The following is a 288,358-nucleotide window of genomic DNA, read 5'->3' on the forward strand; positions in this document are numbered from 1 at the left end:
GAATGAAACCCGTGAATACGATAGAGCTTGGAAGCCGCGAATTCTCACTCGGTTAAGAGAAGCATGTAGTCAGCCGGGTACCTGCTTCCCTCTCTCCTGCAAGGATTGAGAGCCTTGGCTAGAGAGAAGGAACGGCTTTCCTGCTGGGGTGTCAGCGGCATGCGGTGCCTCCGGACGACGCCTTCCGCAGGGTCTGCGGGAGTGCGCTCTCGCGGTCAAGGAATGGAGGTCGGGACGCCAGAGGCACGTTCTAGGGGCCAGGGGCGAAGGGGCGCGTCCCGGGATTCGGCTCTCAGACGGCTTCCCCCCGTAGAGAGCAGCGTGGACCGGGGCACGGAGGATACGGCAGGGGTCTGCGCGGTGCCGGGGACTCGGAGTCACTGACAGGGAACGGCGGCTCTGTGGGGAACAGCGCCCGAGAACCCGAGACCAGCACAGCGCAGGCGCGGCCATCGCTACCCATCCAACAGCGGGCTCCAGGTACTCCCCCCTGCTCCCCAATCTCATTCTGGACCCTGTCCGATCACCCCATTGGTCCTCCGCCAGATGCCAGGCTTCCACCCTGTCACCGCTCCGCCTCGCCGCCTCCGTCGCCGTCCTGGGAGCGTGGGGGCGGGGCGTGCGCCGATTGGTCGGCAGCACCGCCGCTCCCAGAATGCACTGGATGGCGCGTCATTGAAGAGAGACCATGATGGCGGCGGCACTTGGGCCCTCAGAAGTGATCGCCCAGCTGGAGAACGCGGCTAAAGTTCTGATGGTGAGCGCGCTGCCCCGCCCTAGCCTCCGCGCCCACTAGGCCCCGCCGCGCCCACCGGACCGCTTGGGAGCCCACGAGGGAGGCGGCGGCGCGGCGTAGCACAGGTCTCTCATGCTGCTGTCCTGCTATCGGACCCCGGTCCTGGGGCTGCCTATCCCGGGGATGTGCGGTTGAGGGACAAGGGCTTCGCGGGCCGCGGGGTGCCCCACAATGCGCGCAGCAAGGGTACGGAGCCGGGCGCGGAGCCAGAGGGAGGCAGGGAATCCCTGCCCGGCCCGGCGCTGTTAGCACCCCTGCGCCCTCCTGCCTTGGGCTCCCAAGTGCATCCCCCAGATTGCAGACGCTCGGGGCCACCGCAGCGCCAGCACGTGGAAGGGCGGCAGCGGCAGGGAGGGGACTCCTTGGGACCAAGGTCATTGGGGCCAAACTTTACCCAATACTCCCCGTGGGTCGCGTGTCCGCTTCATTCCGACACTACACGTTCAAGAGTTCGATGAGTAGATTATTCACCCAGAGTTTTGGAAGATTCTTCGCAGGGAGAAGTCAGGATAAGCAATATTCCTTTACTTAGTAAACTGTATTTGCTGGCTCAGTTTTGTTTTTCATTTATTTAAAAATTTTTCTTATTGATTTTAGAGAGTGGGTGAGAGAGATAGAGGGAGTAAGTGAGAGACAGACACAAACATCGATTTGTTGTTCCACTTATGGATTGGTTGATTCTTGTATGTGGCCTTACCGGGATCCAACCCACAACCTTGGTGCATCCCACGCTCTGACTGACTGAGCTACCCGGCCAGGGCTCAGTTTTGATTTTTAAATGATGACTTCCGTGTTTGTAGATTTTTTTTGGTGGGGGGATTTAGAAGCCCTTTTGATTCTTTGACTTGATCCAGCCTTCCTAAGAATTGAATGCAGTCAGGTTTGTTATCCTTTTGGACTTTATTTTATTGATTTTAGAGAGAGAGAAGAGAAACATGATTTGTTGTTCCACCCACTTATACATTCATTGATTGATTCTTGTTTGTGCCCTGACCCCGGATGGAACCTGCAACATTGGCATATCTGGGTATCTGGATGTATCTGGGTATCTGGATGATGCTTTAACCAACTGATGTACCTGGCCAGGGCTGGACTTTTTTTTTCTTTTCCTTTTGGTCCAGTGTTTGGGTTATGTGTTGGAACATCACATTTAAAACCATTTGAACTAATTTTAGCACAGCTTGTAGTTTCATTTACCAAGATTTGTTTTTGCATATAACACTGGATAGGTCATGAAATTGAGAAATTTAATAAAAAAGGATTTACTAGCTTCCTCCTAAGCAAAGTTAAATGAATCATTTTGTCACAAAACTGAGTAGATAATGTTTAAAGATTCTTGCTAGGAGGTCCATAAAAAAACTGCCCAGTCTCCCTCTTAAATACAAGGTTCTTAAGATCCCTGACATGGAGAATTTACTGAAATACTGGTTAGTTTTCTAGGAGCCCCATTTTCATTTGCTCCGGAAGTTGTATGTGACCCCCAAACCACTGCTTGCTTTCATTGATAAGAGAAAATAAGTGTTCTTCATCATTGCCTGAATATTTGGATTTGTGCTTGCCTGTGCTTTCCCTCTTGCCTAGCGAAGCTAGTTCTATCACCTGTGAGGGGTATCTTAGGAGAATAGTCATAAGTGATGTTTATTGATGCATACTACATACCAGATATTGTGCTTGATGTTTTACATACTTAGTACTCCTTGCAATAGCTTTACAAGGTTGAAAGAGTTTTCATGGCCTGGATTACATAATTACTGAGCCACTGAATTAGGTCCACAACTCAGACCTGCCTGGCTCTAAAGCTTGATTTCTTTCTACTCTACCCCACCACCTCATATATATGTCTAATAGAAGCCGTTTACATACTTTAAATCTTTCCAGAGAAGAGTATGGAAAAAAATGCTATTGAAAATAGGAAATTCTGTTTTAGAAATTTCTACTTACTATTCAAAAGTGTGTACTAAAAATGTGTAAGAGTAGCATTTACTGCATTATTTCTCAGTATGATAGCTGTATTTCAATTTATTAATAATAGCTCACATTTATTAAGTGTTTACTATGTGTGAGGCACTATGCCAAGCACTTTGCATGTATTGCCTCAGTAATTTTATGAATTATTTTCATTTTCATTTTATAAACTAAGGCATTCAAACATGTAGATGCTAAGTAATTGACTTAAATTTTCAAGGGAAATGGTAGAGTGGGGACTCCAATTCAGGTCTGTCTGTTACCAGTCTGTGGTTCTAAACTTAGAGGGTAGTGGGACTAGAAAGCAGGAAAATTAATTCATTTGAGGGTAGCTAAGATTGTTAAATCTCCTTCACTTTTTAAGCATTAGAATATTCAAAAAGAGAATGGGTGATTTTTTTGTTTATCCACCACTGGGTCAGGTGGATATCTATCTGAGGAAACCTTGTTTACAGATATTTGTTATATATTTTAGCTCTTAATATATTTTGGGATTCCAAGTAAGTAGTGATGTCTTTCACAGTATTTTTGCTTAATTTTTCTTTTTGTTATATTTCATGAAAATCAGAAGAGTTTTAATGTTTAGAATAATCCCAAGACATCTTTTCATCCAAAGGTCTTAGGGAGTCCATGATGGATATCAGGAGAAAATTATAAGCTAATTTTTGGGTGCAAACATACATTTTTGGTAATAGTTTCTATAGCTTTTTATCAAATTCTCTCAGGAAATAGAGACCTCGAAATATAAGAACCTAGTCTAAGCATTCTCCCTTCCATTCTACAGATGGGGAAACTGAGGTTCAAAGAGGTAGAAGTGACTTGCCGAAGGTAGGTCACCAGAACAAATTAGTGTTAAGACTGATCCAGAACCAGAGCACCAGACTCCCATTTCAGAACCATGTTGCTTCTCAGAGTCCACATTATAATATCATAAATGTTACATTTTATCACTTGATGAGAAATTTCAAAATGTATTTTTGGATTTCGTAGTTGCTTGTGAACATCTAAGTTCATTCCTATTTAGATTATTGGATAAACTGCCAAATAAAGTAGTGTATTAGCCCTTTAGAATATTTATGATATTTATGGATTTTATAGGTCTCAACATGAGTGATTCCCCCCCAAAAAAGTAGTAACAGAATATTTTCTGTAGATGCTTATACATACTACCTAATCTGATTCAAGGCAGTGAGATTACTTGCTAGAAAATAAATTTGAAGGTGAACAAACTAGAACAAGGAAGGACTTTGTAAATTAATAACAGTATGCAAGTGAAATTATCTGTTGTGAAAATTGTGCAAATAGAACATTGTTTAAATCGAGCCTGAACATTTCTTTTCCACAGAGATTTCTGTTGTTGGCTTTTGCTTAAGATACCTAACCTACATTTTTGAGAGAATATTAAATACATAACCAGAGTAAGTAAAGTCCACCACTCTTCTGTGCTAACATTCTCATCAGTGAGAGTATCTCTGATTGTAAGAGTTTAGCAGGCTACATTTATAGACCTGAAAATTTGGTGGTGTAGATACATTTTATGTTAATTTAAAAATTATAACAGTAATACTGGAACATATTATTTTTAAGTATATCAACAAAACACAAATGTACAGAATAAAAAGTGAGCCTCCTCCTCTCCCTTTCTCCACTAGTTTCCCTAAGTAATCCACATGAAGTTTGAATATGCTTCGATATTTTCCTGTGCTTTTACAGTATATATTATGCAGTGTTTTTTTTAAATCCTCACCAGAGGAGGTTTTTTCCATTGTTTTTCAGAGAGAGTGGAAGTGGGGGTGAGGGTAGGGGGTGGAGGTGGGGAGACAGACAGACACATGGATTGGTTGCCTCCTGCATGTGCCCGAGCAGGACCAGGGATCAAGCCTGCTACTGAGGTACGTGCCTTGACTGAAATAGAAGTCGAGACCCTTCAGTCCGATTCTCTAACCACTGAGGCAGGCCGTCTAGGGCTACATTATATAGTGTTTGTTTTTTTTCTTTTTGCATAAATGATATACTATAAATATTATCCTTGATTTAAGAATAAAATATTAGAGCCTGGCCTGTGTGGCTCAGTTGGCCGAGCATCCTCTCATGCACCAAGAGGCCTCCAGTTAGATTTCCCGTTAGGGCACATGCCTGAGCTGCAGGCTTTATCCCCAGTGGCGGGCATGCAGGAGGCAGCTGAGCAATGTTAACCTCTCACATCAGTGTTTCTCTCCCTTCCTCCCTCTCCAAAAAATCAATAAAAACATTAAAAAAAAGAATAAAATCTTAGAGCTACCTTTCTAAAAAGTAAGAAATTCAAGCCCTGCAGAAAGGTGGATAGGGGATAGTAAAAGTTCCCTAAGTTCCTATTCCCTCTCTTCAGAGGTGGCTTCCTCTGGTATCTCTAGTGAAAATCTCTAAGCATATAAGAGCATCTATAAGTCATTTTTTAAAATGTATTTTTTTACATAAATGAGATTGTGTGATTCATATCCTTCTGTACTTTTCTTTGTTCACCTTATTGTGGATGAATTTTGAAGGAAGTTTGTTTTTATTGTCTGTTGGTGAATTGATAGAAAATGTAAGATGTGTTTTGATTTTAGAGACACCATAATGGAAAAGTTTAGTATTTTTTTAGTATTTATATTGCACCTGTTTGAACTACAAATCCAAAGAGTGCTTTACTTATTGTCTTGAATTTCCTTGGTTTTGTTCCCCTGGACTGTTAGGGATTGTCTTTTGATGATATAAGATAGTGTACAGCACATATGTTAGCTGAAACTTTATAGGAAAGTAATTGCATCTTTGTTTTAAAGCCAGAGTGAATTTTAATAGATCTAAATGCAACTTTAATGAAAGTGACTCGTGACTGGCTTTCATAGTTTTTATTGTAATAAAATGAAGTTAATGTTTTGAAAACATCTGAAAAGTTGTGCTGTACAAAAATTTGTATCATATTATTTGATTCTCATATTAATCCTGTGAAGTAAATAGGAGAAGAGATATTCTTAAACATTATAAATTAGAAAATCTGGGATTCAGAGGGGTTAATAATTAGCCTTTGGTTATATAGTAGGCTTGGTCCTGGAATTCAATATCTGGCCACTTGTTCATTCTAGAGCATTTCTTCAGTATATATATGGGAGGCACAATGCTATATTTGCTGAGGAGGCAGGAGAAAGACCTTGTTTTTAATGATGGCATAGTCTAATGGAGAGAAAGGCAAAACTGTTAGCGGTTGTTAGGTAATTTATAATTAGAAGTATATCCAGTGTTCTGTGAGAGTACAGTGGAAAGACATCTATCTCAAAATGAGGTGGGGACCTAGAAATGGCTTCTCGGAACAGGTGATTCTTTAGCTTAGTCATGAAGAGCAAATTGGAGTTTTCTAGTTGGGTATCCCAAGTATCCCAGCTAGAGGGATCTATTTGTATGAAGGTCTGGAAAAACCAAATGCAGTATGTTTGGGGAGTGTTTGAGCATTTACCTAGTAGAATTTCCTGAGTCCCTCTTTGAATAAGGTACAGTGCTTTTATTTTTTTTGTAATCAGTAATGCACATGTAAAATTAAGAGTTTTGATTATAGCATTTACTTTTCTTATTGGAAAGATGCGCTATTATTCAGTAAGCATTTTTTTATTTTTTTTATTTCAACCTTGTCTTTTAGTCTTTGCTGTGGCACTCACTAGATATTAGAAAACTGGCACTAACAATTTTTTTCTCAGACTAGTTAGTGGAAAATTTTTATTTAAAATTCATTTGAAGTTTATGTGTATTTTGCAGTTGTACTTGTCTCGGACTCAGCTAATTGAAACATAGCCAGTGATCCAGAGAAAAAATGTGAGAAGACCTTTGAAGTCATCCATGGATACCTAAAAGCAGTTGATAAAATTTAACAGCATTTTATGATTAAAAATTTAGTAAACTAGGAGTTGATAAAATATATATAATTAAAACAGTTCTTTGAAACCACTAGTAAATGGTATAATATTATTTTATTATTATTATTATTTTTATTGATTTTAGAGAGAGGGAGGGAGAGAAAGATATCAATTTGTTGTTCCACTTGTTTTATGCATTCATTGGTGGTTCCTTGTATGTGCCCTGACCAGAGGGAGATCAAACCCACAACCTTGGTGTATTGGGATGATGGTACCTAGCCTGGGCTAAATGGTGCTATCCTTAAGAGTAAATAGGAAGTCCTACTATAACTATTATTCAGCACCTCTGGAGGGCCTAGCTAATACGGTAAGATATTAAAAAGGAGTAAGTGCAAATATTGGAAAGAAAAGTAAAGAAGGTGATTATTTGCAGGTGATTTTTAGGAAACAAATTTGAAGGAAATTAACTAAAACACTTAGAATCAGTAGCTGTTTGGTAAGGTGGCTGGATATAGGACAAATAAACCAATTGCAGAATTTCCTTTATACCAACAGTGATTAGCTTAAAAATGGAAAAAAGACCTCAACATTAGGAATAAAAAAATTGTAGGGATAAATTATAGGGCACTATTTAATAAACACGCAACACTTTACTTTTTATGTAATCCTCACCCGGGGATATCTTTATTGATTTTTAGGGAGGGATAGAGGGAGAGAGAAATCTTGAACATGCTCTGACCAGGAGTCGAACCTGAAACCTTTTTTTTTTTCCTTCTTGGAGTGTTTATTTTATTTTTTATATATTTATTTTTAAATCCTCACCTGAGGATATTTTTTCCATTGCTTTTCAGAGAGAGTGAAAGGGAGAGAGAGAGAAAATTGATGTGAACAATTGGTTGCCTACCACACACCTCCTTGACTGGGGTAGGGAATTGAGCCTGCAACCAAGGTACGTGCCCTTGGCCGGAATTGAACCCGGACCCTTCAGTCTGTGGGCTGATGCTCTAACCACTGATCCAAACTAGCCAGGGCAAACCTGAAACCTTTTGGGTGGCTCCAACTAGCTGAGCCACCCAGTCAGGGTGAAATACACAATGTTTTTGTGAAGAAAACTGTACGATTTACTTGAAGACTTTAAAAGAAGGTCAGAATTAAATGAGATCTGCATTTTTCAGTCCAAAGAATTAATCTGGTTAAGGTTGCAATTCCTCATTAATTTATAGACTGAATGTAATGTCAATCAAAATTCCTCTTCCCTCTTCACCCTTTTTTGAGGTGGGAGAAAAACTTAACTAATTAATTACAAAATATATCTAGAAGAATAATTATATGAGAATAACAACATTTAAAAAAAAGAATGAAAAGTTTGAGGGATTTGATGTAACAGTTGTTGAAATGTATTTGAAAGCAGCAATAATTGAAACATTGTTGCCCTGTCATGGGAAGGGAATAATAGAAAGCTGGAACAGTGTAGTCTAGAACCAGAACTATGATTAAAATGGTATTTCAGATGTAAAGATGTGGAGAAGCAGAGAATGCTAGTGGAAGTATAAAGAGCTACAAGTTTTTGGTAGGAAGTACCAAAGCCTTAAAAATCTGTTATGCCTTCTGGCCCCATCCATTTCACTTTTAGCCACTTATTCAGCCTCTGGTATATATATGTTGCAATAGCAAATAACTGAAACAGCGTGAATGTCTAGTTGGAAGAAATTGGCTTAATACTGGTATTATACATAATGGAATTTTTGGAACTTTCCAGAAATGTGGATCTAATATGTAGTATTTTTTTTTTTTTTTAAATGGGAAGATCTGAATAGACACGGAAAGATGTTCAAAATAAGTAAGGAAAAATGTGCAGAACAGAACGTATCTTTGTTTTCTAAATAAAAAGAAATCTTTGGCCCTGGCCAGGTGGCTCAGTTGGTTGGAGCGTTATCCCATGCACTGAAAAGGTTGCCAGTTTGATTCTTGGTCAGGGCAAATACCTAGGTTGTGGGTTTGTATGGGAGGCAACCGATGGATGTTTTTCATATAGATGTTTTTCTCTCTCCCTTTCTCTCTCTCCACTCCCCCTCTCTAAAACCAATTAAAAAATATCCTCAGGTGAGAATTTAAAAAAATCTGCATAGATTTATATATGCATAGAAGCAGAATTGGAAGATATATACTAAACTTTTAAGAATAGGTATATAGGGAATGGGATTGGAAGTGGCAAGAGTCCTCAATTTCTAAGTTTAATAGAGATTGAATTTTTAATGATATAAAAAATTGAGTCACAAATAATAAAATTTTGATAAAATTGTTTTAAAAATCTGTGGTGACTTTCTTGAATGTTCTATAATTTTTATCTCAAAGATAACTAGAAGCTGTATTATGGTTGGGGCTGAGTAAAGACTAGATTTGTAGCCTGCCCAGTGTGGCTCAATGGTTGAATGTCAACCTATGAATCAGGAGGTAACAGTTTGATTCCTGGTCAGGGCATATGCCTGGTTTGTGCTTGATTCCCAGTAGGGGGTGTGCAGGAGGCAACCAATCAATGATTCTCTCTCATCATTGATGTTTCTGTTTCTCCCTTTCCCGTTTTCTCTCTGAAATCAATAAAAACATACTAAAAAAAAAAAAAACAACACTAGATTTGTAGCTTTGCGTTTATGTCAGGTTATCCCATTTCTGCAGATTGTTTCATCACTGCTATAAGCATAACCTTGCTAGCAAATAAAGGGAAAAAGGCTTTTGAGATAGAGCTGTTATAGAAACCATAAACTTTATTCTGGAGAAGAGATAAGGATTTACTCTTAGGCCAAGCTCTATTCATTTGTAATTGTGGGAAAAATTAGGCCCACTATAAAGTGGCAAAGAAGGAATATTCTAGAGTAGGGGCTTTCAAAGTTATCATGTGCACAATCAGTCTGGAGTGATTATTACAACTGCAAACTCCTATGTCTTAACTATAAATGTTCTGATTTACTGGGCCATGTCTCATTCTATCTCCTCATCTTAATTGTCTGTCTCAGTGGGCTCTGAACTCAACAGTTAGTTATTGGCTCTCCTGAGTCCAGCTGTAAGGTATTCCTGTCACTGTCTTTGTTTTCTAGCCAGGGTTGGCCACGTAATTTGTGGAGCCCTTGGTTCAAAAAGCAGGAAAAAAGTACCATTATAGGTTTTAAAATATAAAGCTTTTTTCCTTTAAAAATATTTTATTGTAAAACATAATAGGAGTAATAGTGCTGAGTAATAAACTTATAAATTGACAAAAGAATAATATTTGAGTATTATAACTTAATATAATACAAAAAATAACACCTGTGATATCTTGATTGGTCATAAAATATTTTTGGCTTACTTTTCTACAAATGTATTAGGTCATCAAAATTTTACTTTCAGCAAGTTCATTTCCAGTCAGTATAATCAAAAGTGATGTCAGTTGCTCTTTGCAATGCAAGATTGCAAATAATTTTTGATACTTTTTTTTTTTTTAATCCTCATTTAAGGATATTTTTTCCATTGTTTTTCAGAGAGAGTGGAAGGGAGGGATAGAAAGAAAAAAAAAATCAATGTGAGAAAGACCCCTTGATTGGTTGCCTCCCACATGCACCCAGTGGATCGAGCCTGCAACCGAGGTATGTGCCCTTGACTGGAATTGAACCTGAGACCCTTCAGTCTGCAGGCTGACTCTCTAACCACTTCGCCAAACTGGCTAGGGCAATTTTTGATAATTTTTTATTTTGAGTAGGGTTTTTCTGCTGATGCAGCTTTTCCTAGAGCTGTTATATTTTATAGGCTGAGACAACATTGGGATAAATTTTTGATTATTTACAAATATAAATTTTAGTACATTTAGAGCTGATGATTCTTGCAGAACATTTTTTTCTAAAAAGATTTAACTTCACATAAATCAATTTTTTATAATTTTGAATTTAATTTTAGATATAAATGTTTCCTCTGACAATTCTTACTAGTAGTGGTCATACAAGAAACCAAAAGTAGATTAATGATTCGTATATTGTTAGAAATGCCTGTTTACATCCTGCCATTGCATCTTCAGTTATAGGGAAAAAATAAGATTGTTTTCCTCATTAATAAATGGTTTGTTACTGACTGCTCTATATGAGGCTTTGGGTAAGTTTGTAGATTTCCAGCTTCTTAGAATCCTTTTGTCACCACCTTTTCTCTGTATCACCCACAGCAGCTCTGTTGATAGGAATTTCTGTGTTAAAAGTTTATATGTCTACATGGTAGCCAATAGCCATGTGTTGCTGTTGAATACTTGAAATGTGGTGAGTGCAGTGGAGGAGCTAAATTTTAAATTTTACCTAATTTAAATGGCCACACGTGGGGAGTGGCTACCATAGTGGGTAGCACAGGTCTGGAGTATGGTTGTGTGTCTTTTTGCATTCTTCTTCTGTTTTGCAAACTGATCCCAGATTTCACATAATCCTCATAGGTCCCATCATTACTTCTGCTTGTTGTATTTCCACTGTGAAAATGAATACTGATTCTTTCTAATTATTCCTGTTTCTTTTCTTGCTTTAGAATCACTCAAATATAATGCTTTTGATAAAGAGAAAATGGCCATATTCTTTGCTTTGTAATTATAAATAATTCCATTTTTAGATTTATAAATGCCAAATAGAATGATGAAGACAATGAATTTTTCATCATCATCTTCATATATATACCTACCTTTAACATTTGTCCATTTGTGAACTATACCAAGGAATTTTTTTACACAGATATCCTAAGAGAGTACACGATATTGTCACATCCTTTTATTTTTATTACTTTTAAAATTGATTTTAGAGAGAGAGGAAGGGAGTAGGGGAGAGAGAGAGAGAAACATCCATCAGTTGCCTCCCAGACACCTTGACCAGGGATTGAATCTGCAACCTGGGTATGTACCCTGACCAGGAATCGAACCTCTACCCTTTGGTACATGGGACAACGCTCCAACCAACTAAGCCACATCTGCCAGGGCTGTCACATACCCTTTTAGCAAAACAAGTTTGTTCAGGTTCTTGAACATTTGGTAATGAATATTTGGTAGTGAAGTAATTTTTGTGTAGTGACTACTGTTGCTTATTTATTTATTCATTTATTTTTAAAATTGATTAGAGAGAGAGAAACATTGATTTGTCCCATTTTTTTTTTTTTAATCCTCATTCAAGAATATTTCTTTCCCCATTGCTTTTTAGAGAGAATGGAAGGGGAGGGAGGAAGGAAGGTGGAGAGAGCAGGAAAAACATTGACGTGACAGAGACACCAATTGGTTGTCTTCCGCACACTCCCCGACTGGAATGGGGATCAAACCAAAGACCTGTTGGTGGGCAGGCCAAAGTTCTAACCACTGAACCACATCAGCTAGGGCTGTTCCACTTATTTATGCATTCATTGATTGATTCTTTTTTTTTTTTATAGTTATTTTTTTAAATTTTTATTTTTTTTAATTTTATTTTTGTTTAAAATATTACAGATGTCCCTTTTTCTCCCCAGTCATTGATTGATTCTAGTATATGCCCTGACCGGGAATCGAACCCAAAACATTGGTCTGTTAGGATGACACTCTAACCAACTGACCCTACCTGGCCAGGGCCTGGCCTCTCTCTCTCTTTTTCAATAGTTTACCCTTCTTCTGAAGATCCCATCTTTATGTGGAAGGATGTTCTGTTAGAGCTCTACCTTAAGAAGGCCCTGGCTATATCTCTTCTGTACATTGGACAGCTGTCACAATGCAAACTCAAGGTCACTTGGGGTTGATGCATCTTTAGGGTGCATGCATATGTGCTTGCTTTCATCTTTAAGTCCCTGTTTTTGCTTCCTTTTTAGCTTTTGAGGATTCCTTAATTTCTTTTTCTTTTTTTAAAAATATGTCGTTATTGATTTCAGAGAGAGGAAAGGAGAGGGAGAGAGAGAGATAGAAACATCAATGATGAGAGTCATTGATTGGCTGCCTCCTGCATGTCCCCGACCGGGGATCGAGCCCGCAACCCGGGCATGTGCCCTGACTGGGAATAGAACCTGGATCTCCTGGATCCTAGGTTGCTGCTCAACTGCTGAGCCACACCCTGCTGAGCAAAATTTAATTATTTGTTATATAAAATATATTCAGACCTGTACTTTATTAAGTGTGTGGTTATTAGGATGTCCAAAGACAATTAGCTTTAGGAAATATTTTTGTAGAATAACTTGCATATTAACTTGCAAAATTATGCTTGTGTAGTTCTACTTTTCAAGGGTGATGAGAATAAAAAAATGTCTAACTCAGAAATTTTCTGGGTGCCCGGCCGGGCGTGGCTCAGCAGTTGAGCATCGACCTAGGATCTGGAGTCAGGGCACATGCCCGGGTTGTGGGCTTGATCCCCAGTATGGGGCGTGCAGGAGGCAGCCAATCAATGACTCATCATTGATGTTTCTGTCTCTCCCTCTCCCTTCCTCTCTCTGAAATCAATAGAGATGTATTTAAAAAAATTTTTTTCTGGGTGAAGTTGGGGAAGATGGTGGGAATGAAGAATTTGGAAATGGAAGGAGAAACATATTTAGCAGTTAGCTGGTCACAGTATGTTATTAATAAAGCCTTTAAAAAAAGTATTAAAGAATTTGACACATTGTTTTATTGGAAATGTTTGCACTTTTACCTAGAGAGCTATAGAGGGTGCTATATCCTTAAGAAAATCACTGGTTTTAACTAATTATAAGAATTTTTTTAGGCCAGAGCATTGAAGTTTACTTACTTCTCTTGGATATACATCTTTTTTTTTCCTTTCTACTATTTTAACTGAAATTAGAATGACAAATGTTGCATAATTAATATAGTTTATAATGAATATTGATCTATGTACTTGTTTGCAAAATGTTTGTCTTCCAGATTCTTTCAATATAGATGAAATTATGATTTCCCTACTTTTTACTGGTTACAATAACAAAGGTTTATTTTCCTACCATCTGTTCTCTCCCTTTCCTCTCAAATTGAGAATTGTATTTTGATTGGTAGGCTTTACAAGCAGTCTCTTCTCCTCTTCAGATGGGTCAGAGATAACCAAATCGTATAATGGGACTGTATGCTTAGGTAGAGCATTATACCCTTAGGCAGCTTAGGCAGCTCAGAGGGTATTATCTTGAGAAGAAAGATTGTTAGAACAAAATAAAATTTAAAAACCTGGGCAAACTTCATAAGTTGTTTTGTTTAGAAGCTGATTAATTTATTATTCAGATAGGAGTTTCATAAATTCCAGACTTTACTATTCCCTGATTTTTCTGAGTTAAAAAATTTGTGTTTTTATTGTTTTTGCTAAACAATACTAAAAAAAATTTATTTTGCCGGCAGGGCTTGAATTATTAATTTTGATCCATTTATTTAATAAGAAGGGGAAAGAGCTCATGGCCCTCCCAAAATAGTAGTTAACCCCCATCCCACCCTCAGAGTTCTAGTCAGTGACATGAGCATCATTCACATTTCACTCAGTGCCCAGTATTCAGATGGTGGCATACTCTGCCCCATCGAACCACCCTGAAGGCACAGGGCAACTGTTGCCAGTTTTAGCTCTCAGCATAACCGGTTATTCAAACCAGGTAAGTTGGTGGGCTAAAGTCCAGTCATAAGCTTATAAAATTTAAGGGGGGTGGGGAAGGCCGTAAGACGGGGAGGTAGGTCACTCATGCTTTTCGGCTAGTGACTCTGGATACAGACTTCAAGAGAGGTCGGGATAGGTGGACTGTAGATTTCTGATGAAAGAATCATCCCTCGAGGAAGAGCTGAGATGTGTCATACAGAATAGTTCTTCCTGCAGAGGGCATGAAGGGCAGTTGATCCTCCCTTCTAGGAGACAGGAGGTTCTAATACCATGAAGGTAAGACAGAAGGCTGATGGAGAATCCTGAGGTTTCAGCCAAATGTGAGACTGGTACACATATAAAGGCTGAAAAGCCATGAGAAACCCTCAAAGCCAATTCCCACCTGCATACACTGGCTCTGCAAAGTGCTGCTGGAAATTCTTGCTGTGAACTAGTAAAAAGAGACCTCCAAGAAGCAGAAAATATTTAGAGAATATTCCAAGATGGCATTTTTCATATATATGTATATTTAAAATTAAGAATAATAAGACTGCCCAGCCGGGCCTGGCTCAGCAGTTGAGCGTTGACCTAGGATCCAGGCGATCGGGGTTCGATTCCCGGTCAGGGCACATGCCCGGGTTGCGGGCTCGATCAATGACTCATCATTGATGTTTCTATCTGTCTCTCTCCCCCTCCTTCCCTCTCTCTGAAATCAATAAAGACATTTAAAAAAAAAAAAAAGAATAATAAGACTGATTCAAGCCATTCCCTGTGCGAAAAAAGAATAAAAGAATTTAAAGTGAGACCTCTGCTATTCTAGTTTCAACTTAGGTGTCACAGTCAGCTTGTTACTTTCATTTGGGAAGAGAAGATGTAAAAGTTTCTTTCATTCAGAAGGGAAGTATGCTACTTACAAAAACAGAAAGGCAGGGACAGACTAGGAAAGGAAAGTAACTTAGGATTCAGTCTCACTAGTGCTGAAGAATTTCAAAATTATTTGAATTTGGTCAAGTTAGATGGGGTGGTATATTTTGGAATAAAAGTCAGTAAAATGGCTGTGTTTAAAAGGATACAAAAAACATGTTAGATAAGTATCTATCTAAAATGTAGGCAGCTTTAAAGGATTCTGGCCCAAACCTTGCTGGAAATGTCTTCCTTTTCCTGAGACAATATTTTAAATATTTATTATGAAGTTTTATATTACTAGTTCCAAAAAAAAAGTAAGAATATGTGTTCCTATTGCCCCCCCGGCTCTCCAAAGTGAAAATATTTTTTCATTATGAGTAAAAGGATTGCTGTGGTTCAAGCTTTCTTACTGAACACATGTGCTCTGTTTGTTTGTTTCTCTTAACTGTCAAGGCACCGCCTTCCATGGTCAACAATGAACAACGCCAGCATGCAGAGCACATATTCTTATCATTTAGGAAATCGAAGTCACCATTTGCAGTTTGCAAGCATATTTTGGGTAAGTATTTACTTTAAAAATATTTTTGCATAATCACTTCTAGTTTTTCTATCTTGAATGTTACATATTTTAAATTCTTTTTAAAATAAGCAGGTTTGTACAGTTATAATTTTTCATTAATAATCATTCTCTGAAGTGATTTTAAAGATATCCCATATAGCCAGACAGAAAGTGTTTTTTAACTTTAGATTTCCCACCTCAATAATTTTATTATTGGCCATAACATGAAGGCTGTTAAGAGTGGAAAAAAAAAAATCTTAATATATTTTTCAGTTGTTTTCAAGTATGATCTCATTTATTATAGGAAATGTACCATATCTTATCCTAGTGTTTTAAAATTCAGATTGTTTTGGGAGCTTTCTACAATTTCTTTCTTTTGTCTTTTTTCTTCATAGCTTTTTATTTTTTAATAGTTTGTACTCAGCTTGCTTAGTGAATATCAGTCAGTTCTGTATAGGATATATCACTGTATATCCTAAAATGAAGCATTGATTTTTTTACACTTGTAAAAAAAATTGTATGAGTCCTTATATCTGACATATGTACAGAAATGATCTGTTTCCAAAGATGGTATTTTCATATCTTCTGCCTCTCAGATATTTTATAACCTTTTTATTATTGGCTCTTTTTTTAAAATTGGAGCCATTTTTTGCCATCCATATTTAAGGCTGAAATGCTGAGTTATCCATGACTACAAAATTGGTTAGTGGAGGATTAGAAACTAAAATATCTGACCTTTTGTTCTTGTGCTTTGACTTATCTGTTAACCACCAGTTTGAAATCCCCTGCAATGAAAGTTATAATGTTAAAAATACATATACGGGCTTATGAATTAGAGTTGTTTGATTAGTTGGGTTGGAAAAGCTGCAGGGACTGTTGAGGTCCCAGCCTCAGAGGTGCCTATTGCGTGTATTCATCACCTTGAGGGGTCACTTACCCTCTCTGGGCCTGTTCTCACCTGTGAAATGGGAACAGTGATGTCATGTTCCTTCATGGATTTAGCTATCTTAAGTTGGGAGGTGCAAATGTAGTAACAATGTAGAAAAGCACTTTGTAAATAGTCAGGTAAATGACATGACCCCATTAAAAATATAATAAGCTTAATAAAGGCTATTTTTTGTTTGTAAGGAGCTAGCAGTGGTGGTGAAGGTGGCTCTCTCCCACCTAGGAGTTAGATCTCGCTGTTAGAGGAGCAGCTTTAATAACCACCTTTTAAATTCCAAATGAGGAAGTTTTGAATTTTTTTTGAGTGGTGAATTTGTTTCTGGCACTAAGATAATTTATTTTATGCCTATGGAAAATACTTAACTCAGCATTAAATTAAAAGAAGCAAACTAAGCATCAGCCTTCAGAATTTAACAGACTTTCTTCATCCTTAATGCCTGGAAATTGCTCAGCATTAATGGAATTAGGAAACCATTTTGTTAAACCAGCACCTAAAATAATCTGAGAATGGTTTTCATGGCATGTGCCGTTAACTACATTAACTAGAGTTCCATCAATGTTTCATCTGACTTTCTGTTGTAATTCATTATCATTCTGTACTAGTTGGGAAGTAGTTGATCTAAGTTATAAGTATTTTATTAGAGTGTATTTGTTTATACCACTCTTTCCTTTTTTGAGTATGTGTATTTATGAAGTATTGTTGCTTTGTTATGATTTGAGCTTGTTTTGGAAAACTTGTTTTTCTGATAAAAATTTCTAAAGAAGAGTATTGCCGATTCCAGTCATGCTTCTGAAATCAGTGTGGGTTTTGAGACATGAACTATTTAAAAGCCTGAGTGCATGTATTACAGTCATTAATGTACTGCCAAGCCCTGTGTTACATTAATGTTACATCTAAACTTCACAGAGTATCTTTTAACTCCGTCCTCGGTTGCCACCAGCACAGAAAGGTTAATTCCTCTAAGAAGACTTCTCATGCAAGTGGCAGTCAATCACCATTCAGAATTTTCACATTCTTGTCTAGGGATTATATTTCATTTTTGTAGAATGTTGGGGTAATATATTCTAATAAAGGGGAGACTTTCGCCTTGATGCTTCCCCTTTCTGGCCTCTTAAAATTCTTCCTTTCCCCTTCCCAAATTTCATCATGTTTCTCGTTTTTTTCTCATTTCCTTGTCTTATCTTTTTGTTTTCATTCAAGTTGTAATTTTTTTGCTCTTTTCCGTATGTGCTCACACGTGTGTGCATGTGCATGTTGCATGGCTGTGCATTTTGTCAGAAGAGCACTTCAAACTGTTTCACCTCAGAAGGCATAGGAATTTTCTAGGTTTGTAGGGTCAAATGTTCCTTGACAAAACCTGAGTTCTCTTCTTGTTAAAGAACTGTTACACTCCCAGACAGTGAAGGACTGGTTTAGCACTCCTGGAGCTTTGTGACATTCTTTTGTCCTTCTCTCAGGGAGAAGTGGAATTCTTTTATGTGTTGTCTCAGAAGTAGCCAAAATAAAACAAAATGGTGTGCACGTGTGTGTTATTAAGCAGCCTTTGGGGTGCGTATGTCACCTATGCGTTAAGGCCAGAGAGGTGATTGTCGTCACTGACATCTGGGCTTGACTACTAGGGTTTTCTTTTTTTTAAAAAATACTTTCTGATCAGAACGTAGTGTATACATTTCCTCTCTAACATTTACTTCATTTTAACTTTTGTCTTTATTGCTCTGTCTAGTTTCAGATGGCTGACAAGATACAAATGAATTTTAGTTATGTAATTATTATTAAAGTTACGAAGTAGGAAATGAAGGTGTCCTGCTAAAGTGGCCTAAAATAATTAGTCATCTAGACTGTGTCCTAGTTAGTGGAAAGCCATTCTAATTAGAAATTCTAGATGTGAAGATGTGGCCATTTCCAGCATCTCTCCAACAGAGAGAAGAATAAGCCTCATATACTGTGGGTCCTGCTGGCAAGTTGCCAGACCTCCTGCAAGTAGCTTTTGAACTTTATGTTGGGGGTAAGTGTAGTGTATGAAGGCTGAACAGTTTTCATGAGAAAGTGTAATTTGCTAGGTTAGGAAAATTTCTTCTTTAAAGTTTGGCTTTCTTTTTTCCAGATTCCTCTTTTCTTAGAGAGCTTCTTATGGGGTAGTAATATAGAGATCTTCATTTAATACCAAGCAGAGGAAAAGAGTTACCTTGAGCCTTACCTGGGAAGCTCAGTTGGCTAGAGCATCATCTGGTTATGGCAGGGTTTTGGGTTCAATCCCTGAACAGGGCACCATATAGGAATCAACTAATGAATGCAACAGATTGGATGGGTTTCTCTCTCTCTCTCTCTCTCTCTCTCTCTCCCCCCCCCTCTCCCCCCCCACCCTCCCTCTCTCTCCCTCTCTCCCTTCTCTCTTTCTCTTCCTCCTCCTTTCCCTCTCTCCCTCTCCCCCTTCCTCTCTCTAAAAATCAATTAAAAAAACAAAAGAGTTACCTTGAAAACTTTGAAAGTCATTCACCTTTTGTAATTGTGCTCCCAGCACAAATAGTTAGGAGTAAGCATGTTCCATTGCTCTTGAAGACCAGAAGGTCCTTGTTTCGTCTTACCTTTCTTGGCACGTGCAGTTAGGGGTGGATCAGTATTGTTCAAGGACCGCACCAGCTTTGTGATCTTGGATTTCCGATTTCTTTCTTTATCACTTGGTGCTTCCGTTCCTTTAACTGTAAAATGCAGGAATTGAACTAGGTGATCTTTGGAGGTCTATTTCTAAAATTCTGTGAGTCCCTACAATTTTGCTTTCTTGTTAAAATCCATGGTTAAGGATTTTAGGTTTCTTGTTCTTAAAATTTTTACTGTTTGTAATGGAGTATGAAGATAGGCAGAAACCATCATTTTGTTTCAAAAAGAGATTTATAAAAAGAGATTATTTGAGTTACTTTTATATAGCAGTACTGTATTTCTCCTTAAGTGACCTAAATAGATATAGCTGATTTCTGTTTAAAATTCTCTTTTAACAGAATGCTTATTTTTCTCCTGGAACTTTAAATGCATCTTTTCGTTATAGGTTTACATTTTTGGAAACTATTGCTTTATTTATTGGTTCTATTTTAAGTTTTCTAAATTTTTGTGAGTTGTGATGATCATCTCAATTAGAATTCATATAAAGATAGCATGGAATAATAAAATGTTAAAAAAGAAGGTGCAAATTGGCTTCACTTATTAGTTTTGGTATTTTCAAAATTCCTAGGTAGTAGTGTAATGTAATAGGCATTTATGTAGGGTATACTGTTCTCTCACATTTTTATGGCTAATTGTGTCAGGATCACTTATAAGATTTTTAAATGACCAGAACTTGAATAGGAGAGAAAATGGTGTGCCGGACTGTATCTTCATGCTCTTCTGATAATTTCTTGAAGGTGCTATTCTTTGCCTAGAGTGAATTTCACGAGGCTTTCAGATACCCATGTCCAGTGATCTTGGCAAATAACCTGTAGTCTAATCATAGATTTCTCATGGATTTTACACGATGGTTATTTTTTGGAGCGTCAGAAAATTTCCACTTTTTCTTGACTTATTTTGACTGTTTCTCCCTTTTGATAATGCTGTTTGGAAACTGACTGGAGTTGTATTGGTGAATAAAAGAAAAATAGAAAATTAATATAAAATATTTTTAAGTATGTTAATTTTCTATTTTTCCCCCCCTCAGAATTCAGTTTTTAGTTTAGAAACTATCACTTGCTAGTTAAGGCTGGATCTTTCTAAGTGTAGCTTTGGGATTTTACTCAGTTTGATCAGTATTGCAATCAGAAAATTCACAAGAACTTCTCACCTTGTGTAAATTGTTAATTTTTTTATTTTATTTTACTTTTTTTAACATTTTGAAAAAAATAACATCGATTGTATTTATTTCTGAACTTGCTATTGGAGATGGGTCATCCTGCTGAAAGCTTAATTACTTAACATTGGAATATTTTAACAGCGTGGCTCATCACAAATAGTAATGTTCAAAGACTAGTTTATTAAGGTATTTTGCAGATACCAAGTTCTGTTTTGCACAGGGTGAGAATCTCTTAGGAAGTTTTCTGACTGCTTTATATTTTTATTTTATTTTTTTTAAAGCTGTGTTATTTTTTAGTTCTTCATGCTTTGGAAGTAACAGTTGAAGAGAGGTGAGGAAAGTTTGTGAAAATTGTGATCGGGGATTAGCTGCCACCTGCCAGAGGTGTCTTCTGAGAGGAACTAACCTCTTTGTGGTGCTAGAGCAAGGTCACTGGATAAAAAAAAAGAACAGGTAACCATCTTATTCCTTGTCTGAAAAGTTCAATTAATAAATGCAACGTGTTCAAGGGAAGATGAGCTGCTGTTTACAGAAAGTATCTAATTCTCTCCTCAGAAACAAGCAAGGTGGACTATGTCCTCTTTCAAGCTGCCACGGCCATCATGGAGGCAGTGGTCCGGGAGTGGATTCTCTTGGAAAAAGGCAGCATCGAGTCACTGCGAACATTCCTTTTAACCTACGTCTTACAGAGGCCCAAGTAAGTACACAGAAGAGGTTCTGCTGAAACACTTGTGCTAAGCTTATCCTTTTGGAGCTTTTCCCTTTGTTTTTCTTTATTTTTTAATCATAGACGCTGTGGGTAAGTTCTGTGTGGGGCTCATATTTTAAAAACTCATACACATGCTTGGCCAGTGTGGCTTAGTGGTTGAGCATCGACCTCTGATCCAGGAGATCCAGGTTCGATTCCCGGTCAGGGCACATGCCCAGGTTGTAGGCTCAATCCTCAGCAGGGGGCATGCAGGAGGCAGCCGCTCAATGACTCTCTCATTGATGTTTCTCTCTCCCCCTCTCCCTTCCTCTCTCTGAAATTAATAAAATATATTAAAAACAGAAAACGAAAACAAAAAACTCATACACATGATTGTAGCATGTTTTTCTAATTAGTGAAATAATGATTTTTTTAAATTGAATTCATTGGGGTAACATTGGTTAATAAAATTGTATAGGTTTCATGTGTACAATTCTCTAATACATCATCTGTACATTGTATTGTGTGTTCACCACCCAAGGAAATAATGATTTTTATATGACCTTATAATACTAGGTGTTATTTCTTTGAAAAGATTGTACCGGATGTTAGGTTTTTTGTTGTTTAGTTCTGAAGATTTTGGTTGTAAATAAAAGTTAATTTTGGACTCAGTTGAAAAGCCTTTGTACTTGTTCTTCTTTTGGTGCTTGGTAAGCATTATAAAACAGGTGAGTATCCCAAGACAGATGAGGGAGAAATCAAGTACATTGACAAACTAAACATTACCTATATGTGTATATAGAAATGTATGTTATACGAAAAGGTTTTAGAAGAAAAAAGCACCAAATTCTTTAACAGCTCCTTTGGAGAGGGGCTCTCATTTGAGGAATGGGGTAAAGATGAATTTTGTTTCATGTTATACACATTGTAGTGTTTAAACATTTTACAAGATAGTGTACATTTATTACTTTATGATTTTTTTTTTTTAAATAAGAGGAAAATTATCAGCCATACAACTTTTTTGGGGAAGATTCATTTATTACCTTTTTTTTTTTTAAGTTCCCTAAATGCCAAGTCTTCTTCTAGGAAGCCTTGGGTGCACTTCTTTTAGGAAGTCTTAGGAAGTCTCTGTGTTTTGGTGGTTGGATACTTTTTGCATACATGTTGTTCATTTCCAGGTTCAATGAAGAAAATGTTATGTAATTAGAAATGCTGGTAATGAGGAATGTCGATTAATGGTGATAAACATGCATAAAGCTTTAAAAATAATTTAGAGCATACTGTTACACCTTCCTTTCTACTGATTGTTCACTGGCAGTCTTCGAGTTTGTAATATTGATTCATAATTATTGGCATGACTTTAGCACTCAGTTTAGTGCTGACTGCTTTACATGCATGACAGAAAAAAGCTAAGGTTGCCTAGCCTGTTAGTATTGCAGGTTTAATAAATAATGTGTTCTATAGATGAGTGGATATACATGTATGTGTAAGGTAGGGAGAATGGCTTATTTTTTCTGGTTTTAACAGGAAGAAAAAAATTGCTCCAGTTTCTAACCTTTCTTTTTTTTCCTTCCATGCTGGTTTTCTTTCTTTATTTAAATTTTATTTGTTGTTTGATGAGGGCACTTGGGTGTGATACTAACTTGCCCTGGAGCTGCTCATTTATCACAGCTCACTCCCCTTCCTCCTGAACTTGGGAACTACTGAGTTCTAGAAAGCTTAGTAGACTTAAAGGTGTGGCAAATTTTGATTGTGGGTATATGTGTGATTCCTTGTATTATCCAAAATAACCTCACCCTTACGTCATTTTGATTAGTTCAGGAATATTTTAAAATTGTTTATAAAGTAATAGTACAGTGAACATGCACATGCCCTTTCCCTAGCAGGGTCTCAAATAACGTTTTGTCATATTGGATCTCCCTTGTGTGTGTATATACTGTGTGTATACATGTATATGCATCTTCTCCTGATCCATCTGGAAGGATGCTGCAGAAATCGTGATGCTTCATCCTTAAACACTTCAGCATGACTTCTAAGGGCATCGTCTTCATACTCTATTATCTAATGTAATTCTGATTTCATATTTGGATATTCCCAATTGTCTGAATAACGTTATTGATGTCCTTTTCCTCCTTTGTAGTTTATTTTTTCGATCCAGGATTTAACCACAGGTTTAGTTGTCCTGTCCTTGTAGTCTCTTTGTTCTAGAATAATCTTCCTTTTTTGTCTTTCATGAAAAACTTTTTATCTAGTTGGATGCCCTACAGCAGGGGTGGGGAACCTTTTTTCTGCCAACGGCCATTTGGAGATTTATAACATCATTCATAGGCATACAAAATTATCAACTTAAAAATTAGCTATGAAAAAAGTTCCTAGATTTATTGAATTTCGAGTCCTGCAAGTCCTGCCTGTGGTTGCCTTGGCAGGGTGAGACCAAATAATTTATTGGTCCAGCCCGCGGGCCAGGTATTACCTACTCCTGCCCTACAGGGTAGATTAGAGTCAGTTACAACTTTCAGTGTACTGCGTAGGTCAAACACTGCAGGTTATGTAGGAGAGAATACTGCCATTTCATGCACAGAATTTTTTTTTGGTTTTCTTTTTCCTCCTAATTAAAGCGAAATTTGCATAGAGTGAAATGCAGGGTACACTTTTATTTTTTAATACATCTTTATTAATTTCAGAGAGAGTAAAGGAGAAGGGGAGAGAGAGAGAGATAGAAACATCAGTGATGAGAGAGTCATTGATTGGCTGCCCCCTGCACGCCCCCCACTGGGGATGGAGCCTGTATCCAGATATGTGCCCTTACCCGGAATCAAACTGGATCTCCTGGATCATAGGTTGATGCTCAATCACTGAGCCATTCCAGCCGGGCATAGGTACACTTTTATAAAGAGGCAGTAGATCATGGTGGTTGAGAAAAGGACTCCCACTCCTGCCCCTTCTAAATCTGTGACCTTGGGCAAATTATTTCACCTCTTTGTGCGTTAATTTTCTGATTATTAACTAGAGTGAATAATAATATTGTACTCAAAAGATAGTGATGAGGATTAAATGTAATAAGTTTTGTGAAGTTAGTTTATATAAAAGTCTTGCATATCATAAGCACCCAGTGTTAGCTATTATTATTTATTTTCCTAGTAATTTATAATTATTTTCAATAGAGATATTTAAAACTACCTTTATGTACATTCTTAGTAATAGTATTCAGTTTTATGTGCGTTTTCTAGTAGTCAGTGAGTACTAATATTTGAAACTATTATGTCCCCCCAAAAGTGTAAAAATTCCCTTTGGTCAACTCATATTCTTTTTTTTTCTTTTCATATATATTGATTCCAGAGAGAAGAAAGGTGAGGGGGAGAGAGAGAAACATCAATGATGAGAGAGTCATTGATCGGCTGCCTCCTGCACGCCCCCGACTGGGGATTGAGCCGGCAACCCGGGCATGTGCCCTGACCGGGAACCGAACCCTGATTGCCTGGATCCTAGGTTGATGCTCAACCGCTGAGCCACGCCCAGCCGGGCTCAACTCATATTCTTGATCATAATAGAATCTCTCTATTTGCTTAAGGAATGCTTTCAAGTGTTTGTTTTGAAGAAACAGTTTTCACTTTAGTCTATACACAGGGACATGTGTTCATTCACATAAATTTCTAACATGCCTATTATTGGCAGGCATTATACTTTACTATGAGACTACAGTAGCAGCAGTCCTAGCATGGAGGCCAATCTGAGAGATGAAGTTAAACCCATGGTAACAGATGCTTCGTGTTATAACAGAGGTACAGAAGAACCCTCTTTAGTGATGACCAGCCAGGTATAGGGGCGCTGTTCAGGGATGCTGTCTGGACAAAGCAATTTAGAGGCCTGGAAGTGCGTGAGCCTTGTGCCAGGAACTGAAGGAAGTTCAGTACACCTGCAGTTCTGAGTGTGCGTAGAAGGGGTGACATCAGAGGGGGGAGCCAGCACCCAGCCATAAAGAGCCTTAGGAGTGAGTGACCATATAATTTTTGTCCAAATGTGGACACTTTTCAGAGTAAAAGAAAGCACTATTAATAATTATGTTGAACATCAAGTAAATTGGGAGTGTCCCAGGAAAGTTGGGCTGTGTCCCACTGCTTATAAGCCATGTTAAGGAATTTGGGATTTTTTTGCAAGAGCATGAATGGACCAAGAGGGTATTATGCTGAGTGAAATAAGTCAGACAGAGGAAGACAAATACCATATGATTTTGCTCATATGTGGAATCTAAAGAGCAAAACAATTGAACAAACTCATAGATACAGAGAACAGACTGATGGTTACCAGATGGGAAAGGGGTTGGGGGGCTGGTGAAAAAGGAGAAGGAATTAAGAAGTACAAATTGGCAGTTAGAAGATAGTCACAGGGGCCCTTGCTGGGTAGCTCAGTTGGTTAGAGTGTCATTCCAAGTTGGCAGGTTCGATTCCTAGTCAGGGTAACCAATGAATGCATAAATAAGTGGAACAACAAAGTGACACTTCTCTCTCCCCCCCTCCCCCCCTTCCCTCTCTTCCCCCTTCTTTCTCTCAAGAAAAATCAATTAAAAAAATGGTTACAGGGGTATAAAGTACAGCATAGGGAATATAATTAATAATATTGTAATAACTATGCATGGTGCCAGGTGGGTACCTAAATTTTCTCAGGGATTATTTTGTAAGTTATATAATTGTCTAACCACTATGCTGTACACATGAAACTAATATAAAATAATACTATAAGTCAACTGTAATGGAAAAATTGGGGTGTTATTTCAAGGGCACATGGTGGTTGTATCCTTGTGCATTCTAAAGGCTGCATTGCAAAGTTCAAGGTTTTGTTTTCTGAGGTTTACCTTTAAGAAACAGTTGTGAAAAGGCAGTTAAATCTCTATGCTCTTGTCTAATGGGCTTTTTACATTGCCCCCACTTGGGAGCAGTGCTTCTGCCACCACACTAAGGAAGATATCTTAGAGATGAGATTTTAAAAAAAGATTTTTTAGACTTTGCATGTTTCCATACATTGTCTTGGATAGTTAGCATGTTGCCTTTCTACATTAAAGGGGATGGATATAAGATTATACAAGTGGTTGGAGATGGATATTAGGTCAGAATTTCTCTCTTAGTTGGTGGAATCTTAATCTGGCTCTTAGTGAGCTGATTTACATGTATCGAACACTGACTGAAGTAGCTAATGCTTACATAGTGCTTAGTGTGCACTGGGCACAGTTTTGAGAACATTTAATTCTTGTAACAACTCTGCTGTTGTCCCCATTCCACAGATGAGAAAACTGTGAGTGAGTGTTAACTATCTTACCTTGGGTTACATAACCAATGGATAATAGAGTGTGGATTTGCACCCAGGTCTTCTGACTTTGGAGCCTGTGCATAACCAGTAGGCTACACTCCATTCAGACATAAGCAGGTTATTAGGAATTCAGGCATAATGAGAAATTTGGGAGTGTTATTATATTAGAATTATGTAAAAGTTTTCACTTTGATCTTTATGTTTTACAGCCTCCAAAAGTATGTTCGGGAACAGATTCTCTTAGCAGTAGCAGTAATTGTAAAAAGAGGCTCACTAGATAAGTCAATTGACTGCAAGAGCATTTTTCATGAAGTCAGCCAGTTGATCAGTAGTGGCAATCCCACTGTGGTAAGTGTGCTAACTATTCACATTTGTAAACATTTAATATTTGTATTTTGTATTATACAGACACCATTACAGCAATAGTAATGGGTATCTACATGAAAGAAAAAGCAGCTTTTGTTCCTGTTTTTTCTAGTTTTTTCATATGTATATGTACTGTAGATATAGTGTAGTTCGCTTTTTCATTTGATCCAATGTTTCCATGTTGTTGTAGATTTCATAAGCATCATTTTAATGATGTAAAATATTATAAGCTAATATACCACACTATGCTTCACCATTTTCTTTCTATTGAACATTTCCTTCCTATTTAATAAACACCTTTGACAGCTACTATTGATAGTAGAAATGTTTGCATAAAATATGAAATGATATCTGACATAACACTTATTAAACGTTGCTATACCAATATATATACTATGTATAGCAGACTGTGACTACCAGGTGTCACTGTCAACTGAACAAATTTGAGAACCATTGTTCTTGATTGAATTACTCTGGAGAGCCTGATTAGCTTGTTCCCCTTTCAGTCTTGTGTCTCCCTTTTGGGAACTCTTTGTGCCTGCAGAATGCCTGTTTGGTTGTAGTCACTCTGTCATGGGCAGGAGGGCTTGGGGTTGGTATTAGTGATCAGCTATGATTCTTGGTTAGAATAATTGACCTTTATCAGTCACATGGCATTTAACTCATGTAAAATTGGGATTGGTACTACCTGGCTGTTCTGATTCTCAGGTATTAAATCTTTAAATGTTTTGGGTAATTTTTTCACTTTACCAATTTTTTAAATCATTTAAAAGATACAGTACCTATGTGAGGCTGTATACCTTACAATTCTTTATGAATATTTTTTATTTTCAGTGGTCTCTCAGTGAGTGTGATTTTAATCATTTTATTGATGGTTTGCGTTTAGGAGGTCAAGGTACATTTTAGGGGGCCTGCACACTGTCCCTTCCTTTTCACAGTGTCTTGGATCTCTTCTCTCCCCACCTCTTACCGTGCACAGATGTGCTCTCACCTCTGCTCCAGCCATCTTCCCACCACTCTGGCTGGGACTCCAGAATGACCTGCCAGGGCCTTGACTGAAGGAATACGTAAGCAAGTTGTCAGGACTTTGAAACTTCCTATATAACCCTGAAATTTTTTTGTTTTACCTTTGGAAGTCATCAGTGGGCATGTGTCTGTTCTTTTTTTTTCTTATCAGTTTTTTTGAGGAATAATTTATATGCATTACTGCATCCATTTAAAGTGTACACGTGGATGAGTTGTGCAGTTGTACCAGTGAACTACCATCAGAGTCATGATATAGAGTATTCCTATTTAAATTTGACTTTTGATTGTGTGGATATTGTTTTCTATGCCATGCTTGTGGCAGATTCTTTAAGAGTAGATGTGCATGTTCTATACCTGTTATCTCTAATATGTGGCCACAATACCAGCAAGGTGGTGGCTTTTAATCATTTGAAATGTGGCTGGTGTGACTGAGGAACTGAATTTTAAATTTTATTTAATTTTGGTTAATTTATATTCAAATAGCCACATGTAGCTAGTGACAACCATATTAGACAGTGTAGTTCTAGAGATGTTGATAATTAGAGGTCTAATTTTATGTTCTTTTCACTTAATCTTAGTGTTGTAAAGTTTATTTGTTTATATAAAACTAGCAACTTCAGCCCACCCATGAACCAGGAGGTGAGGTTCAATTCCTGGTCAGGGCACATGCCCGGGTTGTGGGCTCTATCCCCAGTAGATGAGAGAGCCCATCAATGACTCTCTCATCATTGTGTTTCTCTCCCTCTCTCCCCCTCTCCCTTCCTCTCTCTGAAATCAATAAAAAACATTTAAAAACAAACAACTAGCAACTTCAAAATGTTTATGTTTGAATTACTACATTTTCTGAGGCATTTGGCTTGTTTGTTTGTTTTTAATCCTCAGCCGAGGATGTTTTTTTCATTGCTTTTCAGAGAGTGGAAGGGAGAGAGAGAAACATCGATGTGAGAGATATACATCGATTGGTTGCCTCCTGCACTTGCCCTAGCCAGGCCAAGGATGGAGCCTGTAACCCAGGTATGTGCCTTAGCGGAATCGAACCCGGGACCCTTCAGTCCTTGGGCCGTTGCTCTAACCACTGAGCCACACCAGCTAGGGCTGGCTTGTTTTATGTAGTGAGAAGTTCTCCTGAAAATAGTCCCCAGGTAAGGTTCCTTTAAAAATATTTGAGGTAAAAATAACTGGGGAGCTACTTTTTACCTATATTAATCATTACTCTCAAAATCTCTCTCTTGGTGTACATGGTATCCATTTCTGATGAAGAGTTTTGCTTTTGATGTGCTGATGCTTCAGGGTTGCCTTAGTTGTATAGCGGTACTCTTGTTATTTGCATGAATTTTTGTTAACGATGGCCATGTGTGCCATCCAGTGGTGGCTGTTATGATGGGCAAGGGAAGAACAAGTGGTAGAGACAACTAACCAGAGCTTGTGGGGAAGGTTTGGCACTGAGGCTGCTACTTAGAGGTGTTATCCTAGTCCACTGCTCCGAGTCTGGTTAATCTTTTTGTGTTAGATTCTACTAAGGGCATGTTGTATTACGTGACATTCACAGTGAAGGAGTCCAGCTTGTTAAAACTGACCAGGAATGGAACCAGTAACTTTGGCATCCATGTCATAAGACTAATGCCTTCTCCCTGGTTAGTAGAATTTCTGTGCTCTGTCCTTACCCTCCACAAATAGCTTCTTGGCACCTGGATGCTGAAGGTAAAGGCTCAGGAGTCCCTTGCCTCTCTCAGGAATGAGCACAGACACGGGAGTTGACTTCCCCACTTCCTTTTCCCTGGGCAGTTTGACCCACTCCAAAAAGTCATCTCAACACAACCTGGCAATTGGACTTTTTTGAGCCCCTGAAATAATTGATGTTCCGAGAGTGATTGGAACAGATGTCACTATTAGAGAAGATTTTGCTCTATACACAGTGCATACCCTTAAGAATAGTGGGTAAATTTAATATCCTTATGAAATATTCCAAAACAGAAAGATTTTTTTTCAAGTTTAATTTCTACTAACAGAGTTTACAGACTTTTTATAGCTGTAGGACATCAGTAGTGGGAGGTATAATGTAATTTCAAGATTGCCGGATGAATTTATTATGGTGACTACACTGAAAACATTAAACTTCAAAAGTACTGCATTTATGTGGCAAGTTTAGTGCTCACTGTGGCCATCCCTGTTGTCCTTGCCTGGTAGTTCGCAAAAAATGAGGTTACAGACCATTAAAATGTTTTAATGTACGTTCCTCTCTCTTTCTCTTCCTCAGACTGTTGAGAAGTTTTGGGAGCGGTACAAGAATTTACTTAAGGTTTTCTTAGTCTCAGAGACATGAACAGCAGTGGGAGAGAGGTTTAAGACTTTATAAGAAAGGAGAATGATGTATGTATAGCGGTATTCTTGTTATTTGCATGAATTTTTGTTAGTGATGGCCATGTGTGCCATCCAGTGGTGGCTGTTATGGGCAAGGGAAGAACAAGGGGTAGAGACAAGTAATCAGAGCTGTGGGGAAGGTTTGTGTTGGCTAGAAACTTCCTTTATAAAGGTGATTTTAAGAGATATTTGGAAAAAGATAATTGATGGATTTCTGTGAATGAAAGAGGTTGACCTCATGCATTGAGTGAAACTGTAGTCTGGCTTTCACTCTTCCCTTTCCAAGAGTATATTTTTTGGTGGTCCATCCCCTTGTACTAGTCTAACTTACATGTTTAAATAAGTTTGGGGGCAGTATAGCATGATTCACTGATTTTTGTTGTGGATTAACACTTAGGGGCTGCCCAGCAGAGGAGAGAGCACTCAGTGAGTTTAGTAAACATTCAGCAAGTGTTGATGTCCCCATTGGTCTTACCCCTTTATTTATATAATCTTAGGACCTGAGTGCTACTAAATTATCTCTTTTTCTATCAAATAATATTTTAAGTGTTGAAAGTCAGAAGGAAGTATTTATGCTATTATCCATGAGTGAAAACTAATTGTGTAGTTAAAAAAATAGAAAACCAACTTATTAGCTCTACTTTTAATGCTTTAAGAAATATTTTATTTGTCTTGATTCTCTACAGATAATTTTATGGAAGAATATCTAATTCATAAAATATTTCCTAAGGAGATTATATTTTTTAGACACAATACATTTTTTCATGTATCGTATGTATTCTTAGAGCGATTATGCTTGTATAGTTATTAAATAATAGATTATTTCATGCCCATCTTTGTGGACGGGCTGTTTTCCCTCTACGGCTGTAAAGGTTGCTGAGATTGCTTCATCGCAGTTTGCAAGGGCCAGGTCTGTTGTGTACTAGGTTGAGAGGGATAGATACTTCCTAAGGAAAGTAGCTAAGTTTTTTATTTGAAATTAATGTTTAAGCAAATTTTAATCTATTTCATGTTTGTTTTATTTCCTTTGAAAGTAGGTATATATTAAATCTCTTAAAGCTGTTTAATTTAGCATTTAAGTCTCTTTTCTTTTTGCCATGTGAGAGAGAAGTGAGTGAGAAACTCACTTGTCCACAGCAGCACTGCCCTGAATGTGACACTAGCTTAATCTCTCTTATTACAAGTCTCGTTTGCTTAGAGAAGCAGCTGGAAGTCTGTATGTATGGCAACCTTTCATAAAGTTTATTCTTGGTAATAAAGCTCCTGGGGTAAGAGCCAGGCTATTATAAGAGACAGTCCTCCCTCTGAACAAGAGTATTGTATTTTGTCAGCTGGAGTTAGTGTTTGAGTATCTTGTGCTTGTTATAGTAAGCTGGTGAGTAAGGCAAGCTATCTCTTAGGATATTTTTTCACCATCATGAAATTAATGGCGTTTACTTGAAATGAGAATGCTGCTGTAAGACTTTATTGTGAAGACAACAGTTACTTAGTTGTTAGTGAATTAACTTGTGGACTTTCAGTACTTCAATGAAAGAGAACAGATTAGATGATTTCATAACCTTGAAACCTCATTGAGTTTCTTCTGCTTGTTCTACATATTGAAATTTTCTTTTTAAATTTATCAACAGCTCAAAATATAGGGAGTACATCATGTATTCATTTTTCACTTTCCCTTTGTATTAATATAGTGTTAAGGTGTAGAGATAAAGTTGATTCATTAATCCAGGTAACTGAGCTTATGCTCTGTTACTTTAGTGATGCTCTCGTTTGGCTTTCCCTTTTTTAATTGATAACCTGCCTTTTGATTTTAGTTTGGTGGAATGTAGATAATCAAGAAGTAGGACCAGAAAAGCCAAAATAGGTGATTATTTTGTATGATGATGATAAAAATCCTGTTGCTTCTTCGCCTTATGGTAACCTGCTCCATTTACTTGGTCCTTTTCCCTGCATGATTTAATTTAAACCTTAGGACAATCACATGAATAAGGCAGGGCAGAGGGTGGTGACCCTTTTTGTAGATGAGAAAAGTGAGGCCAGGACAGAAATGAATTGCCCTCAGGTGCCTGAAGTAGTAAATCATGGACTTGTAACCCAGATTTCCTGACTTCTTTGTTTAAACAGTGGATTTCTTGTACTGGACTCCAGAAAGAGCCCTGCGTGTTGTTATTTCGAATTTATTTTGGATATAGTTTTAATAAATTGTATTATTTGGTTTCTAACTTGTTGGAAATGAGAATTATCAATTTAGGATGGCTTGTTAGTGCTAGTCACGTTGCCAACAGCATGTGTGACACCAGACAAGGATGACTAAAAAAAATGGGAGTAACGTAAATCAAAGAGCCCGGACTCTGGTGCCACTTGGTCATGGCATGCAAGGCTATGCATTTTAGTAGATTCCAGGTGTTTAGTATTACAACATCAAATATTAAGTGCCTTAGAAATAAGTCTTTTGAAAATATTTACATATAGTAAGTTCCATTAAAAATGTTTGCTACATTTGGAAAATGAACAGATACTGACTTAATTCTTTTTTATTTTGGATAAATGAAGCCTTGCAATGTTTAACCTCTTATAAGTCTCAGACTTGTACTAATAGTATTTATTCATCTAATAAATACTAGTTTAATCCCTGTAAACTTTAGTAGACAAACTCAGTCTCCTGTTTATCAGTCAACTTTGATCAGATTTCACTGAAATTCACCACTCTAAATTATTTAGAACAGCTTTTGTTTTTGATCCTCTTGAGTATCAGTCACTGTCTCCAGTACAGAAATAATATCTAGCCCTGACTGTGACAAGGGGTAAAGAGGCAATACTTGAAGGTACAATAAAACCTTGATATAATGGACTAATTCAGGCGAGGGGTTGTCCATTAAAGCTGAAAGCCTGTTATATAATAAAGTAGGGTTTCCGAATGTGTATGCTAAATAATTGACAAATTAGTTAACCTGTCTTTACTTATATAGACAATGTTTGTGTATTTAAAATTAAGTATGTATTGCCCTTGGCCAATGGGCTCAGTGGTTAGAACGTCGACCTGCGCACCAAAGAGTCGTGGGTTCAATTCCCAGTCAAGGGCACATACTTGGATTGCAAATTTGATCCCCAGCCCTGGTTAGGGCATGTGTGGGAGGCAACCAATCGATAGGTGTTTTTTGCTCTCTTTTTCTCTCTCTTTCCCCCCCTGCTCTCTCTAAAAAAAAAAAAAAGGGGAAAAATATCCTCAGGTGAGGATTAACAAAAAAAATTAAGTATGAAAAGTTTAATTTTTCTGTATTACTGCAATTTTAAATTTATACTGAATTGGTCTATTAAATGCATGCAATCACCAGTCACCGCCAGTAAACAAACCCACACCGCTAGAGCATGGTTTAGTGCATGTTGGAACATGAGCCAGCATGCATTAAAACTGCTGCAGAAAGTCATGCCACAGGACAACAAGAACCAGTTACCAAGCATGATGTGGTCTGATCATGCACTAATCATTTGCTGAAAATTGTTTACTCTTAGATTTAAATATGTTGACTATAGTTGTAGATATGTAATATTTATGTCAGCGAAATTACTAGATGTTTTTTCCATCATATGGCCTATTTGCTACAATTTGTTAAAAATAACAATGAATTAATAACAAAAAAAAATAACCTGTTATTTAATTATAAGCAAATCTTGGTTGAAAGCATTTAAAAATTAACAGGGTGTTAATTTTCACATATGACATATGGATTGGAATTTTTGTCCATTAAATTGAGGTCCTCAAAATCAAGGGCTTGTGGTGCTAATCAGTGGGGGGTTCAGAGGTAATGCAGTTGGGCTACCCGTTAGGGTCTAAGTCTGAAGCTAGTACAGGGGAACCTTCTTCTACAGGCTAAGAATAACAAATACTTGTGACCTCTCATAGGTGCATTGGATTCCTTCCCCTTTCCTCTCTCTGTCTCTTTTCTCTCAGGATTACACTTTGAGCTTGCTTCCCAGCTATTGTCATTATAATGCATCTATCCTGAGAGTAACTTTATTCTAAGGAGATTTAATTTAATTGATAATAAAATACTGAAATGAGTGAACACTCTGGGAAATGAGTCTTAGATACCTTGCGATGTGTTTAATTCCTCTTTCAGTAGGGAGAAATACTCTATTGATATGTGCGGAAGTGCTTTTCTCTTAATGTACAAGCAATACTTATTCATTATTCTCCAGGAGTTTCCATACTTTTGGCACCTTTGAGCATTAGCAGTATAGTAGAATTAATGTTTATGATACTGTTCTCAAGTCTTTACGGGGCTTCCAAATTAAGGAGCAATTAAACTGTTTGGTTTCTTTTTTTTTCTTTAATCCTCACCTGAGGATATTTTTTCCATTGCTTTTCAGAGAGAGTGGAAGGGGGAGGAAGAGAGAGAGAGGAACATTGATGTGGGAGAGACACATCTACTGGTTGCCTCCCACATGTGCTCTGACCAGGGCCGGGGATTGAGCCTGCAACCGAGGTATGTGCCCTTGACTGAAATCAAACCCAGGACCCTTCAGTCCTCGGGCCGACACTCTAACCACTGAGCCAAACCAGCATGGTCCTGTTTGGTATCTTTTAATGATGAAAATATCTTACTTAATTCTTTGAAAGCTAGTAATTTTACTTACATTAAAACCAGAATATTTGATTTTTGGTAATAACTTTTAGCCATGTTGCATAATTTATTCTCATGTATTTCTTAAGTCTTTGAGTGGTAAATTTGAAAAGAACACAGTTGTTTTTAAAAATTTGTGTTTTTATTTCATAAATATGGAGAGGAAAAGGGAAAATACAAACAGAACATCTGGGTTGATGGTAATGGTGTGTATATAATGATACCTATGCATTAACACATTGGGAAGCTGTGGACAAATGTTGACAGTAGTGGCCCTGGATGTTAGGATTGTGGGAAATTTTATTCCCTTTTGTGCTTTTCTGTACTTTACAGTTTTTGTTTTTATTTTTTCCCCCTCACCTGAGGATATTTTTTTACATTGCATTTTTAGAGAGTGGAAGGGGGAGGGAGGGAGAGAGAGAAACATTGATGTGAGAGAGACACATTGATTGATTGATTGCCTCCGACCGCGCCCTGACTCTGGGGATCAAACCTGCAACCAAGGTATGTGCCCTTAGCGCAAATTGAACCCGGGACCCTTTAGTCCATGGGCTGACACTTTTAACCACTGAGCCACACTGGTTAGGGCTCTATTCCAGTTTCTTAAAGAAGATGATATATTATTTTTTTAGGAAGAAAAGTTATTTAAACACAAAATGTTCAGAGAGCTAATTCTGTAATAAGAATGTGTTTTGTTTTAATTATGGATTAATAATGTGCTTTCTTTTATGGGTGAATTAGTATTTCCTTAGTGTGAAAGGTTACTGTTTTGGAGGAATGTCTTGATTGCTACATCTCAGAAGCAATCTCTTCCCACTGAGGGTTCCCTTGTGTGACTGATAAAGTTTGTAGTTAAAGGAGACACTTAGTTTGAAAAGTTTTGACTTTTTCTGAGCCATCAAAACCTCAGAAAGGTTCTCACTGCCTCTTTCCTTCTCTCATTTTTTTGGGTTTTGACCAAAAACACATGCATGTAATCTTAGGAAATGTTTATTTCATGCCAAAGTAGTGAAGCTTTGTTGTAACTACACATTTCAGTCATTAGAGTTGTGTTATTAAAATCTAAATATGGTCAGAGTTAAAAAAACATGCTGTTTTGTGGTGAATATAATTTGGTACTCAAAAGTAATTTGTGGCAAGTTGTAAATTGCTTGTGCAAAAATAATATAGATAATTTATTTGTAAGAAGTTTGTGTTTAATGAGCACTGCTGGGTTCATAATGTTCTATTCAATGCAATATTATATAGAAAGGACAGGAGGAAAGCTAAGGCTAAAAGACATAAAAATATGGATATTAAAAATTATTTTCAGAACCATAGGATTTTGTAATACATTGTGTTAGATCCTTATGAGTTTACTTTTCCCTTTGCATTTCATTAGTTTGAACTTAATACCTATTCTCCCCACCAAAGCCTAGCTGTATTTAAAAACTAGGTTCATTGTTGATCTCAACATTATTTAAATGTATCTGTGAAATTTTGATTGCTGGCACGTTAATCATTAATATACCATTTTAAAAGAAACTCATTTTTAGCTCCAATTTTGTTAACTGAAAAAAATGAAGGGATTGTACTTGATGAGTTTTTAAGATCCCTTTAAACTGGAAAATGAAATGACTGTGCAATGAACTGTTTTCTCTGTAAGAGGCTCCTTAGTGCCTGGTTTCTTAAACCGTATGCCTGGGGCCAGGCAAAGACAGTTAACCTCTCTTGCCGATTTGGGGAGGAAGGGACATTTTTATATTTAAACAAATGTATATTTTGAGGTAAAATTACAAAGTGTGTGTGTGTTTAAGTGGTTTCAGAGTACTTCATCCTTTTTGAAAGCAGTTTGGTCTATCCCCCAGGTTCTGTGGAAATTTGCATGTGTTCTCTGTGGTTAGGGCTTCCTGGTGTGGAAAAGTGTGAGAAACTGCTGTAATGTATGAGCTAGTATGCCATCTATAAATATCAATTATACATCATGCTTATTTTAGTTGAGATTAAGAGGCAAATAGGAATTTAATTCTTTTTACATTTTTTAGAGGAAAATTTTAGACATGCAAAAATAGACAAAATAGTATATTGGTCATCCATGGAACCATTATTCAGCTTCAACAAATACCAACTCATGGCTATCTTGGGGAATTTAATTTTATGTGTATTTGCTAAGATTTGCCAAGATAAGCATCTGTAAGGTCAAGGTACCCACATCAGAAGCATTTCTGAACAAAGATGTGGCAGTTGGTGGGTGGGATGACTATTCAGCTGTTGTGTTAGCATGCATAAATAGTATCATCTTGACTTTAATCTTTGGTTGTTCAGAGGAAGTGAACATATTTTTGTTTAACCCCTGGAAATGTGCCAAAATAATTTGTATCCTCTCCATCCATGGCACCTTGACTCTAATCTGTGAATAAAAATGGTGAATTGATATTAGAAGCCTGTTGGATAAGAGCCATCAAGAAGGAAAATCTTCATTTTCAATTTTAAAAACTTTTGAATACTACCTGGTTAATACTTGGGAGACTATGCACTTTCCCTTTTTCATTTGTTTGGAAATACACTTTATAGTCATTTGAGCATATACAGACCTGGACCCAATATCAGTTGACCTTCATTTCTTATGTCTCTCCGAATTTCACTTTCAAATGTAAGATGGGGTATGGATTGTTGTGTGAATTAAATGAGATAATACATTCAACACTGTTTATCTTAAAATACCACTTGCACTCCGTGATCTACTTAGGAGTATGTCCTGAGTTCAAGTCTTGGATGGATTTGGGTAACTGGAGTTGAGGAAGGACTACTAACAATTACTAGGCCACTCCGGAAGGAGAGCCAATCATTATTTTGTCCTATCTGATTTTCTGTTTGGTAGGTATAAAATCTAAAGATATAATGGAAGACCTAAGATAGAGAGAAAATGTTTTATTATGTTTGAACAAATGTGGTATTGAAACAAAATATTAGAAAAATAATGCCTCTCAATTATTTCTTATCCAATAATTATAGCAAACTCTGGCCTGTTCTATTCTGACTGCACTATTGAGTGAATTCTCAAGTTCAAGTAAAACTAGCAATATTGGACTGAGTATGGAATTTCATGGTAACTGCAAAAGAGTGTTTCAGGTATTGCCATTTTTGTTCTTATGTTTTAATGATCAGATTATTCACTTTTTATGCAATCTGTTCCCAATGCAGTGCGGACATTTATTTTATCTGGTTGAATGACAGCCTGAAGGTTTGTCCTGTGATTTCCTAGAATATCATAAAGTGATAGGTTTGGCTAATATAGTTGACAATTTTATTTTTTAAATATATCTTTATTGATTTCAGAGAGAGGAAAGGAGAGGGATAGAAAGATAGAAACATCAATGATGAGAGAGTCATTGATCGGCTGCCTCCTGCACACCCCCGACTGGGGATTGAGCCCGCAACCCGGGCATGTGATTTGACTGGGAATCGAACCCCGATTGCCTAGATCCTAGGTCAACGCTCAACCGCTGAGCCATACCCGGCCTGGCTGTAGTTGACAATTTAAGATCACTTGTTTAATTCTAGTCTTTAAACAAACCAAATACTACTCTAAAGATTCTTAGTTTATTTTGTTCTTTTTGTATTTAGATATCAGTGCTTCAATTGGTGAACTCTCCTGGCCTTAAAAATAGGCCTGGCAGAATGCCCACGAGGGCTGTGTATTTAAAATGTTATTGCAGATGGTGTGGGCTCTTTGTCTTGTGTGTATTGTTTGGCTCTGAAGTAAAGTTATGTGAAGACACTGGCTTAAATCCAAGGGCCCTGCAGCAGAGCAACTGACCCCTCCAGCTCTGTTTAGTTGTCAGACTCACCTCTCCACAAAGTAGCATTTTTGTCACAGTAAATGTGTTCAAATTGGTGTCACTTGAAAGCTCACTGTGGTGAAAATATGAGCAGGCCTGAAAATGGAAAATGTTCCTAAAGAAATAGTGTTTTCCATTGGAAATGTTAAGGTTTTTGTTTGTTTTCTTTTATGGTTCTGAAGGGGAATGCATTTTGAATAAGCTTTTGACAGAAAAATACTTGTGACTTAATTACTGCAGGAAGAAGACCTCCGTCAGATATTCGTGTTAACCGTGGAAGTTCTGCAGGAGTTCAGCAGGCGGGAAAACCTCAGTGCTCAGATGTCCTCAGTGTTTCAGCGCTACCTCTCACTCGCCAATCAGGTCTTGAGCTGGAACTTTCTTCCTCCAAATTATATCCTTTAACAACTGAATAGGTGACAATTATGGTTGAAAGTACCTTGTCTCTGTAGTTTGTAAAACTTGTTGAAAGAAGATAAATGTTTTTTAGAAGTGGAATTTAATTTCTTTTATTTTATAATACACAGTGCAATGGACTGCTTAGAGAATTTAAAATTACATTTGCAACTTTATAGAAGATTGATTAAATGGAAAACTTTACTGGATGTTGGGACTCTTGCTCCCTAAAGGAAGGGCAGTAAGTCTTAGGCAGGAAAAGGAGAAAGATGGGAAGTGCATTTCTATCAAGCATCTGAATTGTTTTCTCCTTGTAAAATGTAATGACTTGGATTTTTTTATTGTCTTTCCTTAAGGCTAATTTGGCGTTCTGTAACTTGATTTTTTTTTTTAAAATCCTCACCAGAGGGTATGTTTAGAGACAGGAAGGGGATAGACACAGAGAAAGAGAGAGAGAGAGAGAGAGAGAGAGAAACAAGAAACAAACATCGATCAGTTGCCTTCCATATGCACCCTGACTGGAGATTGAACCTAAGCTTAGTATGTGCCCTGACCTGGAATTGAACCAGCCAGCTTTCAGTGTATGGGAGGATGCTTCAACCGACTGAGCCACCTGGCCAGGGCTCTAACTTGATTTTTTGGTGGTGATACTGTTCAAGGGTAAATAATAAGGTAGTTATGTTTATTGTTTGAACATCTTTTTCAAGAGAATAATATGAAAATTTTATTTCTAGCAAATTATTTATTAGTAATACAGAAGCAATTGAAATGGGTTAGATTATAGCTATAAATATCTGCCTTTTTTTTTTTTTTTTTAAAGTCCTCACCTGAGGGTATTTTTTCCGCTTTTCAAGGAGAGTGGAAGGGAAGGAAGGACGGAGGGAGAGAGAGAGACAGAGATAGAGAGAGAAACATTGATTGGCTGCCTTCCATAGGTGCCCCAACCCGGACCTGGGCCTGGGATAGAGCCTGCAACCGAGGTATGTGCCCTTGGCTGGAATTGAACACGGGACCCTTCAGTCCACGGACTGATGCTCTAACCACTGAGCAAAACCAGCTACGGCTAAATATCTGCTTTTTAAATCAGTTACTGAAGTGGGGAAGTTTGTATTTTGGAGAGCAGCTCCTTAGTTTAAAGTTTACAATTTGCTCTTCTGGAACATTTGCTGCCCATTGATAGATTGAATGCCATGCTGCACAGTGTCTTCCATTTGTGTCACATTGAATCAGACATATCTAAGATCAGTCTCAGCTGAACTAAGTTAAATCTCAACTTAACCTCTCTGAGACTCAGTTTTTCCAAATGTAAAATGAGGATATGGATTAAGTGGATTAAATTAAACAATACATTTAAAACACTATGGAGTAAGCCAGTATTTGTTGAGCTCCTAATAGTCTCCTTGAATAAAGTTCACCAGCTAGCTACCTATAAATGCTCTTCTTTCTTGATCTGACATACATCCTGTGGTACAGGAAATTACAGTAAGTTTAATCTGTTCTAGATGTCTTTAATCAATCCTCCCCCAAACAGTTATGGTGAGCTGCTGCTCTGTGGGCAGTTTACAGGAGGTTTATAACTTCCTTCTTTTATTCCTAATCTCTAATCATCTTTCTCCTAGCAATCAATATTATATCTTTATTATTTATTTATTTTTTGAGCCCGGCCTGCGTGGCTCAGAGGCTGAGCATTGACCCATGAACATGGATATCATGGTTCGATTCTCATTCAGGGTGCATGCCCTGGTTGCAGGCTCCATCCCCAATAGGGAGCATGCAGGAGGCAACCGATCTTTGTCATTGATGTTTCTCTCTCTCTCTCTCTCTCTCTCTTCTTTCCTCTCTCTGAAATCAATAAGAAAACATAAAAAAAAATGTTGAAAAAGTTTGAGGCAGATTTACAAAGTAACAGACTATATGGAGCTATCAAAACATTAATTACATATGTAGGGAAAATCAACAAAAGTCACACTGCATATATTGTAGTCAAATTTAAAGTCTGTTTTAAGGGAAATTGTAGTTGGCTGAAGTGTGACTATTTTGTAAATGGAAACAGTGCTCTGGGTTTGAAAACAGTTTGACTAAAGAGATAAGGTATTTTTATAAAGTATTTAGATAAAGCTTTGGAAAACCTGCCCTCTAAAAATGATAAGCAGGGTAACAATGTTGCTAAAGGAAGTGACTCCTTGTTTGAAGAGAAGTAGCTGTACATCTTGACTTGAAATATTCTTCTTCTTTGCTTACGGTGAGTTCTTATGTGACTGTGTTATTGTATAGCAGCCATTTGCTGGGTTGCTGAACCACAGCTGAGTAGAGTTCTTCCTAAGTGGGTTAATTAGCTTTAAGTGTAGGAGAAGGAATGTGGCAGTGGAATTAAACTAAGTTACATTTTCAGGGCAAATTAAGAAAATTAGTTTCAAAAATCCCAATTCTGACATAATTTCTAATTTTAGCAATTATTCGGAGATCTGTTCAGTCAGTGGGAGGGAGAATGGAATAATTATTTAGCTTTGTACCTTGAAGAGGGTCTAATGATCAAATTTAACTTAGTTAATATATACAGGGTGAGGCAAAGGTAGGTTTACTGTTGTGAGTACACAAAACAGTTTATTTTTGTATTATTATTTATTAATTTATTGTATTATTTTCCATATGAACCACTGTAAACCCACTTGCCCCACTCTGTATTAAGTTGATGGCCTTTTAAAAAAAAAGGTTTGTCTTTTAAGATAGATGAATAGCAAGTAGACCTTGTAAATAATGTTGTGTATTTTGTATCAAATATATTTGATCATTTAGAAACGATATGTTAAATGAGGCTGTGTTAAATGACCAGTATCAATCCTTATTTATAATTTTTTGTAATTTGCTTTTTTTTGGTATCTTTTTTATTTTGATGTAATTTTAAACATACAGAAATACTTCAAGAGTAGTTCAAAGAATTGCCATATATGTATGCCCCTTACCAAGATTCACCAATATTAACATTTTGTATCATTTATTTTTCTTTGCCCGACACACACACACATTTGTATATGTTTATGTGTATATTTAAACTCATTCTTTTTCCCTGAACCATTTGAGAGCAATTGGAGATATTATGCCCATTTACCTCTGAATACTTCCCTGTAGGTTTATATGTGATCAAGAATTTTGAAATCTGTGGTTCTTATACAGTGTCTTACAAAATTTTATAGTGGTTTTCAGAATCAAGAAATTAAATATCAATACAATATTATTATTGGAGCTACAGTCCATATTCAAGTTTTGTCAGTTGTCTCAGTAATACCCTTTATAGCTAGTTTTAGTACATTGTATTTAGTTAAATAATTTTTTTTTTTAATCATCGCCCAAGGGTATTTTTTTCATTGCTTTTTATGGAGTGGAAGGGAGAGAGAGGGAGGGGGGCGGATACAGATACACACATTGATTGGTTGCCTCCAGCACGTGCCCTGACTGGGCCCGGGGATCCAACCTGCAACTGAGGTTTATGTGCCCTTGGCTAGAATCGAACGTGGGACCCACCAGTCCATGGGTGGATTACGGACGCTCTAACCACTGAGCGAATGGGCCAGGGCTGTCCTAAGTCATCTTTGATCTGTAACAGTTCCTCAGCTTTTGTTTGTCTCTCATGAATTTGACATATTTGAAGAATATAAGTCAATTCCTTTTAAAATGTCCCTCAATCGAGGTTTGTTTGATGTTTCTTTGTGATTAGATTCAGGTTGCTCACTTTTTGTAGGACTATACCACAGTTATGACATTGTGTCATCTTCAGTACTTTATGTCAAGAGGCACATGGTGTCAGCTTGTTCCATTGGGGGAGTGTTCATGTTGATCACTTGGTTAAGGAGGTGTCTGCCAAGTTTTTTCTCCCCCAAACCCATGGCAACTACTGGTCTTTATACTGTTTCCATAGTTTTGTCTTTTCCTAAATGTTATATAGTTGGAATTAGACAGTATGTAGTCTTTCATATTGGCTTTTTTTCACTTAGTAATATGCATTTAAAGTTTCTCCATGTTTCTTCAGGGCTTGATAACTCATTTCTTTTTATCACTGAATAATATTCCATTTTCTGTATGACAGTTTACTTTATCCATTCACCTATGGAAGGACATCTTGATTGCTTCCAAGTTTTGGCAATTATGGAAAACCATCCATGTGTAGGTTTTTGTGTGAACATAAATTTTCCACTCCTTTGGGTCAATAAATACCAAGGAGCACAGGTGGTGGTAAGAGTATTCTTAGTTTTATAGGAAACTGCCAAATTTTTTCAAAGTTGCTGCATCACTTTGGGATTCCACCAGCAGTGGATGAGAGTTCCTGTTGCTCTACATCCTCACCAGCACTTGGTGGTGTCAGTTTTCTGGATTTTGGGCTGTTCTAATAGGTGTGTAGTAGGTTCTATCCCTCTAATAGGTTTCTTTTTTAAATTTGCATTTTCCTGTTGACATATGGTGAGCATCTTTTCAAGTGCTTATTTGTATCTGTGTATCTTTTTTGTATCTTCTTTGGTGAGGTGTCTGTTAAAGTCTTTGGCCCACTTTTTAATCAGGCTGTTTGTTTTCTTATTGTTTAATTTTAAGAGTTCTTTATATATTTTGGATAAGTCTTTTATCAGAATATTTTCTGCAAACATTTTCTCCCAGTATGTAGCATATCATCTCATTCTCCTCACATTGTCTTTCACAGAGCAAAAGTTTTTAATTTTAACCAAGTGCAGCTTATCAGTTCTTTCTTTCGTGGATCATGCCTTTTGTATTTTGTTTAAAAGTCATTGCCAAAACCTAGGTCACCTAGTTTTTCTCTTATCTTATAGGAATATAAGTTTTGCGTTTTACATTTATCCCTATGATTCATTTTGAGTTCATATTTGTGAAGGGTGTAATGTCTGTGTCTAGATACTCTTTTTTTTTTTTTTACATGTGGATGTCCAGTTGTTCTAGCACCATTTGTTGAAAAGACTCATTTTGCCCTGACTAATGTGGTTCAGTGGTTAGAGCGTTGGCCCATGCACCAAAGGGTGGCAGGTTTGATTGCTGATCAAGGGCACAGGTACCTAGGTTGCAGGTTTGAGCCCCAGCCCCAGTTGGGGCACGTGTGGGAGGCAACCAATTGTTGTTTCTCTCTTCCCCCCTCTCCCATCCCCTCCTCTACCACCTCCCCCCCCCCCCCGGGTCAAAAAATCAATGGAAAAAATGTCCTCGGGTGAGGATTAACAACAAAAAAAAGACTATCATTTCTACATTGTATTACCTTTGCTCTTTGGTGAAAGATCTCCTTTGACTGCATTTATGTGGGTCTATTTCTGGTCTCTCTATTCTGTTTCACTGAATCTATTTGTCTATTCTTTTGCCAACAATATACTGTCTTGATTACTATAGCTTTAAAGTAAGTTGGATTGTATCAGTTCTTTGACTTTGTCCTTGTCCTTAAGGTCACAAAGATTTAATCCTGTATTTTCTTCTAAGAGTTTGATAGTTTTAGTGCTTACATTAGTTTTGTCATCCATTTTAAGTATTTTTGTGTATGGTATAAAGTAAGGATCCAACTTGTGTAAAATCATCTGACTATAAATGCAACAGTACATTTCTGGCTTCTGAAACCTGTTCTGTTGCTCTGAATTTATGCCAGTGCCACACTGTTTTGATTACTGTAGCTTTTTAATAAGTTATGAAATCAGGAAGCATGAGTCCTCCAGCTTCGTTCTTTAAGATTATTTTGTCTTTGCATTTTTTGCATTTCCATATGAAATTGAGGATCAGCTTATCTATTTCTGCAAAAAAGGCAGTTGGTATTGTGCACAGGGATTGTGTTGAGGCATAGATCAGTTTGGAAATGTTGCCATGTTGACAGTGTTAATTTTTCCAATCTGTGAGCATAGGGTCTTTACATTTATTCAGATCTTTCTGCTTTATAGTTTTTAGAATATAAGTTTTAGACTTCTTTTGTTGAATTTATTCCTGAGTATTTTATCCTTTTTAATTCAATTGTAAATAGAGTTAATTTTTGTTACTTTCATATTATTCATTGCCAAATGTACAGGAATAAAATTTTTTTTTAAATTAAAAAAAAAAAATCTTTATTGTTGAAAGTATTGCAGATGTCCCTCTTTTCTCCCCCATTGATCTCCACCCCACACTCCCCCCTCCCCCCACCGGGCATTCACCACATTATTGTCTGTGTCCATGACTTATGCATATGTGCATATATATTCTTTGATTAATCTCTCCCTACCAACTCCCCCGCTGCTGCCTTCCCTCTGAGCTTCATCAGTGTGTTGCATTCTTCTATGTCTCTGGATCTATTTTGTTCATCAGTTTATTTTGTTCATTAGATTACACATATAAGTGAGAGCATGTAAAACTGAATAAGGAAGAATCAGAAAGCCTGAATAGGCCAACAACTGATGAAATTGAAGCAGTAATAAAAAAAACTCCCAGAAAACAAAAACCCTGGCCTGGATGGCTTCACAGCGGAGCTTCACCAAGTATTCTACTTCTTACTACAGCAGTCCCTTTAACATTTCTTGCAATGCCGATTTGGTGGTGATAAACTCCTTTAGCCTTTTTTTTTTGTCTGGGAAGCTCTTTATCTCACCATCTATTTTAAATGATAGCCTTGCTGGATAGAGTAGTTTTGGTTTCAAATCCTTGCTTTTCATTACCTTGAATACTTCATGCCATTCCCTACTGGCCTGTAGATTTTCTGGTGAGAAATCATCTGACAGCCTTATGGGAGGTCCTTTGTAGGTAAGGAATTGCTTTTCTCTTTCTGCCTTTAGGATTCTCTTTGTCTTGAATTTTTGGCATTTTAATTATGATGTGTCTAGGGGTGGACCTCTTTGGGTTCTTCTTGCTTGGGACTCTCTGTGCCTCTTGAACTTGTGTGACTTTTTCCTTCACCAGATTAGGGATGTTTTCTGCCATTATTTCTTCAAACAGGTTCTCTAACCCTTGCTTACTTTCAACCTCCTCTGGCACTCCTATGATGTGAATATTGTTATGTTTCAGCTTCCTTAGACTATCCTCCTGTTTTTTAATTGTTTTTTCTTTTTGGATCTCTGATTAAGTGATTTTTTTCTATCCTGTCTTCTAATTCACTGATCTGATCCTCAGCATCCTCTAATCTGCTGTTTATGCCTTCCAATGTATTCTTTATTTCTACTATGTCATTCTTAATTTCCTTCATAGTTTCCATATCTTTTCTCATGCTGTTGAGCATCCTTACAATCATTATTCTGAACTCTGTATCTGATAGATTGCTTATCTCCATTTATCTCTTCTGGAGAATTCTCTTGTTCTTTAATTTGAGGCATGTGTTTTTGTCTTCCCATTTTGGCTTCCTGTTTGGGTTTGTTTGCATGTATTAGGTTGATCTACTAGGATTCCCAGTGTTTTTGGAGGGTCTCTGGTGTAGGCCAGTGTCAGGCACTGCTTGTTACTGGCCGTGGGTACCCTTTTTAGAGCCATCAGCGATCCATAGCTTTGGCTTCCTTGCTGGGGTTCGGTGCATTTGGAAAGGACCAAGATGTGCACCAAGGTCTGCTTTTCCAAGTCCCTGGTCTAGAAGCAAATCAGGCAAAGACTCGAAACACCCAGAGATCTGCCTCTGCCTACAGGCTGATTGTTATTCTCAGTCTCTTAATGACCCTCAGGCTATGTAGACCACAGCAAGGGTAAACTCCACAGGGCAGGGCTAGAGGTTTTTCCAACAGGGTGGGGCAGTCACTTCCCCCTTAGGCAAAAGCTGCTTGGATAGTAAACATCTGCCTAAGAAAGATGTCCTCTGCAGTATGGGGAAATGACTCAGCACAGGAATCCAGTTGGCCGCCCTCCAAGCTCTATCCCCAGAGCCAGCACCTCTGGATTTTCCTCACACATCTTAGTCCACTCTGCCCTCCCTCTACCAGAGCCAAGGTGAGTGGCTGCACACAAAACTTTGTGTGTTGGCCCTATGAGAGGGTGCCTGCATTTCCAGCCATCTCTCCCTGGCAGACAGAAACCCCACTGCTTTTCACAGCCAGTTGTTATGTGGGCACCTTTGTCAGTCCTGGTGCTATTGGCTGGGGAGCTTAGCTTGGGGTTTAGATCCCAGAGTTCTCAGTGGGAATCCCCCACAGCTGAGATATCCCTCTGGGCCTTCAGCTGCTTGCTGTGGGTGCCTGGCCAGCCCTTTCGTGCCTCCACACTTCCTAGCGCCTATGCAGTTTCCACTTCACGTCCTTGGTTATAAGGGTGCTCTCTGGCTAGTCTTCAGTTGAATGTTCAGAATGGTTTTTCTATATTTTAGTTGTAATTCCAGTTTGGTCCTGGGAGAGTGTCAATGTAGCTTCCATTTAATCCTCTGCCGTCTTGGAATCCCCAGGAGTAAAATTTTTTTAATGTTGATCTTGTACTATTTACCCTTGCTGAACTTACCAGCTCAAATACAATTTTTAGTGGATTTAAAAAATTTTCTATATACATGATACCATCTACAAGCTCTTTTAAAATATATATATATATAAACATATATAATTTTTTTTTAAATTCTCACCTGGGGATATTTTTTCCAGTGTTTTTTAGAGAGTGGAAGGGGGAGAGAGAGAGATCCAGAAACATGGATGTGAGAGAGACATCGATTGCTTGCCTCCTGCATGTGCCCCAAGCGGGGCCAACGATTGAGCCTGCAACGGAGGTATGTACACCTGACCAGAATCAACCCCGAGACCCTTGTCTGGGGGCTGACACTCCAACCACTGAGCCAGGCTGGCCAGGGCTGCAAACTCTTTTTTAAAAGGATTATTATATGTAGCTTTTATATGTGTAGAAGGTGATTTATGGAAGTATCCTCCCCTTTAGTTCTGGGTGTGGTACAAAGTCTGTACCTCCTGAGATTTGGTGGATATTAAAACCTCCCTGGCCCAGTGATCTGTTTCCTCAGCCGTTGTGCCCTTTCTCACTCTCTCACATGAGACTGACATTAAATCTACCTGCTTTTTATTCTGTTTTAGGTCACTGCTTTTCAAAGAAAGTGTCCTTGTCCTATGACCGACCCTCTGTTGTCCATCATCCCCATTGAAAAATGGACTTTGAGAGCCTGGGTCGTCTGATTTCTGCCACCCTCTCAAAGCTCTCTTCCATGTTCCCCTAGTTAGAATGGCACTTGCAGGCCCTGTTTCCTTCTGCTCTGGTGCCTTCTCACATGGAGTGCCTCTGCCCGGGTACCTTGTACCCTTCTTTTCCTAGTCACCTCCTTATTGATCCTCAGTTATGTACCCTAGACCAGGTCAGGTTTCTTGTACTGTGGCTTCGCATATGCATGTTACATATGTTCTACTTCCACTTGGCTCACTTCTCATGTGTAAATTTTCGTTTGTTAGCTGACTGAGTAATATCTGTTGACTCACTGATTTTTGGGAGCTCACGAATGCACAGGTCATGCTTTGTTCACTGTATTGTTAGCACCTTCATAGTGTCTAGCACATAGTAATAGATGCTTAACAATGTTATTTTATTATTGAGGTGAGAGTGTTTCAGAAGTATTATCTCAGTTCTTGGATATCTGTTTATGCTACTAATATTGTTTAACTAGTGGTTCACCTGGTGTCCATAAATGCTTAAGGGTTTTGGCAATGCTAATCATAAATGACAATATCGTTTTGTAATAAGAATGTTTGGCAGGTATGTTTGGTATGTTGGCTTCAGTGATACTTCTATTTTTAGTTGGGTTACACTGCCTTTTATTGGTATTCTATTTTTGTGGATCTGATTTGGTTTTGGAAAAAAAATTTTTTTAACTTGATCTCTTGGGGAAAGCTAACTGGGTCATAAAATAGTAGTGAGATATAGACGTCTTCACCTAAACTAGGATTTCCAGTAAAGTCATCATTACTATTTGGAGGTAAGGCTTGGGAAAACATCTTGGTGAGGTCAGTTCTCCTTTATTTCCAAGGACTTCCTATTACTTGCGCTAAGTGCGTCTTTAAGACTGGCTCATGGCATTTGTATTATGCCAGAAGAGAAGTAGCAGTTTTTGTTGTTAAGAAGAAATATTGTGCTTTCCTTGCTTTTAAAACTTTGTTTTTACTAATGAGGTAGCATAAAAAGAACATGGGAGGATGGAAAAATTATTTATTACTTTGCTAAAATGTCCATTGTTTCCACAGTCCTGTTTTGTGATATACTTACTGTAAGAATAGGCAATGGGAAGTTTTAGATTCTCCATATTTGCCTGAGGATAGTTTGTAGATATTAGATATTATGTGACTCATTTAATTGTCTTTTTACTGTCAGTCACCAGCACAAATGATACCCTTACTGAAGGTGTTAACAAGTGAACAAGAACCCATTGCATATGTTGGAACACATGTATTTACAAAGATGGCTTCCCCCCTCATGCTAAGAGGCATATACTTGTGATAATACAGTTCATTGTCTGAGACAGAAGACTTACGTTATTTGTCCAGTGACAGTCAGTAGCAGTGTGCGATTAAGCTCTCTGTCCTTCTGGCTCTCAGCCTGGTTGTGCTTGGCTCTGGTCATGCAGCTATAGAGCATTTTATGTGCCTTTGACTTCTCAGAAGATGATGAACTTTCCTAAACAGACAATTTTAGAGCTAGATAGGATCATCATGGTTTGGGATTTGGTACAATGACAGAAAAACCATTGCATTATAACTCCCGATTCTTGAGTTTGGTGGAAACATGGGAAGGTAAAGTAAGATTAGATGTCTTTGACAAATTTTATTTATTTATTTATTTAATCCTCACCTGAGGATATTTTTTCCATTGCTTTTCAGAGAGAGTCGGCGGGGAGGGGAGGAACATCAGTCGATGTGAGAGAGACACATCGACTGATCTTCTCCTTGCTCGCCCTCTGACTGGGGCTGGGGATTGAGCCTGCAACCGAGGTATGTGCCCTTGGCCGGAACAGGACCCTTCAGTCTGAGGGCTGACACTCTAATCACTGAGCAAAACTGGCTAGGGCTGTTGGTGACAAATTTTTAAAAAGATTTAGGATTATTAAAAGACTGAAAGTAGCTATGTATGGCTGTCTTACTGGTTGAATTTTATTTTATTTGGTTACAAATGAATTATTCTGATACAATATATAAATTATCTGAGTTCATTGTTCACTTTAGAAAAATGTGTAAAGCCATAGCCCAGGAAAATTCTTGATTTAAAAATCTAATTTAAATTTGGTAAATGATAGCTGTTTAACTAGTATCAATCTCTTGTGACACCTATGTGTCCTAAAACCTGACAAGCTTATAATACGTATGATAAAAGATTAATTACTAAATAATCACTTGTTAGACTTCTCTTTTACTGGTTACATACTTGGATTAAAAAAAAGATAAAGCCGTATAACGTCCAGATATTATGACACGTCAAATTAGTACTATGAACTAAAACTTTTGAAAGCTTTGAAAAGGAAACTATTATTTTATTTAAAACTTATTTTTAGAAGAAATATGCTTTATTCAAACTTTAAATCATTTAAAAAAATATTTTCTTAAGAATAGAAGTCCTGTCCTAGCTTTTGGCTTTTGGCTCAGAGGAGGCTTAGGTGCAACTTTCTTTGGTTATTCCAAATCTGGGTTCATCTGACACCAGCTGCCTCCACCATGCTGCCAAAGTTCGACCACAACAAGATTGGTTGTATACCTGAGGTGCACCTCTGGGGAAGTGGGTGCCACATCTGCCCTTGCCCCCAAGATTGGCCCCCTGGGTCTATCTCCAAAAAAGGTTGGTGATGAAATCTCAAAAGCAACCAGTAATTGGAAGGTCTGGGAATTACAGTGAAACTGACCATTCAGAACAGATAGGCCCAGATTGAGGTAGTACTACTGCCTCTGCCCTGATCATCAAAGCCCTCAAAGAACCACAAAGAGACAGAAAGAAGCGAAACAGTGAAAATACCACTTTTGATGAGATTGTCAGCATTGCCTGACCAATGCATCACTTATCTTTAGCTAGACAACTCTCTGCAGCCATTAAAAAGGTCCTGGGACTGCCCAGTGTGTGGGCTGCAGTGTTGACGTCCGCCACCCTCATGACATCATAGATGACATCAATAGTGGTGTAGTGGAGTGCCCAGCTAGTTCAGAATTACAAAGGAAAATGTTTCAATTAAAGATCATTTCCCAACTACAGAAAAAGAATAGAAGTGCTAGATTTCTGAATTTTAGTGGTAGTCTCTTTGTTTTATTTTAATAATATTCTACATTAAGAGTCATCTTGTGGCCTGGCTGGCATGTTCAGTGGTTGAGCATCAACCTAGGATCCAGGAGATCGCGGTTCGATTCCCAGTCAGGACACCTGCCCTGGTTGCGGGGTCCATCTCCAGTCGGGGGTGTGTAGGAGGCAGCCAGTCAGTGACTCTCTCTCATCCTTGATGTTTCTCTCTCTCCCTCTCCCTCTCCCTCCCTCTCTCTCTCCCTCCCTCCCTCCCTCCCTCCCTCCCTCCCTCCCTCCCTCCCCCCCTCCCCCCCTCCCCCCCTCCCTTTCTCTCTCTAAAATCACTAAAGACATATTTAGGAAAAAAAAAAAAAGAATTACCTGGGGGAGGAGTGGTATTTTGGGGTCTTCACACATTATTAAAATAGTCAATTAATTGGTAATACCACATTAAAATTTGAATTATCCTAATTCTTTACATTATTTTGAAAGTATTTGAGTATTCTCACATTGTAATATACTTCTAACTAGTTTTTAAAATTGAAAAGTAACACCTGAACATTCATAGTGATCTTTCAGGTAACACAAAAGAGTCCTCTTAGTCTCCTGTTCAGAGGCAACAATTTCAAGTTCTCCCGCACAATCTGCTAACTAAAAAATACATTTCTTGTTGGAATAGTGTTTTAAAATTTTTGTTTCCTTCATTATAATAATGTTTCTTTTTGTTGTTTTTATGTTTAAGTTTTTATTTAAATGCTTTGGGTGATAATTACATGTTTTTTAGTAGAGAGATATTATTTGTAATTAAGTTATATTGGGTGTATCTTATACAAACTAGAATATGTGTGTTTTCATTATAAGAATGTGGTATTGTTAGTGGTAGGAATGGGTGGTGGTTCTTCAAAGAAGTCATGCTGACTCTGTGAGTGAGGTGCCTTACAAATAAGCTTTTTTGATGGAAGGCAGACTTTGTGTCAGAGAAATCTCTTCCAGGTTCTGAACTGGAAAACAAAACTACATGTAGAAAAACCTAGTATTCAATCAGGGTGTTACATTGTGAATGAAGGTCGTATTGTTAACAGCCTTAGGTTTCTAGTGAGAACATGAGATCATTTTAGAAACTATTAGCACACTGAAAACAGACAGTATTCGTGGGCTGATTATTTTTTTTTTAATTCAGACTGGCTTTATTGAGTTCCAACAGTTCCTTTCTTTCAGTGTTGGACTCCCCCTGCACCTCCACAAGGGGGCAGGTAAGGAACTGAGATGGCCCTGGTTTGGGTCTTACTTTTATTCATCTATTGAGTGGAGTGATTTTTCAAAATCCAGCAAGTAGACTCTCTTCTGAAACAACTAGCAGTGCTCCCCTACTCTTTAGGCACAAAATAACATTAGAGATTTTAAAAGGTGGTTAAGCAGTAATCTTTAAAAAATGCTTTCCAAATATTGTCACAGCTTTTAATGTTCTCTGTTAATGATTTGGGCTTTAATGAAATTACAGCATTTGAACTTATATCTAAGTTTTGCAAGCTGTAGTTTTGGATAACTGTTTTTGCAGTTTCTTATGCAGTGATGAGAATGTAGCCTGGTAGATATATTTCAGCTGGGCATTTGATGAACTGTGGGATAGGCAGAGTTATTGTCTTTAGGCCCCAAAGCCTTCCTAGTTCTGAAAGACCTCATTTACCATGTCAGTGTCATTGAGTGAGTTATGTTCATAAACTTTTGTAAATATATTATGGTGACTTATGTATGGCAAAGACAGTATTCTTTTAGAAGTATGTTTGATGTGGAGCACCTGAACACCATACAAACTGATTTTTTAGTCTGTGAGATTTTTATTATTATTATTTTTTATTTTTAAAATATATCTTTATTGATTTCAGAGAGGGAGAGGGAGAGAGAGAGATAGAAACATCAATGATGAGAGAGTCACTGATCGAGCCCGCAACCCAGGCATGTGCCCTGACCGGGAATCGAACCCCGATCGCCTGGATCCTAGGCCGATGCTCAACCGCTGAGCCACGCCCGGCCGGGCAAGTCTGTGGGATTTTTAAATGAGCATTGATTTTTAAATATGTTTTATGTGAACCAATTATTTCTTTGTGTGTAATTGGTATTTGATTACTCTGATGTGGGAGTTTTTCTTCTTCAATGTGATGTATGTTTGTTCTTGGGGGGAAAATATATATATATATATACACACACACATATATATATATATAAAAATATAACTCGTTAATCCTTACCTGAGGATATTTTTTCTTTTTTTCTTTTTGTTTTTAGAGAGTGGGAGAGAGAGGATGAGACACAGAGAAACATTGATGTGAGAGAGACACATTGATTGGTTGCCTCCTGCATGTGCCCAGACCGGGGCTGGGGATCGAGTCTGCAACCAAGGTACATGCCCTGACTGGAATCGAACCCATGACCTTTCAGTCTGCAGGCTGATGCTCTAACCAAGGAGCAAACCAGCTAGGGCTGTTCTGGAATATATTTCTTTTGGGGAAATGCTATTTTCCCAAGTAGACTCTGTGAGACTCACATTTTGTATATTGATTTCTCCTTTTTTGTATATATTTTGGCATCTGTTTTGCATGAGTGTTCATCCTCCTGTCGCCACCATTAAGATCTCTGGTCATCAAAATTTCTGTATTCCTGCAGCATGCTATATCATTACAATGACACTGTTATTGTACATTCCTATAGCATTCTTTTTTTCAGCACTTAATGCCTTTTATTCCTAAGCTTCATGCATGAATTATGTAGCATATGTGAAGAGGCTTAAACTGTTTCCATTACATTCTTTCTGGATGGCTCTTGTTATATTTAGGGTATATTTATACTTTGGACAAAGTAAGAATGTTATTGTTGTTGACCTTGACACCAGATAACTGGGCAGACATTATATAGCCATGTTTGAATCCTCACAAAATGTGCTGTTAAAGCCAACGGAGTCCTGGCGGGAGACCCTTCTGGACAGCAGAGTCATGGAGCTTTTCTTTACAGTAAGTTGTATCTTTCCTCTCTGGTAGCAAAGGTCATGGAAAGGGCCACTAAAGGAGTATATGCTTCTGTAGTTTTCTTAGGTAAAAATGCACAGATCGCTTTTGTCCTCTAAAGCCTTCTCTTCTAATCAATGTATCTGCTCAAACAGAAATTACATAGAAATGTTCCTGCTAATTTATAAAAGTCTGGAATTATGAAGGGCTTCATATCCTAGAGCTGAAGTTCTCAAACTTTTTGGTCTAGGACTGCTTTACACTCCTAAAAATTATTGAGGATACCAAAGAGCTTTTGTTTATCTGGGTTGTAACAATATTTGCCATATTAAAAATTCAAACTGAGAACTTTAAAAAATAATGTATTAATTCATTTTAAAATAGTAATACCAAACCATGACATAATAATAGCATTTTAATGAACAAAGAGCTCTATTTTTGTGAACAAAAAAAAAGTTTAGCGAGAAGAGTAGCATTATACAGTTTTTGCAAATCTCTCTAATGTTAGGTTTAATACAGGACAGCTGATCTCATGTCTGCTTCTGTGTTCAGTTGGTTGCAGTATTACACACTACGTATAGCCTTCGGGAAGCTCCACTGTATACATGTGTGATAATAAGGATGGAAAAGACAATGATTGTCTTAGTATTATTGTAGGAAAACAGTTTTGTCCTTAGAGACAACCTGGCAGGGTCTTAGGAACCCCTAGGGATCCCTCGACCACATTTTGAGAACTGCTCTTCTAGAATAGTGTACTTTTTATGTATGAATTATCGGTCATGGGTGAAGTTAGGGTTATTGCATAGAATTTTTTTTTTTTTTAAATAGTGCTATTTCTTATTTGCTAAATATAAAGAAGTAAGCGGTATGTTCCATGTTTGCCCACAGCCTCAATATAATAGTCAGAAGCTGTGGGGAAGTGTGTGTGTGTGTGTGTGTGTGTGTGTGTGTGTGTGTGTGTGTTTTGGAGGCTGAGTGCTGTTGGAGTATGAACGTACAAGTTAGATCTAATGTCTGGCAGGGCAAAGGCCTAAATAAAGAGCAGTTAAAAAGAAAAAAAAAAGACTATTTTGCTTAACTCCAAGCATTAATAATAATTTCTTACCTTTTCATGTTTTAAAAATAATTATTTACTAGTGTTACAACTGTGTTGCCATTTTTTATTGAACCATTTAAAATATTGTATATATTTAAGAATCTCTAGAATGAGGTTACTCATCCATGTTATACATTAAGGTGTTTTCTGTGGAAAGTTTCAGGCTAAACATTAGCTTTATTTTTTTTCTTTAAATCAGAAATAATGACTAAAAATACTGTCAGTATCAAAGAGATCATTGTAACTGAATTGAAAAATTCTGTTGCTTGCCTCGTTTGGCAGAAATTGTTTTAATATGGATCCAAGTTCAGATCTTTGTGTTGCTCATTCAGCTAAAAGTAGACCCCACTCCAGCAGTTTGTGAAAAGGTGGAAAACTTGCTGGCAGTCCTGGAAATGGCGACTCCAAATCTGAACAGCTGTCTCCACAAACCAGACAGCTGCTCCTGTCAGCTGTGAAAGACCACATGCAAATAACTTTCGAATTTGAAAGTTAACCCTTTTTCACTTTGTTATTTCTATAGCTTTGTGTTTGTGGCCTCTTATTTTCATCTGAGCAGTTTATAAACAATTTAAATTTTATCTGTTAGAAAAATGACAATCACTAAATCTTAAAATTTTATTCAGTTTTTGTTAAATTTATTTTCAATCATAGGATTCGTTACCTAATTGAAAGCAGTTTTCCATGAGATATCACTATTTCTGTATTGAGTAGCTAAACATAAATATACTATTGCATGGAATCAAGCTTGCAGTATGTTGATTACCTGAATTTAGGAATATTGCCCACCTGAAGTTTATAGACTTCTCAGTTTTTCTCTCTTCCATCAAATGTTGGAAAAATCTCCTACCTTTTTGTAAGATTCTTTTTATCTATTTTAGGGTCTCTTCTTTCTCTGCCTTTGAATAAATAGTAGTGTTCCCATGTCAGTTCTCAACTTTACTGACTGCATACAGTTTCCTTGGGCTGCCCCTTCCCCATGTAGGATCTTAGGCACCGCTTCTACTCTGATGACTCCTAGGTCTATATTCAGCACAGGCTGCTCCAGAGTCCAGGGCCTATAATCCCAGTGCTTACTGGAGGCTTGGATTTGGAAGGCCCACAGACATCTCAGGGTCAGCATGTTCCATGGAAATCGTCACCTCACTCACTGGCGCTCTCTGTTCCTTGTCTTCACCCTTATCCTGCCTTACCGTTCACCTCTCTGGGTGTTCTGCTAGACTTGGCTTTTCCTTATCCCTCTGCTTCTTCCCTATTTGGATGATGAATTCAGTTTTAAATGTGTAGAATATAGTTCAGATATGGTAGAGTGCCTTTGTAATGCTGACGTTGGAAGAAGGGCATGAACCTACTATATTGCGTAACAATCATTGGTTTATCTTGGGCTTTATGTGGCTCATGGTTTTTTGTGGTTTTTAAAATTTTTTTATTTATTGATTTTTAGAGAGAAAGGGAGAGAGAGAAACATCAATTTGTTGTTCCACTTATTTGTGCATTCACTGGTTGTTTCTTGTATGTGCTCTGACTGGGGATTGAACCTGCAACCTTGGTGTATTAGGACAATACTCTAACCATGGAGCTACCTGACCAGGGCCTGTGGATCATGTTTTAGAGAACAGTACAGATAAGCTCTGAGGACAGTTTCTTATTTTTATTTTATTATATAGTCAATATTCTTCCATTAAAGGTATTCTTTCTTTTGTTATCACAAGACCAGGAACAAGCAACCATTTGGCTCTCTGGGCAGAGGAGAAACCCACTGTTGTCCCAGATTGCATTGTACCCATTGGTAATGCATCCACGGATATCATGTTTAATGTTGGTTAGATACAAGGGCATGATGACTGAAATTTAGTTATAGTTTTCAGACAAGGAACTTCCAAGTGAGTTATGTTCAAAACTTTATTAGACGATGCAGACATAGGAATTTTAAGTTGTACTTTAAATTTATTATATAAAACTTAAAATATAGAATATACTTTGAAAAACATTTTTGTTGTTCTAGACCAGGGGTTGGCAAACTTTTTCTGTAAAGCCCCCTTGTGAATATTAGACCGTGCAGGTCATGTGTTCTCTGAGGCAGCTATTCAGCTCTGCCATTGTAATTGCAGTATAGAAGCAGCCCTAGACAGTACCTAAACAAATAAGCATGGCAGTGTTCCAGTAAAACTTTTATGAACTTATGTAAAAATGTAGATTTTGTATACTTTTTACATCTCTTGAAATATTCTTTGATCCTGCCCGCGCCATACAAAAATGTAAAAACCACAGCCATACAAAATGAGTGGAGGCCAGATTAGGCTTGTGGGCCATGGTTTGCCAATGCTGTTCTAGACCAGAGAGGGTAACATATTTTAAACGTCAGTAGATCAGTTAACTTTGTGACTTTTAGTATTTTAAGTTTCTTAGAACCTTAAGAAGTTCAGGGATTAAAACTTAATAGAATCAGTGGTGAATGAGGATTTTTTTAGTATCTGTTCATTGTGTCCCAGCACTGTACCAGCAAATACTTAAGAGAAATGTTCTGACTTCAAGTAATTATTATGATTTGCAGAGTCAAAGTTAACATAACCTGAAACAAATAGAGAATAAATGTTTAAAATTATGTTACATTCAGAAAGCAGAGAGAGTTGTGTAGGAAAAGGACTGAAGAAGTCAAATGCTTGTGGAAAGTAGAAAATGGTCACAATTTCTTTATTGTTTTCCTTGGCTATTTTAATTAGAAGTGAACTCACAGAAATGAAGCATCTTTAAAATCTGAGAATATTAGTAACACTGTAAAGTTAGGGAGCAATATTTTGGAAGCACTTCCTTCATCCGGAATACTGTACACCTGGTGTTTCACATCGGTATTGCATCATTGAAATAAAATCTAGATGAAGTTTAAAGTGGCTTTAAATACAATTTTTGTTTTAAAATATTTTGGCATTTATTAATGATGTAGGATAAAGTGAGATTGAAACAAATTTTAGGCAACCTCAAGAGTTATTGAGAGTGCTTTATGTCAGCTGAATGAACGAATGTCTAGGAATTGAGCAGTATATTGGTTTTCTCCATGTGCAACTGTTTACTTTCACTAAAGCAGCATCTGTATACTCCTGATTGAACTTGTCTGCTAACTTTAGCAAGGAGCTGTAGCGAGGCATAGCTAGCATAATACAGATGACTGTCGTTGTTGCTGTTTTTAGAAGAAGCACTATGTCTGACTGGCTGGCATCTGTTTCTCTCTTTGTCATAACATGCTGGAGATAGTTCAATGTTCAAAATGTAGGTAGCCTGCAGTTAAAATTAATTGATATGTTTAAAATCATGGTCTATAATGCAAAGTGGACTGAGGGACATTCTCAAATTTAGCTTAATTCAGGAATTAATTTTCTAGAAATTACCAGCTTCTGTGAAGTTTTCTCTTACCTCATTCGGCATGATAGACACGTGACCCTTACAAAAGAAGAATTTATTTTTATGGATTAGTAATTCTTTCTAACAGGTACATCGAAAAATCAGAGAAGATTCGGATATGGCACAAGATTCTCTGCAGTGCCTGGCCCAGTTAGCTTCTTTACATGGACCTGTCTTCCCCGATGAAGGAGCACAGGTTGACTACCTAGCACACTTCATTGAGGGTTTACTGAGTACTATCAATGGGTAGGTATACTTGCCCTTTGTCACTGAAAAAGGAACCTTTAGGTTTTTCTTTATGTTTAACAGTGGTGGAAAAAAGGAGCTAGTGATTTTTCCCCACTTTGTATATTTTGAGTTATATGGGTAATTTGAAATTAATACAGAGACATGCCTTTAAAAATGAATGAATAGGTGATAATTTTTTGCATGTTTGGAAATGAGGTACTGTAACTTGTTTTCCACCACCAGTAACTCTTGTTACCTGGTTTGTAGAATTGAAATAGAAGATTCTGAAGCTGTGGGGATCTCCAGCATTATCAGCAACCTGATAACTGTGTTCCCTAGAAACGTCTTAACTGCCATTCCAAGTGAACTTTTCTCGTCCTTTGTGAACTGTCTCACACACCTCACTTGTTCTTTTGGGCGTAGTGCTGCACTGGAAGAAGTGGTAAGTGACCATTCTGAAATAAATAGTTTTTGTCGTTCACAAGGAAATTTTCTGGGCTTTTGAGACATTTCTCATGACAAGTAATAATTTTAAGTGAGTGCTAGCTGTTGTTAAAATTGCATTTTTGTTTAATATGTGCAAATTACTTGGCAATCTGTATTTGGAAACATGACTTTTAAAAATTTGTGGATTAAAATCTCTTTAGTAGGTTAAATGTATTGATCTTAAGATTTTAACTTTGTGGTAATTTAGTACCTGAATGTAGGAAATGGAGTGAAACGTTTATATTAAGAATTGCTGTTGAAAGCCCATTTTAACAATAAAAACTTTTAAGTTTAAATGGTGCTGCTAATTTTGTGGTATAGTTGCGATTATGTATAACTTTATATATTTACTGAGAATTTTAAAGATTTGGACTTATGGGACTTATATAAGTACTATTTGGTTCAAATAATTATAACCATGCTTATTTTAATTAGACTGTGCTCTTTAATTTTTTTGCTACAGTTTAATAGTATATCTTGATAACATTTAATTTATATTAAAATGAAGACCAGTAACAGTACTGAAGGTGTTTTTGGTAAAAGTTTTCAAATGTATATTTTTCAAATTTTATATTTAATTTTGAAAACAAGTACTAAAACTCCTTGACAACACAACTGCATTTGTAACAGCTACTGTGAATAACCACATTAATCATAGGAAATCATTGCTTTTCCCCCCTACAAAGTAGTTATTAAATTATAGAACTAATTGTTCTCTTTATGAAGCAAAATGCGGATCCTTTTCAAAGATTGTAAGGGTTAAAAGAGTACAGATATCTGTTAGAACTTCATGCTAAACCTTAACCGAGTTCTTTTGGGAGCCTTGCAGTGTGTTTTTTTTATCCCTTAGAAGTTCAGAGGATAAAGAACTCAGGAGTGGTTGTGTTTACGTGGTTGGGCATCAGTTTCATGAGGAAAGGAACCAGGTCGTGCAGATATTTGTATGTTGGGAAAAATGTAGGTAGTGGAGAAATTAAAGCTTTAAAGGTATCATATGTGAGATTTGAATTTCTCAGGGGGGAAAATGAGGTCCTAAGTATGGAAATACAGGGAAATTTTAAGTATTTAAGTTTTATTCAGACCCCTTTCAGATTATCACAGATTCTGAGTTAGTCAGGTTTCATTTAACACTGTTTCATTGTACTTTGTTCCCTTCTTTGTGTGTTTTCTAAACCAGATGGATTAAATAGCCTGTCCACCTCATATTTAGAAACAAAGCTACCTTTTGGTTTCTGTTTGTGGGTTAAGGATGTTCCTAAACATTTTATAGAAAAATTGCTGGAAGATACAGAATATCCTTGGCTTGCAGAGTTTAAGTTTAGAGTTTATTTATTTTGACCAGGAGGCAGACAACTTGGCAACAGTTTTTCTCTCACAGAAATACTAGAATACAGAAACTCTAGACACACTTTCTGAGAAGTGTGCTTGTTTCACAAGAAGTTGTGCTCTAGTTATAATGTTCCTGATAAATTTCATTGAAGAAAAGTGTTACTTCTTTTCATTAATCAGTTTCTTTTAACTGATCTTTTTATGACATTTAAAAATGTTTTAAACAATAATTTGTTACCTGTTGAAAAAGATGGAGGGAAGAAATTTGTGTAAAGCTTGCCTGACTCATACTAGCTGACTTGGCAAGGTTGGTGAAGTCAGGCTGGGCCAAGGAGCACCCCCACATGGTGAACTACCATAAGACTGAAGTGTCATGGGTGTCATCTCATCCTCCCATTGTTTGCATTGTCTCCTGTCTGCTGGTCCAGGGCCTGGGTAGGTGCAGCTGACACTAAAGTACTTGAACCAGAGTAGAGCTTCTGAGACAAAGGCCACGTACGTCATGTTATTTCCCTGAGTACCCCGTAATTGTGGAACCAGCACGTAATACAGAGTTGAGCCAAGGTGGAAAATGTTTAAAGGAATGATCTTTTAAGTTAAAATAGAAAAATTGAGAGATATTTAAAAAAAAACTGCTTTGGGAGTCAGCGTGCAACAGAAAGATCATGAACTTTGGAGGGAGACAGTACATCGTGAGCCAAGTAATAAACCCTGGGCAGATTGCTTACCCTTTGTGAGCGTGTTTTCTTGTCGGTATAGTTAGAATGATAACTTCTGATGTTTTAAGTATATGAAGGTGCCTATACGTGTACACAATAAAATGTGGATTAATAATGATAAATTTGAGCGCCTGTATTATCTGTATTGTCTTACCAAGTAAGACTAACTTGTAAGCCAATAATATTAATATTATTTTTTTTATAATTTTAATTTTGTGAAATGTTTTATTTTTATTTTTTTAAATATCAGAGTTTCTTTTCCTGGAAAATATTCAGTATATACACTTGTTTTATTTTGATATTTTTTCAGAACTACATTTATTTAGTAACACACATAGATTGTATCCCCGTTTAGAAATTTAGATGTCTGATCTTGATTATGTTGCTGTAGCAAGGGAAAAAAAGGAGTGTCTTAATGGGAAGAAAAATTCTTTTATTAAAATAGACAAAATTGGTTTGTTGTTTTTAATTGATCTTAGAGGAAGGGAGGGAAGGAAAGGAGGGGGAGAGAGAAACATTGATATGAGGGAGAAACATCAGTGTGAGAGGGAAACATTGATCAGATGCCTCTGCATGTGCCCCAACAGGAATCAAACATGCAACCTCTTGGTGTACAGGATGATGCTCCAACCAATGGAGCCACACCTGCCAGTGAGGGAAGAAAAATTCCTGATGCTTGTTGTGTTCATGAAGCACATCCTTCCTCGGTAGCTTTAGCCTGTATGTAAAGAGATTATTTGTGACAAACCCTCACCTTGCAGTGACCCGAAACTCTGCTCAAAAAAGCAATTCTAGCCTTCAGCCACATTGTCCTTGGCTGTTAAAATTTCTTGCTATTATTTGCGGCTTCCTGAAGCCAAGGAATTTTTTTCTTCCCCCCCAGAAATCAATTATTGTCTGTTGCCAGACTGAAGAGGTGAGAATGTTTGTGGGGATGAAACTATTGACTTAAAAATTAAAATCCTAACAAAACAATTGTTCATATTATTATATAAACTATTTTATTAAGTGTTTATTCTACAACACATGCATTTGAATTTAGTAAAAGTTGAAGTGAATATGACTCAAATTCAGTACTATGGTTTCTTGATTTCTTTTGTCAGTAGATAATTTTAAGTTCAGCCTTCAGTAGTTTCATCAGACAGAAGCCACAGTAACATGTTGAGTTAATTGAACAAGCAGCTGTCTTGCTGCTTAAACACTGAAGTATATGTGTAGGTGTGTGGAGTGGGTACGTAAGGGAGGTGGTAGTAGATAAACCTTATAAAGAAAGAACTTTACATTTAATTTTAGTGCATTTGTAGCTCATTCTCAAGACCAGCAGGACAAGGTAGTAAAGAAAAAGGTACTTGATGAAGTTGTTTGAAGTTTATTGTAGAGAGTAATGCCTAGTAGGTGAGTGGGTGCATTTCAACTTCAGCCTTCTTAATTCAGTACTGGTTTCTCAAGCTCCATGGACAGTTACTTTGTGGAGAGAAGATGTGGTCAAAAGGAGTACATTGAGGCCAAATTACAAACTGAGAAGTGGGAAGCAAAACTGGGTGATATTTCAGTGATAAGAGGGAAAGCAGTAGCTAACTTTTTGGAATGGTGATGTCAACACAGAGAACCTTAGCTCATTAGAGGATGGGACTGTTTGAGAAGCCACACTGCATGCCCACCTAGCAGTTCTGATGATACTGTGGAGAGCAAGACACAGTCTTGCCCATTATAGGCATTTATTTCCTCTGCTTTAAAGATCAAAGAATTAGGTGAGATGCTGGGGTATTTTTTTAAACCTTGCACATTTAAAGTGGACTTCTTTTTAATACAAACAATAACTTTAGCTCTACTAGGATATTTGGAAGAAAATTTATTACATCTTAAATACAGATTCTCATTAAAAGAGGGCTTTAAAAGTAATTTCAGTGTTTTAATTCTGATTGGTTTACAATTTTACTAGTGCTGACTTGTCATCTCTGATTTTTTTCAATCTGCTGTACCTAGCACTGAACCAGTATTTAAGTTTTACAGACTTCTGGCACATGACATAGAGTGTAGTAGATTTAGAATTAAGCCAATTTACTGTCATTGTAAATTTATTGTTCCATATGGTATCCTTTGTATTGTCTGTAATAGTAGCACTAGAAACGTAACCAAATCTAATGGGCTAGGTGTTCAAAAGAAATGCTGCAGTGAGGTAGAGAAAGGGGATTGCCCTTCTACTCAGGTAAGCCAGGGGAGTTCCTGAGATGTTACTCTGGGAATGTTGCTGATTAATTCACTTCCGACAATATGTACTGAATACCTACCAGGTGCCAGGCATGGTGCTAAATTCATATGTTTTCTTTAGCACTAAGAATTTGGAAATTTGTTGTGCATTTCCAAAAGGAAGAAAGTGTGTTAGTCTAGGAATGTAACATTTAAAAACACTTTTGTCACCCTAGCCCGTTTTGCTCAGTGGTTAGAGCATCAGCCCTCCGACTGAAGGGTCCTGGGTTCGATTCCAGCAACAGTGTACCTTGGTTGTGGGCTCATCCCTGGTCCCAGTTGGGGCAAGGCAGTCACTCGATGTGTCTCTCTCACATTGATGTTCCTTTCTTTCTTTTTCCCTTCCACTCTCTCTCAAAAGCAATGGAAAAAATATCCTCAGGTTGAGGATTATAAAAAACAAACAAAAAATCCCCTCTTTTGTTGATCACAACTCGAATTCATGGTGTTTTTGTAGGGTAGATTATTTTTAAGTGATCTATCTATAGGACTCATCAAACAGCTGCACTGTTTGTCCACTAAATCAATTTCTCATAGGGGATTTCAGAAGCCAGGAATACTGTCAGTTGCACAGGTACTCCAAAGTTAAATAAAATCATGAGAGAATGAATTTTATTTTGTATTTGACATTCAAAGTCTTTTAAATTCTTACTTTTTTAAAATGGAGAGTTTATGAAGTTTTATTTGTGCCGTTACTGTTATATTTCTCCAAATTGCCATATTTGCCTTAAATGATACTACTACCCTAGGGAAAGAATCTCAGTATTTACACAGATGAATAACAGCATGCACCAGTACTGCTCTTCTGGTCTCCATTTCTGCATTGTCCTGTCTTGTGAATGTTTTGCTCTGTGCTGTACATATGTTATTTAACCTGTAATTGGGTTTTGGGGGTTGTGTCAATGCCTGTAAATGCTCAGCTGGCTGTGAAATGTTTCATTTATATAAAGGAAAAACTTTATATGTATATTAAAGTTGTAAGAATAATAAAATGAACAACTGTGTACTGACCATCCAGATTAAGAAATAGTATATTGATAGAACCTTTTCTTCCCTTACGTGTACCTGGAGTTTTTAACCCCCTCTGTTACTGCAAGCATGTGTTTTGTTGGGTAAGTTATTTCTGCCAATTTTTTTCAGCGTATTTTCAAATGAATGCTGTGAGCAAACTTTCTGCCAGTGTTCTTGGCACTTTTTTCCATTCTCTGTGAGCTCTGTTATGAAATTTGTTTTCATTCCCAAATCCTTGTGAAGAGCAGTATGGCAGCAGCAGCCTCCAGCTGGAAATTGGAACACTAAGTCAGAGGTCATGGAACTTTTTAAAGTTGGTTATGACTTAGAATAAACTTTTACATGTGAGAATTAATCGCCCATTCCCATCTTACTGCTTTTTTATGTCTATGACTCAATGCATTTGAAAACTAACTCATGTAATTTATGTTTACATATGAAGACACTACTAATGATCAAAGACAGAGTTTTACAATTTCATGGAAGAGATTGAAAGTTGTCATATTGGTTATTTGCTATTTGTAGAGAAAAATCTACTGTGGAATGGCTTATACCAAAAACCTGATAGTAACTAGTACTGTAGTGGTTAGGAGTAGTTTTGGAGTTTACAGCATAACAATTGGATTTAGACCTACTCTACATGAGATTTGTCTTCTATACAAGACTCACCTTGTACATTTCTGCAGTATCTGATACTAGGTATTTACACACACGCTATATTTTTTTAGAGCAGTTTTGGATTCACAGCAAAACTGAGTGAAAACAGAGTTTCCTTATATCCCTTCCAACACACACAGCCTTTGCAGTATCAACATCCCTTACCAGATGCTACATTTATTACAGTTGATAAGTCAGCATTGACACGTCTATATCACCCAAATTCCACAGTTCACACTAGGGCTCACTCTTGGTGTTGCACATTCTTTGGGTTTGGACAAATGTATAATGTCTTGTATCCACTATTATAGTATCACACAGAGGAATTTCACTGCCCTAAAAATCCCTTGTGCCCTGCCTGTCCATACCCCTACTCTACCCTATGGCAACCACAGATACTTTTATTGTCTCCATATTTTTGCCTTTTCCAGAATGTTTAGTTGGAATCAAACAGTAATGCTAGATTTAATTTCTGAAATTTAATTTAAAGTAAAAAATTTGGGCAGTTTACATACTGAAAGTTTTATTTTCAAAGCTTTGTTTGGCAGTATCTTCATAAATACAGTTAATGACTTTTTAGATATTCACACCAGACAAAGGCAGACTTTTTTTTTTTTTTTACAGCTGAAGAGCTGTAGATTCACTCCTATACACTTCCAAGTTAATTATGGGCACTGAAATGTAAGTGTTGATATCGTATTTTGATCACCTTCCCCACCCTTCATTCCCAAATGGAGTAAAGTGGGGTCAAGTAGTCTCATAAGCTCTAAGCCCCTTTCCAAAGCCTTTCTGGCAGCAGGCCTGCCAATACTTGGGCTGTGAGCACATAGTGTCTAGCTGGGACTCCTCCGTCATTGCTGTGCACGTGCTCTGGCTTGGATGGTGGGTGTTAGCCAGGGTGGCCATGGAGCAGGGCCAAGGTTTTATGAAAAAGCACACGGTTAGGTTTCAGTTCTCCATGATTAGACTGAAAGCTCTAGTTGCCAATTGTCATTAACCACATTTCTCACACTTTGCTTGATGAGTTACTTGTATTGGTGTTCAAAAGGAGCCAGAAGTCTCTTTAGCAGTTTTCAGTTCTTATTTTAAATCACCATCCAATGAATGGGGGCTCTTACAATCTCCTGTGATCTTCTGTTTTCTCTCATACTGGGGCTTTATAGGAGGGACTGTTTCTTTGTCAATAAAAAGGCTTTTACATTTTAGATGTACTTTTCTATATAAATAAGTAAACTACAATAGCATGCATGGTATATGTACTAAAGAACAATGAAGGTAGTTCTTGGAAAATGCCCAGCTTCTTCCTTGGAGGTCAGAGGATGCTACTCCCTAAGTTCCTCTTAAGATGTGTTACCAGTCTGTTTATTTTGGCAAGAGAAACTGTTAAGACTTAACAAATGATATCTGCAAAGCACATGCTTTGTGAAGTATATAAACAGGCCGCAGATGTTTCTGTGGGAAGAAACGATCTTATTCATCTTCATATTCCACATACTTAGCTCTTAGCATTCAATAACTGTTTGTTCAGGAATAAATCCACCTCCTTCTCCTGCTGCTAATAACAAATTGAGCATTGTGCTGGCCTTTTTAGCACTGTGTTTGATCATTATATACTTCTTTAGTTCTCAAAAACACCAAGGTTGATTTTATTATATATCATATTTGATACAGACAAAAAATAAAACATATAGGTTCTGAAACATAATAAAATGACCATGAATGAACCCACAACCCAATGCAAGAATGTTACCAGTACTACGGTTGATGGTACTAGTAAGCCTCTCCCATTGATAGTACAGGTTCCATATACTGTTACCAAGTTTCTCTAATATTGCCATGTCTTCACCACCACAGTTCTTGCCAAACTTGCAAGTACTGTATAAAACATGGTCTTAATTTGTTTTCCCAAGTCCTAATGACATTGAGCATCTTTTCATATTGTAAATGTGTAATTCCCTTGGTCTGGATTAGTTCATTGCCCCTTTCCTATCAGGTTGTCCTTTCTTAGTGATGTGTAGAAATTCTCTATATATCCTGTTGCAGCTCTGCTCTCCCATATTTATGCTATTTTTTTCTTTAATTTGGAATTACTTTAGATTTACAGAAAAGTTGCCAAGATAGTACAGTTTCCATATATCTTCGATCAAGTTTCCTTAATATTACCATATTATGTAACTGTGGTACGTGTCAAACCTAACAAGTTAACAACATTACATTTTTATTAACTACATGCTTTATTTGGACTTCACCAAATTCCCACCAGTGTCCTTTGTCTGTTCCAGTCCCAGATACCATATTGCATTTACTCTTTATGATATCTTGTGATGAACAAGCGTTCTGCATATTAGTTGAACTCACTGTCATTTCTTTCATGATTTGCATTATTAGCTCCTTGTTTCAAAGACCTACCCTTCCTGCGTTTTCTTCCAAATACTTTTAAAAGTTTCATACCCTGGCTGGGTAGTTCAGTTGGTTAGTGTTGTCCCAATACACCAAGGTTGCGGGTTTGATCTCTGGTTAGGGCACATAGAAGAAGCAACCAATTGATGCATAAATAAGTGGAAAAACAAATCGATGTCTCCCTCTCTATAAAATCAATAAATAAAAAATTTTTTTAAAACAGTTTGCCTTGCCCGGCTGGGTGTGGCTCAGCAATTCAGCATCAACCTATGATCCAGGAGATCGCGGTTTGATTCCCGGTCAGGGCACATGCCCGGGTTGTGGGCTGATCCCCAGTGGGGGGCGTGTGCAAGGCAGCAGATCAATGGCGACTCTCTCATCGTTGACTTTTCTCTCTCTCTCTGTCTCTCTGTCTCTGTCTCTCCCTCTCTCTCTCTCTCTCTCCCCCTCCCTCCCTCCCTCTCCCTCTCCCTTCCTCTCTATGAAATCATTAAAAATATATTTAAAAAACACCAAAAAAACCCCAAACAAAAAACAGTTTGCCTTTCATGATTTTACCACCTTAGAATTTAATTTTGAATATGGTATCAAGCTTTAATTGTATTTTTTTCCATATGGCTAACAGATATTTTTCAGCAACATTCATTCATTTATATTTGTAATTTCTGCCCCCCTGTTTTATTGAGAAATAATTGACATACATTATTGTTTAAGTTTAAGGTGTACAAAATAATGGTTTGACTTACATATTTTGTAAATGATAACCACAGTAGGTTTGACTAACATCTATCATCTCATTTAGATACAATGAAAAGAAAAGAAAAAAAATGTCCTTGTGGTGTGAGAATTCTTAGTACCTACTCTCTTAACAGCTTTCATATCACACAACACTGTTAGCTACAGTCATCAAGTTGTACATCACATCCCTAGTACTTATTAATATTATAACTGCAAGTTTGGACCTTTGGACCCCCTTCCTTCAATCCCCCAGCTCTGGTAATTACAAATCCACAAGTCTGATCTCTGAGTCTGGTGTTGGTTTTCCCCTACAAGTAAGTGAGACTATATGATATTTGTCTTTATCTGACTTATTTTATTTAGCATGTGCCTTCAAGGCCCATCCATGATATCAAAATGGCATGATGTCCTCGGTTTTTATGGCTGAGTAATATTCCATTGTGTGTATACATGTGTATGTGTGTACAACAATTTCTTTATTCATTAATCCATTGATGGACACTGAGGTTGCTTCCATATCTGGGCCATTGTAAATTGCTGTGAACACGGAGGTACAGGTATCTCTTTGAGATAACGTTTTTGTTTCCTTTGGATATATTTCCAGAAGTGGAACTGCAGAATTGAATGTTAGTTTTGTTTTTAATTTTTTGAGGAATCTCCATACTGGTTTCCATAGTGATCAATTTACATTCCCACCAATTGTGCACAGGGTTCCTTTTCTTTCTATATCCCCACCAACACTTGTCATCTTTTGTATTTTTGATGATAGCCATTCCAGCAGGTGTGAGGGGATAGCTCATTGTAGTTTTGATTTTTATTTCCCTGGTGATTGGTGTTGGTGAACCCCTTTTCATGTACCTGTTGGCCACTTAATGTCTTCTTGGGAAAAATGTTATTCAAATATCCATTTTTAATTGATTTTTTTTTCTCCTCTATTTAGTTTTATGAGTTCTTATGGTTTGCAAATATTTTTTCTCAATCAGTAGGTTGTCTTTTCACTTTGTTGGGTGTTTTGCTGCCAGCAACATGTGTTGAATAGCCCTTCATTTCTCAATGACTTGCTGGACTAGTGCTGTCATATGTCTCGTTTTCACATATAAATGTTTTTTTTTGATTGGTCAGTTTGTCTTTCTGCACCTATATTTTGCTTTGTTCTGAAGAAATGTCTGGGTATGGTAGGACAGGTGTCGTTCTTTCCCCCTCTTTGCGCCCCTCCCCCCCAGTTCTTCAGAAGGGTCTTGGGTGTATTTGCTTTTTATTCTTTCATGTAAATCTTCTGTTTGGCAAGTTGGATTGTGGTTGGGATTATAGGGAACCTTAGTGAAGAATGGACATCACTACTAGATCAGCTCTATTCATGAATGTGGTATTATTCTATACTAATTTAGGTCTAATTTATTGTCTCTCAATAAAGGAACAACTTTTTTCTTTAGTACCTTATAATTTTGTTGCTGTTGTAAGTAGTATCTTTTTTAAACCTGACCTTTCAGACTGTTGCTGGCATTGAGCAATGCATGCAGTGGATGTTTCTATATTGGTCTGATATATACTAACTTAAAAATTCGTACTGATTCTAATAATTTGTCTTTAGAGTCATTTTAGTTTTCTATGGACAATTATATCATCTGTGAATAATGACAGTTTTGCTTCTTTACAGTCTTCACAATTTGTATTTCTTTTTCCTTGTACAATATTGAATACAAGTGGTAACTGAAGACATCTTTTCTGGCTTATCATTAGGAATAGCACTTATTACAGGTTTTTCTAATGTTAAAATTACCCTTGCATTTCTGAATTAAACCCAACTTGATGACCATGTATCATGGCCCTTTATAAACTGCTAATGTGTTTGGTATCAGTTACACCAGCCTCACAGATCACTCTCCAACTTGTCCTATTTTTCTATTCTCTAAAAGTCAGTTTGTATAAGATTGGTTGCTTTTTGTGTTTTTGGGTTTTTTTCTAGTTCAGCAGCTCTCGCCTATAAATTGACTAAGCCTGGTATTTTGCGGGGGGTGGGGGGTAGAGACATAAACTAAAAATTATGGGAGTATTCAGGTTTTCTCCAAAGACCAAGTCACACTTTTTTTAGGAATGTGTCTGTTGCAGGTTAAGTTTTTACTTTTACTTTTACTTTTTTCTTCACATTTATAATTAGAATTTTATTACTCAGGTCATTTCAGAATGCAGTTTTAATGTTGTGAAAATGTATGTTCATTGGTAAAAGTAATTTAAACAGTGCATAAAGTTAAAATTCTCCCCAAATCCCATCACTTACCACTTTCTTGTTATCTCTTTAATCATACATAGAACTATATAATACCCTTCCGCCCGATTATGGACATTTAATGCTTATTCATTGTATTTTAAATTTTTTTTGAAAAAGCAAAAAATTAGAAATAAACCAAGTCATTTGTAGTTTTTCCTTTTGAAACTTGTTATTTTAATGTTTTGATGTATTTTTTCCAGATTTTAAGGCATACTAATTAGACTTAAATAAAAAAATAATTACTTTTATTTATATTATTATGAACATTTTCTTATTTTATCAATTGGTGTTAGGAACCATGGTATTTAATGTAAAAAATTAAGGGAATGTTTCAGTAAATTTATTTGCACTGTTTTACGTAATGCTGCAGCAGTCTTATAAATTACCAGGTGACTCCTGTTAGTAGACATTCTTAAGTCAGTTTCATTTTCAGTTAACCCTTCAACTGGTGGCTTGTTTCACTTAAGGCCACTCTTGACAGCTTCTGTTCAAGAAGCAGGCAGGCTTTAGAAGAGTGGGTATGTCATAGAGAGATAGACAAAAGGTAATGAGCATAGCAGTTGAAAATTTAGGGATTATTTTATTTTTTTCATCACCCTCTGTTTCATACAAGATTTCTGTTGACTTAGTAAAAGAACATTTAAAATGAAATAATTGCTTAAAACTTGCGAAAGACAATCAGAATTAAATAAGAGTAGAAAGTTAAGACTGGAGAAAAAGAGCAATCTTGATATATAAGCTATAAGCTTATTTATATGTAATAAATTTGACTTTTTAGATTTGAAGTGGGATGGGAGATACACTTCCTTAAGAGGATCTGGTGCCAAAAGAGGAAGCTCACCTCATCTCAGGAATTTTTTCTAATTTTAGTAAAAATAAAAATTGAAGGAAAAAAAAAATCTCTTGCATAGCTTCAAGTAGGAGACAGTAAATTGAATCCTCAATCCCATGACCACAGGTGATGCTTAAACAGATTTTTTACATTCTTTAACTCTCAGTGTATTACCAGGGGCTTGTTTTTACTTTCTTTTTTGAACAGTTCTAACTATTTTAAACATTGATTTTTTTTTCTTTTTTTTTTTTTTCATGACTGTTCGTTCTAGGAGCCCTTAGGACAAAAAGAGCATTTACTATTTTTCAGTTGCCTTATGGATATGTCAGACTGTTCCCTAAGTCTAAAATACATTATGGGTCTTAGTGATATTATTTCTCCTGTATCTTGAAACATTTTGCTGTTTTATGACCTCAGGAAGTATTTCACCATTACTCATCAGTTCCCAGCTATAATTTAAAAAAAGTCTAAAATAATAAGATAGTGGAGGAATGATGGAATCACCTGTGAGGATGAGTTCATAGTGAACTCAGTTACTACAAGTGAAATACACAGCTGCTATTTATTTTTCAACTTTGAATTGAATTTTCCAAAGTATGGCTTGATCTTTCAAGAAGCTATAAAGGAAGTCTGAAGATACTCTTTTAAGTCTTTTATTTTTTTTAAGTTTCACTGGGTACTGTGTGGAATTCAGAGTTTTTCATTTTCTGCTCATAATAATAGTAGAAGAAAATTGCTAGAATAAGGCATTTCACAGTGGGAAAACAAATCAGAAGATGAATGTAAAGAGACAGCAGCATTCCAGGCTCTTTAATGATGGTAAAGGTGAAGTTGATAGTATAAGTGAAATTTGAGACTGAGTTGTAGCAGACTGTATCCTAAATTATCACCAAGAATTCATGAGCAAACAATATATTTCCAAAGCCAAAAAGAAAATATAGCACCTTCATTGCACAGGGGAAACTTCATCCAGTATTTTGTGACAAGAGTTTGGACTGTCACATTTTGTTAAAGGATGTTGACAGTGTTTATTGTTATTGATATTTATGCAACAAAATTTACTTATTACAGCACATTGATTGGATTAACACTAAAAGCAGTATGTACGGAGGTGGTTGGAAGGGAAAAAATGATGTAGAAATGAAAAAATGGGTTGAATTGATCCTTTTCATTGGTATTTTTAAATCTTAATGAATATGTTTTTGCATCTATGGAATCAAGAACTTGACTGAAGAAAATTTCAAGCTATTGAAGTCTTCAAAAGGGTTATGCATTTTGATGATACATGAGCAAAAAGAACCAGCTTAATAGTCAGAACCTCTAAGAGACAAGTACAGTTGATCCTCATATTTTGCAGATTGCATATTTGCCCCCTTGCTAAAATCTATTTGTAAGTCCAAAATCAGAACTGGTGGCACTTTCACTATCATTCACAGGCAGGTGCATACAAAGGGTGATGAATAATAGGAATTGCTTGGCTCACTTGTTCCCAGCTGAAGTCGAATGAGGCAGCTTCATTTTCAGTGCCCTGCCTTCCTGTTTCAGCCCTCATACTGCAAACAAGTGTCCTTTTCATGGTCTCCAGTGATAACATTTTTGTATTTTTGTGTGAAATGGGGTACTTCAAATTTCTGTCACAAGATATTGGAGTTCTTTCTGTTCAGTGACTGACAGGGTGATTTCATTTTTTTTTTTTTTAATTCCTCTTCCAAGGATATTTTTTCCATTGCTTTTCAGAGAGAGTGGAAGTGGGGGAGAGAGAGATACATTGATTGGTTGCCCTCCCTCCCTCACCTGCCCTAACTGGGACTCAGGCATCAAGCCTGCAGCCGAGGTACATGCCCTTGGCTGGAATCGAACCCAGGACCCTTCGACTGATGCTCTAACCACTGAGCAAACGGGCTGGGGCGGTGATTTCACTTTTTAAAATGCCCCTCCATGTTGTGCTGAATGCTAATGTTCCAGAGAGCAAGGAGGCTGTGATGTGGAGCAAATGTGGGTGTTAGACAAGCCTCATTCAGGCATGAGTTACAGCACTGTTGGCTGTGAGTTCATTGTTTATGAATCAATAATGCATATTAAATGAGGTGTCTATAAACAAACACACTTCAAACAAGGTGATATGTTGATCTGTTTACCTGGTGAAAAATAGAAGGAACTTAACCCTGCATTCACTAATTCGGAGTCTGCAGCAACTTTATAGAAATATACATACCACAAATAACAAGAAACTACTATGTACAAGATGAATATGTTCCAGTGACATTAAAAGAATGTTGTCCATTTTCATTATGCAGCAGGTTCTTGAATAACATTTCATTCCAATCAGCCTGTGGTAAAATCAGTTTTGTTGTTCGTGGTTTCACTTAAAGTTGCAGAACCTACTATTGACATTGAGGATTTAAACTGTCTGTACTTTCAAGGTCAAGAAAATATGGAATAAAAATAGGGTTTGTTATGTTTAAATTCGTATTAAAATTATCTAATGAAGTTCATTTAACTTTCCTTTCATTCTTATGTAAATTTTCACAAAATGACTTAAAACCGTTAACAACTTTTGTAAGGCTTATTTCACCCAGAAAAAAACTGTTTTACTTTGTAGGCTGTGGGTTAATAAAAGCTGAAGGCACAAGGAAACGATTCACTGGCAGCAGTTTACCTGACGCTTAGATGCCATGAGTTGGTGGTAGTATTCTGGTGGTCCAGCTGAATCTGGAATACTTCCTAATACAGATTTTCCAGTACTTTTCTTTTTTGAGTTATTTACAAACTGATGAAAGTACTCTCTGATGAAGGTTCCAGAGTTGTATATTTGTAGGTGAGGCCAGTCTATTTGCTGTAGGAACCAGAAAAGCAAGTTACAGGTTAGATCTATAGACCTTTAGTATTCCTAAGTTCACTACCTATTAACAGAATGTCAGAAATGGTGGGTTGTGCCAAAACCTTTTTAAGAGTGAATATATACATAGTTCAAAGACTGCTTCTTTATTTGTAACTATTTATGAGAGATGCTGTTGTTAAAAACCAACCCTGAAATCTATGTTTGTCTCTGGTGGTCTTTAGTGTATTTTCTGTTTGTTTCTCACTCTTCCCTGTTGGACTAAGCTCAAAAGCATGAATGGTACATTATTTATGAATTCTATGCTAAGTATAGTGCTTGATACTAAGTATTCTGGGATTCACTGAATGGTGATCTAGTGAATTTTTGATGAAGAAATTGATACACAGATTAAATTATATGTCCAGATTACTAATTAAGTAGGAAGGCCTCAGCATCTTCTTCAGACTCCTCTGTAGGCCCTATTCTTGCTTTTTTTTAAAAATTATAAAATGTTAAGGAAAGTCTGTGAAGTTCTCCCCACATTCTTAAATATGCTGGTTAGGCTAGTCATCGTTCTCCATTTTTAAGAAATCATTTAAAAGTTTGTAGTAAGTACACATTTGGTCTTTTCAATCTAACAGGTATCTTCTTGGCTACAGAAAAGTATTAATATAGTTTTCATTTTAAAAATACATGAATTAGCTAGTCTTATTAAGAAATAAACATTAATTCCTGTTTGTCTAAGAATTATTTAGATTAAGTTAGAAAGATTTTAGAAAGTTTAATAGAAAGCCTGCACATTTTTACTGCAATGTTTGAATTGATTAGTTAATTTTAGAATGAACTCAGCTAGATTATTGAATAATAGTTAGGAACCTTTATTAAAGGAAAAACTTATAAAGCTATATGTATAGCTATGTGACTTGTTATAATAATGCCCACCTTATTTCTTTGACCATTGTTTTGTGAAATTTTTCTCTTAGCTTGATAAAGATGACATGGTTTACATGGAAGCATATGACAAGTTGCTGGAGTCCTGGCTGACTTTGGTCCAAGATGACAAACATTTCCATAAAGGCTTTTTTACCCAGCATGCAGTTCAAGTCTTCAATTCCTATATTCAGTGCCACCTGGCTGCTCCAGATGGCACAAGGAATTTGGTAAGTTTTAAGCCAGATTGTGAATAAAAAATCTGATTCAGTGTAGGCTCTGTTTTGTCTGTTTTTATCCTCTTGTACATTGTGTAATGCTAGAAATTTGGGCTGACCTTCTTAGAAGATTTGCTGAGAGCATTAGATAGAGAGCAAAAGTGGCCCCTTGTCTGAATGCACCATGTTTTGTGGTATGTGGCTAGTAGTTAACCTCCCTTTTCTTCAATTTTCAGTTACCCACCTGTGGCTTTCTATTTGTCAAGTGGAATTAATGACTTCTTGTTTCCAAGGATCATGGATCTTAAAGATGTCAGATCTTTGTAGTGACAGAAGTTAAATTCTGTGGTGTGGGAGGTGGGTTGTGAGTGGGCATTTAACTGTGTTTACATATGTGTGCTATGGGTTTATATCCTCTGCTTCTTTCTCCTGTATTTTCCGCTTTCCTCCCTTTGGGTGACTGTAGGGCTGTCAGCACTGTTAGAAAGGGGTTCCTAGACAGCTGCACTGAAGGCTGGCTCTGTCTATCTCCCCTTCTCATGTGAAGTGCAGAAGCTATTTCACAGTGCAACAGGATTACGTGGCTTATGGGACGAAGGTGTGCAGCTCATTACTCATTATTTCTCTCATTGATAACAGACTGCCAATGGTGTGGCCTCTCGTGAGGAAGAGGAAATAAGTGAGCTTCAAGAGGATGACCGAGACCAGTTTTCAGATCAACTAGCCAGTGTAGGAATGCTAGGAAGAGTTGCTGCAGAGCACTGTATACCTCTTCTGACAAGGTACACACAGTCCAGAGAACCCATGGAGCAAATACTCTGTACTCACACTTTCCTGGAGAGCACTTTTTACACCCCTACCCCATATGTACCCAGTACACTGGAGCAAATGGACAGAAACACACTCATGGTTGCATTCCTTGGCTTTTGTACACTGGAGCCAGGCACTATAGCATAGATGGCAGAGAGATTATGGAAACATGGTATGAGACATGATTTGACCAGTATCAATAAAAACTTGGAATAACCAATTTTCATATACCTGTTGTAAACCTTGATTATTTGTAAATCAATGTTTTAATTCTGTCATAAATGATAAATCACAGTTCCTATAGTGCTGTGAGAACAGTTGTGTACACAGATAAATACTTCCATATATATGTTTTTGTGCTGATGTCTTAATTTATGTTGTCTAACACATGGAAATTATGTTATTCTAGGCCTTTGCTTATTGGACTTTATGAAACTATTGTGTTTTCTTTTTTTAGTTTATTAGAAGAAAGAGTAACCAGGCTCCACAGTCAGTTGCAGCGACATCAGCAGCAGTTACTTGCTTCACCTGGTTCAAGCGCCATTGACAACAAAATGCTTGATGAGCTATATGAAGATATTCACTGGCTTATTTTAGTTACAGGTTGGTTGGTTGTTTCTTTTTAAAATGTAATTGTCAGCTGAGCAGTTTAGGCCTTAAAAAGAAGCTTCATGTATTAAAAATGATATTCCATACATAGTATTGGATGAAATTTGATGGCAGCTGCTATATTACAGCTATAGATGCATTTAAAAAAAATACTGGCTAACATGTATTCATTGCCTGTTGCATACCAAATGTTTTATGTGGAGCTTATTGTAGCCCACTGAATTGGTGCTATTATTAGGTATTATTATTATTGTCATTATTATTATCCCATTCTTATAAATGAAGAATCTGAGACTTAGAGAGTTATAAGGAACTAGCCCATGGTTACACTGCTATTAATTTTTGGAGCCAGAATGCAAATCTAGGCAGTCTGACTTTTTAGAGTCTTCTTCTGTAACCATATTGTCAAGTATTTCTGTATTTTAAATAGTCAGGAAAAAAAAAATCTTTATTTTTTAAAAGGCATCCCTAAATATTGACTTTCGATATAGATAATAGTAGCATTCCTATTAACTTTACAGAATATATTATTGAAAACTACTAAAAGGTAGTAGATTAAAAAGCCTACATGTCAATATGAATGATTAAATTGTTGAATAAAACATTAGTCCTTTGTTTTTTCCTGTTTTTGAGAGATTATTGAGAAATAGAAAGTTTCTTCTCACCAAATTTGAAATAACATTAAATTTATAATTTACATTTACACCAATTTATATGCTGTATATAAATCAAATAAAGCAAAACATTTATAGTGCAATTTGATAAATGTAGATTTGTTAAGTGTTCATTTTTAATTTTTTTTAAACTGAAGGCTACCTCTTAGCTGATGATACTCAGGGAGAGACTCCGCTAATACCTCCAGAAATAATGGAATATTCCATTAAGCATTCATCTGAAGTTGACATTAATACAACACTTCAAATTTTGGGATCTCCAGGAGAAAAGGCTTCTTCCATCCCAGGGTACAACAGAACAGATTCTGTGATTAGGTAATATAAACTCTAGCTGTGCTCTTGTAATTTATACTGTTTTATTAAGTTCTGAGTTGATGGGTAGATGACTTGAGGGATAGGTACGTTATAAATCTGATACATGAAAGAAGATAAAATTTTGAGAAGCCTTGAAATGCACAAGGACGGCAAGTACTCAGTATATTTAAGCATTGCCACTCTGGTCAGAGATTGACAGCCATACCCAGTAATGACAAGCATACAGTTATTCTAAATACAGGGAGACTGGGGGGACATTTGCTTTAATGCACTGTGATCATACCTGTCAGAAAGCAGTACTGATGACAGGTACAGGCACCCTAAATCAAAGAAACAGAATATGAGATTCTTATATACCAGATGAACATTAACAAGTACTTATTGTTCATAAAGCTAAAACTACATTTTAATGTCTTTCTTAAGGAAAATGGATTCTTATCTTATAAAATAGAAATATTTATCCTGAATGTGTGAAACTTGAAAGCCCTGTCAGTGAAGGTACAAGACTATGTGCCACAAATGAAAGAATTCATTTTGATCTTCCTAATAGTAATGGCAACTTTTTCATTACTTCTTAATGGTGACATTAAGGAGGGATAGACCTGAACTAAATGTTCTCCTAAAATGGAATTTGAAAACAGTATTTTGAATTTCAATATATTGAAATTTAGGTTGCAGACAGAGATGTCAGTAATGAAATAATATTGGTTTTTGTCAGTTGCAAAATCAGTAACTCAAACAGGGTGCTATCCCCCTTATTCTCTTTATCTTAATGCCAGAATACATGGATATCACTTAAGCCTATGCAGTAGAAAATAAGATTTTTAAAAAATTGAACTCGTAAGCTAATATCAAGGAGATGTTTGGGAATTTATTCCTTTATTGTTGCATTCTCTTGTTTGAAATAAAGTGTCAATGCTCTATTGGAAAAGTTTTGTCTCTTCCTTTTAGGATGACTACAGGCCTAAGATTAAGTATGTAGAAATCATTGCTTTTGCTTTGGTTTGATTCATGGTGAATGGTATTTCAAAGGCAGTTCATTTCAGGGTGCTGTCACGTGATATTCTTTGTCATATTTCTTGTCTGGGCAGTACCGTCAGGAATGTTTTCCTTGTATTTTCAGTGCTTTTTCAATTTTTGCCAGTCTCAGGCATCACTGTGGGAGCAAAACATCTGAGAGCACAGACTATGGAGGGATGAGGGGAGAGTTAGAACAACCACCAAAAAAAAATCATCACTTTTTTTTTTAGTCCAAAGAATTAAGGTGAAATTGAATGGTATGTAGGAAAAATATCCCTTATTTGTTTGAAAAACTAATTTATATTTCTTGAAATTATTACTTGACAGATAGTTATTGAGTATCTCTGATATTAGGCCCTGTTCTAGGCATTTGGGATACATTAGTGAGCAAAACAGACAAATTGCTCCCCTTCTGAAGCTCCCTATAGAGGAAAGACAATAAATCAGTTAATGATGTCTTATGTTTGGAGATCATAAGTGCTGTGGTAAGAAGCTGAACAGGGTTGGGGATCAGAGTTGCAGACTCAGGGACTGCTTGTAACTTGAAATAGTGTAGTCAGTGTTGGCTTCCTTTAAAAGGTGTTTGGTGAGCCAATGCTTGAGGTTGGTGAGGGGCTGGGGAAGCCGAGGAAGAGCATTGCAACAGTGAACAGTGGATGCCAAGGCCCCACCACAGGTGGGCATCCAGGAGCCGTAGGAACTGCTACTATGGGTGGAGCAGAGTGTGGAAGAATTGTGTAGTTAGAAGGGAAGGAAAATGGGATCAGTGAAATCTTTGGGCCTTTGTAGTTTCCGCTCTGAATGGGGTGGGTGCTCTTGCATGGTTTTGAGCAGAAGAGGTGACCGTGCTGCATTAAGTGTAAATTACCAAGGGCAGAGGTAGGAGCAGGGAGACCAGTAAAGAGGCTAGTGCTGTCATCCAGAGAAAGATGCTTGTCCAGACCAGAATGATAGTAGAAAGCTCTTTGACTCACTGTGCTGACTTTTGGTTTATGAAATGAAAAGGTAATCCAAGATTTCCCATAATACCAAGACTGAATGCTGTCTGAAATGTAAAATATGTTCAGATAGCATGGTGAAGAAACTGAAGACCAGGGTATCAATCTTGCAATGGCAACAACTAAAACAATGTTGTGACGTTGTAATCAGTTGTTTCAAGTTCTCTACATGTCAAGGTCTGAGAATGCAGTAGTGATGTAGGAGGACCAAGGAGGGACTCCTCAGAAGAGGTGGCATTTAAATGGACACTTGGCGGATGAATGGGAGTTTGTAGCATACAGAGGAAGGAGAAGAGTATTCCAGGCACTGATAGCAGCCTAGCAAAGTGGCCATGTGAGAGGAGGCTCATGTACACACATGAGGGGAGAGGTGTTTGTTGGAGGTTAAGAGGTAGGGTGGGCTGTGGAGTGGGCTAATGAAGTTGGATTAAAAGTGTTGAAAAGAGTTTGAAACAGGGAAGTCAGCTAATCAAATTGTTTTATTAGAAGATTACAGTGTGGAAGCTGGATGCAAAGGATGGTTGGTAAGTTAGGAAGCATTTCCGTTGGAGTGAAAAGATTGAAAGGGCAGATGGGTGATAGGCGTTTCTGGGGCAGCTCTTTGGGACTTTGGGGTTGATCGAGGGTGGTGAAGAGAGAGGCAGGAATGAGGACAGGCTCCCAGGAGCCCCGGGTTCATCTGCTGGTGGTACTCCTATTGACCTTGCTCCCATTTTTCAAAACAAGGGCAAAACTCTTCCTCGTTCCAAGTCTTACTGTGGTGGGTTGGCAGGTGTGTAGAAACCTGCGGAGTTCCAGATAGTGTGGTATTGGAATTGAGTGACTGAATAATGGAAAACTAGTAATTTTACAAGTCAGGAGGTTTTTAGTCCTTTGCCTTAAATAACACTGAAGAATGATCTAATAAAGCTGTCAGTTATCATATTATTAAAAATAGTTTTTGTTGGTAGGGCTCTGTGATTTTTGGCATATAACTTGTAAGAAGTTCAAATAATTGAGGGCTCTGCTATTTTTAAAATGCCTTCAGTTTACTCACATGAATATGTTTTCTCAGTTTTTTAATCTGTTAAAATGAAAAACATTTCAACTTTTTCTCATTCTAGCAATAAGTACATTTTTTCACACATAAGCTAATTTGGAGAATAAAACCCTGCCATATCAGTCTCATTCAGAGATACATAAAATTTCATATTTATGTTTAATAATTTAAATGTGTGTTTATATTTTGTGCAATTATGTATTAGTAAATATTGTAATAACTCAATACAGAAGACATTTTAAAAGTCTTACCATCATTGGAAATTTTATAAAATTATGTTTTAGTAGCTAGACATATTTGTTTCAGAGAAGCGTACCGTGTGATCAATAAAATGAGTATAAATTTATTATATTAGGATAATAGTCTGTGGGGCAATGAAATCAAAATAAAAATTTAAGGAGAAAAACAAACAATGTAAAGTTTCCAACTGTTAAAAACTGTTTTTTTCAAATGGATTGTGAGTATCCAACAGTATAGTAATTAAATTCCAGTGCATAAAAGTTTGAGCACTGGTGGTAAAGGGAGTATAGATAGTGAAAAAGAAGAATTTCGGGCACAGAACCTTAGAAACCACCTGTTTAAAGAAGGAGGTCAGAGGAGAGGAGGATGTCATAACCTGGGGAAGAGTAAGAAACAGATTAGGGGAAATATGGAAAACACGGTACAAAGGAAGACATTTCAAAAGGGCGAAGTGCTCAGCAGCATCTGGTATTTCTGGGACACCCAGCTGGATAAAGAACTGAAATGTCTATAAGATTTCATCACAAGGGGACAGTTCAGTCATCTTGAGAGCAGTAGGGACAGTAGAAGCCAGACTTCATGTAATTAAAACCTCTTTCTTGGCACTGATATTCACAAAATGGTGTGATAATGGGTTCTTCCAGTCAAATCCTTGCTTTGCCTTTTAGCTAAAGGCAAGTTAAATATATATCACTTGTGGTTATGTGCTCCCCTAATCCCATGTCACGCTGAGTTGTTAACACACAGCCATGTGACTTACGTAGTGTAGAAAAGGACATTGCATAGACCATGTAGGTTATTTTTCTTGTAGGATTTTTATTTTATAATACCATTAAGAACCAAGTTTATTAGGAAATGAATAGGACTATCAGATTTTTTTTTATCCTCACCCAAGGATATGTTTATTAATTTTTTTTTTTTTAGAGTGAGAGGAAGGTGGGGGAGAGAGAGAAACATCGATTGGTTCCTTCCTGTAAGCACCCCAACTGGGGATCAAACCCGCAACCTAGGTATGTGCTTTGACCGGGAATCGAACCCACAGCCTCTTTGGTGTACAGGACGACGCTCCAACCAACTGAACCATCCAACTGGGGCAGGACTGTGAGATTTAGAGATAGGACTCAATATTCAAAACATTCTGAATAGGTCTGTTACCAAATCCTGCACCATAAAATGACCAGTATATTATAAAAACAAATAGTGCTAATCATGGCAGTGTTATGTAGTTATGGTGTAGGTGAAGAATTTAGCATTTACTCCTAACTTTTATTTTTTTTAAATATGTTTTTATTGATCTTAGGAAGGGGGGTGAGAAACACTGATCGATTGCTTCCTGATCAGGGATAGAACCCCAAACCTGGGCATGTGCCTTGATAGGGAATCAAACTGGCGACCTTTCGGTGCATGGGACAATGCTCAAACAACTGAGTCACACTGGCCAGGGCAACTCTAAACTTTAAAATTTTTGTATTTCTCTATTTTGAGTCTGAAAAATCTATTTAGACAGTAATGCAGGTACAACTTCAACAGATGGATGTCTCTGACCAGGACTCCTATCCCTTTCTTTGTCTTGTTTGCTGCTTCCTGAAAGGTCAGCAACAATGTGGGGCATTTGTCTGCAGCCTTATTAATGAAAATGTCATGTACAGCCTGGCCTAAATCCAGAGAGTTTGGAAACAAAAAGGGACTTTTATGAAGAAAATAACTAATAAATAGATCGAAGAATAAATGACTTCTTTTTGTACCCATAGGCTGTTATCTGCCGTTCTCAGAGTTTCGGAAGTTGAATCTCGAGCAATAAGAGCAGATCTCACTCATCTGCTAAGCCCTCAAATGGGCAAAGACATTGTTTGGTTTCTAAAACGCTGGGCAAAGACTTATCTTCTGGTGGATGAGAAGCTATATGATCAGGTCAGAATGTAAAACTGTTTAACTTCATTTGGATTTATGATTTTGGCAGTTGTAGAAGTGAGAACATTTTCTTGGAGATTTTTCTCATCAGAATGTGACTAAGAACTGAACATTTTCCACATTGAAGAGCACTGTATTAATGGCATGCTATTTTAATAACTTTTCTTAGGGCACATTCATTTGATTCAGGGTATTTTAACCAATATTAAGTTATAGATTACTGTTTGAGAATGTATTATGTTCTTTGTATTTGATGTGAACTAAGCAATGCTTCAGATTTAGATGTTAACTTCAGTTTCATTTTTCTATGGACTTTTTTTTAAGCTGGTCTTTCTTTCTGGCCTAAAAAATTGGTTTTCTCTTTAAGATAAGTCTGCCATTCAGTACAGCATTTGGAGCAGATACTGAGGGTTCTCAGTGGATTATTGGCTACCTCTTACAGAAAGTCATCAGCAACCTCTCAGTGTGGAGTAGTGAGCAGGACCTTGCAAGTGACACTGTGCAGCTCCTTGTCACGTTAGTGGAAAGAAGAGAAAGGTAAGTTGATTGTAAGAGCCAGGCTGTGTGTAATTAGCTTGCTTTTTAGTGTAGACTTTGCAAGTGACCAACATTTACGTGGTCCTAAGGTCTAGGTAAACCCTGCATTTCTGGAGCAGTATGTTTTAAAAAGCAACGTCATATTATTATTACAAGTGCAAATAGGGCTTTCCTGTGTTACAAGTGAGGGTTGCGTTGACTGTTTAAGGATTTGGCATTGAAGTATCTTAATTTAGTAATTTATTTATAAATTAAAGTTTTAAAGAACTTTAATATAAAACAGTCTCACTTGACTTTTCAGATATCCTGTTAGTATTATCCCATTTTAAAGATGAGGAAAACTGATAATTTAATAATTAATTTAATTTAATTTTGTAAAGTAAAATTTTTAGTGCTTTCTACAACAAATTTGGGAAATGTTTTTATTTTTCTTACTGCATAGGAATACGATTATTATAATTACTATTGTCATTGGCTACTATTGATTGGTTTCTTATAATATACTAGGTACTGTTCCAAGCATTTCATATGAAGTATCTCATTTAATCACATCAGTCTCAGCCATGAGCTTTAGGGTTGTTATTACTGTTGTTATCCCTGTTTTACAGATCAGGAAACTGATACATAAGAGAGATTAAATACATTTTACATTGTCAGATTACCAATGGGAATTGAATGCAAGCTCGTGGGACTCCAAAGTCTGTGCCCAGTTTACTGTACTTTAAAATTAATTAAATCCAGCCACCTTCCATTTTGTTTACTTAGTATACATATGATGTAAGTGGTATATCTTTCTTTTGTTGTTTCTGCCCATAGGGCAAACCTAGTAATCCAGTGTGAAAACTGGTGGAATTTAGCTAAACAGTTTGCAAACCGAAGCCCCCCTCTGAATTTTCTGTCCAGTCCGGTGCAGAGGACCCTGATGAAGGCTCTTGTCCTGGGAGGTTTTGCACAGATGGACACAGAAACCAAACAACAGTATTGGACCGAGGTAACAGTTCCCCTGATTCTGATTCCACCCTCTGGTAGAACTTTGTTGGTTTATCTGTGTGTTGCCATAAAATAGTCCACAGAGACATAAACATTGGTCATCACTTTTCTGATAATTTTCCTTCCTAATGTATCATGTGTTCTACAGTTTAGGTATATTTTCCCCCCCAACTCAAATGAGAATCTGAACTGGTATATTCTTTATTAAGAATCAATGAGCTCTAGCCAGTTTGGTTTAGTGGTTAGAGTATCAGCCCACAGACTGAAGGGTCTCCAGTTCGATTCTGGTCAAGGGCATGTACCTCTGTTGCAGGCTCAATCCCTGGCCCTGGTCAGGGCGTGTGCGGGAGGCAACCAATCCATGTGTCTCTCACTTCGATGTTTCCCTCTCTCTCTCTCTGAAAAGCAAGGGGGAAAAATATCCTTGGGTGAGGTTTTAAAAAAAAGAGTCAGTGAAATGTTCTTTTGTCTTGAACAAGGAGATATGTATGAACCACTGTATTAGTTTGCTAAGGCTGCTATAACAGAATACCACAAACTTAGTGGCTTTAACAACAGAAATTTATTGTCTCACACTTCTGGAGACTGGAAGTCTAAGATCAGTTGTGGAAGGGTTGATTCTGTCTGAGGCTTCGAGGGAGAATCTGGTACAGGCCTCTCTTGACTTCTGGGGCTTTACTGCCAATCTTTGGTGTTCCTTGGCTTCTGGACACACCACTCCCACCTCTGTCTTCACCTTCACGTGATAGTCTCCATGTTCACATGCCTGTGTCCAAATTTCCCCTTTTTATAAGGACACCAGTCATATTGGATTAGGGGATCTACTCTAATGACTTGATCTTAATTTAATTATATCTGAAAACAACCCTATTTCCACATAAAGCTATGCTCTGAGTTCCTGGGGGTTTGGATTTCAGCATACCAATTTTGCAGGGACATAATTCAACCCATAACAACCACCATGAATATTGCCTCATATAATGAGCTTTAAATTGGGAACCAAGACTTAACAATGGTATGTAGGTTGCCAGCCTATAGTCCATGTGACTAGAAGGAGCAGACATTAGGCAGTTGTGACTTCAGAACCAGAAGAAAAACCAGGTTGACTATGTATTATAGTTGAAATAATTATGTTATTATATGTACAGCTTTAAATAGAATTAAGATATTATCTTCATGAATATGCCTGTTGACTCTTATACTCAGCGTAAGACTGAATATCCAAAGTTATGTTCTATGCTAAGAGGAGTTGGAAAGGAAAAAAACAGGCAAGAGCTTGTGTTAGACTTGACTCTGTAGAACAGAGATTGGCAAACTGTAGCCCACAGACCAAATGTAGCCTGCTGTGTGTTCTTATAAAGTTTTATTGAAACACAGTCACTCTCAGTTGTTTGCATGTTGTCTATGGCTGTGTCTGAGTGACAGCACAGTCATAACTGAGTAGTTGGGCCAGAGGTGGCGTATCCTGCCAAGTCTAAAATATTTACCCTCTCGCCGTTTATACAGGTTGATGTGTAAGTGGGTTTTCAGTTGTTCATATGGAAAATAATACAGTAAATAATAAAAAATACAAGAATAAGCTCTGTTTTGTATACTCACAATTGTAAACCTACTTTTGCCCACCCCTGTAGAAAACAGTCCCTACTATGGAGGCTTAATGTTTTATTGGAAAGGGATGAGGATAGTGGCCAGACTCTGGATAGCATTGAAGTTGTGTTCTGTGATTTGTGGGATTTCCTTTTTTCTTTTCTCTCTCTCTCTCTCTTTCTCTTTCTCTTTCTTGAAGCTAAATTACTTATGGAAATGAGATGATAGCATGCACTTGTTTTTCCATAAATTACAATTTTTGTTTTATTGAGATGTAACTGACATACATACTATATAAGTTTAAGGTGTACAGCATAATGATTTGACTTACATATAATGTGAAATAATTATTGCAGTAAGTTTAGTTATATCATCTGTCATCTCCTATAGATAAATAAAAAGAAAAAGCAAAAAAGAAAAATTTTCCTTGTGATAACTCCTAGGATTTACTCTCCTAACAGCTTTCTCATCAGTCATACAGTGTTAGCCATAGTTGTCATGTTGTATATCACATTCCTAGTGCTTATTTATCTTAAAACTGGGAGATTGTACCTTCTGACTACCTTTGGTGGGGGCTTTTTTGTTTTTTCAGAAAAATAGATTCCACATGTAAAGGAAATCATACAGTATTTGTCTTTCTCTGTCTGACTTATTTCCCATAGTATAACGCCCTCAATGTCCATTCATGTTTTCTCAATAGAGGATATTTTTGTGTGTGTGTTTGTGGATTTTTTTTTATGGCTGAATAGTATTCCATCATATATTTACACCACAACTTTTTTTATCCATCATCCATTGATGGACATTTAAACTTAGGCTGTTTCCATGTCTTGGCTATTGTATATAATGCTGCTGTGGACATATAGGTGCAGATATCTTTTCAAATTAGTGTTTTCATTTCCTCTGACTATATACCCAGAAGTGGAATTGCTGTGTCATATTGTAGTTCTATTTTTAATTTTTTGAGACGCCTCCATATTATTTTTCATAGTGGCTGCACCAGTTTACAATCCTACCAACACTGCATGAGCTTTCCCTTTTCTCCACATCCTCACCAGCATTTATCTCTTGTCTTTTTTATAACAGCCATTCTAACAGGTATGAGGTAATGTCTGCCTCATGCAGGAGTTTTGATGACCCTCAAAATGGGGGACATAATGTGTGGTTCAGATATTCTTTGTTTTTTGTACTTTTTCTACCTCCAACAATTAAAAATGTTTTGGAAAGTGACTGTCCTAGTTGAGGAAATGAAGTTGAAGAAATAAATAAGGTATGTGAATTAGCCTTTTAGAAAATCCATGCTTTGTTTTTATAGGTTCTTCAGCCACTGCAGCAGCGATTCTTAAGGGTGATAAATCAGGAAAACTTTCAGCAGATGTGCCAGCAGGAGGAGGTCAAGCAGGAAATAACTGCCACGCTCGAGGCCCTGTGTGGCATTGCTGAGGCTACCCAGATTGACAATGTCGCGATCCTTTTTAATTTCTTAATGGACTTCCTTACCAATTGCATTGGATTGATGGAAGTTTACAAAAATACACCAGAGACTGTCAATCTCATAATAGAAGTTTTTGTTGAAGTTGCACATAAACAGATATGCTATCTTGGAGAGGTGAGCGCTTTCTAATTTTATCCCTTCAGGATTAAAACTCTTAAAGCTATAACAAAATAATAAATACTTTCCTTCTAATTTAATTAATATTATCTGAAATGTTTTTATGCCTCCAAAAGGTTTTTCAATAAGACTTTTCAAAAGAATATAGAATTCAGAGGAAGGCGTGTTGAATGAATACAAATTCTTGCCAAAAAACATGTTAACAGTCAGTAATTTCTTTGGGCTAATATGTTATTAAATCAAACTCATTCAAATGAAGAATATGATAAAACAAATGGATCATGGTAGAGAACTTTAACCAATTTCTCTGTGGTAGAACACTTAAGGCCTCAAAAAAATTTTTTTTAAAAAATATATCTTTATCGATTTCATAGAGAGGAAAAGAGAGGGATAGAGAGATACAAACATCAATGATGAGAGAGTCATGGATCGGCTGCCTCCTGCACGTCCCTGACTGGGGATTGAGCCCGCAACCTGGGCATATTCCCTGACCGGGAATCGAACCCTGATCGCCTGGATCCTGGGTTGACGCTCAACTGCTGAGCCACTCCCGGCCGGGCAGGCCTCAGATTTTTAATGGCAGTTTGTACCTTTTTTTTGCAAATCAGATGAGTGTTTAGACACACTAAATTCTTTTATATTCAACAAGCAAAGATGTACTTTTTGTCCTATTAAATTATTTAGAAAGCTCTTTAAAATATATGTTTGTACTTATTAGCAGATTAGCTTAAATCTTGTCCAAATCATTTAATATGGGCTCCTGATTTGTAATTTTTAAAATTAGATCAAAGGAACCCACTTGAAAGTGAGGTTGCATTTTAAATATTAAAAATGTATTCACAGGTAAGTTATTGAGAGGACATGACAGTGCCATTCTCATGTTTAAGGCCACTGTTTGATACTCTGTTTTTGCAAGTTATACAACTTGAAATCTTAAAATCAAGGAAGCTGAATAGCAGCAGTAAAGTAGTTCTGTTGCCAAAATCTTACCTTTCTAGTCAAAGGAATAAAAAAATTGGATGCCAGATTTTATTGCTGGAAAATTGCTAATATTTTAAACATGGTTAATGAGTGTGCACTTTTTTCATCTTTGTTAATTTTTTAAAATATGTTTTTATTGATTTCAGAGAGAGAAAGGGAGAGGGAGAGAGAAATAGAAACATCAATGATGAGAGGCATTGATCGGCTGCTTCCTGCATGCCCCCTACTGGGGATTGAGCCGGCAACCTGGGCACTTGACTAAGAATCGAACTGTGACCTCCTGGTTCATGGGTTGATACTCAACCACTGAGCCATGCCAGCCGAAGTTTTTTGTTAATATTTTAATGTAGTTTTAAACAAGTATTTAAGATCTATTGGGATTTAGAGTAAATTTATTAGATTATATTTTTTAATTTATTTAATATTTATATTTGTTTTGTTAGCATAATTTCTGCATGCCTTTTTACAGTCCAAAGCAATGAACTTATATGAAGCCTGCCTCACTTTGCTGCAAGTATATTCTAAGAATAATTTGGGGCGGCAGAGAGTGGATGTCACAGCCGAGGAGGAACAATACCAGGACCTACTTCTTATTATGGAACTGCTTACCAACCTTCTGTCAAAAGAGTTCATAGATTTCAGTGATACAGGTAGGGTGTAAACTTTGTTGTTGTTGTTTTTGTTAAAGCAAAGGGTATTTTGTTAAGTGAAATCTGATGAGGAAGTTCAGTTTACAAAATAGATGAAAGTGTCATCTCTGTGATCACTGTAAAGTGAGGGTGGGATCCCTGGCCCTTCCTGCTTGGCTTTCCTCTTATAAGAAGAATAGTAAGATTTTCCATCTGTTAGGTTCTTACTAAATGCCAGGTGCTATTCCTATCACAATGGCATGAAGTATGTACCACTGTTAAACTCATTTTATATATGAGAAACAAGCACAAGAGGTTATATGTCACTTGCCCACAGATGTGGATCAACTACTAAGTTGCAGGACTAGATTCACATCCCTGCACCAGATTTCATTTACACTTTACTGACTGGTCCCTCCTTAGTGTCCTTAGTTGGCTGCCCCAGGAAAGCTTCCAGAGTGAGGCATGGGAATCCTTGTTGGGTGGGAAATGCTGAACTCTGGAGCTCAGAGCCCACCCTTGGGAGATTAACCTAGTGGCTTAAAGACAGCAGGACTCTGGGGAAGTCAGTCAGCCTTCCAGTGTCTTTCCTAACTTTTCAATGGGTGTGCTGAGAAATGCCCTTTAGAGTGTTCGTGGATGAGCTCAGAAGTCTCTGGTGCTGAGCTCAGTGCCTGGTAGCTAGGAGTTATTACAGGTGAGAACTTCGTCAGTAATTGAAAACTTACGTATTTGTAGAGTGTTCTCTCACCTCCCTCCTACCCCACAGCCTACCTTGCCTTAACACAAAAGAGATCTTGCTTTCTAAGAGAAAAACAAATCTGATCTAGCATCTCCTTTCATGTTAGGCAGATATTTGTTGTTGTGGACACTTGTTTTATATAAGATTCTCTTCTTGAGCTGGGTGCTATCACTTTCCACTTTCCTCATTATGCCCCATACTTGAGCTTGTTCTTTCTCTGTTTCCTTATTCACTGGACAACAGTTCTTTTCAGTGTCTGCACTATCCCAGGCACTGTCCGCTCCACAGTCTAGAAGGCTGATTCCTTTGCAGTTTAACTGGGCCCTCAGGTTTTCAAGGCCCTGTCCCACACCCCCTCAGTGCTTCCTTCCTATAAGGGCACAACTGCCACTCTGTCAGGCCTGTCTCTCACACAAGTGTTGTACCCATTTTTCTGATTCCTTCAGATCAGTCCTTAATTCAGGAGTTTCAACCTTTTCTAGGTCATGCACCTTTAAATCCTGAAGTAGCTATAGAGCCTTTTCCTTGAAAAGTGAGTGTTATAATAACCCACAGTTTCACACACTGTATCAGTTGATTTGTGGGCTCTTGGAAACTCTTCGGTAGACTTTCTAGGGTGTAAACACCAGGTCAGTACTCTGTACCCTGAGTAATCTGACTCAGAAATCAGAGCTGATATTGAAAGGGAGGGAGAACACTTAAGCATTTGGAGGGTAAAGCCCCTGCAGTCTCACAGATTTATGGTACAAGTTGCATTTCGTCCTGCTGTTCTACAACAAATGGGAGAGCAAACACTACGGTAAACAGGAGAGGGGAGATTTTCAAAATAAAAGAGCAAAAAGATTCAAATTATAATTAAACACTAAAGAAAGAAATTGAGGTTAAAATGCTCAGGATTGAAAGTACAAAGTAAGGAGGGAAAGAATAAAATAAGGGTAGATAGGGTTGAAGTTTAGATGAAAGAAAAATGAAGACAGTTAAAATAGAAAAATGATAAAGAAACAGCATTAACTGGTTAAATAGATGATAAAAAGGAAGATAATATTTTTAACTCATTTAAAAAATAAAGATAGTAGGTGAGATAAAATAAAATGTTTTAAATATTATGAAATGAAATTAACATGCTAGGTGGGCTGTTAAAGGCGTAACTGGCAGTGTACCTCTGTGCTCCATTCTTGTATCCTTAGCAGAGCTCATGGCTGGAGAGCTGCATCCACTAAGCCCCAGGCCACAGCCTACACATGGAGAGCCCATCTTGTTAGGGACGCCTGCTGGCAGTGCCAGGATAGCCTCACACCTCAGACAGGTGCCGGCTTCCTGTTGGTGGACTCCAGGTTTGCATGCCTTGCTTTGGAAGATGGGATTCTTCCAACTAGAACTGAGACCCCTGTGGAGGAGTTCAGAATTAGGCTGAAAGGTGGTTTTAAAGTAGAATTGCATTTTTATTTTACCCCATTTTATCTTTTTTCCCCTTGTTCTAAAGTAATATGCTCTTAATAGAAAAAATTGGAAGTACAGAGATAGAAAAATCACCCATACTTTGACATAATTCAGAGTCAACTATAAATTGCATCTTGGTAATTTCCCTTTTGGTTCTTTTGTACAGTTTTCTTTGCAATTATACTCTAAATATAATTTTATATTCTGCCTCTTTTATTAATGTATTCTTGGCCTTTTCTTCATCATTAAAATTTTTCATGACTTTTTGATGGCTGAATGGTTTTCCATATTTTGGAATTTAACCAATTTCATTAATATTGGACATCTGCAATGTTTATGATTTTGCTGTTATAAATAGAGATGCAGTAATCACTTCTGTGGACAAATCTCTGTCTGAATTTCTGATTATATCTTTAGTATATACAGTGCTCAAAAGGTTTTACTATATAACTTTATGGTAACTATTACACTATATCCTGACCAGCATGTAAATATTATTTAAAAGTCATCTTCAATTTAATTAAAAGTAGTAACTTTTAAAAATTTGCATTGCTTGATTAGAATGAACTGTTTTTCATTGGGTTGATGGTTTTGTTAGACATTTGTTATGGACTTTGCTCGCTTATCTATTTAGGTCTTAGGATTCCTATTAATTTATAGGTACTCTTTATGGATTAAGGATAATAACCCTTCATCATGGTAGCTTTTTTTAAAAAAGTGACTTTCTTTTTTATGTAACATTTTAATTTCTACATTTCCCCCCGTTCCTTTTCAGCTAGAAAAATTCCACACACCTAAGAGATAAAATAGATATTACCATGGAAATTATTTAATTCCTACTGTGACCAGCGTATCAGTGGAGTAGATTTACTTTTTAACAACATTGATTAAGCATTAGTTTTCTCTTATTATTGAAGAATAATATGTGATGTAAACACAGAATACCATTTGTATAGAGTACTCTGAGACCCTAAAAAGAAATACAGAAGGGTGATCCAGCCAAGCTTACCAGGTGTACTATTACCCAGTCAGATTTATTGTGGCTTAGGGTTTGAATCTGTTTTTACTTTCTCGAGGGTACACTGTATCCAGCTTTGCAGATTTGTTGATGTTATGGCTGTAAGACTGTGTGGTTTCTGTTTATAGATGAAGTGTTTAGGGGACATGACCCAGGGCAAGCAGCAAGCAGGTCTGTGTCGGCCGCGGATGTGGTTTTATATGGAGTCAACCTAATTCTGCCCTTGATGTCACAAGATCTTTTGAAGGTAATTGAAGGAAATGAATGTGAACATTAAAATGTGTATGCTTGAAGTTTCAAGATATTTTAGACAAGAATATGCCTCTGATTTAACTAAGGGATGTGAATACCTATTTGTCTGCTAAGTACACGTGAAAATCAAATGTTTGAGTTCCTGTTAGTTATTCACACTCATGTCTACAGCTCAGAACACAGGCCCTCACTCCTGCCTCAGAGTTCTGCATTCGAGATAGGTTACTGACAGAAAAAGTGGGTCTTTTAGAAACTGCATTCTAATGTTAGCAGTTTTCATCCCCTCATTTGTCATTAAGCAACTAAAGTTAAGTTAGATTTTCCAGTGTACACATTCCTCTGGTACTTGTTGAACATTATTCTCAGGTTGAGGGGTTGAAGAGCAGAAGGAATTTACAAGTTACTCCATGTAGAAATAGGATGGTAAGAAACCAAGACTCATACAGTTTTAAATTTTGTACCTTCTGACTATGTTGTGCCTTGGTTTCACCACTGAGCTCTTTTCATGAGTTGTCATAGGATTCTGAGGCTGAGGACAAGGACATGGATGGAGAGGAGGAGGGAGGCGTGTTCCCCTGTGCACACGTGCACAGACAGTGGGAGGGGGAGGAAGAGTGTGAGTATCAGAGTAAGAAGGCCATAGATTGCCAGCCCAGCCCTTCTCTCATAACCGATGTCTGTTGGAAAGGGTTGCAATGACCGTGAGTGAGGTGTTTGTGCACGAGTGGTAAGTTGGGGAAGTTTAGTCAACTCTATGTGGTGATTGCTTTTGGGGTTATTTATTTTTTTATAAAACAGAACATTAAACATTCAGATGTGTATTCTCTTAAGTGAGGTTAAACTATTAATTACTCTACCAGGGCTGTCCTAGCAGGCAATGAATTTTGGTAGTGTGAAGGGCTATTCTACATATAATCTTAACCATTGGTATTACCTTCTTGTGTTTTTCCAACATACTTAAATGCAAATAAACACATTCGTATAAGGGTTTTATTTACAGGTCATTTAGTTATTTGAGATTTGGCTATTTTGTTTACTTTTTAAGGTAAATACTATCTGGAATTGGCTGTAGCTTTTATTAATTATTCAGAAAATAATTGTTTCTATTATGTATTGCCATCATATCAGTTACTAAAATATTCCCTTTATTGTAACTTATTTTTACATTTAATTAAGTCTGTGTTTTCTGTATCTTATATTTGTTTCGAAAAAATCATTAGGCCCTGTCCTGGTAGCTCAGTTGGTTAGAATATCGTCCTGATACTCCAAGGTTGCGGGTTTAATCTGGGCACATACAAGAATCAGCCAATGAATGCATAAATAAGTGGAACAACAAATCGATGTTTCTCTCTCCCCGACTCCACCCTCTCCCCCCTTCTTTTCTTGTTCTAAAATTTAAAAAAAATCATTATACTTAGAAAGTTGCCTGTTATTATGTTACTTTTTTGTATTAATGAAAATAAAGATAACATTAAGCATCTAAATATTTAATTTTTCTTTTTCAGTTTCCAACCCTTTGTAATCAGTACTACAAATTAATCACATTTATCTGTGAGATTTTTCCTGAAAAAATACCACAGCTTCCTGAAGACCTTTTTAAAAGTTTGATGTGCTCTCTAGAACTGGGAATGACTTCATATCCTTTAAATAAGCATCATTATCACTTGTCACATGGAGAAAAGATCTTACCTGAAGAAAAGTTTTTAAAATTTGTATTTTTCTTTTTTCTTTTGTATTTCAGTTTTATTTCTTAAAAAAGCCACCATCTCTGTAACTGCCTTAATTCTGTGTTTGTTTTGGTGGTGGTGGTGTTAGTTTGTCTCATTTTTTTTCTCATTTCACAGATCCCAGAGGCATTTTGGTCCCTGGTCCTCAAATCACTTTTTTATTAAGTGCCCAAATTTGTAATGTCACATACTGTTGCTGAGTGTCTGATCTGATAATAACAGGGCTTTTATCAGTGTGTGCCTCACAGTCAGAAACATGCTGGAAGTCTCTAGTCCCAGACCCCAAACACCAAACACTTGTGGATCATCTCTCAAAACCTTGGGAGTCTTTTCTCACTTAGCTCAGTAAAGACACGTTGCACAGGATATACTTGCTTACCTGCATTCATTTCTAGAAATACAATCCATGTGATAATAGCTGTAATTTTTTGTCTTTAATACCTCAAGTGTGTCCACTTGAATTTGCTCTTTGACCTTCATGATCAGAATGAGCTCGGAGGTGTGCCAGCTGTGCCTGGAGGCCCTGACACCACTGGCTGAGCAGTGCGCAAAAACTCAGGAGACAGACTCACCACTGTTTCTAGCAACACGGCACTTTCTGAAGGTAAGGTGCGTGGGTGACAGCTTTGAGGTCACCTGCTTTGATAAGTACCCTCAGTGCATGTAAATCTTTCAAATCAAGAAGTGCTTACTTTCTTTAGTAGTCACTTTCTGTTCACTGTGTTTTCTAGAGATCCATTTTCTGTACATGTAACTCTCCACTTCTATTTTGTGTTCTTGAAAATTGATGTAAATATAACAGGTAATTGGATAATTTAATTATACCACAGGAAGTAGTCACATCTATATCTTATCCTTGGATTTTTAAAAAACCATTTTTTAAAATTTTCAGATATATTTAATGACTAAGAACACATATCACTCTCTCTCTCTCGGAGTAGGGAGGGGCTGGAGGACACTGTGATTTTTGTGTGTGTGTCTTATTTAGCAGTTTTCTTGTGCACTTTCAGCTGGTTTTTGATATGCTGGTTCTGCAGAAGCACAACACGGAGATGACGACAGCAGCCGGTGAGGCGTTCTACACATTGGTGTGCCTGCACCAGGTATGGGCTGTGGCTCCTTAGGGCACTGGTCCTCTTAGAAGGGGATGGTTCAGACCCACGATGGGTGTTAACCCTCCAGATCTTAGGGAGTCTCTGACTCAGGGCTGCAGTTTTGTTGCAGTGAGGTCCTGCTTCTTCACCTCCTCATTAGCTCTGACTTTTTTTGTTTATTGGACAAGCTGTTTGTCAGTTAATAAGCATTTATTTTCCCTTCTGCACTGTTATGAACCATCCTTTGCCTTAAAGCTTATCCTTAAACAACTGCTAGAAACCTGGAATCAGATGTGAGAGGATAAAGGAGGTATACTTCTGTCCTTGAGGAGCTCAGTTTTGTAAGGAAAACAGGATGAGATGGCACCCAGAAGAGGCTGCCTTCAGAGAGCATGGGAAACAACAGTGTTTATTCCTTACTACAAGATGGAAACAATGCCCTTCCCTCCCCTTCTCCCTCTCCCTCTCCCTCTCCCTCTCCCTCTCCCTCTCCCTCTCCCTCTCCCTCTCCCTCCCCCTCCCCCCCCCCCCACCTTTCTTCTTTGAGTCCTTAAAGACTGAAGCACTCACTGATGTGGGGCTAATGTACCAGAAGAAAAGTTGTGCTGGCTCACCTGTGTCCCTTCCTTATTGTAAGTGCCCAACAAGTATATGAAAAGAATTAGCCCCCTGCCTCCCCTGCTCCCCGCAGCATGACCAAGTGATTGGCTAGAGAAACTAAGATTTTTTTTTTTAAAAGTGTAGAGGCCGCCCTGGCCAGTGTGGCTTAGTTGGTGGAACATTGTCCCATGCACTGAAAGGTTGCTGGTTCAATTCCTGGTCAGGATGCACATGCCTGGTTGTGGACTCGATCCCTGGTAGGGGGCATGCAGGAGGCAGCCGATGGATGTTTCACTTTCACATTGATGTTTCTCTCTCCCTCTCCCTTCCTCTCTCTCTAAAAGCAATAAAAAAATATTTTTTTAAAAAGTGTAGAGGCCGTAACATTTGCTGTGACTGGCACTCAAGGTTTCATTCATTTTCTTTTTTAGAAAGATAGGATTTCAAGGTGGTCATCATACTACTTGAAGAACTCCTTCAGGCAGCTTCTGTACTGTTTGTGCCCCAAGGTGCAGGTACTTGGGAGTTCACTTCCTAAGATGGTGCCCATTGCAGTCAGGGGCCTTCCTCTATCATTTGACTTCCTGTTCTTACTAGGAAGATAGGCTTCTTTTCCCTACATATGTAAGCCATTACATTCTGGTTGCCTTTGTAAAAACATATTCATACATTGTAGAGCAGAGAGCAGGAGCTTGGGATTGGTGAGTCTGATGTCCTTGTGGTCTGGCTCAAAGGCACCGTCATTTCACATTAGCAAGGGTGTGGTTTGAGTTTATTCTTGTTCCCCTGTGAACAGGCCTGCCCCTTGGAGGGGGCAGTGAAGGCAGCCACTCTGTTTCCATGGCTGGGTAGGGTAGGGTGCTGTGCCCTATTCCTTTCCAAATATAACTAACATCCAGTTTTACCATTTTGGTCCATCATGATATCCCAAGAAGCTAAGAAAAATAGTGGCAAACCAGTTTTTTTCCAAGAGAGCTTATCACACTGGCCTGGCGGCTCACTTGGTTGGAACGTCATCCCATACACCAAAAAGGTTGTGGGTTTGATTCCTGGTCAGGGCACATACCCAGGTTGCGGCTCTGATCTCTGGTTGGTGTGCATACAAGAGGCAACTGATCAATGTTTCTCTCTCAGATTGATGTTTTTCTCCCTCTTCCTCCCTCTCTCTAGAAACATATCCTCGGGTGAGGATTAAAAAAGAGAGAGCGAGCCCTGGCTGGTTTGGCTCAGTGGTTAGGGCATTGGCCTGCAAACTGAAGGGTCCTGGGTTTGATTCCTGCCAAGGGCATGTATATTGGTTGCAGGCTTGATCCCTGGCCCCCATCCGGTCTTGTGCAGGAGGCAACCAGTGGATGTGTCTCTCTCACATCAATGTTTCTCTCTCTCTCTCTTCCTCCCTCCCTCCCTTCCACTCCCTGAAAAGCAGTGGAAAAAATATCCTCGGGTGAGGATTAAAGAGAGAGAGAGAGCGCGTATCTTGGAAAGCTGTCCTGGTTTCATTTCCTTTAATGTCGCACCCACTCCTCTGTATAAGGCTCTATTATGGAGGACACTAAAAATATAAAAGCTATACACACACATAATATACCTGTAATTCTTAACCTCTTCCTGCCCTTTCTCCCAGAGCCGTTGATCACAGTGCTGATTTGAGCTGCATGTGCACATTCAAATGTTCTACTTCCACTTTGAGAAAGGACTGAAATACCCTCTTCCTAATCTGCCACCTCTCACCTTCATTTGTGTGACCTGCTTTCCACAGAACTGTGTGGACATGGTGTCTGTAGAAACCTCTGGGAAAACGTTCAAAGGTTGCAGACTTAGGTTATGTATAAAATGCAAAACAAACATGAGTAACGTGCTTTGAAAACACAGAAGAGGCAACACAACAAAAATAGGTAACTGCATGGCTTTTGGAGTCAAAAAGCCTGGATTCTTTTTCACAGGCCATATGATCTTGGATGTGTTAGGTAATCTCACTGTAAGAACTTCCACCTATAAAACAAGAATATAAACAGTACTTGTCTCATAGGGTTGTTATAACAGGTGAATGGGGAAGATTGGGATGGAACCTAGAATGTGTGCTAATTGTGAAGAGCTGGCAGACCCTGCCTCTTAGAATCCCACTGCTCGGTAACGGATGTGACCTGCTTGTGTGGTGCTTGAGGAAGATGTGTTTTTACATTCACTTTATCTCTTCAATAGGCCGAGTACTCTGAATTGGTTGAAACATTACTGTCAAGTCAACAAGATCCAGTTATTTACCAGAGATTAGCAGATGCCTTCAACAAGCTCACTGCAAGTAGCACCCCACCTACGCTGGATCGGAAGCAGAAGATGGCTTTTCTAAAGAGTTTGGAAGAATTTATGGCAAATGTCGGTGGTCTCCTTTGTGTAAAATAAAGAACAAAACTCTATGCTTAATTTAGATCCTTTCTGCAAAGTGCACTGAATTGCTATAAGTTGACTTGAGTCTTGTCCTGTGCTTGAGTTCCTTGGCCATTGGGGTTTTGGAGTCCTTGGCAATTTGACATGTAGCGGATGTGGTGAGACAGGAGAGCTCAGCCTCAAATCAGCATCTGCTGTTGGTGTTATCGCAGTTGGTCATAAGTGTTCTGTAGGTCTCGAAAGGTGATTTAACATCTTCAAAATGAAATTCTATATATGTGCAAACAGATAAGGGCACCATGAAATCATGTTCAGTGCCTTTTCCCTCGTTGTCAGACGTTAGGTGGCTAGCCAAAGTTTAGAATTTTTTTTATAAAATATTAGGTGGATATGTTCGGTGATGTTTCTCAAACATTGTCCATTGACCACCTGCAACCTGAGGAACCAGACCCTACTGGAGGCTTTCAGAGTCAGAATTCTGTTTGTGGGCTCTGGGATTTTTCATTTTAATAAACTTCTCCCCTCTGCCACCCCAAAAGTTTTGAATCAGTGCAAGAGATACTGAAAACTCAAGAGGTTTTGTTCTGTGGCGCTTTTCCTCCCTGTGATTCAGTTTGAGTTTGGCAGGAGGAGGGAAGGTACTGTGGTGCTTGCTGGCCTTGTAACATCGGCTGGTGTGACAGGTTTTGTGGAGTACCGGCCTCTAGTCAAACTCTGATGCTTGAACTTGAGGAGGAAAGTATGTATATTTTTGTTCCATTAAAAAAAAAAAAAACACTTTAGGAACTGTAGCCATTTCATTGCCTTAATTTTAAGAAGAAAGGACAAAACTCCCCCAATAGATTTGTTTTAATAAGAAATGCTGTTTTGATGCTTCAGAGTTGGTTAGGATGTTAGCTGCTCTGAACCTGGCACCCTTTTGGTGGTGTATTCATGTGGGTTTGTGAGTGAAATGAAGGCTCATCCATATGTAGTCTAACTCTTTGAGTATGTTTCTATCCAGCTTTGTAGCCATGGATATGGTACTCTACTCTGAGAATGGGAGTGACTGATTCCTACAGACTTTAGACATTGGGGCATTAGGGGCAGTAATGCTAGAGTGGGTATTTCCTCATTTCACAGGAGTCACATAAATTTGATAAATTTTGTACTGCTGCCATACTCCCCTTAAATTATGGAACTGAAAGCTAATTTATAAACTGCAGGCATATGAAACTGCCCACTGCCATGTCAAAGTCATAGGGCACAGCGACACTGCTTCAAAGGGTGGGCTTCCTGCTATGCTCTTGACACCTCTGTGCTAAACTGTTCCTGGAATGTGGTATTACTGTCTGGATTGCGTCCTTCATGATGATGCTTTGTGAAACTGTGTAACTGTTATTAACAGTTACAGTTAACCAAAACAGGAGCATCTAAGTTATATCCAGCTTGGTATGCTAACTTAGACACACGCTGATGAAGAGCCTGGAGCCAGAGCTTTGAGGACCATTTCTATTAGTTGTCATCTAGTAACAGTGGAGGGGAAGCAAAAGCATCTTAAAATGGTTAGGAAAAAACTAATGTCACTCTTCATGATATACACATACTGTGTTTTAAAAAATACTTTGAACCATGGGTTCATTTTTAGATTTCTTCTTTATTTCCCCTTAACAAACATGAAGTCATGTGTACCAGTACCCTCTGTTTTGCCTTGTTCTTGGTGTGTGGTCTCCCAGCTCCGCATACCTGCTCAGTGATTGTAAGCCATGCCTATCTGTGTGTGATGAGTGTAACCCCTTTGCCAAAGAGACTGAGACAGGCAACTGACTGGATAGGTCCACTGGCCATGACAAAACTGTAATCAAGTTTTTAAAAATAAAGATGAGTAGGAAAAGGATGCCTTGGGAAATAAAAAGGCATCTGTATTTAATAACTTATCTAGATGGAAATGTATGTTTTAAATTATCCCAGATGCTGTCAATAATATTGCAGTATTATTAGACAACTTTTAATGAAAACAATATGTACTTCAGATTGGACCAAATAAGCCTTAAGGTATCACCAGAATGTGATTAGTGGTAAACAGGAAAAAAGAGCCAATACCATTTTTCAGGTAATGAGGAGGCCACGTAACTGCAACAGCTAGACTCTTTTCAGGTGTTTGTGTATGTGTTTTCCTAATTGGTATTTGTTTAGTTTGAGTTATTTTACTTTATTTTTAGTGTTGACACTATTACAGATGTCCCCATTCCCCCTCCCCACTATTGCCCACCTCCATCCAGCCCCCGTGCCTCCTTTCCTCTGGCCATCACCACACTGTTGTCTGTGTCTATGGGTTATGCATATATGTTCTTTGGCTAACTCCTTCACCTTCTTTTAACCAGTCTCCCTCTCCCCGCTCCTCTCTGACAGCTGTCTCTTCCATGTATCTATGCCTCTGGTTCTATTTTGTTTGTCAGTTTATTTTTGTTCATTAGATTCTACATATAAGTGAGATCATATGGTATTTGTCTTTCTATGACTGGCTTATTTCACTTAGCATGATAATCTCCAGGTCCATCCACACTGTTGCAAAAGGTGATATTTTCTTTCCTAAAAACTTTTTTATGGTCATGTAGTATTCCATTGTATAAATGTACCACAGCTTTTTTTCAGGTGTTTATATATATGTTTTCCTGACTGGTATTTGTTTAGTTTGAGTCTTCCTTTTGTTTTATTTTGTCCAGTTTTGTCTTTAGCTACTTGTATTGGCTTTTCATTTGGGGGGGTGTGTGTTTTAATGTTCTTTTCCCAGTGGGGGTCAAGAACACTAACTTAACTTTAGTAAATTGATTTTTACTATTAAAACTGTTGTCCAAAGAGTTTTAAAAACAAGAACATTATCTGTGCCCCTTCTCCTCCCTTTTATACATGTTAAGGGGACACTGTGGAGTATTTGATTTTTCTTAGAATTTTGTGTTCTATGAAATTTCTATTCATATATAGTAACCTTTAACCTCTAGTTTTCAGTTCATTCTTTATTTGGTTTTATTTTCCTGGGCCCATTTGTTCCCCAAGGCACAATCTCTACAGACTTTGTTACTTTCACAATTGGTATTCGTGTAACAGCACCTGTCACTATACTCTTGTAGCTCTGTTACAAGTATTGTGTGTTTTTTTATGGTCCCTCTAGATGGGTGGCTATCTGGGCAGCTAAACTACTTGACAGTACTTCCCAGTGTCCTCTTCACAGTTATTTGGGTCTTTGTTTTTTGCTGTGTCTTAATTTATTAGAAGACAATGGCATGTTAACATCACTGCATTGAGTTTTCATCTGGTATAAAGTGTGACATTTTATGTAAAGAAAATTGCAATCTTTTTCAAACTAATTTTAAGAACAGTCTTATTTCATTGTAAGCCATGTATTTAATTATATTACATTATTCTGTTCAAATGAGATGGTTACTATTTTTCACAATTTTCATTTCAAAACCCAGCATCTCTATAATACCCTCCCCCAGTAACACTCTCCTTACTATTTGTTGTTGTTGTTGTTGTTGTTAATCCTCAGCTGAGGATATTTTTTCCATGGCTTTTTTAAGAGAAAGTGGAAGGGAGGGGGAGGGGAAGAGAGAGAGAAACATCAATGTGAGACACATTGATTGGTTGCCTCCCACACATACCCTGACCAGGGCAGGGGATTGAGACTGAGGCATGTTCTCTTGACTGGAAATCGAACCCGAGACCCTTCAGTCATTGGGCTGACGCTCTAACCACTGAGCAACACCAGACAGGGCTCTCCTTTTTTTTTTTTAATGTTTTTTTTCTTACTGATTTTAGAGAGAGGAAAGGAGAGGGAGAGAGAGATAGAAACATCAATGATAAGAGAGAATCGTCAATTGACATCCCTGACCAGGAATCGAACTGTGACCTCCAGGTTCATGGGTTGAGGCTCAACCACTGAGTTATGACAGCCAGGCTCCTTACTGTCTTTGACTGAACTTCCTCTTTTACAAAAAAGGTCCAGTCTATATTTGTAATTTTACCATATTTCCCATTTCTGTTAATACTTGTATGAACCCCTCAAGTATTGAAGGGAAATAGCTGTTGCTTTCAAGTCTGAGATTCCTAGTAGACCATGTTGATTAAACCCTTAAAATACTATTTTGTCTATTACAATTTTACTTGTTCCTGTTTGCCACCTCTGTCTTTTTGGTGGTTGTCATTAGACCTTACTAAGTTAGCTGTCTTTGATGGATAATTGTCGTTATTGGTTCCTGAATAAAATATTAAGTGTTAAGGCAGCAGGAACCTCAATACTTCTTAGGGCTTTGTTGTTTTTTTAAACTAGAGAATAAGGAATTGGTTTGGATATGAGTTTTTAACATAACTTCCTATAAATTCTTCTACAAAACAGGTGGATTTGAAGATATAATAATGTTTTAAATGATTTTAAAATATAAGTGGATATATCCTCTGACTTGGTATATAACTATGTTCTGAAAACACTGATTTTCTGAAATTAAAAAAAAGTCCAAATTAGATACATTGCTGAGCTCAAATTGATATGATGTGCCATGGTTCAAGTTGAACTTTAAACATTTTAATTTACATGTAAGATATGAAGTATGTCTGAGTGATTATAATGGGGACCCAGGGCATATTTAGCCAAAGAATATATTTGGTTCAGGTAAAGACACAAGCTTAATAATGGGTATCCGTTCTACTCTAGAAGACTGGTGGAGTGATCTGGTTCTGACCTGTAGCTCCCTAAGTCTGTGAACACTGAGCTACTCTAAGACGGTAGTGGTGAAGGGAGGAGTGGCTTGCACATGGGCATCCTGAGGGTCACATGCACATGTCTTTGTCCTCCTCACCCCCTGGGGTTTGCTCCTCACCTGTTCCCAAGCCTTCTTAGCAATGGAGAAGTTTTCTTTTCAGTCTATACTCTTAGGCCTCAGCTATTAGGAGCTGCAGGTATGTACTAACAGCTATCTTTCTTAGCCTGAAATTAAATACTGCACCTGTACTATGTCCTAACAGGAATCTGACCTCAAGTGTGTTCTGAGCCTAGGCTTCCTGGTGTGGTGTAATCTACCACAATATTATGACAGATTGCAAATATTGGTGTTGATTCGGCTCTCTGAACAAAGAATCTCCATGCAGTGAGTTTGTGGTTTATGTCACAAAATGTTAGCATTGCTACCATTCAGCACGTGTAAAATTTTTTAAATTTATAAATATTAAAATTTTAAACTTAAAAGACTTTTCAGTTTTTTCGAGAGACCCAGGGACAAGTATACTGTTTAAATATTTACCTCTATTAACATTACTAATGAAGGTATAAAGTTGCATTTAATTTTTCAAAAGATGCTACAATACGATTTTAGGAAATAAATCAAGGCTATGTATTGAGCCAGTTAAAAGCTGAATATCAAATTGATAAAATTTTATTTGTATTTTTAAATCCATAAATGGGAGTTAATATGTGTCTTTTAACTAAATATTTTTATTACATTTTTGTTTTGACTGTGTGTGATTTGTTCATGGGTATTTAGACTATTTTATGAAACATTGAAATGGTGCTAGGCATAGGATGATTGACACTGGGGACATACAGTCATAATTTAAAATAAAAAAGATGATATATCTGTATAAAGATTTGCTTTACCTTCTGTGAGAATACCCAACCCTAATAGAATATTCAGGATTCAGAAAGAAAAAGTTTTGTTTCTGTTCTGTAATATTCAGGGTTTATTTATAATTTATTTATTTAAATTCTCATGGGAGGATCTTTCTTCCATTGCTTTTTGGAGAGAGCAGAAGGGAGGGATGAAGGGGGAAGGAGAGAGAGAGGGAAAGAAACATCGATGTGAGAGAGAGACATCGATTGGTTGCCTCCCCCACGCACCCTGACTGGGGTCAGGGATTGAACCTGCAACTGAGGTACATGCCCTTGAATGGGAATCTAACTGTAACCCTTTGGTGCTCAGGCTGATGCTCTAACTATTGAGCAACACTGGCCAGGGCTCAATGTATTTATTTTTATCTCATCTCAGTCTTAGGTACAATTTCAGAGTTATTAATTAAATAATTGGATTTGGGTCGTATTTGTAGTAAGTAGTTTTAGTGGTTTGGGTCCTTTTTTTGGCGTTTCAGGGAAGGTGGAAAAGTAACATTCTGCTGTATCAGACAGACTTTCACTCTTTACCTAATCTTAAATCTTAAACATAGGCAGTGAAAAGTTAATTTTTTTTAAGAAAGAAAATGCGTTTTGAAAGTATATTTATTTTAAACTTGATTTTACTTTGAATATTCATTGATTTATAACGGTATTTCTTAGGTTACATTGAGATTTGATCCTACTCCAAGAGTGGATATAGAAAATTTAGGTTTAAGAGGACTAAGCAGAAGCATATTGAGTTTTCCTTTTCCCCCTTTAATTATTAAGGGCAGGACCTGGGACACAGACTAATAGTCATCTGTTATTTGAGAGAGCCAGAGGTGATTTTAAAGGCCCCAAATATAAAAATCTGGTATTGTTTTTTAAAAGACATCTTTAAAATATCATGTTCTCTAAAAATACAGTTGGTTTATATCAACTGGTTTACAAATGATGCCTTGGAATGTTGATAAGATTATGAATCATTTTCTTTGTTTTATAAACATGGGATCCCAGATTGGGTCAGTGTGCATTCTTTGTAATCTCAAATAGCAGTTTAGTTTTACTTTCTTTTAAAACTAAGTGGAAGCAAAGGACATACTTGAAATTTATGAGAAAATCTTTTGTTGGGGCATTCCATACAGTACTAATGACAGCATACTGTTTAAATTCTAGCACATTACTCAGTAAGGTTCTTTCTTGTGTGAAGTTAAGGGCTTTACTACACTGCTCTAGAAGAGCTCAATCAGATTTCCTCAGCTTATTTAATAGTCTCTTAAAGCATCAATGGGACTAGAATACCGGAGCACCCTTTGCAACATGCTTACGTTAATTTTAGTAATTTGGTAATAAAGCACTTGAAGAATTGAAGAAAAACACCTGAATCTGTTCTTGTAATGATAGAGAATTAGTACTTATTTTTTAAAAAGGAAAATTGAGTCTAGGGTCATCTTTATCTTAAGAGATCTTAACAGATCTTAACAGAGTAATCTCCATTTCTTTTATGCACCATTTCTGAAGAGTAGCAAGGTGAACAAAAATCATTTCTGAATACACAAAGGAATAATTCCTGAATTAGATTCGAAAGCATCTTTTCAAGTCCAGTTCAACCTAACAAGTGATTTTCCCTTCAATGAGAATCAAATTGCCTTTGATATCTTAAATTTTTTATGATTTGCAAAAACCATTAAATTACAAACCAGGAAAATTTTTTTTATCCTCACCAGAGGATATTTTTTCCATTGCTTTTTCAGAGAGGGTGGGGGGAGAAATATCGACACCGATTGGTTGCCTCCTGCATGCACCTCAATCATGCAAGCCTGCAACCCAGGTACATGCCCTTGACTGGAGTGGAACCAGAGACCCTTCATTCCACAGGCCAGTGCTTTAACCACTGAGCTAAGCTGGCAGAGCTCACCAGGAAAATTTTAATCTTCATGTATTACTGTGAGCAGGCTGTCTGAGCAGTAAGCACTGTTGGTGGAGGTATAACAACTTCTTGACTTCCTGGTCACTTTAATGATAAAAAAATAACATTACACGAAGGTAATTATCACATCTCACATACTATGAAAGCAATTAAAACTTCTAAAGTTTAAAAAGATCCGTTTCAAACTAAAAAGAATTTGCTTTAACTTGGCTTTTAAGTTACAGGCCAGGGCAGTCTCCAATGTATGGAATGCTACACCTTTGTAAAAAATATACTGCCATAAAGTTGGTTCTGTTTCTTGGTTCATGTTACTGATTTTTAGTTTCTTCTATATATTTTCTTTCCTGTTCCTTTGCCAAGTTACACCTGTTTTTGAAATACTTAGTTTAATAGACTTCTCATCAGTTCAAAGACATCAAAGTAAGAAGTAAAGCATGGGTTGCTACAGACCAGGAAACAGTATTTATAATAGAAATTATGGTACTTCCCAAGTTGCAAACCTGTTTTATGTACTATTATTTGGCAGCTAAGTCATTTATTTATATCCTCAATTTATGCCAGGAAGGATTTAAGGCGATTCTGCAGAATATATAAAACATCCTGATAAAGTTGGTAAAGGAAAGGAAGGTAGACACACAATACAGGTTGAATGCCTTCTGGAATGGAAAATAAGTGCATCAGTATGATTTAGTAACTACCCGGGTTAACAAGTGCCTGTTATGTGCCAGGTACTTTGCTAGAGGTTTTAATATATACTGAAGGAATGCCCTCAACAGACGGTTCTAGGAGGTTCACGGCAAGTCTCCCACGTTTGGAATCATTTCCATAGGGCAATATTGCTGCCTGATGATTAGATTATTTGCCAAATCAATAGCTGGCCTTATTTCAGCGTGAACACAGCTTCTACCTTGTCTGCTCACTGACCAGATGTCGCCTTCGCTGTCACCTCCAGTGAAAAAATGCTCATGGCTGGACCTAGTAACCACGTTGAGTTCGGGAAGGAAATCTGATTATGGCGGAGAGGCTAAGAAATTTTTCGAATCCTATCAACATTATAAGGACTCTTGTCTTGATTTCTCATTATAAGACTGAGTATATAGACCAACGAAGCCCTGATAGATGTTTTTGAAATATACACCTAACCAAGAGCAAATAGGTTTCTTGCATTTCGCTCGAAAAACCTAAACGTTTTAATTGAATTCCTACGATTGTTGAAGGGAACAGCGCACCTCCAAAGTCAGCGCCTGCGCATCGCTAGCGCGGGAACTAAAACGCGCGGGTTGAGCGGGTGTGCGCACGCGCGAGCGCCGCTTGGCTGGCCCCGCCCACTCCCCCTCACCAGCTCCAGGCGCCTGCGCACGCGTGGTGGTAAGTGGACGCGAGTGGCCGTGGGGTTGGCTGTGCTCCCACTTTCCAGGTTCCGTTGGGGAAGAGGAGCAGTGCGTGGATGGCGCCCTGCGGAAGTCTGTGCGGTCTAGAGCAATGTGGAGGTGGTGGCGTCCGGTGCTGGGTCGAGGATTAGAGGGTCAAGGGAGGGGCCTGGACGCTTGGGGATGTCGCGCAGCGATGACGTGAGACCAGGCGGTTGCTTGTGGTTACGCAGGTGCAGAGGACAGAACTGGACTTTATGATCCTGTCTCACTGGACACAACTTGTTTCTAACTTCTTAGTTTAAAACAGCGTGAGTAGAGCTTTAGGAGGCGGGGTAAATCCCTGTAGGAAAGGAGGGGAAGGAAGTGAGGGACTGCGGGCGCTTCCCACGGGGATTCGAAGGGGGTCCTCTCTGTAGGTGACTGGGAATCTGGGAAGAACCCCAGTTAATGCTCTTTCCTTTGCACCCACCGCCTCCCCAGAATCACTTGCAGAGAAGGTGGTAGGAGCCTGTACGATTTTTTGTTGTTAATTCTCACGGAAGGATATTTTTTTCCATTGATTTTTAGAGAGAGTGGAAAGGGGAGAGACAAGGCGGAGAGAGAAAAAAACATCGATGTGAGAGAACCTGCACACGCCCGAGGTATATGCCCTTGATGGAACCTGCGACCCTTCAGTCTGCGGGCCCATGCTTTAACCATTGAGCCACACCGGCCAGGGCGGGAGCCTGTAGGATTTTATGCAGTGGAGGACTGAGGGATGGCTTTAAGCGAAGTTGATATATGGAAATTGAAGAATTTTGCGCATTATTTTGTAGACTACATTAGTTATGTTGAGTCAGATGCTGTGTAAAGAAATAGAAAGGGACTGTACCGGCCATTAGGAGCCTGCTCACCCCTGACCAGGCTGCACATGACTGCCCCTTTACTATGCTGTTCTTCGGCATCTTCATGCTATTCCTTCTGCAGTACTCTCCCTCAAGGCCAAGGTAAACCACCTGTGGCCTCACTTTCATCCTCCACCCACACATGCACTTGACTCTGATCCATGGCACTAAATGCAGCTCCTCTAATAGCAGGTTCATCACATCATCACAGTAGAGCAGTTTCTCAACCCCCTAGCACTGTTGACATTTTGGGTCATATAGTTCTTTCTTGTGGAGGGTATTCCTATAAATTATATGGAGTTGACCAGCTTCCCACTAGATGCCAGCTTCCCTCCCTAGATAAGACAACCAAAAATACCTCTAGACTTTGCCAAATGTTCCCCTGCGGGGGAAATCTTACCTGGTTCTTCAATGAGTGCCACATAAGGCTCGCTGTCAGTTTAATATAATACAGCACTTGTCAACTCTTTTGGACTTGAAAATCTCTTTCACAGCAATTTCACAGACCCACTTAGAAAATTTTACATAATGCTAAAGATATGATAAAGTAGTCACAAGTAAAAAAATTAGCATGTTAAAACTAAATTTAATTTTTAGTGATGTGTAGTATGTCAGCATTTCAATGTTTTCCACTTAACAGTTATGCACTCTTGAACTCACTTCAGTGATGTAGGAAACAGTCAGCGATTGCTAATATTGCAGCCCCTACTTTCCAGATGTTCTTCCATTTATCTTATCATTGTCCAGCATATATTTCTGTTGTTTATGGTCTCACTGTCTCACTAGAAAGTGAAATCCAAGAGGACAGGGACTTTGATTCCCATCACTAAGAGAATGCTTAGTACAAAGTAGTGCCTCAGTGAACAGTTATTAAAAGAATGGATTTGGTCAACTTTAAAGTAAACTTTTAAAAAAATCCTAAGGATATGTTTTTCACTGATTCTAGAGAAAGAGGAAGAGGGGGAGAGAGAGAGAGAAGCAATGATGTGAGAGAGAACCATTGATCTGTTGTCCCCTTCCTCGTACCGCTGCCAGGGACCCAGCCTGTAACATGGGCATGTGCCCTCACCAGGAATCAAACCAGCAACCTTTTGGTATATGGGATGACTCTCAACCAACTGAACCACACCAACCAGGGATTAATTTAATTCTTTTTACAACCATGAAAGATAGTTTCCTTAAACTGCTCTTTGACAGTTTTCTTAAAGTCAACTGGTTTCTTTTTTTTGTTTATATGTTTTATTTCTAAATGACTTGCTGACAGGTTTCAAGCTGCAATTTGAAAGCCCTTCTCAAGAGATGCACCTATGGAAAGTGCTTCTCAGTATTAATAAAATAAATATTCAGATATTCCTGTCTACATCAAGGATATACATATATGTGTGTGTCTATAGGAATGTTATATGGACACACACACACACTTTGTTCTTCAGCTCTTCTAGGCAGGGCCATGCTGCTTTAATCAGGAATAGCTTGTACATTTCAACTCTGCCAGGAGACATTGGATTTTAATAGTTGCCCAATTATTTTCCCAAATGAAAGGAACTTTCAATTCTGAAATATCAAACCAAAATGAAACCTTCTAGTAGTTTGCAGTCAGTTTGCAGTTCAGCATGCATACACCATAACCTGGAATTTACATTTGGAAATTTTCTGGCCTAATAGCTCCTAGTATGCTTTCCTAAAAATTTTTTCTTTTTTCTCTGTAGACTAAAATGACTCATTCAGTCCTTCAGTACTCTGGAGAAGCATCAAACTGTTTGGAAGCTGTTTCAGGCACTTTTTACTCACAGAATCAAATCCACAGGTCTATCCTGATTTGTAATAAACATTTAAGAAATTATTACGTGTATTCTTCTCCAAACCCATCCCTCATTCCCAGAAGGAACCACTGTCTTTAACCTTGAATTTTTTATTCACTTGCTTTTACCCGTGTGGTTCTGAACTTCATGTAAGTGGAATATATGTGTTCTGTAACTTTGTAATTTACCCATTCTTGAGATTCATGACAATACACTAGTTTGTCAGTAATTAATACATACCAGGATTTGTTTTTGTTTGTAGGATTTTAGGTGGAAAGTCTGGCTTTTTTTTTATTTTGAAAAGGAGAAAGCATCAAGAAGCATTTCTCATTTTAAATGGCTATTCTGCACCTTTTGGATACTCCTAGGCCTGGAGAATTTCTCCTGTTAGAGTCTTTTTTTTCCAGTTGCCTTTGGTGTCTTGGGCCTAAGGCTAAGACTGGATCAGATACACCCACATAGATCTTGGAGTAGGAAGGGAGCAGCATGACAAAGCTCTTGAATAATTTTTGCTGACTCAACACATCATCACTTGTTGTAAAATTTAGACACAGTGTTTTTTAATTTATTTTTAATCCTCACTGAAGGATATTTTTTTCCATTGCTTTTCAGAGAGAGTGGATGGGGGAAAGAGAGATAGAGATATAGAAACATCGATGTGAGAGAGACACATTGATTGGTTTCCTCTTGCTCATGTGCCAACCAGGGCCAGGGATTGAGCCTGTATCAGAGGTAGGTGCCTTTGGCTGGAATTGAACCTGGGACCCTTCAGTCTACAGGCTGACACTCTAACCACTGAGCCAAACTGACTAGGTCTAGACACAGTGTTTTTTTAAAAAATAGGGTGCTGTTTTTGTGCTCAGAATAACTTGATTTGTAAATGTGTTTGGTTCCTGTGTAATAAGGAATTTGACCCAAATAGAGGTTTGACTTTTGACAGGTAAACACTTTCCCCTGTGATAGGAATTTCTGTTATTCATGGAGGGCCCTCAGGCTGTATCACCTAACCTGGGGACAGGAGCTGGGGACTAACTTCAACCAGTTGGGCAGTAATTCAGTCATTTGTGGTAATGCCATGAAGCCTCAATACAAACTGGTCACTGATACACGGATGCTGGGAAGATAGTTCCTCCTGAGGGCAATGGAAGCTTCCTGAGGGACATTTGGGACTCTGTGCATCTCTTTCTTGACGCTCTAATTTGTACCCTTTCTTTGTGATAACTGAGTATACTTGTCCTTAGTGAGTTCTGTGACGCTTTCTAGCAAATTACTGAACACCAAGGGTGGTTTGGGGAGCCCCTCAACTTGCAGTTGTTGTCAGGAGTCTTGGGCAGACAGGGATGTCTTCACAGCTATGCCTAAATTTTGCAGCTTGGCTAACTTTGGGTGGTATCCCAGGAAGTAATTGTGCCTGGCCATCATCAGTTCCTACAAAAACACCATTCTTTTCTCCCTCCTCTGTTTTACTTTTCTTTTCTTTCTCCTAGTCATCCCTTTTATTTTCCATATCTCCTTCTATGCTCCTCCACTAAAAAAACCCCAAAATCAGTCCTTTACTTACCCTGTCAACACCCAGGAGCCTTAGATCATCTGAACAGTGATTTTCAAGTATAAAAAGATCTCTGGTACATAGAATTGACTGAAATGTCTGCACATGGCCATTGGGGTATCAGAAGAAAGCAAAATGTCTTTAAATACTTAATGGTAAAATTTTCATTCAGCAAGGAATCATAAAAATCTGAAAATCTCATTTGTAAAAACTGTCTTTAAAAGAAAACTGCATTTGTTAAATTTGTAGTTCAGTGGGCAACCTCTGTAGATGTTTGATCTCATTTAAATATGTTTTACTTTTTTAAAAAACTCACTTTCAGTTTGGATGTTTGCTGTGAGATAAATATTATAAAATTGTTACTTGATGGGAAGAAGCACTTTTTTAAATTTATCTGCAGGTTGTAGACAATTTGTGAGATGGGTGACTTGGAAGATGACGATGTCCCCCAGCTTTCTTCCCACGCCTTAACAGCTCTCCAGGAATTTTATGCTGAGAAGAATCAACACACCGACCCAGGTGGGGATGACAAATACAGTGTTGGGAGAATAGAAGAGAACTGGGTGAGTAAATGCATTCCATATCAGAAAATATTGGTGTAGAACCTGTTCTGGACCTAGTCCATTGTTTGTCTATATGTGTTTGTCTACACACCACTGGCAACATCCCTGCCTTTCAGGGGAGAAATGTGCCTATTGCATTGCAGAGGAATCCACTTTTTCCATTAAAATAAAACTTAAGTTATAAATGTGAGTAGATAATTAAGGATCAGTAGAAATTTAAAAGGAAATAATCAGTGTGAACAGAAGGAGCAAGATGAAAAACAACCAACTTGCCCCTGAGGGAAAAACAAGTAATTCAGGAAACATTCCTCAGGTAAAAACAGAAGGCCACAAAAAAGGGGTAGGGGACTGGGCATCTCTGATGTCCTTCAACATGTTCTTCAGTCCTCTGTATTTGTAATCCTAATAGTTGATAGTTGAACCTAGAGGCTTAATCAGATTCGGGTTTAATGTTTTTGGCAGGACTAATACACAGATGGGGATGTGTTCTTCCATCAGGAGACACATTGACTGTTTGTCTCCTGTGATAAAAGCAGCCAGTGGTACCCAGTGCATCAATTCCAAAATTAAGTAGGGCCTTCTATTAAATTATTTGTTGGTTTTCTTTTTAAATTTTATTTTTCAATTACAGTTTACATTCAGTGTGTTAGTTTCAGATACAGAATGGTGGTTAGACAATCATATAGTTTACATAGTGCTCCCTCTAATATTTCAAGTATCCACCTGGCACTGTGCCTAGATATTAGAGTATTACTGGCTATGTTCCTTATACAGTAATCTACATCCCCATTAGTATTTTGTGACTAATTTGTATTTCTTTTTTAAAAAATTTATCTTTATTGTTAAAAGTATTACAGATGTCCCATTTTTTTCCCCATTGCTCCTCTCCACTCTGCGTCTGCCTCCTCTGCGCCACCCCCGGGCTTTCTCCAAGCTATTGTCTGTGTTATGCATATATGCATATAAATTATTTTATTAATCTCACCCACTCCCCTACCCCTGCCTTCCCTCTGAGATTGTTCAGTCTGTTCTACTTCTCTGGATCTATTTTGTTCCTCAGTTTATTTTGTTCATTAGAGTCCACATATTAGTGAGATCATGTGATCCTCCATGTGTTTGAATGTTTTTGAGTGTTTTTACTGCAGTTGATTTCTAATTTCATGCCATTGTGATTCAAGAAGATGCTTGATACGATTTCAATCTTTTTGAACTTGTAGAGAGTTGTTTTGTGTCCTAACATGTGGTCTGTCTTTGAGAATGACCCATGTACACCTGAGAAGAATGTATGTTCTGCAACTTTGGGGTGAAATGTTCTGTGAATGTCAATTAAATCCATCTGATTTAGTGATTTTTTTTGCATTTTAATTCTTTACACCTATGTTTCTCTCTCTCTCTATTCCCTCTTATTACAGCAGTCCCTTTAACATTTCCTGCAATGCTGGCTTGGTGGTGATAAACTCTTTTAGCCTTTTCTTGTCTGGGAAGCTCTTTATTTCTCCATCTATTTTGAATGATTGCCTTGCTGAATAGAGTATTCTTGGTTTCAGACCCTTGTTTTGCATTACCTTGAATACTTCATGACATTCCCTTCTGGCCTGTAGAGTTTCTGATGAGAAGCCAGCTGACAGCCCTATGGGAGCTCCTTTGTGGGTAACAGATTACTTTTCTTTTGCTGCCTTTAAGATTCTCTCTTTGTCTTGTATTTTTGGCATTTTAATTATGATGTGTCTGGGTATGGGCCTCTTTCGGTTCTTCTTGCTTGGGACTCTGTGCCTCCTGAATATGTGCGAATTTTTCCTTCATCAGGTTAAGGATGTTTCATGTTATTACTTCTTCAAACAGGTTCTCTATCCATCACTCACTTTCTTCTCCTTCTGGCATTCCTATGTTGTGAATATTGTTATGTTTCATGTCCCACAGCTCCCTTAAACTGTCCTCCTGTTTTTTGTTTTTTCATTTTGGATCTCTGAATGAGTGATTTTTTTCTACCCTGTCTTCTAATTTGCTGATCCAGTCCTCACCTTCCCTTAATTGCTGTTTATTCCTTTCAATGTGTTTTTTATTTCTACTATGTCCTTAATTTCCTTCATAGTTTCCATTTCTTTTCTCATGCTGTTGTGCGTCCTTACAGTCATTATTCTGAACTCTCTAAGTGATAGATTGCTTATTTCCATTTCATTTATCTCTTCTTCTGAAGAATTCTTTTGTTCTTTCATTTGGGGCTTGTTTTTTTCATCTCCCCACTTTGGCTGCCCATTTGGATTTGTTTTTATGTTTTAGGTAGATCTGCTAGGACTGCCAGTTTTTTGGATGGTCTCTAGTGCAGGCTAGTGACAGGCACTGTTTGTGACGGGCCTTGAGTACCCTGTTTGAAGTTTTCTGCACTCCACAGTTTGTAGTTCTCTCTGTTTGGGCTGGGTGCATTTGTAAAGGACAAAGGTGCACACCAAGGCCTGCTTTTCCAAACCCTGGGTCCAGAAGCAAATCAGGCAAAGTCTCAAAGCACCCAGCAGTTGATTGTTATCCGTCTCTTAATGAGCCTCAGGCTGTAGAAACTCCATAGAGTGGGGCCAGAGGTTTTCCAACAGGTGGGGCAATTGCTTCCCCCCCCCCCCAGGCAAAAGCTGCTTGGACAGTAAATCTCTGCCTGAGAAAGATGTCCTCTGTGGTATGGGGGAATTACTCAGCACAGGAGTCAGATAGCTGCCCTCTGATCTCTATCCTCCGAGCCACCACCCTTGGATTCTTCTCACACAGTTCTAGTCCACTCTGCCCTCCCTCTGCCAGAGCCCAAGGTAAGTGGCTGCACACAAAACTTTGTGCATTGACCTTTTAAGAGTGTATCTGCATTTCCATCCATCTCTCTCTGACAGACAGAAACTCTGCTGCTTTTCACAGTCAGATGTTATGTGGGCACCTTTCTCAGTTCTGATGCTCTGGGTTGGGAAGCCCGTCTTGGGGTTTAGGACCCATAGTTCTCTGTGGGAATCCCACACAGCTGAGATATCCCTCTGGACCTTTAGCTACTGCCTGTGGAGGCCCATCCAGCCCTCTCATGCCTCTGTACTTTCTACCAATTTCTGTGTGGTCTCCACTAGGTCCTTGGTTATGAGGGTGCTCTCCAGCTAGTCTTCAGTTGACTATTCAGGATGGTTTTTCTGTATTTTAGTTTTCAATCCAGTTCGGTCCTGGAAGAGTGTCAGTGTAGCTTCTACTCAATCTGCCACCATCATGGAATCTCCCCTCCATGTGCACTTTAAAAGTGCTTTGGGGTGAAATGCTCTGAACTTATCAATTAAATTTATCTATTCTAGTGTGTTTTTAATGCAGCTGTTTCCTTATTGATTTTCTGTCTGGAAGATCTATCCCTTGATGTCAGTGGGTGTTAAAGTCCCCAACTATGACTATATTACTCTTGATCTCTCTCTTTATGTCTGCCAATATTTGCTTTATGAATTTTGGTGCTTCTTCATTGGGTACATTTGTTTCTTCTTATATCCTTTGTTTTAAAGTCTATTTTGTCTTATGTAAGTATTGCTACCCTAGCTTTTTGTTTCTATTTGCATGAAATATTTTTTGTTTGTTTGTTTTAAATATATTTTTATTGATTTCACAGAGAGGAAGGGAGAGGGAGAGAGATAGAAATATCAGTGATGAGAGAGAATCATTGATTGGCTGCCTCTTGCACACCCCCTACTGAGTATTGAGCTTGCAACCCAGGCATGTGCCCTGACTGGGAATTGAACCGTGACCTCCAATTTCATGGGTTGACACTCAACCACTGAGCTACACTGTCTGGGCTTGTGAAATATTTTTTTCATCCCTTTAATTTTAGTTTTTGTGTGTCTTTTGATCTAAAATGGATCTCCAGCCCTTGCTGGTTTGTCTCAGGGGTTAGAATGTTGGCCTGCCGACTGAAGGGTCCTAGGTTCGATTCCAGCCAAGGGCACTTACCTCAGCTGCAGGCTCAATCCCTGGCCCCAGCTGGGGGGTGTGTGGGAGGCAACCAGTTGATGTATCTTTCTCACATAGATGTTTCTCTCTCTCTCTTCCACTCTCTGAAAAGCAATGGAAAAAATATCCTTGGGTGAGGATTGAAAAATAACTAAACTAAACAACTAAACTAAACTAAACTAAACTAAAAAACTAAACTAAACTAAACCAAACCACTAAACCACTAAACACTACACTAAACACTAAACTAAACTAAACACTAAACTCTACTAAACTAAACTCTCTAAACTAAACTCTCTAAACTAAAACTAAACTAAAAATTAAACTGTAAATTAAAGTAAGGTAAAGTAAAATAAATAAAATAATAAAGTAAAATAAATAGAGTAAAATAAGATATGAAATAAAATAAGAAAATAAAGTGGCTCTCCATAGATAACACATATATGGGTCTTATTTTCTTATCCAGTCAGCTACCCTGTGTATTTGGATAGGAGCATTTAAACCATTTACATTTAAAGTGATTATTTTTAGGGACATACTTATTGCCATTTTTATTATACATATTTATGTTCCTCCTTTTTTTTTTTCTTTCTTTGTCTTAAAGAAGTCACTTTAACATTTCTTGTAATACTGGCTTGGTGTTAATGAACTTTCACTTTTCTTGTCTGTAATGCTTTTTATTTTCTTTCAATTTTATTATTTAAAAATATCTTTATTTTTTTTGTTGTTGATCGTCACCCAAGAATATTTTTTCCATTTATTTTTTAGAGAGAGTAGAAGGAAGGGAAGGATGGGGGGAGAGAAAGAGAAATATCTATATGAGAGAGACACATTGATTGGTTGCCTCCTGCATGAACTCCAACAGGGCAGGAGATTGAACCCATAACCCAGGTATGTGCCCTTGACAGGAATTGAACGCACAACCCTTTGATTCTCAGGCTGATGTGCTAACCACTGAGCCACACCAGCCAGGGCTAGTTTCCTTCAATTTTTTTTTAAAAAATATATCTTTATTGATTTCAGAGAGAGGAAAGGAGAGGGAGAGAGAGAGATAGAAACATCAATGATGAGAGGGTCATTGATCGGCTGCTTCTTGCACACCCCCTGCTGGGGATTGAGCCCGCAACCCGGGCATGTGCCCTGATCGGGAATTGAACTGCGATCTCCTGGATCCTAGGTCGATGCTCAACCACTGTGCCATGCCCAGCTGGGCTCCTTCAGTTTTAAATGATAGCCTTCATGAGTAGAGTAGGCTTGGTTGTAGGTAGGTTCTTGCTTTTTATCACTTCGTATATTTCTTTTCTTTAAAAAAAAAGATTCTCTGTATTGATTTCAGCGAGAGGAAGGGAGAGGGAGACAGAGAGACAGAAACATCAATGATGAGAGAGTTGGCATTGATCGGCTGCCTCCTGCAGGCCCCTGACCAGGGATCAAGCCTGCAACCCAGGCGAGTGCCCTGACTGGGAATTGAACTTCGATCTCCTGGATCCTGGGTCTATGCTCAACTGCTGAGCCAGGCCTGGCCGGACCACTTTGTATATTTCTTGCCAGCAAAGTTTCTGATGAGAAATCAGCTGACAGTTTTATGGGGGCTCCCTTGTAAGTAACTAACTGCTTATCTTTTATTGCTTTTAAGATTCCGTTTTTGTATTTAACTTTTGGGATTTTAATTATGGTATGTCTTTATATGGGTTTATCTTGTTTAGTACTCTGTGCTTCCTAGATTTGTGTGTTGTTTTCCTTCACCAGGTTAGGCAAGTTTTCAGTCATTATTTCTTCAAATAGGTTTTCAGTCCATTGTTCTCTCTCTTCTCCTTCTGGTACCCCTATGACAGGTATGTTGTTATACTTGATGTTGTCCCAGAATTCCATTATACAATCCTCATTTTTAAAAAATTGTTTTTGTTTTTGTTGCTTTGATTGGGTGTTTTCTGCTACCTTCTTTTCCAGATTGTAGATTCGATCACTGCTTCATCCAACCTACTGTTTATTCCTTCTAGTGTAGTCTTCATTTTAGTTATTGTAGTCTTCATTTCTGATTGGTTCTTTTTTATGGTTTTTCTTTCCCTCTTCATGCTTACTATCTTTTTGTTGAATTTCTCACTGAGTACATCCATTCTTCCCCTACATTTCTTGAGCATCCTTATAACCATTGCTTTGAACTGGATGTCTTGTAGATTGCTTGCCTCTATTGTTCTTTTTCTGGAGATTTCTCCTGTTCTTTCATTTGGGGCATATTTCTTTCTCTCCCCATTTTAGCTGCCTCTCTGTATTTTTTTTCCTGTGTATTAGGTAGATCTGCTATATTTGCCAGTCTTGGTAGTGTGGCCTTATGTAGTACGTATCCTGTTGGGCACAGTGGTGAAGTCTCCCTGATCACCTGAGCTGGGTGCTCCACAAGTGTCCCTTGCCCGGGTTATATGAGCCCTCCTTTTATAGTTGTCTTGATTGCTTGTTGCCCATCCGTGGGTGGGGTTCACCCTCAACCTGGCTGACTGTGAGGATTGACCCCAACCACAATGTATGAGCTGCTGGGCAGGGGGCTGACCCCATGAAACAGAATTTGGCCCTGTAGGGTCTGGTGCTTGTCGACATCTTCCTTTGGGTGTGCCTTTTGTGAAGCTAAATGAGTAGTGCTCTTCTGTGATCTGAAGCCAGTTCCCAGTTGTGTTTGTTCTGGGGCCTCTTGGGAGAGACTCTGGTCCAGGTCAATGTCAGATGCTGCCTGTGGCCTGAGCTGCCTGTTAGGAGTTACAAAGCAATCCATAGTTGGTGACTGCCTCTGGCTGGGACTGAGTATGTGTGGTAGGGGCCAGCCCTTTTCGTGTCTCTGCCCTTCTTACCAGTCTTTATGTGGCTGTTTTATAAATCCATGGTTATAAGACTTATCGTCAGCTAGTCTTCAGTTTGTTATTCAGGTTGATTGTTCTATAATTTTCTAAAAATTTTTAAAAATTAGTCTTTATTGATTTCAGAGAGAGTAAGGGGGGGAAGAGAGAGAGAGATAGAAACATCAATGATGAGAGAGTTAGTGATTGGCTGCCTCCTGCACGCCCCCTACTGGGGATCGAGCCTGCAACCCAGGCATGTGCCCTGACCAGGAATTGAACCGCTATCTCCTGGATCATAGTTTGATACTCAACCGCTGAGCCACGCCAGCCGGGCAATTGTTCTATAATTTAATTTTACTTCCAGTGTGGTCCTAGAAGGACTTGAGTGTAACTTCCATCTACTCCTGCCATTTTGGATCCCGGGCCTTCTATTAATTTAAAATAACTTTCCAAAAATTGGTTTTAAAATGAAAAGAAAAATTTTAAATATATGCACATGTTTAATTTAAAGGAACCAAATTTATGCTAATTCTAAAATGATTTGAACTCATCCCTCTGTTACAGCAATTGAGCCAGTTTTGGTACAATCAGGAAACTGCGTTGAGGCTTGCTAAGGAAGCAATTGCAGTTGCCGGGGAAGGTGGAAGGTGAGATTCAAATTCTGTTTCACTTTTGTTTTAATCTAAATTAATATTTTATTTTTATTTTTTAAAATTTTATTTATTTTATTTTTGTTTAAAATATTACAGATGTCCCTTTTTCTCCCCAGTGACCCATTCCACCCCGACCCATCCCCCTCCCCAGTCCCTCTCCCCACCTTTGCCCCTGTCCTTGGGTTTTGCATATATGCATATAAATTCTTTGGTTAATCTCTCCTCCTCTACCTCCCCCCATCCCTCTGACATTCGTTAGTCTGATCTATGCTTCCATGTCATTGCATCTATTCTGTTCATCAGTTTATTAAGTTCTTTTAATCTAAATTAATATTTTAAATGTCCTTTCTTGATGAGAGATGGTTTGTAAGAAGTCTGAAACAATCTGCAGAATTTGTAGTTCATGGTTTGTAGAATATGAGGAATAAGAACTGCTGCATTAACAAGTTCAGAGACACCCAGAAATGTATTCATTGTAGAATGTCTTATCTCTGTCCTTTATTTTAACATTTGCTAACCTGCTCCTTTTATATCCCTACAGTTTGTTCTAAGAGAAAAATATATCTTAATACTTGACTTTCTGAAGTTTTAAGAATGTAGGTTTTCTTTTTTTTAATCTTGGTTTTTATTTTCCTCAAAACGTTATATGCAGAGCCCTGTCTGGGTGGCTCAGTTGGTTATAGCATTGTCCCATACACCTAAAGGTTGTGGGTTCAATTCCTGGTCAGGGCACATACCTAGGTTGCAGGTTTGCTCCCCAATCGATATTTCTCTGTCACATCGATGTTTCTCTCTCTCTTGCTCTCTCTCTGCTTCTCTCTCAAAATCAATAAACACATCCTTGGGTGAAGATTTTAAAAAAACCACAAAACTTTACATGCATGTAATTTAATGGTCTTAAAGGCTTGTTTAAAAAAATACCCATTTCTAATTTTCCGTCCTTGCCCACTCCTCCCCTTTTCAGCTCCCTTTTATTTACAACTATATTTCTAAATGACATGTTTATGTTGGTTGTTCTGGATTTGTTACCTTTGACATTGTTTCTTGATCTCTCACCACAGAGAATGAGGCTTTAGCTCTTTCAGACTTTACCAGTTCCACAGACATGTATGCTATCTGTCCATGCTCCCAATAGAGTTATTCCCTGATTTGGGCTAGAACAGGGTGTATATTGTTTCGAAAACATAATGTTCCTTATAGCTAAGCCTTTTACTTTTTCCTTACTGTAAAACTTTTCACTTTCCCTGAAGAAAATTAATTTCCTATTTTTTATGTGTTTCTATATTCATATCACTTAACCCTCAAATTCTCCCCTGGTATATATAGCTTCTGTCTATAAATGCAAAAATATTTCAACTCCATGAAAAAAATTACTTCAGAACTTTACCACCCATTCCAAGCTGGACCGGTTGATTTCTAGCTTTGCTACAGCTCTTTATCTTGGTGTCTTCCATCACCATCATGCTGAGGGTCCTTTTTTCTCTTTTTTTCTGAATTCCCAGTTTCCTGTATCCCAGTTCTCAGTTTGTAGCCTTAATCTGCATTGGGTCCATCCTTCAGTAGTTTCTACAGAAAAGATATGTGGGAGGGAAATTTTAAAAACCTTTCATGTCTGAAAATACCTTTATTCCACCCTTACTCTCAATTGTAATAGTTTTACTGGGTATGTAATTCGAGTTTTGAGGACATTGCTTCCTGGCCTCCAAGTATCCATAGGTACTGTTGAGAAATTCCACGCTGTTCTGAGTTCTTGCAGGAAGCCTGTTTTTTCCTTACTCAGTGCAAACTTGGGATTTTCTCTTAATCCCCAGTATTTGATGTGTCCTGGCGTAGAGCATTCTCCTTTTGTGCTGGGTGGGGAGCCCTTTCAATCTCATTTCTTCCAGGTTGGGGAAACTGTCTTAAATTATTTCTTTGATTTCCTCCCCACTGTTTTTTCTGTTCCTCTTTCTGGAACTCTTGTTATTTGAATATTAAACCTGATCTACTTTTCTTTTTTCCATCTATTGTCTTTTTTCCTTACTTTTGGGGAAAATTCCTCAACTTTATTTTCTAAACTTTCTGATGAGTTTACCATTTCTACTATCATATATACATAATCATCTACAGCTCTCTTTTGGGGTCTTTGAATATTTACTTAAAAAATTTTATTGATTGATTTTTAGAAAGAGAGAGGAAGGAGGAAAGAGGAAAACATCAATTTGTTGTTCTATTTACTTATGCGTTCATTGATTGTTCTGAACATTTCTTTATTACTGTATCTTGTTCATCCTTCTGAGGATATTAATTACAGGATTTTTAAAAAATGTTTTCTTCTCCCCACAGTCTCTTTATTCCAACATGATCTCTAATATTAAATATTTTCCTTGAATGTCTGTTGACCTTCACTGACCACTCACATTTGCTCTGAAAGCTGTGACACATGGCAGAGCTTATCTACTTGGTCTCTGCAGTTGGATGACCTGGGTGAGCTATTTCCTATTCCTTCAGTGTCACTTTGTCTGGGTCTTTCCTCTGGGGCTGGTCAGAGCTCTAGGAAGAGTCTTCTAATTCATCCCTGGAAGTTATGTGTGTCGTGACATCATCTGGGGGGGGGCACATTACTTAGAGGGCTGGAGGTCCCAGCATCCAATGAGTTTAACTTAATCCTTGTTATTACCACGTGGTACCACATTACTAGCTGTGCTGGCACCCCCTTTTTGTCCTCCAATCCAGAGACCATCCCTCCAGTTTTATGCCTGTTGTGGAGGGATGGACACCTGGGGGCCTGGGAGAGGGAGGAGAGCCTGGGAGTGACTGTCTTCTTAAATGGACCTTCAGCTGCTTCTTAAGTTACCTGGTCTGCAGCTTCCTGAGCCATGGGCTGCAGTGATGGAGACAGGGTTGCTCCCCAGCTTTCCTGGCTGCCAGTTCAGGATTTGGTGTCTTGGGTCTGCCAAGTCAGATATCACTCTCCACTGTTTTCCAGCTTTCTAAGTGTGTTTCTTTTGTCTCTTCTCATATTCTCTTTCTCTTGGCTTCAACAAGAGAACAGAATTTTACTTGTGTTTTATTGAGTGGTCTTCATGAGGGTACAAATCTACACGAATGTGTCTCATCTGCCATCTTTAACTGAAAGCCCCAAGTTTCCCTTTTTTCTGTTCTTTCTATTTTTAAATTATATGTAGTTATTTATTAGGGTTTTCCTAATGACAGTGTTTTTACATATATTTTATTTTTTCCATTAATATGAGGGCTTTGGATGCAACTTTTAATTTTTTCTGACAGGCATCTTCAGTATTTTCAGAAGCTGTGTCATAATCATAAAGATGAGTAAAAGTAGGAGCATCTATTGAGTACTTGCTGTTGCCTGCCCTGTCCTCTGTGTCAGCACTTTACGAAGGTCATGTTGTTTAGTTCTCACACCTCTGTGAGGTAGTTACCATTACATTCTCCATTCTAAAGACAGAAGCTGAGGCTCAAGAGATTCAGTTACTTGCAGGAGGTAGCTCAGGGGTGAGTTGCCCTCGGACCCCCACCACTCCATGACAAACCCCACTGTACCCCCAGGTTCACCACACTCTGCTCCCTCCTTCTTGCATCTCAGACACTTTTCTGCTGCCTGTGTACATCCTTCAGAATGTAGCATGTACTTCAGAACTTTAGAGAAGTTCTGCTGGCAACAAGCTCAGATTTAGTTGGTCTAAAAATACCTTTATTTCACCCTCTTTCTTGGGCGATAGTTCATTGTACATCTGATTGCTGCTTGTTATCCCAGCACAGTGAAGATGTCCTGGCTCCACACCCTCACTCTCCCGCCTTTTCCCCAAACTCTGGCAGCAGTCTGGGCTGGGGCTCTTGCCCCTGTTACTCAGACTGGGACATGCACATTTTCTATAGAAGCATTCGTGACATCACCAGGCTGTTGCACACTTCAAGTGTATTTGGGCCAAGCAGCCTGTGTGTGAGGAATGAATCTCACAGGTTTAAAGCTGAGCTTAATTTTTAATTTTTAAAAGAAGTACTGTTTTGAATGATAATATATACATGATAAATATCTAAAAGTTATAAGGGGCATTGAGAAAAAAAATCAATCTCTTTCCTCATTATCTCCAGGCCCCTAGTTCTCCTCCCGTGAGGCAGCCATGGTCTCTGGCTCTTGTGCCTCTGAGCATATATTCTCACACTCACCAAAACGTCTTTTTGCCCCTTATGTTCCTAGAGTGTCTTGGCGTGTGATGGCCACATAGTATTCCATTGTAACAGATGGACAACAATCAACTCAATAGTTCAATATTTGTTACTTCTAGCTTTTTTAGCAGTTGGTTTTAAAAGTTAACTAGGCTGGGCCAAAGCAGCCCAAGATGGCCAGCTTTGACGATTGGGTGTCAGATGAGGAGAAGGTACACATAGCTGCTAAATTCATCACTTATGTACCCCCCGGGGAATGTACTGAAGTATCCAACCATGTTCAGCTACTGCTTACTAATGACAGTCTCATCAGGGAAGGGGTAGCACATGCATTTGCCCAGTATAACATGGATCAGTTCGCACCTGTGAAGATAGAAGGATGTGAAGATCAGGGCTTAATTACAGAACATGGTGACCTGGGTAATAGCAGATTTTTAGATCTAAGAAACAAAATTTCCTTTAAGTTTGATGACTTACGGAAAGAAGTAAGTGAACCCCAGCCAAAGAAAGCAGATGGAGGCCTGAAGTCTTGGAGAGACTCTTATGACAGCACTTTAAGGGCCTATGTTAAAGATCATTATTCCAATGGCTTCTGTACTATTTATGCTAAAACTATAGATGTGCAGCAGACCATTATTGTGTGTGTTGAAAGCTACCAGTTTCAGCCTAAAAACTTCCGGAATGTTTGTTGGAGATCAGAATGGAGGTTCACCATCACACCACCTACAGTCCAGGTGGTTGTAGTACTTAAGATTCAGGTACACTATTATGAAGATGGCAATGTTCAATTGGTTAGTCATAAAGATGTACAGGATTCAGTAACTGTTTCAAACTGCCAATGAGTTTATGAAAATCATAGAACATGCAGAAAATGAATATCAGGCAGCAGTTAGTGAAAACTATCAAACAATGTCAGACACCACATTCAAGGCCTTGCACTGGCAGCTTCCAGTTACCCACACCAAAATTGACTGGAACAAGATACTCAGCTACAAGATTGGCAAAGAAATGCAGAATGCTTAAAGGCTAAATGTAGAATTCTTCAGTACGTGGAAAGAAAGGTTTCAATGTATGGTCATATAAGTGATTTATAACCAAGAGTGATATTTAGCTAGGGCTTTCAGAGTTAACAGGTTTTCTAGCCTCATGGAATATTGTTGAACCTATAGCATTGTCTTGATACTTTTGTGTTCTCTGCCTTATAATTTTCTGTTTTCACTATATCTACTTGTAAATCTTTTTTTAAATTTTTAATTCTGCCACATTGAATAATGGAGAAAGATCTTTCCTGGAGTCATTTTACTGTTTAGAAAATTTCCCTAGCCAGGAAGCCCTGTTACTGATATAGACAGGTAATATGTTCAGTGCTTTTCTACCCCTGTCCTTCGGATCACACCTCATACTTCCATGGTGTATACTGATCACCAACAGCTAAAGAGGCTGTGCCACCAACTGTAGCCGAATGGAATACACCTTCATCCTCCTCCCTGCGACTGCTTTGATCATCATTTATAGCACTGGATAGCTGTAGTTTTCAAAAGTTTGGATTGCGGCTTTTCAGGTCCTTTTGTTGTGCCAAAGAAGTTTTCTGGAAATTCCATTATAGCCTTTTTCTCTGGGGAAGCTGTTTTTAAATCCAAAGACTTGAACCACATTCCCTGCACATGAACGTGTTTGCTTTTCCCCCTTCCCTATTGTCTCCTTCCCATCTAGTACCATTATAGTTGTAGACGCCTGCATTTTTAGCAGAGTTTTACCATTATTTTTTTAATATTTAAGAACTGCTGACATACGAGGGATGTAGTAGAGTATCAGACTTGAAAAATGCAGATGAAGAAATAATAAGTATCTGTGCTTTAAAACACGTGGCAGGATTGTACTATAAGCAAATGAATCAAACAACTCTGTAAATCACAAAACCTGAAAATGAACCAAAGTGAAAAGGATAACTTCCAGGCAGTATCTTTCTATTGTAACCTGTTATTTAAGGGAATACTAGTGATTTGTTCTAATAGGGTGTAAAACTTGTTCCATATTACTTTTCTTCAGTCCTGTCTGCCAAGAACTTAAATGTAACTGTGATTTAGCAACCCTTCCCAGGTATATTGGCAGGTATATGTGCGATGGCAGAATACACTGGTGACATAGATACGATATGACAACTGAAGTGTGGATTCATTTACATTGTTTACACTTCCATGACCACGCCTTAATGGAAGGTCAGTTTTTAAAAAACCAAGTAGTGTCTTCCTACCTACTGCATATACATGTCAAAAAAGAAGGGTGTTTGTGCTTCAGCTTTGTTTTTGCTCAGTAATCCAGTTAAGCAAGAGTTTGTTTCCCAATGACCTGTTGAGCTGTGTAAGCATTTTTGTTTATTTCAAATAAAATATATTTGTATTAAAAGTTAACTGTTGTGCCCTGGCCAGTGTTGCTCCATGGTTAGAGCATCAGCCCATGCACAGAAGAGTTGAGGGTTCAATTCCTGGTCAAGGGCACATACCTGAGTAGCAGGTTCAGTCCCTGGTTGGGGTGAGGCAACCAATCGATGGGTCTCTCTCACATTGATGTCTTTCTCTCTTTGTCTTTCTCTCCCCCTCCCTCCCTTCTACTCTCTCTAAAAATCAGTGTAAAAGTGTCCTTGGGTGAGGATTAACAAACAAACAAACAAGAGTTAACTATTGGAACATTACCTACCCATTCATAAATTGTAGGCTGTTGGTAATAATTTCCTTATACAAAAAAGCAGCAGAAATTCAAAGTAGCTTTTCTGCACTGAGACCTAATTTTAATCTATTATTTCGGAAAACTGGAGTTACTGAAGCAGTTATTTGGAGTTTTTCTTTCAAGATTATGAATATTACAAAGTAACTCCGAAATATTTAGTTTGAGACTAAAAGTATTTGACATAAATGTTAAGGAAACATGAAAATAATAGTCAAATTTAGACTTTGGGCTACCTAACTTGGCCCTTATATGTTCCTAATGTCTTACATTTTGTACTATAAAAAGCACATTTATCCCTTTTATACTTAAAAATATGAGTTTCAAATTTTTAAATGCCAGTTTCCTTAAAAGTGTGGCAGTTAGTTTTCTCTCATACTTTACTGCTGTCATGTTAGCTGCACTGTTATTTCCTTTAGGAATATCTGAGCACAGGACCTCTGGTTTTTAGTGCAGTTGTTGTCTAACGGTAGAAGCTGTCTACCAGAGCTCTTCATGCACATACTCACTTTATTTTCCAGGATAGCCTGTGTGAGCACCCCCAGTGTTTACCAGAAACTCAGAGAGCTGCACAGAGAAGACGTGGCTGTATACATCTTTGAGTACGACAGAAGATTTGCCATTTATGGAGAGGAGTTTATCTTCTATGATTACAATAATCCACTGAACTTCCCTGTAAACATTGTCCCTCATAGTTTTGACATTGTCATAGCAGATCCCCCCTATCTTTCTGAGGAATGTCTCAGGAAAACCTCAGAAACCATCAAGTACCTGACTCAAGACAAGATTCTGCTGTGCACAGGTAGGTGCCAGGCTGCCATCTCACAAAGGTTGATAAAGGGGGATATTCAAGCCTCAGGTGTCAAGAGTTGAAAGAGATCTTAAAACTCAGATCCTGAATCCACCACTTATTGTGTGACCTTAAACATGTTATGCAAGCTCTCTATGTCCCTATTTCCTCATCTGTAAAAATGGGGCTGGTAACGCCGCAGGGTTGTGAGGACCGAGTGCCTGACACATCAGGTGGGTCACACATGGGGAGCATACTCGTCATTGTTGTCATCAGTCGTTGACGCGGCCTCTGCACTTGATGTCGAATCTGTGGAGTTAACGTGGGTTGCCTGAGGTTACAAGCTAGGCATTAGATCAGGTTTGTTATAGCAGAACAGTGTTCTTTCTGGTGAGATTGAGATACACTGTTTTCTTAAGGTGGATGTGCTGAAATTTCACCCAGAACTAAAATGATAACTACCTCTCTGGGCAGCCTGGTGTCCAGGCCCTGAGGTGTGGTCCCCTGCTCCTATACCTAGCCTGTGGCCAGGCTTCTGCCCAAAGCACTCTGAGCTGAGCGGTGGAGCTGTTCTCGTTGTTGAGTTATATACTTAGTCAAGAACATGACTCTTGTTCACACAAATAGTATTTACTTCTAAATTCATAGCTGTGACTAGTCCTTTGTGTCAGCTTACAGGTGCCTGACCTCATGGAGCGTACATTTAGTTTTAGGGGATAGGTTAAAAAGGATAACAACAGACATAAGAAAGGAATTCCTAATTTTGTTAAGTATATGAAAGATCAGAGAAAGACGGGCTGGCATAGAGTCAGGGTGCTGTACTTCAGATCCGAGTGTTCTCTGGGGCTGAGCAGCATTGCAGAAGTGGCCTCAAAGGGAGTCAGATGAGAGGGTCCCATACAGGTGCCAGTCAGAGTTGCCATTTTCTTTTAAAGTGTCCAGTCCTAAAGGAACAGGATCCCTAAAGAAGTTTGCTTTAACTTTATACCAAAAGGGACTTATGGAGGTGAGTGGACGTAGCTCTGGACAAGGTTGGGTGGTAGCACAGGAGAGCAGAGAGGGGAGTAAAGATACACTTGGAGATGAAGCTGAAAGAATGTGCTATGTTCTGCATGTGGGAAATGAGAAGAAGGTAGAATCAGGATGAGTCCTCAGTTCCTGTCTGTGCAGCACTTGCTGCTATGGGCATCAAGGGACAGGTCCTTGACGGCATCTGGGGTGATGTCCACAGTGGTGGGCAATGCAGGACAGGCAGTGGGGTGAGGACAGAGTCATCCAAAGGTTGGTGTGAATATATTCCTATGAGTTTGCAAGATTGGATATTACTGAAAAGAGCTTTTTGTTGTTGTTTTGTTTTATGACTTTATTGATTTCAGAGAGAGAGGTGGAGAGAGAGAGAAACCAGTGACAAAAGAGTCATTGATCAGCAGCCTCCTGCATGCCCCCTACTGGGGATCAAGCCTGAAACTCAGGCATGTGCCCTGACCAGGAATTGAACCATGATCTTCTGGACCATAGGGTGATGTTCAACCACTGAGCCATGCTGGCTGGGCTGAAAAGGGGGTTCTTGATCAAAACGGAAACACCTGATTTTTTTCTTTTTTTTTAAGGCATTATAATATTTATTATTTTTTTAATCCTCCTCCAAGGATATGTTTTTATTGATTTTAGGGAGAGAGAAAAGGCCTGGGGAGAGAGAAAGAAACGGTTGTACCCTGTATGGTCCTGGCTGGTGATCGAACCTGCAACCTAGGTATGTGTCTTGACTGGGAATCAAACCCGCAACCTTTTGGTGTACGGGATGATGCTCCAACTAACTGAGCTACCCGGCCAGGGCAACACCAGTTTTTAATTATTTTTGCTTTCTTTACGTTAGTGGGATATAATCTTTTTTTTTTTTTTTTAATATATCTTTATTGATTTCAGAGAGAGGAAAGGAGAGGGAGAGAGAGATAGAAACATCAATGATGAGAGAGTCATTGATCAGCTGCCTCCTGCACGCCCCCGACTGGGGATCGAGCCTGCAACCCGGGCATGTGTCCTGACGGAGAATCGATCCCCGATTGCCTGGATCCTAGGACGACACTCAGCCGCTGAGCCACACCTAGCCCGGCTATTTCTAAAGCTTGCAGGGTCTTAGCTTTGCAGAGACAGGAAAACTATTTATTAAATAAGAAAAGGAAGAAAGTAATTTTTTCAAAAATGTTGGAGAATGTAAAAAAGAACTTGAAGAACTGACCTCCATCCTCATTTGCTGAGTGGTATTGTCACGTTGCACCAGGGCCCAGGGTACACGGTTGTATTTGTCCTCAGGTTCATCTGGTCTGTTCTCTTCAGGCGCCGTCATGGAGGAAGAGGCAGCAAAACTTCTTGAAGTGAAGATGTGCAAGTTTATTCCAAAGCACACCCGGACCTTGGCGAATGAGTTTCGCTGTTACGTGAATTATGACTCTGGGCTAAACTATGATGTGTAAATGCAGACAGTGTATAAAGCAGGAAAGGACCCTGTGTGACATTTGCCTCTTTATTTTCTTAGTAGGTTGTAAATCTGTGCCCTTCTCCCCTCTCCCACACTGGGCTCTCCCTGACCTGATTCCCCAAATGAGGACATAGCTCCTTACTGGACCTTGAGATTCTTTCCAACTTGAATCTGTGGAATTGTAGTTGGAAGAAATCTTTCAATCCATCTAACCTACTCTCCTCACTTAACATAGGTAAAAACAGAAGTGCAAACAGCTTAGTGTCTTGGTCAGTACCCAAATTGGACAGAACGTTAGCCTCTGCCTTGGACCCTACATCCCCCTAAAATGGGCTCATTCTGACACTGCCTGTGGACTGCTGATTCTTCCCGCAGCTCTCCGGGAGGGTTGTAGGACTTGTGAGGAGCCCCTCCTCTACCCAAGCCCCTTAAGCAGACACAACTTGTCTCAGGAACCAGTGTCCTAGGGCCTCCTGGATGTTTTCTTCTCTCCTAATTCTTGGAGAAAGCATCCTACCTAGGGCCACAGCAAACTCTCCAAGCTGCTTGAGAAAATGAGTGCTGTCTATAAACCAAACACTGAAGCAAACAGGACATGAAGGAAGTGCCAGTTTCTATTATTCAAAAAATATTTCCCCTACGTCCACAGCATAGAAACTCCTCAGCAATGCAAAGGAACTGATTGTGGATCCCTGCAACTTGGATGGTTTCAAGGGTGAAGAAGCCAGTCCCAAAGGTCACACATTGCATTTCCATTTATGTAAGAATGTTGTGCAGTGGAGAACAGGTCAGTGGTTGGCAGAGGCTGGGGTGGGGGTGGCGTCTTTGTGGTGCTAGGACTGTTCTGAATCTTGATTGTGCAGTGGTGACACAAGTCTACACACGTGACAGCATTACACAGAGCTAAACACACATACAAATGCACGTGTGCACAACTGGTAAACTGAGTGGGGTCTTGGGCGGTGCCTATGTCCACTCCTGGTTGTGACATTGTAATTACTTAAGATGTCATGATTGGGGGAGACTGGGTGAAGGACACACAAGACCACTCTAGTATTTTTGCAATTTTCTGTAAATCTACATTTCAAAGTAAAAACTTTAAAAATAACTTTTCTCTGGGAAAGGATTTGTATACTTCCCCATCTTATTTGACTTGCTTTGGCTAACAACACATGAAGGAAGTAACATGTGCCACTTCTAGTTAGAACCTCATTTTCCCTCTGACACTATGACCAGCAGTATTCTAGACAAGCTGCTTGGGCTGTCTAGGCCCCCAAGTGGACCGCAGCTGCAGCTGGCCTGCACTGGACATCAGGGGGAGTGAGAAGTAAACCTCTGAGGTTGAAAATCAGAGACTAGGATTGCTTTTACTGTAGCAAAACGGTTTGTCTTGGAGAGCCGCATGGTAGCTGGTGCTCCGCGAATGCTGGGCTGCTCGTGCTTGTTTCTCAGAACTCAGTTGTCACACTTTCAGGTAATTTGAAATTTACTTAAAAGATCACTCTGTATTTTTGAGACATTTATATTTTTATCAGTGTATCAGCACCTGAGATGTTAAGTATTCAGTAAATTTTTTTAAATGTTTTTTATTGATTTGAAAGGGAGAGGGGGAGAGAGATTGAAACATCAGTGACGAGAGAAAATCATTGATTAGCCACCTCCTGCACACCCTTACTGGGGATTGAGCCAGCAACCCAGGCATGTATCCGGACCAGGAATCACACCTCCTAGTTTATGGGTCGGTGCTCAACCACTGAGCCACACCCCCTGAGCTAAATGTTTGTCCTTTTAAAAAATAATCCTTACCATATTATTTCCTTAAGAAGCACTTTGCTAAAAATTACCTAAGGAGGTAAAACATATTATACCAAGTCATGCATAGAAATGTAAAGAACAATTTAGGAATTGTGGGCAGGTAGCAGCCTAAAAATAAAAGAATTTTAGTTGGTCTGTAAATCTAGCATTTAAGATGAAAGAAACCTTATTTCTCCAAAGGGGTAGAGGAGGGAATGGGCAAAGCTTAACTCATATAAAAATGTATTTTGTCTAATGTGTTTGGCTACCTGCTGTGTGCAGGCAGACACTGTGCCAGGTGCGTCACAATGGTGTTCAACCCTCATGATACCTGTGATGTGGATGGCACCACCTCATTTTATAGGTGCGCAAACTAGCTCCTATTCATGGGCAGCACATGAGGTGAGCAGAGGCCTGAGATGCCCGGGGCACTGACAGCCAATGCAGTTTCCACTTTCAGCTGAGTGTGGAGTTGGTGTGGTTCACAGTTGGTTCCAGGAGCTCAGCACCTTGAACAGGGCAAGTGCTCAATAAATGGTTAAGTGGATGAATGTGCCATTCAGAGAAAAAGCACAAAGAAAGGTTGCCTTTATAGATCTTAGAATGGAAAGCCAGTTTCTTCCACTGGGAATGTGCTACCTTTTAACAAACTAAAACAATAATACAATGAATAAAATAGTGACATTTCCACCAGAAAGAAAGTTTGTTCTTATCTACTCTAGTTTACACTATTTATATCTGAGGAATGGCTAGAAGATGATGCACAACAGTGGTGATGACTGAAACTACCCAAATCACTGGTTTGAAAGACAATTTCCTTTTTAATTATGGATTTTTAAAAAAATTTACTGATGGATTTTTAGAGAGAAAGGATGGGGAGAGAAACATTGATTTATTGTTCCACTTATTTATGCATTCATTGGTGGTGTCTTGTATGTGCCTTGACTGGGGATCAAACCCACAACCTTGGCGTATTAGGACAACACTCTAACTGAGGTACCCCATGGCAATGGATTTTTGTTTTTCTGAACTGGCAACAAAAAGTTGCTCTGAACTTTCTGTTTCTGGACAACACACTCGAATACCACTACTGGGGCTACTTTAAAAAAAAAAAAATCCCAAACTATCCACAGCTACTTGGAAAATACAGATTCTGTTCAGCAGTTTGTTTTCATGCACAACTCTGTCAACAGTAAAGTTGAAAGTCCTCTCAGTGATCCTTGCGTCCAGATCAAACGAAGGCTGATGGTGACTCAGGCAGCCAAAGCTGTTTATTTCTATGGCAGCTGAAGCTTGGGAGTGAATCACATGAAGGGCACTTCTTGGTTTGGCTGGGGTGGCACAGAAGAGCAGAGAGATTGACTTTACATGGCTACTTGATCGAAGACCAAATCATTTCTTAAACTTCCACCATAAAGTTAAGATAAAGTCTAAAACTCAATTGAGCCCATGAGAGAGAAATACACATAAGCAATATACTTTCACCAACAACCATTTTAATGACTTAAAAAGAACTCACTTTTATGAATCGTTGTGTTCAGGGACAGACTTCCAGCCTAAAGAAAGGATTCAGTTCACATTGCAACATGTAGAAAAAGAGGCTTGATACTGCTTCCTGGAAATGGGAAGTTAGCTCACTTTCCCCTCATGTGGCTAGTTCCGGAAGCCCTTAAAACAGCCTAGAGTTAGGTTCTTTTTGAGAGTTGGCAAAGATGCCACATTTCACCTGCTGCTGTTATCTCACCACCTCTTACCCACAAATTGGCCCCACTGACTTTGAAAAGTGAAAAAAAAAAATTTTTAATTCAGTATACCTGCAGCCATCCATATACTAGTAAACCTAAGTTTAGGATTTCTGGGATGGCTCTGGGGTTACCTGAGCCTACTACACTTCCCTTTTATCTCTGTAGCAGCCCCTGGGGACTGTCACCAGATGGTGGGCATGTCAGGTTCAACCCTGTCCCCATTGCTGGCACAACCAGATTGACAGGGTTGAACCTGGCTTTAGAGACTCAGGCCACAGTGCCTGCTTAAAAGAGTTTATCTGAGGATTCCAACTCTGCTAAAATCTAGCAGAGGAAGTGAAAATAAGATTTATAAAGTGTATATATGCAAGTAAAAATTTAATTGTTCAAAATCGTTAATATAAAAATAGTTCCTGCCCCTATTGAAAACAATTAGGTATATATTCTTATAAAAAGATGTTTTAAAAAGCGTCTACCACCCACCTACGTGCAGAGGCTAAGGGGCTTTGATGACTTGTCCTGTTCCAGCGGCTGGTCTCTCTACACTAGGGCCGACTGTACACTGACTTACGCCTAGAAGCCGGGGCCACCGGAGAGGTTCCCCTGTGGGTGGCCCCGTGGGCAAGACCTGCTGAGTCACTGTCCTGCTCCGGGACGTAGAGGCCTGCGCAGCTCCCTGTCCCGCTCCTGGTGGGCCGGGTCACGGTTCCGCTCTTTTCCATCGCGGTCTGCTCCGGGGGCAGCTGGTGTGTCGTGGTCCAGCGCAGGGACACAGGTACAGCCCACAGGCACTGCCACGTACTCCTCAGCGTAGACCGAGCGGCCCCCGGCGCATCCAGGGGTGCGGCGCAGCACTACCGTGGGCAGCAACACGGGCGCACTGCGAAGGCTCAGGTCCTCCTCCCCGCGCGGCCCGGTCAGGCAGCCGCGGCACAGGCAGTAAGCCTCCGGCAGGAGCCGAGGGTAGCGAGTGGGGTCGTAGGACAGCCTGTGGGGAGAGGCGGGATCACTGCAAGCTTGGCCAGTGAGGGAGGGGGCAGCGCGTGAGGGGTCAGTGTACACCGCGGCAGAGTCCCCTGGCTCGGAGGGTTCGGGCGATGCGCGACGGGTCTGTGCAAGCTCCGGTGGTGCGTGCCCGAGAGTGTGCGGGAATCAGTGAGCTCAGGTACTGCGCGTGGGGTCAGAGGGCCCAACGGGCGTCAGTGCAGCCTCAGGTGGAGGGGGCACCATCTGTAGAGTGGGTGGCCTAAGGTGTGCTAGGAAGTGTTGAGGTTATTGCTTACATGGAGCAAGAAGGTTGACCGGACACTTTACCCCAGGTAGCGTCTATGCGAGACCCGGATCTACAGATGGCAAAGACAGAGTTTACAGCTGGCCGCAGGCCATTCCCTAAAACGCTTTCAGACTCTGCACTAGTGCCCCTAGAAAATAACACCTCTATACTGTGTACATGCACCGACAGGTGACCACATAGCTACTGGAGTGTAATCAGACATCCTCCCTGTGCCAGGATCCCAACTCCAGCTGTGATGGGCCACCCGGGAGCAGAACCGCCTTTGCTCCAGCCCACCAGGCTCTGCAGTCTCAGAAAACGGCCACACTGCCAGGGCCCAGGACAGGCAACTCTGCATGGGGCTAGCTGGCCTGGGCGTCAGACCATGCAGACACCGATCACCTGGCCGCTGAAACAGCCGTGAGCAAAGGCAGCTTTGAGACGCTTGTCCAGAAGGCCACAAGGTGAGCCCTGTGTCCATCTGTCAGGGTCCATGTGCCCTCCTCTGTGAAGGAGCTGAAGTCACACCAGGGTACAGCAGACCTGGTCAGTCTGGGACATTCGAAAAGTGCATGGAGGTTTCAATTTTCATCCTTACCAGGCCTCCCTACTTTCAGGTCAGATGCCAAGAACCAAGTGTCAAACACCTACAAACAGCCTACTGCCACACTGTGAAGGGTCTGGCGCTTGCTGGGCCCTATGGCTCCCTGGGGGGAACAAGAGAAACTCCAGGCCCCTCTCTACCTTCTACCACTCCCTCCCCAAAGCAAGGAAGTCATTCATGGGGAACTAGGACTCCTCCCTAATGTCCCTTTTCAGAGGGTAGGATTGTCCCCATTTCTCACAGGATCGCCATGACTCCAAATTCTCATTTCCATTAACCTGCCCATTTAAAACTTGTATAATCATCTCATGAATGTTCTTCTTTCTTCTGGAGCTGAGTGCTAGGGACCCTAAAATCTCAGAATCACATATTTGATTTCTCCAACCTCTCAAGCAACACACACACATTTGCAGACCTGCCTGGTGCCAGTCCAGGAAGGCCCCCAAAGTGCTGCCCAATGGGAGCCTGGAAAAAATGATAGGTGCGTAAAGGTTTCTGAACCCTAGAACTTGAGGTATGTATGGTTTCTCCTCCATTCCTTTTATTGAGCGCTCCTGGCAGCAGTGAGGCTGCAGCACAGCAGGTGCCCCAAGAAGCGCCTGGCCAAGGCTACCCTGACCCCTGTGGCTTGCATAAGTCATAGGTCCTTCAAGTGACTGGCTCTGTGGACTAGTCTTCACTGCTGATTAAAATGCATCAACCAGGTTGAGAGGTTTCCAGTTAAGAAGTATGTTGGGACTGTCTAGTAAAAGTGGGCAAGGGGGACAGAAGTAGCAGGGAATGGGAGAGGTGGAGCACGTGAGGGACAGCTGAAGCTCTTACGGAATGAGTGAAGTGGATGCTGCTGCTGGGCAAGTGATGGGGTCAGGGAGGGAGTGACAGGATTCAAGGATGTTCTTTGTGGGGGAGACCATGCCATTGAGGCAAGTGTTAACTCTGAGTGGCCTGAAGAGGGTGGATGGCCCTGGACGGGTAAGGAGGGTATGTGAGTCCTTCTGCTTGGGCCGAACATCTTCAGACACTGATGGCCAGGATGGCTAGGCAGAGAAGAGTCTAGAAATGGTATCTTCATGCAAAGACAAATTTACTCAATGCCAACTATGTGCCATTTACACAGTGGAAAGAGCTAAGATAGTTTTGCCTTAAGGGAGGCACTGTGTGGGCATCCACGTCCCAGAGGTGGGTAATACCTGGTTCATGCAGGAGGAGAAGACTTGAGGGAGGGCAGGTGCTGGCAGGATGCCCTGAAGAGGATGGGTGACAGTTCAACTGGAGGACCACACCCGACCTGGCCACTAGAGCATTCTAAAGCCTCTAAAGCCAAGAGGCCACATTTTCTGTTTGCGTCATCAGGGATTCCAAAGCTCCCATTCAGGGTGACCAGAAGGATGAGGGTAACAATGGGGGAGCAAAGAGGCCTCAGGCACAGGCAACCCTGCTGGTGGTGTACACACAGGTATGGTCCCCTAACTTCCTCACTACGGGGAGTGAACGCTAATAAATCTGTTATGTGCAAACAAGAGGGTGCAGTGGGGGCTGCCTGCAAAATGCAAGTGTCTCTGCCACCAAGACCCTTACATTTACAGAGTCCCCTCCTTCACATTCCAACATGCACTCAAATGGTTGAAATTAGACTTTAAGCTTCTCATCACTGCTGTTCCATCCAGGCTTTTGTAGCACAGTGAACTCTATCCTTTTGAGGACTGAAAAAGCTGTCCACTCCTACCTTTCCCACCTTCCCACCTCCTCTGCAATGCCTCATTCCTACCCAACTGGGGTTCTGAGGCACAGGCTCCCTCAGGCCCCCTCTTGTTGGCGGTTCACATCAAGTCCTCTGCTTTGCCTTCAGAGGCCTGCACATGGTCCTTCCTGGTACCTTCCCCACACCTCTTCACCGTCTTCCCTTCCGTTCAGCCTACCTCAGTCACCCCACAGCGGGATGTGCGCTGCATGGGCTGCAGCTAAGCTCTGCTCAGGGTGCCCCTTCCCCAAACCAGTATCAACTCAGTGAAGACCCACAATATTTAAGGTCCAATTCAAGTCAATATTGAATTTAATCTGCTTTTTCCCCATGTTCTCAAAAACACTTTGGGCCTCAGACAGAGAGATGGTGAGCTGATGATGGTATTTCGTCCTTCATACCTGGAGGTTAATATAAGACCCTAACTAAACATTCGAAGGGAATTCCTAAAATCTTCAATCACTTTCAACATTTATTCCACAAACATCCATGTTGCCAATGACATTTTGGGCAGTGTGGTGTCTACGAAACATATCCACTACCCAGGGACTCATCTGAGGGATAAATGCACAAAGGAACACTTAGACAGTTGACCCTGCGTGGCAGCCAGGGGAGGCTTCCTGGCAAATGTGGCTCCTGGGTACATCTGTCCAGAGGAAGAAAGGAAAAAGGGCAGGTAGGGTAGAGGCCAAAGCTGAGAGTCAAGGGCCCACATCAGAGTTAGGGCTGCAGCACATAAAGAAGACAAGATGGGGCTGGGGTGACTGTGGAGGCTGGACCAGCAAGGGTCTTGTTCATAGCAAAAAACTTGGATTTAACCCTGAAGGTGATGGGCAGAGTGTTAGAGAGTGAAGTGACCTGATCAGACAGAATGTTAGTGGATCCTTATGATGACGGGATGGAAGATGATCTGGAGCCAAGAGAGGTGTTGGTAGAAGGTAAAGATTTTCAAATTATTAGCATATAGAGGGTGGTTCAATGAAATTGTTGAGGGAAGTGTGTGGAGACATACCAAGTAAAAGGTGGGAAAAACAACTTTTTAAGGGAGAAGTCTAAGTGTAGAGACTGACAAAGGGAGCAGTGGCCTCCCTGGAGCCAAGAAGAGAAGAGGCTAGTCCAAAACCCAACTGGAATCTGATTTAGCCAATTTACTGTTAACATAGGTATGGAGAACACATTCAAAAGTACTATGAGGACAGGACCAACAACATACAGAATGTAGGAAACTCAGCAGGCATTTCATTCCAAAAGGAACAAAAGAGGGAGGGGGACCTGCATATTAAAGAGTGTTGGGAAACCATCAACAAAATGAAAAGGCAGCCTATTGAATGGGAGACATATTTATAAATTATACATCTGATAAGTGACTGATATCCAAAATTTATAAAGAACTTACACAACTCAATAGCCCAAAACCAAAACAATGCAATTTAAAAAATGGGCAGAGGAACTAAATAGATATTTTTCCAAAGAGAACACACAGATGGTCAACAGATACATGCGATGTTCAACGTCACTAATTATCAGAGAAAAGCAAATCAAAGCCACAGAGATATCACCTCACATCTGTCAGAATGGCTGTAATAAAAAAGTCAATAAACAACAGGTGTTGGTGAGGATGTGGAGAAAAGGGAACCCTTGTGCACTGTTGGTGGAATTGTAAAATGGTGCAGCCGCAATGGAAAACAGTATGGAGTTTCCTAAAAAAATTTTAAATGGAACTACCAGATGACCCAGCAACCCTACTTCTGGGTATATATCCAAAGGAATCAAAAACACTAATTTGAAGGATATGTGCACCCCTACGTTGATTGCAACATTATTTACAATAGCCAACATATGGATGCAACCCAAGTGCCCATCAATAGATGAATGGATTAAGAAGATGTGATACATGTATGCAATGGAATATTACTCGGTCATAAAAAAAAGAAAGAAATCTTGCCATTTGCAACAACATGGGTGTACTTAGAGGTTATTATGCTAAGTGAAATAAACTAGTCGAGGAAAGATAAATATTATATGATCTCACTTATATGTGGAATCTAAAAAGAAAAAAAACCTGAGCTCAGAGATACAGAGGACAGATTAGTGGTTGCCAGAGGGAGGGGTTTGGGGGTGGCTGAAATGAGAAGGGGGTCAAAAGGTACAAACTTCCAATTATAAAATAAATAAGTCCTGGGATGTAATGTACCACATGGTGACTAAAGTTAACAATATTGTATTGTATATTTGAAAGTTGCTAAGAGTAAATCTCCCAAGAAAAAAATTTTGTAACTATGTGAGGTGATGGATGTTAACTAGACTTACTGTGATGACCATTTCTCAATATATACATATATCAAGTCATTATATTATTCACCTGAAACTAATATAATGTTGTATATCAACTATATTTCAATAAAAAAGAAAAAAGAGAGCCTTGAGCAGTGACAACTACCAGGACACCACTGGCCTGGTTACACCTGCTGTGCAGTTATGAATTGAGACCCCTTTATGCCCAAGTGTCTCTGGATGAGAAAGTATATGGTCACTTAAAAACCGTATCAAACCCAAACTGAGGGACACCCCACAAAATAACTGACCAGTACTCTTCAAAGTGTCACAGTCATGGATGATAAAGAACTGAGGAACTGTCACAGACTGAAGGCAGCTGAAGAGTTCTGAGCACCAGAAGCAACATGTGAGCCTAGGCTAGAGCTGGAGCTAGAGCAGAAAAGGGGCCTTACTGGGACACTCTGAAGAAGGGCCACAGAGTAGGTTACAGCCCTGTGCCAGGGTCCATTTCCTGATCTTGAAAATGTTGCTTAGTTATGATGCCGACCTGTGGGCAATCTGGTTAAGTGGTACGGGAAATTTCTTGTACTAAATTCACTTTTTTTTCATTAGTTTGAAATTATTTCAAAATGACTTAAATAATAAAGCAGAAAAAATAGAAGAAAAACATTTCATTATGAGACACTCAAGGGACTCTGAACCTATTTAAAGATATTAAGAAGTGTTAACTTTCAGGTGTGATAATAGTATTGTGTGGTTTTGTTTAACAAAGAGTACATCTTTTAGAAATACATACCAAATACATGAACGTGTGTACAGATACATACACACAGTGCTAGATGCTAGTTACAAAGTGCCCCCTGAATTTGTCACAAAGTGGGCAGTAGTGGACATTAACTCAGCAGACTTGTCAGGCTCCTGAAGTGGGCACTGGAAGAAGGTGTGGCTTCTTCACGAATGCACAGCCAATGGTCAGGACAAACCAGTGCCAAGTGCACCATAGACTGCTGTGAACACAGGTGGGATGGCCCAAGGCTTTGCCCAAGGAGGTCTGAGGGGAGGCTGGAGGCCAAGGAGGGCTGACCTTGGTAAAGAAGGGGTGAGGGAAGGCTCAGCCAAGGAGCCAGGAAAGCAGAGGACCATGGCGGGGAGGGGGAAACTGCCAGTGGTCACTGTAGCTGTAGTGACGTTTGCCTGTGTGCGTACGTGGTTGGGTGGCAATTTGATGAGAACTGTGAGAGTGGACAGGGTATTGAGGACCTGGATTTTACCTTGCACATATGGGAGGCCACAGAAAGGTTGTAAGCAGTAGAGACATGATCATTCTGATGGTATAGACTCCATTACAGGACAAAATGAGAAGGGGGGTAGGAAGGTCAGGTATGGCTTCTTCAGACTCAGTTTCCTTGTCTGAAATACAGGTTTGACCTCAGGCAGCAAAGACGACCCAACCTGAACAAGTAGGATCACCCTGTGTACCACATGCGCAGGCACCAATCCACGTCACCTGTTACTTTTATCAGTAGAACCACAGTGTCTTGGATGCTGCCACGGTCAGAAGGCTCATATGACTAAAAATATACACCTCAACTCCATCAGTCGGTAGCCAGGGAGTGAAATTTCCACCATCACAGTAACATATCTGGGCTAAGACACTGTGACAGAAAGACACCGCCTGCACCTCTGTCGGAATGGGGGACATAACAAAAAGGCGTAAGATTCGATGGTTTTCCAATTGTGGTTTTATGACCAAGAGGTTCTCTTAGAACAGAAGTGTGCCCCCCAGGGCGGGGATATGATGCATACATCACACTTGAAACCCTGTGGCTGTGGGTACCAATGCCACTGGAGACCCCAGAAAACAGACAGACACATTCTATAGGGGTGGCGAAGAGAACAGGAAAGGTCTAGAAGCCTCAGGACAGCCAGGGGACGGACATGGCACTAAAGCCCATCACCCCAACCTCTGGCCTTGAGATTCTGGGAAAACTGTCAGCTAAAGTGCTCTGTGTATAAAGAAAGCTGCCATGAAAATGAAACATGAAGACACTCCAACAGGGACCCTGTTTCTGACCAAACATGGCCATGGGACAGAGGAGACACCTGCGTGACTATCGCCTCCTTATGAGCAATAATTCTTTTGTCTTCACATTTTCTGAGTGCTGCTCCACAGAAGCTTGGCATAGACACACACTTGAAACACATTAAGTTTTCCCCTCTGACAGGATCCAGAAGTGTCCCTGGGGCTACAGGTGGCACTTGGATGGAGGGACATCTGGCATGCTTTATTCAAGAACAAAGGACTGCCCTTCTGGCATGAGTGGAGGTGATCAAAACTGAGCTGGAGGAGGAATGTGAGTGACAGCAGAAACAGAAAAAGAACACTGCCCTCAGGGACCCTGAACTTGGTAGGAAACAATTCGGAATGGTTCAGGGAGCACTGCCATTCGGAAGTAATAGGGCACCCAGCAGACCCAGTGGCAGCTGCTGTGTGCCCCAGCTGAGGCCCAATATCAAGAGCTAGGGATTTACTACCACAGATTCACAGACCTGGCTCAACCTCCCGTTTCCCCAAACATAACATTATTTTAATTTCCAAGCAGCAAAGACTAAGTCTGGTGGTTGTTTACCGCGATCCAAGACCCAAACCCAGGAACAAAGGGTCTGGGAAATGCCTTCTCCAGCTCAGACTGGAAACCCACAAGTACTGAACCGGGTAAGTGGAAACAAAACCGCCTCGGTAGTCGTGGTTCTTAAGTGAGTTCAACCCAACAGACTGTCGTAAAAGGGCAGATGGAGTCAAAAAGAGTCCAGATCCTTTAATTTTGGTAAATTTAGTTACTGACCAATGGCACTGGGCAAATCACTGCCCCTGCTGGTTCTCTGCAAAGTGAAGGGGATGACTGATGACCAGGCTACTCCCCCAGCTTCCTGAGGGCAGGACTGATGGTTTGACTTTTTAATTAATGTCTTCTGCTTAGAAAAGACACCTGCAATCCACTAAGCCTCCAAGATACTGGAAAATCCCCAGATTAATCTAGAAAGTCAGTGCAACTCTAACCCAAGTCCTAGTAGATGTCTCTTAGAACCTGGAAAAGCTGATCCTAAACTTTGTATAGAGAGAAAAAGGCAAGAAGCTTCCAGACCATCGTGAAGAAGGGTAGAGGGTCTCACTTACCAGATACCAAGACATCATAAAATTACATCTGGACCCCTGGAAGGCAAAGGGAGAAGCAACCTCCCTTCCAACAGCTAAGATTCCTCTGAAAAATGCCTGTCTTTGCCTGGGGTGTGGGCAATGAAAAATCCCAGACAAGAATTCCAAAACGTGGTTTTCAGACGCCCTGCATCAGAGCCATGTGCAGCTCAGTGACAAACTCACATTCTCACATTCACTGCCCCCCCGGCTCAGGAGCCCCCATTCAAAGGAGTTGCCCAAACAGCTGTCTGCTCACGAACTGGGGACCACCGACAGTCACACAGTCAGCAATGAAACTGGGCAGTTTCTACACAAGGCACCTAACCCCGTACATACCAACTCAGCTCATAGTAAACAGTGGGGTAACTGCATTTTCCCAAATATGCCTGAATTGCACGATCCTACCAACCCCAGACCCCATATGCTGAGGAGTCACTGCCAACCCAACAAGCACTTGGCATTTTAGAGGAGATGGCGTGGAGGTCTCAGTTGTCCTTCACTGAGGAACACAAGTGGGCTTTTAAACTAGTGGTCTATCCCCAACCCCAGAGATTCAAAGTCATGCTCTGGGTGGGCCTGGGTGTTGGCATTGTTTAAAGCCCCCAGAGATCATTCCAGCACACAGCCCGGTAGGTTGTTTGATCCCCAGGTTTGAGAGAGAATCACTGGGGCAGGGGTTTGTGTTAACCCTCCAGTCCCCCTTTTCCCCTTGGAAGTGGCCCTGCAGCCGGGGCGTCGAGAGGCTTGCTGGCCAGGGAGTAACTGGGGACATGAAAACCAGAACACTTCTCCTGTGCCGGGCAGTGGTGCCCAGCATGCTGGCAACTCCCCCCTCTCCACACACTGAGCCCAAGTCACAGATCTCAGCACATGCTGCCAGGAGCTCTGGAAAATGCTCTCATAGCCCCACAAGAAAACATCAGTTGTGCATTTCTCATGAAAAAGGACATGGAAAAAAAATCTGCCCCAAGAGCGGGGAGCCTAGCCAGGCACAGACGCCTGCAGCCAGGTCGCAGCAGGCTCCACCTGGCCCTCTTCGAGCCAAGGACAGTTAGGTGTCAGTTCTACCCCTGGGTGGGGACTGAGGTAGACTCTGCTGTGATCCTGAGCTTGGCATCAAGGTCAGCCCTGAAGATGAGCCAAGAGGCAAGTCCTTCTGCTGAGTGGCTCTGGCCTGTCAGCAGGGGAAAGGGCCCAGCTTGCCTGCCCTCCCCCTGTACTGGGAGGAAACTGAGGTACCAACAGGGGAGGGGCATGTCCAGAGTCTTCCATCAATCATACTGCCCTGAGCAATCTCTCTGCAATTAGCCAGATGCCTGGCCAGTGTTAAAACCAAAAGTAGGAAACCTGTAGATACCATGTAAAATCTGCCCACCTGGGAGGTCAGGGACCAGGGGAGACATAGACTATGGCTTGTAAAAGCATTTGGAAGGTAACTCAGAAAAATGCTTTACAGAAGGGAGGAGAGAAGAGCAATGAGAACAGAGCCAGAATTTCTCCTGGGGTTGTGTTCCTTTGTCATGGCAGATGCCACCCATTCATGAAGCTGGGACAGTCTCTTCAAATGAAGAGCAACTCAGGCCCACACCCTGTCTGGGGAGCTTTGATGTGTCCGTCCCTGGGGCAAAGAGAAGAGCCAGTTGTGTCACACTTGGTTATCAGGAAGAGTTCATATCACACACAAGTCTAGACTCTTCAGTAAGTTCCAGAAGAGCTTTGGGGAGATGGCTTTGTCTTTGTCCTTGTTAAGGTAGTGAGCTACGTACTCCTTGCCCTCCTCCAAGTCTTCGTGTGTCATTTCTGGGAGAAAGACATCACAGGGGTGCGTCTACCTGGTGCTGGCCCCTGTAGGTTACAGCCTTGTGGGTGCAGCCACCCTCCTGGGTTCTTAGAAACCTTTGTTCTTAGGGCTTGGAGACAAATGGGAAAGTGTACACAGGGGAGGGTGCATTTGGAAGAGAGGTAAATGGGAATATTAAAAAAGACCATCACCCAGTCGGGTGTGGCTCAGTGGTTGAGCATCGACCTAGGATCTAGATCTGGGTTTGATTCCCGGTCAGGGCACATGCCTGTGTTGTGGACTGCAGCTGATCAATGACTCTCTCATCATTGATGTTTCTATCTCTCTCCCTCTCCTTTCCTCTGAAATCAATAAAGATATATTTAAAAAAAAAAAAAAAAGACCATCACCATAGTGGTCACAACTTTTTCTAACATTGTACTCCCAACTTCTCCAACTTTCTCTAATTAATATTATAGTCCTTTTCCAACTTAAAAACGGTAAGATGAAGAAAGGCGTCAGGGTCTGTATTCTGGGCACTCAGCTCCCCTCAGTCACTATTAGATGGGTAGGTGTAACTGTCCCACATGGTAAACTGAAATAGTGATGCATCCAGGGATACCAGATGTTTGAGTTAGAGGAGGGTGACGCAAAAATATCCTTTTATTTCAACCTGTCCTGATGAAAACCTTTCTCAGGTGCAGCATTGCTAACTATCTCATGATGGACTTAGCAGACCGTGAAGGTCATCCCAGTGAGTGGGCATCGCTGACCTGGCCAAGGTGGGGACCTCGCCCAACCCATATGAGCTCCCCAAAGTCACCTGGGCCCGAAGTTCTGGGAACAGAGGAGAGTGGTGGCAAGTTGGATTCTCCAAGGGGTGGCATCAACTTTACTGATGTTTACTAATGGTCCACCCAGCACCTGGGCTGTCCTAACTGCCCTTGGGTGGCCCCTGCCAAAACACCCCTTGCCTCTGCACACTCCCTGGAGGCCTGTTGCCTCTATTTTTAAATCACTCGACTTTGTTCCTATCCTCCCTCCTGGTCCTGTTTCTTTCCTTTTATTCCTTTGCTATTATTGCTCTCTATGGAGTGTTTACTGCAAAATAAATTTGGGTGTAGTCTCTTACATTCCCTGCAGGAAAAGGGTTATGTAGGAAAGTAACAAAGCCTGAGAATAAATGGTTGTGCACTATCCATCTCCTAGAGTAAAGCTATCTTTAGACTACTACCCAGAATTGAAAAAATATAAACAATGAAAACTATTTAGAGTACTGGGAGGTGTTTATCTTTGGGGTTTCAACATAAATGAGTGATGTGTACCTTTAAACCTTCATAAACCTCACTGTTCTTACAATATATTTATGACTGTCACTTTGGCTTTAAAAAAACTTATTGAGCAACCATATTGATTCTATTTTTGTTTTTAGAGCTCAAGAGAAACAAACATGATACCACAAAGTAAATGAGAAAATATATTTATATTCTAGAGGTTGAATGTAGATTTTCTAGTAACAGTGGTTCAGCAGCATGGCCTATTCTCTGATAGAATCACTGAGTCCATTTACTATCTGTCCCTGGCCCAATTCCTTATGCTCTCCAAGCTAAGTTCCTCATCCATGGTCAGCCCAGCTTTGGGATCCCAAGGGGCTCTGAGAAATCTATCGAGTTGCCTGCAGAACCTGTGCTGTCAGCCCTACATCCCCTAAGAGCAAATGTGCCCGTCACTCCTGTGCTCTCGGGAAATCAAGGGCTGTTGTTCATTTCTTTAGTATCTGCTCTGTCCTCATGGCTGCTGAACTTCCCTTTCTAGTTTCAATTTTAAAATTAAGATGTTTTAAAATAAGGAATGCACGCATGAGGCAGGAAATGCAGATGATACAAGAGTTAAAGTCTCATATCCTGTAAGTCTCCTTCCCACCCGTCCCCTCTTGAGAGGCACTGTGATAACCAGGTTCCAAAGATGCCCCAAAGTGTGTGTGCGCGTACGGTTTAAAATAGCACTTAACATATGTCTATGTTATGTAACTGCTTCTCTCTTAACTGTCACCGGCAGAGGGCTGCCCACACCGTGCGCCTTGCTTGCCTCCCTTATGCTGATGATGGACTTCTCCACTGAGGCACTTTTAGACCTGCCCCCGTCCTCTCTAGAGCTGCTTTTAGAGCACTTACCAAACTAGTTGCCTATTGGTGGATATTTAGATGGCTCTAATCACTTGCTATTACCACAGGGAACACCATTTGTAACATGGACAAGTGCAGAATTCCAAGTGGAACTGCTGGGTTGAAGAGCGTGTGATTTTAAAATTTTGTAGTTAATACCCAACTGCCCTCCATAAACTTTGCATCAGTGAACACCCCTCTACTGTACAAGAATGCCTTTTCCTACAGCCTTGCCAACAGATCCTGATGGGTGCCAAACAACAAAAAAAGGGTTCTCGGCGCAGTTTAAATATGCATTTCACTCATTGTGCCTGAAGTCCAGCATTTCTTCATGTTTCCAGTGCCTCAGTCATTTGCCATCCTTCCTGGGGACTGTCCACAGCCCTGCTCATTGTTTCACGAGGTCTTCCTCTCACGAGCTCTTTAGGGAAGGAACCCTTTGTGACAGGGGTTACAAGTATTTCTCCGTTAGCCCTTGTATTTTTCTGTTTTAAAAAAATTTGCCAAGAATAAATGACGCATAATTATGTAACTGAATTGATAAATCTTGTCTTTTATGACTTTGGGTTTACAAAGCAGGCCTTCTCTCCTTCAAGATTATAAATATAACTGAATGTGTTTTTATCTGCTTTTGTGGTTTTATTTGTTACATTAGAATTTATTTTCATATAGGACTGAGATCCAATTGTACTTTTTTCCAGAGGGCTACTCAGCTGTCCCAACATCACTTATTGAACCATCTCTCCCATAAAGATACGGCAAGTCACCTTATATTCCAAATTTCTATTTTAAAGCCTGTCTTATCAACCTAGAGTGGTCCTTTCTGTACCTTTCAGAATTTCTGACTTGGAGTCCATTTCCCCACCCATCTTTATTAAGCACGCTGTCTTTTGCCTTAAATACTCTTTAGAATCCAAGCTTCAGGCCATACAGGGAGCACACTCTCCCAATGAAACTGGCCCACAGTAACATCACTTAGGAGCCAATCCTGTCCTCCCACACCCCTCCTGGAGGAAGTGGGAAGAAATGATCAGAGGGCTGGGTCCTTTAGCATCCAGCAATCAGCAGTCCTGGCCACGAAGGTCCCTAAAAAACTTCAGAGTGCAAGCCCTCAGGCTTCCATTTGCTCACTGGAAAGGGGAGGGGGGTAATTTCATCAGTGTTGCTAAATAATATGAAAAAACAACACTGATGATGCTGTTGGCCACCAGACACAGCTCCTGGCAAAGGCTCCCAGGGTAGTCAGGGTAGCCCAGACCAGAATCTCTCAACACTGTGTACTGTTCCTATCCGTAACCTCCCTTAGTAGTCCCCTGCTCCTAGAGGCTCTGGGATGAGTCCTGGGGAGGCACAAGTGTCAGTTCCCAGGGAACGCAGCAAGGGTAGCTCAGCTTAACTCACTGTGCAAAATTCTAGGGCTGACAAGTCCCGATTTGCACTCCAGCCCTGATCTCTGAGACCACACCTTCTGCCCACTGGTCATTAAACCTGTGCACCTCCCAGGCATGTGAGAATGGGTCCAGTACTAAATTTCCTTCCAAAAACCCTGCTGCTCATTCTGTTTCCCCATTTTGTTTAAATACCATCAAGTACCCAAGCCAGAAACATATGTCAGTTATAACTGTGTTTTTATGTTTCTGTGGTTTTATTTTTCACATTAGAATTTATTTTCATGTATGGCTGAGATCCAATTGTACTGGGAGACATGCCCAACAAGAGGTTTTGACAAACCACTGCTACTGCTGTGTGTTACTCTTCCCCCTGTTGGCCCTCAGGCCCTCAGCCTACTTTGGGAGGCACCTGTGGGCCTAGAGAGGTCAGCATTGGTTAAAGAAAAATGCAAAGGGAACAGCTTCTGGCCTGAGAAGCCAAGCTACTGCTCAGAGAGATTTTTCCAAGCGTTTTTAAGGCTATTTAGTGACACCACGAGAGCTATGATGTCACCAGGCATAGGTTAGTGGCATCATTGCTCCATTATAATGTATGGAACCATCGTCCTATATGTATATATACACGTTCCCACCCAGACATCACGTGGCGCCTAGCTGTACAGGGCAGATTTCCTTCAAGGGAGGTAATAGGCCTTTGTGGGACTGAATTGGTCCCAACCCAGTCGCACCACCTGTCCGGGGCCACCTACCCATTTCGCTTTCCCCTCTGTATGTGCCCCATCCCCCCTGCCTGTCCCCATACCCCACCCCCCCATCTCCCCCGTCCACCCCACCCCACCCCACCCCACCCCACCCCACCCGCCCGACCTCCCACCCCAGCTGCCCTCCCCCCACCCCCCGCCCGTGCCTGTCCTCCCTGCCCGACTCCCAGATCTCTCCAGTCCTCGCCCCCACCCCGCCGCCCCCTCAGCCCCCCAGCTCACCTGTAGGCCCAGGGCGACACGCTGCGCAGCGGGGTGGGCGGCCGGAAGCGGCGGTCGGGCCGGCCCCCCGGGCAGCTGGCGTTGCGCGCCTGCTCGCGCGGGCCCGGCTGCAGCGTGTGCTGGAAGGCGCCGAGCACGCCGGCCGCCAGCCGCCCGTACAGCTGCTCCAGGAGCTCCTCGGGCCGGTCCGCGCAGCCCCGCGCCGGCCGCCGGCTGCTCCTCGGGGCACCCGCCCGGCCCGGCGGCAGCGTCAGCGCCAGCAGCACGCCGGCCGCCAGCGTCCAGACCTGCGGGACAGGCCGCTCAGCCGCGTCCGCGCCAGAGGATGGGCGCCGAGCACACCGGCCCCCGCGCGCCCCGCGTCCCCGCCCCGCGCCCCGCGCGCCCCGCTTCGCCCCCGCCCCCGCCCCGAGCGCCCCGCGCCGGACCCGGAGCCCGACCCGGAGCCCGCAGCTGGGGCACGTGCGGCGTGCGCGTGTGCGTGTGCCGGCCAGGCTGCTGTGCCGCGGGCTGCGAGTGCCTGTGAGCCGGCCGTCCCCGCGCCATCACCACCTCTCTCCCGCCGCCCGCCCTCGCGCGCGGCCCGTATCCCGGCGGCGCCTCCTCGGTGTCCGGCGCGCGGGGTCCCAGGGACGAACCGGGCACGAGAAGCCAGCGGCTGGTAGCGCGTACTCACCAGTGACCCCATGTCCCCGGAGACGCCGTCGGGACCGTCACGCCGAGCCGGGGGCCGCAAGCCACGGGACTGGGCCGGGGCTCGAGGAGGGGCCGTGGCCGGAGATGGCGCCGCCCCCGCCGCCGTGGAGAGTGTGCCGGCTCAGAGGGGCCACGTTTGCCAAGTCAGGGGGACCGAGCGGGCTCGGGGCGGAAAGAGGTCTCTAGTGAGCAAAGCTCCCCAAGAACGCCCCAGGCTACCTGGGAAAAGCGAACTCAGCAGCCTGGAAGGATTCTCTTCTGCAGGACGACTTCCTTCTCTTAGACTCCACCGTTCAAAGAAATACATTACAGATTTTTCAATTTCTTTAATAGGGCGAGAGGAGGCAGTTTCTCCTTTCCCCTAAACACAGAAAATGATCCTTCCGTGTCTCTGTCAACTCTGAAATCAAAGTACTAAAATCTTCCCTCAACTTGTATTTTTACGGCTGTACGTGAGCATCACTTGGTTTTTCCCCGGGTTGGGGATTCCTGCTTCATGATAACTAAATTGTAAATGCAAACAGTCATGTCAAACAAACCTGATATCCTGTGAATAAATTAAAGGAAATATACTTAAATTGTATGTGTTATATTTACAAGGAAACTTACTCATTTGTTCATTCCACAAATTAATGCTTCATGCTTTTTGGGTGGCAGGCTCATGAATATGGTCATTTTACAGCAGTGATACTTTGAAAATAAGGACAAAAGATACCCACTAAACTGTCCTTGAACGTGTAGAAAATACTTAAGTCATGGCTCCCTGAATGTTTTGCAGCTTTGGTGTTTGACTACCTTGTAGACCATTGGTTAAACTACATTTCAGTTATGCTGTGTAGAAAAGCAACATTTTTATATGACTTGAATAGTCTATAACTGAACAGTTTAAGGATTATGTTATTAACTGCTAAAAATCCCACTGAAATATCCAATTTAAGTGATTTACAGCTCTGGATGGGTAAACATTTCTTTTGAGGTTATAAAACACCTTTTTCTGATGAGTAAAATGTTAATGTTCTTTATTTCCTTTCTGGTGAAATGGAAATAGATACCAATACTCAAATGTTGCTATATGTATATATTTAATGTATTTTAATATATTTTAAAATATTTTATATGTTACATATAATATATTTTATATATATATATTTTGTATATATATAAAATGTAGGAGTCCTTTAGGAGAGACAATATATAACAAGTTTCACGGAATACTCAGTATGTCTCAAGACATACTTTAATATGTGAGGCAATACAGTGCCAGACTATTCTGTATATTATTCAACAGAATGCCTGCCACTGTCTGTTAACGTGGCAATGTCTCTGTTCTTTTATTACCTTGGAAGTGGAAAGGAAAATACTTTCTAACAGTTTTCATTTTGAAAAGATCACAAACTACTGAAAATGCTCACCAATTTGAAAGAATATACGGTTCATCTTTGTGAGTCTAAACAGTTGAGAAAATGTCTTACAAACAGGTGCAAAGTGTTTTAGTTGTCCAGTTTGTGGTCAGTTCTCAATCTGAGCATATTTATGAACATGTGAAATCAGCTTGTTAATAATTAAATCCAAATTTGAGACATACAGCAAGAAAAAGGCAACAAAATACTCAAAACCAAGCTTGTCACATTCACTTAGAAACAGATTCTCACCGTGTTCTCTACTGAAGATGTCACCATCCTTGCAGTCACGTAAACTTAATTTGTCATCTTCAGTTCCTCCCTCTCACCCTCTGGTTACTTAGCCACCCAAGTACCAGGCACAGCTGGAACTGAGCTGTTGGAAAAATCTTTTAGGCCCATAATCCCAAAAGGCAATGGTTGGCTACCTTCATACTTAACTTCTTGGGTTACTGATGTACACATCTACCCAAACTTCTCCATCCTTTAAAAGACTGTCAGGTTTTCCCACCATAGTTCTCGTTATTGCTGTCATCTTGGTGAGCACCTGGACCTACCACTACTTCTGTTCTGCCTTCCTGACACCTGTAACACCCACACAGATGATTCATTCAGGCCCTGCCCTCTACGTGACCATGGCCAGACAGCTGAGCTCCAGTTATCTTCTCTCCCTTCACATCTCAACTATCAAGTCATATGGTCAGACGCCAGACACTGTCATCCCAATGATGGGACCACATCCAAATATTCTATTTCAAATATCCTGTTTCCTGACACAAGCCCTTTCTATCTATAGCCACTCTACCACCATCACTCCCTATCACATCACTGTTTTATTTTCTTAACTGCACTTAACCATATCTAAAGCCCTTTTAAAAATATACTCATTGTCTTCTGACCAGAATTAATGCTCTTTGAGGATGGGGTCTTGTTCAGTCTAGTCACTATTGTCTCCCCAGAGTCTTGCACATACTAGATACTAGTGCATTTGTTGACTGCCTCCCCCGTTGGATCATAATTGATCTTGGTTTTCTGTCTCCTGCACCTAGTAGTAGAGTGCACGCTGTAGTAGTGATGTTAGATAAGGTGAAGGAGTCCGTCCTCTCCAGTGAGTTCATGATGAGCCCCTTCTTCTGACAGCTCATCATTGTGATTCCTCTACACAGTGTCAATCAGCCAGACACCCTGATAAGAAGAAATTCAGGCAGTCCGGCCTCTGCCCCACCCCTAGGTAACAAACTGGAAATGTGTTCCTAGAGCTGTCACTGCTCAGTGTTATGGGTACCCGCCACTGGGCTGAAGGCACAAAGAAACTACAGGAAAGAGCAATGGGGTCATGGTTTGACATTTTCTCTTACTATATTTTGTACTGCCTCCAATACAGATTTTTATTTTCTTTTTAATTTTTATTGTTGAGATTATTACAGCTGTCCCTCATCCCCCCTGCTGCCCGCCTCCACCCAGCCCCAGCCCGCCTCTCCCTCTGGCCCTCATCACACTGTTGTCTGTGTCCATGGGCTGTGCACATTCCTTGGCTAATCTCTTCACCTTCTTTCCTTCAGTCTGCCCCACCCACCTCCTCTCTGAGATCTGTGGCCTGTACCATGTATCCATATCTCTGGTTCTATTTTGTTCATCAGTTTGTTTTGTTCGTTAGATTCCACATATAAGTGAGATCATACAATACAGTATTTGTCTTTCTCTGACTGGCTTTTTTCTCTGAACACATTAATCTCCAGGTCCATCCATGCTGTCACAAAAGGTAAGAATTCCTTTCTTTTTATAACTGTGTAGTATTCCATTGTGTAAATGTATCACAGTTATTTTTTTTAATCCTCACCAGAGGATTTTTTTCCATTGCTTTTCAGAGAGTGGAAGAGGGAGAGAGAGAAACATCGATGTGAGAGAGACACATCAATTGGTTGCCTTCCTCACACACCCTGACTGGGCCCTACAACTGAGGTATGTGCCCTTGGCTGGAATCAAATCAGCGACCCTTCAGTCCAATGCTCTAACCACTGAACCAAATGGCTAGGGCTCACAGTTTTTAAATCTACTCAGTTTTTGGGCACTTGGGCTGTTTCCAGATCTTGTCTATTATAAATAACACTGCTATGAACATAGGGGAGCATATATTCTTTCTTAATAGTGTTTCAGGATTCTTAGGATATATTCCCATAAGTAGCACCTCTGGGCCAAAAGGCACTTCAATTTTAATTTCTTAAGGAACCCCCATACTTTTTTCCACAGTGGCTGCACCAGTCTGCATTCCCACCAACAGTGCACTAGGGTTCCCTTTAGTCCACATGCTTGCCAAGCACTTGTTGTTTGTTGACTTATTGACAGTAGCCATTCTGGCAGGTGTGAGGTGATATCTCATTGTGGTTTTAATTTGCATCTCTCTGATGATTAGTGATGTTGAGCATTTTTTCATATGCCTACTGGCCATTTGCATGTCCTCTTTGGAGAAGTGTTTTTTCAGGTCCTTTGCCCAATTTTTAATTGGATTGTGTTGAGTTGTATAAGTTCTTTATATATTTTGGAAATTAACCCCTTATCAAATGTATCAATGGCAAATATGTTCTTCCAAACAGTGGGTTCCCTTCTCATTTTGTAGATGGTTTCTTTTGCTGTGAAGAAGCTTTTTAGTTTGATGTAGTCTCATTTGTTTATTTTTTCCTTTGTTTCCCTTTCCCTAGGAGATAAATCTGCAAAAATATTGCTACAATAGATGTCTGAGATTTTACTGCCTATGTCTTCTTCTAGGATATCTATGGTTTCATGACTTACATTTAAGACTTTTATCCATTTTGAGCTTATTCTTGTGTATCCTGTAAGTTGGTGGTCTAGTTTCTTTCTTTTTTTTCTTTTTTTTTTTTTGCATGGATCTGTCCAATTTTCCCAACAGCATTTATTGAAGAGACTATCTTTACTTCATTGTATGCTCTTGCCTCCTTTGTCAAATATTGACTTTAATGGCTTGGGTCGATTTCTGGGTTCTTTGTTCTGTTCCACTAATCTATATGCCTGTTCTTGTGCCAGTACCAGGCTGTTTTGATTACAGTGGCTTTGTAGTATAGTTTGATATCCAGTATTCTGATCCTTCCAACTTTGTCCTTTTTTTCTCAAGATTGCCATGGCTATTTGGGGTCTTTGTTGGTTTCATATAAATTTTCGGAATATATTTTCTCGATCTGTGAAATATGCCATTGGTATTTTAATAGGAATTGCATTGAATTCATAGATTGTTTTAGGCGGTATGTACATTTTGATGATGATATAATTCTCGCAATCCATGAACACAGTATATGCATCCACTTATTTGTATCTTCCTCAATTTCTTCAATGTCCTGTAGTTTTCTGAGTACAGGTCTTTTACTTCATTGGTTAAATTTATTCCTAGGTACCTTATTTTTTTTGTTGTAATAGTAAATGGGATTGTTTTCTTAGTTTCTCTTTCTGATAGTTCATTATTGGTATATAAAAATGCAACCAATTTCTGGATATTGATTTTGTGTCTTGCTACTTTGCTGAATTCATTTATTAGAGCTAGTAGATTTTTGGTGGAATCTTTAGGGTTTTCTATGTACAATATTATGTCATCTGTGAATAATGACAGTTTTACTTCCTCCTTTCCAATGTATTTTTTCTTCTTGTCTAATGGCTGTGGCTAGGACTTTCGGTACTATGTTGAATATGAGTGATGAAAGTGTACATATCTGTCATGTTCCTCATTTTAAGGGAAATGCTTTTTAGTTTTTGTCCTCTGACTATGATATTGGCTGTAGGTTTTTCATATATGTTGAAGTGTGATCCCTCTATTCCCACTTTGCTGAGAGTTTTTATCATAAATGGGTGTTTGATTTTGTCAAATGCTTTTTCTACACATATTGATATGATCATATGATTTCTATATTTTGTTTATGTGATGTATCATATTTATTGACCTACAAATATTGTACCAACCTTGCATCCACAAAATAAACCCCACTTGGTCATGGTATATGATCTTTTTAATGTTTCACTAAATCCGATTTGCTAATATTTTATTGAGGATCTTAGCATCTATATTCATCAGGGACATTGGCCTATAATTTTCTTTCTTTGTACTATCTTTCTCTGGATTTGGAATTAGGATAATGCTGGCCTTGTGAAAAGAGCTTGGATGTCTTCCCTCCTCTTGAATTTTTTGGAATAGTTTGAGGAGGATTAGTGTTAGTTCTTTGAATGTTTGGTAAAATTTGCCTGTGAAGCCATTTGCTCCAGGACTTTTGTTTGTTGGGAGTTTTTTTTTATTGCTGCTTTGATTTCATTAGTTGTTATCTGTCTATTCAGGTTTTCTGACTCTTGCTGATTCAGTTTAGGAACATTGTATGTTTCTAGGAATTTGTCCCCTGTGCCCGGGTTGGCCAGTTTGTTGGCATTTAGTTGTTCTAATATTTTTTTACAATTCTTGTATTTCTTGTAATTCAGTTGTTACTTCTCCTCTTGATTTCTAATTTTATCTGTTTGGGTCCTCTCTGTTTCTTGATGAGTCTGATTAAAGGTTTATCAATCTTGTTTATCTTTTCAAAGAACCAGCTCTTGGTTTCATTGATCTTTTGTATTTTTTTTTTTTAATTTTTAGTTTCTATGTTATTTATTACTGCTCTGATTTTTATTATTTTCTTCCTCCTACTTACTCTGGGCTTTTCCTGTTGTTGTTTTTCTAGTTCTTTTAGGAGTAGGGTTAGATTGTTTACTTGAGATTTTTCTTGCTTCTTGGGGTAGGCCTATAATGCTATGAAATTCCCTCTCAGTACTGCTTTTGCTGTGTCTCATAGATTTTGGGTTGTTGTGTGTGAGACTGTTCCATGAGCACTTGAGGAGAATGTATATTCTTTAGCTTTGGGATGAAATGTTCTTTAAATATAAATTAAAGCCATCTGATCTAGTGTTTCATTTAAAGTCACTGTTTCCTTGTTGATTTTTTGTCTGGAAGATTTATCCATTGATGATAGTGGAGTGTTAAAGTCCCCTTCTATGACTGTATTGCTGTCAATATCTCTCTTAAAGTCTACCAAGAGTTTTATATATATATATAAACTATATTAGGTGCATGTCTTTACAAAGATTATATCCTCTTGTTGTATTGATCCCGTTAGTATTATGTACTGACCTTCTTTGTCTCGTTATAGCCCTTGTTTTGAAGTCTATTTTTGTCAGATATAAGTATTGCTCCCCAAGCTTTTTTTCGTTTCCATTTGCGTGGAATATTTTTTCCATCACTTCACTTTCAGCCTCTGTGAATCTCTTGTTCTGAGGTGAGTCTCTTGTAGACAGCATATATATGGGTCATATTTTCTTATTCATTCAGCTACCCTATGTTTTCTTAATTGGAGCATTTAATCCATTTACACTTAAGGTTAGTATTGATAGGTACTTATTGTCATTTTTTTCTTTATGCCTATGTTCCTCTCTCTGTATTTCTTCTTCTTTTTCATAAACCAATCCCTTTAGCATTTCTTGCAATGCTGGCTTGGTGGTAATGAACTCCTTTAGTCTTCTTTTGTCTGGGAAATTTTTTAAAAAATTTATCTTTATTGTTGAAAGTATTACAGATGTCCTGTTTTCCTCACAATTGACCCCTTCCACTTAGCTCCCACCCTCTCCCCAGGCTTTCACCCCATTATTGTCTGTGTCCATAGGTTATGCATATATGCATATAACTTCTTTGGTTAATCTCTTTCTGCCCCCATCCCCTTCCTTCTTCCCTCTGAAATACAGTAGTCTGTTGCATGCTTCAGTGTCTCTGGGTCTATTTTGTTTGTTAGTTTCTTTTGTTCATTAGCTTCTTCTTAAAGATGACCCTTCAACATTTCATGTAGCACTGGTTTGGTGGTCATGAACTCCTTTAGCTTTTTCTTATCTGTGAAGCTCTTTATCTGACCATCAGTTCTAAACGATAGCTTTGCTGGGTAGAGTAATCTTGGTTGTAGTTCCATGTTTTTCATCACTTTGAATATTTCTTGCCACTCCCTTCTGGCTTGCAAAGTTTCTGTTGAGAAATCAGCTGAAAGTCGTATGGGTGCTCCCTTGTAGGTAACTGCTTTTCTCTTGCTGCTTTTAAGATTCTCTTTGTCTTTAACCTTTGGCATTTTAATTATGATGTGCATTGCTGTGGGCCTCTTTGGGTTCCTCTTGTTTGGGACTCTCTGTGCTTCCTGGATTTGTAAGTCTATTTCTTTCCCCAGGTTGGGGAAGTTTTCTGTAATTATTTTTTCAAATAGGTTTTCAATTTCTTGCTCTCTTTCTTCTTCTTCTGGCATCCCCATAAAGCGAATGTTGGGCCACTTGAAGTTGTCCCAGAGACTCCTTACACTATCTTCATATTTTTGGATTCTTTTTTCTTTTTGGTGTTCTGATTGGGTGTTTTTTGCTTCCTCATATTCCAAATTGCTGATTTGATTCTCGGCATGCTCTACTCTTCTGTTGATTTCCTGTAAATTATTCTTAATTTCAGTTAATGTATCCTTCATTTCTGACTGGTCTTTTTTATGTTGTTGATATTCTCACTAATTTCCTTGAAATTCTCATTAATTTCCTTGAAATTCACATTTAGTTTCTTGAAATTCTCATTAAGTTCCTCAAGCAACCTTATAATCATTGTTTTGAACTCTATATCTAGTAGTTTGCTTGCTTCCATTTCATTTAGTTCTTTTTCTGGAGATTTCTTCTGTTCTCCTTTTCAATATGTTTCTTTGTGTCCGCATTTTGGCTGCTCCCCTGTGTTTGTTTCTGTGTATTAGGTAGAGCTGCTATGTCTCCTGGAATTGGTAGAGTGACCTTGTGTAGTCAGTGTCCTGTAGGGCCCAGTGGCTCAGCCTCCTCAGTCACCTGAGCTGGGCCTTCTAGGTGCTCCCCTGTGTGGGCTTTGTGCACTGTCCTGTTGTAGTTCAGCCTTGGTTGCTGTTGGTGTCACTGAGAGGAATTGATTCTCAGGCCAATTTGCAGTGAGGACCAGCTGTAACTCCAGCTGAAGAGCTCCTGTGCAAGAGTCACCCCTATGGAGCAGGGTTTGCTTCAGTGGGGCTTTGGTGCTCACTGAGTCCACCCCTTGAGTGTATCACTCGTGGATGTGGTAGGGTTGTAATCTGGTGTGGTCTGAAGCTGACCACTGGGTGCACTGTCTTTGGGACCTCCCTGGAGGTGCAAATTCAGCTACTGTCTGTACCCTGCTTGGGGCTTCACAGCACGAGCTACAGAGTGATCTGCAGATGGTTGCTTCTTCCGTTGGGCTTGGAAGTACCCAGTAGAGGCCAAGCTATGAACTTTGGCAAGCTGCTGCTAGTGCCAGGCCTGGGGTCACTTATTGAGACGTGTGGGGCATGCTGATGCCAGCTGTGCTTATTTGAGAGATTTTAGGAAAATCTGAACCCTGAGCCAGCATAGGCCATTCATGTAGAAAAGCCAATGCAAACAGCCTGGATGGGGCTGCAAATTGGGTGGGGCGGGGACTCAAGTAATCACCAGGGTGGGTGAACAGTGTGGGCCAGGTTATGGATACTTAGATATGGCACCTGACAGTTAGCTCTGTGTTGGACGAGGCCTCAGCAGAGTAACAATGACCTCTGCCAGCACTTTTGTCTGGGAGAAAACTGACCCCCAGTTCTTGCCCTATGCCAGACAATTCAGTTCCTCCCATATGCCTCTGGATCTTTTCAAGCTGCTGCCCCAGCACTGGAGCTCAGAGCTCAGAGGGAGTAAGTCCAAGTAAGTCCATGTCCTGGCCCTTTAAAAGGAATGCCTGGGTCTCCGGCTGCCTCCTTGTCACTCAGCCACAATCCCTGCTGCTTTTCATGGCCCGAAGTTACAGGGACTTCTCTTCCCAGCACTGGAATGCTGAGCTGATGGTTCTGGGTGCTGGGGTCCCTTCCTCTTCCCCGGGGGGTCTCCACGGCCAAGATATTTCTTCTAATTTTAAACTGCCACATGTGGGTGTCAGACCAGCCGTTCATGCCTTCACCCCTCCTACCAGTCTTAATGTGGTTACTTATTTAATTCTCTAGTTATAGTGCTTCCATTCAGCAAGATTTCAGGCTGTTCTGAATGATGGTTGTTCTGTATTTTAGTTGTAATTTTGATGTGGTTGTGGGAGGAGGTGGGTACTGTATTTACCTATGCCTCCATCTTGGTTCCTCCTCCTGGGAAATTCTTTGTCTTCCATTTTAAATAATAGGCTTGCTGGATAGAGCTGTCTTGGTTGCAGGTTCTTGCTTTTCATTACTTTGAATACTTCATTGCAATCCCTTCTGACCTATAGTGTTTCTGTTGGGAAATTAGAACCTTATGGGAACTCCCTTGTAGGTAACTTATTATCTCTCTAATGCTGCCTTTAAGATTCTCTTTTTGTCTTAACATTTGCCATTTTAATTATGGTGTGTCTTGGTGTGGGCCTCTTTGGGTTCCTCTTGATTGGGACTCTGTGTGCTTCCTGAACTTGTGTGAGTTTTTCCTTCACCAGGTTAGGGAAGTTTTCTCTCGTTATTTCTTTAACCAGGTTCTGTATCCCTTCCTCACTTTCTTCTCCTTCTGTAACCCCTATGATACGTATGTTGTTATATTATGTTGTCCCAAAGTTCCCTTAAACTAATATCATTCTTTTTAATTCTTTATGGTGCTCTGATTGTTTTTTTCTACCTTGTTTTCCAAATCACTGATTTGATCCTCTGCTTCATCCAGCCAATTGTTTATTTCTTCCAGTGTATTCTTTATTTTACAAATGGCATTCTTCATTTCTGACTATTTTTCATGGTTTCTATGTCCTTTTTCATGCTGTTGAGCATCCTGATAACCATTACTTTGAGCTCTGTTTCTGATAAATTGCTCGCCTCCATCTCATTTAGCTCTTTTCCTGGAGATTATTCCTATTCTTTCATTTGGGGCCTGTTTCTTTGTCTCCCTATTTTGGCTGTCTCTTTGTGTTTGTTTCTATATAATAGATATAATTGCTATAATTCCCAGTCTTAGTGGGGTGGCCTTCTGTAGTAGGTGTTCTGGGGGACCCAGCATTGCAGTCTCCATCTCCTGAACTGGGTGCTCTAGGAATGTCTCTTGTGTGGGTTATTTGGGCCCTCATATTGTAACTGGGTCTTGATTACTGTTGGGAAATTTGTGGGTGGGATCAAACCTCAGGCTGGCTGACTGTGAGGCTCAACCCTGATCATGGCATGCAAGAGGCTATGTAGGTGTCTTATTGGGCTCAGTGACATAATCTTCCAGATCACCTGAGCTCCATGCTCCAGGAATGTTTCTTGTGGATTATATGCACCCCGTCTTATAGTTGCATCTTGATGAATGCTATTGGCTCTTTCATGGGTGCTGTTAACCTTTCAGGTTGAGTGATTATAGGGATAAACCTCTTTCACCTTGTATGAGATGCTATGCAGGGGTTGTTTCCCAAGGTGGGGTTGTTCTCAGCAGTATCTGGTGCCTACCAGAATCTTCCTTTAGGTGTATCACTTGTGTGGCTGGTTGGTGGTTGGATCAAGCTCTGGTTTGGTCTGAAGCCCACCACTGGTTGTATTGGTTCTGATCCACCTTTGTGTAGTTCAGGTGCAGGAGTGTATTCAGTTTTGGGCTACCTGTCTAGAGCTACCACAATGTTCATTGTGTGTCTGCATCTACCTGACTTGGGTGTGCATGGGAGTGGCCAATCTGTGTAGATGGGTCAGCTTCCTGGAGCTCTGAGCTGGGGTCAGATCAACAAAATTCCAAGGCTCCCTGAGGTAGGCCTTCACCTGTCAGTTACTCAGTGCCCCCCCCCCCCCAAGTTGCCTGGAATTCCTCCAGAGTCTTATGAAGAAAGGTTGTAGAATGGGCCCAAACTGGTCATGCCCCACTGGCCCTTCCACAGGGCTCAAGCTCAGTAGTGACCAGGTCGAGCAGACAGGGCTAGTGGGTCCCCTCGTTTGAGGCAGCATGGTCTGGCACTCGATGGGGAGAATGTGGCTCCTATTCCAGAGACATACTATCAGTATCTGCCAGAGTTTCCAACTCTAGCTCCCCCAGGAGGAGTGCACCACAGGTTCAGTTGCATGTAGCCAGCTGTCCTCACTGCAGGAGCAAGCTCACCAAGACAGAATGGGGTCACTGGGACTTGGGCAAACAGATCAAGAAAGATTTCTGCTTGGGGTGCCTGGGCTATGGGAGTGGGGTGAGCTGCACTCCTCCTTTTATGTTATATCCACACCTATTCAAGCCCTTATCTGGAGCCTCTGATGTAGATGCACTCTGAGTGGAGCCTCCTTCCTGCATCAAAACTGAGCCCAGCGGGATAGGGCCAGCTGGGCTTTTGAAAACAGATCAAGCCAGTCTTCTGTTGGTGGTGGCACTGGCCTGTGTGAGGAGAGAAAACTGCACACCTCCTCCCCGTAGCTCTGTAGGCACACCTTCAGAGACTCCAGTGACATACCTGCATTCCAAAGCTCTGAACTGTGATCCTTGCTCCCTCACACTTGCAGGACTTAGAGGAACAGATCAAGGCAGCCCTCCACATGGCGCTGGCCTTGACCCTTGGGAGGGGAAAGAGCTGCTTGCCTTCCCATAGCTTGACAGTGCACTGCCAGAGATCCTGTTGGGAGGCTCCGAGCAGGTCACCTCAAGTGTCCCAGTTCTGAGTTGCACTCCCTTTCCCCTGTGAAGCTGCACTCAGCAGGATGGTGCCAGCAGGCTTTGAAGGAACAGATCAAGGCAGCCCTCCAGTGGGCGTAGCCTGGTCCTTGGGGGGGAAGCCATCTGCTCTCCTCCCCCTAGCTCCTCTGTGCACTTCCAGAGACCCTGATGGGACTCTCTGAGGGGGCATTGCACCAAATGTTCCAGTTCTGAGTTGCATTCCCTTTTCCCCCTGCCCCCCCCACCCCCCGCCCGCAGAACTGAGCTTAGGATGGGGGGAGAAGGATTTGGTAAAGTAAATCAAGGTAGCCCTCTGTTGGGAGTGGCACAGATCTGCAGGAGGGAAGCAAGTGGAAGACTCACCCTAGCTCTGTAGCTGCCTGGTGCCAGAGACCCTGACAAGGGAGACTTCCATTGCGGGAGGGGCCTGCCTAACCTGTGGGATAGGGGAAAGATTGGCCCTTGTTCCAAAGCCACTCAGTTCAATGACCATCTGAGAGTCTTTCTGTAGTTTCATTCCTTTATGCCAGACTCGAGCTTGGTAGGGTGATATCACCAGTATTTGGAGGATGGGGTTAGTGCACTTTCCCCCGCTGGTGGTGTAAGAAAGGATTGCCGGACCCTGAGATAGGATGGTATGGGATGTTGACTCAGGACCAGGAACTCAGTAGCCAACCCTCCAGATATCTCTCCAGAGACATCCCCCCAAGATCTTCTCTTTATGACTCCCGTATACCCTGAATCTCCTTCCTTCTATCAGAGCCCCAGGTAAGTGCCCAAGGGTGAACTCCTGTGTGATGGCCCTTTAGGAGAGCAAAGGGAATCTAGCAGACTCCTTCTTCTTTTCAGCAAAGTCCCTGCTTACTTATTATTTTATAAAAATATGTTTTTATTGATTTCAGAGAGAGGAAGGGAGAGGGAGAAAGAGAGAAACATCAATGATGAGAGAGGGTCATTGACTGGCTGCCTCCTGCACGCTCCCCGCTGGGGATCAAGCCCACAACCTGGGCATGTGCCCTGACTGGGAATCAAACCACAATCTCCTGGATCATAGGTCGATGCTCAACTGCTGAGCCACACTGCTTGGGCCTCCCTGCTTATTTTTGTTGCCAGATGCTATGCAGGCTCTTCTTCCAGGCCCTTGTGCTCTGGTTTGGGAGTCCCGGCATGAGGTTGAGACCCCACTCTCCTCAGGGGGGACTTTTGCAGCCATGATATCCCTCTGGCTTCTCAGCTGCTACACCTGGGTGCAGGGACCATCCCTCTTTGTGTCTCTGCCCTTTTCTGTGTAGCTTCTTCTAGCAATCCTTGGATATAATACTCGTGTTCAGGTGTTCTCCAGTTGTTAATTCAGGTTGATTGCTTTGTATTTTAGCTGTAAATCCATTTTGGCACATGGAGGAGGAGTGTGCAGTTTCCACCTCCTCTGCAGCCATCCTAGATTTCCCATATTGTTTGAATAGTATTATAACCTCCCTCAGGCAAACTTCCAGAGTTGTAGTTTCTAAACTCGAAGTAATTTAGCTTGAATAAAGATTCAGCAAGGATATGTCCTAGCACAGTATTTTTTAAGCTCCAACCCATGAAATCAATGTAGTTTTGTTTATAATACTTCAAAAATGAAATTACAGAAAATAGCATGCACTGCAGTAGAAAAGGTAATTTTTGTGAATACACACATACACGTGTGTGTGATAATTGATTGTGCAACAAAATTCATTTCTTACTGGGGGTTAATGTTTTCAAAAGGGTAAGGAAGTCATAGGCCTAAAGGATTAGTTTCATGTTTTTATTCAATTAAAAACAAAACAAGACTTAAACCTATACTCATAGAACAGAATACACTTATTAAAAACTTTGGAAGTGTACATAATTAGAATTTGTATATTTAACCCAAGGTTTAACATGGGTATTATCATGCAAGGCAATTTCTTTCCTTTAATAAATAACATATAAGGTACATATTATTCTGGAAGCAAATCATCTCCTAACTCTTCATCAGCAAAATCATCCTCCTCAAGTCTTTTCTTGGCTGCAGTCTTTGGTCTTTCCACTTGAGGGCCAAGTGGATCCACATATGAGGCATCTAGGTTCAAAACAGATTGTTACATTAGAGTGATATAAAAAACAAAACAAACATGAACAGAAATGCTCTTCCATGTCATTTAAATTTTGTCTTTGTGTACGAAATTCTTAACACCCAATTATACATTTTTGCCATCTCACCAGTCTTCAGACCCATTTTGCCTGTAGGGCTGGGTGGGGATCATGGACACTTGCCTATTTCTTTGTGACTGCTACTTTCATAAGGCTCGTGTGTCCCGGGTAAAGCTCTGAGTTTGGCACTTAGCTGTTCACCTTTACTACTGGCACTACAGTTCTGGCCACTATCTGAAAACAAAAAAATAAAAATGCATTTGTTTAACATGTTAAGAAAACATAACACTACATCATGAAGCTAAAGCATACTTATTCGCCAAGAAACAGGCAGGTTGTTTCATTTGGAAGCCAATTTCCGAGAGATGTAAATTTTTTTTGAAAATCCTTTTAGTTTTAGTTCTCAAGTCCTTCTCTCCTGTTTTGGTCTGGTCTAAACTGACAATGATAGGTCATTTAGTAAGATCAAGATCATAGTCAATACTGAGGGGTGTAATTCTTGTTATCTTATATTTAAAAGAAATCTCTTGTTGGGAATCTATAATATAGAGAAAACATCACTTAAGAGTAGTCTGTATGTATTCTTTCAAATGTGTGCTTAGTTATAGGTTTCAGTTTTGCCAATTCACTTGTGAGAAGTTAAAGACCACTTTGTGGAGTTATAATATAGCAAAGAATAAAGAGGAACTGGAGAAAGAACAAATAGAAAGTGATGAGATCAATATGAGCTGTGTCATCAACCTCATATCAAGGCAGCTGAGGGACCAAAAACCACATCAAATAAAATAATAAACAGAAGAGGCTGTGCAAACGCAAACCAGGTATGAGATAACATAGACATATAATCCACTTTCTTCAAACATTTGAAGAATGTTTATATAGAAGAATATTAGATTTGCCCTGCACAGTACAATAGATTTTGGCTCAGTATAAGGCAACACTTGAAAAGGATGACAGTGTCCGAATATGGAATGGCTGCCATGGGAAATAATGCAATTCACATCACTGAAGATTTTCAGATAGGGTTGTACACTCACATTAGTAAGAAATATTAATAGTACTTTTGAACCCTACATCTCTTCTACTAAAAAAATATATATATTTTAAAAGAACCACTCCTCCACTCCCACAGTTTTTCTTTCTTTCCCTTGAAATTCCCACAATATTGTTTTTTTCTGTTATGAAAGCTTCACTTTCAATGAGACTAGTCCACAGATATGCTCTGATCGTTTCTCATTGTACTTTATATTTTAGCTTATTGACAATGTCAATGAATATAAATCAAATCAAGATGGTCTTTAAAATCCCCACATTTTAAGGTTGATCAACTGAACCAAAATTATAAGTTCTCTCTGGGTTCTTATAAAAAACTTGCCATTTATCTGTATTGTTGATATTATAGAAAATAAAATGCCTTAGCTTAATGCATTGAATGTGTCCACATATTTTGTTTTATTTTGTTCTTCTCTAATTTTTTTGGTACCATTAGGTCAATTTTTTTCCATCTATAGGTGCAAATGCGTGTCTTTCAAAGTGGCTGAGTGAGCTCAGGTCAAGAAAGTTTGAAAATTATTGCTCTAGGCAATACTTCTTTTTCTTCACTTTTCACACAGATATAAGCTATCTACATGAATATAACAAGACCCCAACATCTCTCTCAGGCATCCAAAGCCTTTCTGAAATCCTAATGTACAATTCCAAGCCTGAAGGACTCGGTCCCACGGAAAGAACAAACTTTTAAAACTGAAAACTGACCTCCTCAGAAAACTTAAATTGTCCAATTGAAAAGCCATGAATATAATTTTTAAATATTTTCTATTATAAAGACCAATAAGGGTATATTGTAAATATCCTCATTTCATAATTTTCAATAAACTTTCATGCAATAACATTGCCATACATGGGCAGGTAAAAATGCAGCAATAAGCATTTGTAAGCCGGGGTGGGTTTTATGCCCAAATAATAAAACAAGTTATTATAATCTTTTCCCTATAGAAACAAACAACAATTACTATTTCCTAGAGGGAAGTTAAATAACAAATAGGTTCAGAAAACAGAATCAGGAAACAATTTATCTGAATTATCCATCAATTAACAAACTTCCAAATTATACTTTTTTATAAAAGAAAAAAAATCTTAAAATCATAGAATTTAGAGTAACAATACCAGTAAAAAAGAATATCCCTATAAAATGTATAATGTATACAAAGAGATAATTCCCAAAGTAAACATCACAAATGGACAATAAATACATAAAAATGGTTAAACTTACTTAACCTTAGAAACATAATAAGTTAAAAAAAAAGCAAGCCAGGACACTATATATTGAATACCTTTTAAGAAAGCTTAAACACAAGCAAAATTAAATACATTGTTTGCATACATGATAAAATTAAATATGAAAAGGCAAGAAACTGAAAAATGTAAACCTGTATATATATAAACTATAAAACTCATAGTTGTTATGTGTGAGAGAGGCAGAAGACAGAATGGAAAAACACATAGGTAGGCAAAACAGCAATGTTCTGGTTCTAATGATTTATGATGGCTTCATTAATTTTAATTTTATTAATATGCTTTGTAACAATGCTATACAGATTCTTTTGTAGATATCAAACATTACATAATTTAAAATAGTTCTAAATGTAGGATTCAACATCACCTATTAAAGTGGCCCAGATTTTAAAAATATCAGAATAGCAAGTGAAATGAACAAATTTTCTGAGATTAATTTGATAGTATCACAAGACTTAAAATTTTCCGGTCAGCAAGATAACGAAACATGAAGCCCCAGACCTTGTTCCCTTACAAAAACACTGACTTAACACCAACATATGGTCCAAAAAGCCTTCATGAGAACTCCAGAAACCAGTTAGGAAGCTCAAAGGCATGAACAACTTTATTGACACAGGTAAGAAAAGCCATTTTATTTCAACTGTGTCAGCCCCTACTCACAAGTTAACATAGCTCGCATTTGGGAGGAAAAGCCCAACTTGCAGGTTCTCCCTTGGGAGGAAAGACAAGAGTAGAATGTACACCCAACATTTGGGTTTTTCATGGAACTGCCTGAGAGACTTGTTTCTGTCTCGCCTGACTTGGAGTGCTCATGAGGAACCAGTATATTCTGGATGCCCGAGAGCTGCTAAGAACACAAGAAAGCTCAGTGGCTTGTTGAAGCTTCAGAGGACCTCCCTCTCTATAGACAAAAGCTGGCAGCTTGTTGTGATCAGCAGAATGTGTCCAGCTCATGGCTTCTTCCTAAGCAGGGAAAGATTGGAATGAAATATACATCCAAAATGCCAGCTTTTTGGAGGGCTGTCCGATGGTCTGGTTTCTGTCTCACCTGACTTAGAGCACTAAAGAGGAATTGGCATATTTTAGATACTTGAGGGTTGCAGAGAACAAATGAAGAGGTTGTTGCAGTGCCAGAGATCCTCCACTATGCCAGAGAGAAGAAGTACCCCATAAAAATTTTGAGAAATTCCCATAATCTCCAGCAGGGCTGATGAGTGAAGGTCTTGCCCTGTACAAAGCCAGTACAAAAAGACTGGAAGTGGCTGTTTTTTCAAATGAAGAAAACACAACGAAAAGTAACAAGACACACAAAGAAACAGGATAACATGGTCCAAAGTAACAAAATAAATCTCTGGAAGCTGACCCTAAAGAAATGGAGATCTATGAACTACCTGACAAATAAGTCAAAATAATTGTCTTAAATAAGCTAAATGTGCTACAAAAGAACACAGACAGTAAATGAAATGAGAAAAATGAAGCATGAACAAAATGAGACTATCAACAAAAAGATAGAGGCTGTTAAAAAAGAACCAAATAGATTGGCAGGTGTGGCTCAGTGGTTGAGCATCGACCTATGATCTAGGATATCACAGTTCGATTCTGGGTGAGGGCACATGCCCAGAATGTGGGCTCAATCCCCAGTGGGGCACGTGCAGGAGGCAGTCAATCAATGACTCTCATCATTGATGTTTCTCTCTCTCTCTCTCTCCCCCTCTTCCTTCTCTCTCTGAAATCAATGACGACATATTAAAAAAAGAAAAAGAACCAAATAGACATTCTGGAGCTGAGGATTACAATAATACAGTAACTGAGTTAAAAAAAATTCACTACAAGGGTTAAAAAACAGACATAATCAAACAACAAAAAATCTGTGGCCTGGTCAGAGCAGCTCGTTTGAGTGTCATCCTGTGCACTGAAGGTTGCCAGTTTGATCCCTGGTCAGGGCACATACCTGGATTGCAGGTTCAACCCCTAGTTGGGGCATGTGCAGAGGAGAGCCAATCAATGTTTCTCTCTCTCATTTTCTTTCTCTAAGCATGGCCTCAGGTGAGAACAACAACAAAAAATCTCTGAACTCAAAGATAGGTCATTTGAAATTATAGTCAGAAGAACCAAAAAGAAGAAGAAGAAAAATGAAGAAAGCCTAAGAGACTTATGGGACACTGTAAGTAGATAAATATATGTACTATGGGAGCCCCAGAAGAAGAGAGAGAATGAGACAGAGATTATCTGAAGAAATGATTAATGAAAACTTCTCAAATGTGAGGAAGGAAATGGATATCCAAGTTCAAGAAGCTCAAAGGACTCCAACTAGGATGGATCCAAAAAGGCCCACAATGAGACACATTATAACCAAGGGCCCACAATGAGACACATTATAACCAAGAGAGAATCTTAAAACCAGCAAGAAAAAAGTGACTCATCATGTACAAGGTAACTAGAATGATTATCAGCAGATTTCTCAGGAGAAACATTACAGGCCAGAAGGGAGTGAGATGATATATTCAAAGTTCTGAAAGAAAAATCTTCCAACCAAGAATACTATATCTGGCAAAACTGGCTTTCAAAAGTAAAGAAGACCTTCCTGGATAAGCAAAAGCTGAGGGGATTTATTGCCTGTTTTGAAAGAACTGCTACAGGGAGTCCTTCAAGTTGAAACAAAAGGATGCTAAACAACAAAAATGCAGATGAAAATATAAAGCTTCCTGGTAAAGGTAAATAGATAGACAAACAGAATCCTGCAATACTATCATGGTGGTGTATAAATAAATCACTTTTAATTTAGGTATAGAATATAAACAATAAAAACATAAAATCAGTATAACTATAAAACTATGTTAATACAAAATATAAAAAGACATAATTTGCAACATCGGTAACAAAGTGAAGGGAGGAAGATATAAAAAGAAAGAATTTCTGTATTCGATTGAAGTTGTTAGTTTAAAACAGACTGTTATAATTATAGGATGTTTTATGTAATTACCATGGTAACCACAAAAAAATACCCATAGAAAATGCTCAAAAGAAAATGAAAAAGGAATCAAAGCATGTCACTACAAAAAATAAAAATAAAAAATCAACAAAACAAAGGAGGACAGCAAGAGAGAAAAAAACAAAATAACTACAAGATATACAGAAAGATTAATAAAATGACAATAGTAAATACTTCCTTGGCTGTAATTATTTTAAATGTAAATGGACTAAACTCCTCAACCAAAAGACATAGAATGGCTGAACAGTTAAAAAAAAAATCCAACTATATGTTTTCTATAAGAGACTCACTTGAGATATAATGACATACATAGGCTGAAAATGAAAGGACAGCTAAAGATAATCCATGTAAATGGTAACCCAAAGAGCAGGAGTAGCCATACTTATTTTCAGACAAAATAGACTTTAAGTAAAAACTGTCACAAGGAGTCCGGGTAAGGCACAGCTCAGCCATTAATCATCGACCTAGGATCCAGGAAATCAAGGTTCGATTCCTGGTCAGGGCACATGCCCAGGTTGCAGACTCAATCCCCAGTCGGGGGCATGCAGGAGGCAGCCGATCGATGATGGCTCTCTCATCATTGATGTTTCTATTTCTCTCTTTCTTTCTCCCTTCCTCTCTCTGAAATCAATAAGGATATATTTAAAAATTAAAAAAAAAAAAACTGTCACAAGGACATTATAGAAGGATCAAAGGGCCAATTCACCAGGAAGATATAACAATTATAAATATAGACACACCTTTACAGCACAGAAACCCAAATGTATGAAGCAAACGTTGACAGAATTGGAGGGAGAAAAAGCAACACAACAGTAGTAGAAGATTTCAATATCCCACTTTCAATAATAAATAGATCAACCAGTCAGAAGATCAACAGGAAATTGAGGACTTGAACATTACAGAACTAGTAGACTTAAGAGATATATACAGAACACTTCATCCAATAACAGTAGACATATATGTTCTCAAGAGCACACAGAATGTTCTCCAGGATACAATGCATGTTAGCCATAAAACAAGTTTTAATAAATTTAAGAAAAAACCATACTAAGTATCTTTTCTAATCACAATGAAATGAAACTAGAAATTAACAGTAAAAGAATTGGAAAATTCACAAATATGTGGAAATTAAACACACTCTTAAACAACCAATGGGTCAAACAAGAAATCACAAGGGAAATTAGAAAATATCTAGGTATAAATGAAAATAAAACCACAAAATACCAAAACGTATGAGATGTGGCAAAATCAGTGCTATGGGGGAAATGCAACAGCTGTAAATGCATACTATAAAAAGAAAAAGATCTCAAATCAACAGCCTAACTAAATACCTCAAGCAATTAAAAAAAGAACAAAGTTAGCAGAAGGAAGGAAATAATAAATATTAGAGTAGAAATAAACACAACATAGAACAGAATAGAAAAAATAAAACTAAGACTTAGGTTTTTGAAAAGATCAACAAAATTGACAAACCCTTAGGTCTAAACTGAGAAAAAGAGAAGACTCAAATGACAAAAAATGAGCCCTGGCCAGGTGGCACAATTTATTGGATCATTGTCCTGTAGACCAAAAGGTTGTGGGTTTGATTCCTCCTCACAGCACATACCTAGGTTGTGGGTTTGATACCAGCACATTGATGTCTCTTTCTCTCTTTCTCCCCCCATTTCCTCTCTCTCTAAAAAAATAAATAAAAATCCAATAAACATATCCTCAGCTGAGGATTAAAAAAAAAAGAAAAAGAGAAAGAAATGAAAAGGGACATTACAACTGATGACACAGAAATAAAAAGGAGCACAATTTTATGTGAAAAGTTGGAAAACATAGAAGAAACGGATAAATTTCTAGAAACAAATTTCTGAATCATGAAGAAATACTGAACAGACTGATAACTAGTAAGGAGGTTAAATCAGTAATCAAATATCTCCCAATAAAGAAAAGCTCTGGACCAGATGGTTTTTCTGGAGAATTCTACCAAATATTTAAAGAAGAAATAACATCAATCCTTCTCAAACTCTTCCAAAAAAATTGAAGAGGAGGGAACACTTCCAAACTCATTCTAGGAGGCCAGCATTACACTGACACCAAAATCTGACAAAAATAACACAAGAAAACTACAGAACAATATCCCTGATGAACACTGATCATCAAAAACCCTCAACAAAATGCTAGCAAACTGAATTCAACAACACATTAAAAGGATTATACATTTTGGCCAAGTGGGATTTATTCCTGGAATGCAGGAATAAATACAAAAGTCAATCAGTATAATACACCACATTAACAGAATGAAGAACAAAACCCACATGATCATCTCTTTAATGCAGAAAAGGCAATTGACAAAATTTGACATTCTTTCAAGGTAAAACATTAAACAAACTAGGAGTAGAAGGAAATGACTTCAACATAATAAAAGGCATATGTGAAAAACCCACAGTGAACATAACACTAAATGGTGAAAAACTGAAAGCTTTTCTTCTATGATCAGGAACAAGGCAACAATATCCACGCTCACCACTTTCATTCAACAGTAGTACCTCAGTTTTCAAACGCAATCCGTTCCGGAAGACCGTCTGAGTTCTGAAATGTTTGAAAACCGAGGGATCAACAGCTGACAGCTAGGCCTCAGGATTTTGCACTCAGCAGAAGCTGTGTGGCATGTTCGACTTCTGAGGCGTGTTTGAAAACCAAAGAATTTACTTTGGGGTTTACGGCGTTTGTAAACCAAAATGTTTGTCAACAGAGACGTTTAAAAACCAAGGTACCACTGTACTAAAAGTTCTAGCCAGAGCAGTTAGCAAGTAAAAAAAAGGCATTCAAACAGGAAGGGAGAAAGTTAAATTACATCTGTTCATAAATGACATGATCTTATTATACATAGAAAACCCTGAAGACTCTGCCAAAAAACTATTTGAATAAACAAATCCAGGAAAGTTGTAGGATCAAAAATCAACACAAAAGTCAATTGCATTTCTATACATTAACAATGAACAATCTAAAAATGAAATTAAGAAAACAATTCCATTTACAAAAAGCATCAAAAAGAATAAAACACATAGGAGTAAATGTATGTAACAAAGAAAGTGAAAGATTTGTACACTGAAAATTACAAAACACTGCCGAAAGAAGTTAAGGAAGACACAAATTATAGAAATATATTCTATGTTCATGGTTTGGAAGACTTAATACTCTTAAAATGTACATACTGCCCAAAGAAATGTCCAGATTTGATGCAATCCCTATAAAAATCCCAGTGACTTTTTTTTTTGCAGAAATTAAACATTCTAAAATTTTTATAGAATTTCAAATGACCCCAAATAGCCTACACAATGCTGAAAAAGAACAACAAAGTTGAACGCCTTACACTTACAGATTTAAAGACATATTGCAAAGCTACAGTAGTCAAAACAGTATGGGACAGAATAGAGAGCCCAGAAATAAACTCTGATGTATGGTCAACTAATCTTCAAAAACAGTATTAAGCCCAGCTGGGCGTTGCTCAGCAGTTGAGCATTGACCTAGGATCCAGGCGATCGGGGTTCGATTCCCGGTCAGGGCACATGCCTGGGTTGCGGGCTGGATCCCCAGTCAGGGGCATGCAGGAGGCAGCCGATCAATGACTCTCATCATTGATGTTTCTATCTCTCTCTCTCCCTTTCCTTTCCTCTCTCTGAAATCAATAAAGATATATTTAAAAAAACAAAACAAAACACAACAAAAAAACAGTATTAAGACAACACAATGGGGGAAGGATAGTCTCTTCAGCAAACACTGTTGGAAAAACTGGATATCTACATGCAAACTACTTTAAACCATGTACAAAAATTAACTCAAAATGGGTTAAAGGTCAAAATGTAAGACCTGCAACTATATAACTCTTAGAAGAAAACAGAGGAAAAGCTAGACACCAAAAGCACACGCAACAAAACAAACAGCAGACAAATAAAACCACATCAAACTTTAAAAATTTCTGTTCAGCAAAAGAAAAATTCAACAAGAGTGAAAAGACATCCTAAAGAATAGGAGAAAATATCTGTAAATCATATAACTGATAAGAGGTTAATATCCAGACTATATAAATTCCACAACTCAAGAACAAAAACAATGTAATTTTAAAATGGGCAAAGGATTTAAATAGACATTTAACCAAATAAGATATTCAAATGGCCAGCAAGGATATGAAAAGATACTCAACATTGCTAATCATCAGGGAAATGAAAATCAAAATCACAACACCTCACACTCGTTAGATAGCCAGTATCAAATAATAGAAAATTAGTGTTGGCAAGGATGTGGAGAAATTGAAACCCTCGTGCACCACTGGTGGGAATGTAAATGTTGCAGTGCTATGGAAAACAGTATGAAGGTTCCTCAAAATATTAAAAATAGAACCATCATATTATCCAGTATCCCACTTCTGGGTATATATTCAAAAGAACTGAAAACAGGATCTCAAAGAGATATTTGCACACCCATGTTTATAGCAACATTATTCACAACAGCCAAAAGGTGAAAACAACCTCAGTGTCCATCAACAGATTAATGGATTAAGAAAATGTGGTACAGACATACAATGTGATATTGTTAACCCTTCAAAAGGAAGGAAATCCTGATACATGCTACACTATGGATGAGCCTTGAGGACACTATGCTAAGTGAAATAAGCCACTCACAAAGACAAATACTGCATGATTCTACTTAGATGAGTTATCTAAAGTTGTCAAACTTATAAACTAAGAGTAGAGTAGTGGTTGCCAGCGGTGGGGAGATGGGAGGGAGAAAAGGGCAGTCATTGTTCACTGGGTTTAGAGTTTCAGTTTTGCAAGATGGAAAAGTTATAGAGACCTGCAGCACAGCAATATACATTTAGCTAATGCTGCATGCTTCAAAATGATTAAGATGTAAAATTTTTCATTTTTGACTACAATTTTCAAAAATTCTTAAAATTCTGCACACCTTTATACTCAGTAATTCTACTCCCTAAAATTTTTTACTAAGAAAATCATGACAATATTTGATGACAGGAAAGTAGACATGATATAATGCTGAATGAAAAAGCAAGGTATTACATTTTACAGCACTATGACCTCTATTTTTAAAATACATTCATTTTTGGGAATAATGTTTTTTTAAATAAGTTTTTATTGATTTCAGAGAAAGGAAGGGAGGGAGAGAAAGAATAGAAACATCAATGATGAGAGTCACTGATCAGCTGCCTCCTGCACGCCTCCTACTGGGGATAAAGCCCAAACCCCAGGCATGTGCCCTGACTGGGAACCAAGGGGTGACCTCTACACTCAACCACTGAGTCACATCAGCTGGGCTGGGTATAATGTTTTTTTGTTTTTTTGTTTTTTTAAATATATCTTTATTGATTTCAGAGAGAGGAAGGGAGAAGGAGAGAGAGAGATAGAAACCTCAATGATGAGACAGTCATTGATCAGCTGCAGCCCGCAACCCGGGCATGTGCCCTGACCGGGAATTGAACCCCAGTCTCCTGGATCCTAGGTCAATGCTGAACCGCTGAGCCACGCCCGGCCGGGCTGAGTATAATGTTTTGAGTAACTAGTTTATTTATTTTTATCTGGAAGTCTACATTTTCTAAGATAGGCGGTATTCATTTTTTTTGTAGTATTTTAGGAAATTTTATTACCTTTATGAAGTTAAAATACTTCACTGGAGACAGCAATGTGATGATTTAATTCCATTATTTCTGGTTTCCATTTTCGACTTTGAGAAGTCAGCAAGATTTTCAATTTTTGTATATGGTAATTTGACTGCAACATATGCAATTCTTTTTATTTATCCCACTTTAAAAATTTTTTTGTTAACCCTTACCTGAGGGTATTTTTTTCCATTTTCAGAGGGAGTGGAAGAGAGGGAGGGAGGGAGGGAGAGAGAGGTAGAGAGACAGAGAAACATTGATGTGAGACAGACATATCGATTGGTTGCCTCTGGCACACACCCCAACTGGGGCCAGGAATCAAACCTGAAATCCAGGCATGTGCCCTTGACTGGGAATTGAACCTGCAACCCTCTGGTGTACAGGCCAACACTCTAACCACTGAGCAGCACCAGCCAGGGATATCCCACTTTTGATTTAGCTTTGTAAATCTGAGGATCTCACTAATCCTTGAAAATTCTCAGCCATTCATTCTTTATTTCCATTCCCTCATTCTGTCTTTCAATATGTATATTCTTCCCCTACATCCTTCATGTTTCTTAATCCCTCCTATTTCCCATCACTTAGACTCTGTCCTGCATTCTGGGTAATTTCTTCAGCTCTACCTCCCAGGTTATGAATTCTCTCTTCATTTGATCTAATCTGCTCTTCAGGTGTCAAGAAACTTTTCCTGTAAATGACCATATAGCTTCTGACTACAAATGATTTAGTATGGCTATGCTCCAGTAACTTTATTGACAAAAGCAGGTGGTAGATCAAACCAGATTTGGTCTGCACACTGTAGTTTTCTGGCCCCTGCTTTAAACCATCTATTGCGTTCTGATTTCAATTATATTTTTCAGTTTTGGAAGTTCAATTTGGTTTTTCCAAGTCTGCCTAGTAATTTTTATATTATTTTATTCTGTTGTCATACTTAAAATACATAAGTATTCCCCACTGTCTGAACGCAATTGCTGAGTTTGTATAGTGAGAATTTGGAAAGCGCGGCATTCTGTGTTACCTGATTCCTAAATTTTAGGTAGCAAGTGTTAGAGTTTAGATAACAGAGGATATCTACAACCCCACCTCAAAAAAAGTACCTGAATCTATTCAGTTCTAGAATTCAGATAACAAGAGATATGACTTACTTTTAAAATATATTCTTTATCTGATAATTATATATAGTCCTTGAAGACAAGATTCTATAGTTTCTGTTGCTCACTCATAGAGGCTTATTTCCTCATGGTTCTTGCTCTTTTGAACTTTATCTGAAGGAATTATTTGAGGCTTAAAGTATATTCCTCCAGGGAGGATTAAGTTTATTTCTTCTAGGTCCCTGGGAGCACCACCACCAACTCAATTCCACTCTATACCAAATTTTCAGTTCTGATTCTTCAGGCCACACAGGTTAATAATGTATTGTACCTCCAAAACCATGAAGACTTATGGTTAGGAATTGCAAGGGAGCTTTTTTTGTTTATCATGTTCCAATAGAGTCAATTCACCCTTTGTGGGGTGAATTCTTTTCTATTTGACCCACTGAGGGTATTGTTGATTAGGGGTCCTGGCTTAATGAAAGCGATTCTTTGATCTGACCTCTAATCTTCTGGGGCCCCAGTTTTATCTCTTGTTCCCCATGAGTGCCTATAAACCCAGGCTCTAGGCCACCTGGATTTTGCTAGTACCAACACCAGCTTCTGTGCTTAACTTACATCTTTGCATTTAAATTTTCTACTCATTTTTGGTCTCCAAATAATTTCCTTCTTTCTTGCCAATTCAGCCATAAATTTAAAAAGTACTTTTCATTTTCTTATTTCTTTTTCCTTCCTTTTTTAAAAAAACCCTGATTTTAGAGAAAGGAACGGAGAGAAACATTGATATGTTGTTCCACTTATTTATGCATTCATTGGTTGATTCTTATGTGCCCTGACCAGGGATCGAACCTGCAACCTTGGGGTATCTGGACGACACTCTAACCAACTAAGCTACCCAGCCAGGACTAGAATGTTACAGTTTTTATTACTGTAATTAATTAATCAATCTTTATTGTTGGAAGTATTACAGGTATCCCATTCTCCCCCCTTGGCCCCCTCCACCTCACTCTCAGCCCCTTCCCAGGCCTTCACCCCCTTATTGTCTGTGTCCATGGGTTATGCATATAACTTCTTTGGTTAATCTCTTCCTGCCCCCCCACCCCCTTCCTTCTTCCCTCTGAGATACAATAGTCTGTTGCATGCTTCAGTGTCTCTGGGTCTACTTTGTTTGTCAGTTTCTTTTGTTCATTAGCTTCTTCTTAAAGAAGACCCTTCAACATTTCATGTAGTGCTGGTCTGGTGGTGGTGAACTCCTTTAGCTTTTTCTTATCTGTGAAGCTCTTTATCTGTCTGACCTTCAATTCTAAATGATAGCTTTGGTGGGTAATCTTGGTTGTAGTTCTTGCTTTTCATCATTTTGAATATTTCTTGCCACTCCCTTCTGGCCTGCAAAGCTTCTGCTGAGAAATCAGCTGACAGTCGTATGGGTGCTCCCTTGTAGATAATTAACTGCTTTTCTCTTGCTGCTTTTAAGATGTTCTCTTTGTCTTTAACCTTTGGCATTTTAATAATGTGTTTTGCTGTGGGCCTTTTTGAATTCCTCTTGTTTGGGACTCTCTGCGCTTCCTGGGCTTGTAAGTCTATTTCTTTCACTAGGTAGGGGATGTTTTCTATCGTCATTTTTTCAAATAGGTTTTCAATTTCTTGCTCTCTCTCTTCTCCTTCTGGTAACCCCATAATGTGAGTGTTGGGCCATTTGAAGTTGTCCTAGAGACTTCATATTTTTGGATTCTTTTTTCTTTTTGGTGTTCTGATTGGGTGTTTTTTGCTTACTCATATTCCAAATTGCTGATTTGATTCTCGGCATCCTCTACTCTTCTGTTGATTCTCTGTAAATTAGTCTTACTTTCAGTTAGTGTAGCCTTCATTTCTTCTTTTTTTTTTAAAAATAAATTTTTATTGATTTCAGAGAGGGGAAGGGAGAGGGAGAGAAAGAGAAACATCAATGATGAGAGAGTTGTCATTGATCAGCTGCCTCCTGCATGCCCCACACTGGGGATTGAGCTCACAACTCAGGATGTGCCCTGACCAGGAATTGAACCATGATCTCCTTGATCCTAGGTCAATGCCATGCCCGGCTGGGCTAGCCTTTATTTCTGACTGGTTCTTTATTATGTTATTGATGATCTCACTAGTTTCCTTAACAGTTTTACTAAGAAACTTGAACATCCTTATAAGCATTGTTTTGAACTCTATATCTAGTAGCTTGCTTGGCTCTGTTTCACTTAGTTCTTTTTCTTGAGATTTTTTTCTGTTCTTTCACTTGTGACATGTTTCTCCACCTCCACATTTTGGCTGCTTCCTGTTGTTTGTTTCTATGTATTAGGTAGAACTGCTATGTCTCATGGAGTTGGTAGAGTGGCCTTGGGTAGTGGGTGTCCTGTAGGGCACAGTGGCTCAGCCTCCCCAGTCACCTGAGCTGGGCCTTCTAGGTGCTCCTCTATGTGTGCTGTGTGCACTGTCCTGTTGTAGTTGAGCCTTGGTTTCTGTTGGCATCACTGGGAGGAATTGATCCCCAGGCTGACTGGCAGTGAGGACAGCTGCAGCTATAGTCAAAGAGCTGCTGTGCTGGAGACACCCCTATGGAGCAGGATTTACTTCAGTGGAGCTTTGGTGTTCACCAAGTCCACTCCTTGCATGTGTCACTTGTGGATGTAGTAGGGTTGTAATCCATCATTGTCGAAGCTCACCACCAGGTGCACTGTCTCTGGGGCCTCCTGGGAGGTGCAAAGTCAGCCTCTGCCTGTGCCTTGCCCATGGCCACCCAGCATGAGTTACACAGCAAACAGTACACGGCTGCTACTTGTGCTGGGCTTGGAGGTGCCCAGGAGAGGCCAAGCTATGAACCAATGCAGACTTCTGGTAGTGCCAGGCATGGGGTCACTTACTGAGAGGTATGGGGCACACTGAGACCAGCTCCTGCTTGTTTGAGAGATTTTAGGTAAGTCCTGAGCATGAAGCTAGAGAGGCCACTTGCATAGAAAAGCCACTGGAAATGGCTTGGATGAGCTTGTAAGTAGGAAGGGGAGGGGTCTTCAGGAATCACCAGGGCAGGGTGAAAGGTGTGAGTCAGGCTGATGAATACTTAGAGAAGTTGCCTGCCTGTGGGCTCTGTGAGATGGGAGGGCTCATCAAAGGAGCAATGGCCTCTGCCAGTTCTGTCTGGGAGAAAGCTGCCCCTCCAGCTCTCACCCTGATTCCAGGCAAGTTAGTTCCTCCCTGAATGTCCCAGGTTCCTTTCAAGCTGTTGCCCAGCGCTAGAGCTCAGAGGGAGTGTTGTCTGAGTAAGTCCACGGGTTGGCCCTTTAAGAGGAGCTGCTTGGGGCTCCGGCAGCCTCCACATTACTCAGCCACAATCCCTCTTGGTTTTTACAGCCTGAAGTTGTGGAGACTTCTCTTCCTGGCACTAGAACCCTGGGCTGGGGGGCCTGATGTGGGACTGGGACCCCTCACTCTTCCAGGAAACCACCGCCGAGATATCCCTCCCAGTTTTAAACCATGGCACGGGGTGTGGGACTGTGGCCACGCCTCTGCCCTGCATCTCTGCCCCTCCTACCAGTCTCGATGCTTCTTCAGTTCGATGCCTGAAGGACTTCTGTTCAGCTAGATTTTAGGAGGTTCTGCGTGATGGTTGTTCTGTATTTTAGTTATAATTTTGATGTGGTTGTAGGAGGCAGAGGGCACTGCGGTTACCTACACCACCATCTTGTTGTCTCGAATGTTACAGTTTTAAAATATGAGTTCTTTTTTGGTGAGAATGTGAGTTTCATAACATAGACTCTATTCATGGACAAATTAAGTTAAGAGGCTGACTACAAAAACTCCTCCCATATGTTCTCTTCAAATAAAAATGAAGTCAGTTTCCAAGGGAAGACAGTCTTTACTTATTTAGAAAGAATGTGGTTAGGAGCATGAATATTATTTACAATTGTAGATAAACTGAAAGCAGAATAGAATAACTAAAGAGAAGATAGAAAGCAATATACTTAATTTTTGTTAATTATTTAAACAATTAGATTATGGCAATGATTTTATGATTTATTTATTTATTTACTTTTTAAAATATATCTTTATTGATTTCAGAGAGAGGAAAGGAGAGGGAGAGAGAGAGATAGAAACATCAATGATGAGAGAGTCATTGATCAAGCCCGCAACCTGGGCATGTGCTCTGACCGAGAAGCAAACCCTGATCGCCTGGATCCTAGGTCGACGCTCAACCACTGAGCCACACCCGGCTGGGCTGATTTTATGATTTAAATTGAATGATTTTACCAAATTGAACACATAATACATTTATACTAGTAATGAAAATAAGAAAAATACATAGATTTTTATCTTTACTACCATCAATGATATTTTAAAATTCTGATGACTACTAATTGTGCTTCATGGCAGAGGCAAAGGAGACATGGCCACCACCATCAGGTCCACTAACTGTGGGTAACTTTTACCTGAAACATTTGCTATAAATAATTTCCATGATGCCATGCCTCTAACACACTTTTAAAATCCAGTAAAATATCTGACTTTCCTGCTGGTTTCTTATTTTATTGACTTCAGTATGCTTTTAAGTGAACAATAATTTGTTTACAGAAAAGTGAGAAAGAAACCACATTGTAAAATTACTATTATTCATTGCTCTCTGGTTGCAAATATGATTGTTTCTTGAGAGTTGTGAGTTGTATCAACTCTGGCTTTGGGGCTTACAGGGCAACATAACCCCTCATAGCTCAGGCCGGGAAGCAGGATGTGGGATCCCAGCACTGGGAAGGAGAAAGGGGCCTGTTGTTACTGCCACAGTGAGGCAACTGTTCAGAACACAATTAAACCCAGGATTATTTCCCATTGAGCATTTAGTTTATTCTCAGCATTTTATGCCATAAATAATGTGATAAGTGTGTGTGTGTGTGTGTGTGTGTATAGTAATTCTCTGTCTGAGTCTATGGTGTGGACCTTTTAAAGGTCTTGAAGAGTATTACCAAACACACCGTGCAGGGTCCTACTTTCAGCTTCCACCAGAAGCACTTAGCTTGTAAAGAAGGCTGTGCCCGCTGGATCCTGGAGAACTGTCCTTGCTAATCATACAGGTTAACTGCATTTCTTTAATAACTGGTGAGGTTGCATACTTACCACCATTTACAAGAGAACAGTTTAACCTCTCCACCACCTTCCTGCATCTTACACTTGCGTCTCCTTAAAATCACGGAAATCTGACTTTTGCCTCCAGCAGTGTACTGAGACCGCTGTCTTTAGGGTTTTCAACACTGTTGAAAATTGAATGGCCCTTTTTTTCTTCAAGCTCAATTAATCAATACATATCGATAATTCTTCAACTCCCTCACCATTTCCCTTAGTTAGGAAGACTATCAACTATCCCATTACTTTCTTATTTTTTGAAACTGCTATCCAAATGAAACCTAAAAACTCTTCTCATTCCTCGGAGTGCTACAAACATAGTGTCCTTATTCCTTGAAATCTCTTCTGAAGTGATTCTCTTTTGGTGAACTATAAACTCTGATTTCATTCTCCATTAGACATTAAAAATTTTTTTGGCCTCTCTCTCCCTCTCTCATCCCTGGGATGATATTCAATTTAGCACCAACTAAAATACAGTCACTAAGGAAACTACTCTCACTCCATAAGTATGAGGGAATTTTTGTTTATTGTTAGAAACACTAATGAACTTCAGACAGCATATTTGAGACCTTTCACATGAATCTACTGTCCAACTTACTTTGTAGTCTGACTTGCAAGTGACCTACCCTTTGTCATGAGGAAACTGCTCTTCCTTTGCTCCGTCCCTTTTGAGAGTTAAGGGGCCACAATCCGAAGCTCCCTCCCAGCCCCCAGCAGCATGGCCTGTCAGTACAGATGATACAACTGGCACATAACTGCACAGGACCCATGGCTAGGACCCAGCTGTACTCTGAGAATGTCAGCTCATTCTTACGTTGTTCCAGCTGAGGCTCAGTTTAACTGCACCACTCACTCCTTCCTTTTGTTCACTTAATTGTATATTACCCATCAAAACTGAAGTAGGCTCTGACAGCCAGTGTAATAGGCAACACTCAGGGGCAGAGGGAGCCTGTGAAGGGATCAGTGAGGATGGAAGCAAAGTAGACTATTATTTATTTATTTATTTATTTATTTATTTATTTATTTATTTATTTTCTGTTTTTACTATAATTCACATCCTACATGCTTAACTCAGTACTTGGCATATAAAAAGGATATGGGAAAAGAGCTGGAAGGGAATTGGTATTTCCTGAGTACCTGTGGTAAGGAACTCCACAAAAGTTTATTTGTTGATAGAAAGACTGAAAGGGACAGAGGGAAGTAACTGTATGTATAAAATATGTATACATGTGTATATACTTGTAGATATATGTAATATACTTTAGAGATTTTATCACATTTAAATATGTATAGTACACATATCTGTAAAATTTTTAGACTGGATTTTCTGTGCTTTTTGTAAATTGCCTCTGATGGAAATTCCAAAAGAGGTGTTTGACGAATGTTTTGATTAACTATAGCATTACTGGAATAAATGTTCTACTTTCCAGATTGGCAACTTCAAAAACCAACACTCATTTGTAGATATAATTCTAGCATTTTTGTTAAAAGCCTTCTTTTATAAACGGTAAGGCAGTGATCCATGTGCTGACATTTACCTTCATGAATAAATACACGTGAGCCTGCGGTGTCAGGAAAAAAATCGAGAACAACAAACTCAAGGTCGTACATCACTATATCCAGAGGTGGACACTAGAATTTGCGTACTGCCCATGGTCTCCGTTGTCAAAGGAATCACCCTTGCTAGTGCTTCCTGTGTATAAACTCAGCTCCTCCTCTCAACAACCCTACCAGGTAGATCCTGTGACTGATGAGGAAACTGTGACAAAAGATTAAGTAATTGTCCAAGATCACATAAGATGCAGTAACCTGGAAAAGTGAGTCCACGGATCCTGAATGAATACCAGGACTGAGGAACTAATTCAAACGACCCCAAACTAAGGGCCATAAGCTAAGGGCGAGAGGGAGGGAGCATCTTCTGCTGATACAAAGTCTCATCACTCCATTATTCTGTGTGTGACATATTTGGAGGTGGCTGAGCTGTAAACAGCTGAGATCATTTTAAGAGGAAAAGTTCAACGATAGTCTCATTGTAGAGCTGTACCCTTAGATTAGACAGCTGTAACTGATGCTTTGGTCAAAAGGAAGTCCCTGAACTGCCACCTGGGCATGACCAAGAATATTCATGGAGAGCTGGGCATAGAGTAGGGATCAGCTAAGTAAAGTCTGTGGGCCAAACCTGGCCCATCCCTGTTTTTGTTTGTCTAGTGAGTTAACAATGTTTTATAGACTTTTTTAATGGTTGGGGAAAAGCTAAAGAAGAATATTTTGTGACACATGACATTCAAATTTCAGTGTCTGAATATGAAGTTTGAGACCTATCCATGCCCATCCACTTACATGTTGTCCATGCTGCCTCTCATCACAGTGGCACGAGAGGACGCGGCCCTCGAACCTAAACTACCTACTATCTGGGCCTCTATGGGAAAAGTGTGCTGGCGCTTGGCTTAGAGAACCATTGTGCCAGAAGACAGGTAACACGATCAGACCAGCAGGGTCTGTGACACTGAATATGCTACCATGATACTGCTAACTATCCTCTAATAGTTACTACTAAAGAAGTTCCACTGTGGTGTTGAGCCTCAAAGTGTGCCAGGTACGGTGCAGCCCTCTGTGGGTTGTGGGGTTGTGCATGTAATGCTTATACTATTTCGGCTGTGACAGAGCCAGGACAAGAGGCCAAGGCTGGGACTATACACTGCCATACACTGCAGTTTTAAATGTGGTGGCCTTTTTATTGACATTCTGTCACATTTAATCCTGTATTATCTCACTGGAGATACAGCAGTGGTTCTCAAAGTGTGGTCCCAAGACCAGCAGCATCAGCTGGGACCTTGTCAGAAATGCAGATTTCTGGCCCATCAGAAGCTGACTGACTCAGAAGCACTAGAGCTGGGTAGTCAGCTCTCAGGTTATTCTGACTAACATCTGAGAACCACTGTAGATGGAGGGAGCTGAGGTTTACTGAGCAAATTAATAACAGCAAAAATCAAGCTGCCAGGAGACCAGTCTGATCCATAAAAAAGAACAATTTCCAAGGACCCTCAAGCATTTCAGAAATAGCTATTTTATATAAACGATTAATGATGATCCACGGTCCTTTGTCCTAGGCAATTTTCTAAAAACCAAGTTGTAGGAAGTGCATTTAAATTTTTATACTTATGACTGGCCTTATTTGGATTCACATAAAAATCATCCCTTTCTCCTAACTGCACTGTGCATCTAATCCAGGTCGAAGGGCCAAATATTTCCATGTTAAGCTGTAAATGTGCATGTCTAGGTTTTACAGGTTAGAGGTGGGAGATGGGTGAGATTAGGGTTCCCTTTACATAGAGCAGGGGTGGGGAAACTTTTTTCTGCCAAGGGCCATTTGGATATTTAAACATCATTCACGGGCTGTACAAAATTATCAACTTAAAAATTAGCTCTGAAAAAAGCTCTTAGATTTATTGAATTTTGAGTCCTGCCTGCAGTTCTCTTGGCAGGGCCAGACTAAATGATTTCTTGGTGCTGGTAATTCCTAAATAGCAAATGGTAAGTGACAGCCATGCAGAGTGACTGCTGCTGGTGTGTGTGTGTGTATAGGGGGGTAGATGGCTACTGAGGATGGGGGTGTGTCCAGTGTGCTACGGGGTGCTGGAGGGGCACAAGGAAAAAGAGAGGGGGCAGTGAGAGAAGGGTCCACAGCATGATTTACTCAGACTTCAAAGCCAGGGACAGTCTTGCCCTGGGCCTGTACTGAGAACTGGAGAAAGGAGGCAGAAAACATGATTCCTGTCATCAAAAGAGGCACTCCAACTTGGGCTTCAGGATGAAGGGAAGAAATAAGAAACAAAAAAGCAAATGGTAGAGAAAGCGGGCAAGTCTCCTGGGAAGGAACTGTTTAGTGCCTTCAACTTGTGCCAAGAGAACTGGGAACATGAAACCCAGCTGGTAAAAATGCCTCCATACCACAGTTTCTACTCCAAACTGCCCTTGTGTGAGAATAAAGCTTATTTGTGTACGAGAGCCGACTATCTGCTAGACTGAAGTGAGGGAAGTTCATTAAGCAGGAACAAGAACAAGCAGCAGTGAGGAGGCCGGGACCAGGGGTGACTTTCTAACAGAAGCCTCTCTCTGCACGCAAGTGTCAGATCAGGAAGCTCACCTTTCCTATGTGTCAGTCTTTGCTTCACCGACCTGACCTGACTGCGGAGGAGGTCTGGGCCTGTTTGGTTCTGAGGCACAGCATGATTCCAGAAGTATTAGGGAAAGGTCACCTAGGGAGGCTAGGCAGCTCTTCGTTTCTGAGGACCTGGTACCTTGTTGGCCCCTGAGGTGCACCTTGGCCTTTCTGATGTTTCTGAGAGGGGGACACTGGAGTTGGCCTAGGGATACTTTCTTGGAGCTCTGGTTAAGCCCCAACCTACTCTATAGTTCTGGGCCTGCCATGGCATCCTGTTAGGAGGTCCTGATGATTCTGAAGCAGATTTTCAAAGTGAAGACATCAGGGTAAGTCAGGCTCAGGTTAGGGATTAACACTGGAGACATTTCATGAGTTACCAGGGAAGGCTGAGAACTTCCCATAAAGTTGCTGCTGCTGTTTTGGGAGGGACTGGTTGGTAACTCTAAACTCAAGATTTTTAGAGACAAGTAGGATACTTAGAGGGTGGTGAATCTGTTCTCAGAATCTGAGTAAATAATTAATACTTTCCCCAGGGGTTACTCAAAACAATTATCCCCTAACGGGACACTCAATGTCAAGAGCTTGTATCATGACAGCCTGCTTCCTAAGAGCAAGGGTGAACCAGCAGCAGCAAGTGAGTCTGGCGGCCTTCTAGAGGTTCTTTAGTGGAATGAAGCACAATTCCTGGTCTGCTGACTTCTCGGCCGTTCAGAACATTTTTGTTAATTCAGGTCCATGATCCCTCCTCTACAATTCCAAATAAAGAGGTCTGAAAGCCATGTGTTCAGGTGGCAGTATGTAAACCTCTGGGGCATAAACCCTAACTTGCCTTGAAGTGATTTTTAGCCATTATTTATCCTCAATGTAAATATTCACGTTTCACTGAATTAATACTTTATTTGACGATGAGGTGCTCCCATGGGAATTACATGCTACATAGCTAATGCACCACATTACTTTTCTAAACTCCAAAAAATGCTGAATTTCACAGCACACTTGGCCCCAGAGGCTTGAAGAGGGGCTGTGGGCCTGGACTGCTGTCTCTGGCTTACCACAACTGCAGGCGCCCGTTTCTCAGACCCAGGACGCAGCTAAATCTAATCCCCGACAGTCAAACAGGAGTAGGGGTTGGGTAGGGGCAAAACTGAGGTATATCTGAGGGCTGGGAGGACAGTATGGCGACCAGTGCCCATTGTGACCAGGAGTCTGACGAGACAGGAGATGGCTGCTCCCTGAGGTGGCAGCCCGCCCTTGGCACTCTTGGGATGCAGGCTCTGGGCAACAGCTCCTGTGACTTGAGGGCTAACCAGTCAGGACTGTGAGGTCCAGTGGGAAGAGCTGGACTGATCCTTGGAGAGGCAGGCTGCCTTGCTAGAACTAGAGGCACTGATGATTAACTGCCCTACATACTTGGCGCAGCAGAGCTCTGACTTCTAGAAAGAGTCTTTGTCCCTGGTGCAGTCTCTAGCCCTGAACCTTAGAAAACACACCTGCCTGTCTTTGTTGTGGCAGCACCTTCAGCACTAGAACCCTTATGCTCTCTCCTTGCGTGTCTCTCCTTGTGTGAATTTTCTTGAGTACAGGGGTCACCATCTTATTCATCCCTGTGTCCCTGGCACTGCGCACAGTGTTGGGCACCGAGGATGCATCTATTAAATGTTTGTGGAATGAAAAACCTGCCTAAGGGTCACATCTTGCCTTGTCCTGACTCCTAGATCACAGACAGATATGCAGCCGGGCAGCTGCACAGACTGAGTCACATATGCACGACCCTGCTAAGTAGGGGTGTGAGAGAATGGAGCTGTGTTTATTGGTCTCATTTAGCATTTATTTTTCTAATAGTTTATTTAAAACCAGCAAATTTCTACTAAGTTTAACTTCCCCTGAAGTAGAGAGAGAAGGTAGATTTTGTTGATGGGAAAAAGGGAAGGAAGACTTGCCAAACAAACTTCTTATTAAGTAATGATGTCACGAGCTGTTACAGAATGAAGGCATTTGGAGATGCAAAAAACTTCAGAAATCACCTAAATCCTACAGCATTTATGTGGTTGCTTCAGAGACACATGGTTGTCATGATTAAGACTGGAACAAGAACCATGTTCTCGAGTTCCCAGACTGGCACTGTTTCTACAACTGAAGGTGAGACTGAAGACCTGGGACTGTCCACATTCTATATGACCATCTTACTTCTCTAAAATGTAAATTTTAAATATTACAGAGTAAAACCTCATTAGGGTGGACATCTATGATAATATAGCCAACCTGAACTTGTTTCTTATGCTATTAGCAGAAACAGGTATGGTTAAGAACTAAAATTGCTCCCTGGCTGGGTAGCTCAGTTGGTTAGAGCATCGTGCCGATATGCGAAGATTGAGGGTTCAATCCCTGGTCAGGGCACATAAAAGAATCAACCAATGAATGCATAAATAAGTGGAACAACAAATCAATGTCTCTCCCTTTCTCTCTCTCTCAAATCAATAAAAAAAATAAAAAAAGAACAAAAATCACCAACATTTACACTCAGTTTACATATCAGACTGACTGCCTACAAAATTAATTAGGTTTTACTGTGTATACAATACACACACACAGATAAAGAACATTTCTGGATTAAAATGTTTCCAGAAGTCCATGTACTAATCCACAACTTCAAGATGACAGAAAATACTTACCACTGCCAGCACTACCCTCTCTCTTGATGCGGGAACTTCCAGGGCCATCTCTGCCAGACTTTATGCGCTAGAACAAAAGAACAAGAACAAGAACAAGAACAAGAACAAGAACAAGAACAAGAACAAGAACAAGAACAAGAACAAGAACAAGATGAGTTTAAAAGAATAACTCATTTCTTTGAAGTTGAATATAACTAAAAGTTGATTTTTAAATTAATGTTACTATGTAATTCTGAAGACTTACTGTTCCTACTTTCCTGAAAGCTGGGGTCAAATTGATTGTTACCTTAGTTGGTTCTATGGAAATAAAGACTATGTTGTTTTGTAAGTCTGGGGTTCAAAGCCTGCCCTCCAACACTCAAATGGCACTTACACTTCTAACTGCAGTGTAACCTCTGCTTATACAAACATCCTAAAGCCCGAATATTCTCTTGGTGTGGAAGTTCAGGTTTAAACACAATCATCTGGAGGGGTGGGAGAAGGGAAGATAATCTATTAAAAGGCTATTTCCTGCATTGGTCCTACTCTACAATGGTTGGACCTAAACTATTACAGGGAAAAAAGGCAACTTGGCTTTTGAAATTCAACTTCTACAATAAAAGCACTATTAAAATCTCACTACCCTAGCCGGTTTGGCTCAGTGGTTAGAGTGCCAGCTGGAGGACTGAAGGGTCCCAGGTTTGATTCCAGCAAGGGCACGTACCTCGGTTGCAGGCTCAATCCTAGGTCCTGGTTGGGGCGAGTGTGGGAGGCAACCAATTGATGTGTCTTTCTCACACTGATGTTTCTCCCCCCCCCCACTCTCTGAAAAGCAATGGAAAAAATATCCTCATGTGAGGATTAAAAAAAACCAAAAAAACCCTCACAAATGCCTTATCTGTTTAATAGTCTACTTTCTTAGACACAGATTCACCCTTAAAGAGAAATACCTCCAAGCCGTGACCTTCTTAGTTTTCCTTTTATATTTTATTGTTTTGTGTTTTGCTTAAGTGTTAGAATTTTTATATCACAAGCTGCTTCAAGTCTCCCTTTGACTGGTATGAGGCAGGGCCTGATGGCAGGTAAAAGAGGAAACACTGGAATAATAATTGATAAAATGATTCTCATCACAGCAAAACTAAAATGTGAGGGAAGCAGCCATAAAATGGAACACAAAGCAGAAAGTGACAGAGGGGAAAAAAATGACAGACGTCTGTTTATTGACATGGAACTCTGTCCACATTATTTTGGGGGGACAGTGTGGGGGCTATAAGCCAGGATTTTTGTAAAAATCCCATTTTTGTAAAAAAAAGTACCATTTAAAAATATATATGTATTACTATGTTTGTATATATTTGTAAAATGCCCAGGAAGATACATACTAAAATGCTGATAGTGATCTTAAAGTGCTAGGATGGGTGATTTTCACTTCTTTCTTTGTACATTTTAATTTGAATTAAAATGTTACTTATAAAAGTAATCTATCTAGCCCGGCCAGGTGTGGCTCAGTGGTTGAGTGTTGACCTAGGATCCAGGCGATCGGGGTTCGATTCCCGGTCAGGGGACATGCCCGGGTTGCGGGCTGCAGCCGATCAATGACTCTCTCATCATTGATGTTTCTATCTCTCTCCCTCCCTCTCCTTTCCTCTCTCTGAAATCAATAAAGATATATTAAAAAAAAAAAAAGTAATCTATCTAACTTTAAAAGAACATTTTTTTAATAATATAAAAAAAGATGGCATTCCTATTCTGAAACATATATGCCATTCCAATTTTGAAAAAAAAAAAAAGGTAGGTGCAAGAGGAGCAAAATAGATACAAATAAAACAATGGGACAAATTAAATAAACAGGCATTGAGAGTGAGAAACATTTTTTCCTTTTATACCTACTGTTCGATATGAGCATATGACTATATATGTCCTCTACTACTACTCTGGAATTGGAATAAAATCAGAGCCTTAAATGTTCTACTCAGAGTGGAGGCCAATAACCTGCCACCCCACAAACTGTCACCTACCCTTGAAGTGAGCACAGAACTCGAGGGTGAGGGTTGACAAGCTTGCATATTGATTTCACATTTCTGACATCCAAGTGCGTGATCATTTTGCTAGTGATGTCAATGACAGATTGGGACAAAAAATTAACTGCACCACAGACCTTTGAGAAGCGGTGATCTGGAATACTCTCCCAATTTTACAGCTAATGAGAATGAGGTCCAGAAGAACAAATGTCCCTTCTGAGTCACAGAGCTGGCCAATGGTCAAGCCAGGAAATAAGTCCAGGGTCCTGTCCACCACATATGCTTTTGTTCAATAAGACTTAGATTTTTGTCCAATAAACAAATAGCAGTTAGTTGTTTCCTAGTTAAGGATTCTTAAGAAGACCGGCTCTGATTTCAAATTCAAGAGAAAACTCCAAAAAATGCATGGACATGGCTGTAACTTCCTGCACTCTTCTTCCTAGAGATTCCGTACCTGCTCTAAACACTAGCTCCTCCAGGAATGATGTGAGTCCTCCTCTGAAGCTGAACCCCTCCATCTCTCTTCCCACAGCTCTTGTTTCCCTCACATGCCACATGACCCTGGCTAGAGGAACTGGTGTTCATCTTGTACTCCCATGTTACGAGCACCTTCAGTATGGGGCCAGCTCTTACACAGCACTGTGTCTTCCACAGAGCACAGCACATTGTGATAAATGTTTCCTGAAAGGAGGAATGGGGACTAACAGAAGTAGGACAGGAAGACACTGGCATCAATGGCCTCTAACAAAGGCAGTGATTGGGAAGCTGCACCTAGAAAATGTAACCAATGCTCAAATCACCATGAATTTGATATCAATGATACATATTTTCTTCCACATTTTTGTTAGACTTTGTAAATGCCATAATGCATAAAATGTGCAAGACATCCTTGTAGCTTTTATTACATACATAAACTTTTTTAAATTTTGTATTTCTTCTGTAAGTCAATTTGAAAGCCATGCCTTTATGAGATCTTATTGCTGAATCTCTTTTCTTTTAGGAAATATAACCAAAAGGGTTTCTGCTCAAATAGATGGTATACTTATTTTCATTGTTTTTTGATAATAACTGAAATTTGATGATAAATACCAACTACATTTTATATTATTTTTGAACATCACATGATATTTTGTCAATTTGGACAAAATAAAGCATTTCTTGAATTGTTTGCTGATTTCTTTGGGGAGACAATAGCAAATATTTTTTCTAGAGATCACCATACCTGAGTTTCTCTATTTGAAAATTTTGAAATTTCAGAAATTTGATTTTAAAAATGGAATGAATTACTAATATACTTCTATTTTTGGACTAGCAATTAAAACTTCCTGTATTTTATAAATTATTTATCTATTTTCTTTTGCCTCCTAATAATTTCCTTTTGTTTTCTAATCCTCTTTGTAATTTTAGCTGACATTTTTCTCTTCTTTTTCATATTTAAAATACTGTCTTCACTTCCTGTTCTTCTCACTCTGCTCTTTCCCTAGCAAAGAGTCAAGTCTGACAGAAACATGAACATCTCTTAAAATACAGCACTGCTCTGGGGTCTGGGGTCCAGGGTCCAGACTGGGCAGAGTGACTCTTGCCTGGCCCACTGGCCTGTGCCTGGAATTGCTTCCTGCTGTCACTAATGAATACATATGGGTGGAGTTTCTTCTTACTCAGAATGTGATCCTTCGAGCACAAAGGGGAGAACGGTCTTCTTTTCTGTAATAGTTCCAGGAAGACGATGAGTTTCTCTGATAATTATTCTATATAAACAACCTTCTGGCTTTAACATCTTAAAAATGGCATTAGCGGCTAAGGGAGATATATTATCTTGACCCACATAAACCTGAATTGATTTATCTTTCTTTCTGAGGTCTACACAAATCCTTTTCCATTTAAAAATAATTTTTAAAATTCCATGGCCTGATTTATTTTATGTCTACTCTCCCCCCCCCCCCACCTTTAAATCCGATTCCATCCCCTGAGCTGGTATTTGATCTTTTGCAAGGTGGCCCTTTGGGACCATAAACTGTACACTAGTGCTTCTCAGACTTTAGTTAATATAAAAATTACCTGGAGAACTGTTTTAAAAAGCACATACACAGGATCCATATTCAGAGACTGTAATTCTGGGGTAGGGTTTGGGCAGGTCGGGGCTGGGGCGCAAAAGTTTGCAATTCTAACAAATGCCCTGATTATTCTGAAGCTCTACTGGTCCACAGACCATACTTTACTAGTACTGTTCTGAGACCCTAACTCCTAATTATATTATGGTGAGTTGATGGCAAGGTACATTTGATCTAATTCATGGTACAAGTTAGCAACTTTGCTGGATGCAGAATAAGTAAGGACTGTATACAACTAAAAATGATGACTTGTATCACTCTCTCTCTCTGATCTTCCTAAGGTGGCAGGCACAGTGTTAGGAGCCAGGATCTGAATCCCAGGTCTGCCCCCAATAGCTGGTGACCTGCAGAAAGTTACTTAGCCCTATATAACTCAGCTTTCTCACCTGTAAAAAGTAGTAATAATCATACCACATCCAACATCATAGGATTATTGGGATGATCACATTAGTTGATGCATGTAAATTGCTTAGAACAATGCCTGCGCTTCACCATGAAATCAATAAATATCAGCTGTCATCATTAATGTCTAGTTAAGCAGATGCAGTAAAGTGGAATGAAAGGAAAACCTGTCACCAAAAGATTGCTGACATCATGCAGGAAGTTATCAGGCTCTACACTTCTGTTTCTTCCTGCTGTCAAACTGCTGCAATTATCAGCCTTCCAGAGGAGAGACAGGGACAGAGACTGGGCGTCAATTCTATGTTCTTTAAGCAGTTCCAGATGATTAGCTACACTGTCCCTGGTTTCCATTACATGGCTATTTCACTAACGGCTCAAGTCAGCAACATGGAAGAGATCTCCTATAAATGATCACAGAGGCCAATACAGCTTCGGCAAGAAGCACCTCAAAATCAGACATAGGAAGTTACTAACTATAAAAAAGACATGTGACTGTCTAACATTGTGGAAATGTTAAAAGAAATCAAGATATATCTGTACAGCAGGGTATTAGGCTGGCATAACAATGATTTTATGAAGAAATTCTAATTACATAGGAAAGATGTTAAGGATTGATTCTAAACAAGAAACAGAGAAAAAGTAACAAGAAGTTTTAAGTTCAAACTTAGAAAAGGAGCTTATTTATTATATCTTGTTTCATGACTAATAGTATTTTTTGTGCTCCACAAGCCAGAAAAGAGTGCCCTGCCCTCTGCACTTACAACCTAGAAAAGACAAACAGGCTTGCAACAATTAACTGAGAAGCTGGCTCTCAGATATATGAGAATTCTTTCTCTTTAAGCTTCTTCTTCCTCTTCCTAGGACCTTTCTTTTCAACTTTTCCTCTTTGCTTTGTGTTTATAAGCAAAACATAAAAAAAGAAAACATCAAGAAAACGTTTCTTTGACGTAAGATTTAATGAGGAGTACTGAAGAATGACAGAGAAATTGATTTCAAGGAAATTGGAGAGACAGTGTTTTGTGGGTGAGGACAGAGCTTTAATCCTAAAGATGAAGAAATAACTAGGTGGGAAGGGAAGACATTAAGGAGAAGCGATAATAAAAGAAGACATCTCAATGATACTTGGTTTTATACAGATTACAAGGAGAATAGTGATAAAATATTACCAAAAGAGGTTTCGCTCAAGCACAGGGAGACATTAATAATTTGGTAAGGTAAACAAATGATCTAAAGGCATCAATTGTAACTCATATGGTAACAAGTTTACCAAAGTATTCTTAATTAGGGAATTATTTTTAATGAGTATAACATAAGGATTAGAGGTCAGGTTTGTGAGAGAAATAGGCAAAAGTTGACAATAGTCAATGAATAAATAAATATTTTGATGGAAGAACCAAGTTGGCTGAGTAGTAATTAGAAAGGAAAAGCAGTTTCAATGACATTCATATATTTATAATAAACTCAGTCCATATGAATATTAGTCCACAGTAGTCATATGAAAAACAAAAGTTTAACATCATAGAGCAAGAAAGCAAGAAAGGAAAGAGGAAAAGGGGAGAGGAAAAGTCAATAGGGGAGAGGAAGCAAAAGTAAAGGTAACCAAAAGAGAGAGGATGGTATAATTGCTCAACTAAGACACAACTCAGTAAATGAAAAAATTAAGTGGTAAACTATAAGAAATGGGAAAGTTAATCTGAATCTCTATCTATAGAGGGTGAATATATCTTCTATGAAAGGCAGATACTTGAAAAATCATGTTAAACTTTTAAATATTCTCGGCTCAAACTTCGGAGAAATTATTCTTTTAAAGAAGTAAAGATAAGTACATTGGTATTCCACATGCTGCATGGAACATAGAAATATATTTAAAATGCTTCCATGTATGTTAATGTTATTCTCAAAGCCATCTCTACTATAGAGGGAAAAGTACTATGCTGTACACAAATAACTGCCTCTTAGTTTCCATGGGCCACAGGACTCTTAAATTAAAATTGAGAGTATAAACTAACTTATTATCTAAAAATTAAGTATGTAAAATGACTAAATAAATTACTTCATATTGTGTGAAATTACAATTATTTGTCTATTAGTATGATCCACTAAAGACCGTGAGTCTATTGTACTTCTTCCTATTGGAAATTTACTTTTGACAGAACTTTATCCTAAAAGTACGATTTTAGTTATTGTGTTTCCTTTATGCCAGAGCAAAACAATTTCAACTTCATTTTACTGACAGAAGCCCCAACATCACTCAGTTGAGCTATAGAAGGCTGACATTTTGAAAATTAACAGACAGTAGTTTTCGGCCCATATGAGATACCTGTTCTTTTATCTCTTTCATTTTTTCCAACCTCTTGAGTTTTGTTGCATATTCTTGAACTTCTTTTAATCCAATATCTGTGCAGAGACGAACCAAGAAACGCAGACCTAAATTGTAAAAAGTACATTTAGAAAAGTATTTGTGCACTGTGTTGAAAGTACAACAAATCATTAACCAGTCTTTTGGGGCACAGTTAGGAATGATGCTCACAGTATTTGTTTCTCTCTTGAAAAATGTGTTAAAAAATTACAAAACTGAAATCTATATAATTTTCTTACACAATGATAGCCCAATAAGTTTAATACATTTTTTAAAAAAGTACCTCTACTCGTATTCTCTTGACCTGGGAAGATGGACTTCCCTGAAAGGAGTTTAAGTAAATGATCTACTCATGACCGTTAATGTTTTGCAAAGTAGCAACGCTAAAGTAATTTAAAATGTCACATATTAGCATATAAATTGTTTACATATACATTAGTAAATCATAATAAGGTAATTTTTATTTTCTACAAATAATACACAACTATTACTCTTATCTACCCATCCTTAGAAAGAATGACTCAGGAATACTGAATGTAAAATAAAAATTGTTTTTGGTAGATATCCTCTGAAATTTAGTATGTCATTTGTAACTTCATAGGGCAAGTCAATTTTTGATAAATGAAGAATATATTTTAAGACTAAATTATCTTGTTGGGTTCACTGGAAAACTCTGCTCAAAACAAGACATTCCATGGGTGCAAATGTTTCCCTAAGACTACAGTTAAGGTAGACTATTGACATTTGTTTTGAAATTATCCAGGCAAAAGTTATCTTAGACATTCCCTGTGGCACAGGTAAACATTCATTTAATATTTAGAATGAATCTTAAACTCTCCATAAAGAAAGAAATTTGGTGGTGTTTGGAGATAGTTTCTTTAACTGGTCAAGTGCCAGGTGCTCTGGTTACTGCAGTGGTTCTGGACAGACAGCATTCCCAGCCCCAGGGGACACCTGGCAATGTCTGGGGACATTTCTGTTTTTCATAACAATGGTGTGGGGGTGGGGGCGAGTGCTACTGTCATCCAGTGGGCAGAGGCCAGGAGTGCTAAAATACTCTATAATCCATGGGACCCAGAATGGTCCAGTCCCAACATCAGTGCTGCTGAGACTTTTGCCCAGGTGACTTTTGGGTTGCATAGTTTCCACACAAAAAATCATTGCTCTCATTTAATCTCTAAAGCACCAGTTTCCTAAAGTGACTGAGATTAAGAATCAAATAAAAAGCTTTAAATAAATAAAAAAAATTAAATATCTGGGTCCACTGTGAATCTAAATGAGAATTTGTATAGATAGGGCAACAAATCTATAGTTTTTGAGTGTGACAGGGAATCCCCAGCAAGTAGGCTGTTTCCTGACTGGCTTCTGGAGACCACTGCAGCAGGTTAAAGAACTTGCTCTAAATAGCACTAGAAACTCCTTGCTCCTAAGCTACCAGCAACACTATAGCTGAGCCATCTGCTGCTGAGCTTTTATAAAAGCCAAAGTGAGGAATATGTTAATTAAGGAAGAGGCAGTACCTGTAATCCTAGGCTAGAGCTGGGCCACTGGGAAACGTGGCTCAGAAAAGATTGTTTGTACTGAATTGCAATGTGCTGTTTTGTGTTCATTATCACTGTAGGACAAAATTAAAAATAGTCTTTCCAAGTATGTTATTTTATCTGCTGTATGGGTATTTTACAGCAAAGAGCTGCTGTATCTCTCAATGAACTTATCTACTCTATCGTTCAGTGTCTCAACATGACTGCATTAGAAGTTGAAAAAATGTTACATCTTCCCAAGGAATTGCTTTTTCTTTGTCCTTAACATTTGCTATTTTAATTATGATGTGTCTTGGAGTGGGTCTCATTGGGTTCCTGTTTGAAACCCTCTGTGCTTCCTGAACTTGTGTGGCTTTCTCCCTCACCAGCATAGGGAAGTTTTCTATCATTATTTCCTCCACCAAATTCTCTATCCCTTGCTCACTTTCCTCCCTCTCTGGCACTGCAATGATGCAAATGTTGTTTCACTTCATGTTGTCCCCAAATTCCCTTAAACTGTCCTCATGCTTTTTAAGTGTTTTTTCTTTTTCCTGCTCTCATTGTTTTTTTCTACCTTATCTTCTAAATCATTTATTCTATCCTCTACTTCACTGAGCCTGCTTTTAATTCCTTCCAGCCTATTCTTGATATTAGATATAGTATTCTTCATTTCAGCTTGGTTCTTATTTATCATATCTAGCTCTTTTTTCATGCTTTCACTAAGTTCCTTGACCTCCCCATTAAGTGTCTTGTGGTTCTCATTAATTTCCTTGAGCATCTTTATAACTACTACTCTGAACTCTATTTCTGATAATTTGCTTGCCTCCATCTCATCAAGGTCTCTTTCTGGTGATTTTTCCTTATCTTTAGTTTGGGGCTTCTTTGTCTCCCCACTTTAGTGACTCTTTGTGTTTGTATCTGTATATTAGATATATTTGCTGTCTCCCAGTCTTGTGGGGTGGGATTTTGTAGTGTATGTCCAGTGAGACCCAGAGGTGTGTTTTCTGTATACTTCTGAGTTCTTTGCTCTAGGTGTGTCCCTTTAGTGGGTGTCATTTTTGTGGGTTCTGTGGGCTCTCCTGTTGTGATTGGGTCTAGATTGTTGTTCACCCATTCTTTGGAGGACTCTCCTCTCAGGTTGGCTAACTGTGAGGTTCAGCACCAACCACATCATGTGAGCTGTTGTACGGGTGCTGGCAAGCCAAAACAAAACACAACCAAACAGCCAGGAAACAAGCATTATCTTACAAAATATGCTGACAATCACAATGAAAACCACCCAAGAGAAAGTAGAACTGGAAGCACGAAGCAAGAACACAAATGTTAAAGCAAAAAAAAAAAAACAAACCACAAAAAAGGGAGAGAGAAAAGGATACTATTGCTAATAGTAAAAAAATATAAAAATATATATACATAATAAAATAAAGTAAAAAGTAAAAAATAGAAAAGCTACGGGGAGATAAAAGGGGCAGGGAAACAATTCTGAAAGGAAAGAAGGGTGAGCAAAAAAGGGTAGAGTGTAGGAATAGGAAAATGATTGAAAAATAAAAAATTAAAATAAAGAGACAAACAGAAACAAACAAACAAAAAGACAGGAAGACAAAGAATAAAAGGGGAGAAAAAGAAAAGAAAAAAAAAAAAGAAGAAAGTTATGCCAATGGAACAAGAAGAGAGAGAGATAAAGCAAGGGCAGGGAAGGAGCCCAATAAGAGATATGGGGGAAACAATAGAGGAAAGCAATAAACTTATTGATTATAATGATAATATCCCAGCAATAAAGCAGAGAATATCAAGAAAATCTTGATAATAGAACAAAAAACAAAACAAAGGAAAAAAACAAAACAAGCAAAACAAGACAAAACAAATTTTCAAAAAATTAATTTAAACATTAAAAACAAAAAATTAAAAACAATTAAAAATTTTTTTTAAAGTTTTTTCCTTTTTTTTTCTAAAAAAAAAGTCAATCATGTGAGATTCCTCTGGGCAGCTTATGTTTTTTGAAGCTCACTGTTTTGTATGCTGATTTTGGGTCTCCTGGCAGGTACTTGTGTGTCAGCCACTGTCAGGAGCTGTTTGGCTTTGGTGTCCTTAGGTAGTTGGCTGGTCTAAGGCTCTCTGTGGACCACCTCCACCTACCTGTCAGCTATTTTGCCTTCCCCTTGTGGTTGCCTGGTCTTACTCCAGAGTCTTTTGAAGAGTCTTTAGGGTGCGGGCTGGCTACTGTAGATCGGGATATCACTCCCCTTACTTAGTGGTTTTGCAGTCAGGCGTTCACTATGGGGAAGTTAGCCTCTGCTTCAAAGCCAGCTCCTTAGTCTCTACCCTATCGTCCAATTCTAGTTCTCCGTACAATGACCTGCTGCAGGTTCAGGTGGCATTCAGTCTGTTGCCTTTTCTGTATGGGCAGTTTCAGCAGCCTGGGCTCAGTGGGTTTGATTAAAAAAGACTCTGGTGAGCACTTTGCCTGCCCAGTCCCCAGGAGGGGTTTTAAGGTTTTCCTCCAGTTCCCAAACAATAGTCCCTGAGAGTCTTATTCTTGTATTGCCATTCTGTGAGCTGTTTTCCCTTCCCCCTCAGGACTGTGCCTTGTGGGGGATATCTGGGGCTTCAGTGAACTGAACCAACCCCTTTCCTACTGGGGATGGTGCTCTTAGCCTGCTCCGCCCCTCCTTTCCCACTTCTGGTTGGCAGATCTCACAGGGCTCTCAGTTCAAACTCTCCACAATGCAGACACAAATCCCAGCTTTTGCTGGTCTATCTCCCCAATGCAAGCCAGGAAGGTGGACGCCTGTTCAGCAATCAAAAACTCAAAAACGCATAAAGCAACAAACAGGCTGAGAACCCTCCCTGCAAGGTCCTGGGGCTCTGACGCCTGGGAACCAAGCAGGAGGGGGCACAAAGTCAGCCCCACACAGGTCCCCTGCACAGCTGATCTCAGTGAAGCTGACGCAGCTCCTTGTGCGCTATCCCGGCTCCCCTCAGAGCAAGTCAAAATCTCTGATTCACCCCACTGGCAGCTCTGGCAACTGGAGTCTCGATCCACCCCACTGGCAGCCAGAGACCCAATCCTCCCCACCGGCAGCTTCAGTGGCTGGAGTTCCAATCGGCCCTGTTAGTGGCTCTGATCCCCCTCTGGCAGCGGGAAGGCTCTCTTCCCCTTCCCCATGCCACACAGTTCAAACGATTTCTGGGGTTCTACACAGTGCCTTACAGGAAAGCAGTGTCCCTGTAGGTGGCTGGGGACTGCAGCCCTCTGGCTCCTTTCTATTCAGAAGCCACACACTGCCAGACAGCCTTTCCTGCGGGCAGCACCCCAGGTGAAAGTCCCCTGCCCCAGCTGCCGCCATTAGGCGCATTGTTTCACTGGGAAGGTGCAGTCCCTTCTTTGCAGGCACACTGTTACCCCGGTTCCCTCTGCCTGCGGTGCACGGCTCTCCTTCCCTTCTCCTCTGCTCTGGCTTTGAGGAGCCAGTCCAGCCTCTAACCCTCGGGCCTCGCAGGCTAGCACTGGCTTCAGGGGGTCTCCCCCTTTCTATGCCCCCCTCTTTTACCAGACTCTATGGTGTTTCTTAGTGCTCCTTACTTGAAATATGTCCACTCAGGTATATTTCTCTTGTTTTTCCAAGCTGGTTATGCAGTATTTTAGCTGTAAATCCAGTCCATGGCTGGAAGCAAGGGCGCTCTGCTTCTTGTCAGAGTGCCACCATCTTCCTTCCTGGCTCTCATTTATTCATTCTATAGTCATTTAATGTTAATTGAACGCCAGTAGGTGCCATCTGGAAATCTTGCCTCTATTTGCTACCAGGAGGAGTATGTCAGAAATTGCCTTTTATTTCCTTATAAACAATAAAGATTATAGAATAGATTGTCTTTTATCTCTTTCCCTTAGCGGTACATCTATTCAGGGCTCAATATAGAGTTTAGTGGGGATACACAGCATATGATTATGGTTATTTTGTGTTTTTCTTGATCCTGATTTGTTATTGCTGTAATACTTCCCATTGCTATTTTAAGTTACATCAAATCCACTGTACAAAAGATGGGGAATATAGATTTGTTTACTTTGGAGAGAGTTCAATAGTAAATGTAAATCCATCAACAATTAAATTCTAAAAAAATGTGTATTTGTATAGTCATATTCTCTAATCCTGTAAACGTGGATCAAAACACATGTACCACAATTATAGGTTGGTATCTATGTATGTAACTATTGTACCAAATGTAAAACAGGGCATAAAATGTGAGAACCTATACTTTCAAAGTTACAAAATATAATCTCACTTACATTCAACATTTTCTGGAAATTTTCTGTGAATATCTTTATAAGTATCTAATGCTTTTTGGTAGTTACCTACAAATAAAAAAAGAGAAAGAAGCACACTAGCAGATTATATAAATTAATAGGATTCAGCAAAACATTAATTTTAATCTAATATACTGGTACCACTTAATTGGTTTAGCAGGAAGACTTTCTTTCATGTTTGCCTCAAGCATGTGTAACAGTTCTTAACATAACTAATGGAAGAAAATGCATAGAAAAAAATAAATTTGAAAAGGGTTAGAGGAGAAGAAAATTATGGTTAAAACTTAGTTCTACTTCTTAAAATAAATGTTAGTGGTACAAATTAAGATCCGTTCAGTTTCCTAAAAATTAAAGATTATTTCAAGTGAATTGAAAATTTAAAAGAATTTATGTGATAGACTAATAATTTTGTCATTCACTTAGTTGGAAAAGATGAAACATAATTTTTTTTGTAATTATCACTGAAACATTTAAATGTTTATAGGAAACATTTTGTTTTATAATAAAATAATTGAACTTCATGCAGCAGCAAAGAATAGAAAAAATGAATTTTGGGTCAAAGGTCTTGGTGAAACCTCAGTGAATGAGCTAAGAACCTCTGGGCGACAGGGCTCAAGAGGGATGTCTGCGCTAACGTCAAAGAGTTGCTGTGAGAATTAAATTAAAGAGAGGAAGCATCTAACTCACAGCAGTTTCTCAGTAAATGTTAGTTTCTCTTCCAACCCACCGATCCATAACTCAAGAAGGTTTATGTCTTTAAATTATTCAGAATACCCCATATACGTACACTCTACATATGACTGATATGGAAATAAACAGAGGCAATCAGAACTCAGATGAGATAAAGTGTATACAGTGCAGTTATGTTGTATGTTATTTGACAGGAGACACAGTCATATTAATGATCAACCCTCACAATGACTTGAAGACAACCCAGAGCAGATATTTTGATGCCACTCTGAAGGAGCTCAGATAGGGTCTGTCAAGAAAGAAGCTACAGAACTGGGCAAGAGCACCCTGTTAACACTTTGACAAAACAAATGCTTCCCTGAGATTGAGGAGTTTCTTTTCCTGGGTCATTTGTATGCTTTACAAGAGGGATCATACATTTGTTAATGTTTGTCTCCTGCTCAATCTCTGAATTTTAACATCATTCACTTCAGTTCAAAACTATTAACATCGCTACCCTTCAGGACAGGGGTCAACAGCACAGGACCTAATAAAGCAGTTATTGAAAACACAAGTAATATCTCGTATAAAAATATAGCCCCAGTGTTCTATACCCGGGACTTCCTCAGGCTTGGAGATAGAGATAGTCTCATTAATGTGGCCACACACATAGGACATTAAGAATTATGTGACAGCCCGGCTGGGCTTGGCTCAGCGGTTGAGCGTCGACCTAGGATCCAGGCGATCAGGGTTCGATGCCCCGTCAGGGCACATGCCCAGTTGCGGGCTCGATCAATGACTCTCATCATTGATGTTTCTGTCTCTCTCCCTCCCACTCCTTTCCTCTCTCTGTAATCAATAAAGATATATTAAAAAAAAAAAAAAAAAAGAATTATGTGACAGAAAATGAAATATAAATTGATGTGTATGTACAGAATGCCTGTTTTTCTGTGGCTAACTGGTAAAAATGATTACATATTAACTTTGAGAGATAAATCTGTTTCTAACAGTGGGGTTGGGACACATAACTAAGACCTACTTTAAAAAATTTTTAATTTTTAATTTATCTTTATTGTTGAATGTATTACAGGTGTCCCATTTCCCCCCACAATTGACCCCTTCCACTTCGCTCCCACCCCCTCCCCAGGCCTTCACCTCATTATTGACTGTGTCCATGGGTTATGCATATATGCATATAACTTCTTTGGTTAATCTCTTCCACTCTCCACCCCCCTTATCTCTTTCCTCTGAAACATGATTGTCTGTTGCATGTGTCAATGTCTCTGGATCTATTTAGTTCATCAGATTCTTTTGTTCATTAGCTTCTTAAAGAAGACCCTTCAACATTTCATGTAGTGCTGGTCTGTCTGGTGGTGATGAACTCCTTTAGCTTTTTCTTATCTGTGAAGCTCTTTATCTGATCTTCAGTTCTAAATGATAGCTTTGCAGGGCAGAGCAATCTTGGTTATAGTTCCATGTTTTTCATCACTTTGAATATTTCTTGCCACTCCTTCTGGCCTGTAAAGTTTCTGTTGAGAAATCAGCTGACAATTGTATGGGTGCTCCCTTGTATGTAATTAACTGCTTTTCTCTGGCTGCTTTTAAGATTCTCTTTGTCTTTAACCTTTGGCATTTTAATTATGATGTCTTGGTGTGGCCCTCTTTGTGTTCCTCTAGTTTGGGGCTCTCTGTGCTTCCTGGGCTTGTAAGTCGATTTCTTTCACCAGGTAGGGCAAGTTTTCTGTAATTATTTTTTCAAATAGGTTTTTAATTTCTTGCTCTCTTTCTTCTCCTTCTGGCACCCCAATAATACAAATGCTGGGCCGCTTGAAGTTGTCCCAGAGGCTCCTTATACTATCTCCATATTTCTGGATTCTTTTTTCTGCTTTTCTGGTTGAGTGTTTTTTGTTTCCTCATGTTCCAAATTGCTGATTTGATTCTCAGCATCCTCTACTCTACTGTTGATGCTCTGTAAATTATTCTTCATTTCAGTTCATGTGGCCTTCATTTCAAATTGGTACTTTATTATGTCATCGATTTTCTCAGTTGTTTTCATAATACTCTTACTAATATGCTTGAGCATCCTTATAAACAAAATTCTGAACTCTGTATCTGTTAGCTTGCTTGGATCTATTTCATTTAGTTCCTCTTCTAGAGATTTCTTCTGTTCTTTCCTTTGTGACATGTTTCTTTGCCTCCACATTTTGGCTGCTTCCAGCTGTTTGTTTCTATGTATTAGGTATGACTCTGGAATTTGTAGAGTGGCTTTGTGTAGTAGGTGTCCTGTAAGGTCCAGTGGCTCAGCCTCCCCAGTCTCCTGAGCTGGGCCTTCTAGGTACTCCCCTGTGTGGGCTGTGTGCACTGTCCTGTTGCAGTTGAGCCTTGGTTGCTGTTGGCGTCACTGGGAGGAATTGACCCCCAGGCCAATCGGCTGTGAGGACGAGCTGCAACTACAGCCAAAGAGCTTTTGTGCTGGAGACACCCCTATGGAGCAGGATTTACTTCAGTGGAGCTTTGGTGTTCACCAAGTGCATCCCTTGAGTGTGTCACCTGTGGATGTGGTAGGGTTGTAATCCAACATGGTCGAGTCTGACTACAAGGTGCACTGTCTCTGGGGCCTCCTGGGAGGTGCAAAGTCAGCCTCTGCCTGTGCCTTGCCCAGGGCCACCCAGCATGAGCTACATAGCAAACCACAGTTGGCTGCCACTTGTGCTGGGCTTGGCATTGTCCAGGAGAGACCTAGCTGTGAGCCAATGCAGGCTGCCACTAGTGCCAGGCCTGGGACCACTTATCAAGCCATATAGGGCACACGACTGCTTGTTTGAGAGATTTTAGGAAAGTCTTAAGCATAAACTCGAGACACCACTTCCACAGAAAAGCTACTGGAAATGCCTTGGATGAGCTTGCAGGTAGGGAGAGGCGGGGCCTCTGGGAATCACCAGGGTGGGGCCAAAGGTGTGAGTCAGGTGCTGGAGATTCAAATATGGTGCCTGCCTGCTGGTTCTGTGCAGGGAGGGCTTGCCAAAGAGGCAATGGCCTCTGTGAGCTCTTCTGCCTGGGAGATAACTGCCCCTCCAGCTCTCGCCCGAATTCTGGCAGGTTAGTTCCTCCCCAAGTGTCTCAGGTTCCTTTCAAGCTGCTGCTGGGCACTGGAGCTCAGAGTGAGTGTGTCTGGGTGAGTCCATGCACGGGCCCTCTAATAGGAGCTGCCTTGGACTCCCGCTCCCTCCATGACCCTCAGCAACAGTCCCCACTGGTTTTCACAGCCCGAAGTTGTGGGACTTCTATTCCCTGCCCTGGAGCCCTGGACTGGGGGGCCTGATGTGGGGCTGAAACTCCTCACTCCTCCGGGAAACCTCCACTGCCGAGATACCCCTCCCGGGCTTAAACCGCAGCACCGGGCGTGGGCCTGCGGCCGCATCTCCATGATCCAGTCCCAATCCACCCCCGAGCCACCCGAGTCTCTGCCCCTCCTACCCGTCTCGATGCCTCTTCAGTTCCCTGGTTGCAGGGCTTCTGTTCAGCCAGATTTCAGGAGGTTCTGAGTGATGGTGTGTCTGTATTTTAGCTGTAATTTTGCTGTGGTTGTGGGAGGCGGTGGGTATAGCTGTTACCTACGCCGCCATCTTGTTTCCTCCTTCAAGACCTACTTTTAAAGTGTAACTTTTTTCTGTCTGTAGTAATTATTATGTTTTTCATATAATGCTTCAAATATGTGTAGTTATGAAAAGTTAATGCTTTAATAAACAAAAATGCAATTGGAACACATTTTATGCATAATTACCTATAAGACAGAAACAGCAAAATATATGAAAAATCAATAAAAATAAAAGCATTTACCACTTCTTCTAAAACAACTAGCTACCATCAGCTGCCATTTCACCTGTGTGGGCCTATAAGAGAAATAAATGATATGAAATTAGAGAGGAAACAAAAATAATCTGAGATGGTCAAACAGATTTATAAAGCCACAGATCTGTACTATCTTTCAATTATTTTTTGACTTTTGATTAGATCTTTATTATTGAAAATAGCATATACTATATACAACTTCATTATTGCCTGTCATATTTATATTAGTAAATTTAAATTTAAGAGGCCTTCAATCTAGTTTATGCCTTTACTTAGAAATTTTTATGAGAACCATTAACTTGTTTGGTTGAAGACCACTGCATTCTACTTTAAACATTATTATTACTTTTGCCATAATCTTATACTTACGCTTGGAAATTTAATACCTACAAGGCAATTTTTGACTTTGTATTTGAACAATTAGGTTTCAACTAAAGAGAGAATAAAAAAGAATTCTATTCATCCCCTCCCCCTTTCCCTTAAAAAATGATTTTCTAAAATAAATAACCAGCCCTGGCCAGTTTGGTTCAGTGGTTAGAGCAACTGAAGGGTCCCAGGTTCAGTTCTGGCCAAGGGCACGTACTTCATTTGCAGGCTCAATTCCTGGTCCCTGGTCGGGGCGCATGTGGAAGGCAACCAATTGATGTGTTTCTCTCATGTCAATGTTTCTCTTTCTCTCTCCTTTCCACTCTCTCTGAAAAGCAATAGAAAAAATATCCTCAGGTGAGGATTTTAAAAAAACAAAAACAAACCATATTATTTTCCTCCTTAAAACCCATCACTTCTTCTTCAACTGCATGATAATCCAAGATCCCACTCCCATTTACCCACTTTTTGTAGTTTTCTGCCTTTCCATGTGTCTTTCACCATGCTATGCTACCACAAATTCAGACAGGAATACAGAGTATGTGCATGCTACATGTCTACACTCTGGGTCTCAGCACAGGACAGCCACTCCACATTGAGGCTTCTGCTGACCTCGTAACACTTTGCCATTCAGGCTGGGTGAGACTGTTCCATGGACTTGCTCAACACTACAGTTTCTTTCATACTGCACTTACTATACTGCAGTGTTACTTAGGTTTCTGAACCTTATTAATCCATAAACTTCTGAGGGCAGTATAGCCTTTGTATATGAAGGACCAGACATGACCACCCAGTGACACATACTGGGTGTCACTATTCACTTAAGTTCTCCTCCTTTGCATATTCTATTATACATTTTGACTGCTGCCTTCAAGGTCAGGACTGTGAATTTTAATTTGGTAATGTATTAATTCCATGACATGTAAGTTATCCATGTTTCCTCATCTATAAAATGGAGATAGTAATAGTACCTATTAAAAGGGTTGTTGTAAGAATTAAGTAACACAAGGTATGTAAACCATAAACATTACTTATTATTATAACCACTTTTTTTTTCTTAAAGAAAATCTTATTTTGTGAATGCTACCTATTGGGAAATTCACACAATAGCAGCTAGACCAGTTGTTAAGTAGTGTGTGTGCATGTGGGTGCACCCTTATGGGGAAAATGGATCAATCTTTCCAACCACTAACGTAGCATGATGAGAGGAAGAATATAGCTCAGTAACTTCAGGGTAAGAAAGTGCTAGATGACACTCTGGATTATTAATTCTAGTTGCTCATAACTACAGGTGATCTGTTAATTCCATTAGCACAGATGATTGGGCACTGAGGTCATCTGTGTGACCATCAATAGATTTTATGCTTTAAGCTGCCATAAAGGTACCTGTCTCATAAAGGTAACAAAGGAGTAACTTAGGACATGAGATAAATGTATTTTATTCATCTCCACCATTAACCTGCACGTTCCTGCTATTACTTTTGTAACTGAGGAAGCCAGGTGCTTATTAATCTAGGACAGGCATGCTCTGCAGTAAAAGAGGCTAACTGTTTTCGCTTGTCTCTTTTATTTGTTTTACATTAGAACCTAGTTTAGGAATAACAAACTAAGTTCATTTCTTGAATGAATGCCTACTTTTCTCCTCCGTCCTTATAGTAAAGAAAAATTTACAGAGAGCATAGGTAAGACATATTAAATAATGCACCAAAAAATTCCAGCAAATTGGTTATAAATTGCCTAGCACAGTATAATAAATACAGAGGAGTGCTAAAGGCTTTAAGTATTTTAAATCTGCAATGACTTGACTTTAAGTTAGAAAATGATGGAATTTTAGAAACAGAATTGGCCTCAGGTAGCATTTCATTCTATCCATTCATATTAAAGAAACAAACAGATCAGGCAAGGGTAAGAGCTATGTCTAAGGCCACTGCCCCAAAAGTATGTACCAGTATAAAAATCCCATATTAACCCCTAGTTTCACACTTACACAAAGCAATGAGATGCAGTTTGAAAACTACCACCAGAAAGAATTATCTCTGTGTTTGGAATAAATAAGTAACACGTAAGAGTCACAACTTTGTGTTAAGATGGAAGAGTAAAGATCTTTTATGTAGCAATGTCTCTCCTGGAACTAACCCCGAAAAACAAGAAGGAGAAGGGAAGACTCAAGCTCCATCTCAGAAGAAATTCAAATGGTATAAAGACACAAACAAATGATGGGTGATGGATGAAGGAGATGGAGACTGCCTTCAACAGGGAGGAGAAAGCTAAAACTCGAGGGTGTGCAAAGGGCATATAAAGAGAAGCAGGAAATGTTCTCCGAAAATCTCCAGAAATGCTGAACTGGAATCAGCAGAACTGAAAAGGGAGGACAAGGTGTGGAACTGCAACAGGAAGACAGATGAACACTGTGACTGGGAAGCAGCTGGCCCCCACGCTCTAGGAGTTCATCAGGGGGGCTGTGGCCAGGGCCCAGGTTGGTCTGAGGTGAGAAATGAAAATGGGAGGATATAGTGAGAAGTCCTCTTGGGAGCAGTGAGGCTCAGTCCTGGCCTCTTTCAGCTACCAAGATGACATCAGCAAGGCTGACACTTTTCCTTGAACACACCAAATGGCCCCAGAGAAAAGACCCTAGAGTTTTAAGATGACATTTCAGTGACAAAGCCATATGATTAACATGTTCTATTCTAGTGCAGTGTTTGTTGGCATTTAGGGTGACACTCACTGTTCATTATGCAAACCCTCTACACATTACTGAGTGTTAACCATCCTGGGCAGCTGCCCACCTCATAGCCAGTGTGTGTCCCCATCACCATGACCATAAAATGCTCCCCACCCCCACATTTCCAAATGGAACCATTGGGGTGGGGCAGTATTGCCTTTCTGGCTTGAATTGTCTTTTATTATTTTTAAACCTTTTATTCTGAAGTACAATACACGAAAAACTATACAAAACATACCTGTATAGCGCCGTAAATTGTCACAAAGTGAACATGCATGTAAATGCTCTGCCTTTCAAGAAACAGGACACAGAAAGAGAAGATGGTGGCACTCTGACAAGAAGCAGAGCGCCCTTGCTTCCAGCCATGGACTGGATTTACAGCTAAAATACTGCATAACCAGCTTGGAAAAACAAGAGAAATATACCTGAGTGGACATATTTCAAGTAAGGAGCACTAAGAAACACCATAGAGTCTGGTAAAAGAGGGGGGCATAGAAAGGGGGAGACCCCCTGAAGCCAGTGCTAGCCTGCGAGGCCCGAGGGTTAGAGGCTGGACTGGCTCCTCAAAGCCAGAGCAGAGGAGAAGGGAAGGAGAGCCGTGCACCGCAGGCAGAGGGAACCGGGGTAACAGTGTGCCTGCAAAGAAGGGACTGCACCTTCCCAGTGAAACAATGCGCCTAATGGCGGCAGCTGGGGCAGGGGACTTTCACCTGGGGTGCTGCCCGCAGGAAAGGCTGTCTGGCAGTGTGTGGCTTCTGAATAGAAAGGAGCCAGAGGGCTGCAGTCCCCAGCCACCTACAGGGACACTGCTTTCCTGTAAGGCACTGTGTAGAACCCCAGAAATCGTTTGAACTGTGTGGCATGGGGAAGGGGAAGAGAGCCTTCCCGCTGCCAGAGGGGGATCAGAGCCACTAACAGGGCCGATTGGAACTCCAGCCACTGAAGCTGCCGGTGGGGAGGATTGGGTCTCTGGCTGCCAGTGGGGTGGATCGAGACTCCAGTTGCCAGAGCTGCCAGTGGGGTGAATCAGAGATTTTGACTTGCTCTGAGGGGAGCCGGGATAGCGCACAAGGAGCTGCGTCAGCTTCACTGAGATCAGCTGTGCAGGGGACCTGTGTGGGGCTGACTTTGTGCCCCCTCCTGCTTGGTTCCCAGGCGTCAGAGCCCCAGGACCTTGCAGGGAGGGTTCTCAGCCTGTTTGTTGCTTTATGCGTTTTTGAGTTTTTGATTGCTGAACAGGCGTCCACCTTCCTGGCTTGCATTGGGGAGATAGACCAGCAAAAGCTGGGATTTGTGTCTGCATTGTGGAGAGTTTGAACTGAGAGCCCTGTGAGATCTGCCAACCAGAAGTGGGAAAGGAGGGGCGGAGCAGGCTAAGAGCACCATCCCCAGTAGGAAAGGGGTTGGTTCAGTTCACTGAAGCCCCAGATATCCCCCACAAGGCACAGTCCTGAGGGGGAAGGGAAAACAGCTCACAGAATGGCAATACAAGAATAAGACTCTCAGGGACTATTGTTTGGGAACTGGAGGAAAACCTTAAAACCCCTCCTGGGGACTGGGCAGGCAAAGTGCTCACCAGAGTCTTTTTTAATCAAACCCACTGAGCCCAGGCTGCTGAAACTGCCCATACAGAAAAGGCAACAGACTGAATGCCACCTGAACCTGCAGCAGGTCATTGTACGGAGAACTAGAATTGGACGATAGGGTAGAGACTAAGGAGCTGGCTTTGAAGCAGAGGCTAACTTCCCCATAGTGAACGCCTGACTGCAAAACCACTAAGTAAGGGGAGTGATATCCCGATCTACAGTAGCCAGCCCGCACCCTAAAGACTCTTCAAAAGACTCTGGAGTAAGACCAGGCAACCACAAGGGGAAGGCAAAATAGCTGACAGGTAGGTGGAGGTGGTCCACAGAGAGCCTTAGACCAGCCAACTACCTAAGGACACCAAAGCCAAACAGCTCCTGACAGTGGCTGACACACAAGTACCTGCCAGGAGACCCAAAATCAGCATACAAAACAGTGAGCTTCAAAAAACATAAGCTGCCTAGAGGACTCTCACATGATTGACTTTTTTTTTAAGAAAAAAAAAAGGAAAAAACTTTTAAAAAACATTTTCAATTGTTTTTAATTTTTTTCTTTTTAATGTTTAATTTTTTAAAAATTTGTTTTGTCTTGCTTTGCTTGTTTTGTTTTTTTTTTTCCTTTGTTTTTTTGTTCTATTATCAAGATTTTCTTGATATTCTCTGCTTTATTGCTGGGATATTATCATTATAACCAATAAGTTTATTGCTTTCCTCTATTGTTTCCCCCATATCTCTTATTGGGCTCCTTCCCTGCCCTTGCTTTATCTCTCTCTCTTCTTGTTCCATTGGCATAACTTTCTTCTTTTTTTTTTTTCTTTTCTTTTCCTCCTCTTTTATTCTTTGTCTTCCTGTCTTTTCGTTTGTTTCTGTTTGTCTATTTTTATTTTTTTTTTTTCAACTATTTTCCTATTTCTATGCTCTACCCTTAATTTTTTGCTCATCCTTCTTTCAGAATCTTTTCTCTGCCCCTTTTATCTCCCAGTAGCTTCTCTACCTTTTACTTTTTGTTTTATTTTATTTCATTATTATTATTTTTAATTTTTCTTTACTATTAAGAATATTATCCTTTTCTCTACTTTTTTTTTGTTTGATTTTCCCTTTGGTTTTGTTTTGTTTTCTGCTTTAGCATTTGTGTCCTGGCTTCACTCTCCCAATTCTACTTTCTCTTGTGATGTTTTCATTGTGATTGTCAGGATATTTTTTAAGATCATGCTTGTTTCCTGGGAGTTTGGTTGTGTTTTGTTTTGCCCTATTAGCATCTGTAAAAAAAAAATCACATGACATGGTTGGGGCTGAGCCACAAAGTTAGCCATTCTGAGAGGAGAGTCCTCCAAAGAACAGCTCAACAATAATCTAGACCCAATCACAACAGGAGAGCCCAAAGAACCCACAAAAAGGACACCCACTAAAGGGACACACCTAGAGCAAAGAGCTCAGAAGTATACAGAAAACACACCTCTGGGTCTCACTGGATATACACTATAAAGTCCCACTCCACAAGACTGGGAGACAGCAAATATATCTAATATACAGATACAAACACAAAGAGTCACTAAAATGGGGAGACAAAGAAACAAGCCCCAAACTAAAGAAAAGGAAAAATCACCAGAAAGAGACCTTGATGAGATGGAGGTAAGCAGAAATAGAGTTCAGCGTAGTGGTTATAAAGATGCTTAAGGAAATTAATGAGAACGACAAGACACTAAATGGGAAAGTCAAGGAACTTAGTGAAAACATGCAAAAAGAGCTAGATATCATAAATAAGAACCAGGGAGAAATGAAGTATATTATATCTAATATCAAGAATAGGCTGGAAAGAATTAAAAGCAGGCTCAATGAAGCAGAGAACAGAATAAATGACTTAGAAGGTAGAAAAAACCACTCAATGAAAGCAGCAAAAAGAGAAAACCCTTAAAAAGTCTGAGGACAGTCTAAGGGAGCTTTGGGACAACATGAAGTAAAAAAATATTTGCGTCATAGGGATACCAGAGGAGGAGGAAAGTGAGCAAGGGATAGAGAACTTGGAGGAGGAAATAATGACAGAAAACTTCCCTGTGCTAGTGAGGGAAAAAGCCACACAAGTTCAGGAAGCACAGAGGGTTCCAAACAAGAGGGACTCTAGGAGACCCACTCCAAGACACATCATAATTAAAATGGCAAATGTTAAGGAAAAAGAGAGAATATTAAAGGCTGCAAGATAGAGAAGCAGTGAGCTACAAGGGGTCCCCCATAAGGCTGACAGCAGATTTCTCAACAGAAACACTTCAGGCCATAAGGCAGTGGCATGAAGTCTCAAAGTAATGAAAAGCAGGAATCTGCAACCAAGACTGCTTTATCCAGCAAGGCTATCATTTAAAATTGAAGGTGAAATAAAGAGCTTCCCAGACAAAAGAAGTCTAAAGGAGTTCAGTACCACAAAACCAGCATTGCGAGAAATGCTAAAAGGACTGGTCTAAGAACAAGAATGAATATTGAGAGAAAGGTACATTGGCATGAAGGGGGAAAATGACATTAAAGTAGGTGAATGGATACAAAAACAGGGCCCATATGTATGATCTCTACAAGAGACCCACCTAAGAGCAAAATATTTACACAAGTGTAAAGTGAAGGGATGGGAAAAAATATTCCATGCAAATGGAAACGAAAAAAAAGCTGGATTAGCAATACTTATTTCTGACAAAATAAACTTCAAAATAAAGACCATAACAAGAGAGAAAGAAGGTCACTACATAATACTAAAGGGATCAATCCAACAGGAAGAAATAAGCCTTATAAATACATATGCACCCAATAATATAGGAACATTTAAATATATAAAAAATTTCTTGGTGGACTTTAAGGGGGAGATCGACCGAACATAATCATAGGGGAGACTAACATCCCACTGTCATCATTGGACAGATCATCAAGACGAAAAATCAACTGGAAAACAGAGACCTAAAGTGACACATTAGATCTAATGGATTTAAATGACATTTATAGAACATTTCATCCCAAAGCAGTAGAATATACATTCTTCTCAAGTGCACATGGAACATTCTCAAAAACAGACCACATGTTAGGGCACCATGCAAGTCTCTACAAATTCAAGAAGATGAAATCATATCAAGCATCTTCTCGGATGACAATGGCATGAAACTAAAAATCAACCACTATAAAAAAACTCAAAAATATTCATATACATGGAGGACAAATAGCATGTTATTAAACAATGAGATCAAGGAAGAAATCAAACACTTTCTGGAAAAAAATGAAAATGAACAGACAACCCAAAATCTATGGTACACAGAGAAAGCAGTCCTGAAAGGAAAGTTTACAGCATTACAGGCATACCTCAAGAAACAAGAAAAAGCTCTACTAAACCATCTAACCCAATAACTAAAAAATTAGAGAGAGAACAGCAAGAAAAGCCACGAGGAAGTAGAAGGAAGGAAATAATAAAGATCAGAGCAGAAATTAATGACACTGAGACTAAAAAAATAATTTAAAAAGTGAATGAAACCACTGATTTTGGGTTGTCTGTTCATTTTCATTTTTTCCCAAGAGCTAGTTCTTTGAAAAGATAAACAAGATTGATGAACCTTTAACCAGACTCACCAAGAAACAAAGAGAGGACTGAAATAAATAAAAACAGAAATGAAAGAGGCGATATAACAACTGACTCAGTAGAAATACAAGGGATTGTAAGAAAATAATATGAGCAACTACATGCCAACAAAATAGATAACCTGGGTGAAATGGACAAATTCCTAAAAAATACAATATTCCAAAGATGAATCAGGAAAAATTAGAAAACTTGAATAGGCCGGTAACAACTAATGAAATTGAAGCAGTAATAAAAAAACTCCCAGCACACAAAAGTCCTGGTCCAGACGGCTTCACAGGGGAGTTTTACCAAACATTCAAAGAAGAACTAACACCTATCCTCCTCAAACTATTCCAAAGAATTCAAGAGGAAGGAACACTTCTAAGCTCTTTTTATGACACCAGCATGAACCTAATTCCAAAATCAGATAAAGACACTACAAAGAAAGAGAATTACAGGTCAGTATCCCTGATGAACACAGATGCTAAAATCCTCAACAAAATACTAGCAAATCAGATCCAGCAATATATTAAAAAGATCAGACATCATGACCGAATGGGATTTATTCCAGGGATGCAAGGCTGGTACAACATCCGCAAATCAATAAATGTAATACATCACATAAACAAAATTAAGGACAAAAATCACACGATCATATTAATAGATGCAGAAAAATCATTCAACAAAATCCAACACCCATTTTTGATAAAAACTCTCAGCAAAGTGGGAATAGAGGGATCATACCTCAACATGATAAAGGCCATATATGACACACCTACAGCTAAGATCATACTCAATGAGCAAAAACTAAAACCATTTCCCCTAAAAACAGGAACAAGACAGGGATGTCCACTTTCACCACTCTTATTCAACATAATACTGGATTATCCTATCCACAACAATCAGGCAAAAAGAAAACGTAAAAGGTATTCAAAGTGGAAAGGAGGAAGTAAAACTGTATTTATTTGCAGATGACAATGATATTGTACATAGAAAACCCTAAAGACTCTACCAAAGTACTACTAGCTTTGATAAACGAGTTTGGCAATGTAGCTGGATACAAAATTAACATCCGAAAATCGTTGGCATTTTTATACACCAACAATGAACTCTCAGGAAGAAAAACTAAAAAAGCACCGTCATGTATTTCCTAACTTTCTCACCAAAGCAAATAGAAACCAGCACCCCTCCATAAAGTGGAAATTCAGATGTATGGCACAGAAAATAAGTGCTCAGAAAGAGGAGAGGGTAACCAATGTATTATGGAATGTCTCTGTCACTTAGACAGAAGGAGGCAAATTCAGGTGCAAATTTATAGGGAAACGTTAGGGGAGTTCCTGGAAAAGGCTTCTATTTTCAGGTAAACTGAAATGCAAAATAGAAAAATTGAGGTGATCTGTTAGGGAAATAAAAAGGGGAGTAATGAGAAACACATCAGACTGATGAGGAGTGTTCACATAACACAAATATGTGTGGCCTTAGTTCATCTATGTACAATAGACCTTTCCAGGCTGTGAACAACAGTGGAAAGGTTGGATCAACCCATGAAATTTTGGGGGACAAGTGGGGCAGCAAAGTAGCCAATGAATGTTGACAAGAAAGAGCAGAGATGTGATGATGCAGCCTAGAAGGGATGGCCTCAGAGCTAAAGCCAGTAGAGCCTGGAAGAGGAAGGAGGGTCAAGAGACTGGAGTTCTTGGTCTTTACCCAAGAGAGACACACTGGAGAGTAGGGGTGGGAAAGAGGTGAGGTTATGTTTAGACAGCTGGATGTTAAAATGGAAGATTGTATTGGTAAAAATATGCTGGGTGATAATCAGGTAAGATATAGATGGCTAATCTTTTAAATATATCTTTATTGATTTCAGAGAGAGGAAAGGAGAGGGAGAGAGAGAGAGAAACATCAATGATGAGAGAGTCACTGATCGAGCCCGCGACCCGGGCATGTGCCCTGACCGGGAATCGAACCTTGATCGCCTAGATCCTAGGTCGACGCTCAACCGTTGAGCCATGCCCGGCTGGGCAGATGGCTAATCTTAAGAGAAGATAAAGATCAATGAAGTTGGGGAGGTGGACACTTGTGAGGCTAGAATACTGATGGGCTAGAAAGAAAGAGCATGTACTAGACTAGGTCAACATGTGACATTCACAGAAGGAGTCAGTTGGGAACAATGGTAGATGGAGCCTCAAAGGAGGAAGGGTCTTACCTGAGCTAACAGTTTAGGGTTAGAATTAGGATTAAGTGTAATAAAAAGGTTACAGTGTATTACCTCTGCAGCCATATCTAGAACATATAAACTAAAAGCTATTCCCCTATGCCTGTTAGTTTTATAATTCTCAAAATGTTTATGTGAAGCAGATGTCACAAAAATTAATTACCTAATACAAATTCCACACAGAAACCACTCAAATGATTAAGGTTTCCTTTATCATTCAAATGACTCAGTCATATTTAATGTTAAAATTAAATTTGGCCAAATACAAAGCAGAATATTATATATTTCAATTATTTTTAAAACATACATGTACAAAACATTAATATGAAATTAAAGACATCTTTAAAAGTTTAATTTTTAATATACAATGTATATCAATTATAAATTGAAACTTATTTCAGAAATGAAACTTTGTCCTAGGATTGAGATAGTCATTTTCTTTTTGGAAGTAAGAGAAAAAAAATTTTTTTTTTTTTAAATTTTATTTTTCAATTACAGTTTACATTCAATATTATTTTGTATTAGTTTCAGGTATACAGCATAGTAATTAGACAATCATATACTTTACAAAGTGCTGCCCCTGATGTTTTTAGTGCCCATCTGGCACCATACATAGTTATCACAGTTACTGACCATATTCCCTATGCTGTGCTTTACATCCCCGTATTTTGAGATTGTCATTTTTATGATTGATAAAGAAATAATACTTATTTGCTGAGATATGAATAAGAAAAATACATAAAGTACCTTAAAGCAGGTATTTTAAAAAACTTTTGCATAAAAAGGAAATATATTGATCACAATAAAGACCAAGTAAAATGGAACATAATACAAGAAAATGGAAATAATGAATGTTTATTCATACTTGTTCATGAACTTAATGTGTCTCTCGGATTCTAATTCTATAAATAAAATAAAATCCCACCAGAAGACTTTAATTAAACATAAAATTACAATGGCTACTTACTGTATAAGAGCAGCTCTTTCAAAGTATTGAATGGCTTTTTCACAAAACTGGGTGTCAATATAATAGGCCCCAAGCCACTCAATGACTTCAATGTTAGAAGGGAAATACCTGTATGACTAGAGAAAATACAGAACATGACAATACAACTTCAGTGGCAATGCTTAATTTACTTCTGGAACATTTTACCCATTGAGTGGATTAATTTATCCAGTGTGAAATTTCTCAATAAAGAAGTATGAACTGTCTGTCATATGTACTTTAAAAGATTTTGAAACTATACAAGATTTAGAAAACAAGACTTGACACATTTTTGACTATCTATAAATATTTTTTTGATGTACTGATACATAATTCAAGTCAAATTAAATACATAATAGAATAAAAAATGAAAGTCATGCTTCAAGAGAAAAATTAGTCTGTATTTCTTATTTAATTTTTTATTAAAATCAATCAAAAACTAACTTTATATTCCACAAATGCTTTCATTTTAAATCATTATTCATTTATAAACTAATAAGCATTTCTACAGTGTGGTGATGGCCACAGTGGGGGCGGGCAGGGGCTGGTAGGAGGTGGGTAAAGGGGCAGAAATTAGGGGACATCTGTAATAGTGTCAATAATAAAAAAAATTGTAAGTTAAAAGGTACACTCCGTTTTTAAAAACAATTTGTAAACACTAAAAAGTAGAAAGAAAGTATGATTATCTGCCTACCTCATAGTAGTATTGAAATGCTTGGGACTTCTCTCCTTCGCTATCATATAATTCTCCAAGTTTAGACAGAGCTCTAGAATCAGTTGGAACAACACTGATCAGCTGCATTAACCATTCAATAGCTTGATTGGGATCTTCCATTAATTCATATCTTGGACAATTTCAGTTAAGGATAATAGTTTTTCTGAATTCATTGATCAATAAGCAAACCAAAAGATAACATTACAATAAAAATATTCCTTAGCCTATAGTGATGTGCTACTTAATACTATTTACTTTGGATTTCCTTAGGGATGAAAATGAAAAATTGAGCAGCACTGTGACTCTTGTTCCATATGTACACTTGGATTTTCCTTTGCCTCATTACCATCCACTAAGATCAACTCCCAAAGCATTGTCCAAAGTCTGTCCTTAATAAAATGCCTAATGATGTATTCAATCATCCTACCTCTTGTAACACACTCAACATATTGAGGGCATAGTTTCATTTATTTTCCTGTTTCACTAATTAGATTATAAGCCAAAAATAGGGAGTTTTTTGTAGCCTTTGTGCCTAGTGAGTCTTCTGCATACACTCAGCCTGTTCACACCTATTCCAATCCAAACTTTTTTTGAAAAATAAGAGTCGCCTGTTTTTAATGATGAAAAATGTGATACCATAAAAAAACATAAAAATAAGAAAATATGTTGAAACAGTCTTAAACATATCAATGACTTGACTGCGTGCAAACTGATCATGAACTGGGCACTATCAGATCATGATACTGGCAATTTCAGAGAAATTAAATGGGTAAAACAAAAAGGCTAAAAGGAATAACTATGAAGTCATTTGTTCTATAACTAAATTTTTTTAATAAAACAGCTTTTTTATCTACTGTACCAAAAGTATACCAGATAGTACTTAAAATTACTAATGGTACCCTGGCCAGTGTGGTTAAGTGTTTAGAGTGTCGCCCCATGAACCAAAGGGGCGCGGGTTTGCTTCCTAGTCAAGGGCATGTACCTCGGTTGCCAGCTTTCACCCCGCTCCCTATTGGGGTGCATGTGGGAGGTAATCAGTCGAGTAAATTACTTCATTGGTTAAGCTTACTCCATAATTGCTACTCAATCACCAATTTAATGAATTAATAATGACTTTAAATTCTTCACATAAGATACACATTGGCTATCTGGTACAAAACTTGGGCACTGTTTCTCAAGATTGCATGAAGCTTCAGGAAACAATCCAAAGCCTCGTCAAGCCGGTTTAGCTTCTTATAGGTAAGGCCTTAAAAAAAAGGAAAGAAAAAAAGAAAAAGTATAAGGAATTTCTGCAAAGTAACAGAATGAACATTTAAATACATGTAAATATTCATCCAGAAGAGAAAATAAAAATGAACAGATTTTCTTTTTAAAAGAACAAGTTGGGCCCTGGCCAGGTAGCTCAGTTGGTTGGAGCACTGTCTCAATACACTGAAGCTGCAGGTTCATTCCCTGGCAGAGCACATACAAGAAGCAACAAAAAGATTTTTTCCAAGATGGTGGCGGACTGAGCGGAAGCTACACTGACACTCTCCCAGGACCAAACTGGAACTACAATTAAAATAAAGAAAAACCATCCTGAATAGGCAACTGAAGACTAGCTGGAGAGCACCCTCATAACCTAGGACCTACAGCAGAGACTGCATAGAGACCGGCAGGAAGTGCAGAGGCGCAAGAGGGCTGGCTGGGCTCCTAAGGCAGCAGCTGAAGGCCCAGAGGGATATCTCGGCTGTGGTGGTTTCCCACTGGGAACTCTGGGGCCTACACCCCAAGCTGGGCTTCCCAGCTCAGAGGACCAGAACTGAGAAAGGTGCCCACATACTATAGGCTGTGAAAAGCAGCTGGGTTTCTGTCTACCAGGGAGAGATGGCTGAAAATACAGGCACCCTCTTAAAGGGCCAGTGCATAGAGTTTCATGTGCAGTCACTCACCTTGGGCTCCAGCAGAGGGAGGGCAGGGTGGCTAGAGCTGTTTGAGAAACCAGGGTTGCAGACTGGAGACAGAGCTCAGAGGGCAGCAATCTGGATTGCTGTGCTGAGTCATTCACTCATACTGCAGAGCACATCTTTCTCAGGTAGACCTTTGCCAGCTAGCAGCTTTTGCCTGGGAGGGAAGCAACCTCCCCACCATTGGAAAACCTCACAGCCCGCCCTGTGGTATTTATGCCTTGCCTACAGTGTGAGGTTCATAAAAAAGACTCAGATTAATCAGTCTACAGGCAGAGGCACACCTCTTGGTGCTTTGAGTCTTTGCCTGATCTGCTTCTGGACCTGGGCTTTGGAAAAGCAGACTTTGGTGTGCATTTTGGTACTGTCCCAATGCACCCAGCCCCAGCATAGGGGACCACAAGCAGTGGACTTTTGATAGCTCCAAACAGGGTACTCAAGGCCAGTCACAAACAGCTTCTGACATTGGCCTGCACCAGAGACCATCCAAAAGACTGGGAGTCCTAGCAGATCTACCTAATTCACAGAAAAAACCCCAAAGAGGCAGCTAAAATGGGGAGACAAAAAAAATAAGCCCCAAATGAAAAAACAAAAGAATTCCCCAGAAGAACAGCTAAATGAAATGGAGATAAGCAATCTATCAGATACAGAGGTCAGAATACTGATCACAAGGATGCTCAACAGCTTCAAAAAAGAAATGGAAACTATGAAGGAAATTAAGAATGTCATAGAAATAAAAAAAAAATTGGAAGAAATAAACAGCAGATTGGGGGAAGTTGAGGGTCAGATCAGCAAATTAGAAGATAGGGTAGAAAAACAATTAGAGAACCAAAAAGAAAAAACAATTTAAAAACAGGAGGACAGCTTAAGGGAGCTGTGGGACGACATGAAATGTAATACTTTCAACAATAAAAGATTAAAATAAAATAAAAAAATCTCTCTCTCTCTCACACACACACACACACAAAGAAGCAACCAATGAATGTATAAATAAGTGAAACAACAAGTCAATGTTTCTCTCTCTATTTAAAAATCAATAAATAAAAATTAAAACAACAACAAAAAATAAAAGTTGGGGGCAGGGATGTTCCACTAATATTTGGCAGACACCAAAAAGCTTTAGTGATGGTAGAGTGTAGTAGGAAAAAGGACTAGGCAAAAAGATCACTAAAATAGAATAAACAGTTCAGAAATGGACTCAGTTATAGAACTTAGTTAATGGTTATTTAAAATTAATGAGGACTAATGTAGATTACCATTTTCAGTTTGTTCCTATTTTGAATAAATTGAAAATTTATATTTTAAAACTAAACACAAAAAGCAAAGCTGTAAAACTATAAAAAAATAGGAAAATCTTAGGGAAGAGAAGGGCTTTGTAAAGCAATATACATTTTCAAAGAGAAAAATTTGCATGAAAAATAGAAAAATTCTGTTTGACAAAAGAAATTATAAAGTCAAGCAATGAACTAGGACAAGTTTTTGAAGCGTTTAAACAGGATAAATATATACCTAGGTATGCAACCTCCTGCATGGAGGCCTTTGCTCTCTACTTTCCTGTCAGTAATGCTCGTTTCCCATATGCTCAAAAGGCCGTATCCTCCCTTCCAGTGTGACTGTAAATGTCTCCTGAGGGAGGCTCTCCTTAACTCCACCTAAAATTGCAAATTCCCCCTGCCTCCTCTCATCTTGGCCCAGCCAGGGTTTCCTTTTTCAGTCTGACGGATTAGAGTCTTCCCTTGGAGGAGATATCCACCTGCCTGACCGGAAGATCCCCAAATATACAGGCCAGACAAATGGCCCTGTGGCAGGTGGCCTGCAATCAGCCTCATTCATGCCTTGGAGCACCTATTCGGCTTCAGCTGCACACTCCTGAACATGAGGACACTTTGAGGACACTCAAACATCAGAGAAAAAAGGTAGTGATGAGGAAGAGAGGATAAAACACACACACAAAGCAAAATGCAGGGAAAAGAAAACTGGAAAAAAACTTCAGAAGTAACCCGAGATGAGACACAGTACTGCACTGAACTGTGTATGCAACGTTGCAAACTCATGAACAGGAAGGAATGCACTCATTTCAGCTGACCTCTGACAGTCAGGGAATGAGGTGATGAGCTTTCAGGTCTGGTAACATTTTGTTTATTAAAAACATTCTGAAATAAAAATGACAAAATGTTAAAATGTATTAAATATAGGTAGTAGGTACACGAGCATTTATTTTTTTCTGTATAGTTTTTTTATATTTGAAATTGTTCATAATTAAAAGAAAATGAGACTTCCCCCCTACTTACCAGTTTGGCAAAAGTTTAATTACAATATGCAGTATTAGCAGGACTTGGGAAATCAGTCTCATACACCATGATGGAAACAGAAATTGGAAAAGTGTTATTTTTGTTTTATGTTTTTAATCCTCCCCTGAGGAAATTTTTTCCATTGATTTTGAGACAGAGGGGAAAGGGGATGAGGAAAGGAGAGAGAGAGAGAGAGATTAATGTGAAAGAGACACATTGACTGGTTGCCTCCTGCATGTGCCCCGACCAGGGACAGGGATTGAATCTACAGCCCAGTTATGTATCCTTGACCGGGAATTGAACCCGTGACCCTTCAGTGTGACAGCCAATGCTCTAACCACCAAGCAATACTGGCCAGGGTGGAAAAGCCTTTTTAGGGGGAAATATGTCAACATCTGTACAAATTTTACAGGTGCACAGCTTCTGAATCATTAATTCCATTAAAAATAATCTATATTCAAAGTGTCTTCTTTTTAACTCTTTGTTAAAAGGAAGTCAACTCCTCCTAATGAGTTGGAACTCAATAAGCAAAAAGAGAGAGGAAAAAAAGGAAAAATAATTACAAAGCAAAAAAAGCAAAACACCAAAACAACAACAAAAAAACCCCAGGGCACACCCCCGAGAGAACTGGAAGATGGGGGCAGAAAAGGTGGATTTTCTCCCACCTCCTCCAGGAATCTAAGTAGAATTAAAACTAAATTGGGGAATATTTACTTTGAAACACCAGCTGAAGACTAGGTGAAGGCAAGATTTAAACAAGGGCAGAAACCACCTCGAGACCGGTAGGAAGGGACGGGACACAAGAGGCGCTGGCCCAGCACCAGGAGCTGCAGGCCAAGGATGAGGAGCGAGGCCTGGACCCCAGGCAGGGCATCCCATCCTAGACAGCCACAGCTGGGAACAGCTGCTCACATGGAAGCCAGTCACCAGGGCTTCTATCAGCCAGGGAAATGAGCTGCCTGGAGACAAAGCCATTTTTTAGGAACATAGGAGTTTTGTTCCTAGACATTCACCCTAGGTTTCAGGGGAGAGAGGGTGGAGTGGACTGGAGTCTCTGGAGGAGAGACAGGGTGAGGCAATAGGGGAGAGTCACAAGGAGGGCAACTGCCTGATACCTGTGCTGAATCATCCCACACCCCATATCTCAGCAGCCATTTTTCCTGAGAGGCACAAGCCCCTCCTAACAGCAGAATCTTGGGGAAAGGCAAATACCCCGCCTTCCAGGTTTCAGCTTGCTCCACACTAAGGAATCCTGCTTGCCCCACCCTTTGGAATCCAGCGTGCCCACCCAGCATCTCAACCCCTGTGGAGGAGGCAGCAGTCTCAGGGAACTTCAGTGGCTGGTTTTGGGGCAGGAATATTTCCCCCACATTCCCAGGAAGCTGGTCGGCACTTCCCTCTCACAGGAGGGCTGATAGAAACTCCTGGCAGACCACACCACCCAGCCTAAGAGGTACTCTGCCAGACTAAGGACAGGGAAATAGTCTGGGAACACACCCACCAGGAACACTTCCCTAAAGTCTGAATGTTTGCTGACCCACGTTAGGGACCTGTGCTGCTAAAAAACAGGTCTAGGAGCTCAGCTTGGCTTCTCCCATGGGCAGCGAAGCCCAATGGAGGCAGCCACAAGCTGTGGATTGCTTGAAGCTTGGAAAAAGGTGCCGAGAGCCAAACTTGGAAAGCTTCTGACATTGGATAGAACAAAAGTATCTGCTGGGAGGCCTGAAATCAGCATACAAAACAGTCAGCCTCAGACAACATAAGAGCAGGATCCAAAGGAAATCCTAGAAGGCACAAAAATCTGCCAAGACAAACTTCACTTGGTGGTTTTTGGTTTTATTTTTGTTTCATTATTTTCTTTTTTATTACGTTGGTATTATTGTAACTATTTTCTCTCTTGTGTCTTTCAGACCTCTTATTTGCACCTTTCCTTTTCTTACTCTATTTTTTCGTTTCTTTTTTTTTTTTAATTTTATTATTGTTTAAAATAATACAGATGTCCCTTTTTCTCCCCAATGACACGTTCCACCCCGTTCCTTCCCCCTCCCCAGTCTCTCTCCCCACCATTGTCCATGTCCTTGGGTTGTGCGTATATGCACATAAATCCTTTGGTTACTCTCTCCCCCTCCACCCACCCGCCCTCCTCCATCCCTCTGACATTCATCAGTCCCATCTATGCTTCCATGTCATTGAATCTATTCTGTTCATCAGTTTATTAAGTTCTTTAGATTCCACGTATAAGCGAGATCATGTGATGTTTGTCTTTCTCTGCCTGGCTTATTTCACTTAGCATAATATTCTCCAGGTCCTTCCATACTGTCCCAAAGAGTACGAGATTCTTCTTCTTTACAGGTGCATAGTATTCCATGGTGTACATGTCCCACAGCATTTTTATCTACTCATCTACTGATGGGCACTTGGGCTGTTTCCAGATCTTAGCTATTATAAACTGTGCTGCTATGAACATCGGGGTACATATATTATTTCTGATGAATGTTTTAGGATTCTTAGGATACATTCCTAGGAGTGGAATCACTGGGTCAAACGGCAACTCCATTTCTAATTTTTTGAGGACCCTCTGTACTGTTTTCCATAGTGGTTGCACCAGTCTGCATTCCCACCAGCAGCGTACTAGGGTTCCCCTTTCTCCACACCCTCACCAGCACATGTTGTTTGTTGATGGCAGCCAGTCTGGCAGGTGTGAAGTGATACATCAGTGTGGTTTTAATTTGCATCTCTCTGATGATTAGCGACGTCAAGCATTTTCTTATGTGTCTCTTGGCCATCCGTATGTCCTCTTTGGAGAAGTGTCTATTTAAGCCCTTTGCCCATTTCTTAATTGGGTTGTTTGTCTTTCTCTTGCTGAGTGCTATGAGTTCTTTGTACACTCTGGAAATTAGCCCCTTATCAGATTCATCCTTGGCAAATATGTTTTCCCAGACTGTGGGTTTCCTTTGTATTTTGAGGCTGTTTTCTTTTGCTGTGCAGAAGCTTTTTAGTTTGATGTAGTCCCATATGTTTATTTTTTCTTTTGTTTCCTTGCCCTAGGAGATGTATCAGTGAAAAGTCCACTATGTGGGATGTCTGTGACTTTACTGCCTATGTTTTCTTCCAGGATTTTTATGGTTTCGTGACTTACATTAAAGTCTTTTATCCATTTTGAGTTTATTTTTGTGTATGGTGAAAGTTGGTGGTCTAGTTTCATTCTTTTGCATGTATCTGTCCAATTTTCCCAGCACCACTTATTGAAGAGACTGTCCTTACTTCATTGGACACTCTTGCCTCCTTTGTCAAATATTAACTGACCATAATGGCGTGGGTCAATTTCTGGGGTCTCTGTTCTGTTCCATTGATCTATAAGCCTGTTGTTGTACCAATACCAGGCCGTTTTGATTACAGTGGCTTTGTTTGAAGTCTGGTAATGTGATCCCTCCCACTCCGTTCTTTTTTCTCAAGATGGCTGCAGCTTTTTGGGGTCTTTTTTGGTTCCATATAAATTTTCGAAATGTTTGTGAAATATGCTGTTGGTATTTTCATAGGAATTGCATTAAATTTATAAATTGCTTTGGGTAGTATAGACATTTTAATGATATTAATTCTTCCGATCCATGAGCATGGTATCTTCTTCCACCTATTTAAATCTTCCTCTATTTCTTTTTTCAGTGTCACGTAGTTTTCTGAGTACAGGTCTTTTACATCCTTTGTTAAGTTTATTCCTAGGTATCTTATTTTTTTAGTTGCAATGGTAAATGGTATTGCTTTTTTAGTTTCTCTCTCTGAAAGTTCATTGTTGGTATATAAGAATGCCATTGATTTCTGGATGTTCATTTTGTATCCAGCTACCTTGCCAAATTCGTTTATGAAATCTAGTAGTACTTTGATGGAGTCTCTGGGGTTTTCTATGTACAGTATCATGTCATCTGCAAATAATGACAGTTTTACTTCCTCCTTTCCAATTTGGATACCCTTTATGTTTTCCTCCTGTCTGATGGCTATGGCGAGGACTTCCAGTACTATGCTGAATAAGAGTGGTGAAAGTGGACATCCCTGTCCTGTTCCGGTTTTTAATGGAAATGGTTTTAGTTTTTGCCCATTGAGTATGATGGTGGCTGTAGGTCTGTTGTATACGGCCTTTATTATGTTGAGGTATGATCCCTCTATTCCCACTTTGCTGAGAGTTTTTATCAGAAATGGGTGCTGGATTTTGTCAAATGCTTTTTCTGCGTCTATTGATATGATCATATGATTTTTGTCCTTCATTTTGTTTATGTGATGTATTACATTTATTGATTTGCGGATGTTGTACCAGCCTTGCATCCCTGGAATAAATCCCACTTGGTCATGATGTATGATCTTTTAAATGTATTGCTGGATCCGGTTTGCTAGTATTTTAGTGAGGATTTTAGCATCTATGTTCATCAGAGATATTGGCCAGTAGTTTTCTTTCTTTGTAGTATCTTTATCTGGTTTTGGGATTAGGGTGATGCTGGCCTCATAAAAAGAATTTGGGAGTTTTCCCTCCTCTTGAATTTTCTGGAATAGTTTGAATAGAATAGGTGTTAATTCTTCTTTGAATGTTTGGTAAAACTCACCTGTAAACCCATCTGGTCCAGGACTTTTGTTTGCTGGGAGTTTTTTGATTACTGCTTCAATTTCATTAGTTGTTATCAGCCTATTCAGGTTTTCTGCCTCTTCTTGATTCAGCTTTGGAAGGTTGTATGCTTCTAGGAATTTGTCCATTTCCCCTATGTTGTCCAATTTGTTGGCATACAGTTGCTCATAATATTTTCTTACAATCCTTTGTATTTCTGTTGGATCAGTTGTTATATTGCCTCTTTCATTTCTGATTTTATTTATTTGGGTCCTCTCTCTTTGTTTCTTAGTGAGTCTGGCTAAAGGTGCATCAATCTTATTTACCTTTTCAAAGAACCAGCTCTAGGTTTCATTGATTTTGGTATTGTTTCTTTAGTCTCTATGTCATTAATCTCTGCTCTGATTTTTATTATTTCCTTCCTTCTACTTCCTCGGGGCTTTCCTTGCTGTTCTCATTCTAGTTCTTTTAGTTGTTGTGTTAGATGGTTCATTAGATCTTTTTCTTGTTTCTTGAGATAGGCCTGTAATGATATGAATTTTCCTCTCAAGACTGCTTTCGCCGTGTCCCATAGGTTTTGGGTTGTCTGTTCATTTTTGTTACTTTCCATGAAGTATTTGATTTCGTCCTTGATCTCATTGGAAACCCATTCATTGTTTAATAACATGCTATTTAGCCTCCATGTGTTTGAATATTTTTGAGTTTATTTATAGTGGTTGATTTCTAGTTTCATGGCATTGAGATCCGAGAAGATGCTTGATATGATTTCAATCTTCTTATATTTGTAAAGACTTGCCTTGTGCCCTAACATGTGGTCTATTTTTGAGAATGTTCCATGTGCACTTGAGAAGAATGTGTATTCTGCTGCGTTGGGGTGAAATGTTCTATAAATGTCAATTAAATCCATTAGGTCTAGTGATTCATTTAAGGTCTGCGTTTCCGTGTTGATTTTTTGTCTTGATGATCTGTCCAGTGCTGAGAGTGGGGTGTTAAAGTCCCCCACACGATTGTGTTGCTGTCAATCTCCCCTTTGAAGTCCTCCAAGAGATTTTGTATATATTTAGGTGCTTCTGTATTGGGTGCATAAATGTTCATAAGGGTTATTTCCTCCTGTTGGATTGATTCCTTTAGTAATATGTAGTGACCATCTTTCTCTCTCGTTATGGTCTTTATTTTGAAGTCTGTTTTGTCAGACATAAGAATTGCTACTCCAGCTTTCTTTTCCTTTCCATTTGCATGGAATATTTTACTCCACCCCTTCACCTTTGGCCTGTGTGAGTCTTTTGCTCTCAGGTGGGTCTCTTGTAGACAGCATATATTTGGGTCCTGTTTTCTTATCCATTCAGCTACCCTTTGTCTTTTGATTGGCCCATTTATTCCATTTACATTTAAGGTTACTATTGATATCAACTTATTTAATGCCATTTTCCCCCTTTATGCTGATGTACCTTTCTCTCACTATTCCTTCTTTTACTTAAAGCAGTCCTTTTAGCATTTCTTGCAATGATGGTTTGGTGGTACTGAACTCTTTTAGCCTTTTTTTGTGTGGGAAGCTTTTTATTTTACCTTCAAATTTAAATGATAGCCTTGCTGGATAAAGCAATCTTGGTTGCATGTTCTTGCTTTTCATTACTTGCAGAACTTCATGCCATTCCCTTCTGGCCTGAAGAGTCTCTGTTGAGAAATCCACTGTCAGCCTTATGGGGTTTCCCTTGTAGGTCACTGCTTGTCTCTCTCTTGCAGCCCTTAATATTTTCTCTTTGTCCTTGCCATTTTCCATTTTAATTATGATGTGTCTCGGAGTGGGTCTCTTTGGGTCCCTCTTGTTTGGAACCCTCTGTGCTTCCTGAACTTGTGTGGCTTTCTCCTTCACCAGCCTAGGGAAGTTTTCTATAATTATTTCTTCCACCAAGTTCTCTATCCCTTGATCTCTTTCCTCCCCCTCTGGCACTCCTATAATGCGAATGTTTTTTCGCTTCATGTTGTCCCAAAGTTCCATTAGACTGTCCTCATGCTTTTTGAGTGTTTTTTCTTTTTGCTGCTCTGACTGTGTGATTTTCTCTACTTTGTCTCCTAAGTCACTTATTCTATCCTCTGCTTCATTGAGCCTGCTTTTAATTCCTTCCAGTGCATTCCTGATATCAGATACAGCATTCTTTCTCTATCTGAGTTGTATTTATGGTATGTATCTCTTTTTTCATGTTTTCACTAAGGTTCTCGATCTTATCATCTATTGTCTTCTTAAGTTCCTTGATCATCTTCATCAATACTCTGAACTCCGTTTCTAATAACTTGCTCAACTCCATCTCATCAACGTCTTTTTCTGGCGATGTTTCCCTTTCTTTAATTTGGGGGTTGTTTCTTTGTCTCCCCATTTTGGTAGGTCTTAGTGCTTATATCTATATATTAGATATATTTGCTGTGTCCCAGTCTTGTGGGGTGGAATTTTTGTCTTGTGGGTCCAGTGGAGCCCAGAGGTGTATGTTGTTGTTAATACTGGTGAAAATTTAGAAAATAATAATAAACTAAAATGTAAAAAATAGAGAAGCTACTGGGAAATAACAGAAGCAGAGAAAAGATTCTGAAAGAAGGGCCAGCACAAAATTAAGGGAGAAAATAGGAATAGGATAATAGTTGAAAATGAGAAAACAAAAATACAATAAAGAGAATAAGAGAAACTAACACTCAGACAGGAAAACAGAAGGGGGCAAAATGAAAGAATGAAAGAAAAGTAGAAAAAGAAAGAAGAAAAAAGTTATGCCAATGGATTGAGAGGAGAGAGAGAGATAAAGCCCAGGCAGGCAGGGAGTCTGGTAAGAGTTTTGGGGGAAACTATAGAGGAAAGCAGTAAACTTGGTTATAATGATAAAGTCACAGTCGTTAAGCAGGGATATCAAGAAAGTCTTGATAGTAGAAGCAAGGATAAAACAAAACAAAGCAAATAACTAAAACAAAAACAAGCTAAGCAACACAAAATTCTTTTATAAAAAAAAAAAATTAGTTAAAAAATGTTTAAAAAAAAAGATTTTTATAAAATTTAAAGACGAAGAAAAAACAAATTTTCTCCCCTTTCTCTTCTTCCTAAGGAAAAAAAGAGAAAAAATAAAGAAACCCACAAACAAAAAACAAACAAAACCCCCCCCAAAACTGAAAGCCAAAAAAACCCAAACCAAACAAAACAAAAAAACAGCAGAGAAAAAGGTAGTCAATGAGGTGCGTTTCTTCTGGGCAACTTATGTTGTCTGAGGGTCACTGTCTTTTGTGATTTCAGTTCTCCTGGGAGGTACTTGTGTATCACTCAATGTGAGGATACACAAGTATCCGTCTAGGTTTGGCTCTGGTGTCCTTAGTTAGATGGTTGATTTGAGACTCTCCGTGGGCCAACTTCTCTTGTCAGCTATTTTGCAACCTTGTAGTTGCCTGGTCTTGCTCCAGAGTCTTCTGTAGAGTCTTCAGGGTGCAGGGTGGCTAGTGTAGCTCAGGGTATCACTCCCCTTAGAGGTGTCGCTGTCAGGTGCTCACTCTGCGGGAGTTAGTCTCTGCTCCATCGCCAGCTCCTCAGTCCCTACACTGTCCTCTGATTCTAGCTCCCCAGGCTCTGTCCTGCTGCAGCTTCAGATTGATTTCAGCCTGTTGCCTTTTCTGTATGGGCCGTTTCAGCAGCCAGGGTCCAGTGGGTTCTATTAAGAACACATTCTGGTGGGCCCTTTGCCTGCCCAGCCCCAAGCAGGGGTTTTCAGCGTGTGCGCCAGTTCCCAAACAACAGTCCCCAAGAGTCTTATTCTTGCAGAGTCCTCCTGTGAGCTGCTCCCCCTTCCCCCTCAGGACTGTGCCCTGCGGGTGTGTCTGGGGCTTCAGTGAGCGGGACCCGCCCCTTTCCTGTTGGGGGTGGTGCTCCCGGCTTCAGGAGAGGCCGGCCGGCTCCACCCCTCCCTGCTCAGCTCTGGTTGGCTGGTCGCACCATTCCCACCCCTCAGACCATCTACTGTGCAGACCCCAATGGCAGCCTCCGCTGGTCTGTCTGTGCAGTGCACGCCGGGAAGGTGGGAATCAGTTCCACAATCGAACTTGCAAAAGCACAAAGCAACACACAGGCAGAGAGTCCGCCCTGCAAGGTCCTGCCACCCTTGCTCCAAGGCACCCAGCGGGAGGGGACCCAAAGTCAGCTCCACACAGCTCTCCACACCACTGGTCTCAGCAAAGCTGGAGCGGCTTGAGGCGCCACCACTGGGCCCCTCAGGGCCGGTCACAGATCCCAGCCTCTTGGCACCCGGGAGCTCAGGGCGGGAGGGCTCCTCCCCTCCCCCACACCACGCAGATTCAGCACTTTCTGGGGCTCAACCCAGTGCCCCACAGGGAGGCAGAGGGTCCCCGTGTGCGGGTGCTTAGCGTAGTCCTCTGGTCCCTCACTACTTGGGTGCCACAGTCCTTGGGACAGCCTTCCCTATGGTCGGCACCCCAAGCACCAGACGCCGGTCGCAGCCGTCCCTAGAGGCTTTGTTTCCTAGGAAGGTGCCATCTCCTCCCGGACTCACCGCTCCCTTGGGTCCCTCTGCCCTGTGCTCGGGGCGCTCCTTCCCCTCTCTGCTCCGGGTGTGAGATCCCCGCTTTTGGATGCCATCTGCAGGGCTTTGCAGCCTCCAAGCTTTCAGGCTCGGAGCCCAGCACAGACTTCAGGGGGGACTCCCCCTTCCAAGGGCCCCCTCTCTTACCGGACTCTGTAATGGTTCCTCAGTGCTCCCCACTCATACTTCATCCACTCAGGTATGTTTCTCTGTTTTATTTTCAAGCTGGTTACATAGGATTTTAGGAGGAAATCAAGTCCGTGGCTGGGGCGGGGGCGCTGCTGCTTCTCACAGGGCTGCCATCTTCTATCTCTTTTGTTTCTTTAGCTTTATCTTCCTTTTTCTGCTATTTACCATGTCAAAACTTTTTTTCTATTCCATCAGTTCTTTTTTACCATTTTATTTTCCCAATCCTTATTATTATTTTTCTCCCCTTGTTTCCTTTCATAACCTTTTATCTTCCTCTTTTTTCTTCTAGTATTCTTTATATTTTTATTTAATTTTATTATTATTTTTTTTCATTTATTCTTCTTCTTCTTTTTTCTTTCCTAATTCTCATTTCTTTTTTGTGGTTGTTTTTGCTGTTTTTGTTGGGTTCTTTTGTATGCTTTTGTTTGTTCCCTGTATTGTTTTATTTTGCCCTGTCAACACCTGTAGAACAGGTTGCATGATGTGGTTGGGGTGGAGCCTCAAGCCAGCCTGGGAGGACATCCCACCCATGAATGGGACAACAACAATCAAGACCCAATTACAACAGGAGAGCCCAAGGAACCCACAAAATGTCACTCCTAGAGCATCCAGCTCTGGAGTTCAAGGACACCGTACCACTTGGTCCCACAGGACATTTGCTACAAAAGGCCAACCCATAAACTGGGAGTAATAGCAGGTATACATATAATACACAGGAACAAACACAAAGAGCCAACTAAAATGGGGAGAAAAGAATAAACGCCAAATAAAAGAAATGAAGGAATCTCCAGAAAAAGACCTAAATGAGATGGAGAAAAGCAAGTTATCAGACACAGAGTTCAGAGTAATGGTTATAAGAATGCTCAAGGAGCTTAGTGAGAACTACAAGAAACTAAATAGGAACTACAAGGACCTTAGTGGGAATGACAGTATGAATAAGCACGTAGAAACCGTGAAAAAGAACCAGTCAGAAATGAAGAATACTATTATCTGATACTGAGAAGACACTGGAAGGAATTAGAAGCAGGCTTCATGAAGGAGAGGATCAAATCAGTGATTTGGAAGATAAGGTAGAAAAAACAGACTAGAAAAATAAAAAACAAAAAGCATGAAGAAAGTTTAAGGGAACAATGAGACAACTAAAACAGAACTTCCACATCATAGGGATATCAGAGGGAGAAGACAGTGAGCAAGGGATAGAGAAACTGTTTTAAGAAATAATGACAGAAAACTTCCCTAACCTGATGGAGGAAAATCTCACACAAGTTTAAGATTCACAGAAAGTCTCAATAAAGATGAACAAAAAGAGACCCACACCCAGACACAGAATAATTAAAATAACAAATGTTAAAGACAAAGGAAGAATCTTAGGGCAGCAAGAGAAAGACAGTCACTTACTACAAGCTGTCAGCTGATTTCTCAACTGATGCACTATAGGACAGAAGGGAACGGCATGAAGTATTAAAAGTAATGAAAATCAAGGGTCTGAAACCAAGACTACTCTATTCAGGAAGGCTATCATTCAAAATTAAAGGTGAAATAAAGAGCTTACCAGACAAAAAAGGGCTAAAGGAGTTTATTACCACCAAACCAGCTTTGCAAGAAATGCTAGAGAGACTTGTACAAAAAAGGGGGGGAGAGAGAGAGAGAGAGACAGAGAGAGAGAGGGAGGGAGGGAAGGAGGGAGGGAGTAGGAAATGAGAAACAAGCATAAAGAAAAAAAGCAGCAATAAATGAGTATCTATCAATAATAGCTTTCAATGCAAATGGATTAAATGTTCCAATAAAAAGACAAAGGGTAGCTGAATGGATAAGAAAGGACATGCTGTCTATAAGAGACCCACCTCAGAACAAAAGACACACAGGATGAAAGTGAAAATAAAATTTCCAAGCAAATTCAAACAAAACCAAAAAAAGCGGGGGGACACTTAAATCTGACAAATTAGACTTCAAAACAATGGTCATAAAAGAGACAAAGAAAGTCACTACATAATGCTAAAAGGATCACTACAACAAAAGGAAATAACCCTAACAAACATATATGCACGCAAAACGGGAGAACCTAAATATATGAAAAAACTCCTGGAGGACTCTAAGATAGAGACAGATAGCAATACAGCCATAGAAGGGGACTTTAACACCCCAATGACATCACTGGATAGATCTTTCAGACCAAAAAACAAGGAAAACAGCAACCTTAAATGACACACTAGATCAGATGTCTTTCATTTATATTTACAGAATATTTCATCCTAAAGCTACCAAATATACATTCTTCTCAAGTGCACATGGAACATTCTCAAAGATAGAATACATGTTATGACAAAAAACAAGTCTTCACAAGTTCAAGAAGAATGAAATCACATCAAGCAACTTCTCAGATCACAACAGCATGAAACTAAAAATCAACTACAATAAAAACACTAAAAAACATTCAAACAATGGAGGCTAAATAGTATGTTATTAAACAATAAATGGGTTACCAGTGAGATTAAGGAAGAAATAAAAAACTTCCTGGAAACAAATGAATATGAACACAAACAACACAAAATCTATGGCACAGGGCGAAAGCAGTCCTGAAGCATTATAGGCCTTCCACAATAGACAAGAAAAAGCTCAAGTAAACAATCTAACCCTACAACTAAAGGAATTAGAAAATGAACAAGAAAAGCCAAGAGGAAGTAGAAGGAAGAAAATAAAGATCAGAGTGGAAATAAACAACACAGAGACTAAAAACGACAATACGAAAGATCAATGAAACTAACAGCTGGCACTTCAGAAAGATAAATAAGATTGATGAACATATAGCCAGAGTTTATCACCACCAAACCAGCATTGCAGAAAACGTTAAAGGGACTGTTGTAATAGAAGTAGAAATAGAGAGAGAAACATAGGCATAAAGAAATAAAATGGCAATAGATAAGTACCTATCTATAATAACCTTAAATGTAAATGGATTAAATGCTCTAATAAAAAGACATAGGGTAGCTGAGTAGATAAGAAAACATGTCACAAATATAAACTGTCTATAAGAGACCCACGTGAGAAAAAAAGGCTCACACAGGATGAGAGGGAAGGGATGGAAAAAATTTTCCATGCAAACGGAAATGAAATAAAGGTTGAGGTAGCAATACTCATATCTGACAAATTAGACTTCAAAATGAAGACCATACATAACAAGTGACAAGAAAGGTCACTACATAATACTAAAGGGATCACTACAACAAGAGGATATAACTCAAACATATATGCACCCAATAAAGAAGCACCTAATTTTGTAAAACAATTTCTGGAGGACTTTGAGAGATCGACAGCAATACTGTCATACTAAGGGCCTTTAACATCTCACTGACATCACGGGATAGGTTTTCCAGGCAAAAAATTAACAAGGAAACAGTGATCCTAAATGACATACTAGATCAGATGGGTTTGACATCTACAGAACACTCCACCTCAAAGCTTCAGAAGACACATTCTTCTCAAGTACACACAGGACATTCTCAAAGACAGACCACATGTTAGGACACAAAATAAGTCTCTACAAGTTCAAGAAGACTGAAATCATAACAAACATCTTCTCAGACCACAATGGCATGAAATTTGAAATGAACTACAATGAAAACACTAAAAAACATTCAAACACATGGAGGCTAAATAGCCTATTTATACACAATGAATGGGTCACCAAAGAGACCAAGGAGGAAATAAAAAACTTCCTGGAAACAAATGAAAATGAACATACGACAACCCCAAATCTATGGGACACAATGAAAGCAGTCCTGAGAGGGAAGTTCAAGCACTACAGGCCTACCTCAAAAAGCAAGAAAAACTTGTAATAAACTATCTAACCCTACAACTTAAAGACAGAAACACAACAACAGGAAAAGTCCAGAATAAGTAGGAGGAAGGAAATAATAAAGATAAGAAGAGAAATAAATGACATAGAGACTAAAAAACCAATACAAAAGATCAATGAAACCAAGAGCTGATTCTTTGGAAAGATAAACACGATTGATGAACCTTTAGCCAGACTCACTAAGAAACAAAGAGATAGGACCCAAATAAACAAAATCAGAAATGGAAGAGATGAAGTAACAACAGACACAACAGAAATACAAAGGATTGCAAGAGAATACTATGAACAACTATATGCCAACAAGCTGGACAACCTGGGTGAAAAGGACAAAGTCTTAGAAAAATACAATCTTCCAAAACTCAATCAGGAAGAGTCAGAAAACCTGAATAAGCCAATAACTGCTGATGAAGTTGACGCAGTAATAAAAAAACTCCCAGCATACAAAAGTCCTGGTCCAGACGGCTTCACAGGGGAGTTTTACCAAACATTCAAAGAAGAACTAACACCTATCCTCCTCAAACCATTCCAAAGAATCCAAGAGGAAGGAACACTTCCAAGCTCTTTTTACGACACCAGCATGAGCCTAATTCCAAAATCAGATAAAAACACTACAAACAAAGAGAATTACAGGCCAGTACCCCTGATGAACACAGATGCTAAAATCCTCAACAAAATACTAGCAAATTGGATCCAGCAATATATTAAAAAGATCATACATCATGACCAAGTGGGACTTATTCCAGGGATGCAAGGCTGGTATAATATTCGCAAATCAATAAATGTGATACATCACATAAACAAAATTAAGGACAAAAATCACACGATCATATTAATAGATGCAGAAAAATCATTCAACAAAATCCAACACCCATTTTTTATAAAAACACACCAATAATGTACTCTCAGAAAGAGAAACTAATTGTAAATGTAATTGTTTTATCCCATTTACCACTGCAACAAAAAAATCAAGAGACTTAGGAATAAACTTAACCAACGAGGTAAAAGACCTGTACTCGGAAAACTATAGGAAGTTGCAAAAAGAGATAGAGGAAGCTATAAACAAGTGGAAGAATATACCATATTCATGGATTGGAAGAATCAGCATCATTAAAATGTTCATATTACACAATGCAATCTACAGATTCAACACAATCTCTATTAAAATACCAGTGGCATATTTCACAGATCTAGAAAAAATATTCCAAAAATTTATATGGAACCAAAAAACCCCCAGAATAGCCATGGCAATCTTAAGAAAGAAGAACAAAGTTGGAGGTCTGAAAATGCCAGATATTAAACTATACTGCAAAGCCACTGTAATCAAAATAGCCTGGTATTGGTACAACAACAGACATATAAATCAATGGAACAGAACAGAGCCCAGAAATCAACACAAGTCTTTATGGTCAATTAATATTTTACAAAGGAGTCAAGAGCATACAATGGAGTAAAAACAGTCTCTTCAATAAATGGTACTGGGAAAATTGCAGAGGTATCTGCAAAAAAAAAAAAAATGCAACTAGATCACCAATTTACACCATACACAAGAATAAACTCAAAATGGATAAAAGATTTAAAGGTAAGACATGAAACCATAAAAATCCTAGCAGAAATCTTAGACAGTAAAATCTCAGAGATCTCACATAGCATAATTTTCATCAATACATCTCCTAGGGCAAAGGAAACAAATGAAAAAAAAAAATCCAGTGGGACTACATCAAACTAAAAAGCTTCTGCACAGCTAAAGAAACCACCAACCAAACAAAAAAAGGAATCCACTGTATGGGAGAACATATTTGCCAATGACATATCTGATAAGGGGTTAATATTCAAAATATATAAGGAATTCATACAACTGAACAAAAGGAATACAAACAATCCAACTGAAAAATGGGCAAAGGACCTAACTAGACACTTCTCTAAAGAGGACATACAGATGATCAAGAGACATATAAAAAAATGTTCAGTGTCACTAATCATCAGAGAGATGCAAATGAAAACTACAATGAGGTATTACTCACACCTGCCAGAATGGCTACCATCAATAAATCAACAAATAATGAATGCTGGCCCAGATGTGGAGAAAAGGGGACCCTAGTATACTGTGGTGAGAATGAAGACTGGTTCAGCCACTGTTGAAAACAGTAGTATGGAGTTTCCTCAAAATATTAAAAATGGAACTGCCATTTGACCTAGTGATCCCACCCTTGGCAATATATCCTAAGAATCCCAAAATACCAATCGGAAAGAATGTATGCACCCTAAGTTCACAGCAGTGTTACTTACAATAGCTAAGATCTGGAAACAGCCCAAGTGCCCATCAGTAGATGAGTAAATAAAAGAGCTGTGGGATATTTACACATTGGAATACTAAAGAGCTATAAAAAAGAAGGACCTCTTCTTACCTTTTGACACAGCATGATGGACCTGGAGATTATTATGCTAAGTGAAATAAGCCAGTCAGAAGAAGACAAATATCTTATGATCTCATTTATATGTGGAATCTAATGAACAAAATAACCTGATGAACAAAACAGGTGCAGCGACATGGAAGCATGGAACAAACTGACAGATATCAGAGGGAGGGAGGGAGTGGAGGGCAGGAAGACATTAACCAAAACCTTATATGCATATATGCATAGCCCGTGGAAACAGACAATAGTGTGGTGGAAGCTTAGGTGGGTCGGGAGCTGGGTGGGGGAGGGCAAAGGGGAAAAATGGGGGGCATCTTTAATACTCTCAACAATAAAAATATATTTAAGAAAGCACAAAAAACAATTTGTCCTGTCTTACCAATATTATAAAGTGCTTCGGTACAAGAAGAATCATTTCTCAGAGCCTCTTTATAGAATTCAGCTGCCTTCTCATAGTCACCATTTGCAAACACTGTATTCCCTTTGTTAGTAAGAGCAGATGGATTATATCTATCAGAGTTCACAGCTAAATCTGCATAGCTGCTGGCTTGTGCAAATTCGTTTTCCTAAAGCACAAAACATATACAAATTATTTGGAGTTCATCAAATGTTTTTTTTGAGATTACAGACATGAAAAACAGAAACAAGTATTTTACATCTATTGGGTTTGATAGGCTTATTCAGCACTTTCAACTATCCAAGTGTCTTATGATTGATGTCTCCAGTCTCATGTTTTGAATAACATCGCTATCTATATGTAGGTGGCTCCATTTCAAATGCCCAAATCTCATGTTATTGTTTACTGCACACCATGCTTCCCAAACCTCAAGTCCTTGAAGTAGTATGAAGGCATCACTGTCCATCTGCCCTGATCAAACTGGGTGAATCACCTACTAAGTCCTAGCACTCGATTGTCTTTGCTTCTTCACTCCTCCTCGCTGCCAAGTGCTCCATCAGGATCCTGCCATATAGACCTCTCAGTTCTTAGGTGGTGTGGCCTTTGGTGCCCTATCAGCTTGGCTAAGCTGGGGGCCACCGTTCCCAGAACACCTTTCCCTGTGTGGCTCTTGACTAGAGTTGGCTGAAGGGAACTTCTAGAATATGAAGCAGCAGCCTTCCTCTCTGCAGGTCTTTTTCTGGTCATCAGATACATGCCTGATACAGAAATGCTGGGGTTCCAGCCTGTCCTCCTCACTCACTTCTATTCCACACCTGGTTGTTCTTCCTGACTGCATTGTTCCTGCTGACGACAGTGACCTAGATCCATGCTGAGGCCTGGCAGTGGATTCAGAGGAGGCAGCTGTTCCAGGAAGTGTCCCCCCGGGTGGCTTCTGGATGTGCTAGGCCATTCACTGACTGAATGGTGACCCCTGCTCAGGTTGCCAAACACCGCTTCTTCACCTTCACTCCCACAGCTCCTCCACCACTATGGATGTTCTAATTCCTGTATCCCTTCTCTCATAACACTTCCAGTGGCTACCCTGACTGAATTTCTGAAAAACTGAGATATCATTCAAATATTGACCCTTTAAAAATGTACAGTTCAGTGTCATTTTATATATTTCATGTCTTCGATTTCTCTTAGTGAAAACAGATCCTCAAAGTAAGAAATGGCTGAAGGACAGAGATCCAATCAAAGATGTGGCTGTATCATCTCTGGAGACATTTCAGATTTAAGAGTGCCTAGCAGAGCCAACTTTCTCTCTCAGGTAGTATCTTTAGGGCTCTGTTCAACAGCAGCCTCATACAACTAAGTAGAAAAAGGTGTGACTTAAAAAAAAATTATGGATGTGGTTTTGGGGGCATAAGGACACCCCAACGAGATTTATAGAAAATTTTCCAAGCTTTTAAGGGAGTTGGACTAATGAAAGTGTTGCCAGCTTGGATTAAAGGTACAGACACAGTCCAAAATGAAAAAGGGCCTCTGGACCCCCAATTTTTCCGGGCAAAAAGGAGGCTAAGAAAGTTAATCAGCTGCAAACAATAGGTTGTTGTTTTTTCTGTAAAAGAAAGGTGCTCTCAGAGGGCACAACCAAGAGCCAGAGACCAAAGGATTGGAGACCACCCACCAGGGATCAGAGCTGGGCCCTCATCAAGGAACACTTCCTTTTCCCACATTTGGGGGCACTGACCACAAGTGCTTAGCTGAGTTTCAGAACTGCTAAGGACCAGTGCCTCCGTCCCATCCCTTTTGAATGGGAGTGTCTATTACAGTTTTCCTATCCTTGGCTCACCACAGAAAATTAAGTGTATGGGGCAGATGTGATTTTTTTTGTTCCTGGATCTTTAGATCAAGAGGACCTGTGCCTGAGAAAGTTCTTTCTCTATCTAGACCTTATGAAGAGGCTAGCCTTAGACTACGATGATGAGACTATGAGAGTCTTGGGAGGGGTATGTACATTTTGAATATGGAAAGGATGTGAATAACTGGGCCTTGAACACAGGCAGTGATACACTCACTGTTAAAACAATGGCCACAATGGATGACACCGCCCAGTCTTCATGCCCCTGTATGTTTCTCTCCCATAGTCATTTTGCTCAATAAGATAACAATGAATTCAATGCAAAGAGGAACCTGATAAACACCTGTGCACTGGGGTCTCCTCGATGGATCCTGTCCCATGTAGGAAGTCCAGGCTATCCTGCTAGAGAAGCATTGGAGGGCTGAGATGCCTGGCCAGCACTAGGCTTAGGGCTTCAACACATGATTTTGGAGGGCACAATTCAGTCCATAGCATCTATTATGAAAGCTTATAATTCACAGAGACAATCATCAAATTTTATCTGTAACCTGACTTCCTGTCTGAGATCAGTGTTACACATGTCTCCTGGACATTTGAATTATATTGCCATCACTATAAAAATTAAAAAATATATTTAAGAACAAACTTGGCATCTTCCCCTCTAATTCGCACACTCCTCTGCACATGTCTCTGGCACTACTCTCCTGCCAGCAGAATAAAACACTAGGGTCCTTCCTCACCAGGGACTTTATCTCTTTTCTGTCTTAACACAAAGGATGTAACACCTTTCTGCTATAACAGTGGTTCTATACGGCAGCAATTCTCAATGTGCACAAATCAGAAGCTCTAAGAGGGACTGAAAGTGTAGTACAACCAAACACAATGATCCTACATACCTCTTCTCTCCCAGTTTTTTTTTTTTTTTTGCCTCTGTGCATTGTTTATTCCCTTAGTTTCCCTGCAAATGTCCCCGTCTCTTTTATCTATACTCTGACCTTTAAGATCCAACTTCTCTCTGGAATCTTCCCCCAAACCCCTAAATGAAAATGCTATTTGCCTCCTCTGAATTTCTAAAGCATTTAGTATCTCACATTAATTTGATGTTCTCTACTTTCAGCCAACCTTCCTTCCTTTCTACTCTACCCATCTGCCCCCTTTGTTCTAAATTAAGAATGTTCCCTTTTAGGAAGCTTTTAGCCTTTTAGTATTCCCCATGATTGGCATCCATAGATGTTCAACCTCTGCTTGTTATAGATGACACTGTGACCTTACATAAGTCATATAACCTAAGATGTCACTTTTGTTATTACTAGCCTTGAATTGAAATGTTATCTCCAGCTCATCTCCCAGATCTACACTCTACAATTTCATGATGTGATGTTTCCCACCACCACTTTTCACCCTCCCTTCTCCTCCTGAGATGTCCTCTCATTCATGCCCATAAACTCAACCGCTGGCCCAGAACTTGTTATATGACCTGGCCTTCCATATACCCTGTTCCACTGACATTCTGCATATGCTCTGTCAAGCCTCTCCTTAGGCCAGCTCCTCAGGCAGAAATTTAGCAACATGAAAATACCACATTATCAAATCTTAGTTACAAAAACATAAAACTTACCAAATAATACAGAAATGAGAGGTTGGTTGCAGCTGCACTTTTCACTCTACTGTCCTTTTTTTCAAACATTTTTAAGGTCTCTATAGCCTAGAAATAAAATATCTCTAAGTTATTACCATTATAATATGACAGTGTTCAGGCTAACTGTAGGAGCAGGGATGGACAAAAGATGGGTGCATTAATATGATTAAGAAAACATGACAAATTGAGAATTTCATTTGGGAATTAAAATTTATAAAAAATAAAATGACACTAAAAATAACATAACTAAAATTAAGAACACAATAGATGTGTTTAATGCCATATTAGACCGTAGAAGAGAGCAGTAAATAGCAAGCCTGTGAGTGTTGTTACACAGTTTAGTTTACTCTGCACAATGGCGTGCGTGGTAAGGTTTTTACTTAAAAATCATGATCCAATTTGCTCTCTGCAAAATAATTTTATAATTTCTGCTTCTGGCCATTAGAAACTAGCTTACAGAAGACCATTGTCCTATTGAGAACAATTAGAAAAGTTAGATAAAATACTGAAAATATTTTCTGAAGGCACTGAAGAGCTACAGAGGCAACCAGGATTTGAAGGTCAAACAAGATCCCAGAAAACATTCCAACTAAATAAAATAAGCACAGCAAAATAAAAGGCTAAAAAATGTTCTTAGAAAAGACCATAAGAGGCATATAGGAACAAAGTGAAATCTCATATAAGCATGTTAGAGCAGGCAGTTAGAAAGATATGAGCTGGGAGAGGTAGGTGGGGCTTGGAGGGAGTGTGTGTGAGATGTGACAAACTGAAAATAGACAATTAGGTGGCAGACCCTTATGTGAGCAGATTCAGAGCCCTCCAGGATGTAGCCTAACCAGTGGCATAGCACCTAGATGAAGGAGCTTTGTAGCTTAAAGATACATTTTTTTGAGACATGTGGGAGGGCGTGACTTGCCCTTGCCTAGGGACTTTCCAGCCTAGGGGTATAAATCCTCTAAACTCCCAAATATTGGGGCCTGCTGAGCTGCCCGCTCAGGGCACTAGGTTTGATCTCAGCTGACTGAGTTGCCTGCTCAGGCCCTATCTGAGTGTATTTCTTTCCTACAGATAAATCCTTGACTGCTTTTGCTGCTATTTGTTGTCTCTTGTTTGAATTCATTCCTACAAGCAAGACAAGAACTGGGGGCACAAAGTACTCTCTGGCAGAGCTTATCTCTGGCCAGAGGCCCCCTTGACCACCACTGACAAACATAACTGGAATTCCAGAAGGTGAAGAAAGACTAGTGGCTGAGGATTTTCCAAAACTGATGATAGAAAATAATTCTAGGAGTATTACAAAAAATGATCTGAAGTAGATCCAAATATAACTACATTTAAAAGCCATGAGAAATCAAAGTATACTTTTAACCACCTGAAAGTCTGAGATAATTGTAACCAAATAGGACATTTGGAATGGCCAAACACCTTGCGTGAAAGGTGAATGAGTTATCAACTTTGGAATTACTAAGAAATATCGGGTGGAAAAAAAAAGTAGAGAAAGATGATGGGTCTGCCTACCTGCATGCCTTCCTCCTTCCCTTCCAAATGCATTTACTGAGTAGAATATGCTTTGCTTCATGGTGCCTCCTGCTGCCAGAGAGCACTGTGTCCAAGCAAAAATCCTTCTTGAGCTTTGACAATGGCCATCAGCTATTGGTATTGAAAATATCTGACAAAGTCTGACCTGTGTGCTGTTCAAGTGTCTGACCTCAAATGAAGTACCATGAAACATAGTTGACTTAATGTTTTTTAAGGGTAGAAGATTTAAAAATACTAGATTCCATAAGCTTTGGTTATAATATGAGTAAATAATTATTCTTTTACAGGGGTTTTGAGTATTTTAAAGAAAACTTTTGGGAGTTTCTAGGCCAGCAATTAATATAATTCCACAAAGTAAACTCTGGAAGAAAAAAACCCAAACATGCCCTCACTTTTGAGATTTTTATTTCACTTATGTTTCTGGACAGTCCTCTTTAAAACTGCTAAGAAGGTCCGAAAACTTATATCAGAAGTTACTGCTGCTTGTACTGCTCAACCGTGGAAGTCACCTCATAGACCCCTCACTCAGTCTCTACACTATTCGTGGGAAAGCCACTATTTATGTAAGTTTATAAGCTGCATTTCACTTTGAATAAGAATTGAGATGTTTTTACCTTTACTTTTGAATTGTGTCACAAATGTATATGCAAATTTAAAACATAAGTCATTTGAATAGGAATTAACACACAGCCATTAAACTCTGAAGTCACGTGAGAGGGAAAGAAAACTGCTCCTCAGTATGTGAGAGCCATGTAGAAAAGAAAGCAGAAATTACATTCTTAAAACAGGTAAATTAAACTGTTATTAAAATCCTGAACTATGGTAATATATTGTTAAATCTTTCTAAAAAGACCACTTAAAAATAATATACTGAAAAAAAAGACAAACATGTTTTTTTCTATTTTGTGACCTAAACAGTACTTCCCACACAAACAAAAATTTTGTTTTGGCCCAGAGATGACTTCAGCAGGATAACAAAAAACAAGTGGTCTCACTTTGCTTCCATTTAACAGCATGACAGCAGAATTAAAGAGCTATCAGTGGTACATTTAATGACCCACAGTGTGATGATCAAATGACAGAATAGATATAAAGATCCTTTGAAAAGTCTTTTTAGAGAGGAAACAAGACGGCGGCGTAGATAACAGCTGTACTCACCACCTCCTACAACCACATCAAAATTACAACTAAAATACAGAAAAACCGTCATGCAGAACCTCCTGAAATCTAGCTGAACAGAAGCCCTACAACCAGGGAACTGAAAAAGCATTGAGACCGGTAGGAGGGGCAGAGATGCGGGTGGATCAAGGCTGGATCACAGAGATGCGGCCGCAGGCCCACACCCGGTGCTGCAGTTGAAACCTAGGAGGGAATCTCGGTGGTGGAGGTTTCCTGGGGGAGTAAGGGGTCCCAGCCCCACATCAGGCCCCCCAGCCCAGGGCTCCAGGGCCAGGAAGAGAAGTCCCCACACCTTCAGGCTGTGAAAACCAGTGGGGACTGTCGCCGAGGGTCACGGGAGTCCCAGGCAACTCCTCTTAAAGGGCCTGTGCACGGACTCACTCCCTCTGAGCTCCAGCGTCAGGCAGCAGCTTGAAAGGAACCTGGGACACTTGGGGAGGAACTAACCTGCCTGAAATTGGGGCGAGAGCTGGAGGGGCAGCTTTTTCCCAGACAGAAGAGCTGGCAGAGGCCATTGCCCCTATGGTGAGCCTTCCCCGCACAGAGCCAGGAAGCAGGCGCCATATTTGAATCTCCAGTACCTGACTCACACCTTTGGGCCCGTCCTGATGATTCCTGGAGGCCCCGCCCCTCCCTACCTGCAAGCTCATCAAAGCCATTTCCAGTGGCTTTTCTATGCAAGTGGCCTCTTGAGCCTTATGCTTAGGACTTTCCTAAAATCTCTCAAACAAGCAGTAGCGTGCCCCATATGGCTTGATAAGTGGCTCCAGGCCTGGCACTAGTGGCAGCCTGCATTGGTTCATAGCTTGGCCTCTCCTGGACAACGCCAAGCCCAGCACAAGTAGCAGCCAACTATTGTTTGCTGTGTAGCTCATGCTGGGTGGCCCTGGGGAAAGCACTGGCAGAAGCTGACTTTGCACCTCCTGGGAGACCCCGGAGACAGTCGACCTGGTGCCAGACTTGACCACATTGGATTACAACCCTACCACATCCACGAGTGACACACTCAAGGGATGCACTTGGTGAACACCAAAGCTCCACTGAAGTAAATCCTGCTCCATAGGGGTGTCTCCAGCACAACAGCTCTTTGGCTGTAGTTGCAGCTCGTCCTCACAGCTGATTGGCCTGGGGGGTCAATTCCTCCCAGTGATGCCAACAGCAACCAAGGCTCAACTACAACAGGACAGTGCACACAGCCCACACAGGGGAGCACCTAGAAGGCCCAGCTCAGGTGACCGGGGAGGCTGAGTCATTGGACCCTACAGGACACCTACTACACAAAACCACTCTACAAATTCCAGGAGACATAGCAGCTCTACCTAAAACATAGAAACAAACAGCTGGAAGCAGCTTAAATGTGGACACAAAGAAACATGTCACAAAGGAAAGAACAGAAGAAATCTCTAGAAAAGGAACTAAATGAAATAGAATCAAGCAAGCTAACAGATACAGAGTTCAGAATTTTGTTTATAAGGATGCTCAAGCATATTAGTAAGAGTATTATGAAAACAACTGAGAAAATTGATGACATAATAAAGTACCAATCTGAAATGAAGGCTACATGAACTGAAATGAAGAATAATTTACAGGGAATCAACAGTAGAGTAGAGGACGCTGAGAATCAAATCAGCAGTTTGGAACATGAGGAAACAAAAAACACTGAAGCAGAAGAGTAAAAAGAAAAAATCCAAAAATACGAAGAGAGTATAAGGGGCCTCTGGGACAACTTCAAGAGGCCCAACATTTGTATTATTGGGGTGACAGAAGGAGAAGAAAGAGAGCAAAAAATTGAAAACCTATTTGAAAAAATAATTACAGGAAACTTCCCCTACCTGGGGAAAGAAATCGACTTACAAGTCCAGGAAGCACAGAGTCCCAAACAAGAGGAACACAAAGAGGCCCACACCAAGACATATCATAATTAAAATGCCAAAGGCTAAAGACAAAGAGAGAATCTTAAAAGCAGCAAGAGAAAAGCAGTTAGCTACCTACAAGGGAGCACCCATACGACCGTCAGCTGATTTCTCAACAGAAACTTTGCAGGCCAGAAGGGAGTGGCAAGAAATATTCAAAGTGATGAAAAACATGGAACTACAACGAAGATTACTCTACCCAGCAAAGCTATCATTTAGAACTGAAGGTGAGATAAAGAGCTTCACAGATAAGAAAAAGCTAAAGGAGTTCATCACCACCAGACCAGCACTACATGAAATGTTGAAGGGTCTTCCTTAAGAAGAAGCTAATGAACAAAAGAATCTGACGAACTAAATAGATCCAGAGACATTGACACAGGCACCAGACGATCATATTTCAGAGGAAAGAGGGAAGAGGGGTGGAGGGTGGAAGAGATTAACCAAAGAAGTTATATGCATATATGCATAACCCATGGACACAGTTAATAACTGTGGGGTTAAGGCCTGGGGAGGGGGTGTGAGGGAGGTCGAGGGGGTCAATTGGGGGGAAAAATGGGACACCTGTAATAAAAAAAGTCTTTTTAGTGCTTTACAAATGCTAGAACAATTTGTTTTTACCCTCATCTGAGGATATTTTTTTCCTTTGATTTTTTTAGAGAGAATGGGAGGGAGGAGAGGAGGCAAAGAGAGACACACTGACTTGTTGCCTTCTACAAGGGGCCCTGACTGGAGCAGGGATCAAACCTGCAACCCAGGGAGCTGCCCCTGACCGAGAATCAAACCCACAACCCTTTGGTGCACAGACCAACACTCTAACCACTGACCCACACTGGTAAGGGCGCTAAAGCAACATTAAGCACACTAAATTCGTACACAAAATGGAACCAGTCCATGGTACTGCACTGTATTAATCATGTAATCATAACATGAACACTAGGGCAGCCTCTCATATCTGGGAGTAGATGGCATTCTCCTCCCCCCTCTAGAAGGGGATAGTCATTTCTATTGTCTCCTAGACAAAAGGAAGGTCCTTCAGTAGGAAGAAAGCCAGAAAACACAGGCTTGGGATAGGATGTTCTTGGCCCCTGCTCTCCGGGTCTAAACTCGGAGAAGCTGAGTTTTCTAGTTACTGGCGCATATTACACTAACCACTGGCTTTATAAACTAGAGTATCAAGTTTCATTCTGTTTATTCTCTTTTGTCCCCTTTCCTCTTTTATAAAGCTGTCTATTCCTCTGGTTTTGTCTCAACTATGTCTCACCTGTTCCACCTCCACCAGAGGAAGCAAGAAAGCAGTGGTAGCAGTGAGAGATCCTGGAGGGTTTTGAAACTGTGTTTTCAATAGGACCCTCTTAGATCCAATGCAACATAAAACAGACAGCAGGTGAAAACCGTGGATGGGAGCCCCAGGCTACTATTCCAGATCCTGGCCTTCCTTCTCCTACACGTAATACCCGATTCTGAAAAACCTTAGAGCTTCAGGGAGCAGCTTGAAAACCTCTAGGAGAAAGTTAATCTCTGGACTAGAACATGGTTTAATAATTTAGCAAACAACCACATTTTACATGAAAAGCATTTACATTTTTAGGAAGAGGACAGCCCTAGCCAGGTGGCTCAGTTGGTTGGAGCATCGTCCTGTGCTGTAGGATGATGGTAGGGAGGTTCAATTCCTGGTCAGGACACATACGTAGGTTGCAGGTTCGATGCCCAGTGGGGCGTGTAAAGGAAGCAACCAATCTATGTTTCTCTTCTCTTTCCTCTCCCTCTAAAAATCAATAAAAACATGTTCTAGGGTGAGGATTATAAAAACAAACAAACAGGATAAACAGGTCAAAATTCAAACAAAGTATCACAGTAATGGAAATTATGGTCAGATAGAAGTCACTCACCTTCAGAATATTCAGAGGTAACATTATTCTAGAGAGGAGTTTCCCAATATGATTGTTTTGCTCAAATAACATATGAAATATCATCTAACTTTTTAAACTTACTTGGTTAAAGTCCTTTTGTCTCAAGTATGTAATTGCTTTATTTATTTCCAGGTCATTTGCTAGCTCTACATATTGAGAAGCTTTCACAACTTCGACACACCTATAATGTAAAGTGGAAAAAAGGTTATTTTGTTTTACTATATTTTTGTTGGTTTTCTTAAATGTGACTTTTGGAAAAAAAATTTGAAGTGTCCCTACTGTTATGTAAGCCTAAGTATTTGCTTTCTTCCAATAAAGGCATTGAATTGCTGAATTCTACAGTTCTCAACTAATTTCCTCATCCAATTTTTCATTAGCCTGCTGTCATTTCTAAATATTTATGGTATTTTAAATGAAATTGGATTATAGCTACATTCTGGTTTTGGGGTTTACTAAAACAATTTCAATTTTTAACAGGTAAAATTGTTTCGATATATTTTTTCATCTTAAATGCTGTGATGGTGAGAAAAATTCAATAGAAATTACAGAATATATTTCATTTTTGTGAGTCCAAACTTGAACAGACTATAGATCTGTTCCCCAAAGCACACAGAATATCTATTTTTAACTGTATATCAGGCACTGTGCCAATTCCTTTACAAGCGTTGTCACATTTAATCTTCACAACAACACTGAATGACAGGCATTGTCTCTACTTCATGGATAGGAAAATGGAAGAACTGAGATCACATAGGTAGCAAACTGTTAAGTAAGAATTTGAACCCAATTTTCGTTGATACCAAAACCCACTGCACCAAGACCAACGGTCTTAAAATTGAGGTCAATTGAGATCAACTTAGGATTAGTTGGATTAACATAATTAATTTAAAATAAGGATCATGAGCCTTATTTTAAAACACAGAATAGAAAAAATATCAATGGGCATTGTACATAATAAGGGGAAGGATTGTTTCAAGAAACCTTGTAAATTTCAGTAAACAATGGAAAATATATTTCTTACTGAGAGTCTGGTTAACAAATGTTTTAAAGCCACTGGCCTAGACCAATATTTAAAAACTATTAAAGCAGAAGATCTCTTTCTTCAAGAAGAATCTGTTTACTTTAACCTTGATTTATAAAAGAGGCCTCGTGCTTGAAGTGGGGAGAGAGGACTTGAAGCCCTGTCTGATCAGTGCTCCTTTCAATGTCCCTCTTTCCCCAGCCCCACCTCCCACCCCTACCAACAAGTTAAACCTGTAGACACAGCTAATGAAACTTCAAGAACTACAAGGAAATAATTTGAAAACCATTGATTCAGTTATGCATTCAGCAAACATTTAATGTCTATTGTACATCAGATATTATGTTTGGTAGAGGGATGTAAGGATAAATAAGATACTGTTCATGCCCTTATGAGGGAAGTAGGCCAGTGAATTGCATTGTGTGAGAACTGTTGTAAAGAATACAAGAATACAGAGGCAGAGAATCTAAACCAGATTGGGGAAAGGAATTCAAGAGATATCTGAACTCAGTTTGAAGAACAAGGAAGAACTGATTTGGCAAAACAAGAAGGGTGTCCGGCTCGGTGGCTCAGTTGGTTGGAGCATTGCCCCATACACCAAAAGTGTTGTGGGTTTGATTCTCAGTCAGGGCACATACCGAGGTTACAGGTTCCATCTCCAGTCGGGAGTGTGTACAGGAGGCAACCGATCAATGTTTCTTTTTCACATGGATGTTTCTGCCTCTCCCTCCCCTCTAAAATCAGTAAACACATCCGTGGGTGAGGATTAAAAAAAAACCTGAGAAGGGAATTCCAGGAAGGGGAGATAGCATGTGTACAAATGTGGCAGACCAAAAAAGCAGGAACTATTTAAGAAATTGATTCCTTCACCATGTTGCTATTAACAAGTCAAGGGCCTCAAAGACAAATACACTGTGCCCTCCTGCCTATCTTTCTCAAATAGGTGTGTGCAAAGGAATGTAGCCCTACAGAAAATTATTTGAGTAATTTCCCTCAATTTTCCTAAGGATGGTACATAGCTTTCACCATTCTAGTTGCATAGGATGCCTCAGAACCTCAGGGCTTAACTGTCTTAAGGACTCTATGTGAGAAAGGCTGACAGTGTTTGCACTTTCAAGAATACTCTTCTCTCTGCTTAGAAGGTCCTCCCCTTTCCCCCGCTTTATCCTTACTAACCCTATACTTTCAAAAAGTTCCATGTATCTCCTGGACATTTGACTGTGTCACCTCAGACGCCAGCCCACCGCAGCACCAGGCCAGCCACCATGGCCCCAGGCTAGGCCAGCTCCCATGGACATAGGCTTCTGGTCTGCCCAAGCGCCATAATAAGCCCTGAAGACCCAACCTCCAGGCCAGTCCCTGAGGCTACCAGGTTACAGGCCAACTCCTGCAGCGTTAGACTCTAGGCTTGCTCTGAGGCCAGGCTGGCCCACATGGCCCTAGCTTCCAGGTAGGCTCCTGCAAAACCAGGCTCCTGGCCTGTCCCAATACCAGAACAGCCTCTGTGGATCTAGACGCTGAACCCACCCCAGTAGTCCCTAGTGCATGATTGGGGACCTAGGATCCAGGTCTGTCCATGCAGATCAAGGTCCCAGCCCCATATCTACAGATTCAAGCACAAAGCCTGCCCTAGTGGACCCAGGCTCCAGGCAGCTCCCTGTGTACCCAAGCACTAGGCCTGCTGATCTGCTAACTCAGGCACCAGACCTGCACACCCAAGTATTCCAGCAGCAAGCCTGCCCACAAACACCATCAGATGGTATAACCAGAATCTGCACAGGCTGATTGGTGAGGGGTTTTGCCCAAGAGAGTCAATTTGTAAAGATTATAAGAGGTTCCCACTTCCTCAAACACCAACACAAGGAAATAAGGATCAGAATCAATGAAATACATCACCACCAAAATAAACTAATGATACTTCAATGAGTGACCCTAAAAAATGGAAACCTATGAACTGCCTGACAAAAAACTCAGAATAATCCTCTTAAAGAAATTCAGTCAACTATAAGAAAACAGACAACTAAATGAAATTAGGAACATAATGAATTAATAAATAGAGAAGTTCAACAAAGACACAGAAACCATTAAAAAACAAACAGAGATTCTAGAGTTGAAGAATATAATGACTGAACTGAAGAATTCATAAAAAGCTTCAACAGGAGACTCAACCAAGCAGAGAAAGAAGTAGTGAACTAGAAGACAGATTATTTGAAATCATCAGTAGAGGAGCAAAATAGAGAATGAATAAGAGTGAAAAAGCCTACGTGCATTATGGAATACCATTAAAAGAAACAATCTATGTATTACTTGAGTCCCAGAAGAACAAGGGGGGTGAGAAGGGGCAAGGTGCTTATTTTAAAGAAATAATGGCTAAGAACTTCTCAAATCTGGGGAGAGATTTGAAAATCCAAGTTCATGAAGCTATTGGGTAACTCCGAAATTTCAACCCAACACAGTCTTCTCCAAAACACATTATAATAAAACTGGCTAAAGTTACACACAAGAGAGAATTTTAAAATCAGCAAGAGGAAAATAATTCTTTACATATAAGGAACCCCCATAAAATTTTTAGCAGATTACTTAGCAGAAACCTTGCAGATCAGGACAGTGGGATGATATATTCAAAGTGCTGAAAGAAAAAATGCCAACCAAGAATACTTTACCTGGCAAAGTTGTCTTTCAGAAATGAGAGATAGACTTACCCAAATGAACAAAAACTAAGGGAATTCACCACCACTAAACCTGCTTTATAAGAAACTCTGAAAAGAGTTCTTTAATTTGAAATGAAAGGATACTAACTAGTAACATGAAAACATATAAAAATATAAAACATACTAGAAAAGGTAACTCTATAGTCAAATTCGGAATACTTTAATATTTTAATATGGTGGTATGTCAAATCACTTAACTGTAGTATAAAGGTTGAAAGACAAAAGTATTACAAATAAGTATAGCTACAATAATTTGTTAGTGGATATACAATATAAAAAGAGGTAAATTATGACATCAAAAACAAAATTATGGGGGGGTGTAAATGGGTAGTTTTTGTATACAGTTGAAGTTAAGTTGTTATTAGCTTAAAATAGACTGTTATATCTATAAGATGTTTATGTAAGCAAAAATCTACAGTAGATACACAAGGAGAGAGAGAAGAGAATGAAACAATACCACTAGAGAAAATCATCAATTCACAAAGACAGCAAAAGGGAAAGGAGGAAAAAGGAATAAGGCAATACAAAAGAGCTAGAATGCAGTAAGATAGCATTAATGCCTATCAATAATTACTAATTAACCTATCAATATTATTAGCTATCAAAAATTACTTTAAGTGTAAATGGATTAAATTCTCCAGTCAATAAGCATAGAGTGTCTGAATGGATTAAAAACAAGTCCCAACTATATTATGCTTACAAGAGATCTACTTTAGCTTTAAGGACACACATAGGCTCAAACTGAAGGAATGGAAAAAATATATTCCAAGTATAAGGGAAACCCAAAAGGTAGCTATACTTAGACAAATACACTTTAAGTCAAAACTGTAACAAAAGATAAAGAAGGTCACTATAGAACAATAAAAAGGTCTATTCATCAAGAAGATATAATAACAATCATAAGTATATATGATTTCACTATCACAGTACCAAAATATATTAAGCAAATACTAACAGATCTGAAGGGAGAAATAGGCAATACAATAATAGTAGAAAATTTCAATACCCCACTTTCAATAATGGATCAATTAATTATACAACAGAAAATCAATAAGGAAACACTGGAGTTTAATTATACCTTAGCTCAGATGACCTAAGAGAGATACAGAAATCCAACAGCAGCAGAATAACACATTCTTCTCAAGCAAACACACAACATTCTCCAGGATAGATCATGTGCTGTCACAAAACAAACCTTAGCAAATGGTATGGAACTATAAATCAATAACAAGAGGAAAAGTGAAAAATTCACAAATATGTAGAAATTAAAAATCATATCTCTGCATAACGTATGGGTCAAAGAGGAAATCAAAAGAAAAAATTTTTAAATATTTTAAAACAAATAAATTGAGAACAAAATACACCAAAACTTATGGGATGCAGCAAAGCAGTTCCAAAAGGAAAGTTTATAGCAATAAATGCCTACATTAAGAAAAAAACCATAAAAAAAAAGCGCCCAACCTAACTTTATACCTCAAGGAACTAAAAATATAAAAACAAATTAAGTCCAAAGTTAGCAGAAAGAAATAACAAAGAAAAAAGACCAGAGAAGAAATAAATGAAAGAGAAACTAGTAAAACAATAGAAAAGATGAACAAAAATAAGAGCTAGTTTTTTGTAAAGATGGACAAAACAGACAAATCTCTAGCTAGACTATCTTGGAAAAAAAGAGAAAAAACTCAAGTAAATAAAATCAGAAATGAAAACCATAAACCTCCTAGAAAAAAACAACAAGGGAAAAAGCTCCTTTGTATTGGTCTTGGCAATGACTTTTTGGATATGACACCTAAAGCACAAGGAGCAAAATAAAAACAAGTGACATTACATCAAACTAAAAATCTCCTGCACAGCAAAAGACAGAATCAACAAAATGACAAGACAACCTACAAAATAAGAGAAAATATTTGCAAATCATAGCAGATAAAATTTTAACCAATAAAAATATAAATTATGAAAAGAAAATACCATACCCATCCAGTTATACTGAATTTCCCTCTTACCAATCATATCCTACAGCAAAAGATGTTTCAATTACAGGAGCAATGAGTTTTGCAGCTGTCATGATGTATTTTTCTGCCATGGATTTTCTATATCAAACAAAAAAAAAAAGTTTATAAAGAAACATGGTATAAAATGTAAAAAAATTTAAGTGTAAAAATTATGTATCAAAGTTAACATACCATGAAGCCTGCAGAATGGTGAACAGCTACACTAGAAACCTGTAAGTCAGGTTGAAAATCAGGACTAGGAAATGGAAGCTGTGACTGCCTTCTGAGTCAACAGTTCACTTTTCTATTTTATGACACATGCTGACAAATTAAAGGAAGAGAATCTCTACAGAAAAATAGCTCTGCAGCTGATATTACATAACCTGCACTGTCTGTGGTCATTAAAGCAAATGGCCATTAAAGAAATATTGTGTGGTAAACAGTAAAACTGAATTACTACATGTCTCTATAGATTTGCCTCATTCATGTAAGTGGAATCACAGAATATGTGGTCTTTTGTGACCGGCTTCTTTTCTTTATCATAATGTTTATGGTTCACATGTATTGTAGTATATATCAGTACTTCATTCTTTTTTATGGCTAAATACTATTACATTGTATGGATAGACCATGTATTATTTATCCATAAGTTGTGAATACTTGGGTTGTTTCCACTTTTTAGATAGTATGGATAATGCTATGAACATTTGTGTGTAAGTTATTGTGTGGATATATGCTCTAATTTCTTTTGGGTACATACCTAGAAGAGAAATTGCTGGCTTAATCTTTTGAGGAATTTTCAGACTGTTCTCCAAAGTGGCTGTACCATTTTACATTCCCACCATCAGCATATAAAATTGCAATTTCTCTACATCCTCACCAATACTTATTACATCTGTCTTTTTAAAAAATATTTTTTAATTGATTTCAGAGAGAGGGAGAGAGAGAGAGAGAGAGAAACATCAAAGATGAGAGAGTGTCATTGGTTGGCTGCCTCCTGCATGTTCCTGACTGGGGATCGGGCCCGTAACCTGCACATGTACCCTGACCGGGACTTGAACCACAACCTCCTGGATCATAGATAGATGCTCAACCGCTGAGCCACGCCGGCTGGGCAAATCTGTCTTTTTTTATTACAGTCATACTAGTGGGTGTGATATCGCCAATACTTGTTATTACGTTTGTCTTTTTTGTTTTTATTGTTGGAGAGTTTTATTAAGATTTGTGCTCTTTCTTTTACAAGTATTAGGTAGAATGTAGTGATAAAGCCACTTGAACCTGGAGCTTATTTTGTTGAAATGCCTTTAATTGCATGTTTATAATGTCTAATAAATAAAAAACTACTCTTAATTTCTATTTTTTTGTTGTTGTTGAATAAGAATGTATTTAATCATAACATGTTTATAGCAGTCAGAATGAAGATGTAGGTGGAGCCATCTTATATACAAACCATGTACATTTTTTAGGACTCTAAGTTAATTTTACTAGTGTCCAGACGCCTCGTTAAATTCTAAATCATGACAATGAGGGAAAATCAGATTAATCACTTAACCTTCATTTATATTTAATATGACTTTCCTAAACAGATGGGGAATCATGCCAGCCAAGCAAATAGATTTGTGAAATTTACACAGTCAAAATGCAACAAAGCAATTTCATCGTTTTCCCTTTTCTCTGCTTTGAGTATTCTAACTCATTGTAACCAAGAATCAGTGTAGTACTTGGCAACGGGAGGTACGGAAATGCAGTGAGGACATGAGCAACAAGTGACATGGAATCCCTGCAGACTCCCCTGGAGCCATGATCTCAGAAAAGTCAATGCAAGTGTGCAGCACAGAGACAGGCTGCTGTGTCCTTCCAACCATCGCTTCCTGTTCTTAGATCCACCCTGAGCAGGGCAGCCAGAGCTGTTCTAAAAAAGATTCACTTTATTCTTAATGTTCTCCAAGAGAAAGAAATGCCACAGTCTCCACAGGGATGAGGTAAAGATTGAACCAGATAATCCACGGAAAGGATTCAGCAAAGTGCTAGTCACATATAGCAAGTGCTCAAGCACTCTGTCAGCAAGGATTCTTAGTATTCAGCGATGCCCACAGAGCTGCTTTCAAGTACTTAGTGTTGGAAGCTATACTGATCAGCTGAGAATGCCTGTGGCCAAAAAGGTTTTGATAAATCAAATCTAAATCCCCCTCTCTATTATTCAGCAGTTTTTTGTACCTCTTAATATTTCCTCTACTTTTTATTTTTATTTTATTTTATTTTTTAAAATATATTTTTATTTATTTCAGAGAGAGGAAAGGAGAGGGAGAGAGAGAGATAGAAACATCAATGATGAGAGAGTCATTGATCAAGCCCACAACCGGGGTATGTGCCCTGACCGGGAATGGAACCCCGATCACCTGGATCCTAGGTCAACACTCAACCGCTGAGCCACGCCCGGCCGGGCTCCTCTACTTTTTTAAAAAATTAATCTTTATTGTTGAAAGTATTAGAGATGTCCCCTTTTTACCCCATTGACCCCTTCTACCTCATCTCTACTCCTTCCCCAGGCCTTGACCACACAATTATCTGTGTCCATGGATTATGCATATATGCATATAAATTCTTGAGTGAGATCATGTAATACTTGTCTTTCTCTGACTGGCTTATTTCACTTAGCATAATACTCTCCAGGTCCCTCCATGCTGTTTCAAAGGGTAAGAGATCCTCCTTTTTCACAGCTGCATAGTATTCCATGGTATAAATGTCCCACAGCTTTTTTATCCACTCAACTACTGATGGGCACTTGGGCTGTTTCCAGATCTTAGCATTGTAAATTGCGCTGCTATGAACATAGAGGTGCATATATATTCTTTCTGATTGGTGTTTCGGGTTTCTTAGGACATATCCCTAGAAGTGGGATCACTGGATCAAATGGCAGTTCCATTTTTAATTTTCTGAGGAAAGTCCATACTATTTTTCACCAATCTGCATTCCTACCAGCAGTGTATGAGGTTCCTGTTTCTTCACATCCTTGTCAACACTTGTCATTTGTTGAACTGTTGATGGTAGCCATTCTGACAGGTGTGAGGTGATCTCACTGTTGTTTAATTTGCATCTCTCTGATGATTAGTGACTTTAAGTGTTTTTTCATATGTCTATTGGCCATCTGTATATTCACTTTGGAAGTGTCTATTTAGGTCCTTTGCCCATTTTTTAATTGGATTGTTTGTCTTCTTTTTGTTAAGTTGTATGAGTTCCTTATATATTTTGAATATTAACCCCTTACCAGGCGTATTATTGGCAGAATCTCCGTTTTATTTTTAATGTTAAACTACTTCCTAAAGATTAAGGGCCCTCCATACATATAATGAAATATCATACAGACTTGAAAAGGAAGGAAATTCTGACACATTACAACATGGATGAGCCTTGAGGATATTATGCTAAGTGAAATAAGACAGTCACAAAAGGATAAATAATGTGATTCCTCCAATATGAGGTTCCTAGAGCAGACAAATTCATAAACACAAAAAGTAGAAAGGTGGGTGCCAGGGGCTGGTGAGGGTATGCTGTAGAGTTGTTCAATGTGTACCGAGTTGCAGTTTGGGAAGATGAGGAAGTTCTTGTAACAAATCATTGTCAATATACTTAACACTCCTGAACCATGAGAATTATGTTAAGATGGTAAACTATATGTTAAGTGTATTTTACTACAATTAAAAAAAATATAAGGGCCCTGTATATCATGTGATATACTAATAATATACCTGTTGCATATTCAATAAATATTAGAAGTTTCAAAACATACTTGGCAGAGACTAGGTACCATACTGGAGGAAGGAAAAAAAAAAATAGAAAGAATTTTGTCTTTGGGAGCTGAAATTTAATTGGGAAGCTGGACAAAAACACATAAAGATACAATTTACAAAAATAAAGGTAATATAAACAAAATTCCAATATTGCCCAAATGCAGAGGAAAAGCGAATTACAAGGAAATAGTAAGAGTAACTGAGGAAGAATAACTGGAATCAAACAAGCACTGCTGTTATTGTAAAGGAGAAAAGAGAATCCAGTGAAGTACAGAAATGGTGAAAAACAGGACTATTCAAGAAATACATTGCATATAATGAGCTTTGAAAGAAATAATCATATGCACATTCAAGTCTTTTATACAACTTTAACCAATATTATCAGATTTTAATTATTAAGTGCCCCAAATATTACCTTTCATGTTCCATTTGCCTTAGGTGGTCATTTTTTATAGCTTCAATCACTAAGTTAGTATGTGGATCATCCTGGAAAATAAAATTGGGAAAAAAATTAATAATTCAGAAATAAACACCAAGAACTTGGATTTCTAATCAACCTCACCACTAAGTAGTTGCAGAAAATTAACAGTAAATTAATCTTTCTACATCATTTTCCCTTATGTAAAGTAGAACTTCTTTTTCTTATTTCTGATTACCTGTCACATTTTCCAGTGAACTAACACAGATTCTGAGCAGCTGATAAAAACGTCAGGCTGGACAGAAAAGGACCAACTACACAGAAGCTGTGTGATATTATCAATTATAAACTCAAATACAAATGCTTTAATGATCATCAGTTACTTAGTATAAGCCATATCTCTACTCCCTATTAAAAATACTTATTTTTTTACAACATATATTTTTTCTCATTATGAAATTAACATATAATAGTTAACATTTACTCAAAACTTCCTATATTCCAGGTACTGTTTTAAGCATTTCACATGCATACTCTCATTTAACCTTCACAACCCTATAAGGTAGGTTATTATAATTACATATAATTTATATATAAAGGAACTGAGGCACAAGAGAATAAGTACTGAGTGGTGGAGCCAACAACAGAGCTGCAATGCCCTTAAAATCTATTAAGAAAATCTATTAAATTTGACTTATGAAATTGATATTATTATACTATTTTGATTTATAAATACAGGCAATTTCATATGGTTTGACTTAATGTAAAATAATCGTGGCATAGCAATAATTTCTGTGTAAGAAATGTGAAAAATATTTTAAAAGCATTAAGAAAAAAATCTCATTCCAGAAACTACTTTTTCTATTTTGGTATACTTCCTTCCAGGTTATGTTCATGTATGAGTATTTTTCACTTTATGTAAATTTCCTCAGGTCTTTGAAAATATGACTTTTATATTATGCTGCATTCTGTGAATAAGGATGAAGAATTACTTCTTTTCATTCCTGATGTATTTAGTACATATGGTTTAGTTCCCGCTGCTCAACAATGACTAAAGAAACAATAAAAAAGGCTTTATATTACTCTTTTTTAATTTTAATTTTACTTTTTTTAATTCTCACCTGAGGATATTTTTTCCAATAACTTTTAGAAAGATTGGAAGGGAGGGAGGGAGGAGGAGAGAGAGAAACATTGATATGTGAGAGGCATCGACTGGATGCCTCCTGCACACATCCTGACCAGGGCCGGGTTTGAACCTGCAACCCTTGACTGGGAATTGAACCCATGACTGTTAGGTGTGCGGGCCATATTCCATAGTACGAATACACCACATTTCATTCATCCAGAGTCTACGTGATGAACACTGACTGTTTCCACATTTGTTGATTATGATGCTACTGCTATGAACATTCACATATGGTCCTCTGAATGCCCTAACCACTGAGCAACACCGACCAGGGCTATTACTCTTTTTTTTTAATTTATTTTTATTGTTGAGAGTATTATAGATGTCCTGGCATGTAATCCTGTTTTTCCTAATATTCTTTTTGTTCTAACTAAAACTGTACAGTCTGTTTTAACCATACTTTCTAACCCTATTTCAATGGCACCCTATTCTCAAGCTAATTTAAATAATAAATAAAAATGATAAAATGCATTAATTAATCTTGTTTAATTAAAATACATTAATATAGGGCTGGGAGAAACCTAAGAAGTCATCCACTCCAACTTTTTCATTTCTGGAAAGAGAAAAGCATGGATAACTAAGGTCTTGTTACCACAGTCTTTCCCATACTCACACTTGGTGAAATGTATTTATCATCTTCATCAATTTCCAATGGAACAGCAATCAGTTTTTGGAAAGCCTTCTTCATTTTCTCTCGATCTCCAACTGCAAAGTAACTGAGAATGAGGTTGAAGCCAGCCTTCAGGTTCGGTGCCATGCTCATTATGTGCTCAAATGAATTAATGGCATCAGAGTACTGGCCAGTTTTAATAAATGTAACTCCAATGTTCTGCATAATTTTAATCCTAAAGAGAAATAAACAGGGATCAGCATTAAGTCTGAACTCTTCAGTACCGTAGTCAAGACATTCCACAGAGTTCCCTTCTTTTCTATTCTACTTGACTTTTTTTGCTTTGTTTTGCTGAAGTTTTATTGAGGCTTAATTCACATATCACAAAATTTATTTGTTTTCAGTACCTGCTTCAATGATTACTACTATATTCATACAGTTGTGGAACTATAACTGTATTCTTACTAAGTCATTCCCATCACCCTAAAGAGAAAACCTATGTCCATCAGCAGTCACTCCCATTACCACCTCCAGCCCTGGGCAACATAAACCTTTCCTTTATTGATTGACTGATGAGAGAGAAAGGGGGGGTACTGATTTGTTCTTTCACTTATTTATGCATTCATTAGTTGATTATTCTTATATGTGACAACCAACTTAGCTACCTGGCCAGGGCCCTAACCTGTGTTTCTGGATTTGCCTTTTCTAGATGCTGCATATAAACGGACTCATGCAAATGTTACATTTTTGTGTTGGTGTCTCTCAATCAGCAGAATCTTTTGAAGGCTCCTCATATTGTAGCATATGCCAGCACTTCATTCCTTTCATTGTCAAATAGTATGAATACACCACATTTAACTCATCCATAGCCTACTTGATGGACACTGATTGTTTCCACTTTTGGTAATTATGAATGCTGCTGCTAAAAACATTCATATATGATCCTTTGTGACATGTTTTCACTTTCTTGGGTATGTACCTGAGAGTGGTACATACAGTACCACTGGTCATACAATAAATCTGTGTTTAACTTTTTAAGAGATTGCCTAATTATTTTCCAAAGTGGCTGTACCATCACCAATGTATGAGGTTTCTGATTTCTCTGCATCTCTTCAGTACTTGTTATTGCCCGTCTTTTGGTTATAGACATTCTAAAGGCCACGATCCCATCTTATTTCTAACTACTTCTCAACATAATCCCTCTATTTCAACTACATTCATTCATTCATTCATAATTCTCTGACCAGATCATGAACACGGATTTCCTTGACTCTTCTTGTGTTGTTCCTTTGTCTGGAATGTTTCCCCTTCTTTCCTCTTCACTTAAGTCATTTATCTCAAGTACACCTCCTTCATAATGTCTTTCCTTACTATTCCTGTTCTCAATACTTATTCCCTCAACTTAATTACTATAGCACTTTTTTTTTTGTGAATTTAGAGAGAGTGAAACGAAGGGAGGGAGGGGAGGAGGGAGGGAGGAGAGAAACATCGATGTGAGAGAGACACACTGATTGGTTGCCTCCCTTATGCACCCGAGCCAGGCCAGGAATGCAACCTGCTACCCAGGTATGTGCCCTTGACTGGGAATTGAACCCGCAACCCTTTGGTGTGCGGGATAATGTTCTAACCACTGAGAAACACTGCCAGGGCACTACAGCACCTTTTGATTCCTGATTATTAAATACTTAATATATGCTGTCTATTATTATTACCTTCTAAAAAGCTCAAATTCTTGGCCTCACCTGGGGTTAAAAGTACTTTAAGGGCACCGTTTTATAAGCCAGGTATTTACTGATAAGATGTCGTGCATAATTTAAAAACAAATGATCACGAAAGGTGGCATTTACACATAATTAAGTTTCACAGAGGGAGTGTACTGGGACTAGGGGAAATTATGACCAGTAAATATCCTGGAAACCTATGTTCCTGAATTTATTACCAGACCATAAGGTAATTTACTGTGTCTGCTCTCAAAATATTGTAGGAATAGAAAGTATCCCATTTTCCCCCTCCAACCCTGTCTTCTCAGATTCAAAAGCAATCCCTTCCTCCCAAGATTTCACTCTCAATCTATAGCACCAATGTCAGAGTGTCTAAATTTCTAGCCTTGTTTTCGAGAGTCTGGCATGTACTAAAGGACTAAGTTAGATTTTGTGTTGGCAATTAGCTGCATTTGGTGATTATCCCCTATAGAGGGCAAGTAGTTTAGTTTTACTTCAATTGGTCACATATTATGCCTTTAACCTTTAACTTGTCATTATACAAATGTGTGCAAGTACAGACACATAAATCTAACACCTCTCATGTACAAACACCTCAAAATGTTCAACCCACTGACAACAGGTCAGAAGAGTTATCTTGTTTCTGAAAAATAACACAAATTTTACAAGTTATCATTATGTAAACTCACCTCATTTCTTTATGGACACTTGGAATTTGATCTAATGCCATCCGGTAGAATTTAATGGCTTTGGAATAATTTCTTTGCTTTAAGTAAATATTTCCCATATTCACTTTCAATCTTCCTAATTTAAAAAATAAATGAATATATAATATTCTGTTTTTCATTTTTTTTCTATGATATTTTAGATAACCATAATTCATATTATTTGAAGCTTTCTCAAGTTATAAAGGTTCAGGCATTACCTAAAATTCTCCCTTTAGAATAGTCATACTATTTTCACATATCCACAAACTAATTATGTGAGGAAATGGAACTTAAGACAGATGGATTCCTAAAAAATACAACTAGAAAACAACTGATTTACATTAGAAAACTGGAGTTGTGTTCTCCTAAGAAAAACGTGGAATTTTAAAATTAGACTAATAATGTTACATACATTTTAATATGACATTCAAAAAATGATATTAATAAACTTTAATACGGCTATCAAAAACTACACAATGTGCATGCTAGATATAAATAATAGTCTCTTGGGAATGAATTATACAAGGGGAAGCACACTTGATGGGGTTGCCATGCCTCACTCTACCTGTGATGACAGAGCACATTTTTTGTTTACTATTAGGTAATATACCTCATACCAACTATATTTCCTCATTTGCATTTGTGTGATTTTAATATAAATTGTATCTTTAAGCAGGACACCACTATATAAATAACAAATTTATTTTAGAGCATAGGTCATTTCATTGTAAGAAACCATAAAGTGAGGAAACATAAATGAACACCACAAAAGAACTAAACTTACTAGACAAACTGACTATAAACACTTACCTGCATTGATAAACATCTTATTTTTCACTATAACTTGATATGTGTTTAGTGCTTCAGCATACATTTCGTTAGCTGAATACTGACTGGCCAAGTTGAAAAGAACCTAAGGAAGAAAAATATTGCAAACAGACACATAATAACCATTTTAGGCCCCTTTTGCTTATAACCTTTCTAGAGATTAAAGTCATATAACAAAGTTAGTTGCTTATATCAAGATACCCAACCAATTAGAAAATGAAGTAGACAGAAAATCTTGCATTCCAAATGAACCAGAACATTCAGATAGGTAAGGCTGACCTCTGAATTTCACCTTAATTTCCTATGTATTCTTTCTATTTTAGGTAGTATTTGCCATCCATTAATCTCAGGAAGACCTACACAGAATAATCATGTCTTCTTAATGTTGCTAGTGATAAAAGGAATAAGCAATATAGTGAACCAAATTCTCTTCATAAATATAAATTAAACTTCATGTAGGAATATCTTAAACTTTTATTTGAATAGTAATTCTCTACATGCAAAATTATAATTTAAGTTATTAAGTTATAGCAAGTTATCTCCCTAGAGGTAAAAAAATGATCATTGTAAATTGATCATGGAATTGAAAAATATTTGCTACAAATAGTAAACATCTAAAATTCTTATTTAGTTTCATACGTACTTTTTTCCATGTGTTTGACACATAACAACTTTTCCCACTAAAAATATACCCTTTAAAACAGCTCTATCAACATCAAGGAACTCTCTTTTTAGAATTAAAGAAATTTTGCTAGAAATTAGTTTTTTGGTTTTTTTTACTACCCTTACAGAACATTGTCTTATTTGCCTCATTTGAAGTTCTTGAAAATCACAGGCCAAAAAGTCCACATTAGAATCTAATTAAAGTAAAACCACACTGAACAGAGCATAAATATCAGCAGTCTTCAAGAAATAGCCATTGGCTGGTGGTTTGTGAGCACTTACTAAGTTATTAAAGACAACTAATCAACAAATTAAATAAAAAAAAGATCTTTGCCCTGGCCAGATAGCTCAGTTGGTTAGAATGTGGTCCTCATAAACCAAGGTTGTGGGTTCAATCCCCAGTCAGGGCACATACAAGAATCAACCAATGAATGCATAAATAAGTGGAACAACAAATATCTCTCTCTCTTTCTCTCTCTCTCTCTCTCTCTCTCTCTCTTTCTCTAAGTCAATCAATAAATAAAGTTTATAAAGAGATCTTGACACAGACCAAAGACAACAGTGTCTCATGAACTCTTGCTCAAAGAAAGATTATCATTAATCTAATTCTAGGCATCTGAGGTTCAATAAGATTTTAAAAATAAAAGGAAACAACAAATATAAAATATAAAAGATAAAAGACTTCTGGAATCTACAAATCCTAGGCAAAATAATTTTACTCAACAGGTATTGCATACTTACTGAGTAAGTTAAATCCAGATTGATGTTTTCTGGAGTTGTCACTTGCTCACGTTGTCTCACCAACACTCTCTCTTTTCTTCCTGCGTCTTTCGCCTTTTCTAAGGCCTGAAATCAAGTTTATACTCTGAGCCTTCATTATGAGCATCTGTACATTTGGGAAACACCTGCATGTAGCTGGTTGGATGCCATACCCATCCCTGGATGCCCAGGGCCCGGCAGTACCCTTAACACACACTCTCCTTGACAACAAAAGAAGCCAGACCATTTGCTTAAACTGGAGCTCACCATCATAAAAATATGTGTTTATTCTGGAAAAGAAGAGGGAGTCTGAGGGACAAAATGTACAGTAGCTTTGCCCCAAGTCCAGTCTCTTCATTACCATGCCTTCCACTACTTTTAGGTTTGACTATGCCTTTGATTTTATTTTTTCCTCCAAACTCCTCAATCTTTGGGTATTTTAATTCCATCTTATGTGATAGGAATTTAGATGGATTTGTTTGGTTTCTGGGATGCCCAAAATCTAGACAAGTCACAGGATAACTGCTACTCAATGTTATGGCAGATGCTTAGTTTGGCTCTCACATTCTACTTAGAATGCCAGGAACTTTCTATTCCTCTGAGACTAACCATACACAGATTAATGCAACAGGAGATTTTTTTTTTTAGAACTAGATTTAAAAAGGCACCAGTTTTATCAGCAACAAAAGTAGCTTTTCATATTGAACATTCTTCCCTAATGGTAGTCATTAATCCGATAACTAAAGTCACAGAAATTATATTTATATAGTATAACAATCAAAGTAATATGAACAAAAGCAAATTAAAAGAAAATATTTAATAATTAAAAAAAAAAAAAAAGAAAGCAGAGTAGGATTCCCAACAAACAAACCATGATTTTGCAGTCTACTTAGGAAAAAATACTTTACTGTAGTGAGACTTAAATAAAAGAGAGCTCTCAGCACTGTGAGCGGATGATGTTAGCTATGCCTTTGAGCAGGCTGAATCTAATCCATTAGTCCACCAGGCTTCAAAATTTAATCAACAAATACATTACAATTTTTTTCCCCTACCAAAATGACTAATGTCAAAAATTATAAAATCAGTCAACTGGTCTAACATCAGAGCTTATGTAGTTACAATTGCAGGTTCTCAAAATAATTGCTTCAGTGAAAATTCTAAGGCCAATCAATAGCAAAACAAAAAATATTTATCTATACAGATACTTGTATGTATGCACATACAAAACCAGATATATACATATACACACTTCATAATACTGAATCCTGTTAGTTTATAAACTTACCAGTTTTAAGTCTCCACAACTGTTGGCAATACAACTTTCTTCAACCAACTCATTTACTTTCTTCTCTAGTTGTCTAATCTTTTCTTCTGGACTATCAAAGAAGAAAGCAGGTAATCATTCAACCTCTAATGATGTATACTAAAATTAAACTTACTTTTAACATTTCCATTATATGTGCTTTTCAACATGAATAGGTCATAGATAAGACAAATGTAGAAATGGCATTAAGGAGCAAATGTACTATTGTTTTTAACAATTACATTATGTAATTATTCAGAATAACAGTGAAAATAGCTAACATTTACTTAGTGTAAGTATAATTTCACACTGAGCTACATGCTTTACCCTAATTGTGGCATTTAATCCTCATAACCACATTTAATACAAGTACTATCATTATTCTGTTTACTGATAGGGAAACTGAGATTTAGAAAGTTAAGTGCTACACCCAAGATCACACAGCTAGAAAGTTAGAGCGCCAGGATTTAAACCCAGTAAGGTAAGTCTAGGAGCCATGCTATTGTATTATTATCTCCAAGAGAAAGCAGATATTTTTTTCAGATGTATGACAAATGGAAACTTTAAAAAAAAAAAATAAATCTCTATTGGTTTCAGAGAGAGGAAGGGAGAGGGAGAGAGAGGTAGAAACATCAATGATGAGAGAGTCATTGATCGGCTGCCTCCTGCATGCCCCCCCACTGGGGATCGAGCCCACAGCCCGGGCATGTGTCCTGACTGGGAATTGAACCTTGATCTCCTGGATCCTACGTTGATGCTCAACCGCTGAGCCACGACCAGCTGGGCCAAATGGAAACTTTATATGGTGGTTAGGAAAACTGAAGCTCCCCATAAAAGAAATAATACAGTAATTATTATTTACTACCAGATAGGTACTGAAGAGAAGGTTTCTAACAAGGTGAGAAGTTTAAAAACCCTGACTCCATTAGTGGCAAACACAATACCTCAAATCAGTCACCTTTCAAAAATGACATAAATTTCTTTTTGCTCCTACTTTCTTTCAGCAAAATACAACACTCTGAATGCACATCAGTGCCTAGATAAAATTTTACCATGAGTATATCGGAACACATTGTATTTCTCTTAACCCTCCAGAAATGTGACTTTAAAAAATACAGGAATAAACTTAACAGCATAGCCTTGTCTACAGAATTATATTTTTCATTGGAACCTGCCTACAAATTTCATCAGGTGGAATATAAATTTTATGAGTTTACAAAGATCTGCAAAATTCTAACTAATAAATGAGCATAATAGATGGTGGTTTCATAAAGGTTACAATGAAGTATAGAATTCTATTTTCTGGTTGCCAACAGTTTGTTATTACTAAACCTAAAATATCAATGTAAAATTTTAAAGCAAAAATCTGTAAGAGAACTCTATGAAGACACTCAAAGTAACTAACCTGTCCATATCAAATGCCAAAAAAAATTTAAAAATGGACTCTGTATGCAGACAGTGCTGGACCCAACCCACACAAGAGCCTGCCATCCACCCTTCCTTGCATGCAGGATCTACACTCGTCAAGTCTCATTCTGTTGCCAAATGTTTGGTTCAGTCATAGGCAAGTGATGAGAAGTGAAGGCACATCTTCTTGGGGTGGAGGGTCCTAGAGAGATTTTCTTTGCTTTTTTAAAAGGGTCCTGAGACTGGAACTTTCTGATTCCAGCTAGGCTTTATCAATGTTCTGATTCTGAAAATTTTGAGCTCTAATGGCACTCTTGGCATCATAAGGATGGGCAGGCTCTTGAGAAAAGCCAAGAGAATCAGAGGGAAAATGAACCAGGGCTGATGTTACTGGGAAGTTAAATTAACCATCCCTAGACCTGCCCTTCCTCCAGACTTCCTGTTAATAACATAACAGATGTTCTTATTGTGTGTGTGTTTCTGATGTGTCTTCTGTTGTTAGCAGCTAAAAGGATCCAGAATGATATAATATTTTTAAAAAATAACATACTTTTATTAGCAGACATGCTGTCATTAACTAGAATACAAAATAAACTGATTTTCTATAGAGATCTTTGTTAGTTGAAAATGGAAATTATGTAATTTAAACAAAAGCCCTAATACTGGATTTAAGAATTACAATTTAATAACACCTACTTTATAGAAACAAAACAGTGCAGTGGTTAATAGCATGAGCTCTGGAAATAGCCTGGTTTCAAATCTCAGTCCTGCCATTTATTAGTGCTACCAAGTCAAGATCTCTGTTCTTTATATTCTCTCTCTACAAACTAATGATAATAATAGCTCATTCTTCATTTATCTATAAAACTGCACAATGCTTGGCACCCAGTGAGTACTCAGTGTTTGCTTCTAAAACTATTTGTAAAATGTACACATCAAAGGAACCTAGATACAAGTACTTATATGCAGCTGAATTTATACCATAGTTTTTGGCTACTTTCTAACCACTAGCACAAAACTAAGTTAATTCAGTAAAAATTAAATTTCTCAATACTGATACGACTGACTTCATGTTCTCTTAATTCTTTTCTCTGAAATATTCTTTTAAAATAAGCATATTTTATTACATTTACAACCCTGTTTGGCCTTCAAGAGAATCAATATTGGGCTCCATAAAAATTAAATATATCTTCAAGTCAAATAATATTATAATAAAACTATACAGTATACACATGGCTATTTTTCTTAGGTTTGATTCTTTTGCTATTCCAAGAACTTGGGATGATATCATAATTACTATTCTGCTGAAACAAACTTTTAAAATACTTAAAAATTATTTATTTGGAAAAAAACAACAACAACAATGAAACAACAGCATAAGGACTTACGTACCTATCTTCATTCTTGGCTTCCAAAGGAGGAGCAGGGCCCCTTGATTGACCAAGGGGGTCAAATGCAGAGCCTGAGACACAATTCAAAAGTTCATATTTAATCTGCAACCCAGTATAACTGAAGAAAATATAAAACCTTGCACAAGTTATTTAATTATTTATTAAGTGACTTGGATTACCTATTTATCAAGTAGGCAGGACATTTATTATGTCTACATAAATATTTTGTACATCAAGAAATTGGTGAGATTTTTTACATAAAACTTTTTGCATAAATAAAACATGTGTGTTAACATACAAAAACAAAAATGAGACGATCTCTCAGTATTTACTCCTCCCTCACAGTAATCTATCCCTATTATGAACTCTAAATTATCAATCATGTGAGTAATAACCTGGTATTGGCTTTTTAATTGTCCTTGCTGGTATAATAAACATTAATTTTTGTCCTAAAAATTTTATTTTAAAATTATTATTTAAGTTATCATGTAAAAAAAATACTATTTTTACCTTTAATTTTAAAAAATGAGCTCTAACTTATATAAAATAAAACACAAAATTGTAATGTACAATTTATTCAGTACAATTTAACAAATTACTGCCAGTGGAACTATATCCCAGTTGTGATGCAGAGTATTTTCATCACCCCTTTCCTTTCTTATGGTACTTAAAATAATGGCACACCTTATAATCAATGGCATGTTAGATTTTAAATGGTAATAATATTTACACATACAAAAACAGTAAGAAATATTAAAAGCTCTGAAAAAATTAAGAGACAAACCTCTCAAAGCTGCTTTGGTAAAACCAGCTGCTCTCACTGCTGTCATAGGTCTAGTAACTCCATCCTTAAAAGAATAGGAATCATTTAAAAGTATTTACAGTTCTGCAAATGACACATACCTTAATATAACTGCAATTTTTAATACTGATTTTTAATCACTATCTACTTATTCTCTGCTTCTGCTCCTGTGTGTCAATCCTGTCTCTACTTTCCCTTTCTCCTATAACTATAATTCCTTGATTAACTGGGCTTACTTTGTTTGAAAAGAAAAAAAAACCCAAAACTCATGGATTTTTACGTAGCACCTTATGTAGCCTATTAGCTGGCTACTCCCCTACTTTTGGTTGGTATCCTCTATGCCCATGAGAGAAACCACAGACATGGTTGTAAACCAGAGTGCACCATACAAGCAAACCATCAGTTCATGTCCACTCCCCAGTAGGATCCCATCTGAGACCTCAGGTAAGTCCAGAGACTGCCTCCAAAGATTTCAAACAGTCCAACCTGTAGCCCACACTTTAAAGAATCAGGGTCATTACATAAATAATATCTTCTTTAACATTTTAAATAATATAATAAAAAAAAGAAAACCTTGGTAATATTCTAAGTCACAAGAGAGGCCCCAAATAAACAACCACATGACAGAGATACCTGGACAGCCCCTGTCACCGGTCTTCCCATTGATGATGCCAGGGATGTCTTGGACTAGTAAACAGAAAACTAAGTTAAAACAATTCCAAAAAAAATCTACACTTTATTTTACAAACAAAGTTATAAAAGTTTTTCATAACTTTTTTCTTCATTCTATTGGCAAATGAACCTAAACATATTTTTTTCCATGTATCATCTGAGGACATAGGGTCAAACAGTAAAACTCTAAAGCAGGCATCAGCAAACTACAATCCTCAGTCTTTGTAAATAAAGTTTCATTGGAACACAGCCATGCTTGTCTGTGGCTGCTCCTGCACTAGGAATGCAGATTCCTGTACCTGCAGGAGAGACTGTCTAACCTGGAAAGCCTAAACGCCCCGGCCTCTCACAGCAAATGTTTGCTGTCTCCTGTTCTGAAACATCACCAAAAATCAAATTTATAAGTAATACATGTGTAGGCTGATTAATAAAAGCAAGTTTCATATGGCACACAGTTATATTATATATAAGGTTACTTTCTTCATTCATATAAAGGGACAGCATGAAGGCAACTGCCCTGGACCTCTAGGTTCTGAAACCATTTTTCTGACCTCTAAGAAATACTATCATAAGGACTGGAAAATGATATAGCACCTCATTCACTTATGTTTCTCCCATTCTTCTGTTATTTCATATAAACATCCAAATTTGGGCAACATTTAAAAGATTTTCCTTTATGGATTTTTATATAGCATCTTTCCTCCAAAAATCTCAAATAAAAGCAAGGCCCAAATATATGCCTTTGAAATTTTTCTTAAATTTTACTTTTTAATGTATTAATTAATAAGTTTTTAAAAATTACAATCTTTACATTTATATTACATCTAACTTCACACAAAATATATGAATGGAATACACATGAAACTTGGTCATATTATATAAATAAATGAAAGGGAGTCAATCAACACAAGGTTTACAAATAGAACAAGATAATAAAATATTTTATGATATATTTACAATCAAAATGACTAGAATATTCAAAGCTATTAATCAAATAGGACTTTTATAATGTTCATAACTATTCAAAATAGAAAATATATCTGGGTCATGGACAGAAAAATAGCCCAAATTGCTTAGAACTGCCTAAAGTGAACTTATGTTTAAGATAAAGCATCTTAATATTTTCACCTTAAGAAAACCTACCCCATATCCAGTAGCTACAGGTCTAGTAACTGCTGTGCTTGGTATTTTAGCAGTTATCTTGGGGAGGGGGGAAAAAAACATAGTTAATAGAATTCAGATTAAGCTACATAATAGAAAACTGGAAAAAGTGGGAAATATAGACTTATCAATAGAGAAATGTTTATACAATATTTAGAATAATTTCCTTTTAAATTATCCTACATATTAAGGAGCTCAGGAATTTTAGGCATTGAGAAGGAGACTATTCTGGAATTAATTTTATAGGAGAAAGGGGACTTGAGAATGACCCAAAGTGCCACTAGGAAAGATCAATTTTCATGGTTGCTGCCATCATTCATCATGCATTCTTATTACTGCCAGCCACTAGGTCTAACAATAGACAGGATTTGTAGTCAGAGAATCTGGGTTCAAATCTCAGCTTTCCTCTATTAGCTGAGTTTATTTAATCTCTTTGAACCTAAAGTTTCTCATCTTTGAAATAAGGATCCAAGGTATATATGTTGATCACAAAATTATAGTTGAAATCAAACAGGATCATGTAGGGAAACTGGTCAGTTGTTAGGCATATTTGTTTGAAATATTTGATTAAAACATCAATAGAGAAGTTCTACTTCTGGCTATGATGGACTAGTTTTAAATAACATTGCCAGTAAGAATTAAAAAGCTGGGGACAAAAATGTTTTTGTAAAATATCAGTTTGAATATATTAGAGAACCATTAAGGCAGTGAAGAACTGCAAAGTCTCCAGATGAGGAAAAGGGAAGGCTGGAGAGGTGAGCCAGCATTAGGTTTTGTTTTCTCCTACAACCATCTATTTGTTCCAAAGGCATGGCTGAGAAGCTATACATAGCTTTTTGTACACTAACAGGTCTGAGGAAATAAACATTTAAACATCGAAGTTTGGGGCTGGCGAAGGTGGCTGCCCTTGTAATCCTTCTGACTTTAGACTGATCTCAAAAGGCTAAGACTGAAAAGTAAGTTAGAAGTATACCAGCCCTCATAAGGACTAAAGTTCCTATTTAGAATCATCTCAAACTCAACAGGATCAGGGTAACCCAGGATTTCTAGTGCCTTTAGGGGCATAAGCAAGAGTGAATTCTCTCTAGTAAAAGATGAGATCACTTCAGGCTATCATATCCAGTAGAACTTTCCTGCACTGATGGAAACATCCAATACCTGCCCTGTCTGATGAGATAGCTACTAGCCATACGTGGCTGGCTGCTGAGCATTTGAAATGTGGCTAGTGTAACAAGGATCTGAATTTTTAAATTTTATTTAATTTTAAAAAACTTAATTGTAACTCGCCACATGTGGCTAGTGGTTATCATACTGGAAAGCACAGACATATAGCCTTAAATTATCTCTCAGATTTTTCATTTACAATGTCTGGCATTCATTCAAAAACAACCAGACATATAGGAGGCAAGACTACCTAACAAAGAGCCAAGAAAAACAAAAGAATGAAAAGAAACCCAGAAGGTGATACATATAATGAAAATATCAGACACAGATCTGAACATAACTATGCTTAGTATGTTCAATGAACTAAAACACAAGACTGATAATTTCAGCAGAGAATGTGAAAATATTAAAAAAAAAGAATAGAAATTCTAGAACTGAAAAATAGCTGAAAATAATGTAAAATTCTAGCATTGTCCAAGAAGCAGTAAAACACTAATTTATACCAGACTTTAATAAGTTAAAGATGAACATTATAATCTTTAGGAAAACACTAAGAGAATGGTTATAGATGTAAACTCCCAAGATAACAGTGGGGGGAAATGGAATAATAAAAAAACAAAACAAAAGAAGGCAAGAAAGAAAATGAAATATAAGAGGCAGAAAGATTGAAAAGCAAATAGTAAGACAATAAATTTAAGCCAAGCCAGTAATTTCATTACATGCAAATGGACTATATACTTCACTAAAACAATAAGATTATCAGACTGTATTTATAAAGCAAAACAGTTACATGTTCCTAATAAGCAACATGTCTTAAATATATGGATATGGATATGGAAAGGTTGGAAGTTAAAGATCAGGACAGATATATCATGAAAACACTAGACAAAAGAGAGTGGGTAGAGCTATATCAATATACTAATATCTAACAAAATAGACAAACAGCATTACTAGAGATTGAAAGGTGTTTCATAACAATAAAAGGCTCAATTTACCATGAAAATATAACATTTCTAAATATTTTTGCTCCAAATATGTAAAGCAAAAAACTTAAAAAAAAATCTACAATCATAGTGTAAAATTTGACCATATCTTTTTCATTAATAAGTAGTTAATGGCCCCCTCCCCCAAATCAGTAAAAATATGATACTAAAAACATACACATTAAAAACTTGACCTAACTGACAGACAATAGGTCTTACAAAAAGCTGAAAAGGGTAAGGTCTCAGGACTTTTTTCTATGAGAACAAACTGAAGGAAAGATATATATCTATATATATCTTTTTTGCTATTACTCTTTTTAACTATTTACAAATGACTAAATCTGTTTTTTGTTTTTTGTAAGCATTGGTAAGATCTCTTCAGATAAAGTGATCCTACTGTCTCCTCCTTTATTCACTTTACACCCTCATTTGTCGTACCTTTCTTCCCATTAACATTCAACTGTAAATTTACCCTAATCAGTCTCTTCTGATTGTCCCAGTGACAAATAAGTTGCTATGGTCCCATAACAACTTACACCCTTTCTTACAAAACTTTCTATATCTCACTATTTCACTTAGTACCAACCTTGTTTGTTTTCAACTACAAAAACTTGGCAGATTCCATACACTGTGCAAGTCAGATGTCTATGCTTTGCATGACATACACAAAAATTTTAATAATACTGAAGAAAATCACTCTAGCAATTTAGGTACTGATGGAATATTAATTAATGGAGGACCATTAATCCAAGAGAGTAATTTGTAAATTAAGCTCTGCTGTTTTGAAGGATCAATATTTATATAACTTTAAAAATTAGAAAGGCAAATATTTTTCAAACAATGAGTGATTTAGGTAAACATATTCCAAACCTTACATAAATAGAATTTATATTCTCAAAAGCATAAAATATTATTTGATCTAAAATGTAACTACAAAACATTGCTAAAAGAAATTAAAGAAAAAACATCCCATGTTCATGGATTGGAAAACTTAATATTGCTAAAATGTCTATACTACCAAAAGCAATCTACAGACTCAATTCAATCCCTACCAAAATCCCAATGCCATTTTTTGAAGAAATAGAAAAATTCATCCTAAAATGAATTTGAAATCTCAAGGGACCCTGAATAGCCAAAATAATTTTTAAAAAGAACAAAGTTGGGGAACTCATACTTCCTGATTTCAAAACAGATTACAAAGCTATGGTAACAAAAACAGTGTGGTACTGCTGTAAAAACAGAACAGACCAATGAATCAGAATAAAGGGCCCAGAAAAAACCCCTCATGTATATGGTCAAATGATCTTCAACAAGGTGCCAAGACCACACAATGGGAAAAGGTCAATCTTTCCAAGTGATAGTGGGAAAACTGGATATCCACATGCAAAAAATGAATTTAGGCCCTTATCTTACACCACACACAAAAGTTAATTCAAAATAAATAAAAGGCCTAAACATAAAACCTAAACTATAAAACTCATAGAAGGAAGCACAGGGGAAAAGTTTAATGACATTGGACTTAGCAATGATTTCTTGGATGTGACACAAAAAGCACAGGCAACAAAAGCAAAAATAGACAAATGGAACTACATAAAACAAAAAAATTTTGTGCATCAAAGGACACAGTCAACCCACTGAAAAGGCAACCTACCGAATGAGATAATATATTTTCAAATCACATATCTGATAAGGGGTTAATATCCAGAATATAGAAAGAACTCCTAGAACACAGTAACAAAAAATCAAATAACCTACTTAAGAAATGGGCAAGGAAATTGAATAGACATTTCTTCAAAGATGATATACAAATGGCTAATAAGCATATGAAAAGATACTCAACATCATCAATCATCAGAGAAATGTAAATTAAAACCACAAGAGAATCACCTCAGACCCATTAAAATAGCTACTCTCAAAAAATAGAAAATAATATTTTTTGGCAAGGATATGGAGAAATTGGAACCCCTGTGCACTGTTACTGGGATTGTAAAATGGTGTAGCCACTATGGAAAGGAAAAAGGAAGCTCCTAAAAAAATTAAAAATAGAACTACCATATAATCCAGCAATCGCACCTCTGGGTATCTATCCAAAGGATTGAAAACAAGGTTTCAAAATGTTATGTGCACAATCATGTTCACAGCAGCATTACTCACAATAGCTAAGAAGTGGAAGCAACCCAAGTATCCACAGAACAAAATGTGGAGTATTCATACAATGGACTATTATTCAGTATTAAAAAGGAAGAAAATCCTTTCACATGCCACAACATGGGTGAACCTTGAGAATATTATAATAAGTGAAATAAGCCAGTCACAAAAAGACAAATACTTTATGATTCCACATATATGATATATCAAAAGTAGTCAACTTTATAGAGACAGAAAGTAGAAGGGTGGTTGCCAGGGCCAGGAGGAGGGGGAATAGGAAAGTTGTTTAATGGGGACAGTTTTCAGTTTGGGAAGATGAAAAGGTTCTAGAGATCAGTTTCATAATAATGAGGGGAAAAATATATATATATATATTTGTTAATTCTCCCGAGGATATTTTTTTCCATTGATTTTTAGAGAGTGGAAGGGGGGAGTGGGAGAGAGAGAAAGGGAGAGAAACATTGATGTGAGAGACATCGATTGGTTGGCTCCTGCCTGTGCCCTAACTGGGGCTGGGGATCGAACCTGCAACTGAGCTACACGCTCTTGACCGGGGATCAAACCTGCGACCCTCAGTGCTGCGGGCGGACACTCTAAGCACTGAGCCAAACAGGACAGGGCAAGAATAAATATATTTAACACTAACTGAAATGTACATTAAAAAATGGTCAAGGTGGTAAATTTTGTTATGTGTTTTTTATCACAATAAAAATTATTTACTTACTGGAGGTCTTCTGCCATGACTGGTTCTCACAGCTTGCTGAAAAGCTGTGTCATTCTCCAATTCCTAAAATGAAAATTAACATTCAACATGAAATGAGAATTGAATTTTTTAAAAAAAACGTTGAACCTCTGCTTGGCTGGAGTGGCCAGGTTGGAGCGTTGTCCCATGCACAGAAAGGCTGCCAGTTTGATTCCTGGTCAGGGCACATACTTGAGTTGTGCGTTCCACCCTGGTCCGGGTGTGTACAGAAGGCAACCGATCTCTCTCTCTCTCTCTCTCTCTCTCTGTCTCTCATCCTCCTCCTCCTCCTCCTCCCTCCCTCCCTCCCTCCCTCCCTCCCTCCCTCCCTCCCTCCCTCTCTCTCCCTTACTGTCTCTAAGCATGGACTCAGGTGAAGTTTTTTTTAAAATTTTTTTTTTAAATTTTTTTTTACACTTTTTTATTGATTTCAGAGAGAGAGGAAGGGAGAGGGAAAGATAGAAACATCAATGATGAGAGAGAGTCATTGATCGGCTGCCACCTGCACACCCCCTGCTGGGGATCGAGCCCGAAACCTGGGCATGTGCCCTGACCAGGAATGGAACCTTGATCTCCTGGATCATAGGTGGATGCTCAACCACTGAGCCATGCCAGGTGGCCTCAGATAAGGACTAAAAAAAAAAGTTGAACCTCTTCTGTTTGGTATTCACGATCCTCTCTAATTCATCTTATCCCATCTGTGACGTCCCAGTAGGAGCTCATGGTCTCCTGTCTTCAAATCTCCCTCCTTCACACTGCCCAAAATATTAAGGTTCTTTCCTCTGCTAAGAAGAGGAGTACCGATAATGTTGTTCAATTGTAAGGACACTTTACTGGCCACTGTTTAAATGGGTGGCATCATTATGTCTAGTTAAAGATCAAGTACACAAGGATATGGCCTTTCTTCTGCTTCTTTCCTCCAAGTAGCTTGAGCAGTAGGAACAGAAAACATATCCTTTTCTCTTTCTCTCTTCCTCCCCTCTCTTCTTCCATATGTGGGACCATGACTTAGACTAGCCCTGCCTGAGAAAGCCTTGGGATAGAAAAGGAAATATTCTCTACAAGCAATGGGGCAAATGCTTCCTCATTCCATTTTTGTTATCCCAAGTAAAAAGGACTTCATCTCCCTGGAGCAGTGAAGTCTGAGATTCAGACTAGAGTTAACCTGGGCAAATGGAGGGCTCCATGAAGTCGAGCCTACAAGGTCATTTGGAACCAGAACCTCAGTTGAAATAAAACATTATTATGCTTTGCTGATTCCTGACCTGTACTCATATTCTCCCTCAGGAAGTTTGAGGAAAAGAACATCTGTCAAAAGCAAAATACAAGTGTTCCTGGGTTTCCTGGACAAAATGTAATTTTTAGACTCCCAAAAGGACTCAGTCTTACCAACTAATAATCTTCTAACCAGACTTTACTTCCTACTCCTTCACCAACACACACTCTGGCTCTAACCCTTCAAACACCGCTTATGTGCAATTCTCGTAAAGAGCCTCTGATTTATTTCAATCTACAGCAGTCCCCCCATTTCTATGGTTTTGCTTTCTGCCATTTCAGTTACCCAATGTCAACCATGGACTGAAAACATGAATCATTCCTTTGTCCAGGGTATCCACGCTGTATATACTCCCCTCCCATTAGTCACTTAGGAGCCGTCTAAGTTATCAGATTGGTTATCAGACTGACTGTTGCAGTGTCTGAGTGCTTGTGTTCAAGTAACACTTATTTTTCTTAGTAATGTCTCATTCACCACTCTTCATGTCATCATGAAGGCATTTTGTCATCTCATATCATCACAAGAAAGGTGAGTAGAGTATAATAAGATATTTTGAATGAGAAAGACTACATTTGAGGGAGGAAAGTTAGAATAGGGAACAAAGGCCTCAAGCTCTACCCCTTCCCTTTTCCATCCTGGCTGGAACATTGCAACTTTTGCTGCCCATCTGTTCCCCCCACTTTCCCCTCCCAATTTCTTGTAGTTCAGATAAACAAAAAACAGTCTCAACTAGATTCAGCAGTCATATTGACCTGTCAGTGACCATCAGGGCCATTGTAACATAAAAAAATTGCATTGTGGTGTTGGAACCACTCTGCCTCCCATATCACAGTAACAGTTCTGGGAGGACCAAATGAGAAATCGTTATCCAGAGAGGACAGAGGAGGGACTGGGATGAGCCACATCAGCAGCCAACCCACAAGTGTGAGAAGCTGAGGACCACCCTATCCTCAAAAAACTTTCTACCTAGGCCCCAAAAGGGAAGCTTGTTCTCAGAGTTTGACAGCGCTCCCTTCTCAAGTGTGTACTTTCACTTTAATAAATTTACTGTGCTTTGCAGAATCTTTGTCTCACCCTTAAATTTTTTCTTGTGCGGTGACAAGGACCTGGTCCTTGATATTGGGTTGAGGCCTCCCTTGGCCTCCTCAGTGTCCTCCTGCATTAGCTTTTGGTGAGCTAGCCAAGAGATCTTTTCCTTTCACAGAGTCACCCTGTGAGACTTGAAACCAGGGGAACAGTGAGCTGCTGCAGCTTGTTCCCAGATCACCCCCTGACCCTGTCTCCAAGAACCTGCATCTTGTTTCTCTCCTCCACTCCTGACTGAATCAGTGTCTCTCTCTCTTTCTTTTTTTCTCTCTCTCCCTCAGAATCACTCTTGAGTCCTCCTCCTACACGACCAAGAGCTTCAGACCTGCACCCAGGAGTGAGTTTTCTGTCCACAGTTGCTGGTAAGTTTGCCCACATGGACTTGCCTTGTTTTGTCTCTGCCTTTCATAAACACACCTTTTTTAAAATCAGATTTTTCTCTCTTTTTCTGGGGACCAGATGCCCATGATATGGTCATTTAGCTTCCTGACTAAAGACAGTCACAAAATGCCATATTTGTGATCTTATAAACCAGACTTAGGATTCCTCATGCTCCCACCACTCTTTTACTGCGTTCAAGACATTCATCCTCATTTTCAATCGTCTCACTTCCTGCTACTCATAGATGCCTGCACCTTCTTAGGAACCGCCATGTACCTCAGTTTTACCTGGTCTGAATGCAAACTGGAACTGTCACAGACTATTCTATGGTCCCGTGACCACTGTGGCCTTCCCCTGGACCAATTTCTGACCACCCTGGCTTCCCAGGTTGGTTTCTCCTTTCTTGCTAACCACTGTGCAAATCACCAGCATTGATCCTTTAACTGGAATGATACTTCCTCACCAGGCTTACACCCAGCATCCTAGACTTAATAACTGGCCACAGCCTTTTGGGCCCAAAAGGAGGGGAAAGCAGCAGGGAAGTCACAGACCAGCTTCTCCCTAAGGGCCTCCTTTCCCCTAGTAGCCTCCCTATGCCTGGACAAGTAAACAAATCCCCACTGAGTGGGAAGCCATGGGCCTATCGTCTAAGGGGCCATACTGGCCGACTCCAGGGATGCCCAGGACAAGCTGGCCAGACTTATCGGTGCAGGGGATGCCCTGACCCCTAGGTTTGTACTCTCTTAGCCTGCCCTCAATGAGGAGGTGGATTTTCAGTCCACCTCCTAGTGGGAGGACAGGTTGGGATGCCTCACCCTCACTTGAGCACCCCTTTTCTTTCTCCAGGTATTATGGGAAACTTCTCGTCCATTCCTGAGGACTTGCCACTAGGCTTCGTTCTGGCCAACTGGATGGACTTCAAATTAGATGGCTTAAAACAAACAAACAAACAAACAAACAAACAAAAATTCATTTTCTTCTGCAATACAGCACAACCTCAGTATTAATTAGGGGATGGGGAAACATGGCCTGGAAATGGAACCTTAAATTACAATACTACCCTTCAATCAGATCTCCTCTGCAAATGCCAGGAAAAATGGACAGAAATCTCTTACATACAAGCCTTCATGGCCCTATACCAAGACCCAGAGAGAAGAGGCTCATGTAAGATCTGCTATGCCCATTCCTTTTTCTAGCCCTCCCCAGGTGAATATAGACATCCTAGGTGACCTTCTCCTGTCAGTGCCTCCATCATGCCCAATAAATAATTCAGAAGAACATGAAGGCCAGGAACCAGGCCCCTCCCATACCAAGGTTCCCCTGGGATACCTCCTCTGGCACCTTCCACCCTGCCTATAAGCCCCCCTTACTATGTTTCTTCCTTTTATGCACCAATACCAACGGGAGCCTAGACCCTCAGGACATAACAAGAGTGGAGCCTCTTATCATCCAGACCCCACCAAGTTATGTCCTCCCAGAGAAGTAGCAAAAGGAGATGTGGGAACCATTAGGGTTCATGTTTCTTTTATCATGAACCTACCTCACCCAATGTAAAATAAAGATAGGCCAGTTTTCAGAAGACCCCAGTTGGTTAGTAGATGAATTTCAAGCACTGACAATGCTTTCTGACCTGGCTTGGAGGGACATTCATATTGTCCTGCCCACCTGTCGTACTCCTGGGGAAAAACATAGGAACTGGTTAGCAGCCGAGGGACACATTGATGGAATGACAGCAGCCCAACTGGATAGATACCTGGTGGGGGTGAATGCAGTTCAGCCTGCAACTACCAGGTGGGACAGGCACCTCACTAGGAAGGATTATATGATACACTGCCTTATAAGAGGCATGAAAAAATATGTCACCAAGCCTATAAATGATGAAAAGGTGAAAGAGGTAACTTAAGGAAAGGAAGAAAAACCTGCTCTATTTCAGGGCAGACTGACTGAGGCCTTTAGAAAGTATACCAACATAAACCCCTCTATGTCTGAGGGACAAGCTTTATTCGGTCAGCATCATATTAGTCAACCTGACCCAGACATCAGACAAAAGTTACAAAAACTTCAATTTGGCCCTCAGACCCCAATGGCTCCATTACTGGAAACCATCTTTGGAGTCTAAAATCATTGTGACCAGACTGAAAGAGATGAAAGGGCCCAGTGTGGACCAGACAGGCCAAATGGCAGGCTCAGTAGCAGGTAGCAGTTGCAGTTGCCGGCACCTTGCAGCCTCAAGGTCACCTAAGGGAAACATTGGGATGTCCAAGTAGGGCATCCCCTTGGTCCCCCAAGGGAGCTTGCTTTAAGTGCAGTGAGCCAGATAATTGGAGCAGACAATGTTCTCAAAAGCTGGACCTTGGCATCTCCTCCTTAGGAAAGAGCCCCCACACCTTGCCCTCTTTTGTGACTGGCCAGACCATTGGAAAAGGAACTGTCCCCAGCTCCAAAGGGAGAGGGGTAACTCCTGAAACCACAATGGCCTTACCTGAGGAAGACTGAAGGGCCCAGGTTCCTGGTGGCTCTGCACACATGAAATCTTGTGACTATGGAAAAACCCCAGGTGACTCTTGATGTAGCAAGTAAAAAAGTTAAATTTTTAATTAACACAGGACCCACCTACTCTGTCCTAATGGAACACATGGGACCCTTAACAACCACGGCTTGTACCATTTTGATGGTAGATGGGTAAACTAAAAGAAAATATTTTACTCTGCCTCTCAGTTGCTACCTTCAAGATTGTTTAGTTTCTCAACAATTCCTGGTAATGCCAGAATGTCCTTCTCCCTTAATGGAAATGGATTTAATGATAACCATAGGTACTAATATCCAGCTTCTTAGTTTAACCAAGAGGAATGGCGACTCCATATTTCTCTTGGTCTCTAACCAAGACTTAGCCCCTATACAGTCTGCTGTTAACTTAATAGTCTGGGATAGGGGACTACTTGGGAGGGCTACCCAGGTACCTCTGTTCAAATTAAACTAAAAGACACAGCTGGATACCCTTGTAAATGGAAGTACCCTCTGAAACCAGAAGCTAGGCCCATAGGGGTCTAAAATCCCTCATTGACAAGTTCCTTCAGCATGGAATCATAGTTCCTTGTCAATCCTCTTATAATACTCCTAGACTGCCTGAAAAAAACCCAAATGGCGAGTATATGATTCAGGATTTATGAGCCAGTAACGAGGCTGTGATTCCCATTCACCCCATTGTACCCAACCCACATACTCTCCTATCCCAAGTTCCCCATGAGACCAAATGGTTTATGGTGCTAGATCTCAAGGATGAACTTTTTTTGCATCCCATTTCACCCAAATAGTTGGCCTCTGTCTGTCTTTGAATGGACAGATCTTGACACCCATGTAACAGGCCAATATACTTGGACTGTCCTTCCTCAAGGGTTCAGAGACAGTCCTCATAATTTTGGACAAGTGCTTGGAAAAAAACTACCACATGGGACCATAATTCAATATGCTGATAACATTCTGACCTGTAACCCCACCAAACAGGACTCTGACCACAACACTATCTTAATTTCCTGGGGGAAAAGGGATACCGAGTGTCTTTCAATAAGGCGCAGATTTTTACCCTCAACAGTAAAGTATTTAGGCTACCACCTAACTCAGGGATCTCGCTCACTTTCTGTAGAAAGAAAAGAAGCTATTCTAAATCTTGCAGTCCCCTAGACAAAGAAACAAGAACCTTTTTAGGAATGGCAGTTTCTGCCAAATCTGGATCCTCATGTTTGAGCTGATAGCTAAGCCCCTTTATAAAGCAATCAAAGGACCTGATTCTGAGCCATTAGAATGGAGCCTTCAAAACACACAAATCGGCCCTAACCAAGGCCCCAACCTTGGGCCTCCTTGACCTAGAAAAGTCATTTACTCTATATGTAGCAGGAAAACAAGGGATCGCCTTAGGAGTCCTAGCCTAAAAGCTTGGCAACATCCCCAGGCCAGTAGCTTACTTCTCAAAACAATTAGACTCTGTGGCAACTGGATGGCCATGCTGCCTACGAGCAGTAGCAGCAACTGCCTTGGTAACTGAAGAAGCCACTAAAGCTGATCCTGAGCCAACCTTTAGAAGTCCAAACTCCACATCAGGTTCAAACTGTCCTTGAGGCAAAAGGATACCATTGGCAAATGAGAAGAAGTAATCTTGGGTAGAGTAATCTTGGTTGTAGTTCCATGTTTTTCATCACTTTGAATATTTCTTGCCACTCCCTTCTGGCCTGCAAAGTTTCTGTTGAGAAATCAGCTGACAGTCGTATGGGTGCTCCCTTGAAGGTAACTAATTGCTTTTCTCTTGCTGCTTTTAAGATTCTCTCTTTGTCTTTAACCTTTGGCATTTTAATTATGATGTGTCTTGGTGTGGGCCTCTTTGGGTTCCTCTTGTTTGGGACTCTCTGTGCTTCCTGGACTTGTAAGTCTATTTCTTTCACCAGGTAGGGCAAGTTTTCTGTAATTATTTTTTCAAATAGACTTTCAATTTCTTGCTCTTTCTTCTCCTTCTGGCACCCCAACAATATGAATGTTGGGCCGCTTGAAGTAGTCCCAGAGGCTCCTTACAATATCTTCATATTTCTGAATTCTTTTTTCTTTTTGCTCTTCTGGTTGGGTGTTTTTTGTTTCCTCATGGTCCAAATTGCTGATTTGATTCTCTGCATCCTCTACTCTACTGTTGAGTCCCTGAAAATCATTGCTCATTTCAGTTCGTGTAGCCTTCCTTTCTGATAGGTACTTTATTAGGTCATCAATGGTCTCACTTGTTTTCGTAATAGTCTTACTAATAGCCTTGAACATCCTTACAACCAAAATTCTAAACTCTGTATCTGTTAGCTTGCTTGGATCTATTTCATTTAGTTCCCCTTCTAGAGATTTCTTCTGTTCTTTTCTTTGTGACATGTTTCTTTGCCTCCACATTTTGGCTGCTTCCAGCTGTTTGTTTCTATGTATTAGGTAGAGCTGCTATGTCTCCTGGAATTTGTAGAGTGGCTTTGTGTAGGAGGTGTCTTGTAGGGTCCAGTGGCTCAGCCTCCCCAGTCACCTGAGCTGGGCCTTCTAGATGCTCCCCTGTGTGGGCTGGTGCACTGTCCTGTTGTAGTTGAGCCTTGGTTGCTATTGGCGTCACTGGGAGGAACTGACTCCCAGGCCAATCGGCTGTGAGGACCAGCTGCAACTACAGCCAAAGAGCTGCTGTGATAGAGACACCCCTATGGAGCAGGATTTACTTCAGTGGAGCTTTGGTGTTCACCAAGTGTGCCCCTTGAGTATGTCACTTGCAGATGTGGTATGGTTGTAATCCAGCATCGTCGAGTCTGACCACCAGGTACACTGTCTCTGGGGCCTCCTGGGAGGAGCAAAGTCAGCCTGTGCCAGTGTCTTTCCCAGGGTCACCCAGCATGAGCTACACAGCAAACCATAGTTGGCTGCTACTTGTGCTGGGCTTGGCGTTGTCCAGGAGACGCCAAGTTATGAGCCAATGAAGGCTGCTACTAATGCCAGGCCTGGGGCCACTGATCAAGCCATATGGGGCACGCTGCTGCTTGTTTGAGAGATTTTAGGGAAGTCCTAAGCATGAGGTTCGAAAGGCCACTTGCATAGAAAAGCCACTGGAAATGGCTTTGATGAGCTTGCAGGTAGGGAGGGGTGGGGCCTCCGGGAATCACCAGGGTAGGGCCAAAGGTTTGAGTCAAGTGCTGGAGATTCAAATATGGCACCTGTGTGCCGGCTCTGTGGGGGGAGGGCTCGCCAAAGGAGCAATGGCCTCTGCCAGCTCTTCTGTCTGGGGAAAAGCTGCCCCTCCAGCTCTCGACCCAATTTCAGGCAGGTTAGTTCCTCCCCAAGTGTCCCAGGTTCCTTTCAAGCTGCTGCTGGGCGCTGGAGCTCAGAGGGAGCGCGTCTGAGTATGTGCGCAGGCCCTTTAAAAGGAGCTACCTGGGACTCCCACAGCCTCTGGGACCCTCAGCCACAGTCCCCCCTGGTTTTCACAGCCCGAAGGTGTGGGGACTTCTCTTCCTAGCCCTGGAACCCTGGGCTGGGGGTCCCGATGGGCTGGGACCCCTCACTCCTCTGGGAAACCTCCACCGCCGAGATATCCCTCCCAGGTTTAAACCGTGGCACCAGGTATGGGCCGGTGGCTGCATCTCTGGATTCCGCCCTGATCCACCCATGTCTCTGCCCCTCCTACTGGTCTCTAGTCTCGATGCTTCTTCAGTTCCCTCTTTGTAGGGCTTCTGTTCAGCTAGATTTCAGGAGGTTCTGAGTGATGGTTGTTCTGTATTTTCGTTGTAATTTTGATGTTGTTGTGGGAGGCGGCAGGTGCAGCTGTTACCTACGCCGCTATCTTGTTTCTTCCGCCACCTATTCTTTAACATCAAAAATCTTCATTGAGAGGGGCCTATCTTGAGCCATAAAAGAAGTCACTGAAGGCTGTGCTCTGTTCAGTTAACAAGCCAGGGGGTAAAATAAAGTCCCCCTTCTCCCTGTCTTCTCAAGAGAAGGGGTACCTTCCAAGGAGAAGATTTGCAAATAGGTTTTACATAAATGCCTCCCTCCCTGGGTTTCCAATATCTCCTGGTATTCATAAATAATTTTACTGGACGGGTAGAGGCCTTTCCCACCGGGACTTAAAAGGCAGTGGAGGTAACCAAAGCCCTCTTTAAGGAAATCATTCCAAGGTTTAGACTTCCCAGAAGCCTCCAAAGTGGAAATGCCCTTCCTTTGTGGACAAAATTACCCCAGAAACAGCCCAAGGCCTAGACATTAACTTCCATTTACATAGTTCATGGAGGCCTCAGTCTTTAGAAAAGGTAAAAAAGGCTAACCATATCTTAAAGAAAATCTTAGCAAAATTATGCCAGGAGACCTGAGAGACATGGCTCTGGCTCCTGCCTACAGTCCTAAGGTACAGAGGAGCTCCCAAATCAAACTTAGAACTAAGCCCTTCTGAGATGTTATACAGGAGACCTTTCCTAACCTCTGACATATATTTTGACCCTGAGGTCTAGGAGCAATGTAAATATATTCTCAGTCTAGGACAGGTGTAACAGGCTCTCCAAAAATAAGGCAATAAAATCCTTCCATTTCTGGGGAACATCAACTCACAGGCCCAGTATATCTCCTGGGGATTGGGTCCTTCTCAAGACTTCGAAGTAAAGCTCCTCAGAGGACCAGTTAACTCCAAAATGGAAAGGACCTTCTTTTTCACAGCTGCATAGTATTCCATGGTATAAATGTCCCACAGCTTTTTTATCCACTCATTACTGATGGGCACTTGGGCTGTTTCCAGATCTTAGCTATTGTAAATTGTGCTGCTATGAACATAGGAGTGCATATGGAACTGGAGAGTATTATGCTAAGCAAAATAAGCCAGTCAGACAAAGACAAGTATCACATGATCTCACTCATATGTGGAATATAATGAACAAAATAAACTGATGAACAAAATAGATCCAGAGATACAGAAGGATGGAACAGATTGAGGAATCTCAGAGGGAAGTTGGGGTGGGGGAGTGGATGGGGAAAGATTAATCAAAGAACTTATATGCACAAATGCATAACCCATGGACACAGACAATAGTATGAGGAAGACCTGGGGGTGAGGTGGATGTGGGGTGGAAGGGATCAATGGGGAAAAAAGGGGGGGAAATCTATAATACTTTCAACAATAAAGATTAAAAATATATATGTGTATATATACACATACATGAAACAAAACAAACAAAAAAAACAAAATGGAAAGGACCCTACCAGCTCTTGCTTGCCATCCCCACAGCAGTCAAGCTATCTGGTATACAACCCTGGGTACATTTATCTAGAATAAAGCCTTTCTCTCCTGAGCCTCTGCAGGAATACCAGAAGGACAACCACACCTGTGAACCCCTGGAGGACTTAAAGTTACTCTGAGGCAGGCCAGTAATCCAGGACAAGTGGAATAGGGAAACTGAGACAGATAGCTGAACAAAATGACAGAGCAATTCACTTCCCTAGAAATAATATCTAGGCCTCAGTTGTATTTCAGCTTCAGACCCAGAAAATCAGGAAAACAGGTGGGCAACACCAGGACCAGCTGTGATGATTGACGACTCCTTGGCCTGACATTGACCAATCAGTGAAGGCCATAACCCTGAAGGAGCACACCTAGAAAACTGATGAATATTCTGTTGAAACCCTCCCCTTGGACCTCCCCTAAGATTCCAGCCTGCAAGAGAGAAATAAAAGCCTCAAGACAAAGGATATAGCTCATGATCTCCTTCTGGGGAGCAACCTTGCCTCCATTTCCCTTCCCTTCTTTTTCCCCCTCTTCTTCCGGCACAGGCATGCATCTCCTAAACTCTAAGGGACCCCACAAAACTTGCAACCAGGGCAGCAATGGGCAGAGGCAGCTCCTCTCAGGCTAGTCCCTTGAACCTGTTCCCAAGGCCCCCTTTTCTCTGACTTCCCAGAGAGCCAGAGCAGCCCAGCCTAGGCTCTCCTGTTGCTTCTTCTATGCTAAGCCCTTTCTTGTTTTATTGCCCCAGCTTTAATAAATGTTCCCTCATAGTCATCTGGACTCATGTTGTGAAATTTTTCCTGCACAAAATCAAGACCCACACACAATCAGCTGGCCCTAGGCAGGCCCGCCAGGGGCCAGGTCCCCTTTCCGGTAACAACTCTTTCAGAAACAAACCAAAGAAGACTCCTTGACCAATAAGTAAACGACCCACCACCTGACTGATGAGGTATTAGGTCTTTTTCTTTGCTTAGGGTTTTGTGTAACCCTCATTCTCCTCCTCACTTGTGTACCACCAAGCACCCCACTTAGCAACTATCTCCCTCACTCTTAAAATGGTAATTCTAGCCCTACTTGTTTTACTTCCCCCCATTACCTACAGAGGTTAGAGACAGAACTCTCTTGTCAACCTTTTGAATATCATCACTTTAGGAAACAATCTTTCTGTCTGTTGGATCTGCCATCCCGACCCTCGGGTCAATGCAATAAGCCTTGAGTATATCCCCATAAAGACAAGCCCAGACCCCTATTCTCTTTTTAGGTTCCCCAAAGCACTTTGGAAAGTCTAACCCTCTGGAGGTTCATCTCAGTATCACAAAGACTCCCTTTGGCTGTGTTCACCTCACTTTACCCTACAACCACACCCAGAGAAAACGACCATACACTTTTATTTGTTCTTCCCTCAACATTACTTGTGTCCCCTGCAATACACGCACAAATAAGCCTGAACCAAACTGAACATTTACTGGGCTTTCGCCACCCCTACTATCTTTCCCAAGACCTTTCATACCTCATAATCCTGTCATCCTAACATCACCCATTGGTGCCCTGCCTCCCACCAAGTTTTTGACAGAAAGGAAAAACATCCTCCTTCTGGAAGATGCACTTATTGGGAGGAATTTGAACCTCAGGCTTGAAAACTAATGTATCGCATTCCTTAAGCTTGGGAGGTCCCTATGGGGCCCAGAGATGCCAAACTAACAGGAGAGCCGTAAATGGCCCTCCTGTTAATTTGGCATCTCTGGGCTATGTAGGGGCCTTAGTACCTGACTAACCCACATATCACCTAGGAGAGCTTGTGCACCTCCAGGATATGTCTTCCGTTGTGGACATTTTAAACACCAACTCCCCTATGACAGGCAGTCCCAAGGAACTTTTACTACTCTGCTCTGGGCCTTGGCGTACCCCTGCACAGACAACTCCCAAGTCAAGGGACAATGCACTCTTGGTCTATCAGGGCCCACAAGATGGGGAATAACTGTCCACAATATAACCTCCCCAACAAGAGCCAAAAGAGCCACAGGCCAAATCCTAGTAGGCATAGGAGTGGCAATCAGCACAGCCACTCCTTG

The 288,358-nt window shown here is 39.4% G+C and overlaps 4 protein-coding genes and 2 pseudogenes across 25 annotated transcripts in view; 4 read left to right on the forward strand and 2 right to left on the reverse strand.

Annotated features, from left to right (window-relative positions):
• Positions 1–659: 659 nt before the first annotated feature.
• On the forward strand, positions 660–104,213 carry XPO4 (exportin 4; the record flags this gene model as incomplete). 5 transcript variants are annotated; one of them, XM_081125523.1, is made up of 24 exons in its annotated part: positions 689–757; positions 3,546–3,589; positions 15,534–15,639; positions 20,939–21,099; positions 26,604–26,742; positions 37,764–37,880; positions 38,831–38,984; positions 54,044–54,156; positions 58,734–58,891; positions 59,141–59,315; positions 75,369–75,545; positions 76,173–76,315; positions 76,801–76,946; positions 77,764–77,941; positions 82,990–83,149; positions 83,517–83,686; positions 84,503–84,677; positions 87,579–87,872; positions 89,326–89,506; positions 92,814–92,932; positions 94,443–94,573; positions 95,151–95,268; positions 95,675–95,767; positions 98,561–104,213. In XM_081125523.1, the coding sequence occupies 24 exons, from the start codon at positions 689–691 to the stop codon at positions 98,756–98,758; spliced, it is 3,519 nt and encodes a 1,172-aa protein (XP_080981649.1). In that variant the 3' UTR covers positions 98,759–104,213. The 5 variants fall into 5 exon arrangements, with proteins under 5 accessions (XP_080981645.1, XP_080981648.1, XP_080981649.1 ...); XM_081125519.1 differs by lacking the exon at positions 3,546–3,589 and having other exon boundaries at positions 660–757; positions 20,958–21,099; XM_081125522.1 differs by lacking the exon at positions 3,546–3,589 and having other exon boundaries at positions 660–757; positions 20,958–21,099; positions 84,590–84,677.
• LOC308553550 (large ribosomal subunit protein uL11 pseudogene) lies at positions 50,596–51,184 on the forward strand (annotated as a pseudogene). The gene has a single exon. The product of its transcript is annotated as a large ribosomal subunit protein uL11 pseudogene (transcript).
• Positions 104,214–107,612: 3,399 nt separating the features above from the next.
• EEF1AKMT1 (EEF1A lysine methyltransferase 1) lies at positions 107,613–130,099 on the forward strand. 12 transcript variants are annotated; one of them, XM_081130351.1, is made up of 9 exons: positions 107,643–107,661; positions 107,897–107,974; positions 108,234–108,307; positions 110,260–110,357; positions 110,965–111,084; positions 112,302–112,464; positions 119,814–119,896; positions 127,318–127,598; positions 129,924–130,099. In XM_081130351.1, the coding sequence occupies exons 6-9, from the start codon at positions 112,321–112,323 to the stop codon at positions 130,058–130,060; spliced, it is 645 nt and encodes a 214-aa protein (XP_080986477.1). In that variant the 5' UTR covers positions 107,643–107,661; positions 107,897–107,974; positions 108,234–108,307; positions 110,260–110,357; positions 110,965–111,084; positions 112,302–112,320; the 3' UTR covers positions 130,061–130,099. The 12 variants fall into 12 exon arrangements, with proteins under 12 accessions (XP_080986470.1, XP_080986479.1, XP_080986469.1 ...); XM_081130353.1 differs by lacking the exon at positions 107,897–107,974 and having other exon boundaries at positions 107,615–107,661; XM_081130349.1 differs by lacking the exon at positions 110,260–110,357 and having other exon boundaries at positions 107,650–107,783.
• LOC308553897 (F-actin-capping protein subunit alpha-1 pseudogene) lies at positions 124,231–125,095 on the forward strand (annotated as a pseudogene). Its single transcript has one exon. The product of its transcript is annotated as an F-actin-capping protein subunit alpha-1 pseudogene (transcript).
• Positions 130,100–133,335: 3,236 nt separating the features above from the next.
• On the reverse strand, positions 133,336–149,826 carry IL17D (interleukin 17D). Its single transcript, XM_081130354.1, has 3 exons — positions 149,694–149,826; positions 149,018–149,304; positions 133,336–134,592 (listed from the first exon to the last, which is right to left on the reverse strand). The coding sequence occupies exons 1-3, from the start codon at positions 149,703–149,705 to the stop codon at positions 134,241–134,243; spliced, it is 651 nt and encodes a 216-aa protein (XP_080986480.1). The 5' UTR covers positions 149,706–149,826; the 3' UTR covers positions 133,336–134,240.
• A 13,716-nt stretch (positions 149,827–163,542) lies between these two features.
• The window catches only part of IFT88 (intraflagellar transport 88), a 132,479-nt gene continuing 7,663 nt past the window's right edge, over positions 163,543–288,358 (reverse strand). Inside the window, exons 3-26 of one of the 5 annotated variants that reach the window (XM_081129766.1) lie at positions 275,758–275,820; positions 270,721–270,777; positions 269,539–269,592; positions 268,888–268,951; positions 268,105–268,174; positions 265,288–265,378; positions 263,985–264,089; positions 262,563–262,665; positions 261,735–261,849; positions 259,328–259,559; positions 257,526–257,596; positions 253,332–253,418; positions 247,681–247,780; positions 241,038–241,124; positions 237,556–237,742; positions 218,462–218,570; positions 217,304–217,454; positions 216,592–216,707; positions 205,141–205,193; positions 200,614–200,679; positions 194,770–194,876; positions 187,937–188,003; positions 164,047–164,157; positions 163,543–163,852 (exon numbers count right to left, since the gene is read on the reverse strand). In XM_081129766.1, coding sequence (XP_080985892.1) covers positions 163,731–163,852; positions 164,047–164,157; positions 187,937–188,003; positions 194,770–194,876; positions 200,614–200,679; positions 205,141–205,193; positions 216,592–216,707; positions 217,304–217,454; positions 218,462–218,570; positions 237,556–237,742; positions 241,038–241,124; positions 247,681–247,780; positions 253,332–253,418; positions 257,526–257,596; positions 259,328–259,559; positions 261,735–261,849; positions 262,563–262,665; positions 263,985–264,089; positions 265,288–265,378; positions 268,105–268,174; positions 268,888–268,951; positions 269,539–269,592; positions 270,721–270,777; positions 275,758–275,820 — 2,388 coding nt within the window. In that variant the 3' untranslated portion in view covers positions 163,543–163,730. The remainder of the gene's footprint in view (positions 163,853–164,046; positions 164,158–187,936; positions 188,004–194,769; positions 194,877–200,613; positions 200,680–205,140; positions 205,194–216,591; positions 216,708–217,303; positions 217,455–218,461; positions 218,571–237,555; positions 237,743–241,037; positions 241,125–247,680; positions 247,781–253,331; positions 253,419–257,525; positions 257,597–259,327; positions 259,560–261,734; positions 261,850–262,562; positions 262,666–263,984; positions 264,090–265,287; positions 265,379–268,104; positions 268,175–268,887; positions 268,952–269,538; positions 269,593–270,720; positions 270,778–275,757; positions 275,821–288,358) is intronic. The other 4 variants (XM_081129762.1, XM_081129764.1, XM_081129763.1 and 1 more) reach the window with 4 other exon arrangements.

This window comes from Miniopterus schreibersii (assembly GCF_964146895.1).
Source record: "Miniopterus schreibersii genome assembly, chromosome: 2".
In the NCBI taxonomy this organism is placed as follows: domain Eukaryota; kingdom Metazoa; phylum Chordata; class Mammalia; order Chiroptera; family Miniopteridae; genus Miniopterus; species Miniopterus schreibersii.

What these genes read in the sequence shown, in the direction of transcription:
- EEF1AKMT1 (XM_081130344.1), top strand. Translation starts at nt 112,321, where the DNA reads ATGGGTGACTTGGAAGATGACGATGTCCCCCAGCTTTCTTCCCACGCC. An exon ending in GGAGAATAGAAGAGAACTGG is followed by an intron (nt 112,465 to 119,813) that starts GTGAGTAAATGC and finishes CCTCTGTTACAG; the next exon opens with CAATTGAGCCAGTTTTGGTA. An exon ending in GTTGCCGGGGAAGGTGGAAG is followed by an intron (nt 119,897 to 127,317) that starts GTGAGATTCAAA and finishes TTTATTTTCCAG; the next exon opens with GATAGCCTGTGTGAGCACCC.
- IL17D (XM_081130354.1), bottom strand. An exon ending in GTGTCGCCCTGGGCCTACAG is followed by an intron (nt 134,593 to 149,017) that starts GTGAGCTGGGGG and finishes CTCTCCCCACAG; the next exon opens with GCTGTCCTACGACCCCACTC.